This window comes from Girardinichthys multiradiatus, chromosome 7, assembly GCF_021462225.1.
Source record: "Girardinichthys multiradiatus isolate DD_20200921_A chromosome 7, DD_fGirMul_XY1, whole genome shotgun sequence".
Taxonomy (NCBI): Eukaryota; Metazoa; Chordata; class Actinopteri; order Cyprinodontiformes; family Goodeidae; genus Girardinichthys; species Girardinichthys multiradiatus.
Genome location: NC_061800.1, coordinates 5396423 through 5639949, shown reverse-complemented (window position 1 = coordinate 5639949; position 243527 = coordinate 5396423). Strand labels below are relative to the sequence as shown.

The 243527-nt window shown below is 40.8% G+C and overlaps 1 protein-coding gene and 2 long non-coding RNA genes across 3 annotated transcripts; 1 reads left to right on the top strand and 2 right to left on the bottom strand.

Moving 5' to 3' along the window:
• The first annotated feature begins 25627 nt into the window (after positions 1–25627).
• On the top strand, positions 25628–178617 carry plcl1 (phospholipase C like 1). The gene is made up of 12 exons (XM_047371494.1): positions 25628–26511; positions 120587–120661; positions 132579–132866; positions 132955–133239; positions 136825–137216; positions 142754–143873; positions 144218–144394; positions 155340–155702; positions 162445–162648; positions 170568–170643; positions 170994–171103; positions 177946–178617. Exons 1-12 carry the CDS (start codon positions 26323–26325, stop codon positions 178141–178143), a joined length of 3477 nt encoding a protein of 1158 aa, XP_047227450.1. The 5' UTR covers positions 25628–26322; the 3' UTR covers positions 178144–178617.
• On the bottom strand, positions 85590–86698 carry LOC124871878. Its single transcript, XR_007039138.1, has 2 exons — positions 85748–86698; positions 85590–85653 (listed from the first exon to the last, which is right to left on the bottom strand). It is a non-coding gene; the product is annotated as an uncharacterized LOC124871878 (long non-coding RNA).
• Positions 178618–186182: 7565 nt separating the features above from the next.
• On the bottom strand, positions 186183–238642 carry LOC124870764. The gene is made up of 3 exons (XR_007038883.1): positions 238520–238642; positions 193042–193140; positions 186183–187386 (listed from the first exon to the last, which is right to left on the bottom strand). It is a non-coding gene; the product is annotated as an uncharacterized LOC124870764 (long non-coding RNA).
• Positions 238643–243527: the final 4885 nt, after the last annotated feature.

Genomic DNA, 243527 nt, shown 5'->3' with positions numbered 1-243527 from the left:
CTTTCTGGTAATGGTGGCCCAACAATGGCAGTGCACTATCAAACAAACAACTCTCCATCTCAGGTAAAATGAGCCAATAAAACCAAACCAAATATTAAATGAAGTTTAAAATATTAACTACTGTCTTCTTTTCCTCATCAACAATAACCAGGACCTTTATAGCAGAGCTACATTGACAAGTCATTTCAGAATAGCCTGATGTGAAAACCATAGAAACCAGCAGTCACCCCAGCATCAAAGCAGACATGATTTGAATGCTCCGCCACTACCGCTGTCTCACCAGACAAAGCTACACAGACAAGAAGTTTACCAGCCTTGGTGCCAAAATGGCCCTGGTATAGGTTTTGCACAAGGAATTCCAGGCCCTGAGCGAATCGCTAGAGTACAGCAAGGAACAGGTTGTGATGCTAGCAGCTAAGAACAATATGCCGAGGGAAAGTGTACAAAAACATGATGAGGAAGAAGCTCATCATGGAGGGAGCCTGAGCTGTGGCCATGGTTGCCAGGTTTTATGTAAATGTACGGCTGTTCCAGGATCCACAGATTACTCCATAGTTTTACTGAATACAGCCGCTTGTAGGATTAAACAGTAAACACTGATTAGATGACATGTGAAGTTTATTAGCATTTAATAACTTTAAAGTTAATGTGCAACTCATTGTGATTTTGATGTATGTCTCCCCACACGCCCATGTTCCTTCCTTTCTTTCCTTCACTTCCTCACAGACACACATACTCTCTTTCTCTGTCATACGCACACGCACACCGACACATAGACATACATACAGGAAGACACTTGCAATACAAGCTTAGTTTAGACCTCACATTTGAGGACATGAATCCAAAACGATTTGTCACATGAAAGGTATGTGGAATTGGAAATAATATTAAAAAGCATAAAATCATAGATCAATTAGAAAAGCCTAAAACAGATATTGTCTAACTTTAGGAAACCCACATATTCAAATCTGGATTGAATGCACTAAGTACACCAGAATTTCCTTATTTTAATTTAGCTACTTATAATTCCAAACAATAAGGAGTAGCTGCTTTAATTAATAGATGGCTACAGTTTATATGCAAAGTCAGTGGAAGCATAAATATAGAGACGGGAATCAGTCCCAACACTGAACCTTGTGGTACTCCATAACTAATTCTGGTGCATGACAAAGATTTATGATCAACATAACCAAACTGGAACCCAGGCTAGTGCTGTTTCCTTGATCCCTACAACATGTTCAAGCCTTTCTAAGATAATACTGTGATCAACTGTATCAAATGCAGTTGTTGGGACCCCAGCCATGGATTACAACATAGATGACATGGATTCTGAACTGTACATAATCATAGACCAGTATGAATTTTGCTACACTTTCAGTGTCACACTAACTTGCGCCTAATCCAGCCCAGGAAGAGGAGGAGTCATAGCTGACTCCCGATGATGTCACTGTTTGAACAAAAACGCTGTGTTCCAACATGGTGGCCGCTACCACACAGATTTCCAGCAGGAGAACCGGACGGAGGGGCATAATGTGCGAATGTCTTCTTGCAGGCGAGCAGACGTGACTCTTCAACTTGGATCCAAAAGTGAATGAAGCCGATCGTATGAACAAAGTTGATTAATGAATTGCTGTTCGAGTACCCAGATTGATAAAAAGGGTGTAATAGGACAAGCATGGGTTGACTTTTCTTCTGAGGCCTCCAGAAGCAGCCCTATTTGAAATGGCTTTCCCCCACAGCCTGGAGAAGAAGGCATTGGGACTGCAGCATCGCACGCCTTCCTGCATGGATGTCTAGATAGCAAAAACTACCCCGCCGCACTGCGGCCGCTGAAGTTTCCACAATGTGCTTTTGTTATACAGTTTAGTCCTACATGGATGATACCTGTACCTGTCAGCTTCGCTTCCCTCATCTCATCGCCCGGAAACCTTCTCCTCAGCACGGTTCATGTAAGAGGTGGTGTTTGGGCAGAGAAGATTAATTTAGAATGAAATAATCTAAATAATGTTCGTTAAATGACGTTTGGGTTTTGTTTGTGATGAGAAAACTTAGCTAAGTGCTAGCAGACTAGCTGCTCAGCTAATGATGTGTTCTGTGTTGTGTTTTATTTAAAGGGTGGTTTTTTAACCAAGATCGGCCATAATGCAGCATCAACGCTTATGCATTTTGATCCTTTTATTGATGGTATTTTAAAAAAGTTTGATTTCAAAGGAGTGGTAACAAGCTATAAGTTTTCTTAGCTTCAACCGCTAACGGCTAAGGTAACATGTGACTTATGACCGCCATGTTTTGAGTCTGTGAAGAATAATTTATCCAAAAAGATTTAGTTTCAAATCTAGGAAAATGATATTTCCCTAAATATTATTTTACTAAATGTGATAGCAAATTAAGCACCATTAAGACTTATTTATCCAGAAAGATTAGGTTCTTATTCAAAATGATATTTCCTTAAATCTTATTGTACTAAATTAAGGCAGTTAATTAAACACCATTGAGAATCAGCCATCCAGAAGGTTGGTTTCATTCAGCAAATCATTCTTTAAAATTTTATTTTAGTAAAATAATATTTAATCTGATCTTGCATTGTGAATGGTTGTTTAAAGTTATACCAATTATTGCCTTAAGTTAGTTCCAAGACTAACTTAACTTGATTTCCAGATTCCTCAAGATAATCCTTGGTTCTCAAACATAAATAACATTAAATGGTAATGTTGCATCAATTTATTGGGCATGGTCTTTAACCATCTTCGATTCATTTATTCATATTGTACATAGTTGGTCTTCCTTACTCTTTCATTCTGCTTGGTAGTTTAGTTGGATTGTTCTAGTAAACAGTTTGTTTATTGAAATATGTTTTACTTTGAGTTGACTTATTTTTGTTAATAAATTATTGTATTTTAAGAATTGTGTAAATTTATTCCCTGTGTGTGCACAGTTTTGCTGTTCAGTAATGTCAGAGCTTGGCTCACCCCTTTCACTATTGTCCTAATACCAATGCCTTATTGGGCTGGTATTCACCGGACAACATTTAACAGATGGAATAAATATTTAGTAGCACTTTTGCCTTGCAACAAGATGGTCCTGGGTTTGATTCCTGGCCGGGGGTCTTTCTGCGGTTTGCATGTTCTCGTCGTGCTTGCGTGGGTTCTCACTGGGTACTCCGGCTTCCACCCACAGTCCAAAATCATGACTGTTAGGTAAATTGCCCTTAGGTTGTTTGTCCTGTATGTCTCTGTGTTGCCCTGCAAAGGATTGGTGATCTGTCCAGGGTTTACCCCGCTTCTCGCCTGTAGACTGCTGGAGATTGGCACCAGCTCCCCCATGACCCACTATGGAATAGGCGGTATAGAAGATGAATGAAAACAACTATGAGACTGAGAAATCTGGGTTCATGACGTTCATTGTGGAAAATATCAAATATAAAAGTAATATTAGGTAAATAAATGCTTTCACCAATGACAAAAGTGCATCATTACAAATGATGTTATCAGCCTAGCTTTGAGTAAATTACTGAGACAATTAGAAAGAAATTGTCCATCCTTCTATATATTTAATATTTTTGTCTCTTCTTCAGTTTCCGTGTACCTTCATGTTTGATGGGTTTTCCATCACTTTCACTGCCCAAGGCTCAATTTAACATCACAGTCAGTAGGTTTACTCTGACCTTCAAAGGATGTAGTGTATTGTGGGTAATAAGAGGAAAACAGGGCAACATGTTGGTTTCTGTTGACTGACACATCAGTGAACACACAGAGTGACAGACTGCTGTCATACTGACCCATACACAGGCACAGATTGAGATCACAGTGGGATAAGTTCACAGCACCTGCTCCACTGTAATTCAAACACTTTTCATGAACATCCTGAAAACAGTAAAACATGACACTGCTCCTGCACACCATTGGTGAGAGTTCATTCACAGTTCAGCCGCAGTCCATTCTTTCACTGTATGTTAGCATGTTCAGATTGCCAGTGCCTGGAATCTGTCCCAGTTGACACTGAGCAAAAGCAGAAGTAAACCCAGGACCTACTTCAGTGCAGCTAGAGCTTAACCTTTTTATCCTGGGTGTCAAATAAACATATTTACAACATATAATCTATAATACAACATAAAAAGCCATGATTTTAAAGTTCTTTATTTTTTTTAAGGTTTTGTTGCTTTTGTCCAATGTGAACTGTTCATTTTCTGTTTTCTTTGTTTTTCTCAGGCCTGTGAAACTAAATTGGTTCTTCATTGAGGTGACTTCAGGTTTAATGCTGGGTTTTCAGTAACACAAAGCTGCTTACTGCTTCGTAGAACAAACCCAGCTTTGTTTTACATGACCTTGCTTTCTGCTTTCCCTGCACAGCGTTTCTAATCATGATGCCTGTTTTTTATTTATCTAAAAGATGAACCAATCAGGCTTATTTCTGATCTCCAGTTTTTGTAAAACTTACTACATATTGATTTTATTGTGATCTCTCTTTCAGAGCTATAATATAAGAAGGTATGAGAAAAGTATGGAAAATACTTTTTTCCTGACCTTTAGTGAGAGGTATTTTTTCTTACTTTATAGTAGGAGCAGATGGGAAGCCACACTATGTGAGAAAGCAACTACTTTTAAACAGGCCTTTTCTATTTTTTAAATAAAGAGCATTATTATGGAGTTGACATTTTAAACTGGCTCGAACATCTTGTACTAGTGTGGTTTACACACTTGCATTCTCTGTGTCTATTATAGAGAAAGTAGAATCTTACTCTAACATTGAGCTTTCATAAAGGCTTTCAACATTTCCACATCCAGCATGTTGGAAGCCAGAGGTTGGAATCTCAAAAGGATAAAACTGAGTTGTAGTACATCTAGACTTTCCGTTTTCTGCTGAAAGTCTTGCTTCCCTCGTTCTCTGGCACCCTGAATGAACTGAAGACATATCTCAACATTGGCCTGTTGACAGGTGGGGTACAAATGGGTCTGATGTCCCGGACCCAGGATAGGACAGGGGGCCCAGCCTGCAGTTTGAAATAGGGATGGGAATTCCGGCTCATTTTAGAGAACCGGCTCTATTGGCTCAGCTCACTAAAAAGCTCCCAAGCGGCTCTTCAGACTTTTTTGGCGGCTTTCAGACTTGGACCAAAATGCAGACAGACGGGTAGATGCAGCGTGGTGAGTGAAAAAAGGTTTAATAATAAACAAAAAGAAAACTCATAGCAGGCCTGAACGTGGGCAGACTTGGCAGAACAAGCAGTATGACCCAGCAATGAGTAAATAGAACAGAGGAGTATATATGGCACCACACACAGGTGAGACAGGGGGAGTGATTGGCATGAAGCTGGTGGACCAAATGAAGCTGAGTACTACTGCAGAGAGTGAAATCAAAACATGACTGGACCTAAACAAAAATACAACAACCCAATCTAACCTAAGGAGATGTCAAACAGACAAAACAGAAACTCCAATACACCATAAACAAAATACAAGAATAAGTAAGGAACTAAAGCATCACCTGGAAAACATAAAGAATGATCAGAAGCAAGACCCAAAACAAAACTCAACGCGTTTAAATTATAACAGGTTCTGCTCATTCTGAAAGTCTCAGAGTCTTATTACTTATCTTTAAGTTGATATTCTCAGGTCTTGCTCAAATGAAGTAGAACCTAAAAATAAATTCTTGATTAATTTTATTTAAGCTGTGACTTGAACAGATCATAAATCTGCATCTAAATAATATTTTATCTCTGATGACTGCTACCAGCTCAGCGTCTGCTCCTGCATCTTATGTTGTTCAGATTGCAGACAATTTAGACCACTTCTATAGTTGTTCCTATTTCTGCTGTTACAAAATCAAGTTTTAATGTAATCTTTATTTTAAGTTCAGTCTCACGGTTTTGCTCTGTCTGTTTAGCTGATTTATTCATTCATTCTTTCCTTCATTCTGCCTTTTTATATACCTATATCTATATATATATAGATATATATATTTACCTATTTTATATGTAATTACACCAGATAAAACAATTCATCAAATAAAAAGCCTAACAATAAATTTCCACCATTTGCATAAATAATGAAAAGCGGTTCAGATCCTCTAAATGAGAAAAGCTGGATAAAACCCCTCCAAACTGATTCCTTGGAGGTAGCAGCTCAGCTGCAGCTTCAAAAGAAACCATTTTCTGCACCAACAGAACCAGTCACACTTCTCAGACCCACTTTTCAGACAGCTATAATAAAGAAAAACCTTAAATGACCCGATGATCACTGAGCTGAGACACTGAGAGCAATAATCAGCCACAGACGCACATTACTTGCTGCTGTGGTGCTGTAAACATTTCTTGTTTTTCACACAGACAGTCTGTAGTGCTTGGCTTTGTGAAGAGGATACGGATTTTATAAAACAGCTTAACATCTGGAATTTTAATGGCAATTTGGGAACTCAATGGACGTTTTTAATTGATATGTGTCTATAAATGTCTTCCTTCCTGAGATCCAGAAATATTTAAAAATATTCAGCCCTGAATGCACAGATCCAACCTTACCAACGTGGCTGTGGATTTGGTCTGCATTTACAACCTGCATGTGTTTTGAAAAGCAGAAAACAGCCAAATCTAGCTGCTGACTCCTTGTTCATGATGGATTAGATGCTGGTAGCAGCAGGACAAAATCCAGTCCACACACATATAAACACAGACAATTAATCATGCTGACCAGTTAATCTAATCTGAATGTTTTTAGGCTGTTGAAGTTGAAGTTCCGTTACAAAGAACTCCAACCTGAGGCTTCCTTGTTGTGATTGGACAGTGCAACCAGAACCACAATTTTCAAGACAGATATGTTCTACTTTGACTTCTGTGTCAAACATTAACAATAAGTGTGAAGCGTCTTCATTTGTTTTCAAAGTGTTTAGTCAAATCAACATTACTCACTGGGCTCTCTGTCCCTCCAGGGACTTTCTAGTGAGAGAACCATTTAGCACCGTGTGCTCTCTGACCCTCAGCATTGATTAGCGGAAGCTCTCTAAATCTAATTGTAAAGAAAAAACTGGCAAGCAAAAGAATTACTTTTAACTGAGTCTTTAGGTTCACCAAAAACAAATTAGATGGTCTTCATTTCAGTAAATGATGGGTTGCAGACATGGGTTAGCATGACCCATACTATCTGTATTCATCCATCAGTTTTTGGACCCCTTATGGGATCGGTTGTTTTGTGATATTCCCAAAAAACATTCTCTCTCCAGCATAATCTGTCCGACTTAGATATAATATCTGTTATTTTTCTGTAAATGTCTTTATTTTACTCTAACTACACATTTTCAACATTGAAAAGGAGACAAAGGCTGTTAGTTCAATATACAAAGAAAGAAAATAACTCATCATGGCACTATGAAAGCAGTAATACTATCAAGGTCATTCACAAAGTGTGAAGATCATTTTAGTCTTGCTTTCTTCAGGATGGAGAAATATTAAAATTGACTCGATATTTTTTAGATGACCTAATTTTAATGAATCATGCTTTTGTTGGCAAGAAGACAATAATAGCACAGAGAAAATGTTTAAAAAGCCAAGACATTGTGTTTTTTCTAAATGAAAGGCAACATGTATAATGAAAGAGAACAAGGCTGAGAATGGACCCTTGACCATTGCTACATGTAATCGAAGTTGCCCCTTACAAATGGTTATCAGGTTGGACTGAGAAGCATCTGCCTTTACAACACAATTTAAACCGTGTCAGAAAAGCTTCTCTGATAACTACACAATGTTCCAGCCCAGATAAGAGGATGCTATAATCATTAGTGTCAAAAGCATGGAACCCAAAAGTAACATGTTTAATAACAAGATAACAGGGCTGAGAGTGGACCCTAGAGAAATGCCACAGGTACTGTAAGTCAAGTTGTAGCTGAACAGTATTTATCGCTGTGGACTGAGATGCTCTTGGCACTCAAATAAGATTTAAACTAGTTTTAATCTAAACAGTTCTTTTATCATCCATACAATGATCAAGCCTAGACAGGAGGATGCTGTGATGACGTAAAAAGCTGCATTCCGGTTTAAAACAACCAAATCAGCAGACTTTCTTGACTGCATGACTTATGAGTTAGTAAGACGTTTAAGTGGTGTGGTAGTTTGCTTTTAAAGTCAGACTTAAACCCTTCACAGATGCAGTTTTCCACCAAAAACAAAATCACAAAAATCTTCTATTAGAATCAAATATCTGTACTTCAATGGTTGTGCTTCCACTGAGCCACTCCTCATTTTGAAAACATCTGCTGTTGATTTCAGAGTATGTCCACAAGTGTGGACATACTTAATAATCACAAACGTGGTGACTTTTGTCCTAACACTTTCTAAGCTGGGGTAAACATGCAAGAAACAAAGGGATCAATGTTGATTGGCCACCCAGGTGGTGGATTACTGCAGCCATCTGAAAGTTTTATTCCAGCTGTCTGTATGTGTGATGGTGGCGTAAACAAAGGGGTTACAAATATGTTTGACTTAATTAAACAACACACCAAAGCAAAATGTTGCTTGTAAATGTGTCTGAAGCTGTTCTTCTGTATTGGGAATTTGTCTGTCACTGTCCCGGTGTGATGAGCACATAGCTGAGAACAGCATGGATCTGTCTGAAGCCCACTGCTTCACACTTATGCCTGTTTCTTTTGCTCAGACCTTCTCACACAGTCGTGGCAGTGTAGCACAGAGACATGAGTTTCAGCACCGATGAAGCACTGTCAGTCTATGCAAATTTTCGGCTGGACAGCAACCCACCAAGAGTTCTGACATTCTAAAGTAGACTTTCATATACAATGCGATGCCCCTTACAGATTTCTTGTTTTTTGTCTGTCTTAAATGTTTCATATCATCAAACTAATTTTAATATTGGATAAAATGTAACCTGGGTAAACACAAAAAGCAGTTTTCAAATGATGATTTCATTCATTAAGGGAAACATGCTATCCAAACCAACATGGACCAGCAATGCCCCCCTTGTTAAATCATGAATTAACTATGATTAAACAAATGTTTTTGGATAGCTGACCTTAAACCCAGGCCTGATAATTACCTGATCTCCAGATATTATTCATAATTTAAATAGAACCTCTCTGATGGCTGAAAGATCTCAAAAGGAGGAGTGGGGGCCTAGTGGTTAGAACAGGAGGTTTGCGTTCCGGAGGGGACACAAGGGGCCGGGTTTGTATCCCACAGACTGTCACTCTGGGTCCCTGAACAAGACCCTTAGCCCAGAATGCTCCCTGGGCGCTGCATAATGGCAGCCCACTGCTCCCTGTAAGGGATGGGTTAAATGCAGAGGACAAATTTTGTTGTAATGTGCAATGACCAATAAAGATGATTTAATTTAATTTTAAAAAGCTATGCATGCTATAAAAAATGGAAGAAAAACTAAATTATTCACATCTATCAATCTGGAAGGGGTTACAAGACTTTGGAATATCAGTGAACACTATTAATGCTCAAGTATCTTCCCATAAAAGTGCTCATAATGTAACAATACAAAAGACAAACTGGGCAAAAATGGCCCAAAAAAGGCCAAAACCACTGCTGACAGAAATAACACAAAACCTTATCTTTTATATTGATGATCCTCAAGACTGTTGGGAAAATATTTTGTGGAGTGACAAGACAAAAGTACCACTTTTTGGAAGGTGTTATATTTTGCCTAAAACTAACACAGCATTTCAGAAACACACCATGATACTGCCAGTCAAGCATGGTGGTGGTAGTGTGATGGTCTGGGGCTGTCTTCCTACCTCAACACCTGCACAACTTGCCAAAATTAATGAAATCATGAAATTCTTCTCAAGAGATATGTCTCTTACAAAAAATCCTGCAGGAGAATGTCTAGTGATCATTGACCTTAAGCCTAATAACACATTGGTTCTGCAGCAGGACGATGATCCAAAGCACTGCAGCATGGCCACCTCTGAATGACTCAAAAAAATAATAATTTTAAAGTGGCCTAGTCAAATTCTGGACATAAATCCAATTCAGATACTGTAGTATAATTTTAAACGTATTTTTACAGATAATCTAATAGGTATGACACCCCTAAATAGAGTCCCATGCATTTAGAAGTCACCAAATTAGTAATTAAAGTCCATCTGTGTGTAGTTAAGTCTCAATTCAACCTGGAAAGACTCACAGAAGAGAAACACAGAGATGACAAAGACATTTATTAGCTGATGTTTGTTTTCTTTTGGCGCTCGGACCCCGGTGGAAGACATGAGTGCTTATAATGACATGAGCTCGAATGAAAATAGAATTAGAGAAGTCTTCCCCCCGGGATCCTGATACTGGTGGTGGAGTGGGGGCCTGATTGAAGCCTGATGGTGGAGATGGGGTGGAGGAGGGTCGAAGCTCGGCTGAAGAGAAGGAGATTCTGCATATGAAGGTCTTTTAAAGCGAATCCTGGAGGGATGATTGGCTGAAAAGGAATGCAGACCAGGAGCTGATTGGTTGGAGTGGAGAATGTGGTGGAGTAGTTAGACGGAGCTGGAAGTGGAGGCGAGTCTTCCAAGTTGAATTTTCGTCAAAACTCCATTATAAATCCAGTTGTTCTGTTAAGGTCTCAGAGGTTAGAGAACATTAGTGACCAAACTGGAACATGAAGACCAAGAAGCACAGCAGACAGTTTAGGGAGAAGGTTGACGGAAAGTTTACAGAGAGGTGACATATGCAGAAAAATCCAACTTGGATTTTCTGGCAGAGTACATTGGGTTTTTATTTAAAATGTTCTGGGGTTTAAAGAGTTCATGATGCCATGCAGTTTACCAAGGTTCCCAGGAGGGGGAGGAGGAACAGAAACAGGCCTACAGCATCACAGATCCTCCACCATATTTAACAGGGCATGAAGCGCTTCTCCTAACCCAAACTCAGAGTTTGTTCCTAAAAACTCAACCATAGTCTTTTCCTGTGGTCATTTTCTGAGTAATGAAGATCAGCACACATTGCCTTGCTTAAATGGTATACTCTCTTCTCTTTTCCCTTTTGAACGGTGTTAAATTCAATGGGCCTGTGTGTCATATTAATACCTTGGGGAAATAAACAAAGTTGAGGGTTATTATTTAGAGGTTTCTAGAAACTCTGATAAGCTTAAATAAGTAAATATAACTAAAATATGCTTCAGTTGAATTTTTATAGGGTTGCTTATAATTTTATCCTATTCTAATTTGGTGCTCTAGTGGCAATATTGAGAATCAGAAAAACAGGAAGTCCTTGAGGTAAACATGCAAATATTGTTTCATAAAAACAAGAAACGCACGATCTCTCAATGTCAGATGGTAGAAAAGATCAAACTATGGTGTTTTCTTGGTTCTCCACTTTACACCTTAAACCCATGACAAAGAGAATATGTTATTTTATTGTGAGACACAGCACACCCGGTATAGATCCTTGACGCTCCTGTAACCTCCAGCATAATTCTTATCCAAAAAATCAAAAATAAATTTTCAGAAACAGCTTGTGTTCACTCATTTACTTAATAAATCTAGAATGTACAGCAAACAAAATGAAGGGAAATGACATATGCACAAGTTGCTATTGAATCAAAGTGGGCATAAAATAAGGGGAGAGAGGAAGATCAAAATGCTGTTGGGCTCATCTCCCCATCTCGTCTGTCTGGTACCGTCACTCCAATGACACGTAAAGACTAAACATGTTCAGCTGATGCCTTAGCCAAAAACTGTACATATGCAACAAAAACAGATTTTATTACGTTTAAACAGGCTTCACATTTTTGCATAATCTAAAGCAAACATATGACAATGCTTCAAATAAAGGTTTGCATAAAAAGTAAATTACCAAATAGTTGCAGTTATGCATTTATAGTCCTCACATTTAGTTTAGGCTCCTACACCCAGTGACCTACAAATGGAGTTCACTGAGCTAAATTGAGCAGAATTGTGAGATGGTTGCATTTCTGGGTTGAGATCCATCACGCTGAAATCTTTAGGGAAGTGAAAATACAGGTCCTTCTCAAAATATTAGCATATTGTGATAAAGTTTATTATTTTCCATAATGTCATGATGAAAATTTAACATTCATATATTTTAGATTCATTGCACACTAACTGAAATATTTCAGGTCTTTTATTGTCTTAATACGGATGATTTTGGCATACAGCTCATGAAAACCCAAAATTCCTATCTCACAAAATTAGCATATCATTAAAAGGGTCTCTAAACGAGCTATGAACCTAATCATCTGAATCAACGAGTTAACTCTAAACACCTGCAAAAGATTCCTGAGGCCTTTAAAACTCCCAGCCTGGTTCATCACTCAAAACCCCAATCATGGGTAAGACTGCCGACCTGACTGCTGTCCAGAAGGCCACTATTGACACCCTCAAGCAAGAGGGTAAGACACAGAAAGAAATTTCTGAACGAATAGGCTGTTCCCAGAGTGTTGTATCAAGGCACCTCAGTGGGAAGTCTGTGGGAAGGAAAAAGTGTGGCAGAAAACGCTGCACAACGAGAAGAGGTGACCGGACCCTGAGGAAGATTGTGGAGAAGGGCCGATTCCAGACCTTGGGGGACCTGCGGAAGCAGTGGACTGAGTCTGGAGTAGAAACATCCAGAGCCACCGTGCACAGGCGTGTGCAGGAAATGGGCTACAGGTGCCGCATTCCCCAGGTCAAGCCACTTTTGAACCAGAAACAGCGGCAGAAGCGCCTGACCTGGGCTACAGAGAAGCATCACTGGACTGTTGCTCAGTGGTCCAAAGTACTTTTTTCGGATGAAAGCAAATTCTGCATGTCAATCGGAAATCAAGGTGCCAGAGTCTGGAGGAAGACTGGGGAGAAGGAAATGCCAAAATGCCAGAAGTCCAGTGTCAAGTACCCACGGTCAGGGATGGTCTGGGGTGCCGTGTCAGCTGCTGGTGTTGGTCCACTGTGTTTTATCAAGGGCAGGGTCAATGCAGCTAGCTATCAGGAGATTTTGGAGCACTTCATGCTTTCATCTGCTGAAAAGCTTTATGGAGATGAAGATTTCATTTTTCAGCACGACCTGGCACCTGCTCACAGTGCCAAAACCACTGGTAAATGGTTTACTGACCATGGTATCACTGTGCTCAATTGGCCTGCCAACTCTCCTGACCTGAACCCCATAGAGAATCTGTGGGATATTGTGAAGAGAACGTTGAGAGACTCAAGACCCAACACTCTGGATGAGCTAAAGGCCGCTATCGAAGCATCCTGGGCCTCCATAAGGCCTCAGCAGTGCCACAGGCTGATTGCCTCCATGCCACGCCGCATTGAAGCAGTCATTTCTGCAAAAGGATTCCCGGCCAAGTATTGAGTGCATAACTGTACATGATTATTTGAAGGTTGACGTTTTTTGTATTAAAAACACTTTTCTTTTATTGGTTGGATGAAATATGCTAATTTTGTGAGATAGGAATTTTGGGTTTTCATGAGCTGTATGCCAAAATCATCCGTATTAAGACAATAAAAGACCTGAAATATTTCAGTTAGTGTGCAATGACTCTAAAATATATGAATGTTAAATTTTCATCATGACATTATGGAAAATAATGAACTTTATCACAATATGCTAATATTTTGAGAAGGACCTGTAGCTACTAACTGAGCTTTTACTGTGACTAACTGTGCTCTCTCTCATACTCTAAACTTGAAAACTGGCTCAGAGATTATCTGTTTTTTCTTCCTGATGAAACCACTGAAAGAGCTACATCTTTTAACATTTACTTTTCCTTCCCATAGAAAGTACTCCTAGATCAGTGTTTCGGTGTTCTGTGTTTTTTTTCTGTCTCCGCTCTGTTCTCTCAAACCCCCAGAGCGTCTACATAAATATTAAGGACCACAATTGCTGGAGCGGGTCAAATGGAAATGTAATTTTACTATTTAAAAATCAACCATGCCTGAAGGCTGAAAGAAAAGAAAAACGACGCCATGTCAGCTTTCTGAATTACGAGCAGGTGGGATGCTGTATTTAATAACATCCGAAACCAGCTGATCACACAACAAAATCAGTTGTTCAGACGCAAATATTTTCCCCCAGAGCACACAAAACAATACCACCATGAAACAGAGCGTTTGGTTTGTAAATTTATTGACAGTCCTTAACCAAACCAGCATCTGCAGGAGGAGGGAGCAGGCAGAGAGCAGCTACCTGTAATCAGACTGCCTGCATCGGATCAAACGGGAGGAAGATCTCGCTGTATCCACGGAGCACAAATAGCCAACATCCAACCTGAAACTAACTTCACCGCAGTCAAAATTCTGTAATTTTTCGCTTTAAAGTCCTTGTCCTTGTTAATGCCATGGCTGTGTAAAGAACTTTCTTATAAAACCCAAAATTGTAAACTTTTTCAGGCAAACTTTGGAGTATTATCAGTCCAGACAGCGGCGTCTTTCCTCTGTGCTTCTCCTGCCACACCCCCTCCTCACATCAGAACCCCTGAGCCATATTTTATAAGTTCTGGCTGGGCTGTGTTCCAAATAGTTATCACAGTGGATAATTTGACACATGAAAAAACATATATTAGACATTCTTACATATACAGTAATACAAATATTATTTGTATGTTGTTATAGATATGTTTTTATTTTCTATTTATGTATTTATTTTTTTTATGTTTCATGCAGATTGATGTCACACAGTAATGTTAATAGCAACACAGCGCACTACACTGACGTCCAGAGGTGGGGCTATAAGCCAGAACTGCAGGTGTTAGTGGGTCAGTGCAAACACAACAGGTACCATGCCCAGTAGAGCGAAGCTGAGTGGTGTGGAGCCGCGGCACCTAAAACGAGCCAGTGAAAAAAGTGCATAACTTGCTGTACCTGCAGTAGAGGTAGGCTGAAGTGTTTCAGGCATATCATATAGAGCAAAAAGTTGCCTACATGTGCTTTATTAATTCCAGATTCAGTCCAGCATACAGTGTATTGCAAAAGTACTCACCCCCTTTGAACTGGTCAACCTCTTGCGACATTTCAGGCTTCAAACATAAAGATATAAAATTATATTTTTTTGTGAAGAATCAACAACAAGTGGGACACAATCGTAAAGTGGAATGAAATTTATTGGATGTGTCAAACTTTTTTAACAAATAAAAAACTGAAAAGTGGGGCGTGCAATATTATTCGTCCCCTTTTCTTTCAGTGCAGCAAACTCACTCCAGAAGTTCAGTGAGGATCTCTGAATGATCCAATGTTGTCCCAAAGGACTGATGATGATAAATAGAATCCACCTGTGTGTAATCAAGTCTCCGTATAAATGCACCTGATCTGTGACAGTCTCAGGGTTCTGTTCAAAGCGCAGAGAGCATCATGAAGACCAAGGAACACACCAGGCAGGTCCAAGATACTGTTGTGGAGACGTTTAAAGCTACAAAAGATTTCCCAAGCTTTAAACATCCCAAAGACCACTGCAAATCTACCAAGACCCGGCTGTCCCTCTAAACTTTCATCTCGAACAAGGAGAAGACTGATCAGAGATGCAGCCAAGAGGTCCATGATCACTCTGGATGAACTGTACAGATCTACAGCTGAAGTGGGAGAGTCTGTCCATAGGACAACAATCAGTTGTACACTGCACAAATCTGGCCTTTATGGAAGAGTGGCAAGAAGAAAGCCATTTCTCAAAGATATCCATAAAAGGTCTCGTTTAAAGTTTGCCACAAGCCACCTAGGAGACACAGCAAACATGTGGAAGAAGGTGCTCTGGTGAGAAACCAAAATCGAACTGTTTGGCCACAATGCAAAACGATATGTTTGGTGTAAAAGCAACACAGCTCATCACCCTGAACACACCATCCCCACTGTCAAACATGGTGGTGGCAGCATCATGGTTTGGGCCTGCTTTTCGTCAGGAGGGACAGAGAAGATGGTCAAAATTGATGTGAAGATGGATGGGGCCAAATACAGGACCATTCTGGAAGAAAACCTGTTGGAGTCTGCAAGAGACCTGAGACTGGGACAGAGATTTATCTTCCAACAAGACAATGATCCAAAACATAAAGCCAAATCTACAATGGAATGGTTCACAAATAAACGTATCCAGGTGTTGGAATGGCCAAGTCAAAGTCCAGACCTGAATCCAATCGAGAATCTGTGGAAAGAGCTGAAGACTGCTGTTCACGAACGCTCTCCATCCAACCTCACTGAGCTCCAGCTGTTTTGCAAGGAAGAATGGGCCAGAATTTCAGTCTCTTGATGTGGAAAACTGATAGAGTCATACCCCAAGAGACTTGCAGCTGTAATTGCAGCAAAGGGTGGCGCTACAAAGTATTAACGCAAGGGGGCCGAATAATATTGCACGCCCCACTTTTCAGTTTTTTATTTGTTAAAAAAGTTTGACATATCCAATAAATTTCACTCCACTTCACGATTGTGTCCCACTTGTTGTTGATTCTTCACAAAAAATTAGAATTTTATATTTTTATGTTTGAAGCCTGAAATATGGCAAGAGGTTAACCAGTTCAAGGGGGCCAAGTACTTTCGCAAGGCACTGTATATGTAGAAATAAGTGTGTTTGTGTTGAGTGGGTGTATGTGAGTATGGGTTTGTCATTTGGAAGTGTACATATGCAAGTGTGGCAAGAACAGTAAAGGGCCTGCAATCCAAAGCGTCTAAGAGTGCTATATGCCCCTCATAGAGGTAGGTCACCTGCAAGGCACAGAAGCAGCACACCACAGGCTAATGAGGCACATAGAGAAACCAAGTGCATTGACCCCCCCCCGACCCAGACACACCGCCAAGCCTGAGAACTGGTCCCGCCAGCAGACCAGGGCCCACACCAAACCCCAGCAGCAAGACCACCTGGCACCAAGTAGGGGAGACCGCCCAGCTCTCCAGGACATGGCCCAAGCAACCACACAGACAATCACTCCAGCCACTTGCCGGGCTCCTTTTGCCCCTCCAGCACCGGCGGAGGACAGAGACCCCCCAAGAGATCCCCAAAGACAATACAAGGGAGACCCAACACAGCAGACGTCCACCATCTCAGCGGGATCTCAGTCTGGGAGAACCCAGGCCATGGCAGGATGTGGTTAGTGGCAAGCCCAAGCAGGACCAAGACCACAGAAGAGTCCTTCATTTTAAAACAACTACAGTTTCAATAAGGCCAACAGAGGTTTAGGCAAATGCCATTTTATAAACCTTTGTCACATAATCATTGGGTGGTTATTTACATAGAAACTGCTTATTATTTACATAAAAAATGAAAGCAGGAAGAGGTGTACCACCAACAGACTTCCTGTATGAAATGTGTGCTGAAAAAAGAACAGGTAAAGTGTAAGTTTACATTATCAACAGGAACTTCCCAATAGAAAAATAAAATTGTGTAAAAATGAATAAAGTAGCTTTCACCTGAACCACTGCAATTTCTTTTCACACTGCTTTACTTTTTTTAAAATCAGACAGTTAATCTGACTACAAACACTTTACTTGTTCTCATTATGTTTGACACAGGAAGGCGACTGGGGCCACAGTGCCTCCTACCTCCATTGCCTGTGTAAATAATCCTGTTTCTGTGTAAATGACTGCCCAATTCAAACGTGATGACAGTTTAAAAGAAATCTTAAACTGTCATCACCACATGCTTTTACTTTGTTGAAAATTCAGCCCATAATTTCAATGCAGTTCCAGTTTAACAAAACTTACAAATAAAATTCTTTGGCTCTACAAATGTGGCACTAGATATGCTTTAAATGTCTTAAAATTAAAGGAGTAGTGTTGAAGCACTGGGCAAGTCACATGGCTAATGCAGCCAATACAATCGCTTTTTACTGTGAAAGGGTTAAAAACACTTCCAACAGTCCTAGGGAAACCTCGGATCAACTACATAATTTGTGCGGGCTGTAATATAGTTTTTCAAGCAGTGAATGTGAAAATAGGCCTTAATTTTTAAACAATGCTGCCCAGATTAAACCTGCCTGGCTTTTTGGGGCTGCATCAAAGAGAACTACATAGAACAAAAACAGGTATCGGGAGTTGAGTTACTCTAGGGACTCCGATAGTGATCATTAAAAAATGCCCTGACAGGGGACACTGATCCAGTTGAAGTGGGACATAGCAAAATATTTTATGCATAGAATTATTAGTAAGCTAAATGTTATATAGTCTGGACTGATAAACCACTTTTTCACCCAATCTAAGTTCTACAAATCGGTTTTAAAATGTGCTCCATGTACAGCAGTTCACAGACACACTCTTATATATATTTTCATTCTATACATGCATTGCCTATTTTATTCTTAATCTTACATTGGTTATATTGTTGGCATTTAATGTCTTACCTAAGGACACTCAAACAGGGCTGGGATTTGATCCGTTGACCTAATTTCTGTCGTCCTAACAACCACACATACAATATGCAATGCAGCAGTCCCAGTCCTTTCTGGATTTTTTCTATCATAAGGACTAAGGCACAAACATGGGAAATTCCTTCCCTGTACAAATGTGGCCTGGTTCCACACTTACTATCAGGGATGTGTGACTGGAGGGCCCCATGTGCTAATAGGCCTCACCAGCCGGCTACATTCCGCAGCTGTGTGGCTCAAGGTCCAAAGGTACATTCACACGCACAAACACATACGCACACTTTAATTTCTACTCAGCTGGGAACACCTTCAAATAATAACTCAGGGGGGATTCGAGGGTCTAAGTCGAATCTCCACTACCTTCAAAGTATTTCAACCATATGAGAAGGGTGACCAGAGTTCAACTGGGATTTAGGACACTTTCATCTTCAATTTACAGAATAAAACTGTATTATTTTTAGTGGACATATTAATTGTTTTCCTCCATCTAGATTTGATCCTAAACTCCAGGATATTCTCTATGATGGTAGGCACCGGCTCCCCATTGGATTACAGCTATGCGACGCCACTGTCAGCAGCAGTCAATCAGAAGGATCGCAGCCTGTCAGAATAGATCCATTTACAGGGGATCATATTCAACTCTCTCTGTCTTACAGAAATGTGTGTTTTTTAAGGATTATGGCTCAACCACAGCCATGGGGCTGATCACATCAATAATCCTGTGCATACAGTATATTCACATTTTTCAGCAGATGAATTGTAGAGACTTTTATAATAATCCACTGAGATTTTCTGTGTCAATGATTATTCTCCAAAAGAATCATGTACAGCTCCTACAGGAGATATTTTTGGTTTTGTGTAAAAGGTTTCAAAAGAAAAAACTCTTAGCTTCCTCACTATTGTTGTGACTATGAATCTGAATATATTATTTTATAGTTAATATTAATATTTTAATATTTTATCAAATAATATTTCGGTCTGTTAAGGGTTGTCCTGTGAATACCAGCCCAATAAGGCGGTGGTATTGAAAGGGTGAGCCAAGCTCTGACATTATTGAACAGCATAAACTCTGCACACACATGGAATGAATTCACACAATTTCTTAAAATACAAGAATTTATTAACAAAAATAAGTCAACTCAAAGTCAAACATTTCAATCGACAAACTCTTTACTATGCTAAAACAATCCAACTAAACTACCAAGCAGAATTAAAGAATAATGAAGACTAATGGGCTATGTACAATATAAACAAGTTGATTAAAGATGGTTGAAACCATGACCAAAAGAGTGATGCAACATTACCATGCAATGTTTATGTTTGAGAACCAAAGATTATCTAGAAGAATCTGGAAATAGAGTTAAGTTAGTCTTGGAACCAACTTAGGCAATAATCAGCACACCTTTAGACAACCATTCACAATGCAAGATCAGATAAAATATTATTTTAATAAAATAATGTTTTAAAGAATGATGTGCTGAATAAAACCAACCTTCTGAAAGACTAATTCTCAACGGTGTCTCATTAGCTGCCTTTATTTATTAAAATACTATTCCAAGAAATATTATTAAAGAAATGGTCAAATATTTAAAGAAGTATTTTGGAAAAAAGCCAAATCTTTCTGGAGAAATGGGGCTTAATGGTGTTTACTTAGTTATGAAGTTTAGTAAAATAATGTTAGGAAAATATTATTTACTGGATTGAAAACTAACAACTTTTCTGGGTAGATATTCTTTAGCAGGCAAGCACTTGTTCTTAGCAGTTAGCAGTTAAAGCTAACAAAAGAAGCTTATAGTTTAGCACCAGAATCAAACACATACCTTTAAAATACTATTAATAAAAGGGTTAAAATGCATAAGCATACACGGCGCGTTATGATCAGTCTTCTGTGTTTAAAATCACCCTTCAAGTAAAGTTTGTCTTAACTTTAAAAACACACAAAGACAACACAAAACTGAGAATGTGCTGAGCAGATAGCCTGCTAGCACCAAGATAGCTGAGTTCAACTCAAACAAAACCAAACTTCATCAAATGAAAAACGTTTAGATCATTTCATCCTAAATCACTTCTCTCTGCCCAAACCCCTAACCTCTCATGAACCGTGCTGAGGAGAAGTTGTCTGGGCGACGATGAAGTTTGAAGAAGCTCTGTGAACAAAAGATTAGCTACAGCTAACCTTCGTAGCTGTGGCTGGGCAGCTCGCTCTGTTGGCCGGCCAACTGCACAGTTGCTACGGTAACCACGGTGATGCGGTCTCTGTTGGAACTCCGAGAGAAATGTCAAGCCAAGCTTATACCTTAACTATCGCCTTTTATGAATGAATACCGGATTCTTCCAACAGTAATTCATTCGTACTTAACTTGGTGCATATGATCAGTGATCGTATGACACTCTTGGATCCAGTTTGAAGAATTTATATCTGTTTGCCAGCAAAAAGACATTAGCGCGCTGTGTCTCTCCTGCCAGCTCCGCAGCGGGGTCCGGGTTGAAGAGATCGACTCCTTGGAAAGGGGGTGCTTTTATACAGATGTGGTATCATGGGAAGTACCCCTTTCCCTGGCTGTGCCGGAAGTAGGTTAATGCAGTTCATTTTGAAAGTTCCAGAAAATCTGTACCGGACTTCGTGTTGTAATCCATGGCTGTGGTCCCAACACTCTGAAATCTTGCACTCGTGTTTATGTTAACCATGAAATGAACCCAATGAAGTTTGATGATCATCTGATCTTTGCCAGACCCCAACAAGAGCTTTGCATCTACCTATGCTGATAAAATGTTTCAGTTGGGCATGGGCCAGTATTTTTCACATCATGGTAACCTTTATTAAAAAATGCCATTGGCGGGTTTTGCAAGAATGGTATCCTGGAAGAGCATCTTCTTTTGCCATCCCATAACAGTCAAAATGTAGGAAATCACTGAATTATTGTTTGCAATGCAACCCAAAGCATGTAAAATGGTCTTTGTATCCTCAGCAGCAAGCAGGCGGTGCACACCTATTGACTGCACCTGCATAAAAGCAATAGAAACGTGTCCAAGGCACAACTGACAGGCCTAAGCTATTTATATATTTTTATCTACAGCTCGTGTTCCCTTTCTAGTGCTGCCCTAGGCAACTGCCCACATAGCACAGGCATATACAGGCACTGGTTTTATAGCATCGTTGTATTAACAGAAATATTTAAAGGAAAAAGTATCACTTGATCTAATTAATTTTATAACAGGGAAACAACAGTTATTTCTATTGCCCTAAAAATATAGTATTGATTGTGTCATATTATGCTGTGTTTTTGTTGGACCAACGCAATGCTTGGAAGCGGCATGGTGAGCTGAGAGCTTTTAATTATAATAATAATAAAACTGAGACTTACAAAAGTAGCACAGACACGAGGTAGCCAACCAGGTAATATACAGGAGGAACCGGTGGAGAGCAATGGAAACTAGAGAGTATAAATGCTGGGAAGAGTGGAGAATGGACCAATGAACCAAGGGAGCTAATAGGAAGGGAATAGGAAGCAGCTGTTGGAAGAGGAACCGAAGGCAACGGAGGAAGAGAGTGACTAATTAACACAGATGTGCAGGGAAGAATACATAATATAAAGAAACATAAGTAGTAAACAAGGAGCTAAAGAACATAAACAGAGAGGAACCAGACCTATAAGGAAATACAAACTAAAACATCTAAACACCAGAATGAAACTAATAAACCTGAATGAACTGAAATAAAGCAAGTGAAGAACATGGAAGTACAAAAAGTAAACAGAACACAAACTTAAACCTGAAACACAGGCAGATTATGACAGATTGACACATTTACAATAATGAAGTTATCTGTAGATATTTTTGATTTAGATAGTTATTTTACTTTTAATTTACAAACTTAAACATTTTTATAAAACCCCTCTAAATTTAGTAGCAGTTATTGTGCAGAAGGTCATACTTTTTGAGCTTTATTATCTTTATAACACAAAGAACGCAAGCTGATATTTTAAATTGGACTTGATTTGCTGGTTAATTAGTTGGGTTATCTGTTTAGGTAGCCAGGTGTGCTGGTACCCCATCTATCCGTCCAGCCGTCCGTCCATTGTCCGTCTGTTCATGCATCCCCATGTTTCTGTTTTCATTTTGTCTATACATGTTTTGCTCTTTAACATTTTGGATTATTGAGGGAAAGAAATTAATTTTTCCCTGTTAAATATGGCTCCCATTGTAAATTATGCAAAGTGACACATTTCTAAACACCTTCTGAAGTGATTGTACACATTTCTAAGAATCTTATTTTATATTTTCTTGGAATTCAACATACAATAATTCCACACATTTCCCAGGAGCCACAGAAAATCCCCTATAATTGAAGTCTGCAGGTTGTAAAGGCCAGCAGGCTTTGTACGTGTGCATCAGGCAACCCTGCTGAGCGTCTCCATGAACAAAACAGTAAATCCCTGCCAGCTCTCAGGTGCTGCTTCCTCCCTCACCCTGATCTCTGACCTCTTCACCAGAGGAAAAAAAAGGTGATTCTGCCTCCACTCCAAATGAATAATGTAACAGTTCTTTATTGCAGCTCTGCACTGATTGTTAGCCTGCCTGTCGCCCTGAACGCACACAGACCGGACAATATTAAGAGGTCAGGGGCCCGGGTGTGCCGCTCACATGTCTCACTTCTCAGACAGAAGAAGACTAAACACTGGTAAAGGATCTGGGATTTACAGATTGGGCCGTCCCTGAAATGTTTGGAGCTTCATTATTCTCAGAGACAGTCTCAGAAAGAACAGATGGAGTAGAACTGACCCATACAGTGGGTTCATACTGGTATTTATTCAGTTTTTTATTTTGTTCTACAACAGCTATTATGAACTAAATGCTATCCTGTTATGATGGTTAGAATAGGAATAAAAAGTATATCTACCTCTATTAGATTGCCAGGTTTTTGTGATGCCACATAATGAGACCATTACTTATTTTAATAACTTTTTCCACCTTTAATGTGACCTATATATTGTACAGTTCAACAAAAAAAACCCAAAAAAACAAACCTATTAGGGGAAAAAAAATACACAACACAAAACACAAAAAGTTGCAGTAACTTGCTTGCATAAATATGCATACCATTAAACTGTTACATCGTTGAAGCATACAGTCCTCTTAGTCTACTCCTGCCAATAGTTATATTGGATCTAATGAAATTGAAACTGCATCCTTTAGCTAATGCCACAGTTTGCAGAGATGTTACAAAGAATTTTATACGAATATATGATGATCTAAAAGGAAATGGAAAGTCAAACATTTATGAAAAGTAAAAGCATGCGGTGTTCAGGGAGCCTGTCTATGAGACACACAGCTGCTGGAATATTTGGCAATTAATGGTTGCGCCCCAACCAGCAATCTTCTGTATTGTCTATATGTCATGGAGTGATATTTTGGACTGTTTTATGGGTTCTTGTGATGGTTTATTTTGTAATTTTGATTCTCCTTATGGCTCTTTGTTTATTTCTTAAGTTATTGTTTCTATGTTCCCCTCTAGTTTCTTTGTTTACTTTAGTTCATAGTTATTCTAGTTCTTTATTTCCTCCTCTGATTTATTCTCTTGCTTAGTTTGTGTTTTCTGTTGTTTGTTTAGTCCTTTCACCCATCCTCAGCCTTTGTATTTGTTTCACCTGTTCCTTGTCACACCTGTTCCATTTCTTTGATTACCTGCCTTTTGTTCCCCTCTCTGTGCTCTGTGTATATTAGTTGTTCTGTTTGCTTAGTTCCTCGCTGGTTCCTTCTGTTATTCTGTTATTCTGTTGATTACCCCTTTCCCTACCATGACTATGTTTTGTTTTTGCTTCGCTTATGCTACGTTTTGCCAAACTACCTGCAGTGTTTTGAAAGTTTGGATTTTGTCTCTGGATTCATACCTGCAGTGTTTTTGTTACGTTTCGACCTTTTTTAAGAATAACTATGATGCGGCTACCGAGCTCTTGTCTGCGCTTTGGTCCGACCCAAGATCCTTCTCCGACACTATATGTCTGGACTAAGGAGAGGGGGGCCAAGACAGAAGCATTTGTCTACCAGAAATGACAAAAATCTTCTACAACCTTGTAGGAAAATGTGTTATTGTCTGATCACTGTAACCACATTTTAACTTTTGCACACAAATTGACTCACAATCGTCAGGTGTTGGCCAGAAACTGGACGATGTTCTGGGTTTTTTCTGCATCACAGTGAGTCCAAGAATACATCCAGATCAGGACTGTGAACAAGAGATGTCCTCTCAATCAGATTAGACTTTTACGATGGAGTGGGCAGATCCAGTATAATAGACTCATACCGAAATAACAGAGAATCGTATTATTAAGTCAAAAGATAGTTCAACCAAGCATAGTTTTAAGGGTATGCTCAGTTATGCAACCCTAGCGGACTTTATTTTTTTCCAATGGAGTTGTACAAAATAACTGTCACATTTTGTACACTATATTGCCAAAGTATTGGGTCACACCACCAAGTCAATGAATTCAGGTGTTCCAATCATTTCCATGGCTGCAGGTGTATAAGGTTTGGTGTGGAGAAACTTGACTGGCCTGCTCAGAGTCCTGACCTCAACCTTCTTGAACACCTTTGGGATGAATTAGAGTGGAGGCTGCACTTCTGGTTTTCTCATCTAAATATGAACACTCCTTAACCTTGGAAGATGTTTACAGAATAGTTAAAGTTGCTGTTGCTGGCAACAGTGGATCAATCAACATATTGGACTTCATAGATTAAGAATAGGATATCATCAAGGTTTATGTACATGTAAAAGGAGAAAGACAAATACTTTGGCAATATAGTGAATGTGAAAAAATGTTAAAATGATTTGGAACGGTCAGATTTTTTACATCAAAAATGTTTGACCAGGGAGGTATCCTCCTTTCAGATCCATTGTAGGCCATATAACTGCATATTAGAATTTGGAACTTTTGGAGAGTGTCTCTAAAGAGAAGAAGGATGTCTGGGTCGCCCTATTCTACCTGTTAACCCATGACCCAAGAATGTATTTAAACCAACTATGTCATGGCAATAATGCCTTTACATAAGAGCTGCAAAACAATCTATTTTCTTTTTCTTTTTTGGTTTGTTTTTTTTAGAGAAAAAAACAGTAATCAGATTCTTTATTTTTGCTGATTATAATCCTTATTTCTTTCGCCACATCACACCTACTGTATATGTTGTAACCTCGACCCATACTGAAAGCTCCGTCGGGCCCAGGGAGCATTTAACCTCCACCTTTCTAAACCTCGGGTTTACTCGGTAATCTCCCGGCGGCCGCGCGCATTGGCCGCTCCGTGCGTCAGTCGCGTGGTGTGGGAGGAGCTGGGCGGAGGGGGATGGAAGGAGGAGTGGCGCGCGAGAGGCGGTGCGACTGTCAGTCAATTGTGTTCTTGTCCTCGTTAAAAAGTCGGCTGTTGTTGCTGTGACTGAAATCAGACGAATCCTGTGGCTGCGAACAGTTCGCGCCGACGCATGAACGGGTTGGTTCATCCGTCTCCCACACCACACCGCCGCGGCGCGAATCCGGTCCCCTCTGCACTCTGACACCGAGGTGTTCCGGGCGGGCACAGAGCGGCGCGGTTTCGGGTAGCCCTGGTAACCTCATAGACAACGCTAGATTTCCTTTCCTGCAACAGCTGCTCGCTTTCAGCGCGCAAGGACGCTGTACGCACGTTTGGATGCCTTGACCGCTTCCAGAGAGCCAGGCTGGAGATAGTGAGGACTTGTTGCGCGTCTCCGGGGGAGCGCACCGGTCCCGGTTTTACCGGTCCCGCTTCAGTCTGAACCTGCCTGTGATGCTCGGGTTTTAGATGTGCCGTGCAGCGCTAACACAAACAGCCTAAAGTCAGCGCGGACGGCTTCTCTGGAACTATGAAATCCTGCTCATAAATAGGCAAATTGAGCTGACCAGTTTGCGCCAGGCAGACGGAGCCGCTTCTATTATCAATGGCATCAAACTTTATCCAGGTCTCAACTTGTCAATTGCTTAAATTCTTCCCAGCCCGCTTGTTCTGAACTGAGCCTTCTCCTTCTGACCACCGACATGTCTGAGCATGATGGATGTGGAGATGGGCTGTGCAGCGACGGAGCGCCGGATTTCATTCCGCCGAGAGTGTCCCGAGGCCGGCGCAGCGGTGTTATCCTTGCCGGCGGTGGAGGCGGCGGCCAGGACTCAGACACCATCCTGCTGGAGACCGTGAAGGCAGCACCCCGCCGCAGCAGCATCATTAAGGTACCCAAACATTCCCGTAGCACATGATGCTCAGTTTTTTCTTCACCGACTGGATTGACTTAGGTTTTTTTTTTCTTATTATTATGTGAAAATTAACTTCCGGTTTAAAGTAGCCTAAAATATTTCAACAAGTGTTACTGGAGTGAAACTGGTAGGTTGATGCCTTCCGAGCTCTTGTAAGGTCAAGGCACTTTTCTTATGTGTGTGACGCGCATCCTTACGGGAGATGCGCATCTTGTGTCACTTCTGATAAAGACATTAAAGGTGCATAATTCTAACCTCCATCATCATTTGGCTTTCTTTTCTAATTGGAATATCAAAGCCGTCAGACAACATTCCTAAAGACTTCCAAAGCAAAGAAAGATGCAGGCATAGTAACATGCATTTAAACTCATCCTTTTACTTTACAAAGGACCTGCCTTTAAGGTTAAGGCTCATCCTGGAAGTCTGTCAGTTTTCCAAGAGTTTCACAAGTTCAGATCGGAGCTGGCCTTTGACCTGCTCTCTGACTGACATTACAGCGTCATCACGCTCCCCCCAGGCTCACCTGTGCTCAGGTTGCAGTTCCGAGCCGTGCACAGGAGCGGATCATGTTTGAGAGTTTTTTACCTTTCATGTCTAACAGTGTTCAAGTCTCTCCACCTCAGGTGATGTGTCTCATGTGTCACTGAAGTGCTGGAATGTAACATGTATGCATGTAATTGATATATGCAACAGTTCATTTGAGCTGAATCAGAACTGCTGGGTGCAGAGGGACAGACTTTTTATATGTCTATGGGTTGAAGGTGAATATGTGACATATTTGCGTTACTTTTACCTGAATCGTTTCATGCAGGTAAAGGAAGACAATTTTGAAGACATGATCCTACTGAAAGTGTTGTGTAGAAGTATTTGTACCTGATTAAGTTTATAAAAAGTTCATGCTGTTACAACCCCTAACTTCTATGTATTTTATTGGGATTTTTTTCTGACAGATCAAAACAAAACTGTGCATAATTTTGAAGTTAAAGAAAAAGTATACAAATTATCTATACAAATAAAAATCTAAAATGTGTGGCATGCACTTTTATCTAGCTGCACCAATTCATTACTTGGTACAACTACCTTTCATTAAAATTACACCTGCAAGTGTTTAGAGGTATGTCTCTAATAGCTGTGCACATATAGAGGCTGGTTTATGCCCATTCTTTGCAAAATAGCTCATGCTCTGTCAGATAAAATGAAAAATGTCTTTAAGCTTCAGTTGTCAAGTCTTGCCACAGACTGTTAATTGGATTTGTGTCAATACTTTGACTGGGTTATTTTAACCCATTAATATGCTTTGATCTAAACTACCCCTTTGTAGCTCTGGTCAGTTTTCAAGTGTTCCCATGGACTTTGACTGGGCCATTCTAACACATTCTAAAGGCTTTGATCTAAGCCATTCCATTGTAGCTCATTGTCCTGCTGGAAGGAGAAAAATTTGCCTGAGTCTCAAGTCTTTTGCAGCCTCTAAAAGGTTTTGAGAATTGCCTTGTGATTAGCTCCATCTGTTTTCCAATCAACTCTAACCATCTTCTCTGTCCCTGTTGAAGCATCCCCACAACATGATGCTGCCACTACCATGCTTCATTGAGGAAACGATGTGTTCCGGGTAATGTGCAAAGCTAGTTTTCTGCAGCATATAGAAGTTTGCATGTTGGCCAATAAGTTACATTTTGTTTTCATCTATTCTCACATGTTTGCTGTGTCCTCTACATGACTCATTGTAAACTGCAAACAGCACATCCTTTGACCTTCACAAAGTAGCTGTGTTAAATTGCAATTAAATTACAAACATATGTACTGCATTTACTGGTTTCTTGACTTCTTATGGTCGTATTCAGAAGTATCAGAGCAAAGGGGTCAAAATATACACCAAACCTTTGAGATTGTGTGTGTAAAAAACATGTATTATTTGTCTTTCAGAATTTTGCACTACATTGTGTTGGTCCATCACATAAGGTCTTAATTATATGCACTGAGTGACATTTGTGGTTGTAATAAGACTAAAAGTGAAATGGCACTGTATGTCTAATAATTGTAATAGTTAACACATTTATTCATAAGACAGGGTTTTGCTCATGTCACGAACTGCTATTTCATAGCTTCTTATGCGTGACATGACTGCAAAATAGAAATGTGGATAAAATATTCTAATATATATTTTCCCCTAAAACTGGGTTCTCATTCTCATTAAAATGTGCCAGATGAGGTTTTTGTTGCATTAAACACCAATAACCGGGGAGCAGATTGAAGTTTTATGACCTTCTGGCCTGTTTCCCACCTGACGCCAGGTCAGCCTCTATATTTCATGTCATGAGCAGTAAACTCAAAAGAGGACGATGGCGTTTTCGAATGGGCTCGTGTCCATGCCATGTTGTCAGGAGCAGACAGGCGGCCACATCTGCCGGAGCCAGCTGAACAGAGTTCTTTGACTGCTCAGGAGGAAGTAGATGGGAGGGCGGCAGATGAGGAGGGATGGCGGTGACTGTAGGTGTAATACCCATCACAGTAGAGGCTCTTAGAATCAATGGAAAACACGTTAGTATATCATTAATTGTCTAGGAATGACGGGTGGTACCAATTAGCTGAAATTAGGTCATGTCACAGCTGCAACGATCTGATTTTGAAAGAAAACTCTAAAATTATCTGTGTCTCAAGCTTTGAAATCTGAGGTTGTTCAGGTATTTTATAATTGTCACAAAGAAATAAAGAATGAAAAAAATGTACTTTCTCAATTGGAATATGTCATTGAAAAATTGTTTCGTGTTTAGCAAAATGTCTGATGTGACACCTATATCAACTTATAAACTATACAACTTTAAGTGTGCATACTTAATATGCTTGTGCGTTAGGCATAGGGGCTGCACAATTTATTGTAAGTTTATCCTCATCACAATATCACTTTATATGCAATATGCATATTGCAAAGAACAGCCTGGATGTCAATGAATGTTAGCTAATTAATTAAGTACCATGCATTCAGGCTATCTATGCCTGTAATATATTTGGTGACACCTGTTCTTAATGCAGCATGAAAATGTTTTACAAGAGAAGGAGCTCAAATCATTAAGAATACAACAAAGCAACTTTTCAATAAAACCTGGTTGAGATGGAAATAATGAATTTCATTTTTGTCTAGTAGCTGGATAGACTACTCTCTATCTGGGGTCTATGTTTGCTAAAAAGTCCAAGCAGGAAGGAAGTAAAAGCTTTTAATTATTTGTTTTTTCATTTCAAGTTGCATTGTCATAGTGACTTTTACCAACATTACCACATAATTTCCTAATATTGTGCAGCCCTACTGTGTGTCAGGTAAACATTTATCAGTCCTGCATCAGATGTCAGAGGTCTTTCATCTTATTATGGAAGAAGACAAAAGACCAACTGTAATACATCTAAATACATCAACTAGACATTAGAGTGTTTTGTAAGCGCCTAATTTAAACTAAGGAAATCTACATTTTCATTCTTTTTTTTAAAATTTTGTTGGTTTTAATTATTCTAGACAAATTATTCTAATACACCTACTGGCCTTATTAGGTCCACCTTGCTTGTACTGAAAGGGTTGGACTACTTTTTACATTCAGAACTGCCTTAATATTTTAGGCATAGATTTGGAATAATAGTTTCACACAGATTTGTTGGCCACATATGATGTTGCAAATCTCCCGTCTAAACACATCACTAAGGAGCTCTTTTGGATTCAGATCTGGTGACAGTGGATGTCATTCGCATACAACTCATTGTACTGAACGTTAATTTGGGTTGATGCAAGAAGCATTGTCTTTATTTTTCTTAACTGGAAGTTAAAAAAACAACTTCATGTTTTGTTAGTAAATGCATCAATGGTATTCACCTACATGCAAAACGCCAAACTTTCCATCACAAAAACAGCTTTATAAATATAAGAAAAAGTTCTTAAAGGTGCATTCTTACAACTTAGAAGCCAATGAATGGACCAGCAGTGAGCTCCAGGTTTATGGAGCTAGTATGTGACATAATTATTACCTTTACTTTCTTTAGTGCTCGAGTTAAAAAAAAAAGGGGACAATCATATCTGTGATTAATTTGAATTTATTAAAAAACAAAAGACCATTAAAAGTGGAAGTATAGGACTTAACTACAAATTAGGGCAGACGTGTATTAGAAGGTTTTTTATTTTTGGAACGGTCTGCCCACCAGGGGTCCAATTAGTTACTGGTACCCGGAGCCAGATCTGCTTTGCAAGTTTGAAGTAACTGTAGACATTTAATGTTTTATGTCAGAGATAAAGCCTAAAAACAAAAAAACAAACAAAAAAACAAACAGATTCCTACCATTAAACAACACAAACGGACCAAAGAGAGATCCGGACAAACCAGAGACATGGAATAAGCTTCTGTATCTCTGACCAGATGGCAGTGATGTGAGGTGGGGCTCGAGGGGGTTGTTTGTTAATTGCCATTGGCAGTTGTATGATTAGTCTGTTAATGATGCCTTAGAGACTGGGTGTGGGGAGGCTGCTGGTTTTTGATGCAGGATTTATGATGCTTGAGTTTATCTGATGATTAACCTATTTTTACCCTTGCAGCTTAAAGCCTGTTGGTTTGAACAGTTTAGTTCATTTCCAGGCTGAGAGTACATCAGATGTCAGGTTGTTCATGTTTGTGCATTTTTCTCCTTTAATGGACATACAGCTATTATCTTGAGCATTGATATAATATAACTGAACGTAGACATCAGGGCCTGATGCAATAGCCACCTGAGATGGTAGTAGTGATAGCAAGGTCTTCAACCATGTCTTGTGAGGAGAAGGAGAAAGTCAGAAAAATGCTGTCTGAGAGCAGTAACTTGAAGATCTATGTGACCGGCACCCCGCTCAGAGATTTAAAAGCACTCTAGGGCGATCCCAGTTTGCTTGTAATGACAGCTTTTAAAAAGAAAAGGTTATTCAAAAAACAAAAATTCTGACATTACTTAGACAGGTACAATATCTTCCTCGGTTCTGACCAGCATTGGTACTCTGTGCGCTGACGTCCGTCACCACTCTCGTTTCTCTGAAGACCTTTGTCACCAGGATACGTCATACCTGTAAGCTGTACAGGTGATGTGTGAAACATAGAAGCAATTAATAGAAGGAACTGAAAGTCACCCTTTTCTACAATTCATCTGTCCATGTTTAACTTGAGAGGGTTTAGCTGCAATACTGTAATGTAGCTAGGAAAACATTAATACAAGGATCCCATCTGTCATATCACTCAAACTCTACAAGTCTTCCCACGTCAGTTTTCTCTGCATGCCGTCTGACCCTATAAAGTCACTTCAAGCTAACAGTACACTTCGGGGTTGTAAGGATTCTCAAAATACTGATATACAATCTAATTCACTGAGAAAAAACAAGCGGTTGGTTATTCTGATTGTCAGAATCAGCTTTACTCCCCAAGTTTGTGCACACAAAACCCCAGTGACTGTTTTCAACCTGAAAAGCAGAGTTCACCTATTTATTGGCACCATTTTAAACACAGGCACACCTGCACACATTCTTAGGGCACAACTTGCCTTAAAAGGGTTAAGATATAGTCTGGGCGAGGCTGCTCGCTGCACATGTTACTACAACAATCCCATATGCAGGCGGTTAAATCACTCCTTGTTCTTTTCTGCAGCCTGTGAGCTGTCGCACGGATCCAATGATAGTATCTGCAGCTCTACAGGCAGTCTGGATATTGTGGTTAAACTCATCAAGCTCATTTAAAGCTTTTTAATGGAGCTTGATTTATAATCAGTCTAACAAGGCTGTAATTTGATTTTAAATAGCTTAACTTTTCTAGTAAAATAAAGATGATCTTGTTTTAATATGAATTTCTAACGGCTTACCCATCTGTGAGAGGCTTTGATCTTTTAAAGAAATGTTTAAACATAATCAAGGGTGTGGTGGCATGGAAACAACTGAAAACAACCTGAAATCTCTGTCTTGATCAGTTTTTGAATGTTTGAGACATGCTGGTGAAGCAGATTATACTTTGTTTTGTGCAGTTGTTCGTTCTTTGGTTCTTGTGATTCAGCAGGGAAAGATTTGTGTCCATTAAGACCTGAAAATGCTCTAGCAGTCAGTCACCTCTTGACCCATGATGCCAGAAATAACTTCCTGTCTGTCTGCTTTAATAAGAAGGAAATAATGGTATGTTCAGAGCCTCGGAGGAAAGCCCTCTGTCTGCGCTTTAGGGTGCATTAAGGCCAAAATGGAGTGGAGAAAGGTCATAGAAAAATAGTACACTTTTTTTTCAAACTTTGTTTCTATACAAAATACAAAATCTGTTGACAATACATTGGAAACACTGGATGCCTGGATAACTAAGTGTGGACTTGGGCAACAGCTTGAATCCCCAAAATACATAGAAACTGCTTGAAAGTCTGTTGCTGTCAGATTCAGGCTTGTTTTAGCTTATTCTTGTTTTTTCATTTGGGTGTCAGTCAGCTTGAATGTCTACCCGATGCCACTTTATCACATTTAAAGAGTCACTTACAGCGATGGTAATCTCAGTCAAGTTAAATTCATTAGGCTTGGCCTGTTATATTAATTTCCCCCCAGTAACCCATTTGCTTTTAACTCAAAGCATTACAGTGCGACAGGCCAGAAGGCAAAAAAACACTGTGGTAGACACTCTCTCTCTCACACACACACACACACACACACACACACACACACACACATATACACGCTGAGGCTCAGGGGAAGGTTTAGCTGAACATCTCCCTGACAAGATGATGTGTTGGTTCAGCGTTGATGGACGCTGTCTCTGTCCATCTCCACAAACTAGCTGTGTGCGTTCTGCATCTCTGTGGGCTTCTTCAATGTCACTGAGGTTTGAGAAGTCATTCCGTGGCATAATGCAGCCTTTATAAATCTCTCTTAACAGCGTGACTGTTACCTATAGTTACCTATTCTGTACTCTGCGGGTTTTTGCTTTGACATGCTCCAAGAAGTCAGCCTGTGACCAAAATCCTCAGATTTTTAGCTCAGCAAGCCCTAACCGATGACAGCTGGAAACTTAAAATCATTTTTTGGTCATTTTTCTTGGATCACTAGGTGCTAACAGGTTGTGTAAACCACAACACTTTTTGGTGAGGATGATGTTACTGAGAGAAAAGACTTAAAGACAGAAAACTGTGTTTTCTATGGAGGCCTTATGACTGCAAAACTGGGATCTTGCTGGTTATCTCACTGCTTCATAGTTTTGTTCTGTTGCTCTGTTGGTTATTTTATCAAGTTTCTTTGGTAAAAACAGAGTCTTATGCTAAAGGATATCAGTTCTTACCCACATCATGAACGTTTTGTTAAACTGGGAAAGATGCTCATCTGCCTGCAGGTGGTTTCAGTACATGCCATTACAGATGAATGTTGTTACAACAACATTGCTTTGTTTTATCCTTTTGAGTTTTTAACCTCTGATATGGAACATGGTAGAATTGGAAATGTTGGCAGCCATTTGGAAATTTATCAGGAATACAATGAATGACTCCACTTTTGCTAACTCAGCTAATCGTGCTTATTGCTAGAATTATCAGCTTATTAGCATCACAAAGAACTGGTTTGAGTGGAATATTTGTTGACTATTGTATTACATGTATGCTAAAACATATTCAGTTTATTGAATGGAGCTTGGATTCATGTGGCTGATATCTGAATATTTAACACTAATATCACATTCACATAGTTTCCTAATATTATTTGGAGCTACTGCACAAATTAGCTGATCACTAAATTTGGCCGGTTTTTACCTTCCCATTGTTTCACTATTAACCAGCTGCAGACATTAAATGCTGGAATCGTCTTCTTTTACCAATGTATTAAATACAAACCTTTTCCTGTAGACAAAAAAGTTTCATTTCTTACAAAAACACATTCACCCTAAATAAAAATATCTTTACATATTATTTTTCTGTCATTTTGTGAGCTGAATTTGTGTTGAACAACCATAAAGACTGGATAAAGAAAACGTAGCGTGTCTTGAACCTAGTCCACATCCTCTGTTGTGCACATGCTGCTGTGCACCAACTAACTTCCTTTTTCAGTTTTGTCACCAACTAAGGGAGTGTTCACTCTTGTCTTTTGGTTTCCTGATCTGGACACAGGCAGTTTTTAAATTGTGCTTTACTTTCTAATCAGACAGGTAGTTTTTTAATGAACCAATAGATGCCTGACAAAATACATGTACAAGTCCTTCTGAAAAAATTAGCATATTGTGATAAAGTTCATTATTTTCCATAATGTCATGATGAAAATTTAACATTCATATATTTTAGATTCATTGCACACTAACTGAAATATTTCAGGTCTTTTATTGTCTTAATACAGATGATTGTGGCATACAGCTCATGAAAACCCAAAATTCCTATCTCACAAAATTAGCATATCATTAAAAGGGTCTCTAAACGAGCTATGAACCTCATCATCTGAATCAACGAGTTAACTCTAAACACCTGCAAAAGATTCCTGAGGCCTTTAAAACTCCCAGCCTGGTTCATCACTCAAAACCCCAATCATGGGTAAGACTGCCGACCTGACTGCTGTCCAGAAGGCCACTATTGACACCCTCAAGCAAGAGGGTAAGACACAGAAAGAAATTTCTGAACGAATAGGCTGTTCCCAGAGTGCTGTATCAAGGCACCTCAGTGGGAAGTCTGTGGGAAGGAAAAAGTGTGGCAGAAAAGGCTGCACAACGAGAAGAGGTGACTGGACCCTGAGGAAGATTGTGGAGAAGGGCCGATTCTAGACCTTGGGGAACCTGCGGAAGCAGTGGACTGAGTCTGGAGTAGAAACATCCAGAGCCACCGTGCACAGGCGTGTGCAGGAAATGGGCTACAGGTGCCGCATTCCCCAGACCTGGGCTACAGAGAAGCAGCACTGGACTGTTGCTCAGTGGTCCAAAGTACTTTTTTCGGATTAAAGCAAATTCTGCATGTCATTCGGAAATCAAGGTGCCAGAGTCTGGAAGAAGACTGGGGAGAAGGAAATGCCAAAATGCCAGAAGTCCAGTGTCAAGTACTGTGTCAGCTGCTGGTGTTGGTCCACTGTGTTTTATCAAGGGCAGGGTCAATGCAGCTAGCTATCAGGAGATTTTGGAGCACTTCATGCTTCCATCTGCTGAAAAGCTTTATGGAGATGAAGATTTCATTTTTCAGCACGACCTGGCGCCTGCTCACAGTGCCAAAACCACTGGTAAATGGTTTACTGACCATGGTATCACTGTGCTCAATTGGCCTGCCAACTCTCCTGACCTGAACCCCATAGAGAATCTGTGGGATATTGTGAAGAGAACGTTGAGAGACTCAAGACCCAACACTCTGGATGAGCTAAAGGCCGCTATCGAAGCATCCTGGGCCTCCATAAGACCTCAGCAGTGCCACAGGCTGATTGCCTCCATGCCACGCCGCATTGAAGCAGTCATTTCTGCAAAAGGATTCCCGACCAAGTATTGAGTGCATAACTGTACATGATTATTTGAAGGTTGACGTTTTTTGTATTAAAAACACTTTTCTTTTATTGGTCGGATGAAATATGCTAATTTTGTGAGATAGGAATTTTGGGTTTTCATGAGCTGTATGCCAAAATCATCCGTATTAAGACAATAAAGGACCTGAAATATTTCAGTTAGTGTGCAATGAATCTAAAATATATGAATATTAAATTTTCATCATTACATTATAGAAAATAATGAACTTTATCACAATATGCTAATTTTTTGAGAAGGACCTGTACAGTGTTACTAACTCTGAGTTGACAATTTATCTCATGTATCTTATGCAGACAGAAAAATGACAAACTTCCCAGGCAGTTCTTCATATCAGGTTAAATGTGATTTTGGATTTGAGTAGACCATATTGATATATTTTATTTAAAGGAAACAATTAAAACCTAGGCCAGGGGTCTTTCTGCATGGAGTTTGCATGTTCTCCCCGTGCATGTGTGGGCTCTCTCTGGGTACTGCGGCTTCTTTCCTTAGTCCAAAAACATGACTGTTAGCTTAACTGGTCTCTCAGTTGCCAGAATTAGACAACTGATGTCCCAACAGGACAAAAATTAGTTCATTCATTTGTTTTTAGCAGACGTGACTATTGCAACGCTGTTTGGACAGGACAATCAGACAACTTCAACTCCTTCAAAATGCTGCAGCTAGAGTTCTTACAAAACAAGAAGAGACCAGCATATCAGTCCAGTTCTGAGGTCTTTACACTGGCTACCTATAGCTCAGAGAATAGAGTTTAAAATCTCATTAATGCTTTACAAAGAACTCAGTTGTCAGACCCATTTATTACATTTTTGATTTTCATCGGTGCTACAAAGTATCAAGACCTTTTTAAGATCATTGAAATCAAACCTACTTACCATTCCAAGACTTGGAAGAAACCACTGTGAAGCAACCTTCAGTTTTTATGTCCCAAAAATCTGAAATAAGGTTCTTATACACGGCAGAACTGCTCCCACTCTGAGCTAATTTAAAAAGGGTTAAAAACCTTTTTATTTGTCGTTGGTTATTCTTAACTACATTTATTTTAACGGCTTTTATCTCTTTACCTTTTGCTTTTATGTATTATCTCTTTGTATTTGTTTATACTATTATGTATAAGCACTTTGTGTTGCCTTTGGTCGAAATGTGCTTAAAATGAAGAATTAAATACTGAACTTGTGTGGCATTTGCTGCACATTTGCAAAATTCTAACAGGTTTAATCACAACATTTGATACAAAAGGGGGAAGAATTGTGGACATAAACACTGGTTCCTTATGTGACAGAAAAATCAAATGAAATCAGCCAAGATATTAGGAAGAGAATTGTACTGAGTGATAAAACAACCAGATAAAACTCCACACTGCAATCTCATCAAACCATAGAAGTGGTAACATTGAAAAAATCCAGGCAATTTTTAAACCCTGGTTTTATTAAACCATAAAATGTTAATTAGCCCATGCCTAGTGCTTAGGTTGTCACATAAAGTTTTGTCCTTAATTAAACATTATTAGTAGCTAACAGTTGGGATTTTATAATTTAAGGATTTAATTTGATCTATTTATGGCAGGTCTATAATTTTTACTGGTTGTTTTTAACATTGGTTATGATGATTAACAACAGTGGTGGTAGTGTTGTTTACATGTCAGAGCAGCTGAGCTTTCCAAAACCTCAACTAGTGCTTGGGGTAATAGGCTAAATCCCTCTAGAATTTCACAGGAGATGTCACAGATTGTAGGGTTGAAGTAAAATACAGGGGAACAAGGATTTAAAGACTCTACTATCATCATGATCCAAATAAAAAAATAAAATGTTTCGATTACCAACATTTGTAGGATTTGTCATAGTTTAGTTTCAGCGTTCGATGTTTTTCCCAGCTACAGCTGTTGGGATGAAGGGAGTTGTGTCCTAGCTCTCTGTCCAGGGGCTGATTACATATTTGAATCAAAGTAGTGACTGACATTGAAAAATAAACAAATAATTTATAGACTAGAGCCTGTTATTAGTTACGTTTCTAAAAAAGATTCCTTAAAATAATCATGAGCTGGGAAACTAAGGGTAAGAATGCAAAGTGCACAAATGTGTCACTGATCCAGTCCTGGAAGTCATGGAAAAGTCATGGACTTTCATATGAAGGCTGCAGTTAGGAGCTTGTTTATGTCTGAGATGAGATTATTTTTGTCCCCTCTTAGAGTACCATGTGGACTCCTTATCCTGCTTTCCCTGTGTCTTCTTTCCCATCTGAACTCCAACTTTCCAATCCTAGGTTCATTCTTTTATTCATCTACACTTCAGTGTGCTCCCCTCTGTTCCTATCTGCATTGTTCTCATTGTTCTTGCTCCGTCCTCATCACGCTGGCCCGAGAAGCGGACAGCGGTTTGTTTGCAGCGTACTCCTGGAAACGGGTCAAGTGGAATGACAATACATCCCCTTTGATGGTGTGCCTTGGTTTCATAGGGCCCTCTGTCTACCAGTATCACTCAGATACTGGTGCCACATCTCCACTGGGACAGACCTCATTACAGCTGCCGGTCAGGGGTTTGTGTGGGTAGAAGAGACAAAGCCAATGTTGCACACATTTGTTGTTAACATTTCTCAGGAAGATTCCTTCTCTGTATCTCGACAAGTTCAAAACCAAAGAGGTGCTGAAAACAACACTTCCTCGCCTTGCAGGACCAACTGACATTTTGCAATAAATAATAAAAAGTGATAATTCAGTATTCTGGTGCTTTGTTTGTAACATTTGGTGTCTGATATTTTTTAGAACTATGTGTGAAAATGAAAATGAAATACTTAAACAGTTTATTTGTGAGATCACATATCAGCCCTAATGGGTGATTAATTTTATTCTTTTATACTTTGTTATACGTTATAGGTCTAAGCCATGCTTGACCTCTCCACGCGTGTTATAGGCATATGGGAAATAAGACCTAATTTTGTGTTCTCCAGAATGATTTAGTTTGGTTTAGAATACACTTAATTATCGCACTATATGAACCTTTTTGTACATTCTTTAAAAGACATACTCAATTTCGCACACTACTGTATTGTTTCTTCTTCTTATTTTTTGTATTGTATTATTTTTTATATTTTTCACTTTTGGTGTATCTGAACGCTTCCCTTTGCCTTTCACTTTGCTGCTGGTACACCTGAATGTCCCCACTGTGGGACAATAAAGAATATTTCCATTTCCCTAAATCTCTTCCTCTCATCAATTTCCATGTCCAAGATAACTTAAATTTGTCAATTGCAAACTATGTAATTTATACATAAAAAACGATTTTTAAAAAATACCTCACTGCCTATATTTCACTGTATTTACAAAGTTAATGAACAAAATTAAAATTGAATTGTATGAACACTAAAAGGTTGCGAGAAAGGCAAAGAAAGACAAGAAGCATTCTGAATATACTGTAAACCTGTTTTGGAATGGTCAACATATTGAATTGTGCACAAAGGTATATGGGTGTGACGATGAATCCATTGAAAACTGTGAAGCATCCCATAATTGTACCGTTTACAAAAGGCTCCAAAGCAGAAACTAACTTTACCATCATTAGCACCCAATGGTTAACCAGTCGCTGTATTCGTCCGCGTTCATGAAACACTCATATCTTCTCTGCATGTCACTGTGTTGCTCTTTCTTTTTAAAACTGATCACCCCTAAATGTCACACTAACCATTTAAACATGAAGGCGACTTCTTCACTGCTTTTCTAACACAGTGTCATCAGCTAGTCAAGCAGTTAGTAAAGAGACTCTAAACACAATATGACATTTCAACAATCTCCTCCTTTACTTCAGAGATAAGGGCTCACACACAAAATTAATGAGGGTGTCAAGTTCAAAGCCCTCATATTAGTTCAAGCGTCACCAGAAGAAGTCCCATGCAGGAAGAATGTTAATGAGGCTTCACATGACAGACTTCACTTTCTGGGGCATTTTAATGTGACGAGATCAAGTCAAAATTACACATACAAGCTCAAATATACAGTATAAATACACACACTACTAGTTGAAGTATTTGTTAGCAAGTTGTGCCTCATCCAGATGATTGTTACAGCCACCAACAAGCTGCTGAACTAGTTTGAGTTGGAATGTTGCCTAGTCTTGGTAGGATTGGCAGAGTTCATATAAACTGATTTATATCCTTGCAGGATTCTAGCTTGATTGAGGTCAAGGCACTTTGGGAAGGCCGTTCAAGAAGTTAATATCCTTGTCAAGACCATGTTATGTGTTTGGCATCATTATGTAAACTGATACAAACTAACTGTGTCCAGGTTTTAATCAACTAGATGTTATTTTAGATAAAGGTAAAGAGGTTGGAAGTATCCCTCCTTCTTCATTTTTGCCGTGCACTGGTCTAATACCACTGGCAGCCAAACAGTCCCACAGCATAATGCTACCACCACTAGGCTTGAGCAATTGGTCTATTTTTCTTCAGTTTAAAATGCTCACCTTGACTCCCCTAAACATACTTGTCTGTGTTGAACTAACTTGAAGGTGCCAGTTGTGAAATAGGTGCTTGTTTCTCAATCAGCATTCTCACTGTTCATGGCAACGTAAAATTGTCTTCACTGTGGACAATTACCTTAGTGTTCCAGCAGTTTCCAGTTCATAGCAGGGTTGTGCTTCGGTGGTTTCTGGGTTGTTCCTAAACAATCCAAGCAGTTTTCTTTATCCAAGTGTGACAGCTGAAGTCTTCTTTCAGACTTTGGAGAACCTTTTGCACCTCTACTCACATATAATAATTTAAACTAATAATCTTGGCTAGAATTAGCTTAGCTAGAATTGTTTACAAATAGCTCCAAAAACTTTTCCAGCTTATGTAAATCTCCTTCTGGGATCTTCTGAGTTCCTTGGACTGAGTTCTGAGTATTGGTCAGTCTAGTGAGTGCTGTCAAACAAATCATGTTGATGCTGGTAAAAAACAAAAACACTACCAGTGTCATCCAGTATTGATCACCAGGAAGAAGTTAACAGGCTTTGGATTTGCGCCTCAGCACCGCTTAGGAAAGGATTTGATGCATGTATTTATATATCTGAGCATTTATTTTTGAGCCTGTGTGAATGAAAAAGAAATCCAAAAACATTTAAGACTTGTGCACCCATGTCTTATTGTTGAACATCATTGCAGTATTTTGTTGTACAATAATTCCACTTGGAAAGAAGAATAGTTGCAATAAATCCATAAAAACCTAATATTAATATGACCTTCAAGCTAATGATAAATCTATGTGAATTTCACACAGAACTTCAAATAGTCAGTGTATATGTTGGCAAAGGTTAAAGGCAAGGACAAAGTAGTTTAGACAAACACTCCCTGATCATTTTTATTTTCATTTTGTCCTATTTCTAAAAACTAAGCTACCTTTTAGTGTTGGACTAGGTTATATCTTTTGTTTAACACATTACCTGTAGGTCACTGTTTAGTTAAAATGCAATGGAAATTTTATAGTGTTTTTATCTTTATGGTATAGTTTTTTCTTCTTTTTGTGTTCTGTACTGAATCCTCATCAAATCCCAACCCTAAAATTGAGATGCTCAGCTTATTTCACTACTTACTAATCCTAGTAGTGATTATCAATCATATTTTATTATTAAAATGTAAACATTTTTGATTTTCTTAATCAAAACTTCACGAAAGGTAAGCTAAAAGCAGTTTGTTTTTCATGCTGTTGGAGAAGGAAACCTGCACTTTGATCTTAGTTGGATAATAACAGTTACTAGATGATGGGATGTCTGTTTCTATAAGGCTTGTGTGTCTTGGAGGATGCTGATTAGAGCAGAATAAGTCACTGGAATACATGTGTGAGTGCTCATGTCTGTTATTTGACAATATGAACAATGTTGGATTTGAAGTGACCTTCACCTCAGTGCAGGCTCCAGCACACACAGAGGCTATTACGTTTGAATAACTGATTTAAATACAAACTAGTTGAAAGTTAGCTTGACTGCTGGCAAGGACAGTGGAGACCTGTTCAAATCTCAAATTCTCCAAACCACAGCCAATTTGAACCGCTCTGCTTGAATCCACACATCTGTCAGCTGTCTTGCCTTACTTTCACTGCTTGTCCTCTTTCAGAGTTTTCTGTTGTTGAAAAAAAAAACAGGAAGGAGATGAAATGCCAGGAAGAGAGAAGAACCATCCCCAGGGTATAAGGAGATGCAGACAGATAAAGTGAAATGCTCCGTGTAGTTCAGCCTCTGTAGAAAGCAAAGTGCCAAGTGCCAAACATGAAAAGTAAATGCTAAAAAAAAATGTAGAGCTGGAAAAACATTCATCTAGGCAGATGCAGTTTGCAGTGTGTCGGCTCACCAGTGCGTGGTGTTAGCTCCGGGTGTACTCATCGGGGAAAACTCCAGAGACTGCATGTCAGCTCGCTTTGCTGTGTTGGGTTTCAGCCTACAGGGTATCACAGACACACAGGAACAACACACTACCAGCACAATATACAGGACACAGGCTAGGAGAGGCTCACAGTGTCTGTTTGGATCCCACCCCAAAACTGACTCCTCTGCTAACTTCTTCAGCTGCATAAAACAGCTGTTTACTGCATGTGACTAGATAATGGGTCAGATTTAAATACCAGTGTTGACTTACCAGGTGAGTACGTAACTTTAGAACAGTAGTGTCCAAATGTTGCCTTGTGGAGCAAAATCTTTAAGATGGAAGTACTCATAGCCCAAAATAATAATTTTTTTTTCAGTTAAAAATGTTATTTTATTATGAACATTTTTAGTTTTTATCTGCTCAACAATAAACTAAACAATATTTTAATGAAACACACTAAATAGTGGGAGTTTTGTAGAAAAAGGATCTATAAATCATTGTAGATGATGTTATGTATGTGGATGGTTTTTCATTTTGTTGGTTTAGAAATGTAGTTTTGTTGTCTTTCTTAGTAACACATTATTTGGATCACTCTTTGAAAAGTGCTTGGTGTATTTAGCCAAGTTTGATAAATAAGTGCTCCCAAATCTGCTTTTGAGTAAAAGCAGCTGGATGTTTGTGATCCTATGGACTATAAATTTAAAGCACAAAATGTGGTTACCAAAAGTCAAGATCTCCACACTTCAGGGGCTATAGGTTAGCTCATGAAAATATGAGCATAGGGGAGCTTCTTGAAATAGGTTTCCATGGCCAATCAGCAGAATCCAAGCCTTATACCACCAAGTGCAATGCAGAGCGTTAGATGCCATGTGCACAGAACTCAAGAACAGTGGAGATGTGTTCTCTGGGCTGATGAATCATGCTGCCCAGTCTGGGGTTGGTCCCTTAGTAACAGTGAATAGAACGTTTATTGCTTCAGCATACCAAGATATTTTGGATAATTTCTTGTGGGAACGGTTTAGGGATGGCTCATTCTGCTCCAACATGACTGCGCAGCAGTGAGTAAATTTGGTGTGGATGAACTTGACTGACCTGCAGTCCTGACCTCTTTCTGACAGACATTAATTTCTAATGAATTAGGGACTGCAGGCCAGACCTTCTCATTTGAATGTGGCTGTTTGCCAAGTTTTTTTTAATGAACCTTTAATATAAGGTGGCAGAAACTACAATGCAAATACCAGGTGATGTGGTATTGAAAATGCCAACTGGCACATGATGCCATTTTTTAACATTCTAGGTGTCATTTAATATGAATTAAGTTTGTAACAACAAAAGATAAAACTGTTGAAAGAACTAGTTTATGTTGGAAGTGGTTGGTAGGTAAAGTTGGCTCTAAATGTTGAAGTGGTGAACTGTGAACATGAATTAATTATTTAATCTTCAGGATTTGATTTTCAAACTGCTTCTTGGAAAGAATGAACATGGACAACATTAGTAAAAACTGATTAGCTAATCTGTCGGATTCTATCTTATTCTTCATCTTTCAACGAATCATCTTGTCACTATCCGTCTGGTACACTCCTCATATTTGGCCTCCAATCCAATCTGCATTTAACTGAATAAAAATGACTCTATAAGTATGTTTGTTAGTAAGGATCAAAAAGAAATGTGGTATTTATTTATTAATTTTATTTCTGCACAAATTTACCTAAATGTTCTATCTGAACTCAACAACTTTGTCTTCATATTTCTTTTCTAATAACATTGGCTGTTCTGATGGGAAAAGTTTAGCTTTCTTCACGATGAGATTGGTTTTCAGTTTGTTACTGTTGACTCTTGGCCTTCTGACCTCTAGTTTATTTCAATATTCGTCTGCTCTGACAAAACAACTTTGCATTGTGGTGACAGCACTACATTCCTTTAATAATCTGGAAACCTGTTCCTTCTGTAAACTGGTTTCCATAGAAGATGGGCCTGGTTACATAAAAATTCACAGAGCACTGAACCAGAATAGATGGATGATGATCTGTCCTCTTCATTACCCTGACATGGTAGGTGAAGCAGTTCCACTCTCCGGCTGCAGAAGCAAGAGACAACTTCCTCTTTTTCGCCTCCTTACTTCTTGTGTTTAAAAAATTCTACTACAGTGCATGCTTTCTCTCCTTCCCTCTCTCCTTCTGCCATAAAGAATATGGGGTCTAGCTCCTGATACCCAAGCATAATGATGTTGCATTATACACAACTACCTGGTGAGGTTTGGATAAATCAACAAGTTCAAACTGTGTTAACCCTTTGGATTGTTGTTTTTTAATTGTGTCTATATTTAAGATGGTTAACAGTACCTTTTACAATATTTAACAAAAACCTTCGCAAATGGAAAAAATCCACGATTAATAAGGGTGTAACGATACCACCAAAAAACAGAACAATGAGACAAGATGGGATTTCAGCAATATGTTTCGAAAGACTTTTAGAAATATGGCAAGGTTTCATGAATAACACACTGTGTTTTGCATAGTCTGTAATCAGGGTAGAATATTCCAGTTGACTAGTCCATACTTAGTCTACGCTGAGGCATTCACCTTCAAATCGGGGTTACTAATAACAGCTGATACTGATTTCAACAGGCCAAGTCACATGCTAACAGGTGGATGTTCAGGAGACAAAGCTCACCTTGAAAAAAAAATACTTTGTGGGGAGTTATGATTGCGAGATCTGTAACTATTGGAGTAATATATTTGAAAGCTACCACTATGAATGGCTACATTTCAAACAATGTAGCCATTCATAGTGGTAGCTTTAGTAGTAATATTCATAATTTGACCTATTCAAGTCATCGCATTTACTGTTAGAAAACTTGTAGGAGTTCCCTGTTTTGTATATAAGCATATACGTGACAAGCTGATTACAGTCAACAGGACAAGCAGACCAAGCATGTCTGGATCTGTAAACTGTTTTAAGTTAAGCATGCAGTGTAACTGTTCTTAGACATTGAAAATAGTTTTTTGTGTGTGTGCTCTGTCTTCTCAAGTCTCCAGTTGGTCGTGGCAGATGACTGCTCAAACTGGGCCAGGTTCTGGTTCTGCTGGAGGTTTCTTCTTGTTTCTTCTCATCCAGGAAGATGGAATCTGCATCGCGTCACTTGACTTGATGCTCTTAAGAACATTGTCTGATAACTAAGACCCAGTTACACAGTATGTGATTGATTGTAGGATTGATTGAATTGACTTTTTTTCTAAAGTGCCTTGAGATGATATTTACCTTGGTGTCTTGTTAATGAGTGATGGCAGGATGGAGCTGGAGATAGCTAGACAGATCAGGGCTTTGTCTGCAGTAATGACTGCATCAAACTTGTCTGTTTGAGTTAAGAAAGTATTGAGCCAAAAGGTTAAGCTCTTCAGGGATGTCCCACTGAGAGGAGAGCCTAAAACACTGGAACTGTTGCTTGGGACACAGTGGGATACCCCATGAGGAGATATTTGTCACCCATTAGGGTTTCTCCCCTGGACCTCTTTCCTCCGCAACCTGATGTTGAAAATGAGGAAAGCAATGGATGGATGATTATTAAATTAGATTTAATAAGTATTTTAATTGTAAAATAGCAATATCTATACAAAAAATATTTTTATCTCTGTTGTTGACTCCTAAAACATGCTCTTCTGCACAAAAACATGCATATTCTCCCAAGCCTTAAGGGTAAAAAAGCAACTACGATATTCCTAAATTCTAAGATAAAACCAATGGGTTCTCTTACTTTGTGTGGTGACTGCTTGTTGCTTTAATGTTTTAATGAAGCAATTTAAAAAAAATGAAATAATCTCCAATAGTAAAACTAGATTTTTTTGTTAAAAACAGCAGTTGAAAAAATTGCATCACAACAGCCGTGGAAGATATGCCATTATTTTTAAAAGGGTCCTCATAAAGTCCAATACGCAGGCCTAAAGAGTTTAGGGAGGTCATTGTTATTGATTGACACGATTGTTTTCTTGTTCCAGCAAAGCAGGAACAGCTCTAATGATGCTCTCATTATGCATGGCCATGAACTCTATTTTTTTTAGCCACAGCTGAATTGATTACAGACTCTCTTATTCACATGGCTTCTGCTGAAGTGTTAGTTAGTTGAGTCCATTCTCACAGTTCGATCATAAGGCCACTCCTACTCTCATCATCGTTCTCATCACTGTTTTCACTCCAGCTGGCATGTTGTGTTTCAAAGCCAGTGGGTGTGCCCCGAATTACCAGAAAGTTAATTCTTGTTAAGTGTGGCAGGAAGCGTATATAAACTGTTGTCATAGTCTGCTAGAACAAGCTGATGTCAGGTGTGTATGTGTGTGTTTGTCTATAGAAATGTGTGTGTGTATGTGTGTGTTTGTGTAGAACATGTTGCAGCTCTTTTACAAGGAAGGAATTTTCTGTGACTGTGGGACCAGTGGAGATTCCTGGCACCACACAAACACTCACTTGCTGCTATGGCAACTCATATGCAGGACAAAACTCACCCTAATCCCAAATCACCTCCTCCTTCTCATTCTGCTTCCCCAAACTGTGTGTGTGTGTGTGTGTGTGTGTGTGTGTGTGAACATGTATTACCTATATTGTTCAGACCTAAATAGAGGCACACTCTATTTTTTTGGTTTCATGTTTGGAACTTGAAAATCGGTAAAAACCTCTAAACATAAAAATTGGTTGTGGTGTTGGGAAATGTTGCCAGTTCTCAACCATGCCATGGTTTCCAACTGGCATAAGGGGGATTACTTCTTGCTCTTGTTCATGGAGCCAGAGGTGCACGAGCTGCAACCTCTGTGGTAGTGCGGACACTACTGGAGTCTGTCCCAGTAAAGGAAGGGTTGAGCTAAAAACCATGTTCTCAATTTTTGGTCCCTCTGCATTCTAACCCCTGACTATGGTTCAGAGACATGGATCATTACCAAAGACTGAGATCTATATAGATGCCGAGTCAAGCAGGTTTGGGGGACACTGGTGTCAATCTCCAGTGGTTACTGGGCAAGATGGAGTACACCCTGGACAAATCACCTATCCATGACATGGCATACAGAAATTCTTTGCTGATGGCTAGCTTCATGATTGTCTTTGAATAACAGCCGGCAGTGGTTTGTTGTACTTCAACAAGTTTCTGACATGCCTCCTGAGGAACCCCAGCCCATTCTGCTTTGGCAACTCTCTTATTCAGATTTGATGGCCTTCTGACATGGACATTTGTCTTCACTTCAACCCACAGAATTTCAATGACATTTACAATGATAGACATGTACAAATTTCCTCAAACTGAGAAAGCAGCTCATCTGTGGGGAGAGCAGTCAATACAGACTTTATTTATGAAAGCGGAGGAGAAAAGAACAGTGGTGGAAGAATTAAATATATGACAGCACGAGCTTTAAACTATATATAGTATAAACTATATATCTATGTATCATTCAGACCATTTACAGTATTTAGAGTTTGATTTTGTTGGTTTTAGGCTTTTGTAAAAGTTTTTACTTTTGGGAAGTATAGATAGAAGGCAAAGCCCCTAACGTTCATTCATGCAGTCACATTTACTCGAGAACAGACACAATAAAGCCACTGATGTTCTTACGTTAAATGTTTGACCTTCAGAATTTTTCAAGACTCGACTGCTGATGAAAGGGCAATTTAAATAAAGTGTATTAGTTTGTTCAAACAATAATTTCAAGATGGAGTGTTGGTTAGAAGGAGTGTTTTTTTAAATGAAAAACCAGACCAGGTATTTTTACGTCTACAGACTAAGAAAAGATGTGTGTTAAATTGTTAATGTAAACAAAACACAAAAGCAATAATTTATCTTATATTTTAGTTGTGAATCTTTTAACAGGATTTTGGAAGAATCTCTCTAACATCATGTTTCCCTGTCTTGTTCCCTCATATTTACTGCTCATTACCTGTTCTTTGTCAGCCTTATGCCTTGCAGAATGACATGTGAGATCATGTAGGGGTAGAACAGAAATAAGAATGAAAATGACATGAAGGGCGGCAGATTTAGAGTGCACTAAACAAGTGGAAAGGACAGTCAGGTGCATTCCGAGTCATACATCATTCGTAATCATCATGTGGAAGCAGTGAGATGAGATGCAGCCTGGAGCAATAAGGGCTTGCTGCTTTAATGTATTCCAGGATAAAATAACCTGTTAACTTATGAGGAAGAGCATTTTTAATTTGCCTTTTTATGACAAATGTACTGATGTGATTGCCAGTGTTTTAGTCTCATTTGCTTGTACATTATTATGAGTCCCGATACATTTTGACAGACAGGGAATGTTGATATTTGCAACGTTTTTCCTACAGAACTGTGCCTGTGAGACTTTTTGGGAAATCTTGTGCTGTTAGTTGTCTCATAGCAACTCTGATGGACAGTGCTTTTGATTGGTCCTCGGTAACTCAACTTTTGACTTAAACAGTATTGCTAAATTTCTGTGCATACCCCTTGAAATCAATGGGTTCAAGAGAGCCCCCTAGGCATGCAGACGTTTTTTACAAACAGAATCGGTTCCTCTCAGGAGCTCAGTGAATTCATGTGTGATAACGGGACAGGATGCCACAAGTGTCCTACTTCTAGTTGTGGTATTTCTTCACTACTCAATATTCCACCGTTAGTGATGTTGTAACAAAGTGGAAGGGATTTTGAATGACAGCAAGTCAGCCATGAAGTGATAGGCCGTGTAAAATCACAGTCAGTAGGTCCCAGGAGCAGAGTGTCCCGAAGTCGCCAGCTTTCTGAAGATTCAATAGCTACAGACCTCCAGCTCTTATGTGGTGACTAGCACAAAAACATTGTGTAGAGAACGTTATAAAATGGGTTTCCATGTCTAAGCAGCTGCATCCAGGCCTTACATCAACGAGTGCAATGCAAAGCATTGGATGTAGTGGTGTAAAGCAAGCTGCCACTGCACTTCAGAGTGGACGTGTTATCTGTGAAGTGATGAATCTCTCTGTCTGGCAACTGTTGAGGTAGGAAAACGTTACTGGCCGTCCGTTAACTCTTACATTACTCCTCACCTCTCATCGACTCTTTTTATTTGGCACCCCAAAGGACAATCCTCAGTCAGAAATCAGTTTTATGCTTCCACAAGTTTATTAAAACCAATCTGAACTCAGAGGGGGAGACATCACACTTACACTGGTACCTGGAAACCTCTGTGTTGTCTCCCTGGGGACTGCGTTATACCCCACGCTGCTATGCAGTATACATACACAATCATTCTGTCTGTGGATGTCTCCCCAGCAACAGTGTCAAAGAAACAGAGATATTTCATTATTTAATCAAAGAATTTTTTCCCACACGTGGATACAGACAGAAAACCTTGAATAATAAACACTCATTGTGTTATAATACTAGAGGCTAGTGTTAAGGTTTTTTCTAACTATCAAAAGCATAACTAAAACTCCTAATAAAAATCAATCTATTAACAGCAAAGTCCCAAATATATCTTAGTCTTAGCTACTAATAATAAGGCATTTATATTTCCACACAATCCAATGAATGAATCTGGCTTGGACAGTCTCCAGGGCAACATTACTTGGCTGCAGTGTGTCAAGTGCAAAGTTGTTTAGAGATGGTATTATGTTGTGGGCTTGTTGTTCCAGAGTTGTTCCCTTAGTTCCCCTGAAAGGAGCTCGTAATGCTTCAACATATTGTCATTGTATTACATATTGTCAAATTAGTGGGAACAGTTTGGTGGTGACCCCTTCTTTTTCCAACATGACTTGTGTACCAATGCATAAAGCAATGTCCAAAAAGACATGTATGAGCACGTTTGGGGTGGAAGAACTTGACAGGAGTGCACCAAGCTCTGACGTCAACCCAACAGAACGTGTTTGGACTGAATTAGAGCAGAGACTGTGAGGCAGACCTTCTTATCCAACATCAGATACTGACCTTAAAAAATGCATTCCTGGAAGAATGGTCGAAAATTCCTTGACACACACTTCTAAACCTTGTAGAAAACATTCTTTGGAGATTTTAAGCAGCTGAAGCTGCGAATGGTGGGCTAACTGTCCTTCTATTAAGAACGGGATGGCATTAACTATTGTGTATGACCAAAAAGTTTTAATAAGTTTTTTCATTACTTGAATGTTTATTGTTTTTAATACACCTTTTGAGAACATTTTTTTAAATGAGTGACTTGGTGTTGGAAATGATTCATTTAAAACTTTTACCACTAAACTTTCTGGTGAATTGTCCACATTTCTAGATAATTTATCACATTTGTGAATATTTACAATTAATTGTACATCTATATTTTTATCTCATATGCAATTCAAACCTCATTTTATCACAGGTTTTAATTCTTTTTTCAAACTTTCATCCCCGTTTAATGGGAGGATAAGCAAAGGTGATCCATTATTCTGATGTTCTGTCTTTGGTGCCTGTAGCATCTCTGTAGAGAACTTTGCCATTTTTGCACAAGCTTGCTCTGCATGATTCATAACTTCTATATAAAACCTCTTACTAAAACCTCAACTGAACTCCTTATAAAATAAATACAACCTCCACATGTTATGCAGCTGTGTATATAATCAGATAAGACCCAGTGCAGTAGCTGGGATGGCCCCTGGACCACACACTGTACAACCCAGAATGCTTCTGTGGTGCATGGTCATGTAATCAGATTCAGAGCTTCAGGGAAGAGCTAATGCAGAATTTTTCATCCACTGACCTGATGAAATATTTGTACATTCTCATGTCTCAGAAACCAGACAGCAGGAACTAGTATTTCTCTGCTTCAATTTAACTGCCAAATGTTTAACAAAAAGGCAAAAACAACAAAACAAACATAAATATGTGGAAATATTTCTTTTTACATATTGTCCCATTTTGAGATAATTTATTGAGGTTTGAAGTAAAAGATTTTTTGAGGCCATTTGCTGTGGCCTCAAACTCATTACTTTTCTTGGTCTCCCATCAACCAACACTGAACCTAGGGTGTGTGTTTGGGTGTGTGGGCCCTTCTCCCTGGCTCTGAGCCCCAACCTATCACTACAGTTTAAAAGTTTAAATGGCTGTCACTTTGCCTCAGAGTAGGGAGGGGGCGTCCAGCAATGAGACATCATTCATTATATACTTAAGGACTCTGGTTTGTTTTTAGTTTTTACTCCAACAAACCATTAATTGCCTGTCAAAATCAGCAGATCAACAAACAAATTGGACTCCCTTCTCAGTTCTGTGTGAACTGTATCATTGGTGCATACGTGTCACTGCTGCACATATCGCTGTGTGGGCTTATGCTGAGGTCATAGAGCTCCCAGACCTGCTGGCTGGAGTTGACTCAGCTCACATGCTCCATGACGTCCTTCTCATTCAGACATTTTGGCTCTCCTCTGCTGGATCCCTTCTACCAATGTCATATCTTTCTGTCCAGCACTCATTTCCTGTTAGTCAACCACAACCTATAACCTTGAATTTGGTCATCCTGTGTTTCCTTAGATACCAAGAGGAAAAAAATATGCACCTCTCTCACTCTGCCTGTATTTATATGCAGATTTATATAAAAACATATGGATTTTTGATCTATAATGCGTCACCAGGCAGTTACCATTTTGCTGTTTGTGTAGAAAACTGGAAATAATTAAAATCAAGAAGAAAATGCTTGAGAATTTCCAAACATTAGGCTTTGTGGAGGAGAAGGAAAGGTTCTGTAACGGTAGCACTGAAAAGGTATATTTCTGGAGCAGTAAACACAGTCATGTTATGAAAAAAAAAGAGCAGTCTCTTTCCAAGGTTTAGCAAATCAGGCCATAAAAATATACAGTGCTTTGCAAAGGTATTCACCCCCCTTGGCTTTTATGTTTCGTTGCCTCACAACCTAGAATTAAAATGGATTCTTTTAGCATTCGCACTGAACAACTTTAAAGATGTATTATTTTCTTTCATTGTGAAACAAACAACAAATAGGACAACATACTTTGTGGGGCTATTGAAAATGATCCCCACAGCATGATACTGCCACCACCATATTTCATTGTAGGGATGGTTTTAGTCTCATATGACCAGAGCACCTTCCTCCATACATTTAGGGAGATATCCACATCACTTAACACAAAGTAATGGCTTTTTCTGGCCACTCTTCCATAAAGCCCAGCTCTAAGCAGTGTACGGCTTATTGTGTTCCTATGGATAGATACTCCAGTCTCTGCTGTGGAACTCTGCAACTCCTTCAGGGTTGCCTTTGGCCTCTATGCTGCCTCTCTGATTAATGCATTCCTCTAAGTGTTGGTAGGTGGCTCTCTCTTGGCAGGTTAGTTGTAGTTTTATTCTTCTTTTGAGATATATGTCTCTAAATTCACTTCACCAAGACTATATTATGCAGATCCATTACATAAAGTAAGATAAAAAAATATTTAAATTACAGATTGGAATGTAACAAATAAGTAAAAAGCCAAGAGTGGGTAAATACTTTTGGAAAACACTGATTCTTGCCAGGTCTGACATTGGTACATACAAGACACTTTATGCTATATCAGTATTTTTCAGTTTCTTACATTTAGCATTGGCAGAATTTTTGCAGATGAAGAGAGATACATCACTACTGGAAATTCCCAGGAATGGACATCCCAAGAGCACTATACAGTGGTCAGAGACAGCTACAGCTGGAACTCTGCAGGCCATTATATTAAAGACTTTAGATGAAACGCATACCAGCATATATGGGGAAAAGCAATGACACCAAATCAGCTCTACACAATGGTTGTCATACACAGTGTTGGGGGTTGATGATCTGGGCTTATTTTGCAGCCAGAGGACTTTGACTCCTTGCAGTAATGGAGTTGATCAACTTCACAGCATAACATGAAAAACATATTAGCATACCAAAGGTGTTCTCTTAAAATATGTTTGATTATTTTATTATTCCTGTTTTATTCTTTTTTTTTTATTCTTTTTGTTCTACGTTTTACAATGTAAATCCTTTTTACATCAAAAATTGTGTATTCCTGTAATAAGAAGGTAATAAGATAAGAAAATATCCCAAATTTCTAACAAACACTGGAAAAAATGTTTAAATTCAACAGGTTGATATATCCTGTAAGTTAGGTGTAAATATATATTTTCATGGCTGTATTGTTTTACCATTCTTAATCTTTGAATGGGAACTTTGGTGCCACATGTGGAAACACCCAGCTTGCTTGGGGAATTCCAAATTTATTGGATCACATCCACAGATTAAATCTCCGTCAATTCCATTTTATCTTCTGAGTTCTGAGGTTCTGTGCTTATTTTCAGCAACACAGACATCATAGAACCCATAACAAAATATACCAATTTGATTGTATTGTACCAGCAGCTGAAGCCTGATAAATTTGGCTAAATGCTACATTTATGTTAAACTTAGGAGCAAATTTGCACACAAATCGTGGGAAATGAACAAAAGGTTGCCATGGCCTAGTCAAACTCTAAACCTAATTTTGATGTAAATGCTGTGGTGGGACCTTAAGAGAGCCTTTTCTAAACCAAACGTCTGTAAACCTCCAGAAACTCAAGAAACATTGGAGAGAACATTTTAATGAAGTTTGTCAAAGTGATGGGCTGATAAGGCTGTTGTACTGTAATATAAGATCACTTCAAGCGATTGCAGAGGAATGTAGTTCTAAAGGGTACTCACTTTTGTAATATTTGTTAAGATCATTTGTGGAAGTATTTCTTTAAAGATGTCCTAATATCTTCAAGCTTATGAATGAAAGGGGATTTTGTTACACCTGTTTAATCCCCCTGTAATTCTGTCTGATAGGCATTTAAAGAAGGACATAGTGAAAGCAAAACACAACACAAAAAAAACAGTTTATTCATTAATTGATTAATTATGGCCTAAAATATGTTTGAATTAATTACCTTTCCCCATACCATTCTCCTTTGGGAATCGCTGGCTTAATGCTTTAAATAAAAACAGTGAAAATGGATGGTAATCCCTGGAATCTTTGAGTCGTCTGGGTCTGGTTATGGGATTCTTAGCTGCTACTGTGTTGGGGAGCTGTTACAGAAATCTAAAGTGTAAAAGCAAAGCTCAGCTTTAAGGCTGCAATCAGATTTTAAAAAGGGACTAATTAGAATAATTGCTGCTCTTCCAGCATGAGGATATGCCGCCAACCCCCTCCCGTCCACCACTTCAACCCTCTGCAGGTTTTTTTCCTGCTGCAGGGATGGAAGCATCATTAGGAGCCTATTTTCTCCTAGAATCATCTTGCTGTCTCCATGAATGTCTCCATTTTTTGTCGTTCGCTGTTATTGTTCCAAACATTGCCTTTGGTTATTTTGTCTGCCTTTGTTTTAAAAATAATCTGAAATCTTCAAGGTGCAGATTTATCTTTTCCCCGACAGTACGGAATATGTCTAGTTTTAGTGAGACCTGTATGATCAAATAATTCAAAACAATCAGGAGGAAATCTCCAAAACCAGTCAGTTATTTATTTAGTTGAACAGTTCTTGTTTGTTTTTATTTATTTGTTGGGTTAAGTCGAACACGTTCATAAATTCCTAATATTAACATTTCACATCTTCAGCAATCACATGTAATTTATTACACCTCATACATTTTCCGTCCATGTTCAAAACGGAACAAATACAAGAAAAAATCTGTATCTATATATTCCTATCCCATTACCTCAGTTTAGCAACTGATTGCCAGTTCAACCATTTACACAACTTCCAGTTATAAAACAATGTTTAATTATCTTAGTGTAGAATGGAAAGAGAATAAAAATAAAATTCTCCATCTCTCTCTGAGAAAAAGGAAATTATTTATTACTTTGTCTAATATTTGTGGTATAGATGCCTGATTATGTCATGAAATGGGGAGTCATTTTGGAAAATAACTTAACTCTGAACAGACCTCCGTTATTTGTTATTGTCATTTTAATCATGTTCGACTTTTATTGCTCCGTCTTTGTGATGCTCGTACTTATACTCGTACTCATCGTCTTCCGCTTATCCGGGACCGGGTTGCGGGGGCAGCAGACTCAGCAGAGATGCCCAGACGTCCCGCTCCCCAGACACCTCCTCCAGCTCCTCCGGGTGGAGCCCAAGACGTTCCCAGGCCAGCAGAGAGACATAGTCCCTCCAGCGTGTCCTGGGTTGTCCCCTGGGCCTCCTCCCGGTGGGACGTGCCTGGAACACCTCCTGAGGAAGGCATCCAGGAGGCATCCGGTATAGATGCCCGAGCCACCTCAACTGGCTCCTCTCGATGTGGAGGAGCAGTGGCTCTATTCCGAGCCCCTCCCGGATGGCCGAGCTCCTCACCCTATCTCTAAGCGAGTGCCCGGCCACCCTACGGAGGAAGCTAATTTCAGCCGCTTGTATCCGGGATCTCGTTCTTTCGGTCATGACCCAAAGTTCATGGCCATAGGTGAGGGTAGGAACGTAGACCGACCGATAAATTGAGAGCTTTGCTTTTCGGCTCAGCTCTCTCTTCACCTCAATGGACCGGCACAGCGCCCCCATTACTGTGGCAGCTGCACCGATCCGTCTGTCGATCTTCCGCTCCATTCTTCCCTCACTCGTGAACAAGACCCCGAGATACTTAAACTCCTCCACTTGAGGCAGGAACTCCCCTCCAACCTGAAGAGAACAAGCCACCCTTTTCCGGTCGAGAACCATGGCCTCGGACTTGGAGGAGCTGATCTTCATCCCAGTCGCTTCACACTCGGCTGCGAACCGCCCCAGTGAATGCTGTAGGTCTTGGCTAGAGGGGGCCAGCAGGACCACGTCATCCGCAAAAAGAAGAGACGAAATCCACTGGTCCCCAAACCAGACCCCCTCCGGCCCCTGGCTGCGCCTAGAAATCCTGTCCATAAAAGTTATGAACAGGACCGGTGACAAAGGGCAGCCCTGCCGGAGTCCAACATGCACCGGGAACAGGTCCGACTTAGTGCCGGCAATGCGGACCAAACTCCTGCTCCGCTCGAACAGGGACCGGATGGCCCCTAATAAAGGGCCCCCGATTCCATACTCCTGGAGCACCCCCCACAGGGCATCACGAGGGACACAGTCGAATGCTTTCTCCAGGTCCACAAAACACATGTGAACCGGTTGGGCAAACTCCCATGAACCCTCGAGCACCCTGTAGAGGGTATAGAGCTGGTCCAGTGTTCCAAGGCCGGAACGGAAACCACACTGCTCCTCCTGAAGCCGAGGTTCAACTATCGGTCGGACTCTCCTCTCCAATACCCTGGCGTAGGCCTTACCAGGGAGGCTGAGGAGTGTGATCCCCCTATAGTTGGAACACACCTTCCGGTCCCCCTCTAGATGTGGAGAACATGGTCTATTCGGACTCTATGTGTCCAACATCCCCCAGGATCTGGTCAAAACTCTCCCGGAGGTGGGTGTTGAATACATCCCTGGCCGAGGGCTCCGCCAGGCGTTCCCAGCAGACCCTCACTATGCGCTTGGGCCTGCCAAGTCTGTCCGGCTTTCTCCTCCTCCAGCGGATCCAACTCACCACCAGGTGGTGATCAGTGGACAGCTCAGCCCCTCTCTTCACCCGAGTGTCCAAAACATGCGGCCGAAGGTCTTTGTGATGCTTACTGTGATTTGTTTCTGGGAAAGTCACTGCAAGCAGAAACTTTACCTACTTACACCCCTTATTTAATTAGCTCTGACCCCCATCCCTCCACTTGGATTTCATTTCTTTATTTAAGTTTTAGAACAAAAAAGGTTTTTCAGGTAGGGTAAAAATACAACTTTTAACTGAAGAATTTTTACATGAAAATCAAAAAATAATGCATATCATCTGCACCCAGATGTTATAAAATGATGTAGTTCTTATTAAATGTTAAATCTATAAGAAAGTTAAACGAGGTTCATTTCCTTTCAACCTTTTCCTAACCAGGAACCATGCTCTGAGATTAAAAAGATCTTTTACAAGAGATCCGGGCCAAGACAGGAAGTTATTCTTACTGTGCGTATAAAAAACATTTTTACAGCAGGCAGCCCAGATAGCTGTCATTCTTTATAAATCGGTCTCTGCATCACTCTTTGTGCTGTTTAGCATGACGGGCTGTTCAGATACACCTGGAGGAACAGCTCCTCCAATGCTTACTGCACCGCCGATGTAAACATTGTGTGGCTTACCGACAGACATTCAACTCATCCATCAGTCAATCCTCTATTCTGTCAGGAATGTGCAACACTCAGATTTCAGATGCAGATATTTGCTGTGCATCACTTCGCTATTGCTGCTTTTGATTTTCTTGACATGCATGAAGGCTTCCTGCTGTAAAGGTCTGTTAGTGTGACACTGCGCTAGAGATGGCAACAGTCAGTGATCACAATCCTATTAGCCTTCTTTACCTTGCAGCAGCTCCACCTAAGGAGTGATGATCTCTCATGGGGAGAAGATGTTCCACAGCCAACTGTTGACAGGATTATCAAGATTCTGCTTTCACTCGTACTGTCGCTAAGTTTGTGCAGCGCTTTTCTTTCTTAGGAAATTAAACATGTTGATAAGTTTACAGAGTGTTAATTCAATCTTGATCTTAGACATTGACACAACTCACATTTGCCTTACATTTTACAGCATGAGCTGTTAAACATGTATAAGTACTGGATGTGACCCTGAAGCAGAAGAATTATGGTGCAAAACAAAAAAGAATCAAAACAAGATCTAAATCTGTTAGGAATGTCTTTTTAACAACATAGGTCCCAGCATTAAACCAGCGCTGGTGCTTCATTGATTATATAGAAAAACAACCAAAAACCCAAAGCTGAAGCCACATTATTAGTAGATGAAAGCTAAATTGTAGTTTATATGAATTATGGCTGCAACTATCGATTAATATTTGACTATTCTATCAATTATTTTTTCAGTTAGTTGACTCACTGATTATTTTTTGTTTTCCCCAGCCTTTTTCAATACACTCCCCTCCCCCTAAGCATTTGTAGCTACATTGATCCAACGCAAGCAGCCGTCCCAATGCTGCACCTTTTAAAATGCACATATACCCCTCCCTCTTGCTACCTTTACTCCATCCAAAAAAAGAATTAATCGCAATTAAACTAACTTTTTAGCAAAACCAAATGAAGGAGTTGTTATTCTTTTGCTGAAACTTATGTTGATACGACAATTGTGTTGCAATGTGTGCGTTGGACTTGTTTCCCCGCTTTAATATCTGCAAAATGCTCCCAAACTTTTGAAAGCTTGGGCCTCACTTTTTTGTCATCTTCTTCTGTTCTACTTCTTCCAGTCTTTTCTTCTCCTCCTTCTTCATCTTCTTCTTCAAAAAAACAAAACACAGCAAGGCTTAAGGCTCAACTTCCCTTGCTGTTAAACTCTGTACTTCTTGCTGCTATGGCTGCTGAGTACTAAGTTCCTGGGAGGTTAAGGTGGGATCAGCTGCTCACCAGTTATTGAGGCCATATTGCCCTCTGCAATCCTCTTAGTGAACTGCCTTTGATATATAGTGCACTAAGACTTAAACTGGTGAGACACGATACAATGTTTGTTCTGTTTTTTTTAAACGATGCTTCGACACATAAAATTGTGGGCCAGTGTTTTTGCATAGTAGAAGTTATCAATTACATCAACTAATTGTTGCAGCTCTATAGTGAATGTGGTTTGTGAATCTAGCTAGAATTGTCTATTATGAAAGTGGTTCTGTAAGATCCACTCACAAGCATTTGTTGCTTTAAACAGTGGGATGATCTGACTGCCAGGTCTTTTTCATGTTTAAAGTTCAGTGTTTGTGTCGTTCTGTCTTTATTTAGGCAGAATTAAAAAAGAGTCACACACAAAGTCATCACAGTATAGTAATAAGTTGTTGGTTTTTATTCTATTAGTCCTCTGTCAGCTACTGGTGAAGCCCGTTGACTCTGGTCCAGTAAAGAGTTGGTGCTAACCGGTGCTGAAGCCCGTGCTTCTGGAGGTGGAACAACAAAGAACTGCTGCTGAGCAAAACACTTAACACTTTGTGTTGGTTTTTTTGCCCTCTGAAGGTCCTGATTGATTGATTAAAAAAATATCTGAAAGTTCACTAAAAGCAGTCACACACATGGGCAAACAGGCTCAACACTATGGATGAAGAAATTATCTGAAATAAATTACACTCTGGTTTTAACATAAAAAATGTAAGTATAATGATACTTATATTTTTTATTGTAACCGGTGAAATTTTTCCTACAAAAATACCATAATACTAAGGAGGTTTGTGTTTCAAAGCTGCAGGTGAAGTTGAGTCATTTCTACATCTGAATGTTTAATGTGTGTGCTTTATCACTTTGGTGTGTTTTATTCTCTTTTCTCAAAATATTGGAACATAAGTGTCAAAAGCCAGAAGCTTAGAGTTTCCCAAAAGGTTAAAGCCTAATGAACTCCCAGGTTTATTTTACCTGCTTGTACTGTAACCCTGTTTACAGCCAACATGGTTGTCTACAGGAGATACTAACGAGAGTAAATTTAAACATTGATGACTCACACAGTTAAGGTCACTATTTATAGATTAAACACAGCTCTTAGGGACATCCTGTCATCAATTAGTGATAATTATCCAGTTCCTATGGTAGTGTTCAACTCCCTTCTTAAGGATAGTCCACTCATGCTGCATCTCATTCTACTCCTCCACTAAAGAGGTATTAAATAAAGAATGTCCTTGTGGTGATGATGGATTGATTTTGGTCTAAGGAGTGTTAAAAAAAAAAGTGGACCGCTTTGTGGCATGGTGTGGAGACAATCATCTCATTTTGAACGTGACTAAAACATAGGAGATGATTGTAGATTTTAAGAGAAACAGGAATAAGTCAAAAACTATTTCTATCATGGGAAAAGAAGGGGAGGTGGTGGAGGAGTATAAATACCTCGATGTTCACCTGGACAACAGACTAGAGTGGAGATGCAACTGTGAAGCCATCTACAAGAAGGGACAGAGCAGACTGTACTTCTTGAGGAAGCTTAGGTCCTTTGGTGTTTGAAGCAAGATGCTGCAAATCTTCTATAAGTCTGTTGTGGAGAGTGTGATCTCTTCTGCCATCATCTGCTGGGGAAGCAGCATCAGAGCCAGGGACTTAAAAAAGCTCAACAAGCTGATAAAGAAGGCTGGCTCTGTTCTGAGGACTCCTCTGGAACCTCTGGAGATCCTTGTGGAAAGACGGATTCTTCATAAAATGAAGAACATTATGGAGAACCCTGAGCATCCTCTTCATGAGACTGTCCTACAACAACAGAGTGTCTTCAGTCAGAGGCTTCTTCAGATCTGCTGTAAGACGGAGCGCTACAGGAGATCCTTCCTGCCCACAGCCATCAGCATTTATAACGGCTCTTTGAGGAAACCTTCATAATGAGCTACAACATTTAATTTCCCTTTGGGATTAATAAAGTATTTTTGAATTGAATTGAATTGTAATGTGGGGGTGTTGCGCTACACCACGCAACACCCCCACATTAACTGTTGATAAAGGGAACTAAGCCAAAAAACATCTAAATCAATCAAAATCAAAATCAAAAAAACAAACAAAAAAAAACAAACTGCTTCTATGACGGTTTGTTTTAAATGTCCTGAGTGATGAAACCTTATGATGGACGAGAACAACTAGAATACATGAAAAAAAAAACATGCAGTTCTTCGCTTAAATACAGCAACACAACTGTTTTTAGTCATAGTAGATCTACTAATATAATATCCATAGCAATCATTCAACAAGCACTGCAGCTCTTAAATACGTTCCAATTGATACGTTCTTCAACATGTTTACTGACATTTCTAGAGTTTTGAATGAAGTTTCTGCTGATATTTCCTTATGTCATATCTGCCAGTAGAGGAAGCAATAAAATGGTCTAAAGTACAGGCATTAGTGGTATATACCATATTGGCTGTGTGGTGGTTGGAGGTGAATTTGTGACGATATATAGTCTATAAGGGGTTAACAAAGCAGGTCAGTCTTAGACAAAGAGAATCCAAAACGATCAAACATAACATATATTTCACCCTCCATAAAACAAAATGTCACCGTCTGTTTTTCAAATGGTTTTGCTGTTTCATTGTAAATAATGATTTAACTGAATAAAATGTACCCTTACAACAAACCAACTTCCCCATTCTGTGCACGACTCGTTGACGTTAAACTAGGTGCCAGTCTGCTACTGCCTTATCAAGTACAAACCATATGCCCTGTTGACATTTACATAACAACCGCATCATCTGCCAAGACTGATCACGAAAGCCGACAGGGTGACCATGGGTCTACTCAAATCAGCTAGTCCAACCAAGACTAGCTGATTTGGATCACATGGAACATGATCCAAATTACATTATTAGTTCCACCAGAATCCACGTCGCATCTGTCCAAGGTCACTCGTCCAGCCAAGTTATACTAAAGCTCAAAACTAAACATGTAACTGGGATCTTTGTGTCACACGTTCTTCTTTGCAATTGGCCATCCACTGTCAGTCCTTATAATCCGCGCTGACATCAGGGATCGGAATGTTCACTATTCAAAAACCTTTGCTTTGGTGTGCTTTTTAAAAACTTCCTGGAGTTGGACATTCATATTTTATCATGCAGTAATGTCGCTGCACTATGAACAGGGCTCGTCTCTTAAAACAGTTGAAATCATATTTCAACTGTTCTCAGGAGCAATAAAATCAATAATCCAATTTAGACAAACAGTGTGCTGTTGGAAGTTATAATTATAGTGAGTTTAAATGTTGGTTGCCTAAATGGAAAACAATATTTAGGTACAAAACTAAAATGTTTCATCTATTTCTTATTAAGGATGTAATTGAAACTGTATGAAGTTTTGTCCAACTCTTCTATTTTGCTTGTTTCTCTTTTTAAATTTTGCATTTTGATAAGTCTAGCCTCCCAACATAACAGTGGTATTCATGGGGAAAATGCAAGCTTTTCTTTTCTGTTGCAGTAGTACCTCTCTAACACAGGCAAAACATCACTAGAAGCTAAGGATTTGAATAAAAAAAATCAACAAACCTTAACACTAGATGAGCTTTAGTTGTTTATTACATCTGTCTGACTTTGTCCTGACTCTGACCCCATTAACCTTTAACTGTTTGCTGAGACGGTGAAGGACAGAGGGGAAACATCGGCAAAACTGTTCTACAGTTTTTAATGTTTTGCCTTTTCTGCGCTTGTGTGAGTGGAATTCTTTTTTCAAATAGAGGAAAAATCTTTTAAAAAATCTTCCTGTTGTCGGACTCTGAGAATGAAGCAGGAAAGGGGTTGGAGCCAAGACAAGTGGTCCAACCAGATACTTCTCATCTGTATTAAGTCAAATTATTTGTCATTCAGTTTTATATCTTTTTATTTTTTAATGGAGAAATCAGTAGCAAAGCTGTGACACTTCAGATAGGCATGTGGCACTGGGATCTTTTTTACTAAAAACATTTGGCGTAGCATCATTTAATAATCCACCTGCTTGAAGGTGTCTCAGGCCAGTGAATTCCCCTCTCTCTGTCTGTTGGTCCCTTTATAATGCCACTGTTTTGTAAACTCTTCATTCACACTTATTTTTTAGAGCTGGCGAATTTATTTAGCGCCGCTGTATGTCTGTCTCAGGACAAAGCTGTCTTCTCCATCTCTGTACCTGCCTGACGCTGCTCCTGGCTTTAGACATGACCCAAACGGACCAACGCACACATAGACACAGTCTCCTTCTCATTTATCCTCCTATCATCCCATTGTGAACCTCCCCTCAGAACCTCAAAACCTAATCTTATCAGTAGCCTCCATCCATTTTACTTTCCCTCAGCTGTTAGGACTCACCTGGAAGGTTTTCTCTATGTATAGTTTTTCACCTGGGCAGGAAGAACTCGTAGGCTGTTGAGATTGTATTGCAGCACAGTTATTTTTCATTTAAAGTTCAAACACTGATGAGGTCTTTTGGATTTTACAGGTACACAAGTACTCTTAGTTCAATTAAAAAACGCTTTTTCTTAGGATGATGAAAAACAATCACAGCTTTGGCACAAATCTTGAGGTTTTGTGCATGTACAAACTGCCTAACACGTTTAATTTGAAGCTTTTCGTAAACACACAAGGTTTGGACTACAAGTCTTTTTCATGTTGTTCCAACTAATTTTTAGTTCAAAATTTTTCCCAGTGAGACACTTATTTTCTATTTACCATTCACTAAAATGAACATAAAAACTTGAATGGGCTACTGCAGCAGCTGTACAACTGTTTTAGATATACAGTGCTTCACCTCAAGGTTAGGCTGTTCAATTCAGTTTATTTAAGTAGCACCACTTCACAAAACATGTTGTCACAAGGTCTGTCTTGTTCTGGTACCAAAGAAAACTCACACATCAGTCTTCAATGACTATAGACCTGTTGCCCTGACATCCCACATCATGAAGGTGCTAGAGAGACTCCTGTTGGCCCACCTGAGTAAGCAAACAAACTATCAGGACCCCCTTCAGTTTTCTTATCGGTGTGGAGTTGGAGTTGAAGATGCCATCATATACCTGCTTCAACAAACCCACTGTCATCTGGACAAAGCCAGCAGCACTGTGAGGATCATGTTCTTTGATTTCTCCAGAACATTTAACACAATTCAACCTGAATTACTTTGTCAGAAACTCCAAAAGACTCAGGTGGAGGCCTCAACAATCTCCTGGATCAAAGACTACCTGACAAACAGACCACAGTTTGTGAGACTGAAGGGTTGTGAGTCTAACCAGGTAGTCAGCAGCACAGGAGCACCACAGGGGACTGTACTCTCACCATTTCTTTTCACTCTGTACACCTCAGACTTCCAGTACAAGACAGACTCTTGTCATCTGCAGGAATACTCGGATGATTCTGCAGTCGTGGGGTGGATCAGAGATGGACAAGAAGATGAGTACAGGAAGGTGGTGGACCGCTTTGTGCTATGGTGTGGAAACAATCATCTCATTTTGAACGTGACTAAAACAAAGGAGATGATTGTAAATTTTAAGAGAAACAGGAATAAGTCAAATACTATTTCCATCACGGGAGAAGAAGTGGAGGTAGTGCAGGAGTATAAATACCTTGGTGTTCACTTGGACAGACTGGAGTGGAGATGCAACTGTGAAGCCATCTACAAGAAGGGACAGAGCAGTCTTTACTTCTTGAGGAAGCTTAGGTCTTTCGGTGCTTGCAGCAACATGCTGGATATCTTCTATAAGTCTGTTGTGGAGAGTGTGATCTCTTCTGCCATCATCTGCTGGGGAAGCTGCATCAACAAGCTAATAAAGAAGGCTGGCTCTGTTCTGGGGACTCCTCTGGAACCTCTGGAGATCATTGTGCAAAGAAGGATTCTTCATAAAATGAAGAACATTATGGAGAACCCTGAGCATCCTCTTCATGAGACTGTCCTACAACAACAGAGTGTCTTCAGTCAGAGGCTTCTTCAGATCTGCTGTAAGACGGAGCGCTACAGGAGATCCTTCCTGCCCACAGCCATCAGCATCTACAACGGCTCTTTTTGAAGAAACCTACATAATGAGCTACAACAACATTTAATTTCCCTTTGGGATTAATAAAGTATTTTTGAATTGAATTGAATTTACTATAAAAAAGTTAAATTAATCCAATCATAAAAACAAATTTAAAGTTAATTACATACATTCCAAATTGATCCTAGTTATCAAACAATGAACTCAATTTGGGTTTATTATTTAAATTGGATAAAAAGTTTTTCTATCTAAGGAACCCTAGCAGATTGCATCAAGTCAGTGACATGCCGCATTCACTCCTCCTGGATGAACATATAGAGACAGTGGACAGTTGCTTCTATTGACTTTGCAGCAATCCCTCACACTGAGCATGCATGTAGCGACAGTGGAGAGGAAAACTCCCTTTTAACAGGAAGAAACCTCCAGCAGACCCAGGCTCAGTGTGTATGGCCATTTGCCACGACCAACTGGGAGTTTGAGAAGACAAAGCAACACACAAAAAAACACAGACGCACTTATCCAGGAGTACGTTTTTGCTAAAGGAAAGTGAAAAGTAATGGTGGTAGTAGCTCCTTCAGTGGCTTCAATTAGAAGAGAAACACAGCTAAGCAGATAAGCTCTGAGCAAGTTTTCAAGTCCAGCCAATAGCTATGTCTATGAGAGAGACTGTTGTACACAGAAAAAGCATCTATAGAAGGAGAAGATTAAGCTGTCAGTGTCATACCTGCTGGTGTTTTGAGTTCTTGAGTTTGTTTTATTATATTACCTGGTCTAGTCCGTTGTTTTCTGTCTCCCTGCACCCCAAGCCCACACCTGTTCTGTGTTTTCCCCCTGATTGTCCGGTCACGTGTGTCATTGGTTCCCCTGGTGTCCAGTTTTGTATTTAAGTCAGTTTGTTTCCTTATTTCCCCGCTGGTTCCTTATGTGTATGTGTGTTTCCTGCTGCGTTCTTGCTATCCTGTCTGTGTTCTGCCATGGAAAATAAAGACTCGTCTTACCTTCAAACCTGGAGCTTCAGGCATGGTTTCCCGCATTTTGGTCAATCAAAAAAAACATATTATGACAGAAGGAACCAGTCAATGGGACCAAGCGGGAGGAATGATGAGGGAATTCAAGAGGGGTGAGGTTCCGACCAAATAATTTTTTCACCTGTTGACCTCTCTCAGCTCACCATGGAGAAGGCTGGAAATTGCTGGCAGCCTCCAAGACTGGCTCGAGACGAGGAGGAATTTTTTCCCTGATCCTCAGATCCACCACACCATTGAGGCCGAGCGACAAAGGGCCCTGGGAGAAACCACCGCTTCTATGAGGAGATCTCCTGCTCCCTCCTCCACCCACCTCTCCACCAAAGCTCGACACGGTTTTCCGGCTCATGGTTTCGCTCCTGATCAGCCATCGCCTCTGCTTCCGACTCCTAATCCTCTTCCTGGTCCAGTTCCGGAGGGGTTCATGGAAGAACCGCCTCCACACCCGGATCCTGTTCCTATTTCTGTTCCGGAGGGGTCCCAAGCCGAGCCGCCCTCGCACTCTGTTCCTGTCTGTTAGGGGCTCGTGGAGAACCTGTCTCCACTTCCTGTTCCTGTCCCTGAGGGGTGCGAGGATGCACCCTCTCTGCCTGCTGAGTCTTGGCAGCTCTGCCGCAGATCTCCACAGCCTCGCTGAAAGTCCCAGCGGTCTTCTGAGCTCCACCGTGGGTTCTCCTGGTCCCGCCGCCGGCAGTCAGATCATCGGCTTCTATGTCATTGGCCTGCTCAACTCCTATGTCGCTGGCCTGCTGATCGCCTGCCCCTACGTCGCTGGCCTGCTGATCGCCTGCCCCTACGTTGCTGGCCTGCTGATCGCCTGCCCCTACGTCGCTGGCCTGCTGATCGCCTGCCCCTACGTCGCTGGCCTGCTGATCGCCTGCCCCTACGTCGCTGGCCTGCTGATCGCCTGCCCCTACGTCGCCGGCCTACTGATTGCCTACCCCTACGTCGCCGGCCCGCTGATTGCCGGATCGGCCGGGGACGGCTCGCTGATCGCCGGATCTGCCGGGGACGGCCGCCGGGTCCGGCCGCCTGAGCTCTGGATCTGCTGGGGATGGCCTCCGGGCCGGCCGCCTGAACTCTTGAACTCTGAAAAAGGAAAGTTTTAAGCCTAGCCTTAAAAGTAAACAGGGTGTCTGCCTCACGGACTAAAACTGGGAGCTGGTTCCACAGGAGAGGAGCTCGATAACTAAAGGATCTGCCTCCCATTGTACTTCTAGAGAGTCTAGGAACCACCAGTAAACCTGCAGTCTGAGAACGAAGTGCTCTGTCAGGAATATATGGAACAATCAGAGCTCTTACTTGCATTGGACAACTTTCAAGGAAACCTCATTTTGTATGAATCCAGTTTAGTTGGTCCTGGAGTCTCAAGCTAACAGCTAGTCTGAGAGGAGCCAAGACCAATGCGACCTACCTTCTTTAGGAACTAATCTCCAAAATACAGAATCAGTTCAGACTCGAGTTAGCATGCTCACTGGAAACACTGCAGACTCAATTAATTGTAGATCACTCACTTTACTCACACGTTCTGTGCGAGGTGACAGCAACAATACAACCTTCAGTCGAAACATGGCGCCATACACACAGCAGAAGAAGAAACCACAAATCAGATCAGCAGAAGAAGAAGAAAAATAACATTAATGCCCTTTTATGAAACAGATTATAGGAAGACCTGCTATTTTCCATTTGGATAATTTATCTCTTGCGGAGCACAACACAACAGAATCATTATATTAAACCGAACTGTCCCTTTTAATGTCATTGGCTATTAAAGATTAGTATCCCAACAATGAATAAAATTAATTGGACAAAACTGAATATACAAATGTATACAAAAAGGCTTGTTCTACCAGGAACCACCAAAGCAGCAGAAATCTCACTCCACGGGATGACATGAGCTGATACTGGACTTGTTCCCTGCCTCCATACATTCTGCCTCGGCTGGATCTTTCCTTGTCTTTGTTGCTGTAATTCTTTCCTTCATGCTCCAATAATGAGGGGCATAAAGAATGTCTGTTAGATGGATGCCTTAATTCCACTTTTTGCTCTTTGATCTGTTTGTGCAGGGTCTCAGACAGCTTTCGAACCCTCCTGTGTGCAAGCCAATGACTTTTTAATCACTTTTAATCAGCACTGAGCGGAGCAGAACCTTGCCTCAGAACTGTTTTAGCAGCTACTGGTGATGCATGAAACTGGCGTGAATGGAATTGGTCTCACTGCTCACCTGAAGGCTGTGTGAGGCAGATAGGGTGCGTGTGCTCGGTTTTGTTCCTACAGAGTGCAATTGAAATTCGGAACAGCGTGACCCATGACATCGCTATTAGCTTTGTAGCAGTGAGCTTCTACCTCGTTTCTTCTCTTTGACTGAAGAGTGCTGACTTTAAATGGGCTGCACACAGATTTCTCCTGAAACATGTGTTTTTATTTGGTTAATGGACATAATTTCATTAATGTAATTAAATGGGTTAGGGTTTTGTGAAATTATTTTTCCTTTTTACTAGGGAGAAAAGTTTACGAATAATAGAAATTTGCAGCATCATTTCCTCTTTGAATTGTTAGAATGTGATTGCTAAAAAGCTGCATGTCAATGGCAATATTTCTTACTTTTACGTTCCATTTTGAAATGATTGAATCATATGCAGTACTGGTGGTGTTTTTCTAACTCTTTCATTTATGGCCCAAAGACTGAATGGAAAGCCAGCAGCGGCTGCAGCTTAAAGCTGAATCTCTTTGTACCAGATTTACTGCATCACCTTAACAGAATTTTCTTTTAATCATCATTTGCACGAGACAATTTAAGTCAAGGGAAAACCTAGTGAGCTGGTTAACCTGCTTTCTGCATCTTATGGCATCTTTTTTTCTTGCTGTCATATTGAACTTGACTTACAGCAACCCAGTAGGTAATAAATACTAGCTATCCATACCAATTGGCTTTAAAATACATGTAACTGTTATTTGAGTGGGAAAATCTTACACAAAATATTTTTAAAAAAATCCAACTTTGGTTTGATTTTGATCGTCACATTTGCTTAAAATGTAAACAATCTTAACAGCATGTTCACTTGTCTTTCCAATGTTAAAGTGGTTACATTATATTTACAGTACAGACCAAAAGTTTGGACACACCTTCTCATTCAAAGAGTTGTCTTTATTTTCATGACTATGAATATTGTAGCTTCACACTGAAGGCAACAAAACTATGAATTAACACATGTGGAATTATACTGAACAAAAAAGTGTGAAACAACTGAAGATATGTCTTATATTCTAGGTTCTTCAAAGTAGCCACCTTTTGCTTTGATTACTGCTCCACACACTCTTGGCATTCTGTTGATGAGCTTCAAGAGGTAGTCACCTGAAATGGTTTTCCAACAGTCTTGAAGGAATTCCCAGAGATGCTTAGCACTTGTTGGCCCTTTTGCCTTCACTCTGCGGTCCAGCTCACCTCAAACCATCTCGATTGGGTTCAGGTCTGGTGACTGTGGAGGCCAGGTCATCTGGCGCAGCACCCCATCACTCTCCTTCTTGGTCAAATAGTCCTTACACAGCCTGGAGGTGTGTTTGGGGTCATTCTCCTGTTGAAAAATAAATGATGGTCCAACTAAACGCAATCCGGGTGGAATAGCATGGCGCTGCAAGATGCTGTGGTAGCCATGCTGGTTCAATATGCCTTCAATTTTGAATAAATCCCCAACAGTGTCACCAGCAAAGCACCCCCACACCATCATACCTCCTCCTCCATGCTTCAGGTTGAGAACCAGGCATGTAGAGCCCATCCGTTCACCTCTTCTGCGCCGCACAAAGACACGGTGGTTGGAACCAAAGATCTCAAACTTGGACTCATCAGACCAAAGCACAGATTTCCACTGGTCTAATGTCCATTCCTTGTGTTCTTTAGCCGAAACAAGTCTCTTCTGCTTGTTTCCTGTCCTCAGCAGTGGTTTCCTAGCAGCTATTTTACCATGAAGGCCTGATTCACACAGTCTCCTCTTAACAGTTGTTCTAGAGATGTGTCTGCTGCTAGAACTCTGTGTGGCATTGACCTGTTCTCTAATCTGAGCTGCTGTTAACCTGCGATTTCTGAGGCTGGTGACTCTGATGAACTTATCGTCCACAGCAGAGGTGACTCTTGGTCTTCCTTTCCGGGGGCGGTCCTCATGTGAGCCAGTTTCTTTGTAGCGCTTGATGGTTTTTGCGACTGCACTTGTTTTCCCAAAGTTTTCCCAATTGTTTGGACTGACTGACCTTCATTTCTTAAAGTAATGATGGTCACTCGTTTTTCTTTACTTAGCTGCTTTTTTCTTGCCATAATACAAATTCTAACAGTCTATTCAGTAGGACTATCAGCTGTGTACTGTATCCACCTCCTGCACAACACAACTGATGGTCCCAACCCCATTTATAAGGCTTATTAAACTTGACAGGGCACACCTGTGAAGTGAAAATCATTTCAGGTGACTACTTCTTGAAGCTCATCAACAAAATGCCAAGAGTGTGCATAGCAGTAATCAAAGCAAAAGGGGGCTACTTTGAAGAACCTAGAATATGACATATTTTCAGTTGTTTCACACTTTCTTTCAGTATATAATTCCACATTTGTTAATTCATAGTTTTGATGCCTTCAGTGTGAAGCTACAATATTCATAGTCATGAAAATAAAGACAACTCTTTGAATGAGGTGTGTCCAAACTTTTGGTCTGTACTGTATATCCCAATGTATCAGAAAGTCAATGACTAACAATTTAACACTGATCAACCTAAAAAATATAAAGTATAAATAAAAATGCTTCAGTTATATTTGTTGAATTTATTCCTTGGGAAATTTCCCCCCACTAAATAAATGTTCTCCTTGTAAAGATTAGCTTCTCTAATTCTGTCAATGATAAATTCTGCTGCTGGAATAACTGATGAATTAATTATAAGACTGTTTACCTATTTTCACCAGGCGTGCCAATACGAGTGGAGGGAGTTGCACATTTCACCCTAAACACCCCTCTGTCACGGCACAGAGAATTAGGTTATTGTGATATTGTGATGGACCATAGTATCCCTGGGCGGGTCCCTATTACAGAAGTGTCTGGCTACAGATCTAGATTTGTGTATTTCAGAGGATGTCCAGTTTGGCAACTTGTGCAGCAACCTATTCCTACTCCACACTTGAGTGGACCCAGAACAATGGCCAGTAATGTCGTTTTTCAGCTGTTTCAGTAGAATATGTAAGCTCTTGCTGCAAACACTGACAGAAAGCAAGCTTTGCTTCATCCCTTCTTGTAAACGGTATTAGTGCTTATTTGTCCTTGAAATCAACAGTAGCAAGAGCCTGCCTGCTATAGGTTCCATGACATTTTGGGGTTTTTGGAGACTTCTTTTAGCATCTTGCTATCTGCTATCAGGGTACATTTATTTGGATGGCCAGACCTGGGGATGTTGGGAGTTGTTTTTAATGTGCTCAACTTGTAAATTTGTGAAATGGCAGATTACAAATTATTTTAAAAGCTGTATAAATCTCCTACCAGACTCTTTTCTCATTTCTCCTATACTAGACTCTGTCCTACAGACAGCTCTTCAGACCCTATCATGGTGTTCACCTGCACAACATTCAGGAGCACAAGATAAATGTCTAGGTTTAAACAGGGCAGGTTTCCTTCAGAATGCTGAGTAAAATGCTATCTACTTATGCACCTGTTGTAGGGGTGTCCTAATTTATTTCTCAACAAAAACAGCCTTTTTCAACTTTTTTACGAAAAGATTTACAGGCTCCTTTTTTAGCTTTAAATATTTGGCTATGTTACATGAAATGTAAATTATATAAACATTGTTAAAGATATTTAATGTCTTTATGTCCAAATATCTGGGTAAAAACATACAGGCATTCATAGGGTGCCTATTTTTTCACATGATTGTATATAAAGTGATAACTTGTTCCCCTGGGGTGCAAACTTCCTTCTGAGACACACAACCCTTCAGTCCCGGGAACTGCTGCGTGTCCATCGATAATACAGGTGATTACCGGAATGAGCCTGGCAATTAGAAAGTTGTTAGTTCAATTCCACATATTGCTGCACAAGGCACTTAACCCCATGTTGCCTATCCATCTGTGCTCTAGTGCAGCCCTTTTAATGGTCATTATGACTAGAAAAACATAATTTAAGTTCAGTAATTTTGCATTGTTTTAAGACCTAGTGAGGAAAGGAGTTTTTAATGGTTGTGTAAACCCTAAACTACTTAAGCAGTAGATTTTACATGTTCTTTTGAGACAAATACTATTTGGAAAATGCTTGTTCTCTGTCCCTGAAGGCATCAGGGATCCACTCTAACCCCGCAGAGCTGTTTGGTAACAAACTGCATAGTGTAAAGATTCTTTCGACTCCATGGATTTGTTGTCTGAAGAGTCAAGAGCCTGCTATATTTGCTGAATGTGTGTGTGTCATCACAGTGGCACTTATTTCCATGGTTACAGTGATGCAGGATGGCCTTTGAAAGCCTGCCTCCTGCAGACATCCTTGTGTGCTCTCATTACTGCCCTGTGTGTGTCCTCTCCAGCTGAGAAAGGAGAGAGGTGTACAGGGCGAGGCAACAGTGCAGAGGGTCTTGTAGAAGAGATTTGCGTTCAAGAGGAGGAATTCAGTGAAAAGTGGAGCAAAAGAAACTGCTGGAGGATATCTCATGAGAATCCCCCTACATGACAGTGAAGAGACGGATTGAAGCTCAGAGATGAGGACTATTACTGCTGCTTTCATACTGAAAGTCAGAATGAAAACAGACACAAATCTCCAAGAGCCACCATATTGCTGTTTTATGTCCATTTTATTAACTACAACTTCTTTAGATGAACACCAAGCTGCAATCTTGTCATAAAAATAATTTTAGTTCTGTCGTAACACTTGGCATTTAGTGTTTTCTCTCAGAGGCACAGAGGAGTAGCTTAGGCAGTAAGTTAGCTCTAAAACTGTAAAGACTTTACAGATTTTAGGCTGTAAAGCTCCCTCTAGGCAGGCGTTTATATTCACTTTTCTGCAAAAGTTAGCCAGCCCATTCAGAACCCCACCCGGATAAGTGGGTACAGACAATGGATGGAAGGATACCCAGGTGATGGACATAGATTACTTACTGTGGGAGCATGAAAACATTCATAAGACAAAAAAGTAAGAAACTTAACATGTGAAAATGTGTCAACTTTTAAAAATCCATAGATTTATTTTGCAACACTAGGGGCCTTTTTCTCTTTGTTTTTGACAGTAGGCAGACAGGAAACAGGTGGAGAGAGAGGGAAAGACATCGTCTTTGGTTACAGTAGCTAGCTTCCAATAAGAACTTTGAGAATAACAATAAGGAATTTGTAATGAAATATAGTATATTATGTTGGATGTAATGGTGCAGGATTCATTTCAGAAGTTGGGGGTTATTTGCTGAAGTTCATCAAATCCATCCTCTGTTTCTTTGTAATTGTTAAGTGCTCTTCTAACTTGCTTGCAGCCTTGTGGAACCGAAATATGTGAACATTTCAAAGTATTTTTGGTTAAAGATTGAAAAATATTTACTTTGTCCATTTTAAGAACTTAAAAGCTTTTATTTGATTTCCAGTCTCATTTTTGTTGTTTCTATTTTAAACAATTAATAGATGAGGCATAATCTGCACTTCTTTATGTGTAGTTATGTGTTGCATCATGGAATAAATATATGATAGCAAATGTTAGAAAACACCAGCACACTGCCAGATGCTCACAGACTTAATTTCCATTTGTTTCATGTTGCAGTGGGCTACAAACATTTGCAAATCTGCCCTGTTATTAGTGCTCATAACACCGGCGTAAATGCCTCAGCATAGTGCCACTAAAAGCTGGATATTGTGTGGGTCATGTTAAGCTTTCAGAGGATTACTAATAAATCCTCAATGAATTCAGGTATTTGTGCGTTTTCTAGATGTTGAATTTTTATTTTATTTTTTATTTTATGATTAGCAGCACATGTTTTGCCTGTGTGGCAGATATGTCTAATAATTTTAGACTAATTTGTCATTGTGTGTTTATGTGAGGATAATTCATTTGTGTAAGCCTGCACATAAATGTACTTTCAATCAACCGAAAACATGCTTGCCTTCATTCTTCACTGGATTTGTTGTGATTTCGAAACTGGTCTGTAAGAACAGAACTTTGGATAGATTTATTTTGAAACTGATTTAAAAATTACATTCATTGACCTTTTTGGATTTAGAATTAAATAAATTCACAAGCATTACACATACTTCTATAAAATGTGCTTCATTTCTTAATTCTTAGACCCATGTAAAATGTGTTTTTAGATGCACCAACATACATGGCCAAACAGGAAGGACAGCAGCTTCGATATTGGTAGTAAAATCATTGGAGATCAGAGGCGAGGCCATTTTACTATTCATACACAAGCTAATTCAGAGTGTGTTTGGATTGAATTCTTGCCAGAATTTAACACTGGGGGTTCTTTGTGTTCATCCATCAATCCATTGTATAACAGCCTAATCCTATTGAGGGCATGGTATTAAGCAAGAGGCAGTACGCAGGTTGGTAGTCCGCCAGAGTCGGTTTCTTTATATCTAACAGAAATTGTGCTACTGCAACTTATGTTTCAGGTTCAGTCAGTCAGTCATTTTCTATACCGCTTCTTCCACAGTGGGTCGCAAGAAAGTTGGTGCCTATCTCCGGCAGTCTATGGGCGGGAGGCGGGGTATGTTTCAGGTTATGATGTTTAAAGATTTTATAACTTATAGGAGTGAAATCATCATTACACTTTCTTAGAATTTGGTACTCTGCCTGCTGTTCACACTCAGACCACCTGGTTCACTGCTGATGCTCTAAGCTTTGTAGATTACTGTAGAGGCTTCATATCATACACCTGCACTGGCACTCACAACTCTGTACACACCTAGTTCACATTTTTTTACATTTATTTGTTTAACCTGTCATCCTATAAAAAAATGTTACGCCCAGAAAGCTCGTATTCATGGTCAGCTGCAATTATGAGTCTGTTGCAGTTATTTGCATTGAGGCGGGTTGGAGCCAGGGGAAACATTTCCATACAGCATATAAAGACACATTATTCCCATGTCCATTCAGACAGGGGAAAGAATAAAGACAGTTTCCCTACATTATATTTTTTTAAACTTTTCATCAGTTCATCCTAACTGCTGTTTGTTGTTCAGGCTCCTTGCTGATTAATAAAGTAATTTGACGAAGGTACTTAGGGTCTTTGTAGAGATGGCAATATAAACGCTCCTAACCTCTAGATATACTGATAAATTCAATCTGCATGCTTTCAGATTAGTTCTACCAGGGGGGTCTGTGGTCCTCACATTAAATCAGGTTATTTTTATTTATCTGAATAGTAAGTGTTTGCCAGTAATTTGGAAAAACATCAAGTCAATCTGATAGGCCTTCCTGTTAGAGCGGGGCTGGTGTAGGGGAAGTGGAACATTGTGGCCTATATGTAGCATTATCTGTGTGCAGGAGCCTGGTGCCTGAGCAGGATGTAAGGTGGAAGTCAGTTTTAGTGTGTGTTGAAAACACCTGGTTGTACAGTTAAACCTAAAAGAAAATCTGTGGAGGGAGGTAAAGATTAGGGTGATGCTAATTAGACCTTCCAACCTCCAAGACTCTGAGCTCATAGTTAAAGATAAACTCACAATTACCAGTGGAAGTATGCAAAATTAATACCAGCAAAGATGTTTCCATTGGTTATTGAGAAGGGTGTAAATCATTTTTAACATGATTATTTTACATATTTTTTTCCACATATTTTTGTTTTAAATTGTTTTATCACCTTTTGAGAGATGTTCATACCAATTCAGAAACTAATGTATTTGTTCAATGGAAATAACTTTAAATCTAAATTAGGGGTATGAATAAATCCGAATCTGAATCTGCCATATGTGGAACTAACAATCCAAGCTGGTAGGAGGTAAGGTATGGTAAGGTGAGGTAGGTTTATTTATATAGCGCTTTTCAGTAACGAGACATTAAAAGCGCTGTAAATTTGAATGTCTTTGTGACAAATAATGCTGATATTGGAGTATATGTAGGTCACCCTGAGAAGCAGTCCCTGGTTTGCTGACAGTTATGGAGTCAAGCGCCTGCATGCCTGAGTTTGTTTGGAGATGCTCATGTTGGCATTTCTGGGTTCTTATCAGCTGGAATAGCAGGCGGATTGTGAAAGCAGAAAAATAAACACACAGATCTGCATTACTTATGACTTTATGATGCATTACAATTGAAGCTTATTGAGGCATCAAATGGGCAGAAAATGTTAACTTTACAAAATGTTCCTTCACCCCGGCCCCCAAGATATTTTACAAGCCGATTTTAGTAATCACAACACCTTCACTTGAACCTTTATACTAAAAATGTCTCGTATGTGAACAGAATATAAATAAAATAGAGTGAATTAGATCCAGAGGTGAACTGTGATTCTGCTCAGTTCTTGTGTTGTTCACCAGTTCTCCCTTTGTTTGTTTGGCTGATGCTGTAAACATATTTTTAACTTGACAAAAATAGTCGGTGTTGGTTTTGTCATCATGGCCAGTTTGAGGAAAACTACTCACTCAGATTTTATTTAGCTTTAGTGAGTTATACATGTTGGTATGTAACCCCTGGGTGTTACCAGGTTCTATGCTGTTACCTTTTCACCAGTTTTTAACCAAACCGATGATTCAGATGGCACCAGAACCATTTTCAATTTTCTCTTAACCTTAAATAAATCATTACTACAAGAAACAAAAAACTGATTTTTTGTTAAGGAAACATTTTTCATAATGCACAGATTGAACTCTCCTACTGGACTTATGTGATTGGATTCATGACTTGTTTTAAACTGGACAGAGTTTCTATTTATTTCACTCTTGCATTTGGGACCAGATTTGTTTTAAATTTGTTCTAGATTTGTGTTTCTTTTCTCTTTTCTACAACCTTTTTCAAAAGTGGACCTTTTAGAGTGGATTTGGTGGATTGAGTTAGTTATAAACATGTTGGTTTCAAGTTATTCCTTTACTTGTTGCAAGTAAATGCAAGTCTGTTTAAAATAGTTTTCTACACGTAAAAACAGCTGCTATCTATTACAGCACAGTTTTTTCTTCCATTAACAAAATCTCTTAGAAAAAATAGAAAATCCAGGGAAATTTATTCAGTAAGGAAAATAATCTGTTAAGAAATATCCGTTTTAACAAAATCGCCAGGACTTTTAAAATTCATACTTATTCATAGTTAGTCTAGCAATAGTTTAAATAAAAATCCATGGCTCTTTGTTTCACCGGGGTAAAAATATGCCATGAAAATATGCCTATTGTATTTCTAACTATATAGCCCTTTTTCAAAATAGGAAATACAGGAGAACATAGCATTTAACGCAGACAGTTGTGTGTTGATCTTCATACGTCAGTTTAAAAGAAAATAGCTACTTTGCTAAACTTACATATACTGCACCTACGGTTAGAGAAATTATTAAGAAGTTGCTTGTAGGATTTTATGGAAGGTAAAAATTTCCATTGTTTATTATTGGAGAATTTGAGCAAAACAAACTATCTTAAGGCTATGATACACTTCTTTAATAGGTGCCAATAATGATGATAAGTGCTGTAAATACTTTTTATATACCAGCAAGTCTTCTGGGCACCAGCATTCCAGCAAACACAAATCATACAAGCAAACCTGTTAGAAATGATTTCTTTCCATCCAAAAGTTCTTGTTATGAGAGTCTTCCTAATACAACAGTCAGTATTCCAAGAAAGTTAATTGTGTCTGTAAACAATATAGTTTTTAGGTTCTTTTGTTATTGGACTTGCAGTGTTTTTGTCTCTTGAGGACATTCCTAAAGTGTTTCAACGAGAACAACAGCTGATTTTGACAGGTCACGTACCATCTAGTGACACCTCTAATGAAGATGGCCTTCCATTAAAACATGTCAGGTATGTCCTCAGGGACAAAAAAATTGCATGTCTAATAACAATAGAACCTAAAGACTACAGTAGTGAGTAAATGAGTGTTTCTGTAAAAACAGTGGGAGCTGTGCTCACTCCTGCAGTCTCTGAAGGCTGCACCCTCACTGAAAGTTAACATGTACACCTGACTGTTGCGTTTCCATTTAGGCTGATTGAAATGGAGCTGACTATCTATCTACCTTGTTGCAGTCAGTCTTATGTTAGTAGTTTTATTTATAAAAGAGTTAATGAAAAATCTGATTTCTTTTTAATGTTATCGACCTTGGTTCTTCAGTGATTTTATATTTACATGCAGTCTGGGTTTGAATAAGAAATAGTTTTCTTGGGCTTCATTTCAAGCTTTTTCAGAGAACTTATATTTATTTTTTATTGGATGTAGCCAGGCTTCATGGTGTTGGAGTAATCCAAAACTTCCTCGATAGTGTTGTGAGATGCATTAGGAACTTAAATTGTGTAAGACTTCTACTACTGTACTGTGAATCCAAAATTTCTGAAGCAGAAAATCCTAAAGAAAAAAATTGTACCACTCCACAGTCATGGTTTTGGTATCAGAAAAAACCTTTCTGGGACAAAATGTTAAGTGAGTAGTTGTGGTTTGTACTAAATTTATAAAGCCCTGTGGATCTGTCTCTATAGGATTTAAAGCATGACAGTACAATATGTGCTCTGCTGGATTTCATTAAAGGGATGCAGTGCTAATCACACTGATACAACTTAATCATATTTTCATTTAATCTCCACAAATAGCAGCTGCACTGATTTACACACACCAAACTATTTTAAACCACCGACAGTATCGGGCAAAATAAATCAACTGGATGGATGGATGGATGAATGGATGGATTTACACTTTAGGAATCAGGGAAGAAGGTGTTGAAAGGTGGTGGTGGTGGGGAAAATTCTGTGTGGTAAAACTGAAATGAGAGATTGGTAGGAAGGGTTCCAGTGAGTAAGAAACAAATTAAGATAAATGTCATTCTATTATTGCCTGGATAGATTGTAGGTCAACGGCAGGAGGAACAGCCAGACAGAGGCAGAGAAAGTGAGTGGCTGAGTATGAGGAGGTGTGCTTGAGGTTATTGGAGCGTTAAGTCCAAAAGTGTGTCATGAAACACTAAAAAGGTACATACACACACACAGACACACGCATACACACACACACCCCCCCACACACCTACAGTATACACTCACCGGCCACTTTTATTAGGTACACCTTGCTAGTACCGGGTTGGACCCCCTTTTATCTTCAGAACTGCCTTAATCCTTCGTGGTTTGGTCCATATTGACATGATAACATCACACAGATGCTGCAGATTTGTCGGCTGCACATCCATGATGTGAATCTCCCGTTCCACCACATCCCAAAGGTGCTCTATTGGATGAGATCTGGTGACTGTGGAGGCCATTTGAGTACAGTGAACTCATTGTCATGTTCAAGAAACCAGTCTGAGATGATTCATGCTTTATGACATGGTGCGTTATCCTGCTGGAAGTAACCATCAGAAGATGGGTACACTGTGGTCATAAAGGGATGGACATGGTCAGCAACAATACTCAGGTAGGCTGTGGCGTTGACACGATGCTCAATTGCTACTAAGGGGCCCAAAGTGTCCCAAGAAAATATCCCCCACACCATTACACCACCACCACCAGCCTGAACCGTTGATACAAGGCAGGATGGATCCATGCTGTCATGTTGTTGACGCCAAATTCTGACCCTACCATCCGAATGTCACAGCAGAAATGGAGACTCATCAGACCAGGCAACGTTTTTCCAATCTTCTATTGTCCAATTTTGGTGAGCCTTTGCGAATTGTAGCCTCAGTTTCCTGTTCTTAGCTGACAGGAGCGGCTCCCGGTGTGGTCTTCTGCTGCTGTAGCCCATCTGCCTCAAGGTTCGACATGTGCATTCAGAAATGCTCTTCTGCAAGCCTTGGTTGTAACGAGTGGTTATTTGAGTTACTGTTGCTTTTCTATTAGCTTGAACCAGTCTGGCCATTCTCCTCTGACCTCTGGCAGCAACAAGGCATTTGCGTCCACAGAACTGCCGCTCACTTTCGGACCATTCACTGTAAACCCTAGAGATGGTAGTGCGTGAAAATCCCAGTAGATCAGCAGTTTCTGAAATACTCAGATCAGCCTGTCTGGAACCAACAACCATGCCATGTTCAAAGTCACTTAAATCACCTTTCTTCCCCATTCTGATGCTCGGTTTGAACTGCAGCAGATCATCTTGACCATGTCTACATGCCTAAATGCATTGAGTTGCTGCGATGTGATTGGCTGATTAGAAATTTGCGTTAACGAGCAGTTGGAGAGGTGTACCTAATAAAGTGGCTGGTGAGTGTATAGGTTATGTTTGAGATACTGCTGTCTATGAGGGCTACAGACAGCCTGGTCAGTGTGTTGGGTTTCCTCAGCAGGTAGTCTGAACTGTCAGACACAGCCACATTGGATCTGTGTTTTCCATGGTAACCACAGAGGCTTTCACCACTTTTAAACAGCTTGTGTGACAGAGAAAAGAAATGTAGACGGAGGGACAAACAAGATATGAACGAAATGCAAGGGAAAACCTTTTGCTGCAAACTGTTAAGTATTAGCAACAGCAGAGTTTATATCTGCTGTGAAGCATCCTTTAAGGCTAAACTAAAGGACAGTTCCACACTTTTTAATAGCCCTGCCCTGTAAAGGTGCATCTCGGAAGGTCAGAATGTCTTTAAAAAGTTGATTTTATTCAAGAACAAAGGTGCAACTTCTATATGAGTATTTTATATATACAATGATGTATTTCAAGAGTATTTTTTTTTACTATTTTTGATAATAATGGCTTACAGTTATTAAGACTCAAAATCCAGTATCTCAGAAGTCTAGCCATCGAAGCAAGTTTACCCTGAGAGCAGACCGCAAGATGATAATGAAAGTCTCCAAAAATTCTAAACTGTCATCACAGGACCTCCCGTAGATTTATACTACTGTTTAACTTTGATTGGATGTGTGCAAGGATGAGCAGGACCTGTTTGCAATAAACCAATCTAGCATTCCAAGTAAAAACTTCATATAAACTGAAGCATAGAGATGGAAGTGTTATGGTTTTGGGATGCTTTGCTGCAGCCGAACCGGGTCAGCTGACCATCATAGAATCCACCTTGAAATCTATTGTGTGTCAGAGGGTGTTTATGTAAAAGGTGGGACCATCTCTAAAAGATGGAACCAGAGCTGGATGCTGTAACATGACAATGACCCAAAACATACCAGTAAATCCAACAAGGATTGACTGAGAATACAAAGTAAATGGAACCAGATGGCAACTAAAAGAAGTGCTCACTATGAAACACAGAATATTGGTGCTCAGTTTTTTTTTATTAAGTGAAACTAAATTTGGCAACAAAAATAAAATTGGGGGACTAAAGACTTAATCTGTCTTGACATCTGTTGCTCCACACCCCTGTGAGGACATTCAGTGTAGCATACAGCAGTTAACAGGGTGTGAGCTGAGATGGAAATGAATCAAAAGAGGAAGTACGATGAATGTGTTTATGTGTATGACTTGGATTAAAATAGACAAGTAGAAAGAAAAGACTGTAAGTCAGTGGATAGGAAGACAGCTGAAATGCCCAGCTGTGCCCGCCTCACCCTGCTCCTAGCATGTGCTAACTGCAGGACAAAGTGAATGTGTGTGTGTGTGTGTGTGTGTGTGTGTGTGTGTGTGTGTGGGTGTGTGTAGACTGGGATACAGAGGCCTTAAAAACATCCAGGGGTTGTAAGAGGATGCAAGGAGTTAGCCAGCTGTAGTTTATACTGAACTAAGACACACCATGAAACACTGCACTTTGTTGGCTTTCCATGAAAAAAAGAACAACAAATGCAAACATTATATAACCTTATCTCCTTATGTAACATACTGAGGTCACCACATGTTAGCATGCACACACACACACACACACACGCACATGACTGTTAAGACAAATGCAGGCTACAAGGTCATGCAAAGCCAGGCAGCGCACACTAAGAAGAATCAAAAACAAACAGCTGTTCTGCTACGTGCAGCGCTCCAAACACCAGCACTCAGTTCTGTCATTTCCACAGGGAGCAACAGGCCTGCACACACACATCCTCACACACACACACACACACAGATGTGGAGACCCCAGCAGTCCACCGGATGTCTCTGTGTGTTTATGTTGCCTTGCAGAGCAACATGGGAACATGGTTGGGTTAGACTAATTCCCACACACATACAGTAGACATGGAAAGACTACACAGTCGTATTAAAATCCCAACATCTTGTCATGTGAAAATATGAGAGCAAGATAAATCACTTTAGAATGTGATCCACCTTTAATGTGACCTATAACCTGTCCAACGCAATTGGGAACTTTAAGGGTGGGTGGGGGAATAAAAACAATAACAAGAATAATATGTTTGTGGAGGGATGCACAAATAAAACTGAAAAAAGTAGAAAAGTGTGCACACTCAGGGAATTTGTCTGTGTTCAGAAGTCACCACATTCAAACTCATGTTGAATTGGAGTCAGCACACACCTGCCATCTCAGAATCAAGCTCCCTAAATATCTCAGCTGTGGCAGCAGACTTTTCTAAATCACATCACAGAGCAAAAGCTACATCCCACAGACAGCTTCTAAAGCATCCCATTCCAGTACAAAACTATTTTTAAGGCATTAGAATGTTTTCCAACATTGATGAGAAGGAAAGTGCCTGTGGGGCTACAGCAACATTAAAGCCAGGTATTTCTGTCAAGTGCTAGCTGCGTAGTACATGTGAAAACCGTCTCCTGTATTCTTTACATCTCAGTTCTGGGGTTTGAGTGATAAGATGGAAGCCTTTTCTTGTAAAGAAAAAACATTCAAGCATGGCTAAATTGTGCACAAGCATACTTGAAGTCTCCCACAAACACGAGGGATGAGAAAGAGAGTGGGCAAATGGTGCAGAGTCAAGTTAAGCCATTGCTGATAGACTCCTACCCAAAAAGACTGAGGGCTTGAATACTTTTTTTTACTTGGTGTGCACTTTTCATATCCACTGTACACACATGCAAATACATGCACAGATCTGTGGAAGTTAATTAATGACACAGAGACTCGCCCGCTCTTAACGTTGGCTGAGCTCAGTCTTGGTGATGACACATCGTTTGCAGACAGTTTCTGACTCGGCTGCCTACAGAGGACAGATCACAGGCCAATTACAGCATGTTTCTCCTCTGGGAGCATCTTGGCCTCAGTGTTGACTGGCAGTGGACACCTCCCACTGAAAACCTGCAGGGGGACACTGACGCACTGTGTTCGTTCTTATCTGAAGCAGTACCCTTTTCAGGTCTCTTATTTGCTCTCACTGACTGAGTGTGAAGCTTATTTGATTTTACTGTCTAGTCGTGACATAAACAGGCTATGCTATAAATGTAAAACATGTTGTTGTTTGACTGTGTAGCCATAAACCGAAGCAGGAAGAAAAGTCCTTACTCCTTAATAACTTACTGCTGGTTGTGTAGGAGGTGCTGAGTTAGAAACTTCCAGTATACGTGTTGACGATAGCCAGATACCAGATGCCAAACAAGACAATCGGTCAGCTGGAGGAAAACTGTTTCTTGGTGCATGAGAGTAAAAGGTTTTCGGGCCTCTAGGTTTCACTTCATGCTCTGCATCCCACTGCAGATAAAATTTATGGAAATGTCCAAATTCTAAAACATCTCAATTTTACAAAGTTTCTCCCATTTTTACTTTAAGAGAGTTGATGAAAAAATCCCTTGCAGATAAAGTGCCTATTTATACCCCTTGAGCTGCTTTACGTTTTGTGACTTTGGAGCCATAAACTCTGTTTTTTTTTGTGGTAGACCAACACAAAGTAATATATATCTGCAAATGAAATGAAAACACTATGTCGTTGTCAAAATCTTTTACAAATAGAAATCACAAAAGTGTGTTGTGAATCTTTTTTTACTCCCTCAGTATGATGCTACCACCACCATGCTGAACATCAGTGTTTGAAAGCTTTGTCTTCAGTCTTCTTGTCAGTGTGGCCATAAAGCTAAATCTGGGACTCCTCTGACCATAACGTATTTCTCCAGAAGGCTTTTGGCTTGTCCATTTACATTGCTGCAAAATTCAGTTGAGATTAATGAGCCATTTTGGAGCAGCTTATTTTTTTCATGGTCAGCCCTCTCTTAGTCCATGCCAATGTAGAACCTGCTATACTGTGGATAGCTGCACTGGTAATCCAGTATTTTCCTTGTTATGACCTGGTGATTTCAGTTTCTTTTCTGAAGATCCTAAGCATTTTGTCTGAGAGTGGATTTAAGGGTTGAAACTTCATTGACTGATTTAAATGAGCCTAGAGTTGAACGTTAGACCAGGATAATGATTCCAAACGCACGTCTCATCAAACGCCCTTAACCTCAACCCTCTGAAAATGGATGGATAGTGCTTAAACATGGAGGCTGTGGCAGGAAACCAGCCTATTTAAATCAATTCATCCAATTCTGCAGAGAAGATTTTAAATCCAGCCAGAATAATATCAGAGGCTTGTTGTTGGCTACAAAAAGCAGATGTTCATAGAACAGCTCTCTAAGAGACATTTAACCAACTATTAGTGGGATGTATGTATGCATCAGAGTCTTCATGTATCATTTCTGTTAAAAAATGTGTCACAGTAGTTTATTTTATAATTCCAGCCTGAGAAAAGAACATTCAAAATGCATCTACAAAGTCCCAGATTTGTTATGATTTTCATCTCCATGGTGACTGTATGACAACTTTTCACTACAACTCTATGTTGCCTCTAACCCACAATGTTTATTAAGACCATGTGTTTACTAAATGTTTCCTAGTATACACCAATTTTTCTTGGCTGAATCATTTTGACACAGCAGTCGATGGATCATTTGTTTGAAATCATAGTGTAGATTGGTTTTCGTCCTCTACTTGTCCACACTTGTGAATACTGGACCAGGCTGTAATTGGCCTACAGTTTATTTTCTCCTAAGCTCTCCAAATATGAGCACATTTTGCCTGTTAGGGCCCAGAATCAGAGTTTATGTACCCATAAAATCTATGTTACTTGGTTCAAGTACAAGCCTTCATTAGGCTCAGTTCCATATTTGGTGGAACCTGGTGTTGGTCTTCAGCTGCTTTATAAGGAATTTATGGAAACCAATCAGAACCCTCTGATCATCTGAGTTCAGTTATAAACTGCTGCTATAAACTGAACTGTCTTACAGAATATCTTTGGAACATTGAAGTGAAATGTTGTAGTCTCGCATTTTTTTTTTGTCCTACAAAATCTTCATTTAGTAGATAAAAACTGCCTCTTCGTTCTTCCATATTGGTGAAGGAACAAGAACCCTGCTTTCATTGTTTATCAGTACAGCTGCTCCTTGTTTTCCATGTTTCTCCTCACCATCTCAAGGCCATTTCCTTCTTCCTCACATTTTATAGCAGCATGATTGGTCTCTTGTCCACTTGTCCCTTTACCCTCCCTACTCATACTGTACATTGTTTTTTTTTTTTTGCATTCAGTTTCTTTTAGAGAAAGTATATTAACACTGGAGAAACATCCATCTTGTTATTTCTAAAATTTAGACTTCAGAAGAGACACAAGTTGAACCATAGTTTTAGTTTAATGCATTTCTCTAAGTTGTTTAGAACTAAGATGTTGTTTTACTGTTGGTCTTTTATAGGATATTTAATCACCGTTCTTTTAATTTGGCTTCACAATAAAATCTAATGTGTTTGCAGCCATCTTGCAGTTTTTCCTTGTGTGCAGGGCTGAAACCTTTGAGTGAAGCTGCCTCTTGTCATCATCTCTGCAATAGATCGGACCCACATACAGAGAACACTCCGGAAAATAGAATGAGTAAGAGATTGTTTATTGGAAGATGATAATCAGGAACGTAGTGGTCGAAAATCTCACTGTATGGAGAGAGGGGAAGAGGTTGAGTGAATACAGGGAACGAAAAGTAAACGAAACTAAGAATAAACTAATATAATTATGAGTTCGGCTTACTAGGTAGCTGTGGTCAGGACGCCAGGGGTAGAGAGATTCAGGATCCAGGTTTAACGAAGGTGAGTCCGTAGAAGGTTTCCTGGGTGCTGATCTGTGTGAGCTCGGAGTGGACAGGAGTGAGTCCGGTGTTCAGATGCTTACGTTGGGGGGTGGACAGGGTACGGTTACACGGCTTGGTCCAGGAGACGGCGGGAGCAGGAAACTGCCAGCTTGATGCGAATCCAAACAAAGACAGGAGATAGGATATGAAATCCACAGGGCGTAGATAGTCTTGATCATTCAGAGTAACGTCCGGAGACATAGTCAGTACACATTGATCTAGATCCAAAACTTAAGCTTTCAAAATCTGCAAAAGGAGCAAAGACATAGTTACACGAGGTCAAAGAACGAAGCATAAACTTAGTGTTTGTACCACTGGTGGCAAAACACTCTGGCATCGAAGTGCTGGCAACCTCCTGCTTAAGTACTGCTCAGAGTAATCAGTGGAATAAGTCGCACCTGTCACCCAGCACACCTGAGAGCTCCAGCGCCGTCTGAAAACGAGCACATGTAGCAAGCACAAAAACACAAACACAACCCAGATCCTGACACTAAGAATTGAGCACATCGGGCTTTGCGTTTGACCTTGTGTGAACATAAAACCCTGAGCTGTTTCTATCAGTGTTTTGATGAGCTGTTCAAATCACAAGTGTAAAATATGCAGTGAGTTTTAAGGAAGTGTTAGAACTGTTATTTTCTTATGCATTTTAATCAATAGATGGTCTCAAAAAAAAGTGATCTTGTGTTGAAACAGCCCTGAAAGTGAGGCAAAAAACAAACAAAAAAATCGGGTAACTAAAAGGAATATGCAATAAACAACATTTACAAAAACATCAACCCTTGCAGCATTCGCTTCTCCTGGATGAGCATGTAGCGACATTGGACAGTCACTGGCGTTGACTTTGCAGCAATCCCTCATACTGAGCATGCATGTAGCGACAGTGGAGAGGAAAACTCCCTTTTAACAGGAAGAAAACTCCAACAGAACCAGGCTCAGTGTGAGCGGCCATCTGCTGCGACCGACTGGGGGTTTGAGAGAACAGAGCAGAGACACAAAAAGAACACAGAAGCACTGATCCAGTAGTACTTTCTATAGGAAAGAAAAGTGAACCAGTAATGGTTGTAGCTCCTTTAGAGGCTTCATCTAGGAGAGAAAGACAGGTAAGCAGATGAACTCTGAGCCAGTTTTTAAGTCTAGTATGAAAGAGAGCACATAGAGTTAGTCACAGTAGAAGCTCAGCCAGTAGCTATGTCTAAGAGAGACAGGGTTAAACACTGAAAGACAGGGCCAAGTGTATCATCTGTATAAGGTGAGCATTGGGTTGTTGGCAGCAGCAGCTTGGCTGATGTCCTCCTCCAGGAAGATGCCACAGCTAAACATAGAGCCAGGCCAGCTTCTAGAAAGAGAAAAAACAGAGAGAGAACATAAAGTTCGTTTGTTCGTTGTCTTCCACTTATCCAGGACCGGGTCGCGGGGGCAGCAGACTCAGCAGAGACGCCCAGACGTCCCTCTCTCCAGACACCTCCTCCAGTTCCTCCAGGGGGAGCCCAAGGCGTTCCCAGGCCAGCCGAGAGACATAGTCCCTCCAGCGTGTCCTGGGCCGTCCCCTGGGCCTCCTCCCGGTGGGACGTGCCTGGAACACCTCCCGAGGAAGGCGTCCAGGAGGCATCCGGTATAGATGCCCGAGCCACCTCAACTGGCTCCTCTCGATGTGGAGGAGCAGCGGCTCTACTCCGAGCCCCTCCCGGATGGCCGAGCTCCTCACCCTATCTCTAAGGGAGTGCCCGGCCACCCTACGGAGGAAGCTCATTTCAGCCGCTTGTATCCATGATCTCGTTCTTTCGGTCATGACCCAAAGTTCATGGCCATAGGTGAGGGTAGGAACGTAGACCGACCAGTAAATTGAGAGCTTTGCTTTTCGGCTCAGCTCTCTCTTCACCACAATGGACCGGCACAGTGCCCCCATTACTGTGGCAGCCGCACCAATCCGTCTGTCGATCTCCCGCTCCATTCTTCCCTCACTCGTGAACAAGACCCCGAGATACTTAAACTCCTCCACTTGAGGCAGGAACTCCCCTCCAACCTGAAGAGGACAAGCCACCCTTTTCCGGTCGAGTACCATGGCCTCGAACTTGGAGGAGCTGATCCTCATGCCAGCCGCTTCACACTCGGCTGCGAACCGCCACAGCGCATGCTGTAGGTCTTGGCTAGAGGGGGCCAGCAGGACCACGTCATCCGCAAAAAGAAGAGACGAAATCCACTGGTCCCCAAACCAGACCCCCTCCGGCCCTTGGCTGCGTCTAGAAATCCTGTCCATAAAAGTTATGAACAGGACCGGCGACAAAGGGCAGCCCTGCCGGAGTCCAACATGCACTGGGAACAGGTCCGACTTAGTGCCGGCAATGCGGACCAAACTCCTGCTCCGCTCGTACAGGGACCGGATGGCCCCTAATAAAGGGCCCCCGATTCCATACTCCTGGAGCACCCCCCACAGGGCATCACGAGGGACACAGTCGAATGCCTTCTCCAGGTCCACAAAACACATGTGAACCGGTTGGGCAAACTCCCATGAACCCTCGAGCACCCTGTAGAGGGTATAGAGCTGGTCCAGTGTTCCACGGCTGGGACGAAAACCACACTGTTCCTCCTGAAGCCGAGGTTCGACTATCGGTCGGACTCTCCTCTCCAATACCCTGGCGTAGGCCTTACCAGGGAGGCTGAGGAGTGTGATCCCCCTGTAGTTGGAACACACCTTCCGGTCCCCCTTCTTATAAAGGGGGACCACCACCCCAGTCTGCCAGTCCAGAGGCACTGTCCCCGACTGCCACGCAATGTTGAAGAGGCGTGTCAACCATGACAGCCCTACAACATCCAGAGACTTGAGGTACTCAGGGCGGATCTCATCCACCCCCGAAGCCTTGCCACCGCGGAGCTTTTTAACCACCTCAGTGACTTCAGCCTGGGTGATGAAAGAGTCCAACCCCGAGTCCCCAGCCTCTGTTTCCACCACGGAATGCGTGATGGCAGGATTGAGGAGATCCTCGAAGTACTCCTTCCACCGCCCGATAATGTCCTCAGTCGAGGTCAGCAGTCTCCTGCCCCCACTATAAACAGTGTTGGCAAAGCACTGCTTCCCCCTCCTGAGGCGCCGGACGGTTTGCCAGAATCGCTTCGAGGCCAACCGGTAGTCCTTCTCCATGGCCTCACCGAACTCTTCCCAGGCCCGAGTTTTTGCCTCTGCCACAGCCCGGGCCACAGCACGCTTGGCCTCACGGTACCCGTCAGCCTCCTCAGGAGTCCCACAAGCCAAACACAGCCGATAGGACTCCTTCTGCAGCTTAACAGCATCCCTTACTGCCAGTGTCCACCACCGGGTTCTGGGATTGCCACCACAACAGGCACCGCAGACCTTACGGCCGCAGCTATGGGCAGCAGCATCGACAATAGATGCGGAGAACATGGTCCACTCGGACTCTATGTCTCCAACATCCCCCGGATCTGGTCGAAGCTCTCCCGGAGGTGGGAGTTGAATAAATCCCTGGCCGAGGGCTCCGCCAGGCGTTCCCAGCAGACCCTCACTATGCGCTTGGGCCTGCCAAGTCTGTCTGGCTTTCTCCTCCTCCAGCGGATCCAACTCACCACCAGGTGATGATCAGTGGACAGCTCAGCCCCTCTCTTCACCCGAGTGTCCAAAACATGCGGCCAAAGGTCTGATGATACAACAACAAAGTCGATCATCGACCTCCTGCCTAGGGTGTCCTGGTGCCAAGTGCACTGATGGACACCCTTATGTTTGAACATGGTGTTCGTTATGGACAATCCGTGACTAGCACAGAAGTCCAATAACAAAACACCACTCGGATTCAGATCGGGGAGGCCATTCCTCCCGATCACGCCTCTCCAGGTGTCACTGTCGTTCCCCACGTGGGCGTTGAAGTCCCCCAGCAGAATAATGGAGTCCCCGGGAGGGGCACTATCCAGCACCCCCGACAGGGACGCCAAGAAGGCCGGGTACTCTGCACTACCACTCGGCCCGTACGCTGAAATGATAGTCAGAGACCTCTCCCCAACCCGAAGGCGCAGGGATACGACCCTCTCATCCACTGGGGTAAACCCCAACACGAGACGGCTGAGCTGGGGGGCAACAAGCAAACCCACACCAGCCCGCCGCCCCTCCCCGTGGGCCACTCCAGAGTAGAAGAGAGTCCAACCCCTCTCAAGGAGATGGGTTCCAGAGCCCATGATGTGCGTGGAGGCGAGCCCGACTATTTCTAGTCGATATCTCTCGACCTCCCGCACAAGCTCAGGCTCCTTCCCCCCCAGCGAGGTGACATTCCACGTCCCTAGAGCCAGCCTAAGCATCCGGGGATCGGGCCGCTGAGGTCTCCACCTTCGTCCGCCACCCAATCCTCTTTGCACCGGTCCAAGCAGCAGCTTGGCTGATGTCCTCCTCCAGGAAGATGCCACAGCTAAACATAGAGCCAGGCCAGCTTCTAGAAAGAGAAAAAACAGAGAGAGAACATAAAGTTAAAAGCTGAAATAACAGCAAATAATGCAAAATTGGAGAGTTGTATGAGAATGTAGCAGAGAGAGTGAAAGTGGTCATTATGTCCTCCAGCAGCCTAAGCCTATAGCAGCATAACTACAGAGATAGCTCAGGATAACCTAAGCCATATAAGCTTTATCAAAAAGGAAAGTTTTAAACCTAGCCTTAAAAGTAGACAGGGTGTCTGCCTCACGGACTAAAACTGGGATCTGCCTCCCATTGTACTTTTAGAGACTCTAGGAACCACCAGTAAACCTGCAGTCTGAGAACGAAGTGCTCTGTTAGGAACGTATGGAGCAATCAGATCTCTGATGTATGATGGAGCTAAATCATTAAGGGCTTTATCCAAATAATAAATCATCTGATTTGGTATGTGTGTGCTTATGTAGCCAGCACAAGTTCCATATTGCATCTTACTATTCAAATTGGCTGCACGGTGGCGCAGTTGGTAGCACTGTTGCCTTGCAGCAAGAAGGTCCTTGGTTCAATTCCCAGCCAGGAGTCTTTCTGCATGGAGTTTGCATGTTCTCCCCGTGCATGCGTGGGTTCTCACCGGGTACTCTGGCTTCCTCCCACAATCCAAAGACATGCCTGTTAGGTTAATTGGTCACTCTAAATTGCTCTTAGGTGTATGAATGAGTGTGTGCATGGTTGTTTGTGTGTTGCCCTGCCACGGACTGGCAACCTGTCCAGGGTGTACCCTGCCTCTCGCCCATAGACTGCTGGAGATAGGCACCAGCTTCCCCGTGACCCACTATGGAATAAGCGGTAGAAAATGACTGACTGACTTTGAAAAATAATGTTATTAATAATGAATTAGATTCAAGACAATTTTCTCATTGTTTTTTATGGTAAAATATATATTCCACATTAAACACAGAAGACTGTTACAAGCCCACTAACTAACATTTATGAGATCATGTTTTGAATGTTTAGGGCAACATTCAAAATGAGTTTCTAAAACTGAAAATATTTTGGTGATGTTGGAGGTCAGAACCTTTCACAGCTTTCAGTTTAAAATAGGGACATACTGTAAATTAACCCAGAATTTCAGCTTTTAAAATTCTAAAGCTGTCATACGTTTAACCTATATGCATAATCTTAGTATGATTTTGCTGACCATCCCTGCTGGAAGAGACTGTCTTGTTTCTAAACCGAGCTACATTTGAACTACTTTGAAATTATTGTTATTGTAAAAATGGCCAAAATTGTTGTGATATAATTTTTTGTCGGTGACAAACAAGGCTATGGACTGACCAGCGGTAAACGCTGTATACTTTACAAAGCAACTTCTGACCCTAACAATAATAAAGCAGTGCTTACGACTGTCTTTGTATCTCCCTGGGAAGGAGCAGCATAACAGCTTGGTGCTCTAAAAGCCACTTGTGTATTGCATGTGGATCGAAAAAAAAAGGCTTGTGCTGTCTCAAGCAATTAGAGAGCAATGCTCCAAAAGCTTCGCGCTGTGCCATGGTCACCGCTGAATTAGATTGAACTCTGAACTCTGTATGCTGTGTTTTATACTCCAGCCAAAAACAGAAGATATTTGTCAAGCTGCACCCAAATGAGCTGAAAGTTGCCCATCAACTTAGAAACAGAGCTCTCTCTGAAAGACCACACTGCTCTCTGACTCATGTCTCATTACAACTTTGCCTTCCTTGATGTTTCTCTTCTACTCTTTCTCATTACTGCTGTTGTTGGTTGTAGCACAAGGTATATGAATCATCATTGCTTACACAACTGCAGCTCTCCAGCCTTACAGCTGTCAAATATAGCTTGTTATCCACTCATTACTTTAAAAATTCTGCCTGCTTTGTGTTGTACTTCAAAAAACTCCTTTGAGGAGTGGAGGGGTGACTGGTGAACCCCAGTTTCAGTGATTGTCATTGATGCTCAACAAATGCAGTTTTTTTGTCCTGAAGAGTTTTAATACACTGGGTAGCTGTTCCTGCTTCAGTCAGTTCCAGACACAATACTCGGAATCTGGTTAACCCACAGGCTAGACTGAGAAGTCCCTCTTTCAGTAAGAAGAGACGGAGACTTTTTCACAAAGCCATTCTATAAAGGCTCTCTCCATATCTTTCCTGGAATTTCAGTGATCAGAGAGCTTGCTCTCAATCCTGACTGACTCTACAGGACCCAAAACTCCATCCTGATTTGGAAAGATGTACTTTTTGTTATCACAGAAGTCTGTTTCACAAAAATTGTCCAACTGCTGTTGATGTGTAATTTCATATGCTGACGAAGGAGTTAGATATTTTATAGGTAGTTGTCATGAAGCTGTGTGCTCTTGGCTTGATACCCTGCATCTCTGTCTGAGACTCTTATTTTGAAATAAGAAACAAGGTAGCCCTTGATGTGCCCTGTTTTGTTGGCAAAGTGGGGTAACAAATGTTGCTTTCTGCCTTGGTCCACAACACTTGGTTACAAAAGCTCTGAAGAAGCTTCTGTCACATTTAAACAATTTACGCTGGCGCATTTAGAGCACTACATAGTAAAAGAAATGGTGACAGACATGATAAGATGGATTTGCTCGCACTGAGGAAACCAGGACTGGCTAACCATTGGCTGCTAATGATGCTGAAGTTGTGCTTTGGGGCCTCCTACTGGTGCTAAACTAAAGGGGTATTTCAAAGTTTTCTAATGTTCTTTGACTGCATTTGTTCAACTCTAGTTCAGAATCTAAAACCTGAACTGAATAGTTCTACACCAAACAGAGGTTTGTGAAACATTTTATGTGTTTACATTACATAACATTCATTACATGACACGACACAAATTGTATTTGTGAAAACCCAAAAAGGGACACTTTCAATCCTTTTCTGGCATCAGGATCACCTTCAAACTGGACAAAGTTAACACTGCCATATAGAGAGGAGTCAAAACTGGCCTTAAATATTCTGTTCAAGATGTTATTAAAGATTCATTAAAGCACAATTTATGATTTGTAAAACCTTTAATCTATTTGTGAAAACAACAAAAAAGGGGATTCTTAGTTTCTCAAAAATATTGCTGAAATCTATCTCATTCTCACTAACCCAACGTTGTCTTGCATTGTGTTGCGAGCTGGATGTATTGTTGTAGTTTCAGTGATTGTCATTGATCTTTAGTTAGTATCCTCTTGTTGTTTTGCAGCTCTGTTTAGGCATTTGTATTAAATTGTATTCACATGAGATGCTTTGAAAATAAGGGTTCTCCATCAGTGGATGTCTTGATATAATAATAATAATAATAGTAACAACAATAACAATAATAACAATATTCATAATGATAATAACGCTAATAATAAATAATAATAATGATAATAATGCAATGAATAATAATAATAATCATAATAATAACAATCATAAAAACATGTTTTTGGACATATGGAACATGAAGTGCTGAATCCATGCCTAATAAAGGTGTTTCTGGGTTAAAAACATGAGTTGGCACCCAGGAGGAATGAGCCTACTTCTCATTTCTCTCAGCCAGCTTATCAGTTTCCAGTGTTACCTTATCATGGGTCAGATCAGAAGCTGCCTTTTGCCAAGGATACAGCTTCCACTGGCTTCTCAGTAGTTTGGAGTTAGTCCAATGTTCAAAAGAGTGTTGCACTCACTGATTGTTTTTTCAGCCTTTAACTTGTACAACCGTTTGACCAATTAAAAACTATAAAAATAATGTGAGTAACCCCTGTTTTATTTCTTGGATGTTTGTGGTCCTTTTGGTGAAAGGCTTTCGTCTCAGGCATATTCTGCAATAATCTGGGAGGAGAACCTAGTTTTGACTGGAAGTTTGTGCCCTTTGTCACATCATATGTCAATAACAAAGTGTTGATAATGGTACATACCTCCATTTTCTTTAGTTTATTTCATCTTAACAATTTCCTGTTGCCTGCATGTAAAAGTTCTGAACAGGCAAATAGCAGTAGAATCTTGTAAAGCATAGTAGCTGTACCACAGCCCAGATCAAAAGTTCACTAAATAGACATAGAAAAGATAATGTCGCCTTCCATTTTTAACAAAGTGAAATTATGTCTGAAATGTGGAGGGTGAAAATACGTTTATCTAACGAAGTCTACTGATGTCTAGACACTAATCAGAACATTAACTCTAACCCTCAGCTGGACAGAATGTTGTGGCTCAGTTTTGATTTATTGTAAAGCTTTGGCTGCTGATATTGATTTTGGCCAGTTCCATTTCCCTTACGTAAAAAAAAGAATACTGAAAAAGAATTTTCAAAACAAAAAATCTCAAGCCGTCATTTATTTTAGCAGCTAAGGCATGTTGAGAGAGGAGTGGCGGTAAAACAGGTTTTTACTCCTATTTTACAACAAATACAATATAATTATAAATGTGACATTTTACCCTGACTTGACCATCTTGTTAGCATGGTTAGCCCTGCTAGCATAACCACAACAGCAGCCTGTGTGTGTTGTTTCCAAGAGGATGTAGACCCTTCAATCTGGGATTTACAAAAAAAAAAAAAAACTGCCAATATTTCCTACAGTCCCAAGACAGAGGTTGAAAGAAAATGCAGAGTAACTTTCCAGTACTCAGTTCAGCCGTCCTGTTATCTGCTGATATTCTTGCTCTATCTTGCACCCTGAATCAAGTGTGTTTCCTCTAAAATAGCTTCATCCATGTCTCTGCTTCCTCTGATGTTACTTTAAACACCATAATAATACTTAAAATAGCTGACAATGAGGCTTCTGACACACACCCAAGTGTTATCAGTGGGACCATTTCACTGCATGTTTCCTGTTCAGAAGATCAGATTTTCTGCTCAACGGGTCAGTAATCAGATCCGATAATCTAAAAATTGACCGTTTTTGTCCCCTTATGTTTAGGCCTAATTTGAACTGGACAGATGAGCTGAAAAGTCCTGTTTTCAACATATCTTTTGTTCTCTTTGAGTCCATCCAAGTGGCCAAGTATTATGGGCTTCCAAATATTGCATCCAATCAGTCCTTTGCATTTGCAGTATTGTGCACAAAAATTAGCAATGACTATTGGGATTGGATATATTGTACATCTCCTGTCATAATAAAGATATTCATGAATGTTCAGTAATTTTATAAAATACAAATGAGATTTTATTTACCCATGAATGTATTGACTAGTTGTTTTTCTTCTTCATCTGAAAAGCTCTGGACCAGTTCTTAATGTAATGCATGTACAACCTATTGTATTACATTAAGCATACCTGTTATTTAAACTGTATTTAAAAGACAGGTATGTATGTATGTCTGAACTACAGACATACTTAATGTACAAAAATGTAAACTATGTTTAAACATAAACAGCCATACAGAGGGTAGACTAAGTGATCAGCTCTTAGATTGGCATATATTAAATGAGACACTCCAATACATGAAGATGACAACAGTGTGTGTGTTTCTTTTTTTTGGTGCACAAATTAGTGGGGCTCAATTACACGTTTGGTTGCGGAAATCCTCTCAAGCTCTGGCGCTTGCACAGGAAATGTGTGTGATGCTGAACAGCTGAGACTGATAGCAAACACAAATTAATTCTGCTTTCCTCTTTCTGTTTGTTCAGCACAAAAAAAAGAAGAAGATTGATACCAATTATTTTCAGTATCCCATCTGGTGCCCTTCACCTGGCGTTGCTAGGCAGAGGCTGACATCATATTTTAAAAAGAAGCGTAACAGCTACATTGGGCTTTTAATGGTGTGGGTTTGCAGGCTAGGTGGTGCCCTGACAGCGTGTTTTGGACAGCGTTGCGTAACGGTCTCAGTCAGCGCTGAGCTTGTCTGTCAGAGTATTGTTTGAGTGTCTGCAGCTCAGCCTTGAGGAGACATTTCTGCTGAGTTCCCAGAGCACACACACATGTTTTATGGACTCACACATGACTCTCTGTGAGGGCAGGAGTGCATAGTTGTATCCTAATAGTTCAGATTTTCTCTGCATTTATTAGAGTGGACAACACAGAAAACCTGTTTTTTATGTTTATCTGATAAATTAGAGTATTTTGAGAATTTTTGCTATTTTCTATTTTTCTAGCAAAGGTGTGATATGTAACTGAGAAGTGGTGGAAAGGTTAATGAGACCTCCCTGTGAGTGTTGACTTTACATCGATTTGAGTGTAGCTCTTAAAGGTGATGGTATTCTCTCGGGTTAACTCAAACTTAAAACAACTTTCTGTTTCCCCTCCTTTACCTCCAGCAACAATTTCTGATCAGTTAAGTTTTTTTAGATGGGTCACATTCCTAACAAAATTAGATTAACCATCCAAAATAAGTTCAGTGCCTTGCAAAACTATTCACCCCCATTGGCATTTCTCCTGTTTTGTTGCCTCACAACCTGTAATTAAAATAGATTCTTGAGAGTTTGCACCATTTCAATTACAGAACATGCCTACAACTTTGAAGATGTTTTTTTTTTTTTTTTTTGTGAACCAAGCAACAAATAGCAACAACGTAACAGAAAACTTAGGCGTGCATAACTGTTCACCCCCCCTAAAGTCAGTGCTTTGTAGAGTCACCATTTGTGATAATTACAGCTGCAAGTCTCTTTGGATAAGTCTCTATGAGCTTGCCACATCTTGCCACTGGCATTTCTGCCTACTCCTCAAGGCAAAACTGCTCCAGGAAACTGCTCCAGCTCCTTTATGTTGGACGGGTTTCCGTTGTGAACAGCGATCTTCAAGTCTGACTGTAGATTCTGAATTGGATTGAGGTCTAGACTTTGGCTAGGCCATTCCAACACATTTAAATGTTTCCCTTTAGTAGTATGCTTTGAGTCATTGTCCTGCTGGAATGTGAACCTCCGTCCCAGTCTCACTGGCAGACAGACATGTTTTGCTCAAACATATCTCTGTATTTAGCACCATCCATCTTTCCCTTGACTCGGACCGCTTTCCCAGTACCTGCTGCTGAAAAAAATCCCAACAGCATGAAGCTGCCACCACCATGTTTTAATGTGGTGATGGTGTTCTTGGGGTGATGGGATGTGCTGGGTTTGTGCAAGATATTGTGTTTTCCTTAGTGGCAGAAAAGTTAAATTTTAGTCTCATCTGACCAGAGCACCTTCCTCCATACATTTGGGGAGTCGGCCCTATGCCTTTTGGCAAACTAAAAACATGCCTTTTTAACAATAACTAATGGCTTTTCCTGGTCACTCTTCAATAAAGCCCAGCTCTATGGAGTGAACGGCTCATTGTGGTCCGTTAAACAGACATTCCAGTCTCTGCTGTGTAATTCTGCAACTCCTTCAGGGTTACCTGTGATCTCTGTGCTGCCTCTGATAAATGCTCTCCTTGCTCGGTGTCTTAGTTCTGTTGGGCGACCCTCTCTTGGCAGGGTTGTTGTGATACCATGTGTGTTTTCCATTTGAAAATGTTGGATTTGATGGTACATTGGGGGAACATCAAACACTTGGATACTTTTTTTACAACTCCACCCAACTTGTACTTTTCAAGAACTTTGTCCCTGGCTTGTTTGAACTTGGTCTTCATTGTGTGATGGCTCTTGCTTAGTGCTGTTTCAGCTCTGGGGCCTTTCAGAAAAGGTGTGTTAATACTGACATATCATGTGACACATAGATTGCACACGGGTAGACTTAATTTCACTAGCTGTGTGACTTTTGAAGGTAAGTGGTTTCACCAGAACTTTTAATGGGCTTCATAGGAAAGGGGGTGTATACATATGCAAATGACAGCTTTGAGTATTTTCACAGATCCATCTAAAATCAGATTAAAAAGCATTTAAATTACAGGTTGGAATGTAACAAAATAGCTAAACGCCAGGGAGGGTGAGAACATTTGCAAGGTACTGTAACACTAAACTCCAGTTTAATAAAATTCAATGCCTTTATACTCCTCAGGAATCCAGGTCTAATCCCCCACAATCCAACTAAATGTAACTCATCCAATATAAAACACTTAAATACAGACCTGTTTAATCCAGTTATAATCTAATTCAGTCAATTATATCAATCCAGGATAAAGAGAAGAGGCGGAATACAGTCATTATGGATTTTTAAACTTTCCACTTAAATCTGAATATTCCATAATGCATGCTGTCTCATCTGTCCCCCTTGTGTCATTATTTTTTCTTTCCCATGCCTTCATTATTTTTTGAAATTTAGCATGTGAGGCACCTGTTATATTACACAATTATAAGGTTTGTTTATTGATATTTTAAAAAAGTGACAAAATGATTTTAAACACAATTAGGACAATGTATTCAAATAAAAAATTTGTTGCAAAAATATTGGTCAGACCTTATTAGAAGACAGGGTCAGATCCCTGACTGCCAGCAGTCACTTTTTTCTTTTTCCTCTGCTGGGCCAAATGTTTCCTCCCTTATCATTAGTACAATCTGAATAACCTAAACAGTTTTGGTTTTAGAGAATAAGGAGATGTTAACTTTAGCAGTGATCCATGTTAATATACAGAAATATGAATGGGTTTTCCCTTAAAAAAAAAAAAATCCAAATGCCTCACTTAAACTGGGTCACCTCAGAGTGATGCTGTTCGATCGGTGAATCGGTGAAACAATTTTAAGAGCAAATCTGCCTTTGCTCACCTGAAAACTTCCACAGAGGTAGACCCCAAAATGAGAAGGATGAGCTGGGTGGGGACAAGCAAACCCACCCCAGCCTGCTACCTCTCGACTCGCGGGTATTTCAAGCCGATATCTCTTGACCTCCCGCACAAGCTCAGGCTCCTTCCTCCACAGCGAGGTGACATTCCACGTCCCTAGTGGCAGTTTAAGCATCCAGAGATCAGGTCATCGAGGTCTCCACCTTTGTCCGCTGCCTAATCCCCTTCGCACCAGTCCCACATGGTTCCCCCTGCAAGTGGTGGGCCCACTTGGGGATGGCCTCGAGTCTCTTGTTCAGACTTGGCCCGGCTGGGTCCCACGAGGAGTAACCCATCCACCAGGCGCTCGCCTGGCCCCAGGGTGGGACCCTTTCTCCGCCGTACCGGGCGACGTCACGTGCCTTGTTATAGTAGTCCTCAAGAAGGTGTCTGAATAGCTATTCATGTTTGGCCAAAATGTACAGTCAGAGTTGTTCTCCTGCTTTGAGAACGATCACTCTTAACACCATAATTCATATTGTTTAGTGTTAGAGCAGCATGCTGCTACACTCAGCTCTCTTCCAAAGCTGTCGGTCTAACGCAGAAATAAACTTTGCCTTCATCTGACCAAGTCACATCAACAGATGGGCTGCTCAGAAACATTGCTGCCACAAACAGGTTAGTTGTAGTAATTAAACACTTTTTCCTTGTTTAGAATGCAAACCCGCCACTTGACTTAGGCACTTCATAAATTTACTTTGAATTGGCCAATGGCAGGAGCTAATTTCCATCCCTGTATATTAGAATGTAATCAAGTGTTAAGTTGCAGAGAGTATCTGCTGAAGTGATCTCCTCTTCCTGCAGAAATGATCCCTCCTGCTAGGATCATTTCATGAAATGAGGTCAGCGCTTTCATCTTTTTATGAATTCCTAGAACTGTAATCACTCGAACAGATTTCTGAGTCAGACATGCGGTTTGTTGTGTATACTGCAACCACCAGGGGGCAATAGATTGTACTTCACGTTTTTAAATGATCAGTAGCTGATACCAAGATTTCACTGAAAAGACCTTGTACAGTCTGAGGAGTGGAGAACTTACTTCGTCATTTGATCCCTTAAGTGATTCTTTGAAAGTTAGTCACGAGGCATCCCTGCAACCCAAGGAGGTCCTCACTATGATGCGTTTTAGCTAAAATTGTTTCAATTAAAAATACAAAGTAAAGCATTTCACCAAACATCCACCATACATTACATGCGGTGTTTAAGAATAAACCTCCTGAGGTGAGGAGTCTCCATTAAGCAGCTTTTAGTTTCAGTTATTCAAAATTAGCCCTCTACTCTTTTTTTCTCTTTCCTCTGCCTGAAAGATTCATTAAGCTATTTACTAACAGGGCTGCCTTCCAACGGTCTTCTCTTGCCATGCTTTATTTTCCCTTAATCTTTATTTTTACTTTTCATTATTTCTCCCTTTAACATCTCCTCTTGCTTGTCATTCTTTCCTGTGGGCAGCAAACAATTCTTCCATTCTCTTCCCATGTCTTCCTTATCTCTCTGCCTCCTTCTGGCCTGCTTCTCTCCCTCCTCCTTCCCTTCTCCTTATTCTACTGTCACTTCTCCTTCCACTTGATCTCAGCCTAATCCCCCCCTCTCCCCTGTTTCTCCCAGTTTGTATTCGTGTTTATCTGTGCATGTGTGTGTGCGCTTGTAGATAGCAGCAGCTTGCCAGGCCCACCGGAGAAGCTGGGAAGCTTTAAGGTGTTGCATAACAAATGTCCTCTTGACTTGAAAGTGTGTCATTGCTTTGGATAAGGGCCCCTTGTGGCTGCAGCCTAAAGACACTTATAGGGGTCCCCTAACAACATTAATGCCTGGACAGAAGGATGAAGGAAGAGGGCAGAGATAAAGGGCAAGCAATGGAGAAAAATGGCAGTGATGGAAAAGGGCAAGGATGTAGGACAGAGATAAAACAAGAAGGGGCGATCAACCGTGTAGGGGGGCCTACTGGTGGGATTCATGGGGAGTTAAGGGGAAGTGAAGGAATGGAGATGAAGCTAATCAAATCAGATAGATGGATGGGAAGAAATGGCAGGGAGAGAATGAGGCAGGTTTAGAGGTGAAACTGAGAAGTGGTCTAGACATGAAGGAGACGTTGTCCTCCTGTCTGTTTGCCTGGGTGGGTTTGGTTTGTCCTCTGATGCCACAATAGTTTAATTTATGTGCGCTGTCTTGCAGCCAGTGGGTATGGCTAAGAGCTGCAATGAACATGCATATCAGAATGGAAGATTACTAAACAGATCGTCTCAAATCTCAGTCCTGGCTGTTTTGTGTAGAGTTTGCATGTTCTTTCTGTTCATCTGTGGGTTTTCTCTCCACAATCCAAAACGTGCATGTTAGGTTACTTGGAGACTACTTTGCCCTTAGCTGTTAGAGTGTGTATGAATGATAGTATGTGTAGTTATTTCTGAGTTGGACCTGTGATGGGTGAGGTTCCTCTCAACGATAACTCCTGCCTCATGTCTTTTGACTTTTGTCATAGGTTTCAACGCCATTCACAACCCTGAACAGAATATAGCAGGTACAGCATAGTGATACATAATAATAATAATATTCAAAATGCTAATGAAAATTCTGCTCTAATAACAACACTTACAGTTTATATGGTGTGGAAAATGCAACTCAACAAGCTCTCTTGCCAACTCAAACTGCCATTCAGCAACAAACTGTGGAACAAAACTGAGTGAACAGCTTTTGTCTATTTTCAGGTTTTTTACCACCAAATGCATAGATGAACAAATTCTTTGCAGATTGATCCTCGCATGTTCGGCAATTACTCATATTTAAATGCTAACAAAAATTTCAAGCATTACACATTTTATTGTTGTTTGATTCTAAGCAGAATTTCTGCAGTTGTGTGTAGGTGGATGTGTGCTAGCTTGTCTGCACCTGTGCAGGGATTTGGCCAAGATGAGAAAGATACTTGCTGTAATCCACCAGAGATATTCCTCACGATGTCAGCACAGATGGCCACAGAGCCTGTAAGGAGGCAGGCCATGCTAATCACAGGTGTACAGTGCCATGTTCACCACTTTGACAGTTTTCATGTTTTGCTTCCTCACCACTTGGATTTAAAGTGGACTATTTGGGAGTTTGCACCATTTAATTTACAGAAATGCCCACAACTGTAAGGATGCATTATTTTTAAAGTAAGGCAAACAACAAATAGGACAAAATACCATAAAACGTCATCGTGCCTAACTAACCCCCCCTCCCACACACACACACACACACACACACACACACACACACACACACACACACACACACCCCTGCCATTCCAACAGATTTAAATGTTTAAATCTTTAAATTTAAACCACTCCAGTGTTGCTTTCACAGCATGCTTCGGATCATTGTCCTGCTGAAAGGTGAACCTCCTTCCCAGTCTCAAATCACAGGCAGAATGATGCAAGAATATTCCTGTATTTAGCACTTTCTATCTTTCCCTCGACTCTGACCAGTTTCCCAGTCCCTGCGTCCCCACAGCATGAGCATGATGCTGCCACCACCATGTTACACTGTGGGGATGGTATTCTTGCAGTGATAGGATGTGTAAGGTTTGGACCAGACATAGCGTTTTCCTTGGTTTCATAAATGCATTATACAGCACTGCTCTGAAAGCTTGCTTTTTGCTCTAAGCTGAAGTATAAAACCCAAACACAGACAGTATTTCACCTAATGACCAGGTTCAAGCAAGATGAATTATACACAGCCTTTCTGTTCATAGAAAACCGGAGAACTGAACCTTTTTGGCTCGTTAGGATCTGAATAATTGCTAACAAATGTGTTTCACGGTCCAGCACCGAATACGTGCTGCACAAAAAGCATCAAACAACACAGATATTGTGGGAGTCAAAGGTTTAACAGAGAAAAATACCTTTTGTTGAACGACTCACTTATGTGCGCTCTCTTGGGAATGCACTGTCATATCTGTGAATACTCCCACAGAGACCCAGATATCAAATAATCATTCTGCTTTCACACTACTCCTTCAGTGTTAATCAGATTTATTTCCCTTATCTTCTTTTCTGTCTTCCTCAATCTGACTGCATTTTTTTCATACACAGTACATTCCAGCACATTCAGTTTCATCTGTCAGGAGGCTTATTTGTACAACATCTATGCTGGGAAAGTTAAACCAAAGTACATAAGTATGAACTTAGGGTTAAAAGGCTGCAGAGAAGCTTTGGTTATTTGAAGGCCTACATACATCAAGGGGGTTCCTGCTCTTCCCCAGCACTCTATTAATGTAGGCTGGAGGGACGGCTGGTATAGGTGGGCTAGTAGGGCTAAGCCCTCCCTATTGTTTAAAATAAAAAATGTTAAAATACTTAATAAAAATAAATGAAAAATATTGTATAACATTTTGTGAAATTTACAACAAAACTGATGCTAAATAGTTTGGGGAAAATCCCAAAGTCTTACCAAAGGGCTAACTTCTCACAGCCCCGATCATTTTATGTCTTTCGTGGTTCAGATGATTGACAGATGTCTTGTCACGCCCCCTCAGTTTGTGGCTCATTGGGGCTAATTATGTTCAGCCCAAGGCCACAGGCTTTAGCCAATAAGGGTGGACGTACAATCACGTACCTCGAGCGCGAGTGTACGTTGGTGTGGTTTGGTGGAGACTGAGTAGGTATGATGGCGAGCAAGATTAACGTAAACGATGTGGATTATTTCATTTCTCACCCGTTTTCCTTAATGTCTTTTGAGGAAAAAATGGAAGTGAAGACGTTGGGTCGGATAGACCAAAGGATATTCAAATCCAGCAAAAAGAAAAGCGGCAAAACCGGAGTTTTTCTTTTACCTGGTCTCAGAGAAAGGACTGGCTAAGTCTAGCTAACAATTCTCTTTTCTGCTTTCCGTCCTTGCTGTTTGGAGGAGACACAGCTTGGACCCAACAAGGAATTGTTGATCTAAAACATTTATCGGACACAAATAAAAAAACACGAATCCACCACAAGTCACATTGGGAACAGTGTAAAATTGTCCATGTTGGGCAGGGTTAACATTGCCTGTCAGCTGGATGAGGGCCACAGCATCGCTGTACAGAAGCACAACAAGATGGTGAAAAAAACCAGACATGCGTTATCACAGATTTTGGATTGCATTACATTTTGCGGGGCACATGAGCTACCATTACGTGGGTCTGATGAATCGTCCTCGTCACTGAATCGGGGTGTTTTTTTGGATCTGGTTAACCAGTTTTCTTTTTTAGACAATCAGTTGGCAGATCACCTGTCAAATACAAAGGTGGTCAAATACACCTCTAAAACCAGACAAAATGGCATGCTTGATTGCATTTTAGAGGTTTATCAACAAAAAATTAGGGATGAAATATTAGCGCCATTTGTTGCGGTACCAGCAGACGAAACCACAGATGTGGCTTGTGTGAGCCATTGTGCTCAGGTACATCACTGAATGCACAGCAGTGGAGAGATTCCTGGGCTTTTTCCTGCTAGAGGACAGGTCTACAGAGGGATTTGAAAAGCTTCTGAAAGATGAGCTCCAGTCGTTTAAACTGGAAAATAAACTAATTGCCCAGACTTATGATGGAGCTGTGGTGATGAGCGGGCTAGGCTGCGGGAAGCCTTTCCTCATGCGCACTTTGTGCACTGTTATTCCCATAAATTAAACCGGATCATTCAACAGGTATGCTCATCACTTACACTTCTCAGGATATTGTTTGCAAATATTTTAGCTTTTGGAACGTTTCTTTCCAAGTCCCCTAAAAGAACTGCTGTCCTCGATTAAGTGCTTCGGGCCAAACATGGTGGAACTTCAAGAGACGCATGGTGCACACTGTGTTTGAACAGGAAGAAAACCTGAAGACATGCTTTGAAAAGATCTACAAAGATCAGTCTTGGGACAGCCTGTCAATCCAATAAGCTCATGGTTTGTACACACTGCTCCAGAACAAAACGTTTATTTTCTTTTTGTCAGTTTTTCACCGTGCCTTTACGCATGTGGACATTCTCTATAACATCCTCCAAAAACGTGCCACAGATCCTACAAAAACAAAACAGGCCTTGGAGAATTTTACCCGGTCCATAAATGATCTGAATGAGTCGCTGACAACGGAGCAACCAAAATCAGATGCAGGCGCTCCGACACCACGCCGGATGCAGAGTTCAGATTGTGCCTCCGTGGCAGCTCAGTGCTGCAAAATAATAATTGAGCAGTCAAAGGATCGTTTTGAGAAGGCCCGACATTTAAATTCATTTGAACTTATTAACCCAGATCTGTTCTCGGATTTTAACACCAGTTTGCCACTGAAGCAATTGGACGCCGCAAGTGGACATTTCCCAATGATTTGCAAAGAAAAACTGAAAGGTGAACTGATGGTGGTGTACAGCAGTGCGGAGTTCGAAGGGTTAACCTCTGCCCTATCACTGTTGAGGATGCTGACAGAGAACGGTCTTCAGAGCACTTTTTTGGAGACCCTTAAGTTAACTCAAATAGCCATCACAACCCCGATGACATCTGCAGAGTCAGAAAGGTGTTTCAGTACACTGAAGAGGATCAAGTCGTTTCTCCGCAGTAACATGGGACAGGACAGGCTGGTCTATTGAACAGGAGTTCATCCAGAGGTCACCTGACTTTAATGAGGTGGTTATTAACCTTTTTGCATCCCAGAAAATCACCTGAGTGAGCTTCTCTTTAAATAAGGTAGGCCTCATTTAAAAAAGTATTCTATGTCTTGTTTGATTTTATTTTAACCGTGTGATTGTGTAAAGGAGTGTGTTATGCAAAGCTGTTTAACTGGGACACAATCTGAAATAATTACAGTTGAAAACCTTGATGCAGAGGAATTAAATTGGACAATTGCCAGAGCCAGCTTGGTTGTTTATTTTACAGTTGTCTTTGAGCTGAAAAAGGATGTGTCAATTTATAGCAGGTTTTCTTTATTTCAAATTGGATGCTTCTGTGGTTGGAATCCAATCTGCAGTATTTTATTATCTATATATATCTGTTAGCCCACCCTACAGATATCACCACCAGCCACCACTGGTAGGCTGTGTGTATACTGCATTTACTTCATACTGTACTGTGTTAAAACAGTTTGCAATTTACAGCATTGCAAACTGGGTAGAACTGAGTAAAGGTTTTAAACATATTACAAAATATAAAGGTATATCTCAATAAATTTGAATATCATAAAAGGTTCATTTTCTTAGTTATTCAATTCAGAAAAGAAACTAATAAATGACAGGTGCATAGTTTTGTTCATTTTGATGATCATAGCTTACAGCTAATTCAGTCAGTTAGTAAATTAGAATATTACATCAGAACAATAAAAAAGAAAAAAGTATGTCCTTGTACTGTTCACTGTATGCATTTATTATGGATGAATCAATGCTTGGAATCGAGGTGATCAGCCTGTGGTTCTGATGAGGTGTTCTAGAAGCCCAGGTTGCTTTAATAACAGCCCTCATCTGCATTGTTGGCTCTGGTGTCTCATCTTCCTCTGGACAACAGCCCATAGGTTCTCTATTGGGTTTAGGTCAGACCATTTTGATGGTCTTTAAAGCAGGTATTTATACTTTTGACAGTGTGGGCAGGTACCAAGTCCTGCTGGAAAATAAAATCAGCACCTCCCTAATGAAATCAGCATCTCCATAAAGCTGTACAGCTTGGGCTTTAGTGGACCAGCAGCAGAAGATATGGCTCCTCAAATCATCACTGACTGTGGAAACATATTTTTTAGTAACTTGGATTATGCGTCTCTTCACTGTTCCCCCTGAGCCTGGAACCTTGATTTCCAAATGAATTGTAGAATTGACTTTAAACGGCAAAGAGAACTTATAACCACTGACTTACTGTCCAGTCCTTTGGCTCCATACCCCTGTCATGTTTCTAGACAGTTTCCTGACCCACATGCAGAATCACACTCAGGTCAAGGAGTCAGGAAAAGGTAAAAGAGGTTTATCTACAAGGAAACAATGATAAATGTGCACCCTTGAGGGTGGCTTCTGTATCTGTTGTTGAGCAGCATCTGGAGGAAGAGAGGAGCAGTTAAATGGAGCAATGAAAATGAATCTTTAAACAAGAGAGGTGTCCTTAAACAGCTTACTGTTCCAGAGTTGAACAAAGGAGTTGAGGGGGATTGGAAGTCCTGACATTAGGTTGTGGATGTAGCTGTCACAGCGAGGGTTTGTGCTCCAGGAGCAATCCCAATAAGAGCAGAGCAGGTGGAGACTTGACATCTTGACAGTGATTGAACAGAGTGTCTCTGAGAGCGGGCAGGCAGAAATTCAGGCAGGCTGAATTTCCAAGGGAGATCTGTCATGGCGAGGTTTGCTGAAAAGATCCATGGTTGGTGAAGAATCCAACAAAGGTTTTCATCCGGGAGGGACAGAAAACACGATGAATGAGCTGAATAGAGGCTACTAGGCAAACACTAACTAACTAACAAAGGAAGACAAAATGCTCAAGCAAATGTAGCGAAGGAAAATATATGGGGCTTGACTCTACTGAGAAGGCTGATCATCAGGGGAAGTCTGGTTGTCCAGCAGCTCCTTAAATTCTCAGCAGTCAGATGAAATGATTGCAGACAGGTTACAGTCTGCAGCAGACCAGGCACGCACTCCAGCAGAGTTCAGGGAAAGATCTCACACATGCACACAGATTCACACACTAGGAGTGCTACCAACTGCACCACCATGGTGCTTTTAGCCATGCTTTTGGCATATCTGTTTTCATTTTTGATCAGTGCGTGATACACATTGTCCCTGTCCTGTACTGTGGAATAACGACTAACACTTTGGATGCGGTGGTAATCTTCTGCCTATGTGCTGTGGGATCATTAGCCAGATCATGGGATCAGATTTATGTAACCACCAGGTGTTGGCCTGCTGTCAGCTACATGTACAAGGTTAAGACAATGTTCAATGGATGGAAGCAGTTAGTTGAGCTTTAGACAGAGATGAATGGCAGAGTGTGTACAACATTGTAGAGACATTAATGGATTTTCACATGTATGTCCCAGTTGTCACAAATATGTTGCAGCTGAAGGTCTTTGTGACGGGAAACCGCTCCCAGTTTCCTTAACAGGGTTGTGTTGCAGGGTTAAGTGTTATCCATTGCTCTGCTTTACCAAAGACTCAGCTTTTAGGGTCCTAGTTTAAATCAAAACTTGAGTTGGAAATGTTTTCCACAGTTTACCTTTAATGGGTCCCAGCCCAGGTTTACAGCCTGAATTATTGTTAAAGTTTCACTTTAGACATACAGGCAGTACATCTAATTGATGTTTGATAGTTTGTGCCTGAAGCTCGAGTAGAAATTGTCCAACTGCATTAATCACATTAATTCAAAATATGGTGTGACACAATACTGGAGAGTGTTCAACAGTATGGAGCAAAAATGGACCGTATGTAATTGCTGTTTTTTGGTTACCGAATTAATTGGAACTCTAAAGATGTAAAATAGATGTAAAAAAACGGCTAATTTATGTGTGTTGATTGGAAATAAATGCTTAATTTTTATTTATTGATCATTTAATGAAAACCTGTTATTTTATTCCATGTGCAATGGATGCCTCTTAGTTTTCATGATACGAATGCACCATACTGGGATCTAAATATGCATTAATAGTAAGGTGGTGGGCATAGTTCAGACACTTGTTCTAGTCCAGTATATATATATGCTGTAGAACCATGTTGTACTTGCTGTTGTTCTTCTAGCTATACATCTACATTCTTACACTTTGGATGAAGATATTGCTACACTCTTCAGTACACACACAACCTTTTCAAACATAGCAGGATCATAGCAAATTTGGAAAATCTTCAAAGTGAAGGCAATAATGATGCTGCTATGCATGAAGTAGTAGCCAAACAGCCTCCCGATCACAGAAAAGATGTTTCATTATAGTGAATCTTATATTGGTGGGTGAGAATGTGATGCAAACCTAATAACTGTAACTAGAGCGACAATGTGATTCAATGCACATATCAACTGCTTTGCCAAGTGGGTCTCGATAATATAATTGAAATAGCTGCTAGCACAGCTGTTAGCACAGTAGGGCTGGGAAATGGCCATAGCCTAGACAGGAGGCCAGCTTGGCCAGTTATGCTTTAAATACTTAACAGGGAACCTTGCCAGTGCCGCACATTATGGATAAACTGCCACCGCTAAAATAGAAGTCTAGTATTCTGACTCCATGATAAACCAATACAAGCTGGCTACAAGCTGGCAGCAAAATAGTCTCATTAGAATCAGACATTTTTTAGACATTGAATTTATAACACTGAATTTTTATCCTGTGCAATTATGTATGTGATTTTTTTTTTGTACTTAAAATTCACCAGCAAAAATTTCAGCTGCAAAAATTCGCCTGCAAGAATTTGCCTGAAAAAACTCTACTGTAGAAATTCGCCTGAAGCAAAATCAACTGCAGAAATTTTCCTGCAAATATCTTCACCTTCTGGTGACTCGAGCCACAGCAATCAGCACTAGATCGATTTGAGCGGCTTATAATGCATCTTAACGTTGGATGTCACAAAAAACGCGCAAAAAAAATATCACATACATCATTTATAAAATTCAGTTTTATAAATTCAAGGTCTAAAAATGTCTGATTCTAATGAGACTATTTTACTTCCATAGTTGTGTGCATGTTTAAACCCTCTTCAATATATCTTGCCTACAAATAAAAGGGAGCCCATTGTGTTACGGTTTGGACCTGAAAGACCTCACTAAGACCTTGCAAAGACCATCCACATTCTGGCTGATTGTTGATATTGTAAATGGTCTTCCTCCACTGTAAAGAGGATGTTTCTAGTATAAACTGTAATAAATGTATTGTCACATAGCAATTCCTTTAAAGTCGGCATTGTTCTTTATAAATTTGGCTCTTCTAAAATAACTTGTAGAATGAAATATTTTATTATTCAGCATATATTTAGACTGGAACGGTAAACACTTTAAAATTAAATATTGGTACTAGACAAGACATTCAGATATGATCAAAGTTGACATTTTCCCTTAAGGTTTCTATAAATGTTAATATTTGTTTTAAAAAGTATTGTTGCCTGTGTAACTTCAGCTTTGGTAAATTGAAAAAGCATATTTTAAAATATGCTGCAGTGTAGAATGTGTGATGGTGGCTGCCTGACTTCAACATTCACTGAATGAGAGAGTATTAGTTGCAGCTTCAGACTCTTTTCCTAAATGACTTTATATTGAGTCCTTTTGACAAACAGGAATTAAATCGAGCTCCCAAACAAATGTTAGTAGGATAAAACAAAAGTTTATGACAGAATCATGGTTTTGAAAAGAATAACTTAAAGTTCTTTTAGAGTTTTAGCCATCCATCTTTATGCAGTTCTGAGACCGTTCTGCACAGCTTCGCTGTGTGTTGTTGCAGTTAAGTATTTCCAAAGACAATTTAAAATCTGATGGATTTTGGTTCCTTAACGATGATGCCTAACGTTCTGCTCTGTTGTCGGTATAGCACAAGCCTAAAGGTCTTTGGGATTTAGAGAAAACAATTGTTCATTTCTGTAACACTGGAGATAACTTGCTGTCACACTGTTACTTAACTTACCATATACTGTATGTTGGCATTTCAGAAAAAGTTGTAAATGTATCTAAAACTGAACAAACGAAGCTGTTTTGTGAAACATCAAGTATTGTCATGTCTATCAAGTATGTGTGTCACTTTTGGTGTGCCCAGTTTTTTGTAGAGCGTGTGTATTGGGATAAGGGGTGTAAAATTCACAGCGTGCTACTATGTCAGGTACATACCAGGGAATAGTGTCATTTTATTATTATCTTTTTCATAATTAATGATGTGCAGATGAAAGTTTGAAGCCCTATACACAGTCTATGAGTGCTCCCAGGTGGTCAAATAATGAATAGTTGAAATAATCAGTCAGTAGCTAAGGCTGTTGGTAGTTCTTCAAGCTTTCAACATGCTGAAGTGAGTAAACCTTCGCCAGTGCCGAGGGGGCAAAGTTAGTAATGTTACTAAGTGATGTTTCTTTGGGTCATTGCTGTGACATTTGATTGGTCTGCAATAATACTCAGGTAGGTTGTGGTGTTAAAACAATGCTCAGTTAGTATCAAACAGTCCACCGTGTGCCAGTCAGAGATGGTATTCTGTATACAGTGGTTGTTGTCTGAGCTATTGTTGCCTTTCTATCATCTGAAACCAGTCTGCCCATTCTCCTCTTATATTAATAATGTACATTCATCAAGACAACTTCATCTCATTGGATAATTTCTCTTTTTCAGACCATTCTCTATAAACTAGAGATATGTTTGTGATCAGCAGTTATTTTCAGACCAGCACATCTGGAACCAACAACCATGCTGCATTCAGACTAACTTACTGTAATTTACCTCTCTTCTTCCCCATACTGATCCTCAGTTTGAACTTCACCTAGTCTTCTTCACCACATCTATTTGCCCTATGTCCTCACCATGTGATTGGCTGATATTTGTTGATGAGCAATTGAACTGGTGTACCTAGTATGTATCCTGGCCTCAGATACTTTGCAGCCTGGCTTAGCTGCTGATCAGATTATATATGCTACTGTTGCAAATCCTTAGCAAGACACTGTTGGAGCGTAATTTACTTAACCCTGGGGATCTTCCTTCACCTTCAAATACAACTGCTGAAGTTGCCAGTATGTTCTGCTTAATCCTGGTACTTTGGGATTGTGTGATGCTGCAATGACCAAGATGAATTTGACCTTTAAACCGGACTTTGTTTTTCTCCTAGGTTTCCTGCATCGAACCATCATGGTTCTACCTCAGCCTCATCGTGCAACATTTAAGTTGTTGTCCATGTCTTTACATGACAATAACGTATTGTTTTGGATCCATTTGTTCTCCATGCTTCCTGAATCAACACTCCTACATCTCTCCTCTGCTCATTGATTTAATCAGCTCCTTTGAGAACTAACAATAGTTTGCTTTGATTTGCCTGTTTGTCCACTTAAAACCAACCTTTATTTCAAATCCATTCTCTTAATTGGTCCTGTCTGGCCTCTCATTCATCTCCTATTCCCTGCAGCTGTTGGTCTCATTTTCTTTACTATCTCTCCATCTGTGCCAAGCCTTTTCTTCCTCTGGCAACATTCACAGACAGAGATAATTTTTAAATTGAGAGACAAGTGAAATAAACCAGAAAGCCTAATGCAGGCTGTAGAATATAACTGAATGATGACCAGTTTTAGTCCAAACCAAAGCTTTAGGTGGCCAAAGTTTCCCAGTTGGCATTCTGCATTCAGTGGCAAGATGTCAGGGCACAGGAGAAACATGCTTAAATATAATAGTCTGACAACGGATTAGTTGCGACAGCCACAACAACGTCAATGTTCCCAAATGTCCAAGCTGGAGTCCACCTAAATACCCGCTGACCTGCTTTCTTTAAGCTCATCTGTCCGGCTTCATCGCCCACCAACTTAATATAAAAGACATTTAGTGGGACAGTTATGTCAATCAAGAAAAAAGCTAACTCTGTCCCCACTGCCCGGCTGTATGTCCGTTGTCTGAGAGGTGGAGGAGTAACTGAATTGGAAATCAATCTGTGTTTGTTTAGTGAAAGCAAAGGGGCAATGATTGTCAACCTCTTCTGTTTTTTCTGCCTTCTGTGCTTCTTTTCTTAGAAGTGATCACTGCTGTTTTTCTCATCTGTGTGCTGGGAACAGATTTTCATCCTGTACATTTTTCTGCTTTTTTGAAGAACCTTTGCAGAATCAGAACATCACTTTTGAAAGTTACCCTCTCGTAAAGATTTGGAAAAAACTTGCACTTCTAAAAAAGGCACTCACATAATATTCTATCATATATTTTATGTGATCGACCAACGCAAAGTAAACCTTAATTTTGAAGTACAAAGAAAATGATTCAAGATTTTCTGATTTTACAATTAAAAGTGAAATCTTAGAATATAATCAGTCCCCCTGTGATGCCTCTCTGTCAGTCCCTCTGTCACTGTAATGCAACTACAGTGTACCTGCTCTGCCTATCTAGTGACTGAAAGTTTTGCATTGTGTGAGCTGAGAATATCATTTGTCTAGTCTCGCCATAGATTGTAAATTGGACTTAGGATTTTAACTGGGCCATTTTAGAACATGAACTTGCTTTGCTCTACACCATTCTATTGTAGCTCTGGCTGTATGTTTAAGGATGCTGTCATGCTGGAAGGTGAACCTCCACCCCTGTCTCAAATGTTCTGCAGCCTCTAACAGGTTTTCTTTCAGGATTGCCTTGGATTGAGCTCCATCCACCTTTCCATCACTCTGACCAGCTACTCTGTCCCTGCTGAAGATAAGCAGCTCTAAACCCTGATGCTGCCATCTTCATCTTGCACTGTGGGGATGGTGTGTATAGGGAAATGCGCAGTATTAGTTCTCCTTCACACATATTGTTTGGCATGTAGACCAAAAAGTTATATTTTGCTCTAGTTTAAACTAGATTGCCTTTTTCTACATCTTCGCTGGGTCCCCTACATGACTTGGGCAAACTATGAAAAAGACTTCTTATGGCTATCTTTGTGCCATTCTTCCATTAAAGCCAGATGTATTAAGTGCTTGACTAATAGTTATTGTGATGGAAGATTTTCTCAACTGAAAACTATACTTTTTCCTTCTAATTCACAATGATGTGCTACTTTGTGTTGGTCTTTTGCATGAAATAGGGTTGTGGTTGTTAATAGAATGTGAAAAAGTGAATTGAGTATGAATACTTTTGCAAGGTTGCAAGGTAAGAAATGAAAACAGCACTAAAAACAGCATAGTTTTATCCATAGTTTGGTTATGTCCTAATACAAATACTGTAGAATTGAAAGGGGGTGTACTTTCTTTTCCTTTGACTGTATTTATTGGATGTTAAGATAGAACAAGTCAAATTTGCTGGTATAGCATCACTCATGGACAAAGTAATTCAAAGTGCTTTATGGAAAAAATGAATGGAATAAAGAAGGAAAATTACAAAGAAAGAAAGAATACAGTATACGAGTACAGAACATAAAAAAGTTTCACCTAGTTGAAAACTATATATGAAATTTTGACAGGATTCCAACACAAGAAAATGAAAAAACAGAAATCAAATATAATGCCAGTGTTTTCAAAAAATGCATTTAAATGTAAGTCAATTGGCAAACATCTAAAATATATGAAAAATTAAATGATGACGGATACCAATTCCTCCCAAATACACAATCTAGCCAAATGTTTCACAGTTTGCATCAATTCGGTCGAAGTTATGTATAAATAAGATTTAAAAAGCCCAAAATTGCCCAATGAGATCCAGTAGAGTTTAAACTGAAGCAAAATGTGAAGAATGAAATTGCAGATTGACGTGGACAGGTGAAATTAGCAAGGGCTAGGGATGGGTACCTTTCACATTTGAACCGAAACCTGGTATCTGGGAAGCGGTATCGATACTCCTTGGTACCAGTTTTTGGTACTTTTGTTTGTGTTTATGTGGTAATAAATGTTAATTTGTTGCATGAGTTGTAGCTGTAGATCTGAGGCTGATGAAAACTGTGCACTCTTCAGTCTTGAGAAAAATCAGGGCACAATGTGACCTCTGCTGCTGTGAAGCAGGCAATAAATTGTTAAACCCACAAGCTGAGCTTGCAGGAGGGCGTAGACCCTGTGCTTGCAGTCTGAGAGAAGTGGGCAATACCATGGACTGGTTGCCAGTCCATCACAGGGCAACAACCATGTGTAACAACTCTCAGATTACACAATTTAAATCACTAAGCCTCAGGCTAATATTGGACTAGTTGTAGGATTCGACTACTGGAGCAGAATGTGACTAATAAGGCAGACAAAGAGTTTGGAAAACAACCACATATTAAATGAATGTGGGTTTAACAGCATTTAGAAATAAGGCATCGTACATAAATAAAAGATGGGGCCAAAGAATAAATGTTATTTCTGAAAGAAAAACAGAAAATAAAATTAAAAAAACACCCGGGGGATTTTTTGTTGTGTTAATCCACCTCAGAAAATACGTCTCAGTCCAAGTTCCCTTCCTCATTTAATGTTATGCAGAAATGCAGTTAAATCATGACTTTTCCTACCACTTGGCAGTCGCAGCAATTCTCAGGCCTTCCAGGAAGTTCTCCTTGTATAATGAATGGACTTCATATATCCTGGTGGGGGAGCTCGCCATCCCTCAGTGGAATTCAATGTTGATCAATCTTCCTTGAGGATGCAGGGAAAAAAAATCCTGACTTTCACAAAGCAGCGGGATGATATTCAAAATCATATAAAACATTCTCATATCTCCAATAAATGTGCATTACAGTAACAAATACAGCTTGAGTATAGGTTTTGTATGCATTATGACAAACAATATATCAACAACAGAACACAGAGCTCCCTGCAGACCTCTGAATGTCAATGGCTCAGCACAATGAGTACAAAAACACCCTTAACATGCAAACATAGCAGCCATTGGCCAGAACAAAAATGCGTAGCTTCTGTTGCAGCTTTACAAACAGTTTACGTAGAAAGAAATGGCTCTTAAGCTTACACAAAGGATGCTAGCTTAACTGACACTGCTAGCCGTTAGCATCTCATTTATGACATTATTTCCCACCCAACTAGCAAGACATAAGGTTAATTCATTAAACTGAAGCCTGGAGTGCTTTCTGTGGGAAGCATTTGACATAAATGCAACTTTCCCTCTCCTGCCTTGCATCCTGTCTGTGTGTACTTCAATGAATACTCCGGAAAACTCAACTTCTTACATGGCAGTGTAAACATTAAAGTACTAAACTAAACATCTTGAATTTTTTTTTCTGAAAATGTACTTGTGCTGTAGAAAATCAATTTTCTGTTGTTTTTAAAAGCATTACTGCAACACCAACAGCATGAAAATGAACTTAAAGTGTAACTCAATCTAAGCCAGCCCAGGAACATGCACCTGCAGGCTCACAGGATTTTTGACAGTTTCTATGCTGCTTTGTGATTTAATTACCAGTGTGTCTATGTGGGTTGCTGTTGTGTAGGAGCCAAAGTTGTCAAATTGAAGCGCATGGCACAGTGAATGTTCTTTATTCATATTCCATGCTCAGCTGTGAGCCGCAGGAGGTTCTCACATCAGCCTTCTGGAAACCAGCAGGCCGCCACATTGTGTAAGGATTATGATTAATTAATATTTATCAAGAATTATAATTTAAAATCATAATTTGAGGAAAAACATTTTTTATTACTAGTTCTTAATCAAAAATCATTACTTACAAATAGAAATCAGAGATATCCTCTGGTGTTGTGATTGTGGGCTCAAAGCTCTTTAATAATTACAAATTATTAACCAAAACCACCAACTGTCACTGTTTATTCAACTGCTTCACCGAAGGTGGGGGAACTTCGACCTTGTTTTGACAGATAAATCACTCTTGCACGAAATAAACACAAACTCTTCTCATAATTATATATATATATATATATATATATATATATATATATATATATATATATATATATATATATATATATATATATATATATATATGAAGATTTATTGAAGCCAAATAATCCTGATATACCATTATTCTGGTCCAAAAACCTTCACCTAACTAACAAGCACTGTTCTACACAAAGGGGATAAAAATGACTACCTAACAATAATAATAAAAGAAAGATATATGCGCATTTAGTGTCTATGAAGATCAAACCAGCAGTTTTATGGAAAAAATTTGTAATTTGGGTTAAATGGAAAGAGAAGCCCTCCTGGTGCTGATGTCTCGATTCCAGCGGTCAGCTGATAAAATGGTGAGCTGGGTGCTCTTAGCCACTATTAGCTGATCGCACAAAATCTCGGACAAAAGGTCATAAAACTCTGAGGCGGGAACTCAGTGGAAAATCTCCAGTAATAAAACTGGAACAAAGAGTGGTCGGGCGAGGCCCAGACCGCAGCTGCCTTGAATGAAAAACTTTTAAAAGTCCACCTTCTAACTCCTGGCTGATTTGGGATAAGCCGGACAAAACATTAACCACGCACAATTCAGCAGCGCTTGCGCAGCAAATAAAAATACAGCTCAGCATAACATAATTCAATCAGTATTGCATGCAACAAGTTAATACCTTAGATTAACTACTGGTGATCCTACATCATCTTAACTGCCTCATCCTGCCCAGACCTCTAAATGCACCTATCCGGTTTAATATAAAAAGAACGAAATTACTTTGAGGTTGATTTCTTCTCTCCACCGGTTGAGGAGGGATCAGGTCTGAAGAAAAAGGAGGGGGACCACGCGTCCGTGATGAAATTAAGAAAAAAAAAAACGAACGGTAACTTCTCATCCGTCTAGGAGGGGAAAAGATGAGGAACCGCTAAGTCAACTGAATAACAAGGAGGAAACTCATCTCCTTGGAAATAGAACCTCTGTAGGTTTTCACCTGCGCCGGGTGTCGGCGTGGTCTTCGATTGGCGAATAAATCTGCTGATCTTCGTGTATCAGACAGATTTCCAGCTTTCAAGCTCTTCTGGGAATGGCCTTATGGAGCAAAGGTTCGCCTGCGAGCCTTTGTCTCTCCAGATATGCGCCTCCGTTGCGCTGTCCTGTGAGACTGGTGGGAAATGGCAACAAAACTCTCCATCTCAGCCGGTTTATACTCCCAGTGACGTCAGAGCTGCGACGTCTATTGAGCTGCACATGTCAAAATGTGCGACCAAAATGGATGACCCCAACAGGAGGAAGCTGAAGCTTCACAATAATAGAAAAGAAAAATTGTACATATAGATATACAATTAAACATTACATTATTATATAAAACACATCAATGTGTACATATAAGCGTAAACACAATAAAAAGTCTGAAATGGATCATCATCTAATAAGCCTGCTTATAAATGGATCCATCAGTGGAGTCAAGATTGAGTAAAAAAGGGGTCAGTGCATTCCAAACGTGAGGTGCAACTACTTGGAACAACTGATACCCTCGGGATTTAAAATTTGTGTGGTGTACCACTAGTACCATCTGACCTGATGATCTTAATTTGCAGGGTGGTGTGTGGAGCTGGATCAGATCAGAAATGTAAGAGGGAGCTTGACTGTTCTAAGCTCTAAAAGCTAACGTCAGGATTTTAAAGTGAATTCTAAAGTGAAATGGGAGCCAGTGAAAGAAAGCTAAAACAGCTGTGATGAGTGCTTGTATATTCATGTGGGTTAACAACCTAGCAGCCGAGTTTTGAACAAGCGTTGTTAATACTAAACAGTTGTTTAGTATTAACCAAGCAACTAATTAAGGACCCTAATTTATAAAACTCGCATTTATTGAATGTACAATACAGCTGAATGTCATCAGCATAAAGCTGATAATGCACGTTCCTGTGCACTGTTTAATTACCTGTCCATGGGGAAGTATATATAGCCTACACAGGGGAAGCATTTTGGTGCAAACCCTGTGGAGAACTAAGGATCTCCTCAACATTTTCTCACAAAGGACTCTGCACTGTCACAACAAGCTGACAGATTCCTGCTGTGCTTGATTTTGTCTGACTTTACCTGAGGTGAAACAAAGCAACACAGAAAAGCTTCATATTTATTAGACTTAAGATTTGTAATCTCACACACACTTTTACTATACCTTTCCATTCATCCATTGCATCCTGCTTAACTGAGTTCAGGTCACAAGATCCAGTAAGGAAAACCAACATTTTTCTCTTCCCAGCATTACTCCTATGTTCCCAGGTCAGAAGGTGTATATAGTCCCTTCAGGAGGATCTAAGTCTGCCATTAGATCTCTGCCCAGTCGGATGTGCTCTGAAAAAACCCTCCAAAGTGAGGTATCCAGAAGGTATCCTAATCGCATGCCCTGAACCCTTGACACTCAGTTCTTTCCATGTGGAAGAGTGAATCTGCTTTCAGCTCCTCCTCCAGCTGCCCTACAGAGTGCGCTGTTTCAGCTGTTGGTCTCTGACATCTTGTTTTTATTGTGTCATGAATTACAGTATATCCCGTGACAACAGGTGAGGGTTGGAACATTCATGGAACGGTAAAGAGAGTTCTTCGACTGTCAGCTCAGCTCTTTCTCCACCAAAACTCAAGCAATCCCCTGATTACTGCTGACCAAGCTGTAGTCTCTGCCCATCTCTGGTTTCATCCTGAACAAGACACTTAAACTTCCCCTCCCCATTCCCCACCCAGGGGGAACATTCCACCTTTTTCCAATGTATATCAAATATAGCTCATTAACGTATACTTTAAAACTTGTTTTGTTTCACCAATAAAAAGGGAAAGATGAAAATGCTGATTGTTTTCTTATAGTAGACTGAGATAAAACTGAATGAAAACAAATTTTTGGTGCTTTAAAGAGGAGCCATTTGGATGCTCCGGCTCTTCTATCTTGCTTAGATAGCACTCTCCCTTACGACTTAGTTAAAGATTTCTTACTGAAAAATGTGGAAATCTAACCAGAATACTTTAGAAATGACCTTCAATGAGAACAGAAAACAAATATGTGTTTTAGATTTAGATTACATCATAAAGGTACACTGTGTATTTCATGTGAGGTGTTATTAAAAATCTGCCTGTGCTTATAGCACCTCTACATCTGCTCTCTCGATGGGGTTACTGCTGCCTACATTAATCCATGTGTTGTTCTAACACTGACTGATGTGTTAATATATTGCTGGCTGCTGTGGTAAGTGCTCTGTACCATAAATAGGACACCTTATGTAAGCTGCTCACAACTGTTATTTGGTGGTCCTGGAATTTGTTTTTTGCAAATGATTTAACAACAGTAAAAAATGTTGCTTAAAATAATGATTTTAAATATTCACAGGTATTTTGCATCTTCGTTCCTTTTACAAAGCCTATATTTCTAAGAGCAGAACTTTAATTTCTTTTGAGTTACCTTCCTTTAATGATGATTATACGCTTGATTGGGATTTGTCATATCTTTGAGAGAAACTCTTGAGCACAAACATATCTGTGTCTTTAGAAACGCCTGGATCTATAGTTTTATTTCCTACTCAGAGTAAGGAATGGTTCTGATACTGGTATCAGACTAAATCAAGGTTGTAAAGGTTACTGTAAAAAAACCAAAACAGAACGCTAAAATCTTCCTCCATGCAATAGCTACAGTTTAAAGCCATTTTAATGTGATGCCAGTAAAAACGAGCAGAGTTTTCTCTGGCTGTATGAATCGTGGAAGATTGCAGCGCCGACTTTCTCCTACATGTTGCTACACATTGCCGGTCAGCTGACTGAATAAAAGTTGCTTCTCTCTTCTATGCTTGCAAAACAGCTGATTGCAAATATTCCAATCATAGTATATTGGTATGATTTATGCAGAATGTTATGGAGAAAAACTCCTTTAAAACTTCTACTGAGCCTGTGTTTGTTCTATACTGATGTTTAAGTCCATGTCTCAAAATCAAAAATAACAATCTATAGATGTTATAGACATTATATCTGTAATAATCATAATCAACATATTATTTTGTCAGTGATAGGAATAATTGTTTTGTGGTGTTAGATCATTTTCCGTATTTCTTTCCAAGGCTTCATTTAGAATGTTATCCATCCACTGTTTACTCAGAGTGAAGAATTTATTATTAAAATTCAGATTGAAAGGAAAATCTGTTACAGCAGATTCACCTTTCTTTCCCAGACCTTTGCTTGAATTTGTTGCTCTGCTGCTTTTAACGAGAACGGAAAATCTTCTGACTGTTGCCTCGTGTCTTTGTGACCTTCCAGGATCCCTCAGTGCAGAAGGTGGGCGGAGGAAGGAAGAAGACAGTGTCCTTCAGCAGCATGCCCTCTGAGAAAAAGGTAGTTTGAAAATTACAGTTGTGCTCAGCCGTCATCCTGGGCATGAATGCTATACAATGGCTTGTAAAAGTATTCATACCCCTTGAACCTTTCCCCATATTGTCACAATACAACCACAAGCATAAATACAATTTATTGTAATTTTATGTGAAAGACCAACACAAAGTGGTATACAATTGTGAAGTGGAACGAAAATTATAAAAGATTTTAAACATTTTTCAAAAATAAAAAACTGAAAAGTGCGGTGTGAAAATGTATTCAGCCCTCTTTACTCTGAGTGCAACCAATTGCCTTCAGAAGTTGCCTGATGATTGCTAATGGCTAAATAGAATCCATTCGTGTGTAATCTAATCTCAGTATAAATACAGCTGCACTGTGACAGCCTCAGAGGTTGGTTAAGAGAATATTGGGGAGCAAACGGCATCATGAAGTCCAAGGAACACACCAGACAGGTCAGGGATAAAGTTGTGGAGAAGTTTAAAGCAGGCTTAGTCTATAAAAAGATTTCCCAAGCTTTGAACATCTCCGTATGGCACAACTGTAAACCTACCAAGACAAGGCCGTCCACCTAAACTTACAAGCCGAACAAGGAGAGCACTGATCAGAGATGCAGCCAAGAGGCTCATGGTGACTCTGGATGAGCTGCAGAGATCCACAGCTCAGGTGGGAGAATCTGTCTACAGGACAACTATTAGTCGTGTGCTGCACAAATGTGGTCTTTATAGAAGAGTGACAAGAAGAAAGCCATTGTTAAAAAAAAAACCATAAGAAGTCCCATTTGCATTTTGCCAGAAGCCATGTTGGCAAACACGTGGAAGAAGGTACTTTGGTCAGACGAGACCAAAATGTAACTTCTTTGCCACAACGCCAAACGCTATGTGTGGCAAAGAGCTAACACTGCACATCACTCTGAACACACCATCCCCACTGTCAAACAATGGTGGTGGAAGCATCATGCTCTGGGGTTGCTTCTCTACAGCAGGGACAGGGAAGGGGGTCAGAGTTGAAGGGAAGATGGATGGAGCCAGATACAGGGAAATCTTGGACAAAAACCTGTTGGAGTCTGCAAAAGACTTGAGACTGGGGCGGAGGTTCACCTTCTAGTAGGACAACGATCCTAAACATAAAGCCAGGGCTACAATGGATTGCTTTAAAACAAAACATAATAATTTGTTAGAATGGCCCAGTCAAAGTCCAGACCTAAACCCAATCAAGAATCTGTGGCAAGATCTGAAAACTACTGTTCAGAAACGCTATCCATCCATTCTGACTGAGCTTAAGCTGTTTTGCAAAGAAGAATGGGCAAAGAGTTCAGTCATTAGATGCGCAAAGCTGGTAGTGACATGCCCTAAGACTTGGAGCTGTTATTGCAGCAAAGGTGGGTCCACAAAGTTTTAACTCATGGGGGCTCAATTCTTTTGCACAATACTCTTTTTAGTTTTGTATTTGTAAAAAAAAAAAAGAATTCATGTATCATTTTCATTCCACTTCACAATTGTATACCAGTTTGTGTTGTATGTAATGTGACAATATGTGGAAATGTTCAAGGGGTATGAATACTTTCACAAGCCACTGTATTCATGTTCAGCTTTTATTGACGTACTTGAATTCTGTTTGAATTTATTGTAGATTTTTCCAAATAGACACAGGCTTACAAACATCAAAGCTGAAATTTATACATACACCCCCACTAATATTTATTTAAATGTCCCTTAACAAGTTGGATCATGATGACACATTATTCTTTTCCATCAACCTGTTTCTGAATTAATTCTGGCTGAATATTTGACCATTCTGCCTAGCAGAATTGATGGAGTTTATCTTAATAGGTTGATTATTGGCGTTAGCTTTATCTGCTCTAAAACAGTGTTGTGTGTTTAGAATAACGGTTCAGGTCTTGACTTCATGACCATGTTAAACTGGCTTGACTGTGGATAGTAACACTGGTGTTTCAGCAGATTACAGTTCATGACAGGCTTAAGCCTTGGTTTTTCCTGAACATCCTAACCAGTTTCCTTTCAACAAATGGGGACTGTTTGGACCTTCTTCCAGACCTCGTCAAAATGATGACACATCCGAATAACTTACATCCAAGCTATGGAAATGCTACAATTGTTCTACTTAGAGCTTTACTGAATCCCTTCTACTTATTCATATTTCTGACTTTTGTTTATCTAACAAGTGCTGTCAAACACCCTTCTATAATGTACACCTGCTTATCGTTGCAGGGTTGCCCGGGAGGGGTGGTGCCTGTCTCCACTGGTTAATGAGCGAGAGGCAGGTTATCTCCTAAAGAGGTCCATTGTAGTGCAACACACAGGACCTGATATAATACACACACGCACACGTAAGGGCAATTTAGAGAGACCAATTAACCTAACAGACACCTTCTTAGCTGTCTTTCTCCTACAGGTCCTTCTCAAAATATTAGCATATTGTGATAAAGTTCATTATTTTCCATAATGTCATGATGAAAATTTAACATTCATATATTTTAGATTCATTGCACACTAACTGAAATATTTCAGGTCTTTTATTGTCTTAATATGGATGATTTTGGCATACAGCTCATGAAAACCCGAAATTCCTATCTCACAAAATTAGCATATCATTAAAAGGGTCTCTAAACGAGCTATGAACCTAATCATCTGAATCAACGAGTTAACTCTAAACACCTGCAAAAGATTCCTGAGGCCTTTAAAACTCCCAGCCTGGTTCATCACTCAAAACCCCAATCATGGGTAAGACTGCCGACCTGACTGCTGTCCAGAAGGCCACTATTGACACCCTCAAGCAAGAGGGTAAGACACAGAAAGAAATTTCTGAACGAATAGGCTGTTCCCAGAGTGCTGTATCAAGGCACCTCAGTGGGAAGTCTGTGGGAAGGAAAAAGTGTTTCAGAAAACGCTGCACAACGAGAAGAGGTGACCGGACCCTGAGGAAGATTGTGGAGAAGGGCCGATTCCAGACCTTGGGGGACCTGCGGAAGCAGTGGACTGAGTCTGGAGTAGAAACATCCAGAGCCACCGTGCACAGGCGTGTGCAGGAAATGGGCTACAGGTGCTGCATTCCCCAGGTCAAGCCACTTTTGAACCAGAAACAGCGGCAGAAGCGCCTGACCTGGGCTACAGAGAAGCAGCACTGGACTGTTGCTCAGTGGTCCAAAGTACTTTTTTCGGATGAAAGCAAATTCTGCATGTCAATTGGCCTGCCAACTCTCCTGACCTGAACCCCATAGAGAATCTGTGGGATATTGTGAAGAGAACGTTGAGAGACTCAAGACCCAACACTCTGGATGAGCTAAAGGCCGCTATCGAAGCATCCTGGGCCTCCATAAGACCTCAGCAGTGCCACAGGCTGATTGCCACCATGCCACGCCGCATTGAAGCAGTCATTTCTGCAAAAGGATTCCCGACCAAGTATTGAGTGCATAACTGTACATGATTATTTGAAGGTTGACGTTTTTTGTATTAAAAACACTTTTCTTTTATTGGTTGGATGAAATATGCTAATTTTGTGAGATAGGAATTTTGGGTTTTCATGAGCTGTATGCCAAAATCATCCGTATTAAGACAATAAAAGACCTGACATATTTCAGTTAGTGTGCAATGAATCTAAAATATAAGAATGTTAAATTTTCATCATGACATTATGGAAAATAATGAACTTTATCACAATATGCTAATATTTTGAGAAGGACCTGTACATGCTCATCCAGGAGGAGTGAATGGTGCAAGTCACTGACTTGATGCAATCTGCTGGGTTTCCTTAGATAGAAAAACTTTTTAACCAATTTGAATAATAAACTGAATCTGACTGCACTGTTGGATAGGTAGGATTAATTGGACTTTATGTACCCAACTTGAAATCTGTATGATGTTTGCAGGAAAACTTCTGACCACAGCTGTTCTGCTGAAAACGTAGAATGAAAAGGATGCTCCCAGTTTATTTGGAGCATTCTGTATTTGGGTATGTGATCTTACCCACATGGGCATTCACAGAAATGAGAAGGCACAGGAATTTAATGAAAAATTTTAAATGTAGAGGTACTGTAATAAGTGTGGGGAATCTACCTGGAAATAAATAGCTGTAAAGAGTAAAAGAAAAAGTAAAATGTAAAAACATAAAAAGGTTGAAGATAAGGAGACCTTAATATCATACATTTTATCCTAAGGCAGCTCCCCTGTGGTGACACAAAAATATCACTTTATAAGGTTTGTTGTGATTATGAATATATTATTTAATATTAATACTTTAATATTTTATTGAATAATAATTTGCACGGTGCACGGTGGCGCAGTTGGTAGCACTGTTGCCTTGAAGGAAGAAGGTCCTGGGTTCGATTGCCGGCCGGGGGTCTTTCTGCATGGAGTTTGCATGTTCTCCCCGTGCATGCGTGGGTTCTCACCGGGTACTCCAGCTTCCTCCCACAGTCCAAAGACATGCCTGTTAGGTTAATTGGTCACTCTAAATTGCCCTTAGGTGTATGAATGAGTGTGTGCTTGGTTGTTTGTGTGTTGCCCTGCGATGGACTGGCAACTTGTCCAGGGTGTACCCTGCCTCCTGCCCATAGACTGCTGGAGATAGGCACCAGCTCCCCCACGACCCACTATGGAATAAGCGGTAGAAAATGACTGACTAATAATTTGGTCTGTTAAGGGTTGTCCTGTGAATACCAGCCCAGTAAGGCGATGGTATTAGGACAAAATTGAAAGGGATGAGCCAAGCTCTGACATTATTGAACAGCACAACTCTGCACGCACACAGAATGAATTCACACAATTTCTTAAAATACAAGAATTTATTAACAAAAATAAGTCAATTCAAAGTCAAACATATTTCAATCAACAAACTCTTTACTATGCTAAAACAATCCAACTAATCTACCAAGCAGAATGAAAGAATAACGAAGACTAATGGGCTATGTACAATATAAACAAGTTGATCAAAGATGGTTGAAAACCATGACCGAAAGAGTGATGCAACATTACCATGCAATGTTTATGTTTGAGAACCAAGGATTATCTAGAAGAATCTGGAAATGAAGTTAAGTTAGTCTTGGAACCAACTTAGGCAATATCTGGTATACCTTCAAACAACTATTCACAATGCAAGATCAGATAAAACATTTTAATAAAATACATTTTTAAATAGATCTGTCCAGGGTGTACCCTGCCTCTTGCCCATAGACTGCTGGAGATAGGCACCAGCTCCCCCACGACCCACTATGGAATAAGCGGTAGAAAATGACTGACTGACTGACATTTTTAAATAATGATTTGCTGAATGAAACCAACCTTCTGGATGACCAATTATCAATGGTGCTTAATTAGCTGCCTTTATTTATTAAACTAATATTTAAAGAAATATCATTTTGAATAAGAACCAAACCTTTCTGGATAAATGGGTCTTAATGGTGTTTAATTAGTTATCACGTTCAGTAAAATAATATTTAGGGCAATATTATTTCCTAGATTGGAAACTAACAACCTTTCTGGGTAAATGATCTTCAGCTGACTCAAAATGGGCGTAAACGTGTTCTTAGCTGTTAGTGGTTGGATCTAACAAAGAAGTTAATACCTGGTTACCAGAATTAAACACATACCTTTAAAATACCACTAATAAAGGGGTTGAAATGCATGAGTGTGGACAGCATGTTATGTACGATCTTCTGTGTTTAAAAACCACCCTTTAAATAAAGTTTGTCTTAACTTTAAAACACAACACAGAACACATCCTTAGCTGAGTGCTAGTCTGCTAGCAGTTACTGCAGCTGAGTTTTTCTACACAAACAAAAGCAAACATCATTAAACAAACATTTAGATTATTTAACTCTAAACTAATCTTCTCTGCCCAAACACTACCTCTTACGTGAACCGTACAGAAGATAAGTTGTCCTGGGCGTTGAGGAAAACATCCACGTGTGGGTAAACAAAGGGTTAGCTTGGAGCTAACTTCCGTAGTTGTGGAGAACGGCTTTTAGCTGGTCCGGCCGATCCGTACGACAAAGGCACGTTTGGCTCCTTGAGTGGCCGCGATGCGGCGGGGTACCTCTCGCTATTTGGACGTACATGCAGGAAGGCATGCAGTGCAGTCCTGGCCTTCTTTTCCATGCCGTGGGGGAAATCTGCTTCAATTAGCGCTGCTTCTGGAGGCTTCAGAAGAAAAGCCAAGTCACGCTTGTCTCATTACACCCTTTATATGACTGAATGCCGGATACTTGAACTGCAAATCATTAATTAACTTTGTTGCATGTGATCGTAGTCACTCTGGATCCAATTTAAAGAGTTGTGTCTGCTTGCCAGCAAGAGACATTAGCGCGCGGTCTCTCCTTCCAGCTCCGCTGGGGACCTTTTTGGAAAAGGTCTGTTTGTTGGAACGCTGGGCTTTATTCAAACAGTGATGTCACGGGAAGTCCACTGTTCCCCCTCTTGTTACTGTTCCTACCTGTGCTGGAAGTAGGTTAATGAGAGTTATTTTGAAAGTTCCAGAAAAGTTCTTACTGGCCTTTAATGTTGTAACTCATGACTGGGTCCCAACAGGTTTATTGTGATGGATCCCCTGCAGCAGCAGGCCATATTGCAGGGAAGCTGGAGAAAAATGAGTCCCCGATTAAAGTCACTCTGTTTATATGATATGCAGAGGGTGTGTGGTATTATCCATTATATGGAGCAGCCTGTGCAGCAGTCTTTTTATGACTTTCAGTTTGCAGGGCAGTCCCAAACACATCTTGCCAGCTTGTTTTATTTCTTTGAGTGAAAAAATAAAACTTTCCACCTTATTTTATGGAAGATATAAAACAATCTGGACTAAATACTGAAAGATCTGAGCTTCTTCAAAACGTATAGACTGTTCTTTGTGTTATTAAAAGGAATTCAATTTTTACTGTTGCCCATCACTACTTTTAAGGTTTTTTCATCAAAGAGAGTCTAGTATGTAACCAGTGCTGGTGTTGGAGCTGGTTCTTAACTGGTCGTTTATATTTTCCACAACCTTAGAGTCAAGTAAGAGCCACGTCTGTCTCTGTTAATGGTTGATCCTGCCCCTGATTTATTCTGTGTTTTTATGGAGGATTACACCTTTAACACAGGGTTAGGTTTGCCACAGTCTTTGCCACTGTGGCAAAGACTATGATTTTTGTAGTTAAACAACAAGCCGTGTCTATGAACACTTCTTAATACTAATGGGAGTCGCTGGAAAATTTTAGTTAAACACAATATTTGGAACAGGATGTATTAAAAACCAGTGTTTGCCAACTGAGTTGGAAAAAGTGTTTTTGGATTCAGAGGAAAAGGTTTGCTTAGCGATCCTTAATGTGCCGCTTTGACCCACTTAAACTCAGTGACTGGAGATGTCAAAATAAACTATGTAAACACTAGCTCCTCTAGCTCCTGACACGAAATCCGTTCTTTCTTCTGGCCCAGCTCAGTGCTGGTGCTGAGAAGGAGCCAGTTTATCAGAGCCTGAGATTGCGGCAGTGGAAACACCAAGAACTGATGTGGAGGCTAACCAGTCTAATACTTGAACTAGTTTCTTGGAAAATTGGTGCTTAACTCCTGTCCTGTCCTGTCCAGAAACTGTTCTGCTTTTCGTCTTGTCCATGTTGAAGTTAAGGGTATTTCTCCCAGTCAGTGGCATAAAACTCAATTAGTTCCCTATACGGACCACTGAAGACTCACCAGGACCTAGTGTTTTTTGAGTACATCTACAGATAACAGGGCACTGAGCTGTACTGTAGGGTTGGAGCATACCAGTTAGAGACCGGTATGCCCACAAACACTGACAATGTACAAATTGATCCCCTACAACCCAGCTTGAACTTTGACACCCATTCTTCGGTCGTTTGTCCAGGTGGTTTAAAAATTAAAATTAATCTGTCAATCAGGAGATTACAGATACTCTTGATCTTATCTGCTAATGTGTATAAAGATAGGAGATTCAGTTTATTTCAGTTTTATTTTCTTCATAAAATGAAGAACATTATGGAGAACGCTGAGCATCTTCTTCCTGAGACTGTCCTACAACAACAGTGTCTTCAGTCAGCGGCTTCTTCAGATGTGCTGTAAGACAGAGCGCTACAGGAGATCCTTCCTGCTCATAGCCATCAGCATCTACAACGGCTCTTTGAAGAAACCTAAATAATGAGCTACAACAACATTTAATTTCCCTTTGGGATTAATAAAGTATTTTTGAATTTGAATTGAATTGAATAGTTTATTTATATGGTGCCAAGGCACTTTACAAAGTTGGTTCAATCAAATCATACAGATTCTAAGTCGAGTACATGCATTCCAATTGATCCCTATTATCAAACAGTGCAGTTGGATTCAGTTTATTATTCATATTGGTAAAAGCTTTTCAATCTAGCATGTAGCTTCTAGAAAGAGAAAAAACAGAGAGAGAACATATAGTTAAAAGCTGAAATAACAGCAAATAACGCAAAATTGGAGAGTAGTATGAGAATGTAGCAGGGAGAGAAAAAGTGGTCATTATGTCCTCCAGCAGCCTAAGCCTATAGCAGCATAACTACAGAGATAGCTCAGGATAACCTAAGCCACTCTAACTATAAGCTTTATCAAAAAGGAAAGTTTTAAGCCTAGCCTTAAAAGTAGACAGGGTGTCTGCCTCATGGACTAAAACTGGGAGCTGCTTCCACAGGAGAGGAGCCTGATAACTAAATCTGCCTCCCATTCTACTTCTAGAGACTCTAGGAATCACCAGTAAACTTGCAGTCTGAGAACAAAGTGCTCTATTAGGAACATATGGAACCATCAGATCTCTGATGTATGATGGAGCTAGATCATTAAGGGTTTACAGGTCCTTCTCAAAATATTAGCATATTGTGATAAAGTTCATTATTTTCCATAATGTAATGATGAAAATTTAACATTCATATATTTCAGATTCATTGCACACTAACTGAAATATTTCAGGTATTTTATTGTCTTAATACGGATGATTTTGGCATACAGCTCATGAAAACCCAAAATTCCTGTCTCACAAAATTAGCATATTTCATCCGACCAATAAAAGAAAAGTGTTTTTAATACAAAAAACGTCAACCTTCAAATAATCATGTACAGTTATGCACTCAATACTTGGTCGGGAATCCTTTTGCAGAAATGACTGCTTCAATGCGGCGTGGCATGGAGGCAATCAGCCTGTGGCACTGCTGAGGTCTTATGGAGGCCCAGGATGCTTCGATAGCGGCCTTTAGCTCATCCAGAGTGTTGGGTCTTGAGTCTCTCAATGTTCTCTTCACAATATCCCACAGATTCTCTATGGGGTTCAGGTCAGGAGAGTTGGCAGGCCAAGTGAGCACAGTGATACCATGGTCAGTAAACCATTTACCAGTGGTTTTGGCACTGTGAGCAGGTGCCAGGTCGTGCTGAAAAATTAAATCTTCATCTCCATAAATCTTTTCAGCAGATGGAAGCATGAAGTGCTCCAAAATCTCCTGATAGCTAGCTGCATTGACCCTGCCCTTGATAAAACACAGTGGACCAACACCAGCAGCTGACACGGCACCCCAGACCATCACTGACTGTGGGTACTTGACACTGGACTTCTGGTATTTTGGCATTTCCTTCTCCCCAGTCTTCCTCCAGACTCTGGCACCTTGATTTCCAAATGACATGCAGAATTTGCTTTCATCCGAAAACAGTACTTTGGACCACTGAGCAACAGTCCAGTGCTGCTTCTCTGTAGCCCAGGTCAGGCGCTTCTGCCGCTGTTTCTGGTTCAAAAGTGGCTTGACCTGGGGAATGCGGCACCTGTAGCCCATTTCCTGCACACGCCTGTGCACGGTGACTCTGGATGTTTCCACTCCAGACTCAGTCCACTGCTTCCGCAGGTCCCCCAAGGTCTGGAATCGGCCCTTCTCCACAATCTTCCTCAGGGTCCGGTCACCTCTTCTCGTTGTGCAGCGTTTTCTGCCACACTTTTTCCTTCCCACAGACTTCCCACTGAGGTACCTTGATACAGCACTCTGGGAACAGCCTATTCGTTCAGAAATGTCTTTATGTGTCTTACCCTCTTGCTTGAGGGTGTCAATAGTGGCCTTCTGGACAGCAGTCAGGTCGGCAGTCTTACCCATGATTGGGGTTTTGAGTGATGAACCAGGCTGGGAGTTTTAAAGGCCTCAGGAATCTTTTGCAGGTGTTTAGAGTTAACTCGTTGATTCAGATGATTAGGTTCATAGCTCGTTTAGAGACCCTTTTAATGATATGCTAATTTTGTGAGATAGGAATTTTGGGTTTTCATGAGCTGTATGCCAAAATCATCCATATTAAGACAATAAAAGACCTGAAATATTTCAGTTAGTGTGCAATGAATCTAAAATATATGAATGTTAAATTTTCATCATGACATTATGGAAAATAATGAACTTTATCACAATATGCTAATATTTTGAGAAGGACCTGTATATGTGAGAAGGAGAATTTTAAATTCTATTCTGGATTTAACAGCGGGCAAATGAAGGGAAGCTAAAATAGGAGAAAAATTATCTATCTTTTTAATTTTCATCAGAACTATTGCTGCAGCATTTTGGATCAGCTGAAGGCTTTTAATTGCATTTTGTGGACATCCTGATTGTAAAGAATTACAATAGTCCAGCCTTGAAGTAACAAATGCATGGAGTCACTCCTGGACAGGATATTTCTAATTTTGGCAATGTTCCGGAGGTGAAAGAAGGAAATCCTAGAAACCTGTTTAATATGGGATTTAAATGGCATGTCCTGGTCAAAAATAACACCAAGGTTTTTTACTTTATTACTGGAGGCCAATTTAATGCCGTCCAGGTTAATTAGACAAGCAGTTTTCCTTTTTCACAAAGATCTGTCTTGTCCAAATTTAGAAGCAGAAAATTTAGGTCATCTTGAATTTTATGTCTTCAAGACATTTAAATGGTTGGGCTCATCAGGGTTTATGGATAAATAAAGTTAAGTATCATGGAAATTTATCCCATGCTGCCTGATAATTTTACCTATATTGGAAGCATATAAATAGTACAAAATAAAATTAACTAAGCACTGACCCCTGTGGTACTCCACAATTAACCCTGGAGTTTGAGGATGGTTTATCATTTACATGAACAAACTGGAATCTGTTAGACAAATAGGATTTAAACCAGCCTAGTGCTGTTCACTCTATCTGTACAATCCTGTAATTGGCTACAAAAACTCTGTGAAAAGGTGATAAGAGTTTTTGTCCTTATTTGGTAGTCGAAAAAATCTAAAAACATTTTTTCTTAGGGATGCAGGATGATTTCACTAACAGTACATGGCCATTGAATTGGGCCTTGTACATGAACCTTCTTGTATAAGCTGAAACACTTAAAAAGGATGAGGAAGTTTGCAAACCTATTGAGGAATTACAAGAAACGTCTTACCCCTGTGCTTGCCAATAAAGGTTTCTCCACAAATGCTAAGCCATGTTTTGCTTGGACATCAAATACCTATTTAAATTATACAAATGCAAGCTTTTAGTTTAAAGCTTTTCAAAAGATAAGGTAATGATATATGTAACAATGCCAAATTTTGACAAAGACTGCCAGGATATGAAAATGAAGGAAGATGTCCTTTAAAGTGTTCAAAGCTCTGGATTCAATAAGTCCATTACAAGTTTGTGTAGACCACTAAGGCTGTCATCATTCAACTAAAGAGCTGATGAAGGCCATTCTTTCCGGCAGAAGCGCAAGCAAGCTGTTGGCTTCCCAATAAATTATTTTACAATGTTGAACATGTTTTATTCGAACAAAAAAAATAATCCGCATTAGATTTTTGAGAAGCCTCAATATATCTTTTAAGCAACTTCTTCGTATTTGCTTTAGCAATCCAGAATCCTTACTAAGCTGAAGTAGCACATGTTTCTACTTTGACTCTTAGTCCAAGTTGTGCCTGACTTTTTGTCACAGGTAAGCAGTGCAGCTGACTGCTTAGCTTTCATGCAAGGTGGGTGTGAGCTGAAGAAGATTCGACCCAACTCCAGGGTGTACTGTCGTTTCTACACCTTGGACGCAGACCTGAGCTGCCTTCGCTGGGAGCCATCCAAGAAGGATGCAGACAGGGCTAGACTGGACGTCTCCAGCATTAGAGAGGTCCGCACTGGGAAGAGTACAGAGACTTTTCTTCATAATGGTCCTCTGCTTGAACACCTGGCTGAGGAAGCAGCCTTCTCCATCATACATGGTGATGAGTACCAGGTAACAGGCCCACCTTATAGAAAATGCAGCAATGCAGCAAAAACATCACATTTTTTTAACAGTCCCCTTTTTCCACCGCTGTCTGCAGTCTCTAGACCTGGTGGCATTGTCGGCTGATGTTGCCAACATCTGGGTGACAGGCTTGCGGTACCTTCTTGCCCATCCTTCATTCATTGGAGGGGCTGGAGGAGTAGGAGGAGGGCCGAGTGATGGAGGCAGTTTAGCGGTGGAAGGCAGCTTGGGAAGCAAGATGAGGAGCGAATGGCTGACAGCAGAGTTTGCACAGGTTGATGAAGATGGCTATGGGATTGTATCAGAGGATGTGGCGGTCGCCACAGTCTGCAAACTGTGCCCTGGCATCAAGGAGGCCAAGGTAAGACACCAGTTAAAATCCTACATGTTTTCTGAATTTGCTCTACGTAAGTTCATTTTTCATCCGTAAAATGATGTCACAGTTTTTTAAAACGGGTTTACCCTTTGGGTCTGAATTTTGAAAAGGAAGCAGAAGTAATTTCTCTAATCTATAATTTTGCCAAAGCTGAATGTGAAACAATTACGATGAGAATCATCTCATCAAAGAGTGAAGCCATGGATCTCAACTGGAACAAATGTAGAATTCTTCTAAAGTGTTGCAGTGAGACTGTGGCTCATGCAGAGTAGTTCAGGCATTTTGGGGTCTTGCTTACCAGGGGTGGCAGGATAAACTGGATTGAAACATCAGGACTTAATTTGCTGTAATGAGCCTTTTTGCTCCAGTCTGCTGAGGTAAAGAAGGAAATGCGAAGTTCTTGAATTACGTTTGAAACCTCATCTATAGTCATAAGATATTGATAAGGACCAATAGAACAGGATCTCAGATATCAGCAGTTAAAGTGAGCTTCCTTAAGGACAGGGTGAGTTGGGGAGATTGGAAGGGTCTGTCTGAGTTTCCATTCAAGTGCTGTCATCTCTACAACCTGATCTGGGCCAAGCAGGAGGCACTGGAAAAATTATCCATGGTTTAATTATTTTTGAATGTGTTCTGAGCAATGAGCACTTCTTTGGATTGGAAGCATGAGTAGTGTTTTAAATTTTTCTAGATTAGGGGTGTTCTAAAAAAGTCTTATCACAATATCTTTTTCCCTTTTTCCCAATACCAACGATTTGAATTTGGTTGTGACCCCCAAATCACTAAAAATGCTTTAGCCTGGTGGTCCATTTGTGGTTCGATGCGGCCCCTTCTTTCAAGATCACTGCCTTTTCATATCATCGGCAGCCAAGGGCGTAACTTTGGGCCTAGCGTTGAGGGTTAAGCTCTCAACCTGGTTGTTTATTTAATGAATCATTTACTTTTGTAAAAGGACTAATTTCATGTACCTGTTTTAGAAATTCATTCAAATGCTTTTAATGTGATTTTACTTTCCTTTGTATTTACTCTGCAGTTTTTCTGTTCCACATCAGTAAAGCAGAACCAAATATTTAACATTTTTAGAGCACCTTCATATTCATGAATGCTGCATTGTATTGTTTCGGGGGTCTGGAGTGGATTAATTGTATTTCAGTTAATTTCAATGAGGAGAATGGATTCCACATATGAATAATTCCAGTTAAGAACTTCATCTTGGAATAAATTAACTTATAAAACAGAGGAACCACCGGGGGTGTTTTTAGGGTTTGAACCATTTGGGCCTTTAGCCCAGGCACTAAATAGTTTAATTTTCATCAGATGGCAGCCCAGTTTATAAGTCACTTAAAGTAACACAAGACATGCTGTACCAGCTCTCTGCCTTGGCTGGGTTTTCACTGAATGTAAATTATTATGAATCAAACAAAAAAGCTTCACAATAATTTGACTTGGTTTAATTTTTTGTTAGTAGTTTAAGTGAAGGATGAAGAGAAACAGTTTACAACTGATGAACAAAACATTTGCTGAAGCAGATAATGACACATTTAGAAAAAACTTTCTGCTCAGTCCATCGAACTAAAGTTGTTTATAAAGTCAGAGAAACTGTTTACTGTAGCTCAAATAATTGTGCTTATTTTCTCATCTATGTACATGACTTTTTAAAATTTTACTTTCACTCTCTCTCACACCCCTGAGACTCCAATGTCATAATTTCTTATATTTCTAAAAAGAAAGTTGGTATAAAATTGATTTTCTTATATTTTAATGGACCCTAAAACACATTTATTTATTTTAATTATGCTGTGAGCTATCCCAACATTTCATTAAAATATGTTCCTTCTGTCATGAACCTGTTTACTGCCATCTTTCCATCCCTTCATTCCACTTAGTCTGTTGTTCTCCACTGAGCATGTGAGCCATTAGTTTCATACTTTACTATTAAACATTTTCTGTTGAGAAAAAGGTGTTTAAAATAGGATGTGGAGACTCACCCAGGACCTTTCTTGGACTCTTGTCTTTTGTCCTGTTATCAGTACTAATATTAGTTATTAATAAATGAATACATAAAGTGGTATGTATGTATTACATTGAGTAAAACAATTTCCTTGTTTAATGAGTTTAGTTTATGTAATACTACATATTACATGTATTATTCAAAAAATAAAATGGTTAACAAATTAATGATCCATCTGTGATTAACTATGATTTATTTCTCATTATTTCTGCACCTTTAAACAACCCAGAGCTGTATATTTAGGATCAGAAGACATGAAGGAGAAGAGGGAGGCTTACTTTTGGCACCAGGAGATGTTTTCTTGTTTCTTTTGAGCAACACCTGTTTCTGTCTATACGTAGAACTGGACTAAAGGACCAGCTGCAGCCATGAGATGCAATGTGGTGATCTGAAGGACCTTTTAATGTGTTTAGTAACTTTGAGATTAAATGCTTTTATTTTGACTAAGGTAAAGGATCAGATATTTTTCACATCATGATGCAGATCCAGCTAGAAGCTCACAGAGAGGGTTCCTACTGTTTTCTATCACTGCCAGGTCATTTAATATCACCTGTAGATCAGGTTAAAGTCTCTCATCATGACCCTGATGATGCTCATTAGTGAACCTCCACCTCATGTCTTGCTGGGTGAATCAGTGATTAGTGCCAGATTTAACGCTAACTTCAGCTTGGGTTAAGCCACTCTGGTTCCAACTGGTTACTGGACAAACACACCCACCAGGCTCCCGCTCTCTGGTTGGCTCTGCGGCTGCTCTGAAATCAGTCGTTTCCCCTATTGTAGTCCTGTTTGATGCCCTTAGTGTAACTTTTTGGGTAATTAATGAGGTAGGCCGACGCTCCTGGACCGAACAGCCGTTCTGGATTTCTCCAGAATGGACAAATTGCCAGTCCGCCTGAGCCTGTGCATGTAGTTGCGCAGTCAAAGTTCCATGTGTGCGCAAATAACCACTTTTTGTCTTCTTTTCCTTTAGGCCCATTGTCAGGTTGGGTACAGCGGGCAGTGATTATATGGAACACAATACAAACAAATCTGATTGTTTTTAAATAAAAATGTAAAGTTTGTCATTTTGGGGCTTAATGCATCGTTTGAACAGACATAAACTCCTAAATGTCTTTTTTCGTGAGATTAGGAGCTGTTCTGAAAACATCTGGAGCTTCAGCCCCAGGGGTCCCGAAGACAGGTCTAACAAAGCACCTGGGTACCGATGTAGTCTACATGCAGCCTACATGCTGAATCAAAAGTACAGCAAACTGTTTATGCTTGGTGGAGAAAGCGGTTTTAGATGGGGGGGTGGGTTACATTACCAGATGATGATGTTATTTTGCTGGCAAATGAAAATAAAAGAAAATCAACAAGTTATTCATGCAGGATATATTTTTGGATGGTCCTTATTGAAAACCGAAAGTTGGCTGAAACCTCATTCATTGTTTTGAACAAGTAAGGCACAGGTTTGGCTCAGCAGTCATATAAATGAGTATTCTGTTGCTTACATTTAATTAACCATCCACCTCGAATCATAGTTTCCTATCTGTCATCCAGTTTGTCTTTGCTTTCCACAGGTCCGCCTACGATTTAAGGAGATCCAGCGCAGCAAGGAGAAGCTCACCTCCCATGTGACACGGGAGGAATTTCAGGAGGCCTACTGTGAGCTTTGCACCCGACCTGACGTTTATTTCCTGCTGGTTCAACTGTCCCAGGACCGTGAGTGCCTGGACCCTCAGGACCTCCGCCTCTTCTTAGAGACGGAGCAAGGATTGTCTTTGGCTACAACCGAGGGCTGCTGGGAGCTCCTGAAGCGCTACGAGCCCTCAGCCCACGGCAGAGAGAGGGGACTGCTTGGCTTGGATGGATTCGCTCAGTACCTGCAGTCACCCGAGTGTCAGGTGCTCGACCCGGAGCACCTGGGGGTTTGCCAGGACATGAATCTGCCACTGTCCCATTATTACATCAGGTTTGAAGTTCTCTTTTCCTCAAATAATTAAAATCCTGAAAGAGAACTCTAGGAAGAACAGACAGATGAAAGTTTGGAATTATTATTCAGAAACATTGACTTTTTCAGCTAATCCACCCACAACAGTGCCCTGCAAAACTATTCCTACCTCCTGAACCTTTTTCACTTTTTGCCACATTATGATCACAAACTTAAATGTATTTTATCAGGATTTTATGTGAAACCTTATAAATGTTTCCTGTGTCTTCTACATGGCTTGTGCTGAACTTTAATTATACCTTTTGTCCTTTTGTCTTTCATGACTTTTTTTCTTGCCACTTCTTGTTGAAGGTCAGATTTGTGGAGATTAAAACTAATAGCTGTCCTGTTAACTAATACTCTAGCCTGAGCTGTGGATCTCTGCAGCTCTTCCAGAGTTACAACAGACCTCTTATCTGCTTCTCTAAATTAATGTTCTCCTTGCCTGGCCTGACTGTTAGGTCAGGGGGCTGCACTGTGCGGCACTGTAGTGGCATGTGATTCTTTAGAACCTCTGCTGTGACTCTTAATAACTTTGGTCAAAAATGCTAAAGATTTAAGCAGAGTTTTAAAATTGAAAAAATAACATTTCTACAATAATGACTCTAAAAGTGTAAGGAATATTACTTTTTCTGAAATGTTTTGTCAGTAGGTTAAAAAATACTTATTTGTTTTGGAAGCTTATGGATTTTATTTAGTGTTTCACATTAAAGGGGGCTGAACACATGTCAACATATCCACAATGTTATGTTGGTCTATTATATAAAATCCCAATCAATTATATTAAAGTCTGTAGTTGTAACATGACAGAATCTAATAAAGTTTAGGGGTAAGATTAATTTGGCATGTGAACAGCAGCTGCTACATACAGTAACTAAAGATGAACAGTAAAATCAGCTCACAATGCTCTCAAGGTCTTCAGCTGTGTCTGTATTACAGGGTTTACTAATTAGAAATCCAAACGTCTATGTAATTTAGGGGGTTAATGCAGTGCAAACACCAAGTAGTCTGAACACATGCACACAGCTGGATTCGAGGTTAGTAATGAATGCATTTGTAAACCCACATATGGGATTGTTTTCACGTTTCAGAACCGTGCTCACGTTGTTATCTAAATGTGTACGGATCACCTGTTTCACACAGATCATGTTACACTTCAACGGGAATTTTACTGATCAATGCATCCATGCTACATTTCACTGCAGGCAGATATCTGCTTTTACTTGACCCATAAAATGTTTTTTTAGATATACAAACATCACATAAGCACGTATTTCTCTGTTGTACTCTTCCAAAGTATCCACACATGACTTTGCATTGAGTTCATTCAGTGGCTGCTTTCTACGTATTTGCCAGATGGTTCTGTTTACTCACTGCTGTGTGCAACCCACCCCTAAATCCAACATTTAAAACCAATATACCCGTAAAACTACTGTCTGGACTTATGTAGTCTTTTTATAGGACAGCCTCCAAGCAGGACACTTGAGGAAATGTAACGTAAGAGTGTGATAGAGATGTTTAGGGAGCAAGGTGTTCCGTGACTGGATTGTTTTTCTAAATACTCAAAAGTAGCACACCTGTGCTTTTAAAGGATCCAAAAGAAATGTAAGCCAGACTGGCTGGGGTTCAGAGAGATTAGGGTTTGCTGAGCCAGAAAACTTGACATTATACAACCATGGGTAACCTGTGGATGTCAAGGAGAAGGGTAGTGACATGTTCCCTTTCTGGTGAATAAAACCCTAGAGAAAGTGCAGCCTATTGGATGACCTGTAGGGTTTTACTGTGCATCCTAGGAAAAGTGAAAAAACACTGTAGTCATCAAGAGAAGCAACCATGTTTAATACTAAAATCTTGGTGCCTTACTGAGTAACAGCACTCTGTAAAATACTTTATACCCGCTGAACTTTTTCACATTTTTAAATAGTTTTCAAAATTTCACACAAGCAAATATCCAAAAAGTGTGATGTGTATTTATTTATCCCTCTTTACTCTGATACCCCTAAATAAAATACAGTGGAACCTATTGCCTATAGAAGTCACACAATGATTAAATAGAAATCACAATTAAAATTTTTAGGCCACATGCAAAACTTTATGGCAGAGAACTCTCTGCATATTAACCTGAACGCATCATTTACACAGTGAATCATGGTGGTGGTGGCATCATGCTGTGGGGGTGCTTTTCTTTATCAGCCCTGGAGGAAAACTTGTTAATGGTTCCAAAAGAATTGGGACTGGGGCAGATCTTCACCTTTCACCCAGGCAGCAACACTAAACATACGGTCTGAGCTGTAATTGAGTGTTTTAGACCAAAGCATATTCACATGTTAGAATAGACCAATTAAAGTACAGACCTAAATCCAATTAGGAATTTAGGGCAAAACTTTACAACTGATTTTGACAGGCACTTTCCATTCAGTCTGAATTAAGCTGAGCTATTTTGCAAGGAAGAATAGGCAGAAATTTCAACGTTTAGAAGTGCAGAGCTAGTAGGACCTGCATCTGTAACTGCAGAGATCAGTTGTTCTGCAAAGTATCTGAAGGGCTGAATACAAATGTACTTTCGGAATTTTTAGTTTAAAAAAACCCCACGAAAACTGTATACCATAATTATTGCACTTTACAAATCCGCACTACTTTGCATTGGTCTGTCACATAATATCCAAATAAAATACATTGATATTTGTAGTTAGTAATGTGACACAGGTGGAAAAGTTGAAGGGGTAGGAATACTTTTGCAAGGCAAGTTGATATATACTTGAAGATTTGTCTTCAGTTTTCAAGTGCAAAGAGCAATCAGACACAGCACGGTCAGAGAAAACAAAGTACTTACAAAGTACAAAGTGCTTGTCTGTCTTCACGGTGGTCATATTGATACGTAGAGGGAAGATGACTATAGCCTTGGTAAGTACAAAGTTTGCAATGATGAAGATCAGACAGCATCACATTCAGACTTATCTATGGGGATGCAGTAGGTTGTAGGATATGTTTCCCTTTTGAACCGGAAAAAAATCCTTAATTAAATCAAGCCTGACTGACTTGGATCAGGAATGCTAATCTGTGTGTCGGGAAATCTGAATGCTTTTTGAGGATGAAAAATAGTGAGGATAACTTGGTCCATGATTTTCAAACTGTGATGCAAGTACTACTGGTGGCATGTTGGCTGTCTTTGGTGGTACTCAGCAGAAATGTTGGTATATAAATATTAACAATGAAATAATGTATCTGGAGCAACCATCGGCATGGGGAACAAGCATTGGTAGCTAATAATGGTGTATTTCATTTACCTTTTAGGTTGGACCTGTGAAAACCCGGCTTAACCATGTTCCAATTCCAAATTTGAAAACCTGTGATATTTGGAAATTAGCATGTTCAGTGACCAGGGTAATTACTGTTAGCAATACAAGCTACTAACAATACATTTTCTATATTTTGTTCTTTCAAATTAGCAACATGTTAACTGGTGGAGGCTGTAATAATATGAATTACTGTAAAATTGTCAGAAGAACAAATAAAGTATTTTAATCAATATTGCTGAGTAGAAATCATGTGGTCTTAACAGCAAACACCTAAAAAGGTTTTGTTAAATTCCAACCAAGTTTTTAAATGTACTTAATCAACTGAATTATTTCATTTCCAACTAAGATACATTTGCTCATTCTAATCTATTTGTTACCAAAAAACAGTACATTTGTTAGAATTTATTGATTAGATATACAAACTACTATGCTTGATGTAAAAGTAAGTAATTTGAATATTTAATACACTCTAAAATTCCAGTTTATAGCACAACCTCAGAGGGCTCATACTGCTAACTTCTCCAACCTAAAACTTCCAAAGTAAACAGTCAGTCAGTCATTTTCTACCACTTATTCCATAGTGGGAAAGACCCCCGGTTGGGAATTGAACCCAGGACCTTCTTGCTGCAAGGCAACAGTGCTACCAACTGTGCCACCGTGCAGCCCCAAAAAAAAACAATGAAGTAAAATTAGAAAGCATAAATAAATCATATTATTAGATCAACCATGCAATATTAAAGTATAAAAAAAAAACATTGTTGAACTGACAGCAGAGTTTGCACAGGTTGATGAAGTCATGTTGAACTACTGTTTTAAAACATTTGTTTTTGACAATGTAAAAGTCATGAGTTCATAGAGATTCGCACCCACGGCTCAAAACTTAATTGAAGCACCTTTGGCTGCAGTCAACAAACTTAGAATACCTGTTTTGGACTATTTTCTCCCATTGTTCTCTGCAGATCATCTTAAGCTGTCGGGTTAAAGGAGCAAAGTTTTCTCATTTTTAAAGTGTTTCCAGAAATGTCCTGTTGTATTCTGACTGGGAGGTTCATAGACTGCTTCTGACACCTATCTTTGATTGATATCCTTGATGATTTGTTACCTTAGGCTGATCATGGAGCACTCTGGAGCTGGTTTTCTGAAATTTCTATATATGGCTGCTATCATCTTACCCTCTGTGCAGGCAGGTCACCCTGTTCCTGCCACATCCTCACAGCACAATGATGTCACTACCTTATTTTACAGTGGAGATGGTGGTTGCCGGATGATGAGCAGTGCCATGTTTTTCTGTACTAACCACAAAGTTGTTATTTAGTTCAATCAGTTTAAGGAATTTTGTTACTCCTCTAACATGTTGTTGTGACGTGCCTTTAAAGGAATAGGTTCCTTCAACTGGTCACTATCATAAAGCCCTGATTGGTGGAGGACAATATCAATGGTCGGTCTACTGAATGGTTCTCATGTCTCCACAATGAAACATTGGAGCTCCACCTTAGTGAGCATTAGATTCTTGGTCACCTCCCTAATCAAGGCCCTTGTCCCTGGTTACTCATTTGGGTCCAGCACTCAGATCTAGGGAGGATCCTGGTGTTTCTTCTATTTCCAAATAAAGGATACCACGGTTTTTTCCTGGGTCTACAACTCAGCCAGACATTTTTTGTATCCTTCCCCAAAACTGTGCTTTGACACAATCTGGTCTTGGAGGTCTACAGACAATTCTCTTGGCTTCATTGCTTGTTTTCCGCTCTGACATGTACTGTCAGTTCTTATATGGACAAGTGTGTTCCCTTGCAACTTATTTTCGGTCAGCTGAATTTTACCATGGGGTGACTCCAGTCAGGTTGCGGAAGCATCACAGGGCTAGTCAGTGGAAAACTGATGCACCTGAGCTCCATTCTGTGTCATAGTAAAAGGTGTGACACAATAACAGTCCTTAGGTGACTAATATTTTTTACATTTACATTTTTCATAACTTTACCAAGATGTCTGAAAACACATTTACAGTTTTTCACTCGGGGCTATTTTGTGTAGATTAAAATAAATCTGTAATGTAACAAGGTGAAAAAATTACCTTTGTACTGTATGTGCAATATAAGGATGCCAGAAAAAATGAAAACTACAATAGTTAACCAAATAGTAAATAGTAAAACAATATCATTGACACTGCAAACCGGCGATGATTTGCTTCAGTTTCTGACTTATTGTGTATTTTTCCTCCAGTACTTCGTACCGCTCCTACCTGCTGGATGACCAGGTCCACGGCAGAGCAGACCTTGGGGGGCTGATCAAGGCTCTGCAGTCCGGCTGTCGATGCCTGGAGCTGGGTGTGACTGATGGCCCAGAGGGCGAGCCTCTACTTGGGGTTGACTTTGGGCCTGATATCTCTCGTCACCATCATCACCATCATCACCACCACCATGCGCCCATTACTATCCGCTCTGCACTGGAGGTGGTCAATAAATATGCCTTCCTGACATCTCAGTACCCACTCCTGTTGTACTTGTGTCACCGATGCTCACCGGGTCAGCAGCGCACCATGGCACACCACCTAAAGAAGGTGTTCGGATCCCGGCTTTACACACCTGAGGCGCTACATGTGAGCCTGGGAGGGCGGGCCACCACTCTTCCCTCCCCTGAGCAGCTGAAGGGAAAGATCCTTATTGTAGGGAAGAAGCTCCCTCCAGAGGAGGAGGGCTCTGATGGGGAGGTATCTGAGGAGGATGAGGAAATAGGAGGAGGGGGGCCCTTGGCAGGAAGAAGAATGACCATCCCTGGAGAGGAGGAACTGGGAGTGGTGTTGGTGGTACCTCCTCCGTCTCAGCCCAGAAAGCTCAGTCTCAACAAAGAGATGTCAGACCTGGTGGCAGTTGCTCGGACCAGCAGCCGCAGCTTTTATGCTCAAAGAGGAAGTTACAAGCAGACTCAGCAGCAGTCTCCTCCCAGCAGCCCTTCGTCCCCTGGCTCGCCAATTCCTCCTGAGCTGCCTTACTGGACAATGTGCTCCCTGGGTGAAGGAGAGGCTGGACGGCTGACCAGCGAAAGCCCAGAGGACCTTGTTATGTTCACCAAGCGAACCCTAACCAGGGTACGTCCCAGCTCAGTGCGTCTGGACTCCAGCAACCCCAACCCTCAAGGATATTGGAAAGGAGGGGTCCAGCTAGTGGCCTTAAACCAGCAGACTCCAGGCGCCATGTTGGACCTTCATCGAGGCCGCTTCTCACAGAACGGTGGGTGTGGTTATGTCCTACGGCCGGCTGTGATGAGGGATGAGGTGTCGTATTTCAGTGCCCACACCCATGGTTGCGTGCCAGGAGTCCCACCTCAAACTCTGCGCATTAAGGTCCAGAACCTGCTCTGTTTTTTCTACAATTCTATCTTTAAAAGACATCACTTAATGATTAATTATAAAAACATTGATATCATGTACTACTTTGCTGTTATCATCCACTTTTTCATTTTTTGAAGCACCAGATTCTATTTAAATGACCAAATGCAAATACATAAGGAGGCTTGCCGTTTGACTTTAAAACTCCTGTAGTAGAGAAGTCTTTTTACTTTTATGGTGTAGTGCTTCACACTTTAAATTCTCACATTGTGAGCAAAAGTCTTCTGATAGTTTTGACTCTTCTTCAGACATTTTAGCTGATAAACTTAAAATTAGTTGCTCTGTTTTTTGTTGTGCAGGTGATCAGTGCCCACAACCTGCCCAAGCCTCAGGGGTCAGGGGCCAAGGGGGAGGTCATTGACCCATATGTTGTGTTGGAGCTGCACGGCGTTCCGGCTGATTGTGCCGAGCAGCGAACACGCACCGCTGCTCAGAACCAGGACGAACCAATGTTTGATGAGACCTTTGAGTTTCAGGTAAGCCATCTCCTTGTTGCAAGAGTTCCAGCTGCAGACAGAAGTCTGTCACTGATGTCAGTCTGCCATGTCCAAACTTAGCAGTGTTAATAGCATGTGGCGAAGGGCCTTATCCTGGAGGGACTTCAACCTTTTATTGGCATTATCAAGTTGTTTTTTAAAAATAAATTACTCTTAAATCAGGTCTTTATAGATATATTTTTTTCCGTGGGAGGGGGTTCTGGATGATGTAGCTATAACACAGCGATTCTCAAAGTCCGAACTCTGATCTGGAACTGCAAGTTACTCCAGACCCACACAGGGAACAAACAGCGAATACAAAACCTGCAGCCTTCTGTGTGAGATCTGATTAGCACAGCACCCTACTGCAATAATTGGCATTGGTAATTTCAATGTCTAACACAAAGCACTTTGTTTACGAAGCAGAAGAACAACTCTTTGTGTAAGTCCACACACAATTACCTGCATCCACGAAGAGAACATGCTGTGAACAAAAGTATGAATTAGTCACATTAAAACTAAGAGGGAAACTAGCGTTAGCCTTTAGTTTTTGCAAACTCCTGCCTGTGCAAAAATCCTCATCAGACTGAGATACATCTTCACTAAAGAATTTGAAGCCATGCAGGCACTCAGGTAGTCCTTACCGATAAATGATAAAGCTTCGCATGTTTTACATGTATTGAGGTTAGAACATTAAAGCAGCTTTCTAAAACCTAGGTAACCATATACTGGAGCAGAGAAAGTGTCCTGAAACTCAATGTGGACAAGATATTGGTAATTTGTTTACAACTGCTCATAATGCTCTTAAAGCAAATTCAGAAAAAAGAACTAGAATGTTAAAGCTCCTTATAGAAAAGCATGACAGCTCTTTATGATTGTCCTGCTTCCAGACTGCCTAATGCTATTTAGACTTTCTACCGAAGGCTCTTTGTTGCCGTTTAGGAACATTTTCAGCTCAGTGCAACAAAAAAGGAGTCTGAATGCTATGATTGGCATTATCAGAAATCTTTAATGGTTTAAACTCAATACGGAGTCAGATTTTAGAGCAACTCAGTTCATTTGAATTATGTATTTAAACATGAACCAGACTCGATGTTTTAAGATGAATGAAGAAACAGAAATGTCAACAACATGACTGGTCTGTGTGAATTTGGAGACAGTTATGTCTGCTATCCTGCTGCTTTGCACCTGCATGAAAATAGAGCCCTGAGTGGTTAATTGAACAGGGGTCAAGACCATCAAGATCAAAATTGGGTCCTGTGAAAACACTGATGTATGCAGCAAACTCATAGAACAGATGAAGCTTGATAACTGGTCATCCCCCCCCCCACCACTTCCATATGAGTTCAGACAGGCAGTCTCAACTCATATGTGCTCAGTGGTGTGTGTGTGTGTGTGTTGTTCCCTGCAGACATAATATACCTCCACAAAGACAAAAACAGACTGGAATAATACCTGTAATCAGTAGACAGTAATTGGAGCGGCTGCTTGGCAGGGACGGGCTTTATGTAAGATTTGAATAGATGATTTATCTGTCTGAGACAGATGCATGTGTATGCATGTGTGAACCAGAAAAATAGAGATTCATCTATTTGTGTTATTTAGTTTAAGTCCATTCTGTTTTGTTCACTTTGTTTTCATGACCCATGCAGAGCAGTTATTTTCTCATTTCCATTGCCTCCCAGACTCTTGGTAGCCTTATTTTTCTTCTGTGCTACACAGAACAGTCAGCACAAAACATCTGTGCACCATACTGCATCTGACTGGTATCTATTACAAAGACTAAATTTTAAAATAAAAAATATATATGTCTAGTTTCTAAACCCATTAAGTTTTCTGCCATGCATTTCAGTATCATAGAGAGAAACACTGCCTTAGGTAAATGGCACTTCAGCATCGTCTTTCTACACATCTTATACTGTAGCAACTGGGTCACCAGCTAAACCAGGCTGCTAAATAACAGACCCAGTGGAAAATAAATCTTTAAAGTGGAAGAGGGGGCTTCTGCAGCTCCAGAGCTAGATGTGGCTCTTTAGGCCCACCAATATGGCTTCTAACAACATTGGCCAAAACGTTTTAATATAAAAGTAATGAAAAGGCTCATTTTGAGTTTTCTGTTTTTTACACAATGTTTGCTTAGAAATTGCACAATAGAATGATGCTAACAAAAGAAGAAATTATTTAGTTTTTTTCATCTTTTTCATATGTTCCTTTCAAGAAAATGTTTTCGTTCTGTCTTTGTAAAGGTTTCTTTGTTATGACCACTAAACACAGAAATTAAATTGTGGTTTTTGAACATACAAGAAGAAATTCTATATTGCAGGCATAAAAATTGATGAGCTAGCTTTTTTCTGGAAGGGCTTGTAAGTTATGTATTGGGGGTAAACAAGTGACTCGGCTCATGCAGGATTTTTGGTATGTTGGAAACATTGGTTGCCTACAGTTTCAGTAGTTATTTCATCTGATTTTATGATGTTCTTTGAGGCTGCTATCTGATTCATATAAGAAACAAGTAGCTCCTTTTCATACTACGAGTATCATTTTAATTATTATAAAACAGAAGTTTTGACTGAGTTGTGCCTGCGGGAACCATAGTTTTTCAGTTACTCAGCAATATCGCAGCAACAAAAACAAGAAAAGGCCAGGTCTGTAAGCCTGCCTGACTCATTAGACTTACAATTTCTACACCCAATGCTTAGTGGGAACTATAGGGAACTGTGTCAGACCGCACACACCAAAAACAAAACAAAAAAACAGAAACAAAACTACATACAGCTCCCAGTCAGACAGACACAGCACAGGTGAGGTGTTGCTGCTTGGGTAAAGTGCGAGTGTCAACTATCTGCTGTGTCTTAATTGTTTGACCTCGAGGCTCCGCCACAGTGCCCGTGCTCAGAGACAAGCTGCGGATTCTGACATAAGCTCAAATCTAGGGATTTGAAAAGAAACTGCTGCCTCAGCTGTCGGCACGCAGAGATTTGTATTTTGGAAGATGTGGCGTATATCATGGTGCAATTTCTGCTTTTAGAGAATGTGAAAGGTGATCAAAGAGGAGGGGAGCCTGCTGTTTCACAAACGTACTGAGAAAATGTGACCTGTTGCACTAGTTGCAGTATCATCTTAGTTACCCTTTAATGGAAAAAGTGAAAACTACTTTGTACAACAAATAAAATAATGCTGAAAATGTGTGATATATGTGAAAAACTAAGTACATGATTCCATTTAATGGTTTTTTGCTGTATCACATATTTATTGAGGAATTTTCTTGCTCTCTTTACGATACAGCTTTAGGCCATTGAGAATTGGAAACATTTGTGTCTGCATGGCTCTTTTAGTTCCAGCCATGTTGTTGTACAGTTATTGTAAAACTGATTTACTTGTAGAACCAGCTAAAAACCAGATCATATGATAATTAAAAGACTGGAACAGAAAGAGGGTGTAATTTGCTTTTACCATGACTGTACATGTTTGTCATACACCCACTGCAGAGTTTATATTTGTAACAAACCCAGCACAAGAACTCTTTTAAAAACTTCAAGGTGAGAGATGCTGAACTTGCTAAATTAGACTTTTGCTGCACTTTGGCTGAAGTGTTCTCCATAAAACAAACAGAACGTCTGTTTGGATTGTGTTCAACTGCTTCTAAAGAAAAACTGAGAAGAAGAAAATTGTTGGATCACTCCTTTGTCTTTACTTGTAACTCTGTCCCTAATTTGGAAGTTAAGATCCCTTCATCCAACCAGATGTTGCTTGAGGAGGACATAGCAAGAGGAATGAAATAAACGGACTGGTTTCAAGTAAACATGATTTAAGAAGCATAGTGAAGAGCGAAAACATTTAACTGCAAAAAGACCCTCATTCAACAATTTAATTGATGAAAAAAAGTTTATTTTGTAAAATCTACAAAAGAAATTAAAGAGCATATCATTATTATTTATACATTTCCTTTTCAATTGTGGTCAGGCTTGTTGCTCGTGTTAGTTATATTCATCTCAATGACCAAAATGGAGAAATATGTAAAAAGCAAACAAGAAAAAAAATGAGCACAAGGCAGCCAAGAATGCAGATGAAATTTGCAGAACAGTGATGATGATAGATTTGGACAACTGGGGCCATGACCCATTACACAATGTCTACCCAAGTCCAAAGTACTGATAATAAAGTCCCCAGCTTGAATTTAAGCTCAAAGTGAAGATTCATATGATCATTTAACTCATAAGTGAGGAGAAGTGGTGCCTAAGTGCAGTTTAGAGACCTAACAAACTGGCAATCTCTAAAAAGATTCTTTGGCCTCAGCCAAGGCTGCCTGTAATTCACCACAGTGGCTCTGAGCAGCATTGTTACTCTGCCGTGCAGAGGCATGTGTCAGAAGTTTGTTTTTCTAAACATATTAGGACTTCGTATTGGCTTCTATTTGTTTTAGTAACATCATTTGTGCCTAACCTTAACACTTACACTAACCCTAACCATTACCTCTATATTCTTAACCCTAATCTTAACCTAAATTTAATTCACACCTCTAAACCCAACCCCTAACCCTAAAAGTGGGGCTCTGCAGCATTAGGGGCGGTCCACAAAATGTTCACACAATGTTTGTGTTCCATAAGGGTTTGATCCACACAAGTTAGACTGACATGAACACACACACACACACACACATCCGTGTTTTACTATCTTTATGAGGACTTTTCGGTTACTTCCATTGACTTCCATTCATTTTCCTTGATTTTTAGTGCCTAACCCTGACCCTAACACTAAACTCACACTAACCCTAACCAGTTAATCCCTAACCCTAACAATAACTCAATTCATACCCTAGTCCTAAACCTAACCCCTGTCCCAAGAACGGAATTTGAAAAAGTGAGGACCATTGGAAAGGCCATAAAATCATTCTGCAGGAACTCTCGGGAGGAATGAAGAGAGATGACATATTAAAAAAACTTCTCTATAATCGCCACATATTATTACACTGATGAATTGGTCTATTCAGGGTCATTTTGACTCTATCTGCTGTTTGATAAAAAGCAGCATAAGTAAAAACAAAATTCTACCCTGATTAAATTAGTCTTTGGTTTAACCTTTTGTAACCCTAAAATCTAAAAGTGGTTTGAAAGGCCAGCTTTTAATTGAGAAAACAACATAACTTATATCCAGGATAAATGGAAAAGGTTTCGGTTGTTTCAGTTTTCCCAAAGTGATGTTCATTCCAGCCAAAAATAACAATAAAACATAAGAAAGTCACTTATTAATAAATAGAGTCCACTTGTGTATAATATATTCTCAGTATAAATGTAGTATAAACACAATGCTGTGAAGACCTGAGGTTTGGTAGAGAACATTAGTGAACAAACAGCAGCGTGAAGGCCAAGAAAGACAGCAGTTTGGTCAAGGCGAAAGTTGTGGAGAAGTTTAAAGAAAGTCCTAAAACAATCTCCTTAGCTTTGAATATCTCACAGAGATCTGTTCAATCCATCATCTGAACATGGAAACAGGATTACGGTTACTCTTGAGGAGCTGCAGAAATTCACTGCTCAGCAACGGCTGCAGCATGTGGGGTGGGGGGGCTGTGTCCTCTTCCTGGATGTGGGGAATCGGCTGAGCGGCAATGGTAGCGCTGAGCTGGATAATTTTTCTCCCTGGGATATCATTGCGGCGGCGGTGATGTGTTTGTGTGGTTGCGCGGAGCGTTGTGGGTGGACGCCGGTGCTTGCCGCTGGCCGGGGACCTCTTGCCGGGTAAGTTTTGTCCCGTCTTGGTGTGGGGCATTGTTTCTGTTGTGTGCGCGGTGCTTGGTGGTGTCTTCCCTGTTGCACCTGTGGGCGGAGGCTCGGGTGACGTTGTATCGATTGTAAGGGACCCCTTCTGCGCGGGGCCCTACCATCGCGGCGTGCTGTGTGGTGGGATGTGGCAGGGGTGCTTGTAGCGGGGTTGTGTGTGGCGCGTGCAGTGTGTGGGTGTGGCTTCGTCGGCTTGCGGTGCCTGTCTCCACACACGGAGGGAAGGGGACCACCTCCTGGGTCCGGGGGTTGGTTGCCCCTATGGGGTATCGGCACCTGGACCTGCGAGTATAGAGTATGTATGGGGAGTACAACGTCCATTGTTATTTGTCTTTACATTGGGCCCGTGTGAGTGTTTTTATGTGTACGCATGTGGGTGGGAATGTGTGATTGTGACTGTGTGTGCCTGTTTTTTGTGTCAGGTTAGGTCTTGGACTGCTCCCTCTCCTGGATCAGTTTAGGCACCTCATCAAATGTGGGGCCTATTTTCTCCTGCCACTCTACCTGCCGGTGTTTGGTGTCTCTGCCTGCTGGTGTACTTGTGGTTCTCGGTGTCCGGGGCTGGGTGCTTTGGTGTGTGCCGGCTCACTCTCAGTAGCTGCTTGCCGGGGCCTGGGCTCTGTCGGGCCTCTGCTTGGGGAGTGATATGTCCCTGAGTCTCAGGTCTCTGGGTCCATGGCTGGATCTGCTCGGGCGTAGACGGCTGCTGATGGGGCCTATGGGCTTGTCACTGCAGCTCTCTGGGGCTTCTGCACTGTGGCTGTTGGGTGGTTCCCTTGGGATATGGTAGTCCCGGCAATGGTTCTCCTGGGGTTCCTGTGCTCTGGGAGACCTTTAGATGTTTATGACACGGATCTCCTCCATATCTGTCCCTGGTCCAGGGGGGCAGGTCTATGGCTCCTCACACTCGCTATTGCATATTTTTATGGAGAAACCTTGTATTCACATTGTTTGCTCTGCATGTCTCTGTTGTCCGGTGATGAACAGGCCACCTAGCCAGAATACTAGCATCCCCCAATCCCACAGCCCTCCTCAACCATGAATCAAAAGCAGGTATAGACAATAGATCGATGAATGGATGTATCATTTTACACTACTCTACAATGTTATGTTGAACAATCACTTACAGTCATGATAATTTTAACTTTAATGTGTTTATAATTGCTGTTGAATTGGACTGCAGGTAATGGAAACAGAATCTGACTATATGTCTGTAGTATACTGGTATGAATTGGATTGATTTTGTTATATATACAGGAAATTGAAATGAATTGATGCTGTATGCCTTGTAAAGTGCCTTTAGGTTGCATTTTTTGGAGTTGGTTCTGAATAAAATAAACATGGACGTTTTTGGTTGTGATCTGAGAAAAGGTGAAACGTCATAGGGGTGTTAATACTTTTGCAAGGCGCTGTTGTGGACTCACTGATTTACGTATTCACACACCCATGGGCCTGTGCATCTTTAAATGTGTGGGCCTGTGCTCATGCACATTACATTATGTTGGATCAGGAGGACACAGCTTGTACATCAGCGTCAGACACTCAGACCTCCTGGCGTTGGCCTGCTTTTCTTTGAAGTTTGCATTTCAAGATCAAATATGTTATTACAGATCAACAGCTTAGCCTGAATAAATCTTTTAACTGCTGCTGAATCTCAGAGTGCATCCTCTCTGTTGCCTTCAGTTCGTCTGCTCAGTTGTTTCGTGTTGAATTCAGGTGCAACAAAGAAAATACTGCAAATCCAATCTGAGAGATTATTTGAAGAAGCAGCTGAACTGTTTCAACATAACCAAGTGCAATTTAAACGTCCTGGATTCAGGACAGTACTTTACCCTTTAAAACAAAATAACTTCTCATTAATAATTCAGGACGATTTTAATGATACACTGTTGAGCGTCCTTTACTGTCTCAACCCGTATAATTAGACGTGCTGATATATAGATTTATTTCAAGGAAGGATAATCAGTTTTCAGACTGAATCATTGGAAGTTGTGGTGAAAAATGTTCTGGACTGCTTAGCTGAAGTACTTTCTGTTCCATCCTGAAGAAACAGATATTTATAAATCTGAAAATCTTCTGAAAATCAGGAGACAGAGTTTTGGAACAAGAGTCGGCCTTTCCTCAGATGATGGTTTATACAGCATGGATGTAAAAATAACAGGTGAGGGATTAAATAGTGAAGACAAGCTAAACCTAATTTTACATATTTTGGTTTTGAACTTTCAGTCTTTTCTTTGGCTTCGTAATTTGTGATAGAAAACTGTAGACATATAAATCAATGTTCCTTCTTAAAATGCGGTGCTCTTTGGCAGATGTATACCAACAATACAATGATTATTTAAAAAATAATCCAAATTAGGAAAAGTGGATATTTTACATTTGTAGAAAATGTAAATAAAAGAATCAGTATTCCCCATATAGTTTATATATATATGTATATTAATGTGACTGCAGACAGTAGAAATCTGAGGAATGTCATGCTTCATTCACATTTTCAGTAAATTAAATTAGAACATATTTATGTCAGCATTTTTTTTTTTTGGAAATAAAACTCTCAAAAGTGTGGTGTGCATTGTAAGTGTGCAGAATGCAATTCAACATTATCTGGTTGAAATCTGAATGGTGGTTGATGTTAATGCAGAATCGTAATTAGTCATGCAGTTATCTGTTTGAATTAATAGAAGGATTATTAATACAACAAGCTCTAAATTTGCCAGTCCCAATTTCAGTAAAGTTCCACCAACCAATGCAACCCTTTCACCTTTATTGTTTGGGCAACAGTTTGAGAACACACTAAATCTGCGTTGACCTGAATCAGATCATAATTAAATAGACTTGGACTGTATGTAACTGATATCGTGAACAGGACCAAGCTGATATAGAAAACAGATGGATGAATTGGATTTTAAATCCCACAAATATTTTCACTTATCACCTTTAAATTATTCGCCAACTCCCTGTTTATTGACTTTTAAAAGTCATTCACCGCTCTTATGTTCTTGTAAAGACTGTTAAAATGTGCAGCTTTGAAGTTTGTTTAAATCTTGGTAGGCCATAATGGATCAGTGCTTTCTTCCCTGCCGTCAGCTTGTTTTACTTCAGGTTTTATGAGTTGGCTGCAGTTTAATTCAGCAGTTTGGTGCCATGTGATTCAAAGTGGAAGACTGGAGCTGCATGAGGCTTGTGAACTTTGTACTGGATTTTAAAGTCACAAAGCAGACACACACATACACACGGCCTTCTAAGTAGGAAATCATGGGTTCATATTATTTTTTTCTCCAAACATATCAAAGATATTCACCTTGTATGTTCCTTTTCCACCGTGTGTTTTCACCTGTTGGTTTTAAACCATTCTACTGCATAAACTCCCCACCATCACACACACAAACACACTGAGACATATACCCCCTCATGTCAGATTAATGGAACCATTCTGTTTGACTTTTACAGTTGGAACCAGACATTTACATACACCGCATAATGAAGATAAAGATCTCACTGTCTGACATTAAATCAGAGTAAACCTCACCTGTTTTATGTCAGTTAGGGTTACCAAGCTTAGCTCTATTTTATAAATGGAAGAAGAATGAGAGATAAGTTTTAGAGAATGTATTAGTTTTTTATTGTAATTCAGAAGGTTTCATCCATTTTCTCTTTATTTGGTGGAATTACCTTTTAAACTGTTTTCACCATAGTTTGCTGGAATATTGGAGCTTTCCTCCTCACAGAACTGGTGCAACCAAGGCCCGTTTTTAGGTCACCTTGTTCACACACCTTTTCAGCTCTACCCTCAAATATTCAATGGGACTGAGGTCAGGAATTTGTGATGACAGCTCCGAAGAGTTGACTTTGTTGTCTATAAGTCACTTTGTAACGTATTTGGTGCTATGCTCAGGGTTATTTGGAAGACCCATTTGTGCTCAAGCTCTCATTTCCTGGCTGATGTCTTGAAATGTTTCTTCAATGTTTTCACACAATGTTTTTTCTTCATGATGCCTTCTATTTTGTGAAATGCACCAGTCCTTCCTGTAGTAAAACACCCCCACGGCATGATGCTGCCATCACCATACTTCAGTTTTGGGATGGTGTTTGCAGGCTTGAAAGCTTCCTCCTTTTTCCTCCAAATGTATCGATGGACATTTTGGCCAAACACTTCAGTTTTAGTTTGTTCAGATCACATGGCATGTGACATGATCTTGTCCTTAAGTCCATTTGAAAACTGTCTGGCTTTTTATGTTGCTTTTGGATTAATGACATCTTCCTGACTGAGTGGACTTTCAGCCCATGTTGGTGCAGGACTCATTTTATTGTAGACAATGACACCTACTAGCTTCAGCCTCTTCACAGTTTTGTTAGCTTTTGTGCCAGGGCTGATACTCTGCTACACAGAACCTGTCTGCTTCCTGAATCATCTTGTCACATGCTTCAATAAAGTTCCGAAATTTAGCGAATTTATTTGAATGTCAGGAAATGAATGACCATTGTTAGAGCTACTCGTTGTGCTTCAGCATTCCATCTCAAATTTAAAGTGTCGTGTAAGATTTTATAGGTTTTGAAACTGTAGCATGTGCTATCTGCATTTTTCTTTATGCCAATAGGATTTGTTTTTTTTGTCATTGTACTTTTCTGATGTTTCCCATGTGTTGATTAGACCTATTTTTGATTGTTGTTGCATTTAAATTCCCCAGTTTTTATCAGTTAATTTCTGCCTTACGTGTTTTTTATTTACTTGTTAGATATATTGCACCGGTGATGAAAAGAGGTTGCAATTTTGTCCTGTTAACATTTTAGTAAATGGAATTCCAAATCACTAATGACAATGAAAATGTTGGGATAAGGAGCTCCAGAATGACAACAGGAGGATAAATTATACTGCTAAAATTACTGAACAAGTTAAGAAAACTAGTTCTGGTCATGAGCTGTTCAATGTTATTCGTCATGTTCTGCAATCAGTTAATAACACTCGTGGCATAATGAAGATGCTCACTATTATAGCAGCATAAGCTCTTATTTACATGAAGGTAAATCATTGAAAGCTAGAGCCAGATTTCATAGAGTTTGAGCTGGATAAGGCAGACATAAGTGTTAGTGTAGGCTGCAAGGATGTGGATTTCTGTCATTATCACATCTGACTGGATTTCATGTCCTGCTTCATGTCTTGTGTGCAGGTTAACATGCCTGAGCTGGCCTTGCTGCGCTTTGTCGTGTTGGATGATGACTACATCGGTGACGATTTCATCGGCCAGTACAGTGTGGCCTTTGAGTGCCTTCAGCCAGGTTACCGTAACGTGCCCCTGCTGGGCTTGGGGGGAGACCCCTTACCACACACCAGCCTTTTTGTTCACGTGGCCATCACTAACCGGCGAGGAGGAGGGAAGGCCCAACGCCGAGGCCTGTCAGTGAGGAGGGTGGGGCGACGAGGGAGGGAGTACGTCTCTCTGAGGCACACTGGCATCAAAGTGTTGGACGAGGTTTTCAAACAAGCAAGTGGTCCCCTCAAAGAGGCGACCGACCTGCGAGAGGATGCTCAGGTGAGACAGAAAGTGGGCTGGGGTTTTCATTATAATTTTGGTTTTATATGCTTCAGGAAGTTTTAAAATGTCAAGACCACTCCACCTCTTACCCTAATGTCTGTATATTGTCTTCTTAATTAAGTGATGCATGGATTACTCTTGTATTCAGGAAGAAACTACAATAAATTATTAAGATTAATGAATTATTCAGAAGGATGCAAATTCCACCTGGATGCATCCAGACTGTGATGGTTCTGCTTGTCTGAAGAGGTTCAGAGGAATATGGTATTATTTCCCCTATTTAATGTTTTCAAAATAAAATCCAGTGCACCTAACTGCCCTCAAATGTCAACTTAATACACAATTCTGAATATTTTTATAGCTTTTCTGTTTCTGGCACCAGAGGTTTCTTAGAGTACATTAGTGAACAAACAGCATCACAAAGACCAAGGAACACACCACAGACAGGTCAGGGATAAAGTTGTGGAGAAGTTTAAAGCAGGCTTAGGCTATAAAAAGATTTCCCAAGCTTTGAACATCTCAGGGAGCATTGTTCAATCCATCACCCAAAAATAAAAAGAGTATAGTACAACTGTAAAACTACCAAGACAAGGCCGTCCACATAAACTTACAGGTTGAACAAAGAGAACACTGATCAGAGATGTAGCCAAGAGGCACCTGGTTACTCTGGAGGAACTCTAGAGATCCACAGCTCAGGTGGGGGAATCTGTCCACAGGACAACTATTAGTCGTGCACTGCACAAATATGGTCTTCATGGAAGAGTGGCAAGAAGAAAGCCTTGTTAAAAGAAAACCACAAGAAGTCCTGTTTGCAGTTTCCCGGAAGCCATGTTGGGGACAGCAAACATGTGAAAGAAGGTGCTTTGGTCAGACGAGACCAAATTGAACTTTTGAGCCAAAACGCCAATCTCTATGTATGGCGGAGAACTAACACTTCACATCACTCTAAACACACCATCCCCCCAAAAATTGTTTTTTTTAGAGTTTAGGAACACAGCAAATATGGGAGAGAATTCTCTGACCAGAAAAGACCAAATTTTTACTTTTTGGCCTACCCGCACAATGCCATGTGTGGTAGATACACAACACTGCAGATTACAGAAACAGAGTGGTAGCATTATGCCGTGGGGATGCTGGGATTTCTTTAGCAGGGACAGAGAAGCTGGTCAGAGCTGACTGGAAGATGGATGGAGCTAAATACAGAACAATCCTGGAAGAAAACCTGTTAGAGGCAGCAGAAGACTTGAGACTCAGGCAAATTTTATCTCCTTCTAGCAGGACAATGAGCTACAATGGAATGGCTTAGATCAAAGCCTTCAGAATGTGTTAGAATGGCCCAGTCAAAGTCCAGACTAACATCCAATTAGGAATCAGTGGGAACACTTGAAAACTGATTTTTGTAGATAATCTCCATCCAATATAACTAAAAATTATCTATGATTTTACTTCCATTTACCAAATATGTGCTACTTTGTCTTGGTCCATAACAGCTGTTTGGGGTTGTATTTTGGCAAATATAAAATAGTTGTTGTGACACTTTTACAAGAAACTTTAAAGCTCAATTAATTTACTGATCAGGAAAAGTTGTGCAGGAGTCTTTAGTTTTGTATTTGCAGCAACAAATTAGTATGTACTGATTGTTGTGGAAAATGATAAAAGTGTAAGTTGCATGGCTAACATATAGACACATAGAACATGTTTAATTCTTAACCAAAAAAGACACTTTAGCTAGATGTTGCTAACTACGTACTAGGGAGGCAGGCTTCTGCTTTTAAAGGGCAAATGCAAAAACATGCATTTCTTCTTGATGATAATATAATGATCCTAATATTTTATATTAAGTTTTAAACAAAACAGAATTGTTTGTACTTTTCTTTGTTATTCTGCAGTGATAATCTTAATGATATAGAAAACCTTTAAATAAAAGGGTTTCTCAGAGTATTATAATTCCTATATAGTAAGAAAAATATTTGATTTTGAATGAAGATCATTGAAAATAGCCAGTATTAATGTGAATATTACATATAAGTGACATGGTGGGTTTTTTAAAGGGGCAAAACCCATCTCTTTCAATGAAGCAATTAAGCAAGACATTCATTGTGGGAATTCTAGGTTATTAAAGACAACTTTATTTGTAATGTCTGCACTTTGAGAAGTACAATCACAATTTCACTCAGCCCTGTACTGCACATAACAACTAAACTTGTTAGTCCTGTGAACTCTTCCTGCGTTAGGAGAGCTGCAGTCAGACTCCACCTCAGAATCAGGTTAATTGGCCAAGATTGTGTCCCCAAACAAGGAGTTTGACTTTGGTTTCACATGCCCACAGCGAACAGACTTTGAGTATAAATATAAAAACTTCGGAGGAAATAAAATAAAGGATAAAGGTAAGGATAAACAGTATGTGCATGTACAGCTTTAAAAACAAATGCATATATATATATTTACATTCAGAAAAAGCAAAAAAAGAAAGGCAGGATGTGGTAGTGTAAATATGCTTATGTTATTTAACAGCAGTGTAGCTGACTACCCAGGCTATAAGGTTTTCAGTGTGTTCATACCTGAGACATGTTTGTGGGGTGAATAAGAGAGGAGGTGGTGTGACAAAAAGGAATTGCCAGTAAGAAGAGTGGAGGAAGACAATAAAGCTTCTATAAATATCAATAGAAGTGAAGGCTGGTCGTGCAGCACCCTCCAGTTTTATCGCTGAATAGCGATACTGGTGGGTAATGTGAAAAGAATAACTGCATGTGTTCTTATTATACTTATTTGTTTTATATACTGTATATATGTGCTAGAAAACCAGAAATACTGTAAGTGGAAATCCATAACCTCTGCTGTGTCTACATTAGGGTGTCATGAGACCAGGTCCATAAAGAAACATTTTGGTGGTTATCAGTCTAGCACAAATCCTGACCTTAACCTTTTACAGTTCCTTCCACAGGTAGCCAAAAATTGTTTGGCACCAAACGATGCAAATCTAGGAGGCCAAACTAATTCATAGTAGAAGCCAAAATCTGCTGGTCAGAATCCCCAAGTTGAAATTGATCCAGGTCTTTATATTGCCCCAAATCACTTCTGAATCACACACCCTATGCTGGCTCACGCTTGCTGAGCTGCTTCACAAATACAGCAGAGAATGCTGCTGCTAGGCTGCATTAGGCTATGTTCATCTGGCCATGTGAGCTGTCATGTCCTTCAGCTGCAACTGTGAGATAGTCATGTCCCCTTTTTTTTGTAAAGCTTACAAACTGCTCTTCAACCTAAGCATTATTGGCACTGTGTACAAATGAATTCAAACAAGGTAGTTAATGAGCAACGTTATCATTTTCTGAGAACATGGAGGTTTCCAAGGCCTGTTCCTTAAACTGATTAAGTTCCGTTGTGATAACATTAAACATTGTTCTATGTAGTAGTGAACAGCTGCTATTAACAGAGCATTCTAGAATCACGTTTTGCTAATTAATGTTGAAGATAATCGCAAAATTCCAATTTCTGGACAGATGCGAGGTCTCTGCAGCACTTTGTCAGGCTGATACATATTCTGTATACCTGGGTACAAGCTTCATTCTGCTGCCTATCATAACGTTTTGTAAGTTGCATGGCTAACATATAGACACTTTGGCCCTGACCACCATAATCCAGTTACCAGTGTAGATATTGTCTTCAAATTGTAAGTGTGATTTTGGGCCTAAATAAAACTATTTTATTCAAGTACTCGTACTCATACTCGTTCTCGTCGTCTTCCGCTTTATCTGGGACCGGGTCGCGGGGGCAGCAGACTCAGCAGAGACGCCCAGACGTCCCTCTCCCCAGACACCTCCTCTAGCTCCTCCGGGTGGAGCCCAAGGCGTTCCCAGGCCAGCCGAGAGACATACTCCCTCCATCGTGTCCTGGGCCGTCTCCTGGGCATCCTCCCGGAGGGATGTGCCTGGAGCACCTCCCGAGGAAGGTGTCCAGGAAGCATCCAGTATAGATGCCCGATCCACCTCAAACTCCCCTTCTTGATGTGGAGGAGCAGCGGCTCTACTCCGAGCTCGTCCCGGATGGCCGAGCACCTCACCCAATCTCTAAGGGAGTGCCCGGCCACCCTACGAAGGAAGCTCATTTCAGGTGCTTGTATCCAGGATTTCGTTCTTTCGGTCATGACCCAAAGTTCATGGCATTGGTGAGGGTAGGAACGTAGAATGACTGGTAAATGGAGAGCTTCTCTTTTCAGATCAGCTCTCTCTTCACCACAATGGACCGGCACAGCGTCCCCCTTACTGCGGCAGCCGCACCGATCCGTCTGTCGATCTCCTGCTCCATTCTCCCCTCACTCATGAACAAGACCCCAAGATACTTGAACTACTCCACTTGAGGCAGGCACTTCCCTCGACCTTTTCTGGTTAAGAACCAAGGCCTTGGAGGAGCTGATCTTCATCCCAGCTACTTCATACTTGGCTGCGAACTGCTCCAGTGCATGCTGTAGGTCTTGGCTAGAGGGGGCCAGCAGGACCACATTATCTGCAAAAAGAAGAAACGAAATACACTGGTCCATTCTCCTAGAAATCCCGTCCATAAAAGTTATGAAGCTGGAGTCCAACATGCACCGGCAACAGGGCCGACTTAGTGCTGGCAATGCGGACCAAACTCCTGCTCTCCCCTTCAGTGAGGCCGAGGAGTGTGATCCCCGATAGTTGGAACACAACCTCTTTTCACCCTTCTTATGAACAGGTACCACCATGCCAATCTGCCAGTCCTGAGGCACTGTCCTCGACAGCCACGCAATGTTGATGTTGTGGGGCTGTCATAAACATCCAGAGACTTCAGGTACTCAGGGCAGATCTCATCCACCCCCTGAAGCCCTGGAGCTTTTTAACCACCTCGGTGACTTCAGCCTGGTTGACATAAGAGTCCAACCCCGAGTCCCCAGCCTCTGTTTCCACCAGGGAATGTGTGATAGCAGGATTGAGGAGATCCTCGAAGTGCTCCTTCCACTGCCCATGAATGTTCCCAGTCGAGGTCAGCAGCTCCCCACCCCCACTGTAAACAGCGTTGGCAAAGCATTGCTTCCCCCTCCTGAGGTGCCGGACTGTTTGCCAGAATCGCTTCGAGGCCAACTGGTACTCTTTCTCCATGGCCCCACTGAACCACTCCCAGCCGCAAGTTTTTGCCTTTGCCACAGCCCGGGCCGTGGCACACTTGGCCCCACAGTATCCGTCAACCACCTCAGGAGTCCCGCAAGCCAACCACAGCTGATAGGACTCCTTCTTCAACTTGACGGCATCCCTTCGGGTTCGGGGATTGCCACCGCGACAGGCACGGCAGACCTTACGGCCATAGCTACGGGCAGCAGCATCAACAATAGACGCGAAGAACATGATCCACTCAGACTCTGTGTCTCCAACCTCCCCCGGAATCTGCTCAGAGCTCTCCCGGTGGTGGGAGTCGGATACATCCCTGGCCAAGGGCTCTGTCGGACGTTCCCAACACACCCTCACTATGCACCTGGGCCTGCCAAGTCTGTCAGGTTTTCTCCTCTTCCAGCAGATCCAACTCACCACCAGGTGGTGATCAGTGGACAGCTAAGCCCCTGTTTTCACCCGAGTGTCCAAAACATGTAGCCAAAGGTCTAAAGACACAACAACAAAGTCAATCATCGACCTCCTGCCTAGGGTGTCCTGGTGCCAAGTGCACTGATGAACACCCTTATGCTTCAACATGGTGTTCATTTTGGACAATCTGTGACTAGAAGTCCAATAATGAAACACCTCGATTCAGATCAGGGAGGCCATTCCTCCCAGTCACGCCTCTCCAGGTGTCACTGTCATTTCTCACCTGGGCGTTGAAGTCCCCCAGCAGAATAATGGAGTTCCCATGAGGGGCACTGTGCAGCACCCCCGTCAGGGACCCCAAGAAGGCTGGGTACTCCTCACTACCGCTCGGCCCATAGGCCGAAACGACAGTCAGAGACCTGTCCCCGACTCGAAGGCGCAGGGATATGACCCTCTCATCCACTGGGGTAAACCCCAACACGAGACGGCTAAGCTGGGGGGCAACAAGCAAACCCACCCCAGCTCGCCGCCTCTCCCCATGGGCCACTCCAGAGTAGAAGAGCCACGCTGTGCATGGAGGCGAGCCCAACTATTTCTAGTCAATATCTATCAACCCACTTGGTATAGAACAGAAACACTCTTTAACTTGCAGCTTTAATTACTGCTACTTCTACTTTATTGTCCTTTCCCTTTGCTCCATCTCACTGCCTAAAGCTTCCAGGGCTGTGTGCTCATCTGCCAGGGTCACTTAGTGTCTATCACACTTCGCTTGTTGTTGCACATACACACACTTCAGTAAAGGTGAGCTATGATAATCACACACTGTGTTGCAGCTTTTTCTGTTGACAAAACCATTTACTCACAAAGCAACGTGTTTCTATTTAAGGCCTGATGTCATTTCCCTCCTTAGGAGCTGATCCAGAATGTTACATTGAACTCTTCTCCTGCCTGTGCTTTCTATTCTGGTATACCTGCTTTAAATGAAAAATATGTAAAGTCTTTGATTGTTTGTTCCAGCTTTATGCTAAGTCTGATTTCATGTACTGAATGATGCTGATTTGATTTGCAACTGAAGCAGCTGATGTTTGTAGTATGTAATGTGTGTGCAAAGCTCTTTGAATGTCTCCAGCATAATTCTCCTGCAGCAGAAGCACATCTGATCCGAACCTGTCCCAACGTTCTTCCTTTCTTGTCCTTCCTAGTGCTCCACGGCCAGTTTCAAGGATCAGTGTGGGCTCCCCACTGTGGCCAAACTGAAACAGTGCATCCAGAGCCTGGCTACGAGGTTTCAGAACTCCGAGGGGGCCATGGGAGCTGCCATGGTGCTGAGGGAGGGCTACCCCTGTCTGGAGCCGCTGGTCAGCCTCTCTGAGGCGACTCGCAAACTACTCTCTGCCTATGACATGGTGAGTATGTCAGAATGCATCAATGACAAACCAAATGCTGCTTTTATTTCTATCCAGCTGTCAAAAGGATTTGAAAAGAGTGTTTTTAACAGTCTGAGAACAAAAAACAACCGTTTTGAGTTCAATTAACTAAACTGATAACTATAGGGTGATCTGCCAGCAGCAGTATAGACAGCCCTTCATACAGCTACAAAAAAGCAGAACCAAAACAGTGACATAGATACTTATGGGAGACATGCATAATGAGCAAAATTCACACACAAATCTGAATATACAGTTTTTATTTTGAAGGCCACTGCTACGTTTTCCCTTTTTCTGTAGCTACAATCTGAAGCACCTAGTGTGGACGCACTCTAAAAAGAAAAAAATTTAAACAATATGTACTCCTAAGGAAGGGATACACAATATATCATCATTACAATGTCAGTGTGTGCATTAATAATACTGCAAAGGACTGTTTGGAATGAGGTAGTTGTTGGATGTTATTATTGCCTGCCAATAATAGAATAAATTGGACCTTTTTGTCTTCTGAAGTGTGTTGAGATGGATGGATGGATCTCTGCAGTAGGAACAATTGTACTGACACAGATGATAGCGTACAATTTTTATACAGTTTTTTAATTATTTACAGAAAGACAATATGAAGTTTCTGTCTTTAATATGACCTTACTACTTACTAAATCTTACTAAACTTTAATATACACAAAGGGTTATTGCTAAAATAGTAACTGAAATCTGATAGGTGGCTCACAGTAGTTAATAGGTAGTAACATTTTATTTTGATGTAATTTGAAAAAAGTGCCACTAGATATCAGTACATCCTCTATATTTTTTTCACAGTTTTACAAATAGAGATGGGTTCTGTGTTATTTTTGTGCAATGAGTTTCATAGTGCACCATAATAGTAAAAAAACCTCAAACTGCTGGTTTGTGTTGGTTATAAACTGATTAAACTAGTTTTCAGGAGGCATGAAGGTGCTTACGTATAAATCATTAATACCAATAGAAATCTGCTTTGCATAGATTTCTTTATCTCTTCTAATGGTAAGAAGCTTTCACATAGAACAGAGCTTTTTCATCAAGCTATTAAATGCGCAATTTAATTCAGCTTTTTCAAGCTGTGTGTTGAGTAACGTAAGATTTCAATGCATTTACCCACAGTGACCTCAAATCTAAATACTTAAAAGTTATGTTGAAATAAATCCACATTATTTTTAACTATTGGATGTTGTTCTATTTATTGGTTGTCGCAGAACAATCCATTGTTTACTAAGCCCCAGTTATGGAACTAATCCAGGGTACAAGCATTATAATACTGGCAAGGCAGTGGTAAAGAAGCAGCATGAGGCTTGGAGAAGGTGGGAGAATGCAGTTTAGAGGAAAGGGACCTGGGCAGCTGTGTACACTGTGCTTCCAAGATACCAAATCTCTACACCTCGGTCAAAGTAAAGACACTGGTGTGACTGTTGCACATTGGGAAGAGTAGTCATCTTGCAATCCAAAAATGGTGGGATGAGTCCAGCTTCCTCCTGTCATATGTTGATGTGCCCTTGGGCAAGGCATCTAACCCAAAGTTGCCTACTAATCTCAATATGTGTATGAAGCTGTGTTGGTGTGACTGAGTGAATGGGTCTCTATTGTAAACCACAGAGTGGTCGTATGACTACAAAAGTGCAACATAAATTCAGTCCCTTTGCCATTTACTAACCTACTGTACCTGTTGTTCAAAAATCAAGGAACTCTCAAACACGTCATCAGCTTCTAAAGTCATATGGAAAGGTGCACTACCAGGGCCCCAGACTCAATTGTTGCACTGGTTGTACTGGTGCACCTCATCTTTTCAGTGAAGTGGTCACAACACAAAATTAGAGGTCATCCACATTTTTTACAGCTTCTTTATCACAACAAAATGTGCATTTGTCCAGACAAAACACGTGTTCCTTTGGGTGCTGGTTACTTCAACGCTTCATATATGTAGTTTTTGCTGTCTTCGCCTCAGATTTTTGTAGGGACAAAAAGGAACCATTTGCTACAGGTCCCTGTGTACAGTAGGTCAGAATAAAAATAGTAACACTCTTGTGTAATATTGAGGAGCAAAGTAACAATGGAGCAGGGCAACCCAAATATGTTTCCTGGAGATTAACCTCAGTTTGGAATTTTATCAATGTTCCAAAGACAAAAGCACAGCTACTGGCCCAGGCGTCAGCTACATTGTTTGCAATAAATGTGCTGCTGACTCTTGTTTGGCGACTAATGCTAATTATCTTCATTGCTGGGCCTGCTTGTGCCACCTGGTGTAGGACAGACAGATTTCTAGTATCCACCACTGACAGTAAGTGTGGGCGGTAAAAAAAATAATCAAACAATCTGTTTCTGTCATGGTTTTGTTCAGATGTCTGACTCACATGCACAAATGCTTTCATGTGACAGGAGAAAGTTTTAAAATATTTATTGAGCATAGAATGAATATGAATGTACAGATCTTCTTGGTCTGGGACTGTCTGAGAAAACTGGTCAGCAGAGCCACTAGGAGGAGAGAGGCAGTGAACGAGGAGAATAGTTATTGAGATGTTGTATATCAGAGGAGAGTGGGACGTAATGTGCGGAGAATGAAAGGGGACACCAGGGAGAGTAAGCGGGAATCCAGGGTGATTGGTTTGTGTGGCGGTTTGTAAGGTTTGATGGCTGGAAATGGTAGATAGGGCGGCCAGGGTGAAGATGTGAGCTTTGGAGGGCAGACAGGTTTCCACTGGAAGTCTGGTTAAAGAGGAGCCTCGGGCTGCCAGCCGTGGAACAAAAGCCAGAGATTGTAGTCTCTAATGCAAGACTTGTAGAGGGCTGAGATCTAGGAGCACACTCGAGGAAAGGGTTTGATCTCAGAACTAGAGGTCACCTTGAATAAAGGAGAAAACAGAGAAGCTTATTCTTCAGGAACGACACAGAGAGTTACACTGGAGCACAGGGGACTTGGATTACAACATAGGTTAACACTCAAGCGACGAAGGACTGGCAGCCAGCTCCTTTTATACAACAGCTGATGAAGCTAGGAAACAGGTGTGTAGAGGCACACCAGCTCATATCCACCTAGCAGCAGAGTAGGTTGGCTGCGCCCTCCAGTGGCCACCCAAGGAGAAATACACCAACCAACCACACAAATACAAACACCCAAGATTCCTGACAGTTTCTTCATCTTGATACAGTATAGCATGGGGTGTACATGTAGTATTTGTGCATTACTATAAGATGTCAAAATTTTTCTGTCTAAACAGCCAGTGGTGAATATTACTTCTCTGTCCTTCTCTGCCCAACGTTTGGCTCTGGCTAAGACATTCCATCAGTGTGAAGATAAAAAAGATCAAATTGCACGGAAAAAGACAGGAGAAATGTTAGGCTCACTAGTGCAATTGAGGGAAAGGGGTAGCTCTATTGATAGAGTTTGTTTTTTGGTTTTTTTCTTTGCAAAACTCTGGGTACAGATTGAGGCACAACCAAGTCCTAAAAATCTTTTCTGAACTCATTAGCAGAAGAACTGAATTGGGGAAAACCTATCAAACCTTTCACAGGAGCAGTCACACTTGTTGGATTTGGAAAACAGTCACATTCTTTCAAAATATGTCATACTGACCTTAGGAAAAATTCTAGAGAAGCTAATCTTGTTATCAACTTTGGGAACAGGTTGGAGAGTAAAATGTCTCCTAGAGAAGGTGGGTTTTAAGGAAATGAATGGTCTGTTCTCTGGTCAGAGTATATATCAGTTTAAGCATTGATGGAGAGAAAAAGGAGGACCACTGAAGAGAGAGACTTTAAAACACCAAAAACACAAGTTTGCCTACTGTGAGACAACTTTTAGTTCACACTAGGTGAACTGCAAAGGAAACCCTAACATTACAAACAACTTGCTATATGGTAAAACCAGTTCATACAAGTCTGAACTGGTAGGATAAGAAACCACAAGAAAGCAAGCTCTGTCCACCATGCCATACCACAGTTTGAACAGTGAACATGCAGACTCAAAATTCACAGTGCACCAGTGGACCTGATAAAAGTTATTAAAAGCAACTGTTTAATCAAGTAAAATGTTGTGATTTAACCTTGCAATAGTCTGTGGAAATCTAAGTAATGCATGATAGTTCATTCACCTGTCCTTTAACCATCTTTAACAATTTGTGCAGTCCTTTACCACTTGTACTACAGCTGCCAGATAACAGCTGAATAAACTTTCGGCCATTCACAGAAGATATGTGTCAGCTTCCTCCACACTGGTCTGAAAACCCTGCTTTCAGTGCAGCTTAGTCATCAGCTGTGAATTCTGTTTTCCCTGTCTGGTAAAAGGGAGGTGTGACATTATTGTGAAGAGTGTGAATTGTGTTAAAACAGCGTTTTTGCTTTTTAAAGTGGTGTAGTGTATGGAGAGCCCCCATTACCCCCACCTTGACAGTCAGTTTTGAAGCAATTCCACAATAACTGATATTTTCCAATAATGTCAAAATATGGATGGTTCTTCCAAATGGAAATCATTCAATCAGTTTGACACTACGTTTAAGGATTTTAAATGTGACTCTTAAAGTAGTGAATTAAAAGAGTAATGCAAACGATCTTTAGTTACACTGTGTTAATTTAAAGGAATACTTTGGATATTTTGAAGTGTGAAGTAGGTTTAAGTCATAATCGTCCTGCCTTATTTCTTCCTGGAAAAAAATTCAGACCATACCTTCAAGGTGCTTATAATCTTTTTTTAAAAACAGCTGATAAACATAAGAGTAAAATAGAACATTTATGTATGAATGACGGTCACATCAGCCTTTTTTCAGCATAATTTTCAAGACTTGCCTAAATTGCACCCTACAGATAAATGGAAACAAGTAATCTGTTCTACAGACTGCCATTTATGCCAATCAAGCCAGTAAAGCCCCTATAATTTTACTTTACTTTGGGGTCTTATAAACACCTAATGATGTTGTTTTCTTCATCTGCCACAGCAATCTGATTAGAAGGAGTCACTTTAATTAATGACAGCCTTGGAATTCTTTTGAATGAAACTGTGGTCCCACCAAATGGAATGAATCATGTTTTTATCATGCCATTTTAACTTACTAAAACACTTGTTTTTGTATGTGTTTCTCATTTCCCCATGGCAGACAGCTGCAATTCTTTACATTTCTTTACTTTTCCTCCGTTTTTGTTATTGCTTGATTAAAAGTGATTTGTTTTGATCATGCAACAGTTGCTTGGTGGATTATTTGCAAAATCTGTTCACTTCATAAAAAATATATTTCAGCGTTTTCAGATTTTGTTGTTGTAAATCCTGCACCAGTGATGGCCAAAAACATGTTCACATGCATTTACATTGTCCTCAGGCATTAAACGTGCAGAATGACAATGAGCAGTGATTTCCTCTGTCTCCCTCTCACACACAGACACATACACACACACACACACATGCACACACACACACACACACAAAAGGAGACAGTAAGCATCTGATGAGTAAACCTCTCAGAAGGGTGAAGAGGTGTTTTCTAAAAGTGCAAGTGAAACCAGTTGTTGCTTTGTGACATTGGCCTGCTGGCTTCACATCCATCACATCGACACTTACACTTACTGTTAACTAAACAGCTATAGTGTGCTGTCCAAGAAGAGGAGCGCTGTGTGTGTAGGTGTAAATACCCGACTATAGGTGGGAGAGACTTGGCTGCTGCAGGAAATGGATGGAGTGGGAAGAGGTGCAGCTGACAGTCTCCCTTTGTGTGTGTTGTGTGTGTGTGTATACCTGTGCCAAAACTAAGTCTGTTTATTTCCTTCCACAAAACTCAGTTAAGGCAAGGTGACTGTATTTATATAGCACCATTCATACACAAGGCAATACAAAGAGATTAGAGTCTGACAATGTTTTTTAAGATGATAGTAAGCTGATTTAGTGACAGACTTTATGTGGTTGTAAACATTTTGATCTAGTTAGAAAATTACATCCAGTTTCCTTGCATGCTCTGTGGTTTTAAGCCCAGCCAAGTGCTGATGTCTCCAAACTTTTGGGAATAAAAACAATAGTTTTTGTCTTATCTACATTAAGCAGGGGACATTCTGACCCATCTATCTACTCACATTTTGAACACACTGATTTAGTGAGTGTAGTAGACTAGGGTGGTGCTGTAACACAAACATTTAAAGTTGTGTGTCATCAGCATATATACGGTAGGAGATACTGTAGTACTCTAGTACGTCAGGGGGATCATATACTGTATCTTATAAAAATGAGTACACCCATCTGAACCCAATATGTTTATCTTGGTCTCATCAGACCACAGGACATGGTTCCAGAAGTTCATGTCTTTAGTCTGGTTGTTATTAGCAAACTGTTTGCAGGCTTTCTTGTTCATCATCTTTAGAAGAGATATTCTTCTGGGACGACGGGTCGACCACCCTCCCCTTCAACAACTGCATCAATGCAGGCAGCACTCACAGGTCAATTTTCAGTAGACAATCTCTGAATATGATGCCAAGCACATGCACTCAGCTTCTTTGGTTGACCATAGTGAGGCCTGTTCTGAGTGGAACCTGTCCTGTTGAACTGCTGTACAGTCTTGGCCACTGTGCTGCAGCTCAGTTTCAGAGTGATGACGATCTTCTTACAGACTAGGCCATCTTCATGTAGAGCACAGGTGTCAAACTCTAGTCCTTAAGGGCAGGTGTCCTGCAACTTTTAGATGCATCTCTGTTTCAACACACCTGAGTACGTACTTGTGCTTCTGACTCTTTTGAATCTAACAATGGTTCACAGACAACGGGCTCACATGTTGAGTTTCAAAGAACATAGAGGCCTACTAATGGCGTAACAGGGAAATAACACTGTTTTCACGTTTCCACTACTGCCGTGTAGACAGTGATGACAATTAAAACATTGTCACGTAGATGTTAGGGGCCCTGAGTCGTCTTCAAGCTTGGTGTGTTCACTGATCAGAGAGCTATCTGATTTTTGACTTTGCCAGATCTAGGTTGATCAAGCTAGTTGGCCTATTTTAGTAACCAGCCACTGTCTTGGTGCATTTCCAATTTACATAGTTACACAGATAAACAAATATAGTAAAACCTTCTAAGGAAATGATAAAGACTATCCAGATGCTTAACAGATATGATGTTTTGGATCATTGTCCTGTTGCAGGCAAAGTTTCAGCTGTTGAACAAATGGTCTCAGATTTGACTCTGCTTCAGTATCAACCCACTGACTGCAACGTGGCTATGCCCTCTGATAACTAAGCAAGGCCAAATCATCGAGCCTCCACCACTGTGCTTTACATTTTCTATAAGGCGTTTTTGCTGATATGCTAAGTTTGGTTTCTGGGAAACATGGATCTGTTTATCCTAGCCAAGCATCTCTACTCATTGGTCTCACTGGTAAATATGACATTATTCTAGAAGTCAAATGGTTAGTTCAGATGGAACTTCACAAACCAAAATTGTTATACGTAATTATTTAGAGAAGAGGCTGTCTTTCATGAGCCCCTTAACCAAGCCATACTCGTTTAGTCTCTTTCTATTTCTGCTGTAATAAACCTTCCCATTTATCATGCTATCTGAGGCCTGGAGAGTTTGACATGGAGCTCTTGGTCAGGTGCTGCTAACTGAGTATATCTTCTTGTCTGCTTCTTGCAAACACACAGAGGCTCCTTTAAAATATAGAAACAGTACAGGTTTTGTTTAATCCCATGCATTGTTGTTCCTCTAATGCTGCATTATGGCATGTAATGCCTGGTGGGGATGTTTTTAAATATGCTTTTAGGCACTAGTTTCCATGTTAGTAGTGGAGAAAAAGAAAAATTGGTACTGATAATTTTCACATTCCTGATCAATAAAACTGGTCCTTAAATTAACATGAAACAAACTCCTGTGAGCTCAACTTTGCTCTCTGTCCTTCTGTTCAGATGATCACTGCCCAGAAACAGCTTATTGAGAACGCAGACAGTGTTCAGGAAAGGATCTACCAGGTGCACAGAGAAGGTAAAGTCTGAAGAGATAAAGCACTGCATGCAGCAACACAAGGAGGGAGAAATGACTGGAAACACTTTAGGTCATAAATGTAATAACTACTCTGTTGTACAGAACTGCAGGTAACCCTGTGTGAGGCAATGAACAAACCAGCCAACAGCATAAGGACTTACTTAGTCAGCAATGTAATTCTAAACCCACTCACTGTGTTGGATTACTACTGACCTTTGAGGGCCAATGTAAATGTGAAAAACATTAGTTGTTTGCTAATGCAACACATCAGCAAGGCATGCTTCTGACATGCAGTTTCTGTTGATTTTTGTCATCTCAACGGCTGCATCATCTCTGTTCGTGTTTGGCAGGAATGGACCTCCATGAGGATCTCTCCCGGCTCTGTGAGAAGGAGGGACTGAAGGGACGGAAGTTGAACAAGGCTGTGGAGAGTTTCACCTGGAACATCACTGTGCTCAAGGTACCAGAACACAAACTGGGATGAAGGGAAACTCAGTTTCAGTGGTGGACTTGGTGCACCAGGTTAATACATGCTAAATACACAAATGTAACGCTTTGTTAAGCTTCTTCCCCAAACATAAAAAGAGTGAAAAGGTAAGTTGCCAGCAAGTTAATAAATCCACCCGCAGGGAAATGTTCCGATGTTCCCGGCATAGCAACAACAGTGATGTCAGTACATGTGTGACCTGTGACAGTCAATGGAATCCCTGAACTGCAATGAATGCTGATAGGTGTAGTTTGACCAGCCCTTTTTTGCGGTAGAAGATGGCCCTACACCATTCATCATTAACTGAGTAGAGAGAGCCTAGGGGTTGTAGCCTAGGGATATAGTTGTACTGTATGAGGAAGTCCAGTGTGATACATAAGTATGTGAGATTGGTCCATGACATGAACAGGGACAGCAACACAGGGGCTGTAAGCATAGTTCTTTGAGAATTCTATATTTGGCTCCAGCTTCTCCCAAGCTGATGCATAGGTCTGTAATCATGATTTGGGCTTGATCAAAATAAAATCCATATATGTTAAGCTAAGTACATGTCAAACTAAGTTTTCCCCTGGGGACATTCTGAATTGGCAGGTGATAAAAGTTTCATTTCTACTGTTTAAAGTCCTTTTTTATGATTTGCAACCACCTGACCTGCAGGCACTGCTGGTCAGGTGGTTGTCAGTTTGTACAGTCATGAGGCCTGCACACCGAACAAAGTGACATCGCACTCAAAAAACCTATTTGTGTTTATTGCATGCTGTGGGCAGAAACGGTTTACTCTGTGCCATAGAAACGGCGAGCTGGACGGTGCGCAAAGTTCAGCACAACGCTGCATGTACTCCATATGCCGCTGCACTTGCCGTGGTCTAAGTTCAGTTTGGTTGAGCTTTGACTGCGGCGCACTGCCACATACGTTCGTGGGGCCAACAGATACACAACATGTTACATAGACACCAGTAGAGTATCATGTTCCCAGCATCTTCTTTCCACCCTGTCTTTTCTTTCTCAGGGCCAGAACTAGCGCTTGTTTTTTTTAGCATGTTGGAAATACATCTTTAACTGACAAAGAAAGAGCTTCCTGCTTGCCAGTTGATGTCATGCCCACATTCTGTAGGAGTCTGCACACTTCTGAATTCTGAAAAACCTAGGGAGGCTTTGTGGAGCGCAGCGGGTCAGAGCCTTATCAGTTTGAGTCGCTGGCTCAAGGCGCTGACCCAGCGATGCCTGAGGCTGGTTCTGTCGAAGCAGTGTAGGACAGAATCAGTCCAGTTTCTCAGTGAAAAAGCGATGATAGCATCATTGCTAACATGGGCTAAAGTTCAAAGTGTCATGAAGGATGATTTTACCTACACTTCTACTGCCCTCCCCTGCGGGGCTCCTCAGTGCTCCAGTCCCACTTTATTTGCTGCCATTTGGTGCTATTTTCTATTTCATTTATGCTGATGACTGTCAGGTCTATTTCCCTTTAAAACATAATGGTTCTGTTCAGCCTTTCCTTGATTGTCTTGTTAACATAGTCTTATTATCAGAGGATGGATGACACAAAATGTCCAGAATTTTAATGAAAAAAGAAGGAGGTTATGCTTTTTAAATACAGTGGTTCCAGCTGTATCCCTTCCTTTGACTTTCTATGGAGTTAAATTTGTCTCATTATTATTCAATCAAACAAAAAACTAATCTCAATCCAAAAAATAATATTCAATCAAAAAAAACTAATCTCAATCAAAAAATATTAAGTTGTGATCAAAACTTTCAGAGTTGTAACGATTTTTTTTTTTTTTTAATGGAATATTTTATTTTGGGGAGAAAAAAAATAGTTTGATAAAACTTTTTTTGATTAAAATGACTCATTTTTTCTCACAAAGAGAAAAAAGTTATTTGCAAAACATAAACTTTTATTTGCGCATGTCAAAAATCTTTGGTTACGAGTCTCGCTTTTTTGGTTTTGACGCTCTCTGTTTTTGGTTGAACTCAACGAATGTTGAGTTTTGGAAACATGAACATCCTGGGCGGGGCCTAAAGACGAACGCTGTAAGACGTTTCCCTATTGGTTAGCGCTGACTAAAGCAGCAGACTCTGATCCCCCGCATCTCTGAACTTCTGCTCGAACTGCAGGGCTTGCAGCGTCGCTTCAGTGAGGAGACATCAACTGTACAGAAGAAAACTGCGGTCAAGTGAGCTGAAAGTCAGAAATACGCGGTCACGCCAGCCGACACCAGCTCTCTCTTAAAGATTAGCGTCGGGCATCCAAGGTGTATTACGGTAATGGAGCAGAAAGGACCCGATCCTGGCAACGGTTGAGAACATAAGAGGAAAACAGGTAAGTAACCTACAGAACATTTATATTAATTACATTTTTACAACTTTCACATTCATGTTTTATGTAAAAGAATAAATATTTTATATTTTACTGTACAGTTTTGGAGAAATATCTTGTCAAAATACCTCAAAATGCTCAACCATTATATGCATTTGTCCTACTTTCAGGAATTTATTTCTCCAAAACCAAGAGAGGTGACAACACAATCTCTTCAGATTTTATTAGAGGGTTATCTATATTATAACCAGAATTAGTATTTCATAATTTTACTGTAAAGGTTTGGAGAAATACACAACTACCCCAAGTGTAGAATAAAACAGAATCTATGTCGGGCAGATGGCATCCCATAATCCTGTGTGTTGTCCTCACAACCCTTGATACTTCCTTCCTCTCCTGTGCAGTTCCCTCACCACACTGTCATGCTGAGACACAGAGTGCTTTCCACCGTGGCCCTGTAGATATCTGTAAGCAGCTGAGGAGATGAAGAAGAGTTGTTGTTTTACCTTCTTCAACAGGCGAGGGGCGTTTCCGGTCCAGGAGAGGTCAGAGGAGATCTGGATGCTCTTGCACTTTAAGTTGTCCAGACCACTTCCCAGGATCTCATCGACCTCACCAAAAAGAAGCGTTTGTGGTACTTTGTTGGGGTAGTTGTGTATTTCTCCAGAAACCTACAGTGAAATTATGAAATACTAATTCTGGTTATAATATAGATGACCCTCTAATATAATCTGAAGAGATTGTGTTGTCACCTCTCTTGGTTTTGGAGAAATAAATTCCTGAAGGTGGGACAAATGCATATAATGGTTGAGCATTTTGAGGTATTTCGACAAGATATTTCTCCAAAACTGTACAGTAGAATATTAAATATTTATTCTTTTACATAAAACATGAATGTGAAAGTTGTAAAAATGTAATTAATATAAATGTTCTGAAGGTTACTTTTCTGTTTTCCTCTTATTTTCTCAACTGTTGCCAGGGTCGGTGTCCTTTCTGCTCCATTACCGTAATGCGCCTTGTATGCGCGACGCTAATCTTTAAGAGAGAGCTGGTGTCGGCTGACGTCACCGCGTATTTCTGACTGTCGGCTCACTTAACCGCAGTTTTCTTCTGTACAGTTGATGTCTCCTCACTGAAGCGACGCTGCAAGCCCTGCAGTTCGAGCAGAAGTTCAGAGATGCGGGGGATCAGAGTCTGCTGCTTTAGTCAGCGCTAACCAATAGGGAATCGTCTTACAGCGTTCGTCTTTAGGCCCCGCCCAGGATGTCCATGTTCCCAGGACTCAAAGTTCGTTGAGTTCAACCAAAAACAGAGAGCGTCAAAACCAAAAAAGCGAGACTCGTAACCAAAGATTTTTGACATGCGCAAATAAAAGTTTATGTTTTGCAAATAACTTTTTTCTCTTTGTGAGAAAAAATGAGTCATTTTAATCAAAAAAAGTTTTATCAAACTATTTTTTTTCTCCCCAAAATAAAATATTCCATTAAAAAAAAAAAATCGTTACAACTCTGAAAGTTTTGATCACAACTTAATATTTTTTGATTGAGATTAGTTTTTTTGGATTGCATATAGTTTTTTTGATTGAGATTAGTTTTTTGTTTGATTGAATAATATTGAGACAAAGTTAACTCCATAACTTTCCCCCTTTGGCCCCGCATGAAAAATGCATCATCACTAAGGTGTAAAAATGAACCCAGCCTAAAACTTGACACACCTTTCAACGCTGTGGTTAAGTCCTTTTTGTTTCAGTTGAGGCAGCTAGAGACACTGATCCATGCTTTAATCACCTGGATTATTGTAACTTTTTTCATTGTAGTCAGCCAGGCCTCCCTCTCATGTCTACAGCTGACACAAAATGCTGTTACACAATTTCTAACTGGTACAAGCAAACGAGAGCGCATAACTCCAGTTTTAGCAACCCTTCACAGGCTTCCCATTCAGCTTCTAATTCGTCTGAGCTGCTTCCCCATTACCTCCGTTCGCATGTTCTTAGATAGGTTAGCCAGATGCTTTTGACTGTCCGCAAGATGTTTTATAAATCCAGAGGAGACAGAGCCTTTGCAGTTTGGGCTCCTAAAATGTGGGATGAGCTGCTGTTGGAGGTCAGGCAGGCACACTTTTTCTTCTTGGCTTTTAAATTATAGTGACTTATCATATGTGTTTTAATCTTTTACTTGTTCTATGTACATGTACACTCTTACATTTTCTATTGCTCCTATATATTAACTTATAGTTGTTTATTGTTTAATTCCTTTTCTTGCTTACATTTTTTTGTACAGCACTTTGGTCAGCTGCTATGTTGTTTATTAAGTGCTTCAGAAATAAAGTGGTATGGTACGGTACGGTATTCTTGGCTGCTTCTCTGATTAATGCTCACCACAATAATGCACTTCTCTGTGTTGGTCTATCCCATAAAATTCACAACAGGAGAAATTGTAAAAATATTTTTTGAGGTATGAATTCTATTCCAAGGCACTGTAATACCAAGAGACAGATTGAAAACAAATACTGAAAAATACTGAGATATGGAGTGGCTCACTATTCAGAAGCTGGTGTAAATCAAAATCACTGAGGAGTGAGAGTGACAGTTAGTCCTTCATTTCCCTTCTGTGGAAGCATAGAGCTGCTTTTGGTTATTTCTGTCAGATAAGTGTGAATCGAAATTTGTGAAGTTCTCTTTTAGATGCCGTGGATGCTGAAAATACTGCTGTTCATGGCATACTGATATATCCTCGTTTTTAGAGCCTCCAATAAGCCTCCTCTAATCCAAGTCCTCCTTCCGTCATGCAAGTCCTCCTTCCGTCATGCAAGTCCTCCTTCCGTCATGCAAGTCCTCCTTCCGTCATGTGCATTTTAGGAACTGAGAAACTCATCCAAATATTTAGCTTGGATCCAGATATCCAGGTCACTGTCATGGAGACAGGGGAGAGAGAAGGAGACGCAAACTGAATTAGAAAAGGAGCTTCCTTTTGGGTTCAGAAACAACTAGCGTGCTACCCCCAAGTGGTTGCAAGCATAGTGAGTCAGTACATGATAAAGTAACATCTGAATGCTTTTGCTGAAGACAAATAGCACCACATTATACCCTTTATAAACTTTATATTCTCAAATATCTTTTATGGAGATTTTATCTAATAGACCAAAAAAAAATTGGTGCATACATGTGGCGTAAAAATGATGGTTTTAAATTTTTTTTTACAAACAATCTGAAAATTGTGGTGTTCACTCTGATATGCAACCAATACCAGCCACACCACATGCTTTCAAAAGTGGTCTAATAAGTAAAAATAGTCCCCATGTGTGTAATTTAATCTCAGTTTAAATACAGCTGTTTTGTGAAGGTTTGTTAGAGAACATTAGTGTACAAACAGCATCATGGAGACCAAGGAACACAGCAGACAGGTCAGGGAGAAGGTTGTGGAGAATTTTAAAGCAGGATTAGCTTCCAAAACAACATCCCAACCTTTGAGCATTCCACAGAGCTCTGTTCAATCCATCATCTGAAAGTAGAAAGAGTTTGACGACAAAAAGAGCATCAATCAGAGAAGCAGCCAAGAGGTCCATGGTAATTTTGGCAACGCTGCAGAGATCCACTGCAGTGATGGAAAAATCTGTTGTCATTACAACTCCTTTATGGATACATTATGTGGTCTAAAGTACGCAAGTTTTCCACAAGCTATATAAGAGACCCATCAAACATCTGGAAGTAGGTGGTCTGGTCAGACCAAAAGTGAACTTTTTGCTCTACATGTAAACCACAATTTGACAGAAAACAACGCTATAAGTTATTCTGAACACACCATCCCTATAGTGAAATGTGGATCATCATGCTGTCTAGAAGCTTTTCTTCAGCAGGGACAGGAGGTTTTTGAAGATGGATTGAGCTAAATACAAGGCAGTCATGGAGAAAAACCTGTCTGAGGCTGCAAGAGTCTTGACACTGTGGCAGAGATTCACCTTCCAGTAGGACAACGACCTTTAACCTACAGTCAGACTTACAATGGAATGGTTTAGATCAAACCATAATAATGAGTCGAGTCAAGGTACAGGCCTAAGTCTGATACAGAATCTTTGGCAAGACTTAAATTTTTTTTTACAGCACTAGAGGCCTTTATTTTTCTAACAGTAGGCAGGCAGGAAATAGGGGTGGAGAGAGGGGCAAGACATTTGGCAAGGGTCTCCTGGTCCAGGACTCGAACCCCGGACAGCCACTTCGAGAACTGTAACCTCTATATATGGGTTGCATGCTTAATCCCTACACCACCAGCGCTGTGCTTTAAATTGATGCTGACAGAAGCTCTCCATCCAATCTGACTCAAAATCACGTGTCATTTTACTTCCACTTCCCAGTTATGGACTACTTTGTCTTGGTCTGTCACATAACATTCTCATAAAATACATTGAAGTTTGCGATTGCAATGTGACAAAAAAGTTAAAGTAGTACAAATAATTCTTTACAAGCAAAGGTTGAGTCAAGTATCTCTTTGTTTTGTTTCAGGGGCAGAGTGACCTGTTACGTGGAGCTAAGATGGACTCCCTGGACGCCCTGCGACAACTGGCTCTGGCCTGTGAAGCCTGTGGACTCACCTCCTCCCCCTCCAACTCCTCCAACAGCTTCTCCACGGCCGAGCTCCACTACTCATCCCAACCCACGTCAGGGAGAAGGAGCAGCACCCACGGCAACGGGCGCATCTGACACACTCACCAAGAAATGTATAAAAAGAAAAGTGGGAGGAGCCTGTTTTTTTTTTCTTTTATTTCCGGCAGAGTTACCCTTTAAGCAGTGTAGTGGACTGAAGCCTTATTGTGGTGGTAATGGTGCAGCCAGCAGAGAGACTCATGGATGTTTGCAACAAAAGAAAACTTTGGTGGCTCATCTCAGACTGTGATTCTGCAGGATTTCCATCATTGGAAAGGAAAGCAGCAGTATAGTCAGGGCCATCATTGAACTGAGGCAGAACAGAAGGAAATGAATGTAGAGCAACCTCCACATTTCAGCTCGTACCTGTTTGTTTCACTGTGGTGTAAATGTGAGAGAGACGAGATTGAAGAAGACTTTTGGTGTTTCTCCACTCATTCACTAACAAGTTTTATTGTTCTTCTGCTTTTGTTGTTAGATGTAACTGCAGTTAATTGTTAATATCAAGAACTAAAGAGTTGGTAAAAGCAACAGGTACTGACATTGACATTAACCTTCTCCTTTATCGGCACAACTACGCTGTTCTGATAGGATTTAAGAAATGTGTTGGTATCTTTAAAATTAAGGCAAAGCATTTGAAAAAAAATGAGCTTCAGGTTTACTGTGCCTTGCAAAAGTATTCATACCCTTGATACTTTTTCACATTTTGTCATGTTACAACCACCAAGTGCATTGTGTTTTATTGGGATTTTATGTAACAGACCAACACAAAGTGGTACATAATTGTCAAGGTGAAGGTTTTTAAGCTGAAAGTGTGGTGTGTATTGGTACTCAGCCCCCTGAGTCAATTCATTGTAGAACCACATTTAGCTTCAATTACAACTGCAAGTCTTTGGGGATATGTATCTAGCAGCTTTGGGTAACTAGACTGAACTGGTTGTCTATTCTTCTTTGCAAAATCTCAAGTCTCAAATCTTTTACAGCCCCAAATAGATTTTCTTCCAATTTTTACTGTATTCAGGCCCATCCATCTTTCCATCAACTTTGACCAGCTACCCTGTCCCAGGTAAACAAAATCTTTCCCACTGCATGATGCTGTCACCAGCATGTTTATCATGTGGATGGCATGTTCAGGGTTATGTGCAGTGTTTGGTATCAGAGTAAAGAAGAATATAAATGCATACATTTGCAAGGCACTATAAATAATCTCCTGTTGTAAGCTTTATGTAACATATCAGGAATCACTCTGAAATTTGCTCACAGGCTCTGAAGGCATCTTCTGGCCTCTTTGAGGATCAGTCCGCCTCTTCATGAAATCAGTTTACACAGTTAGCTGTTCTCAGTGATGAAATGCAAAAAATATGGGGCAGTAATCTGAGAGCTGAGTCAGTACTCCAGAGCTACAAATCTACTACATATCACCTCCTCCTGTGTTTTTGGATGCAGGTGGAAAGAAATCCTGCAGCAATAATTAGTCGAAAGCAAATTGATGAGCCAGCGTAAATCAGATTGGTTTAATTAATGAGTGATAAAGAACAAGAATTCTCAGAGCGGATGTTTCTTTAAGCCAACGTAAACATGTGCATTGTTTTAATATGGTATCTTTTATACTCTTGTATTGTTATACTTATACCAAACCTGACTAAAGTGATGCTACACAAAAAACAGGACCAAACTGACCTGCTCAGAAATACCTCTTTGAACCTCACTCTGACTCTCGTCTCTGACCAAATGTTCATCACATGCTAAAACAAATAAGTCTTAAAGAAAACAACATGAGCAAGGTTTAGTTGGTGTAGCTGAAAATATTCAATGTTTGGACATCCGTCAAGCCGGTGGCATTTAGAAGCTGGCAAAGCATTAAAAGAGCTTGTTTTTAACCCCTCAGCTCAAATAGGCATCCGGGACGGTTGGACTGTATCATCTGAATGACGGCCGTCTTCCCAGCCTCACACCTGCCGCTTATCTCGAGGCTTCAGCGGGCAGAGACTGAGTTGATGTGCTGACTCACAGCCACACATGACTGACCTGATAACATTTGTGTGACTGTCTTTCTATGTGTGTACGTGTGTGTTTGGAACAGGAGGCTGATTAAAGCAGAAATCACATAATAGAGGCAGAGCAAAGGTGACAGGAGGAAAGAAGGCAATGGAGCTCACACTGGATTAACTTCTGCTTCCTCGTATGCTTCTGCAGGTGGTCTTGCAGAGCTTCATAATTGGCTGTGAGCTGTAGACACAGTGGCAGCACCTGCTGGATCTGGTCTGTTAATACCATCCTGATTCACTGGAGGCCTTGGGGTGTGTGTTAGTGCAGCTGCTCTCATGTCCATCATGATTTCTGGCTAGCAGTCACTGGCGGGTTTATTTCATCTTCGACCCACTGAAACCAACAAGTGTTTGGAAGATCTCCACTGCCCCAGAGAGGCAAGATGTGGCAGCTTTCCAGAATGATAGGAAACTTCTTTATCTCACATGGAGCTGATCGTCTGTGATGTTAACTTTCCACATTCTGCTGGAGGTGCCTGCTTGCAGAGAGAGAAATTCACCACCGTCTGAGGAGACGCAGGAAAAATGGAGGTCATTGAGTTGGCTTGTCTGGAGTTGGGTTGAAGTAATTAGAAATATGGGTTGCTCCTCGTGGGACCCGGCCGGGCCAAGCCCGAACGAGGGACGCGAGGCCATCCCCCAGTGGGCCCACCACCTGCAGGGGGAACCATGAGGGACCGGTGCAAAGAGGATTGGGCGGCAGACGAAGGTGGAGACCTCAGCGGCTCGATCCCCGGATGCTTAGGCTGGCTCTAGGGACGTGGAATGTCCCCCCTCGCTGGGGGGGAAGGAGCCTGAGCTTGTGCGGGAGGTCGAGAGATATCGACTAGAAATAGTCGGGCTCGCCTCCACGCATAGCGTGGGCTCTGGAACCCAGTTCCTTGAGAGGGGATGGACTCTCTTCTACTCTGGAATGGCCCACGGGGAGAGGTGGCGGGCTGGAGCGGGTCTGCTTGTCGCCCCCTAGCTCAGCCGTCTCGGGTTGGGGACAGGTCTCTGACTGTCGTTTCGGCCTATGGGCCAAGTGGTAGTGCGGAGTGCCCGGCAGTCTTGGCGTCCCTGTCGGGTGCTGGATAGTGCCCCTTCCGGGGACTCCATTATTCTGCTGGGGGACTTCAACGCCCACGTGGCAAATGACAGTGACACCTGGAGAGGCGTGATCAGGAGGAATGGCCTCCCCGATCTGAATCCGAGTGGTGCTTTGTTATTGGACTTCTGTGCTAGTCACGTATTGTCCATAATGAACACCATGTTCAAACATAAGGGTGTTCATCAGTGCACTTGGCACCAGGACACCCTAGGCAGGAGGTCAATGATCGACTTTGTATCATCAGACCTTTGTTTTGGACACTCGGGTGAAGAGAGGGGCTGAGCTGTCCACTGATCACCACCTGGTGGTGAGTTGGATCTGCTGGAGGAGGAGAAAGCTGGACAGACTTGGCAGGCCCAAGCGCATAGTGAGGGTCTGCAGGGAACGTCTGGCGGAGCCCTTGGCCAGGGATGTATTCAACTCCCACCTCCAGGAGAGCATTGACCAGATTCTGGGGGATGTTGGAGACATAGAGTCCGAGTGGACCATGTTCTCCGCATCTATTGTTGATGCTGCTGCCCGTAGCTGCGGCCGTAAGGTCTGCGGTGCCTGTCACAGCGGCAATCCCAGAACCCGGTGGTGGACACCGGCAGTAAGGGACGCTGTCGAGCTGAAGAAGGAGTCCTATCGGCTGTGGTTGTCTTGTGGGACTCCTGAGGAGGCTGACGGGTACCATGAGGTCAAGTGTGCGGCAGCCCGGGCGGTGGCAGAGGCAAAAACTCGGGCCTGGGAGGAGTTTGGTGAGGCCATGGAGAAGGACTACCGGTTGGCCTCGAAGTGATTCTGGCCAACCGTCCACCGCCTCAGGAGGGGGAAGCAGTGCTTCGCCAACACTGTTTACAGTGGGGGTGGGAGGCTCCTGACCTCAACTTTATCATTATCAACATTATCGGGCGGTGGAAGGAGTACTTCGAGGATCTCCTCAATCCTGCCATCATGCATTCCCTGCTGGAAACAGTGGCAGGAGCCTTGGTGTTGGACTCTTTCATCACCCAGGCTGTAGTCACCGAGGTGGTTAAAAACTCCGTAGTGGCAGGGCTTCGGGGGTGGATGAGGTCACCCTCCCTGGGAAGGCCTACGCCAGGGTATTTGAAAGGAGAATCCGGCCGATAGTCGAACCTTGGCTTCAGGAGGAACAATGGACCAGCTCTATACCCTCTACAGGGTACTTGAGGGTTCATGGCAGTTTGCCCAACCGGTCCACATGTGCATTTGTGGACCTGGAGAAAGTATTCGACTGTGTCCCTCGTGATGCCCTGTGGGGTGTGCTCCAGGAGTATGGAGTCGGGGGCCCTTTATTAGGGGCCATCCGATCTCTGTACAAGCGGAGCAGGAATTTGGTTCGCCTTGCCGGCACTAAGTCGGACCTGTTCCCGGTGCGTGTTGGACTCTGGGATGAGCTGCTGGGATGAGGATCAGCTCCTCCAAGTCCAAGGCCATGGTTCTCGACCGGAAAAGGGTGGCTTGTCCTCTTCAGGTTGGAGGGGAGTTCCTGCCTCAAGTGGAGGAGTTTAAGTATCTCGGGGTCTTGTTCACGAGTGAGGGAAGAATGGAGTGGGAGATCGACAGACGGATCGGTGCGGCTGCCACAGTAATGGGGGCGCTGTGCTGGTCCGTTGTGGTGAAGAGAGAGCTGAGCCGAAAAGCGAAGCTCTCGATTTACCGGTCGGTCTACATTCCTACCCTCACCTATGGCCATGAACTTTGGGTCATGACCGAAAGAACGAGATCCCGGATACAAGCGGCTGAAATGAGCTTCCTCCGTAGGGTGGCCGGGCACTCCCTTAGAGATAGGGTGAGGAGCTCGGCCATCCGGGAGGGGCTCGGAGTAGAGCCGCTGCTCCTCCACATCGAGAGGAGCCAGTTGAGGTGGCTCGGGCATCTATACCGGATGCCTCCTGGACACCATCCTCGGGAGGTGTTCCAGGCCCGTTCCACCGGGAGGAGGCCCAGGGGACGGACCGGGACATGCTGGAGGGACTATGTCTCTCGGCTGGCCTGGGAACGCCTTGGACGCCCCCCGGAGGAGCTGGAGGAGGTGTCTGGGGAGAGGGATGTCTGGGTGTCTCTGCTGAGTGTGCTGCCCCCGCGACCCGGTCCCGGATAAGCGGAAGACGACGAGTACGAGTAATTAGAAATATTAAATTAGAGCCAATTTTCAGAGTTATTTCTCAGTGTTTACAGAGAGGAAAGTGAAATCCAGTCTGAACATGACTGAGAGGGAGCTCAGGGTTTCAGTAGTGAGAGGCGCTGAACAACAGAGCCACTATGATCCAAAAACATTCAGATCTGTTTTTCTATTGTACACTCAAACAGTGTGGTCCCACAAAAGCAAAACTTTTCAATGTGCCTCATTATAGACATGCACCAATCAGTGGTGGATTTCTGATTTTGTTTTTCATAAAGCTTTAACCTGCTGATGCCAGTTTTAACTGATAGGAGAGAGCAGTCGTTGTAAGACAGGGTTTTATTATTTTAAACCATTTATAAAATGATTATAGAGTTGACATGTTAAATTGTTATTAGCATTCTAGACTAGCATTACAAAAACAGTATCTGGCTGTTTTCCATTGAGAATGTAGATGCTCCTAAAAGGCTGCCAACATTTCCAAACAAAGCAACTTTGTTTAAAACATTCAGCCTTCCTGTTATCTGCTGAAAACAGTTCCATGTCAGTTCACTAATAGAGGTTGCCCATGGGCGACATGCCGCAGTCCATTCTGGAGACTTCATCAGACCCGCTACTAAGCAGTGTACATGTAGCGGTCGGAGAGAGATGGAAGAAAAGAATATTCAGAAAATGCAATGGACTGGTGTATTTTTAGGAAGAGGTGTAATAAAGCTTTTAAACTGGTTGGATCAGTATGATATTCTAGCAATTTTAACTTGTTCTACTAGCTTTTTACAGTTTTGTTGCATTTTGTTTGTCTAAAAACATACAAAATTAAATCCAGCATTGTATGTGTTCTGATCAGGCACTGTTATCCATGGTTGCTCAGCACATGAGAACTTAACTCCATATGAAAAGCAAAAAAGTAATAATTTCATAAAAAGATGATTCTAATGTTTATTAGTTTGCCTTGCTACAAATTTAATGAAGTTTTGCAAGAAGCAACTATTTTGTGGAGAAATGCAATTTGCTCACCATCACACTGAAGTGCCACAGTGATGGTAACTGTGCATCTAACAAGGTGTGCCTAATGCAAATGCTGATGATAAACTTGAGATTAACTCAAAAATGAGCAATTTTGGCACTGGGATTTTAACCTTAGAATACCTAAACTTTACACTTTATCTCATGTTGACACTCGGATCTGCCATAGTCCTACACATTATTCAAGGCTAGCGTAGCTAGCGGTGTGAGTGAGTGGTTCAAGACTGAAACATCCTGTTATGGCAGACAGCTCCATTTTGAAATGACCAGTGCCCATCGAGGTCTTGCTGTGTTATCAGTTCAAAAATAAAGCTGACACACTATCGTAGAAAAATATAGTCTTCTTTTAAAAAGCTTCTAATGATTTTGTGGACTGATCGGAAAAAGATCAAAGTTTCAACCAGCCTGTCACCAGTCACTCTTCAGGGCTGATTAAGTTGAAAAACGGCTAATTCTGGCCCTCAACCAATTTCTGGGTGAATCTCTAGTTTTATGGCTTTCACAGGCTGTCTACATACATTTTCCTACTTTTTGTTTTACCAATAAATTGACTCTGACTATGAAACTACCAAGCTGACATTTTGTTTGCTAGGCCTAAATTACTGAAAAGAGCTTGTTAGTACAAAAATGTGCAGCAAATAGCTCAGAGGAATTCGAAATTATTTCATCATAGCAGTAGAGTTCAGTTGTTTTCATGCTAGCCCACAAGATTTAAAGGAAGGTTCTGCATATTGCTAGCTCTCTAGGACTTTCAAACTCTCACACACACACAAGCTAGCACATATACACTTGCAGGCACATATCTTTTGGCCAATTAGATGTTCTCTTTGCAGTATTTTTGATGGAAAAAGTGTGGTCTGCTACTGAGTGCATTGCTTTTCTGCAGCGGTCAGTGAGTATATTACTTTGTTTCTTCTGTAACTAACTGCTGCACCCTGATCCCTGAGGTGTGCTCCATCTCACCTTAAATCTTCATAAGTGCAGCAGATTGGTGTAAAGTTGTGAAATCACTCAGGTTTATTTTACCCATTGAGGTTCCTATCAGTGGGTTTGTTGTGTCTCCATTATTGACGGGCAGTGTTCACTTTTCCTCTTTATTGTTGAAATGGAAGGTACATGTGCATGCATTAAAGACAAGGGAAGTTTACTCTATAGCACTATTTATACCTCACAAGAAGTACTTTACAGAAGCAAGGAACTACATTAAAATAATTACTTTGAATTTAAGGCATACCATTGAAAGACAAAAGCAGTAAATGTATGGTCAGAAAAATGTAATCTCTAAGAACTGATCAATCAATAAATTAATAAACAGATAAATAGGCTCTTAACAGCAATAAACAATAAAGATCATAGTTCTGACTGAAAGAAGCCATCAGTTTCTGCAGATCTTCTGTTTTCATAAAGTTTGTTCCAAAATTAATTAATTAAATACATTTTTACCACCAAAATTATTAACTTACGTCTTTTTCTGCATGAAAAAAAAGGAAATTCTCACTCTTTAATTTTATGAAGACGATTATTGGGCTACTGTAGATCACTTCTGCAGTCACACAAAACTATAAAGCTGTTTGTCATCAGTATAGATAGAGATGCAATATTATTACTAAACCTAGGAGAACTATGTAGATATTGAATAAAGGTGGCCCGAGAATGGAACCCTGAGGAACCCCGTATATGATCTTTCAGATATGGGGTATCTGATCACTTAAATCTTTTAGGAAAATTGCATTGTTTATGATCAGGAATGTTAAAGACAGCAGTAATATAGGGACAGATTTGTATGCTGTTACAATGTTGCTGGTATATGTCATTTAGGTCATTAAGCACTAAAAAACAAATTGTCACAAAGGAGTGCATTTATAAACAACGAACCCTTTGGTCTTTTCCAAAAAAAAACATTAGATTTGATATGAACCTGTTTTTTCTGATTGAATCAACATTAGGCTTCTTTAAAACAGGTTTGACCTCTGCATGTCAGGTAAGTTATCCCATAAAAATGGGCTAATGTAATAACAGTTTTCAAAAGCTGCAAGAAACTTGTTCTTGCAGCTGATATGTTTAACTCTTTGTCTCCCTGAGTGCAAGTTTAAACTGACCCTCGGTTTACACAACACACACACAGATGGGAATCACAGCAGGCTGAAATAAACCCTGTGTTGGAAGAACTAAAGATCGGGGTGCTGCGGCCCCTCTGTTACCCACGTGTCTTATAAAGCTTGCTCTGATTGTGTTCTTCAGTGTACTGTATGATGATACATCTCTGTGCAGACTAGTGCTCAAATAGACCGATTGGAAAGTTGTATGTAGCTGTAATAGTGCTGTGGACACGTGTGTGAAAACCTGGAAATCTGTAACGGTTTTAGTTTGTGTATTCCTGTGGCCTATGCAGGTGTTTGTGTTGACAGGTGTCTACTCTACTGACCTTTAATCCATTGTTGTTCGCTCAGCTGTTCTCACACTCCATTTTTGTAAAACTAAAGAAAAAAAAAGAAGCAAAAATATTTATTGAAGTGTGTTTAAATGATTAAATATAATGACTTAACTAGATCTTGTTTTTATTTTGTAACTACTGTGTTTTCTATCTTATAAAATAATCAAATATAACAAAAAGTATTTATTCCAGACTAATAAGAATAAAGTTCTTTTTTCCTGACATCATGTTGTTTCCTGATTGCTGTCATCCTGCTGCTGGAATGTATTCTCACTAGGGAGGCAGCTAATGATTATCATAATTTATTCTGACAATTAATTGAATAATTGGATAAAAAAAATTGGGAATTCCTGCAGATTGTTTTATTTAACTACTTAAGCTTATTTTATGAGTAATTGAAATGCATGAAAGAGAAAAGGAGGAGGATGCCATGGTTCTCGACCGGTAAAGGGTGGCCTGCCTTCTTCAAGTTGGAGGGGAGGTCCTGCCTCAAGTTGAGGAGAGCAAGTATCTTGGTATCTTGTTAACAGGTGAGGGGAGAATGAAGCAGGGTTAGGGTTAGGGTTTTCTGCCCCTGCAACCGGTCCCGGATAGGCAGAAGACGACGAGCACAAGTACAAAAGAGAAAGAGCAAGTAAACAATTTAATAAAAACAATTAAATAAATTGCTTTAAAATGCAATAATAAGCATGTCTTAAGTGTATAAATAATAGAAAATTTGATTTCCAACACACTTTACATTTACAGAATATTTCAAAGTGCTACAGTTAAAAAAAACCCAAACTATTAAAAACAGAGACGATAAAAAAAGACGTCAAGTAAAAGTAGTGACTGCAATGAACACAGAAAAAAAACCCATTGGTTAAAAAGAAACGTTTTCAAGCCTTAAAGCGGTCTCAGAAGCCCTCAAATGTGGAAGCAGTATGTTCCACAGCTGAGGGGCAGCACAGGAAAGGGCCCAGTCTCCTATGGTGCAGGAGTGTGTCCTGGGAATGTGAAGAAGGTGGGTGTTGGAGAAGCAGAGAGTGTATGAGGGACAATGAAGGTTGAGGAGGTCTGTTAAGAAAAGTGAAGCATTATCAGGCAGACAGTGGAATGTGACTAGAGAGATTTTGTAGATGATCTGACCAGAGACAGGATGCCAGTGAAGTGAATGGAGAACGGGTGTATATGTTTATGCCGGTTGATAATGGACTTGTGTCTGTACTGGTTCTGTTAGATCTCAGTGCTGCATTTGATACAGTGGATCACAATATTCTCTTAGAAAGGCCTGAATGTGCTGTAGAGATCAGCAATAGGCTGATTTAAATCTTATTTGTCTGACAGATTCCAGTTTATGTGAATGATAAATAATCTTTGAAAGTCAACAGGTTCGTGGCTCAACCACAGTTTCCCTGCACAAACCCATTTTGTTGATGCTGAATATCAAGGGGTCGGCCATGGGGGAAACCCAGGCAGTTCTGGGCACAATTATTCAGCCCCTACATATTAAAGAGCACTATCCAGATTTAAACCCCTTTTCTTCTGCTCACATGGGTTTTGTACATAGCACACCAGCAACCTATAGCTCCTGTAACCTGAACAAAGCCATAAGCTAGGGGGGAACCACCGCACAGTGCCAGCCCCACTGAAAAGTAAGGAAGACCTGGAGTGTGTCTTGGCAGCTCTCATCTAGAAGTAAAGAGTACGGCAATCTGAGAGAGAGGGTCCCCACCTTTAGTCTGGCCCAATATGATGGCACTAAACTATAGAAGGAATTCCTACACAGGTTTGAGAGCTGTGCCGAAGCCAACTATTTGTCCAAATATACAATGGCAATCAGATAAAATTCTTGTTAGCGGTAGCAGAGGGGGCCACTATCCACAAAAACCCTTGCTCATACAAAAGGCCTGGGGACAGAGCTGGAAACTGCACACAGCCCTAGAGACCTAGAGAGGCCCTTAAAGAGAATACATTTATGGATAGGTGGCTAGGGCTTACAGTGACACAGCAGAAACTGAACAAGACTCTATAACTGTTGCAGTTTATAAAAATAGTATTGGTGATGAAGAAAAACTGTCCAAAAACTGTTAGAGCAGTCCACAGCCAGGTGAGCCACAGCTGGAGGTGTGCACTGTTAGGACAGTGAGGCCCGAAGGAGCATACCAGAACATTCCCACACTGTAAAGCTGACTGCAAAAATACAGTACAGACCAAAAGTTTGGACACACCTTCTCATTCAAAGAGTTTTCTTTATTTTCATGACTATGAATATTGTAGCTTCACACTGAAGGCATCAAAACTATGAATTAACACATGTGGAATTATATACTGAACAAAAAATTGTGAAACAACTGAAAATATGTCTTATATTCTAGGTTCTTCAAAGTAGCCACCTTTTGCTTTGATTACTGCTCTACACACTCTTGGCATTCTGTTGATGAGCTTCAAGAGGCAGTCACCTGAAATGGTTTTACAAAAGGCTTGAAGGAGTTCCCAGAGATGCTTAGCACTTGTTGGCCCTTTTGCCTTCACTCTGCGGTCCAGCTCACCCCAAACCATCTCGATTGGGTTCAGGTCCGGTGACTGTGGAGGCCAGGTCATCTGGAGCAGCACCCCATCACTCTCCTTCTTGGTCAAATAGCCCTTACACAGCCTGGAGGTGTGTTTGGGGTCATTGTCCTGTTGAAAAATAAATGATGGTCCAACTAAACGCAAACCGGATGGAATAGCATGCCGCTGCTGCTGTGGTAGCCATGATGGTTCATTATGCCTTCAATTTTGAATAAATCTTGGGGACACTTTCAAAGTTTTCCCAATTGTTCGGACTGACTGATCTTCATTTCTTAAAGTAATGATGGCCACTCGTTTTTCTTTACTTAGCTGCTCTTTTCTTGCCATAATACAAATTCTAACGGTCTATTCAGTAGGACTATCAGCGGTGTTCCAGGGGATGTGCAATTTGTTCGGCATAGACAAAACTCACATAACACCATTCAGACCCCAGTCAGATGGCCATTTGGAACATTTCAGTGCCATCCTCCAAAGGATCATGGCAACGACAGCTGAACGTCGACACCGGGACCGGCACGCGATGATTTCTTACGCTTTTGTGGCCTACAGGGCCACTGAGCAGAGTGCTACAGGTTTTACCTCAAAAATCATAATGTTTGGCCAGGACCTAGGTGAACCAGTGGATCTTGTTGCAGGTCTGTTTCCTGACCCAGACAATCAACCTTTAGCCTCAGAGTACGTACAACAGATGCCTGAGTGGATAGAGCTAGCCCTGAGTCAGTCACATGTGCAAAGAGACAAAATGACAAGAATGGTTGACACAAACAATACAAGATTGGAGATCCTGTTTGGTATCTCATCAAAGGAACACGCCATGTCAGAAGTTTTTCCCTTTATACAAAGGACCATTCTTTGTCATTAGGGAATTGGATGACCTACTTTAGCGGATCCAGAAAAACCTGAGGTCTAAGGTAAAACTTGTCTACTATGACGAGTTAAAGCTTTACTGCAGACGTGACCCACTGGACAAAACCTGGGTTCTGGATAAGGCTCAACATTAGATACCTATGGAGGTCCCACCTCCAACCTTAAAGGAGGACCTGGGAGACTGTGATCTGGGTCTGCACAGCTTGTTCTCTAATGCAACAAACAATGGCCCCAGGTCTTCTCAGTCCTCTGTCCAACTCTGGTTGTGCTTGCCCCATCCTCCCCTTCTGATTTTGGGAAGGACAGATTTGGTACTCCTAAACAAACCTTTTTTATGACAAAACGATAAAAGGTATCAAATAAATTGCTTCACTGTGAGCGCCAGCAAGGTCTGAAGAAAAATCTGCACAAGGCTCATGTCTCTACCTCGAACGGTTTATGAGAGGCGGCGATTCGAAAACATGTGACTTTAAGGATTTTTTTGCTCAGATTTTTTCTGAAATTCCTATAGATTTCCTATACAAGGTGTGTTGACTTTGCGTTGCTTTGGGGCGTGTTGCCGGAAAACTGTTTGTGCCACATCAATGAGGGAGACATTTTCTTAATCGCGAAAGAGCAACCTACGTTTTGATGTATAATTTGTATAGGTAGAGTGAAAATTGAGCAAGTGAAGAGAGTTTGTTCTTTCTTTTTCAGGTTATTCAAAAATCTACAGTGTACACTCTAGCAACAGAAGAATTCCGTCATTGGATTACATTATAAAACTAAAAATCTGAAAAAATTGTAATAAAGTTTGAATCCAAATGGTAGAAAAACTGTAAAAGATATCAAAAAGTTGAATTATACAATAATAGCAGAGGGCTGTGAAAGCATTTTAAAAGTTGAATGGTGTTTCTAGCTGAAAGTACGCGGAAGTAGTTAAATGGCAAAAACAGTGAATTTTTAGCTGAATTTTTGAGGTTTCCCATTCATTTCAATGGGAGCAAAAAAAAAAAAAAAAACACAAACAGCTGAATATTTTAAAAAGTGGATAAGTTATGAATACCAAAAGTCATAGCCGGAATGTCCTGAAAGGGCTGAATATTGTGAAATTTGAACGGTTGAAATAGCACAAAGTATGCAGGAAGAGTAGCGAATCAAAAAGTGTACAGAAGCAACCAGAATAATAATAAGAAGAAGATGGAATAATAAAGAATAAATAAAGAGAAACAGGATCTCAATAGTGCCTTCAGCATTCACACAATGAATGAGCTGCATTTCCTAGGAACACTGTTGTCCTCCTGGATGAGCATCACCTGTTGAAAAACTTTCATCATTGTTTGTTTCACATATTCACTCAGATCTTTATATTATACCAGTAGGTGAAGTTGTTAGTATCTCATGTAGACTGACATATACTGTTGCATTTGGAGAGGATCTCAGATTAAATACACATAGTTATAGCTGCAGACTTTAGCCAATTTTTCTTTTTTTTATACATAAAGAGCAAGATTCAAAACATTTTCAAAAGGCAGATTGTGGCAGAATGTAGACAAAACTGCTTATTGATTGACAAAATAACATTCAAGCACACAATCACCATATTAAAGGCTCTACTTCTAGAGAATCACATCAACGTCTGGGGGCCGGTTTTGGCCCGTGGACCTTGAGTTTGACACGTGCAGGGTAGAGTTACAATCTTTATCAGAGCTTTCAGCAGAGACAGGCTTCTGCTGTTTGCAGAAGTTTTATCTTCGATTTCAGGCAGCTGCATCTCTTTGTCAAGGTTGTTTTACAGAGCTGAAATTTAACTTCTCTCAAAGAGGAAGAAAATCAAGAATGCACACAATCTGAGCCAAATATGGAATAATTTCCCTGTAAAATGAATCTTTTGCATTTTATCATGGTATCGTTGATAGTATAACACCATTATAATTTGGGGCTACCTTGGTATTCTAAACTGGGATGGGTGGCGGTCCGCCCCCCTTATTTGTTTTCATTAAAGCTGAAAGTTTTTTCCCTGTGCTTTTCTTAAGGTCTCAGTATTATGGCTTTGTCAGTTAAAGGCTGCTCTTGCTGTTTTTTTTTTATTCATCTTTTTGTTTTAATCTGTTTATCAACTGTGTGCACGCAGGGACTGAGAGGTCCCTTTGAAATTATAATCTGGCAAGGTTTTTTATTGTCTCTTGAATCTTTTGAATGCATAATCTCCAGTTTAAGATCCCCGTGTAGTTTTAGGATTTCAGTGATAATTAAGTTACCTGAAAATCCATATTTTTTATGCCATCGTTTACATATTTCTTCGGCCCCCTTCACATAATTTTCCATAAACTTTACATCTTCTAAATCTGAGCTTTTGCTCTGTCCCTTCCCCGTTCTTTGTTATTTTTCTTCAAACTATGAATGTCCCGAATAGAAGTTTACTGACATGAGATCACAGAGAGCACATTAACACGCACTTCGACTGCGGCTATCTCGCAGCGGTGTTAATTTTCAGGGATGAAACCCGTCCTGTATCTCGTAGTGATCGTCAGTACGTAATTTTATTCGGGCAAAAGAAAACACAGGACTAGCAGAATCTTGGTATGATTCTTTCAAAATGCTTAGTCCTCCAAACACACACAACACAGTCACACAGTTAGTATTTTAATTACCCCACAGTTGTTTAAGGTTAATCTGTTTCATTTTATGAGCTCTACTATTTTTCAACACTTATTTTCACAACACTTAGTTTCATTCCCTTACGGCGGAATACTACCTAGTTGTTTCTGATCCCCTTACGGCGGGATCCTACCTAATTTATCGCTATTCCTTTCCGGCGGAATAATACCTTTCCAATTGCTGCACCGGGCTTTCAGCCACCGTGCCTGGGGCAACTATGCGGTAGCGCTTCCTCGGCGTCAGGTAGTCCCCAGGGATCCTTCGGTCACTGCAAAGATAGAAGCCTAAGTTAGTTCAAATATCCGGCTCGAAGGACCAATTTAATGTTAGGTATTAATTAGTCAAACTCAGAGGAACGACACAGAGTCTCTGTTATCTTGCAGCAAGAGGTAGCCCACACTCTGCAGTGCAAAGTACACAGAGTGAGGCTCCCAGTCTTTATTTATGGGCTGGTGAGAAAAAGATAACAGTGGAAAGTAGAAACAAGAAACAGGGTGCGATTCACCCTGGCCTTCAGGCTCACATGCTGAGTTCACGTGTTCAGCTCAGTACGGAATGTATAAGTCTCATGAGTGATAAACACAAGATACAAGTTTTCACACCCAACAGGGAGACATGAGGGAGCTTCACTGAAGTAATGGAGAAGGACATCAAATATCAGCTCAGGATTTTTCTTAACATCAAGTGAAGGATCACTACGCAGGGCAATCTACACCACACCTTTGGCTTTGCCCATTAAGTGGCACATGACCTCTTCTTCTTGACCACAGGTAGGTATGCCTTGTTTTCTGAGGTGCATTTTAGTCAAGTCAATCCAGTCTTGAACTGAACATTTGTCAGTGTTGTCACCTCTATACGTTTGGAGTACCCTATCAGATTTAACATGGACTGTTATAGGAGGTTGGTCATATTTGCTACTGTCACAGTGTGAATTCTGAGTGACAAAGGTCGGCTGGGATTCACTGTTTATATTTACAACACCAGCTGACATTAGTTTTGAAACAATAGATTCACCAATTTGAGCACCCAACTGCCCAACCATGTCTGTAAGGTGATGAAGGGCGTCAACATCACTGAGGGGTGTGAAAGTGGGGGAACCTCCCTCATGAACTCATCAATAGAAGTACAACCCTGGCTATGACCTAGCCCTGATTCTGCACAACCATCATATGCGAGCTTTGAATGTCCAACAGCCCCACTGTCAGCATCACTGCTGAACCAAACACCTCTACCTTTAGGTGATTTAGGAGTAGTAAACCGATCCATTGCTAACACACCGGCAACCTTTAACAATCAAATATTTACAAAGCTGGGTACCCAATTACAGAGAAAAACAAAACTGAAGAACAATTTAAATGGGAGCCAAAAATAGCACAGAAAACATCACTTTATCATAGCAGCAATATTTCCCACGACTTACCTTCAGCAGTGCAGAACAACACTGTGAGGGAGGGGAGAAAAGGGGGAAGCTATGAGGGCCGGGAAGAGCTACCGGAGCCCACAAACAAGGCAGAGTGCAGAAAGGCAATTCTCATAGGGAAAATCAATAAAACCATGGGAAATAAAATTGCTCAAAGAGATCAAATTCACAAAAACTTATTATAACATAAATTAAAAAAAATTATTACTAAAGTGCTTTTTTAACATGTTACATGTGTATCTATGTGTGAGTGCGCATGCGTGTGTCTGCTGTGCGCTGTCAGATAGAGACCACCACGAAGGAAATGAGTGCAAAGAGAGCTCGCGGCTGGGTTCGGAGTTGATAGAGACGGCGACCGGGGTCAGTTTAGCTGGTAACAGTCACTGCATAAATGTGCAGTAAAGCCCAATTTTTTCAATGTCCCGGTGAACCCATTATTTACATGTGCCTAACCCTCCTAAACTGAAAGTGGAGGAAGTTAACCCTGAAGTGGGCAGGCAGGCAGGCAGGCAGATTAACTTTATTTCCAAAGAAAAGAAAATTCGTCTTAGATACAAACACTAACTACTGCACAATAAAAAACTTCAGACATCACGCAACATTCACTCATGTATAAGATCAAAATGAAACAAATATATACAATAAAAACACATTAAATTATTAAAAGAACTATTGACCGTTACCTGTACATTCTATAATCATAATCTAATGTTTTTGCTGTTGTTTAAGGCTTTGATGGAGAGTAGAACATATGAGTTCTTGTAGCGGTTCAGTCAGCAAGCAGGAACTCTGAGGCGCCGACATGAGGAAAGGAGCTGTTACACTGAGTAAAGGATGTGAGTGGGGTCTGAGATAATTTTCCAGGCGTGTCTGGTTATTGTTTAGTCAAAGATGTTCTGAAGTGAGGGATGCTGCTTGGCTCCCATCAGCTTCATAGCCAATGGGAGCCAAGCTTTGTATGAGCCAGGTGAGCTGGGCCTTCTTTTGGACAGACAGGTTACCGAACCAGGTTGAGATGCTGTATCTGACGATGCTCTCTATTACGGCATGATAAAAAAGCAGACTGACACCAGAGGACCTCAGCCTGCGGAGGAAGTGCAGTCGCTGCTAGACCCTGGTGCAGACATAGTCACCCTTAGCATGCCATGTGAGTTTGTTGTTTATTTGTTTCCCTGGTATTTATAAAAATCCAAAATCCATCAGGGCAATACTGTGATGACCACTGGTGAGTTGTCTCCAACAGATTTTGGGTCAAAGATCATTTCCTGTGTTTTTTGGACATTAAGAATCAGAAGTTGTTCTTTGTGGTCTCTGTTGTTTCTGCTGTTTGTAATGGCTGATTTGTACCTGCAGCAGCAGGTCTGAGACTAACCAGGAGAGGGAGCCAAACATCAACATGTCGTGAATCACTTTAAGAAACCTAAATCTAAATTTAATTTGTTAATTTTCTTGGTTGTAACTGTAAATGCAGAAGTGAAAACCAAAGCATGTTCAGTCAGTGTCCATATAAGTAACATTTGTTTTGAATTTTAACTGCTCAAAAAAAAAAAGGGAACACTCAAAACATCCTAGATATGAATGAATGAAATATTCTCATTGAATACTTTGTTCTGTACAAAGTTGAATGTGCTGACAACAAAATCACACAAAAATCATCAATGGAAATCAAATTTATTAACCAATGGAGGCCTGGATTTGGAGTCACACACAAAATGAAAGTGGAAAAACACACTACAGACTGATCCAACTTTGATATAATGTCCTTCAAACAAGTCAAAATGAGACTCAGTATTATGTGTGGCCTCCACGTGCCTGTATGACCTCCCTACAACGCCTGGGCATGCTCCTGATGAGACGACGGATGGTCTCCTGAGGGATCTCCTCCCAGACCTGGACTAAAGCATCCGCCAACTCCTGGACAGTCTGTGGTGCAACGTGACGTTGGTGGATGGAGCGAGACATGATGTCCCAGATGTGCTCAATCGGATTCAGGTCTGGGGAACGGGCGGGCCAGTCCATAGCTTCAATGTCTACATCTTGCAGGAACTGCTGACACACTCCAGCCACATGAGGTCTAGCATTGTCCTGCATTAGGAGGAACCCAGGGCCAACCACCCCAGCATATGGTCTCACAAGGGGTCTGAGGATCTCATCTCGATACCTAATGGCAGTCAGGCTACCTCTGGTGAGCACATGCGGCCCTCCAAAGAAATGCCACCCCACACCATTACTGACCCACTGCCAAACCGGTTTTGCTGAAGGATGTTGCAAGCAGCAGATCGCTCTCCACGGTGTCTCCAGACTCTGTCACGTCTGTCACATGTGCTCAGTGTCAACCTGCTTTCATCTGTGAAGAGCACAGGGTGCCATTGGCAAATTTCCCAATCCTGGTGTTCTCTGGCAAATGCCAAGCGTCCTATATGGTGTTGGGCTGTGAGCACAACCCCCATTTGTGGACTTCGGGCCCTCATACCATCCTCATGGAGTCAGTTTCTAACTGTTTGTGCAGACACATGCACATTTGTGGCCTGCTGGAGGTCATGTTGCAGGGCTCTGGCAGTGCTCCTCCTGTTAGCGGTCCTGCTGCTGGGTTGTTGCCCTCCTACAGCCTCCCCCACGTCTCCTGGTGTACTGGCCTGTCTCCTGGTAGCGCCTCCAGGCTCTGGACACTACGTTGACAGACACAGCAAACCTTCTTGCCACAGCTCGCAATGATGTGCCATCCTGGATGAGCTGCACTACCTGAGCCACTTGTGTGGGTTGTAGAGTCCGTCTCATGCTACCACGAGTGTGAAAGCACCACCAACATTCAAAAGCGACCAAAACATCAGCCAGAAAGCATCGGTACTGAGAAGTGGTCTGTGGTCCCCACCTGCAGAACCACTCCTTTATTGAGTGTCTTGCTAATCGCCAAACATTTCCCCCTGTTGTCTATTCTATTTACACAACAGCTGTGAAATTGATTGTCAATCAGTGTTGCTTCCTAATTACTTGGAGTCATATTGTGTTGTTTAAGTGTTCCCTTTATTTGTTTGAGCAGTATATATATATATATATATATATATACAGGTCCTTCTCAAAATATTATTATATTGTGATAAAGTTCATTATTTTCCATAATGTCATGATGAAAATGTAACATTCATATATTTTAGATTCATTGCACACTAACTGAAATATTTCAGGTCTTTTATTGTCTTAATACGGATGATTTTGGCATACAGCTCATGAAAACCCAAAATTCCTATCTCACAAAATTAGCATATCATTAAAAGGGTCTCTAAACGAGCTATGAACCTAATCATCTGAATCAACAAGTTAACTCTAAACACCTGCAAAAGATTCCTGAGGCCTTTAAAACTCCCAGCCTGGTTCATCACTCAAAACCCCAATCATGGGTAAGACTGCCGACCTGACTGCTGTCCAGAAGGCCACTATTGACACCCTCAAGCAAGAGGGTAAGACACAGAAAGAAATTTCTGAACAAATAGGCTGTTCCCAGAGTGCTGTATCAAGGCACCTCAGTGGGAAGTCTGTGGGAAGGAAAACGTGTGGCAGAAAACGCTGCACAACGAGAAGAGGTGACCGGACCCTGAGGAAGATTGTGGAGAAGGGCCGATTCCAGACCTTGGGGGACCTGCGGAAGCAGTGGACTGAGTCTGGAGTACAAACATCCAGAGCCACCGTGCACAGGCGTGTGCAGGAAATGGGCTACAGGTGCCGCATTCCCCAGACCTGGGCTACAGAGAAGCAGCACTGGACTGTTGCTCAGTGGTCCAAAGTACTTTTTTCGGATGAAAGCAAATTCTGCATGTCATTCGGAAATCAAGGTGCCAGAGTCTGGAGGAAGACTGGGGAGAAGGAAATGCCAAAATGCCAGAAGTCCAGTGTCAAGTACCCACAGTCAGTGATGGTCTGGGGTGCCGTGTCAGCTGCTGGTGTTGGTCCACTGTGTTTTATCAAGGGCAGGGTCAATGCAGCTAGCTATCAGGAGATTTTGGAGCACTTCATGCTTCCATCTGCTGAAAAGATTTATGGAGATGAAGATTTCATTTTTCAGCACGACCTGGCACCTGCTCACAGTGCCAAAACCACTGGTAAATGGTTTACTGACCATGGTATCACTGTGCTCAATTGGCCTGCCAACTCTCCTGACCTGAACCCCATAGAGAATCTGTGGGATATTGTGAAGAGAACGTTGAGAGACTCAAGACCCAACACTCTGGATGAGCTAAAGGCCGCTATCGAAGCATCCTGGGCCTCCATAAGACCTCAGCAGTGCCACAGGGTGATTGCCTCCATGCCACGCCGCATTGAAGCAGTCATTTCTGCAAAAGGATTCCCGACCAAGTATTGAGTGCATAACTGTACATGATTATTTGAAGGTTGACGTTTTTTGTATTAAAAACACTTTTCTTTTATTGGTCGGATGAAATATGCTAATTTTGTGAGATAGGAATTTTGGGTTTTCATGAGCTGTATGCCAAAATCATTCGTATTAAGACAATAAAAGACCTGAAATATTTCAGTTAGTGTGCAATGAATCTAAAATATATGAATGTTAAATTTTCATCATGACATTATGGAAAATAATGAACTTTATCACAATATGCTAATATTTTGAGAAGGACCTGTATATCACATATATATATTTAACTTATATATATATATATATATATATATATATATATATATATATATATATACATATATATGTTAAATATGTATATTGTAGCTATATATAGCTATATATAGTAGATCACAAAAGAAAAATGAGACAAATATACACTACCCGTCAAACGTTTTAGATACACATTCTCACTTAATGGGTCTCTTTGTTTTCATGACCGTTTACATTGTAGAGTCTCACCAAAGGCAACAAAACTGTGAATGAACACACATGGAATTATGTAGTAAACAAAAGGTGTGAAATAACTCTAAACATTTTTATATTTTAGATTCTTCAAAATAGTCAACCTTGGGCGGCTACTTTGCTACATGGGCGGCTACTTTGCTACATAATTCCATAAGTGTTCTTTCACTGTTTTGATGCCTTCAATGAGAATTTACGTACAATGTAAATAGTCATAAACATAAAGAAAACCATTAACTGAGAAAGTGTGTCTAAAACTATAGACCGGTACTTTATAGGTAGTAATTACATCATACACCAAGTTACTAAGAGATTCTAAAAAAAAGGTATAATCGGGTATAATATATCCAGAATGTCTCTCTGTTATCTGATTTATCAGACCCTTATAATTCAAACTTTGAGAAAAGGTTAATTATCTTGTGAGTTTTACAGCTACAAAATGAAAGCAGTTCTGACTGGTTCTGGTTGTATGTTCTTTAATTAACTTTATGTGTTACTTGCTGGCAGCACTGTTCTTCTGCAGTAATAAGGTGGTGGGTTTGATTCCTGGCTGAGATCTTTCTGTGTCATGTTTGCTTGTTCCCAACATGTGTGATGTGTCGGTTTTCTCCTTCTGCCTTTTGCAGGTTTATTGACCACGCTAAACTGTCCATAGGTTTGAGTGTTAGAACATGGTTGTGTGTCACTTCCTGAAATAAAAACTTTCAGTCTTGATTTGCAGAAACGTTCTCTGAACTAAATCTCGAACCAGCTTGAAAACAGTTTAAACCAATCAGTGACCTTATTGCCAGTGTTCTGTTGTTTCTGTCTTTAAAGAGGACCACAGCTTCAACATGACTCTTTGGTGTTGGCTGCATGTTTGGGCCCCTCACCTGATGTAGGATCAGTGAGAGGGTGATCAGATGCATCTCCTTGTTTTTAATAATAGATGAGAATATAAATATATGTCAGCACATATGCAGTTAAAATGAAAGGAAAGAGCTTAATAAAGCTTTGCATGGTGACCTGTCTTTCAGTGTTTGTGATGTTGGGTCTCCTGTGACGGATGATGGGCAGTAAACTCGCTGTATCTGCCTCCTCCTTCTCTCCCTCAGGAAGTGTTGGCCAGCAGATGGGAGGCAATGGAACTGTGTGGTAGTGTAGGCAGCAACATGACGAGCTGTCAGGCCTTAATGCATGCTAACATCTGGAGGTTGTTGGCCATGTCACTTCAGGGTCCTCTAGCCTGGGGCCATGAGGCGCCCTGTGGGATACATACCCAGGGCCAAACATGGGCACCCGAGACAGGAAGCAGCAACACTCATAGTGTTTGTACGGCAATGCCATCAGCTTTAAGGTGAAGAAAAGGAACAGAGATAGTGTTGGGAATAATACCTAACTTAGCAGCAACACAAAGTGTCAGAGAAGAAACTTGTCTAAGTGGGTCATGATGTGTTTGAGCTGTATGCTACTAAGTCTATCAGAACAATACATTTAAAGTCTGCGTAATTCTCTTTTACATCTTTCTGTAATTATCACAGCAAACAGCTACAAATAGGCCATCATAAGACATCCTGCTCGAGCGGGAGACACAGGCAGGCACAGCGGGATAACACAGAGCCTGTTAAAACCCTTAACGCCATTGAAGCACTTTGCTATTAGCACTTCATGCTCGCCTCTATCATCCAAGAAGCAAGTGCCTCTTATGTTTTAATGACAGCCCTCACCCAGAGGTAATTTCACAGTGATTAAGGCAAAAACGAAAAAAATCTCATCTTTAAAGTGTCTAAATTGCATCTTATTTATCCACCTTTTAACTAACTACAAAAGGCAGACAGACAATGGCACTGCATGGTTCTACCTCTCCTGGTGAACAATTATACCTCGGACATTATCTGGTTCACTGTTGGATATTAAATATGGCGCCCAGGACATAAAGCAGAGTCAAGCTTTGATGGAAAAGTTAGGATGAAAGAAATTAGCTTGTTTGAACTTTTAAAAATATATCTATTTTCTTCTTGGTTGAGAGTAACCAGCATTTCAACTAAATTTGGTTCCCTAGCTGGAACTAGAGAAAAAATCTGGCCCCTCATTTACAGTCAGTCAAGAATGACTAAGGTTAAACAGATTGCCATGAAGTGTATCACACATGGTTTTCATGGTTGATTGTAAATGATCCTCTTAATTTCCCTGCCATCAGACGAGAGATTTTACTTGGCAGTTGTTTGGATGCAATGTAAGACTTAATTCTGATCTTAAGTGTAACGTAATAACACTTCACCTTTAAATATCATTTTCATATAAAGAGGAAAAGAAACCCCCACTCCAACTTCCCTTTCCATTTCAGCAGGTCTTTATGTCCTCCACTCGAGGCCCAGGATCTTGAGGATTATATGTAGTCCTGCTTAGCAATATTTACTTGAAATTACATTGGAAAGACAAACTAGCCTCCGCCAACACTGGTGGTCTCAAGTACCAATCCTCAAAGTTCCAGCGACCTGCCACTCTGAGATGTGTTTCTGCTTTGGCTTTGATATATTTCAATGGAATATTAGCAGGACAATGTAAAAGGTGGATGCACCCCTTTTACAGAGTCATTAGATTCAGGTTTAGTGGATCAGGGTCACATCTAAAATATACAGGACACCAGCTCTGGAGGACTTAAGTATAACCCTTCCGTAGTCCTGGTTACGGGAGGTGCCAGAAAGCACTGCATGTGGGGTTGCTCAGGACCAAAAATCTAGGGCAGTGGTCGGAAACGTGATGTGGAGGGCTCCCTGCAACCCGGCGTGTCGGAAAACCATGAAAGAGACAAGGGGAAACTCGAGTAGCGCACAGGGTGTCCCCTCTAGGACTGCGGGAGGGTTAAGAGCCCTACAGTGTGTAAAAGGTGGTGGAAAGGTTGAAAAGGTGAACCTGTCCACATGAAGATGTTTAAATATGGTTGAAGAGTCGTCAGGTGTGAATAGACTAACCAAGCATTACTTTATATGTCCTAGTCAGAGGGGGGGCCTCTGACTGGAAGTATTGTGGTCCCTGATGGAGCGCACAGTCAGCTCAAAAATCTGGAGAGCACACAGATGTCCAAAAAAAAGTTGTAGTGGACCCACATTTTTCCCAACGTCTTACTGGGCAATAAAAGATGGCAAAATGTATGTAGCACAGATTTCAGAGTTGAGTGAACAGTAGAGCAGACTGGTGTGAATTGGGCATTACCTTTTGATGATGGTCCTTCCCAGCCCTCCTCCTCTACATGGCCATTCATTTCTATATCAAGGACCATCTTCCTAATTTACCCCATGATCTTTGTTGTTTTATCCTACATGGTGACTCCTGGTTCTTACTTGTTCTTAATTGTAATTGTAAAAATCCTAAATTCCATGTTGCAACTTATTTAAGTAAAGTACATCTCATCTTCAGCTAATTCAAGACTTTTGCACAGTAATGGATATGTAATTCTTTGGTGACAGTATAAAACCCAGGGGTTTGGGCATTATTTATCCTATATTTGTTCAATGTATGTTTTGTTTGTATTTTACTTTTCAAAAGGATTTACAGAAAATCAGGATAAATAATGTAAATGTAGATATCGGGATCTATAGTCAGAGCGGTACCAACTGGAGTGTTTTAGTAAATTCTGACCGAGGGGTTTGGGGAAAATTCATAACATTATAGTTGAAAGCAAGTTTAGGGTCAATGCTGATCTTGCTTTCTCCTTCATGTTCTGTACTTTATAAAAAAATTATTTTTTTAAATACCTGGTCTCCATGTTCATATTCTAGTCTTTGCTGCATTTTCTCACATCAAACATTAAGAGCAAAAACTCGACGCAAAAGGAACTCATGTAGAAAAGCTTGGGAAACAGCCAGTAGTTTTTCCTTCCCAGGTTTATTCATTCTTGCACTGGTCTTGTTGAAACGAATATAATTGGTTCATTTCCAGAGTGATTTCCATGAGTTTGACATATAATCAATGAGGTCCCGTCAAGATGACTTATCTCTGTCAAATCACGTTCTATTGTGTAAGTTGCAGAGAAGCGCGTGGGTAATTACACTCACTGGAACAGCTGCTGTACCTCTGTGAGCTAACGTTGCTGAGGAGCTGGGGAGTCCTGCTTTCCTACCTGAGTAATCGCACTCCATCTTTAAAGTCATTGTATTATAATCACAGCCATTCACCACTTGGTAAAGTTTGAATTTACGTCTCCTTATTATCTTCCTGACCTACCCAATTCTGTTCATTTCATTTTAAACTTGATTGAGCACTTACAGACTCATCAGTTAGCAGCCTGTTTTACACAGAAACACATGTTCTGGCTCTGAGTGGGTCCAATCTTTAACCCTTAGGAGCAAAACAGCCACAAGAATTGTATCTGTAGTGTGAACCGGATACTGAGCTTTTACGTTCATCTCCTTACACCTGGCTGAAAAGGTACATTTTAATTGTGCTGCTCTTTCTGTAGCTCGCTGCAGACACACACATGCACTCAGTCCTCCAGCTAACATTGCTAATGTTAATAGCTTGTGCCTCTTTAATTGGTTCCTAAACGCTGTAAGCAGAGTTCCCACTGCGTGTTTAATGAACAGGTACCACTTCATGATTACAGCAATCTCAACCCACCACCCTGCTGCTGCAGACTGCTTTCATACGAGCCTCGAGCACACACACCATCCACGGCCTTGCACGCAAAAGGACAAAAGCAATTTGAGATGCTCCTGATCACCGCAGGACACTGGGTAAATTAGAGACGAGGACGAGATGGAGAGGGAGACAACAAAGGAAAATGATAGATGAGTGCAAAGGAAAGATGATTACTGTTTTCTGTGAAGAGAAGAAGAGATGGAATCATTTCATAGCCGTTTCTGTGTGAACAGTTGGAAGGGAAAGCGTGCAGGAAAGGAATGGAAGCTCTGATGTCAGGAGAAATGTATCTAGTTTCTTTTCCCCCTTGTCATCATTCTTTCCTTCCCTATTCTTTGGTCCTTTAGTTTTTCTTACAGTCTGAGGAAATCTGAGTTGTCCCTCTTCCTTTCAGTGAACTTATGGGGTGACGGTGGCTCATGTGGTAGAGGTTAGCCCTTTAACCAGTGGGTTGCCAGTTTTAACCCCTGCTCTGTCAGTCTCAGTTGTGTTCTTGGGCAAGACACTTCACGCAGTTTGCTGATGTGTGTCAGAGGGCTTGGTGGTGCTGGTTGTATGGTAGTCCCACTTCTGTCAGTCTGCCCCAGGGCAGCTTTGGCTACAATGTAGCCTACCACTGTCAGTGTGTCTATGGATGAGTCATTGTAGTAGAAAACACCTTGGAGTTCTTAGACTTGATAAAAGATCTATAAAAATACAGACCCTTTACCAATTATTTGATTTTGGTGCTTGTAGCTCTCAATTTAGCATGTGTCTGTCATGATGCAGTGCACAGTCTGGATCTCTGCTTCTCAGTTGCCTGATATAGCTGTAAGTTGACAGTTTTTCTTAGTTTTTTTTGGTGGGTCTCATCGGAGGCCTGTATATGTGTGTGGCTGGGTGGCAAACCTCATGCTGTATACATATTTGTTCAAACTTGTGCGTGTTGTGCAGTAATCCTCCCCGTTTGGCTCAGCCTCCCACACATGTCTATAAACAGGCCAGCTTCTGCCCATCAGAGACCATGGGGGTGATGTGATAGGTGAGGTTGGCGCGAAGAGGGGTATGTGGGTAAGGGAAGGTACATGCTCTGCCAGATGCCCTTTGTAAATAAGTGGAGTCCTTAGAGGGGCGCCGTTGGGCGTCCTGACTCGCCCGTCCCGGAGGACCCAATCACGGTGTCGCCCTGGCGTAATGGGCAAGGGAAGGGCAGGGTCTGGCCTCTGTGTGCCTGGCGTGGACATGGAGTCACTGTGGGTCTAATTCATTAAAGCAGCTCTCTAATATAAACAGCCATTCATTTCACTGCTTGACACTGGGACGTCTGGACAATGTGAGGAGCCCCAATAGAACTGCCATACGCTGCAGTGTGTGTTGGTGTGTGTGTGTGTGTATTCTTGTACTTGTTGGTGAGTGAGAACCATTTTTCGTATTTTTATCGCAAAGTGAGGACATTTTCCTGGTCCTCACCTTTCCAAATTCCGTTCTTGGGACAGAGGTTAGGTTTAGGACTAGGGTATGAATTGAGTTATGGTTAGGGTTAGGGTTAGATATGAACTGGTTAGGGGTAGTTTTAGGGTCAGGGTTATGCACTAAAAATCAAGGAAAATGAATGGAAGTCAATATAAGTAACTGAAAAGTCCTCATAAAGATAGTAAAACACGGATGTGTGTGTGTGTGTGGCGCTGTTTCTCACTGTTTGTGTATCTGAGGTCTCAGAGAGCCCGCTGGTTTTGACCAGATGCAGTGAGGCAAGCCAGAAGTGCCTGCTAATCCTGACATGATTCACAAAACAAAATTCAAAATTGGTCAGTGGAAATTCTACATTAGTGCTATTTTAATAATATCTTAATACAGGATGGAGGTTATGAGGCCATGGGCTAGGTTGCTGAACCAGTAGTGATTTTTAACGCCTTAGCTTATTAGTGGGACTTTTAAACGTCCCTGACTTTGCTTTAAATCAATCCCATAATATTTTGTTCACCCTCTGTAAAGCAAAATGACAAATTCAGTTTTCCATTTTCTTTTGCTATCTTGTGATAAATGGGTTTTTGACTGGATAATATTTACCCTTACAACAAATCAACATCCCTATTCTATGCATTCAGTTAGAGAAGTCTTAGAATTAGTTTAAGGAGTGGAGTATTGATAGGAATTGCTGGTAGTTCCAAAGTACAGCTCTCTGTGTTACCGTGTTTTGGTTCCTCAATGGTGTACGCGTGATTTCTGTATGTCCACTAAAAACCTTGGACTGGTTATAAAAACACACAGGTTTTTTTCAAAAAATGCATGGAATCTATTAATGAAGAGAACCAGGGAGGACTGGAATAAGCAGATTTTAATTTTTAAATGCAAAGTATATATCCTACCGGGAGCAGACTGCGACAACTGCCAAGGTGATCACCAAGCAGACATACTCTAGTTTATCTGGTTGGCCCTACCATGGCTCCATCTGTGGAACATACAACCAGTCAACACCAGAGGAAAGAAAGAAGTAAGAAAAAACACATATAATAACCAAACTGAATAATGAATAACCAAATTGAAGACAACAGGACAAAGTTTTTACAGAGTACATGTTGAACTCTGCAGCTAGTTGAAGCTGAAAGGAAGAACTGGACTTAAAAACATGGGCAGACACAACCCAACCCCGAACACAAATACAAATCAACACTACTCAGTCTCCTGTAGGGTGAAATCTGCAAGAGAAGACCCCCCCTGTAGCACACATTTAACTCTATTTCTCCTCATGTTACTTTGTGATGGAATATTCTCCTTTTACGATCCCATAGAAAAACAAACTGTGGGAGAAGGCTCAGAAGAGCTGAAGACAGCTTGGCATCATACTATGAAAAAGAAATTGAGTCATAATGGTCTGCAATGATGAGTAATCATGGCGCATAAAATATATTTTCCTTTGCACTTCATACACTTCAAAAAGGAAGGTAAAGGTACTAAATTTATCACTGAAAATGATCTCAAAATGTTTAAAAAGATGATTATATATTTTCTTTAAAGATGCTTAGAAAATATGATGCGTGATATTATTCATAACAAACTTTATTTGATTTGGTCTCCAATGAGAAAGTTGTTGAACTGTTTTATATATATTTTATATACCAAGGAGCAAGACCACTACATTACTGGCCTCCAGTAATAAAGTAATGAACATTTTTGACAAGGACATGTCATTTAAATCTTATATTAAACAGGTTTCTAGGATTTACTGCTTTCACGTCTGGAATAAAATCAGAAATATACTGTCTAGGAATGACGCAGAAAAACTAGTCCATGGATTTGTAGCTTCAATGCTGGAGTGATGTAATTCTTCACCAACAGGAAGGTCACAAAATGTAGTTAAAAACCTTCAGATTATCTAAAACGCAAGAGCTTTGATGAAAATTAAAAAGAGAGATCATATTTCTCCTATTTTAGGTTCTCTTCACTGGCTCCCTGTTAAATCCAGAATAGAATTTAAAATTCTCCTTCACACATATAAAGCCCTTAATAATTTAACTCCATTCATTTCAATTCAATTCATTTATAAAGTGTCAATTTACAGCACATGCCGTATAAAGGCATTTTACAAAGTCTTTAACAGAATCCTACAGATTCCAAGTCATGTACCTACAAACCAATTAAACCTAGTTATCAAACAGTGCAGTCATATTCAATTTATTATTCACACTGGTTAAATGGTTTTTCTATCTAAGGAAACCCAGCAGATTGCATCAAGTCAGTGACCTACAGCATTCACTCCTCCTGGAAGAATATAATTTAACTAATAAACTGAACTTGACTGCATTGTTTGATAACTAGAATGTATGTACTTGAGATGAAATCTGTCTATATAATTGAACTGAATCATCAGATTTCTTTCTTAAGTGCCTTGTGACAATATTTGTTGTGAATTTGCCATATTTGATATTTTTTATATAAACAAACATAACTGAATGGTATTAAAATGACAATAAAATATATTTATTCTATTCATAGCCTATATTTTCATAGCCTCAGACATCAGATGGCCAAGCATACAGTGTGGCTGAAAGTTATTTGTGAGGACATTCACTGTAGATGCAGCGGCCAACAGCAGTCAGAAAAGCTGTGCACACCCACTCTCAATGATACTAACTGTGAAACATGGGTTTTATGGGCTCATAATACACACAAAAATATATACACACACCCATTCGTCCAAGCATGCAAACATTCACCCACCCACAGATGCAAACACACACACCTAGGTATCTGTGACCACTAATTGTGTCTGGCCAGCGCTGTCCCCAGCAGCCAGGGTCACGAGAGTGCTGGGTAGCCATTGCGGTGCCCTGTTAAACATAGCTCACCCCGAGACCTGTTATTACCCTTCCAGACCATCATCTTTTTCTCCTCAAAACTGGGCCGGCTCAGTCAGTTTAATGAAGCCGGCATTCCAGTGGAGGGAAAGAAGCATCAGCTTTCTAAGTCCCATGAAAGCACCAACACTTAATCATGGTGGACAAAAACCTCCAGAGAGGAGACTGGCATTTCTTACAGCACTGTACAATGTACTAATATTAAACATGGCACATTTTCACTGTGGCCTGGTTTCCACTTCATTGTGATGAATTTTAGTGCCTAGCATAAGTAATGTTACTCATTGGACTTTTCCACATATTGTCACCTTAAAAGCATAAACATCAATATATTTTCTTGAGATTTTATGTCATGGACCTAGACAAAACAAATTATAGTGCGTTTTAGTTACAAAGCACGTTAGAACTTTAAATAACAAAAACACTTAGCACTACTTCATATAATGCAATGCATGCTACTGAATCATTAAATTCACAGCAAATATATTTTCCAGCATATTTACGTTACTAATATTTATTAATATGTATTTCCTATTCAAATAAATGATCTGTGGAACTAGGTGTGAATGAGTGTGCGCATGGTTGTTTGTCCTGCATGTCTCTGTGTTACCCTGTGATGGATTGGTGACCTGTCCAGGGTCTACCCTGCCTCTCGCCCATAGATAGAAGATAGGCACCAGCTTCCCTGAGACCCACTATGGAATAAGCGGTATAAATGAATGAATGAATGAATGAATGAATGAATGAATGAATGAACTGTATTTATTAGTATCAGGTCTTCTGTAACCTCTAACAGCAGTTTTAGGATCGCTCTGTATTTAGCTCCACCCATCTTCAAATCAACTTTAATCAGCTTCACCGTCCCTGCTGCATAAAGGCATCCCCCACAGCATGCTGGTGCTACAACCATATTTAACCATGGAGATGGAGGGTTCAGGATGATGTGCAGTGTTAGATTTCTCAAAACACTGCTTTTGAAAAGTTGGAAAAAAGTGAAATTTTTGTCTCAAATGTGGTTTGCTGTCTCCCCTACATGGCTGGTAGCAAAAGGCAAATATGACTTCTTATGGCTTTATTTTAGCAATAAATTTATTCTTGCCACTCTGCCATTTGGGCCAGATTTGTTGAGAGAAGGATAAAAAGAACCTTATGCCTGGTTCACACGGCGGGATTGTTAAGCCAATTTTTGACCCCATCTTCCCCTTAAGATTTTTTGATATTCCTGCTTTGTGTGGTGCGTTAAGATTGATCTAGTCTGCTCAGAAGGATATTGGGACCGCTCTGACCTCAAATCGGGGATATTCAACATGTTGGATTGTCTTGGCCCAATATCCTACCGTGTTTGTCCTCAGGTGTTCCCTGAGGACAAATGCCTTCGGGCAGCCTGTTGAATGTGATGTACAGCCAATCAGAAAGCGAGGTGCGGAAACAAGTAAGGGAATACTCTGAACTCATGTTTGATCTCGAGAGGATTTGCAAGATTTCTCATCTGACATCTTAATGTTTGTGAGTGAAATTTGTTCATGTGTGGTGTGTTGTGCGTGCTGTTGTGTGTGCTGTGTGGGTGGACACAGAGGTTTAAGTAAAAGACTTGGAATAAAAAAGAAAAAGGGTTTACTGTTCAATAGTTACCTAGTTACATTTTTGTAGCTTAATGTTGGGACCACAGCCATGGATACAACATGATGGGCCAGTAAGAACTTTTCTGCAACTTTCAAAATAAATCGCATCAACCTACTTCCAGCACAGGCAGGAACAGGGAATAAAAGCAGACTTCCCGTGAGGTCACTGTCCGAATAAAAACCCCGCTTTTGCAACAAACTGACCTCTTCCACGCAAGTCCCCAGTGGAACTGGATGGAGGGACACAGTGCGCTAATGTCTCTTTGCTGGCAAATAGACATAACTCTTCAAACTTGGTCCAAGTGTGTCATGCAATCATATGCACTAAGTTAAGTAGGAATGAATTGCTGTTTGTGTATCCGGTATTCATTCATGAACGGGGGTATTTAAGGTACAAGCATTGCTTGACTTTCTCTCCGAGATCTACAGAAGCAAACTGTGTTCCAAAGAGTTCCCAGCAGAGACCTTGTCTCTACAACGCAGAGTGGAGCAGTTTTCCTGGTCTAAAGGAAGGACAACGGGACCGCATCACTGCGGTTAAAGCCGTAATGTGCAGTTTGGCCTGCCGACAGAGCGAGACCCCCTCCCCACACAGGTATGGAGGTCAGCTGCAAGTCAACCCTTTGTTCCCTGTGGATGCTTTCTTCAACTTCGTCGTCCCGGACAGCTTTTCCTCAGCACGGTTCACGTAAGAAGTTGTGTGCTGGCAGAGAGAAGTAGTTTAGAATGAAATAATCGAAACATTTTTTGTTTTATGACGTTTGTTTTTGTTTATGTTGAAAACTCATCTTAGTGCTAGCAGATTATCTGCTCAGCACATGTGCTCAGTTTGTGTGTTCTGTGTTTGTGTTTTTTTTTTTAAGTAAAAAATTTATTTAAAGGGTGATTTTAAACACAAAAGATCGGCCACAACACGCATATGCATTTTAACCCTTTTATTAGTGTTCTTTTAAAGATTTGTGTTTGATTCTGATGATAAGCTTCTTTAGTTAGCTTAAACTGCTAACAGCTAAGAACACGTGCTTGCCTACTAAAGATCATTTACCCAAAAAGGTTGTTAGTTTTCAAGCTAGGAAGTAATATTTACCTAAATATTATTTTACTAAACTTGATAACTAATGAAACACCATTAAGCCCAATTTCTCAAAGATTTGGTTCTTATTTAAAATATTTCCTGAAATATTTCACTATTTCCTTAATAATAATTCTTTAAATATTATTTAAAAAAATAAAGGCAGCTAAATAAACACCGTTGAGAATTGGTCATCCAGAAGGTTGACCATATCGCACACTTAAAGATTGTTTTTGAGTCTCTTCATGCTGCTGGTTTGACTGTTAATGCGGCCAAATGCACTCTTGCCAAGAAGGAAGTTCAATATCTGGGGTATGTTATCGGTGGCGGAGTAATCAAACCCCAGGTTCAGAAGGTCCAAGCCATTCAGGCATGCCAGCTACTGCAAACCAGGACACAGTTAAAGTCCTTCCTGGGGATGTCAGGCTGGTATCATAAATTCATTCCAAACTTTTCTTCCAGAGCTGCCGTACTTACGGATATGACTAGCCTTAAAGGATGTAAGCAGCTTCGGTGGTCCGAAGAAGCAAAGGGGGCTTTTAAGGACATTCAAGGTGCCTTGAGTGGACATCCCGTGTTGCACTGTCCTGACTTTGACCAGCTATTTATTCTACAAACTGATGCATCGGATCGTGGCCTTGGTGCAGTGCTGCTGCAAGGTCCTCCTGAGGTATGGCATCCTATTGCTTTTATAAGCAGGAAGCTCCATCCAAGGGAAGTTCGCTACTCTACTGTCGAAAAAGAATGCCGAGCTGTCAAGTGGGCCTTGGATTCATTCAAATATTACCTTTTGGGTAGAAGGTTTATTTTAGAGATGGATGGAGAGAATGAAGGACTCAAACAACCGAATCAACCGCTGGTACTTGGCGATGCAACCATTCCAGTTTGAGGTCCATCACATACCTGGGAAGCTGAACTCCACTGCGGACTACCTATCCCACTGGCCCATGGAGCTTCTAGAGGAGGGGGAGTGTGTGGAGGTTCCTCCAGCTATTTCACAGTGTTAGTATTTTAATGTTTCTTCTACACATATTTGTTTGATGGCACTTTCTTGTATTATTTTGGATGTTTGCTAAGCTGGGTGCCCACAGTTAGTAAACAGCCTATGTTTGTGCAGATTATTAATTGTTTGTTTCTTTTGCTGAGGAGGAAGGAACTAGCTGGGGGGAGCAAATGTGATGTGACACCAGGAAGTGGAGGAAGCCATCAGGCTGGTGAAAAAGGGGGACTTAACTCTGGAGAAGCTGTCAAACTCTGAAAGCTCCATTGTTAAAAAATTGTTTGGTGTAAGAATGTCTTAGTTTTTATATTTGTGTTGTAGTTATGATTTGTAATAATGAATTAGTTGTTTAGGTTTATTTATTGTTTGGCTTAGTTGTCTTGTCCCTCCCTTTCTTGTTTCATGTAGGCTAGCCTGTATGTTTAAATTCCCTTATGTTTGGTGTAAGTAGTCAGTCCTGGTTTGTCAGTTTAGGTTAGGTATTGGTTGATTGTTTCCTATGGGCCCATTTTTCTAGATTTTGTTGTGTGCTTTTGATGGATTTTTGTCAACTTTCATGGAAGAATAAATTGAGGATATTTCTTGTATACTTTTGTCCTTTGTCTAACTGTTTGGTCCCTGACGGCATGCAACAGTCTGGGTGGTACGCTTCTTTGGGGCTTCTCCACACCGTAACTCTCCCGTATGTGGGGAAAATAGTAAAGGTGGACTCATCAGAGAACAATACATGTTTCACATTGTCCACAGCCCAAGATTTGCGCTCCTTGCACCATTGAAACCGACGTTTGGCATTGGCACGAGTGACCAAAGGTTTGGCTATAGCAGCCCGGCCGTGTATAATGACCCTGTTGGATGTGGTTCGTCCTTTTTGGTGGTATGCTGACATTACCCTGGATACCGTGGCTCTTGATACATCACAAACACTTGCTGTCTTGGTCACAGATGCGCCAGCAAGATGTGCACCAACAATTTGTCCTCTTTTGAACTCTGGTATGTCACCCATAATGTTGTGTGCATTTCAATATTTTGAGCAAAACTGTGCTCTTACCCTGCTAATTGAACCTTAACACTTTGCTCTTACTGGTGCAATGTGCAATCAATGAAGACTGGCTACCAGGCTGGTCAAATTTAGCCATGAAATCTCCCACACTAAAATGACAGGTGTTTCAGTTTCATTGTCCAACCCCTGTATATCTAACACTGTTTTTGGCACCTATCTCCTCCTTCATTCTTTATGCTATTTCAGCCATTCAACTTTTAAAATGTTCAGCTCATTTAGGACATTACGGCTATGACTTTTGGTATTAATACTTTTTATACTTTTAAAAACATTCAGCTTTTTGTGCCAATTTTTGGCCTATTGACATGAATGGAAAATCTTAAAAATTCCGCAAAATTCCACTAAAACTTTGTGCTCTTTAACAGCTTACTACTTCTGCATACTTTCAGCTTGAAACACCATTCAACTTTTAAAATATTCACAAGACATTAAGCTATCTTCAAATGATTCAGCTTTTTGATATCTAATACGGTTCTTCTACAATTGCGATTCAAATTTTAGGCAAGATTTTTGACGTTTTTGATTTTATAATGTAATTCTATGGCGGAATTCGTCAGTTGGTAGAGTGTACACTCTACGTTTTTGAATAACCTGAGAAAGAACGAACAAACTCTCTTCACTCGCTCAATTTTCGCTCTACTGGCACAAATTAGGTATCAAAATGTGCTCTTTCGCAATTCAGAAAATGTCACCCTCATTAATGTGGGACTAACGGATTTCACGCAACACGCCCGGGAGCAACGCAAAGTCAACACACCCTGAATGGAAAAAAACCTATAGGAATTTCAGAAATATCTGAGCAAAAAATCATTAAACTCACATGTTTTCGAATTGCCGCCTCTCCTAAACCGTTCACGTTAGAGACATGAGCTTTGTACCAATTAATCTTCAGACCTTGCTGGCACTCACAGTTAAGGAATTCGTTTGATACCTTTTATCGTTTTGTCATAAAAAAGGATTGTTTTGGAGTACCAAATCTGTCCTTTCCAAAATCGCTTGAAATTAAAAAAATTCTAAATTATCCACTTTTCTACACTGTCACATCTCCTACATGGATTTATGTAGACACATGAAAATCTCCAGGATTGTTCACTGATCCCTGCTGATACCTACGGTCCAAATATTTTTTGGATACCTTTTATCGTTTCCTCGTAAAGTAGGTTTGTTTGACAGTGAAAAATTCACCTTCACTCAGGTTAAAAATGGTTAAAATTATCTACTTTTTCACAGGGTCACACCTCCCAGACAGATTTTTGTAGAAAATTGAGAAGCTCCATGATTGTTCACCAGGGCCTGCTGATTAATACAGTGCATGAATCAAATTGATTGCCCTTATAGTTTCCGAGGTATTAGATGTTGTTCGAGAGCATGTTCAGGCATTTTTGTGTTTTCCTCCATTTGTCCCTTTTTTCCACCTAGTGTTGTGCCTTTATTATTATATTTTCAACAACAATGTGTTCATATTCTCATTCCCCTGTCCGTTCTGAGAGAAACGGTTCAAGAATGACGTTGATAGCCCTTATGGTTTCCGAGTTATGGGCAGTAGTTCGAGAGCATGTGCCACCATGTTATAAAGCCAGGCCATGATGAGACACAAAGTGTGGTGCTGCGTGAGCAGTGTTACCAGGTGAGAAATGTAGGATTATCGTACTAGAGACATAGAATTATCGTATTTTGAGGGAAATTATTGTACACTTGTCATAACCAAAATAACAAGTCTGTTGATGTGTTGAATAGCGTCTAACAGGCACTCGCAGCTTTGTGGCGTCAGTACGGAATGGGTTTATCATCACCTGCCGCCCCACAGTGCCGCCGGGCTCTGCTTCTTCTTCTTTTCTTTTCCTCAATCATGGGCGGGCGCAGTGGACTATTCAGCCAATCATGGCCATTGTTCTGAGGCCATCGCATCACGTCACACGTAGGTTACATTTAGAAAAGCACGGTTGGGTGGAATTTCCAGCATTTGTTTCCGAATCCGGACACAGATGCCTTCAAGGTTCACAAAAAAACTCCGACAGACTTTGGCGATAGGCTGATGACGACTGATTACAACCACACATTCACGGAATGGTCAAATTATCGTACATTTGGCCTTTAGGAATTTAGGAATATTGATTGTACATTGTACAGAGAGCAAAATTATTGTACAAATACGATAATTATCGTACACCTGGCAACACTGCGTCAGTGAGAAACAGCAGCTGTTGGGCGCTCATTAATTACCCTAGCAACAGAACACAGCTGCCAGTGAACTTAAGTAACCTTTGACAGAGAGTGGCTCTGAGGCTGAGCTGAGGCCAGAAGCTTCCATGAGTGATCACAATAAGTCAGTCATAGCCATAACTCAAAGTCATAAAAGCCTTTTTTCCCACTGAACATCAACCTTCCATATTTACAAATGATTGTTTAAAGCTGATAATAGCATAGACAATGATTTTAGAACAACTAACTGCTATAAATCAGAAAAAGGCAGACCCAAGATTCAGCCAGACACAGTACTGAAAGTTTAAAAGGTTTATTCAGCCACAGGAAAATGTCACACAGGTAACACTCCTCACAGCTTCCAGGAATCACTGAGGCAGAAAGAGGGATTAGTGACTTGTAGTCTCTCCAGATTTTGCAGGGATCAGAAAAGCCACTAACCTGCTTTTGTCTTGAGTGGAACTTGAAACCCAGAGGGGAAACCTCAGTGGGCGGCAGGCAGTGATCTCCACAGCACAGGTAAGAAGTGACTCCAGGCTGAATAATCTGAGGGCTAGGCTGGCTCAATAATCCAAGGACAGAAACAGGGTCAATGATCGGAACAAGAGGCGTCAGGCAAGGGGCAGGCAGAGGCATAAACCAGATGCAGGAAACAAGGTCGACAACCAAAATCCAAATAGTCCGACAGGGAGCAGGCAGAGGCATAAATCCAAAAGGCAAGGCAAGGTCAAGAACAATGATCAGACAGGAAGGAACGCTGGATATCTACTCACACGATGGCTTTCAAAAATCTGGCACAGTCTGCTTAACAGAGTCAGTATAAATCAGGGAAGACATAGGTGCTTGGCATTCCACAGATTGCACTACACTGCAGCAGCCACCAGGTGCATCTAATCTGCTGATTGCAGCCAGGGAGACAGGGTAGAGCAGACGTGCCAGAATCATAACAGTACCCCCTCTCTAAGGTCCGGCTCCTGACGGACCACGAGGCTGATCAGGATGGAGACGATGAAACTCACAAATTAGGTCCTTATCAATAATGAACCTCGTAGGAATCCAAGTTCGTTCCTCGGGCCCATAGCCCTCCCAGTCAACCAGGTATTGCATTCCACGTACTCTTCGCCTGGACCTGAGAATGCGCCGGACCGAGAACACTGGATCACCATCAATGACCCGGGTGGGTGAAGGGGGCCCGGAGGTGGGCCCAAGTCGGGGCTCCACGAAGGGCTTGACCTGAGAAACGTGGAACGTGGGGTGAATCCTCATGGAGTTGGGTAATCTCAGTCATACAGCGACATGGTTGATGATCTTGGAGATTGGGAAAGGTCCAACAAATCGGGGTGCCAATTTCCAGGATTCTACCCTTAATGGGAGGTCCTTGGCAGAGAGCCAAACTTTCTGCCCCACCTGGTATTTAGGGGCAGGGATCCGTCTCCGGTTGGCCGTTCCTGACTGAACCAGTGACATTCTGATCATCGACCTCCTGGCCTTTCTCCATATTCTTTGGCACCTTAGGGCAGCCGCTTGGGCGGACGGAACATTAGCTTCTCTCTCCTGAACTGAAAACATGGGTGGCTGGAAACCAAACACAACATGAAATGGAGACAAACCAGTGGCACTCGATTGCATAGAGTTCATGGCGTATTCAACCCAGGGCAAATCTTGTGACCACTTGGTCAGGTCAGACTCACATAATATACAAAGTTTGGTTTCAGCTTCATGGTTGGCTCTCTTGGTTTGGCCATCAGACTGAGGATGAAACCCTGAGGAAAGACTAACAGAAATTCCCAACAACGAACAAAACTCCTTCCAGAAACGTGACACAAATTGGGGTCCTCTATGTCAACAATGTCATTAGGGATTCCATGGAGCCTGAAAACTTCTCGGGTCAATATCTCACCCATCTCCTTTGCAGATGGAAGCTTCTCCAAGGGCACCAGATAAACCATCTTAGAAAATCTGTCAATTATGGTTAGTAGTACAGTGACCATTAGAAACCGGTAGACTTGTCACAAAATCCATCGCAATGTGCGACCATGGGCGAGGGGGAATGAGCAATGGGTGCAACAACCCCGCAGGGGGGTGACGAGAAGGCTTGGCTCGACAACATTGAGTGCATTCAGAAACTAAGTCTTTGACATCCTTGACCAGCGATGGCCACCAAAACTGAGTTCAAACTGTCTGAATAGTTCTGCTGATTCCTGGATGACAAACTAAACGAGAGCAATGACAAGACTCCAGTACCTTAGGCACAAAGCGTTCAGGAACAAAACAGCGGTCAGGTGGACATGATGGTGGGATAGGCAGATCCCTAATGGCTTCCTGGACCTCTCTTTCCACCTCGACTCAGGACACAGACAACCTGACGGTTTCAGGAAGGATAAACTCCTCTTCACCCGCAGACTGAGATTCTGCAGGCTCTTGAATCCGGGATAGGGAGTCAGGGTTGCCATTTTTACTCCCTGGCCTGTAAGATAGGGAGAAACGACCAAAAAACAGAGCCCACCTTGCCTGCCTGGGGTTCAGCTGTTTTGCTGATTTCAGGTACTCCAAGTTTTTATGGTCAGTCCACACCATAAACGGCTCCTTAGTCCCCTCCAGCCAATGTCTCCACTCTGTCAATGCCAACTTGACGGCCAGTAACTCTCTGTTTCCCACGTCGTAATTCCGCTCAGCCTGAGACAGAGTCCTTGAGAAAAAGGCACATGGGTGAACACGATCATCCTCACCTCTTTGGCTTAATACGGCTCCGACCCCAGTGCTTGAGGCATCCACCTCCACGATAAACTGTCTCTCTGGGTCAGGAGACTGTAACACTGGAGCTGACATGAAGAGCTCCTTCAACTTATTGAAGGCCTTCTCTGCATCCTTATTCCACAAAAATTTTGTCTTGGAAGAGGTAAGAGCGTTCAGGGGAGTAGCAACCAGACTGTAATTTCTAATAAACCTTCTGTAGAAGTTTGCAAAGCCCAGAAATCTTTGAAGTTGCTTGCGATCAGTTACAACAGGCCATTCCAAAACGGCCTTTACTTTGGAGGGATCGACAAGCACTTGATCTGGGGAAATGATGAAGCCTAAAAAGGAAGTGGTAGTGATGTGAAACTCACATTTTTCTGCCTTGACGAACAACTGGTTTTGGAGAAGACGCAGGAGAACAGCTCTGACATGTTTTCTGTGGGTTTCCAGATCTTGAGAATAAATCATAAATAAATAAATAAAGCCGTTTTCCACTCATCTCCTTCTCTGATTCGGACCAGATGATATGCATTCCTTAGATCCAGCTTAGAAAATATCTTGGCTCCCTGAATCTGATCAAAAGCTGTGTTCATGAGTGGTAAGGGGTATCTATTTTTAACTGTTATCTCATTAAGGCCTCTATAATCAATGCATGGTCTCAACGAACCATCCTTCTTCCTAAACAAAAGAGAAACCAGCACCTGCAGGAGAGGAAGAAGGTTGAATGTGCCCTGCCATTAATACCTCATCAACATAATTCTTCATGGCCTTGTGCTCTGGACCAGACAATGAATAGGTTCTGCCTTTAGGGGGTGATGTGCCAGGAAGCAAATCAATAGCACAATCATATGGTCAATGGGGTGGCACAGCTGTGGCCTTGATTTTATTAAATACTTCCTTTAAATCATGGTATTCTTGTGGTACCTTGGATAAATCCAGATAGGTCTCCTCGACCTCATTCTCCACACTGACCTCCGTAGCAGCAGACAAAAGACAGTCAGCGGAACATGACTCAGACCAACCCAGAACTTCATTTTTCTTCCAGTCAATGTGAGGGTTGTGTTTCTGCAACCAGGAGGCCCCTAGGACTACAGGAAGTTCAGGTGAATTAATGATCATAAAAGTTACTTTTTCTTGATGATTACCTCCAACTGTTAAGGTAATCTCCTCTGTCCTGAGGTGTGAATTGTTCATGCTGTGACCATCCAAAGCTAGCACGATTCTTGTGTCAGCTCACGGAATAAGTTTTATGCCGTTCTTGTTTACGAATGTTTCGTCCATGAATTCAATGTCTGCTCCTGAATCAATAAACACGGCCCCCTGGAGAGACATGGAAGAGGTTTGAAAACGAGCAGGAAACAAGAAGGAGGAGGCAGTTAGTTGACTTCGGCTCAGTAGAGACCTCCGTTCCTCTGCTGAGCCTGTCCTTTTAGTGGACGCCTGAGTGCTAAATGTCCCTTCTCTCCACAATAAAAACAGAGCTTGAATCTTCTCCGACGATCTTTCTCATCAGGGGTAATCTGGGTTCTGCCCAATTGCATGGGCTCACAATTATCATTTTCCACAGTGAGAGGTGACCGACTCCTTCTCTCATACCGGTGTGCAGAAGACTGAGTTAATGATGAGTGACCCTTCTCATGGCGCTTCTCCTTCTTTCTCTCTGCCAGCCGAATATCAATGCGAGCAGCCAAATCCTCAAGTTGTTTCAAGGAAGAAGGATAGTCACGGGTCGCTAGCTCATCCTTGATGTCTTCGTTTAATCCTTTCATGAATGCATCCATTTGTGCTGCCTCATTCCAACGGCTCTCTGCAGCCAACAAATGAAAGTCAATTATATAGGTCGAGACAGGCTGATCACCCTCTTTGAGGGACAATAATCGTCTTGCGGCCTCACGACTTGGAATGACCAGGTCAAAAACTCGAATGAGTTCCTTGGAAAAAGTTTCATAAAGATTACAAGATGCAGACCTGTTATGCCATTCAGCAGTTCCCCACTGTTTTGCCTTTCCTGCTAGCAGAGATATAACAAACGCCACCTTGTAACGTTCAGTGGGAAAGGATGACGGCTGAAGCTCAAAATGAATTTCACACTGAGTTAGAAAAGACATTGAGTCTCCCCTGAACATCTCAGGCGGAGAGAGGCGTGGTTCCCTTACCTCTGCTGTTGTCCGTGTTACTTGGGCGGGGTTTCTTTGTGACGGTGGCGGCTCAAAGACAAGATTGCCAGATCGTAATATGGAAATTATTTCCTCCATTCCGGAACCCAACCAGGAAAGGGTCTCATCAACGTGGGTACGCCACTGTTGTGCTGGAGATGGGTCCATTTTTGGCCAGATTTTTCTGCTATGAATCAGAAAAAGGCGGACCCAAGATTCAACCAGACACAGTACTGAAGGTTTAAAAGGTTTATTCAGCCACAGGAAAACGTCACACCGGTAACACTCCTCACAGCTTCCAGGAATCACTGAGGCAGAAAGAGGGATTAGTGACTTTTAGTCTCTCCAGATTTTGCAGGGATCAGAAAAGTCACTAACCTGCTTTTGTCTTGAGTGGAACTTGAAACCCAGAGGGGAAACCTCAGTGGGCAGCAGGCGGTGATTTCTACAGCTCAGGTAAGAAGTGACTCCAGGCTGAATAATCTGAGGGCTAGGCTGGCTCAATAATCCAAGGACAGAAACAGGGTCAACAATCGGAACAAGAGGCGTCAGGCAAGGGGCAGGCAGAGACATAAACCAGATGCAGGAAACAAGGTCGACAACCAAAATCCAAATAGTCCGACAGGGAGCAGGCAGAAGCATAAATTCAAAAGGCAAGGCAAGGTAAAGAACAATGATCAGACAGGAAGGAACGCTGGATATCTACTCATATGATGGCTTTCAAAAATCTGGCACAGTCTGCTTAACAGAGTCAGTATAAATCAGGGAAGACATAGGTGCTTGGCATTCCACAGATTGCTCTACACTGCAGCAGCCACCAGGTGCATCTAATCTGCTGATTGCATCCAGGGAGACAGGGTAGAGCAGACATGCCAGAATCATAACACTAACGGAACTAACCCAGACCTGAAAGGACAACCTTGCTGGACTTTCAAAATAAGACAAAACATGCTCTACAAAATAAAAGCCTTTACATTTTAAAATATAGACAATTGCAGCACTGGGCTTCACATTAATGTTGGAGCTCATCCAGTGTAGGAAATTGGACCAAGTCAGCCCTTTAAAATAAGGATTACTGAAATTGTCAAAATAAAAGCCTCAATCTTTAATAGTTACTAGTGATTATTTAAGCTGATAATAGCATACATAATGATTTTAGAATGGCAAGCACGTTCTATGTAACTAATGAAAGTAACCCAGACCTGAAAGGACAAACATGCTGGATTTTCAAAATAAGACAAAACATGCTCTACAAAATAAAAGCCTTTACATTTTAAATTATAAATAATTGCAGGACTGGGCTTCACACTACTGTTGGAGCTTTCCCAGTGTTTGAAATAGGACCATGTTGGCCTTTTAAAATAAAGCTCACTGAAACAGTCAAAATGAAAGCCTCAGTCTTCCAGAGGTAGTAGTAATTTTTTAAGCTGATTATAGCATACATAATGATTTTAGAATAGCAACCAGGTTCTTTATATCTAGTGGAAGTATGCCAGACCTGAAAGGACAACTATACTGGACTTTCAAAACAACACCTAGACACACCCTACAAAATAAACGTCTTCATATTTCACACAACAATAATTGCAGCATTAGTCTAAACACTATTTCTGGGACTCTGTGATGGAAATAGATCTACTTTATCCTTTCAAAATAAAAACTGATATTTACAAAATAAAAGCCTCAACATTCCTTTGTTGGGGCCTGCTATAGCAATGAATGGAGAACAGTGAATGGCCTGACTCCCATGCCATTGCCTTGTGGCACCTATTAGGTAAGGTAAGGTAAGGTAAGTTTATTTATATAGCACTTTTCAGCAACGAGACACTTAAAGCGCTATTACTACACATCTCTAAACTGGACTCTTTATTTATTGGCGACTGCCAAAGCAATGCAAGGACGCATGATTACTGGTGAAACAAGAACAGGTCTAGGTAGACATCTTAACCTTCTATCCTCAGTCATGATGCACACCGTTCTGTTGCTTTGGTTCTGTACCTCAGCCCCACAACCTTTGGCTCTGGTCCGAGAAGCACGCACCAAGAGGCAGGCCCCGTCCAAATTTCTTCAAAAATTTTCTAGTTTATTACTATTATTATTGTGTGAATGCTGAAGAGTGAATAATTTTAAACGGCAATTTCATAGACTTTTGAATATAGGCTGTAGTAAACATTAGCATTTTAGCTAATCTTAGCTTATATATTGCTTTTTGCATGGTAGATGGGTTAAATTAATATCAGCCTTCATGCTAGTGATAGCCAATATGCTAATGTTATCATTTTAGCTTCTCTTTTTCCTCTCTTCTCTCTTAGTTGAAGAACACTGTTGCGTTTTTTAGGCAATTTCTTGTTTGTTTTCATGTTTCTTCAGCGTATTTGTTGTTAGTTAATTTTTTTCTGAAATGTCTGCAATTTTACATGTATTTTGGCACTGACTTCAACTTCTTAGGCTATATTTTTGCTTCAGTCTATGCTTTTTCATCTCATCTATGGCAGCTCTTTCCTGCTTTTTTAAAAGTTTTTGTCAGTTCTTGCATTTCAACAACTCTTTCAACAAGTAGGTTTGAGGTAACTTTACATTGTTAAGCTGTTTTATAGCTAATAGTCTTCCTGCTCAAACAGATCAGATGACTGTGATGCATTTTCTGCTATTTCTACTAATTTATCAGATTTCAGCAGATTTTCTGCAGTCAATTTTAGCTTGTTTCTGCCAGCTTTCAGCTGAAAAATTCAGCTTACAGCATTCACACTGCATTTTCGCAGGAAATGCAAATGTTTCTAGTTCTGCTTGGTAGTTTATTTGGATTAAAATATGTTTGACTTGAGTTGACTTATTTTTGTTAGTAAATTCTTGTGTTTTAAGAAATTGTGTGAATTCATTCCATGTGTGTGCAGAGTTTTGCTTTTCAATAATGCCAGAGCTTGGCTCAGCCCTTTCAATTTTGTCCCAATACCACCGCCTTATCGGGCTGGTATTCACAGGACAACCCTTAACAGACCGAAATATTATTTGATAAAATATAAAAGAATTAATATTAAATAATATATTCATATTAATAATCACAACATTAAGTTGCTGCCATGTGATTGGCTGATTAGAAATTTGCATTAATGAGCAGTTGGACAGGTGTACCTAATAAAGTGGCCTGTGAGTGTAAATAGAAATGCACAAAGAACAAAACACAAGAATAAACTAAGAAACTAAACCCAAAGGAGTGAATTAGTAAGGCAGCACCTTTATAACAAAAATGAACACAGAGAAATTAACTCAATATGGCAAAACCTAAAGAACTTATATAAAAGAATAAAAAACCTAAACTCCAAACACCTTTGGATAAGGGTTAGCATGCCAACGTTTAATATTTTGATTAGTCAGAGATTTTGAAAACAAGTCATTGTCTTCAAAGTTCACAAATTTGTTCTATGTATTGATCTACCACATAAATCCCAATAAAATACATGACAGCGTTGTGGCTGTTAATTGAAAAAAATGTGAAGTTCACTTGCATTATTTTTTTGCCAAGTAATTTCAGTGACCAGCAAATGTATACATACTGACACTAGTCATTTGCATTTTTCAAACATGTCTGACATTTATTTTAGGAAAACTTGATTAAACATACTTTGCTGGAATTTTCAGGTTCTTTGTGAAGCACTGCAGCAACATTGATTTAATATAAGCTATGTTAAGTTTACTAAAGATGAGTTGGTTGAATTGACTTGCATTCAATGTGTTAAGTTGGTTTTGTTGGGTTAAGTTCAGCCAAGCTCAACTGAGTTGGTTTAGTTATATTGTGTTGAGTTGCCCAGATTTCTCTAGACCAAAGAGAAATATTGAATTAGAAAGCCCAAGACAGCTGATTATGTCCAGATTAAAAAGCCATTTACACACCCTCTTCTGAAATGCTCAGCAAATTCAGAAACATTTAACACCAGAGAAATATAAAAACTTGTTTTATTGTTGTTGCCTCTACTTTGCAATATGGCATCTGCTTCCTATTTGTCCAGTTGGAATCAATTTCCTGCTTCACCTTTGGTATAATATCAGTTGTTTAAAGTAGGCAGAGCAGCCAGCTGAGTGACAGCGTGGCCATTAACTTTTGCTTTCCCACTCAAGGACTCCCCTTCAACTGTTGACTTGAATTAGCCTCCTGCTGCCTTTATTAGCAACAGCGGTGGAATCAGAGAAGGCTGTCTGTGTGGATCATCGAGGAAGGAAGGGAGGGGGGCAACCGCTAAGTGCTTCACTTCTGATCTCTGATGGGGGTCATGGGGTCGCCGCTCAGCCTCACCCTGATGACTTGTGACACCACATGAGCAATCAAAACCACACACACATACACATTCACAAATACAAAGGATTTCATTTCATGAACACACAAAGGCACATCCATGAGAGTATTCAGAGCTGATAAAATCAGCTCAAATATATCTACAAGTACTATACTGTAGAACTCACTATATGTGATCAGGCTCTACGGTCTTGCTCTGCAAATAAGAACAAAATGTAAAGTGAAAGGCTATTTTAGGTAGTTCTTAGAAACAATTAATGGCTTAACATAAGACTTATGGTTGGTGTTTACGGGTAGGTTCCTCTCTAATCAGATCACCTAATTAGCAGTAATTTGAGGCTCTGAGTGAGACCAGTCTCGTTTTACTAACTAGTTATGCCTGAACACACCAAGCCAAGCATTGCAATTAAAAATGAAATGCAATCACATACTGTATGAAACATGTGTTTAACAACCCAAAAGGTTTAATGCTTGATGGCAAAATAAAGATGGAAAAAAAAAAAAAAAGAAGTGATTTCCTTTTCAGGAATATTATTGCTTCTCTTACCAGTAATAAACATTCAATTTGAATCATTGATTTCTGAAATTAAAAAGTATAACATTATAAAGTTAACACAACGTATCTGCTCACAATAATTATTTTGAAATCGTCTTTTAAATTTATTGTTACTGTCATGATTCTAGAAACGGATCTGACACACATGCAGAAATACACTCAGGAGAATATTACAGATGTTTAAGAGATTTACTTTCACAATAATGAGTAGTGGCGAGAGAAACAGGACCGGTGGATAACCAACTGCACAGAAAAGGGGAGAACAGAGTGATGGGATGACTATGATAGTTAAAGAAATAAGAAAGGCTTACTGGAAGAAATGATTGAACCGCCAGGGGGAAAGAGAGTTGTGGAGTCTGGGAGCAAGAGGCCAGAGGAATACTCAGGAGGGTAACATCCAACGTAAGTTGGTCTAGGGATGCCTAAAGGAAGTTTCCATTATGTCCAGTTAAGCTTAGTCCGTGGTGTGAAGAAGGTGGCGTGGTGCGCTGGGTGGTGGGGCTTGCACGGGAGCTCGTTAGAGGGTTTGTCTAGAGACGGAACTGGAGGCTTGAATCTTGGATCCAGAATTCAGGAAACGAACTGGAAACAAAGCCAGGGCTTGAAAGTAACCTGGGAAGGACACACGAAGGTTAGCTCTAAGAAAACACGAAAGCTTTAGCATAAAGCTAGAGTCTGGCGAGAGTCTGTTACCACTGTTGGCTAACACTCAGGCGTTGAAGTGCTGGCAGCCTCCTGCTTAAATGCTCCCAACAGCAACCAGCTGGATCAGCCACACCTGTCACCTATGCACCCATGAGCTGCATGGTGCATCCATAATGTCATCATGAACATCCTTCCATTTTCTACACCCGCTTCTTCTGCACAGGGTCGCGGGGGAGCTTATGCCTACCTCCAGCGGTCTACGGGCGAGAGGCAGGTTACACTCTGGACAAGTCGCCTGTCCATTGCAGGGCAGTCATCATAAACAGTAACTGCTTATTAAGGTCATCAGTAAGCAACCCTGTCCTGTTGTTTGAAGTGTTATTTATTAATGGAACATTTCTCTGTATTGTCCTTTCTCTCCTTTCCCTAAAACAGAGCTTCTGCTGCCTCACTTAACCAAATCTTAACCTCTGCATCAAAAAGAGGTGTTTTATTTCTTTCCAACATCCCCAGAGGCCTCCATAGCTCCAGTTTGTTATGTCATGGACCTCATCAACCAATTGTTGATTCATAAAACATTTTAACTACCCTAGTTTGTTGTTTTGTTGTTCTAAATATTCAGAGGACAATGCTCTAGCAATAATAACAATAACATTTCCAGTCTTCATCATTTCAACGGTCTCCGAGCAAATAAGCAACATGGGCCTTGCGCTAGACTGGGACAAATAAATTCATGACTCTTTGAAAACAAGGTTTTCCAAGAGCAGTGATTGCTACTTGCTCATGTCATCATTAATACTGGACAGCCAAAGAGGTTATGTTGGCTGTCGGTTGTTCCTGGGTACCTGTTAATCTTGAATGAGGAGCACCATAAAAATCGAAGATTTGCCATATTTCACAAAAATGAGGTGTTTATTGATAAAAAGAAAAAGATTTGAATGTAGAAGACATACACTTTCTGCATTGTAACAACACATGTTTAAAATAAATTGTGGTCTGGATCCAGATTAATTTGCTGCTCAATCTGGACACAGATCAGAGTCTGGACTGAAAATTACTCTTCTAGATGAAGGAACACTTCTACACTGAAGAAATCCGACTGACAAACTCCCCTAAAGATTCATTTTAAAAACGCATGCTATAACTCTTCCACATGTAAACACCATTTGAACTGCAGCTTCTTTTTTGTTTTTGCTTCTGATGATTTTATGTGTTTACATGTTTTAAGTGTTCTTTCAAGCTATACATCTGACAGGTGGTCCCTATAAATTTAAATTCTTTAATGAGATGTTAATGGTATATGCTTGTTTTCTGGTGGCCTGGTGACTATAAATGTACGATAAAAATGACAATGGATGCATTATTTGGCAAGAAAGCATTTTCTGTCTCAAAACAAAAAAAAGAATTAAACTATGAAGAACAAAACTTTTCGTGTTGATTTTTAAAGAGGCTGACCCAAAGATTATGAAGCAAAGGAAATATCTCCCAATAAAGTCTATCCAACTAACAGCAAGTTTAGAAGCAACTCAGGGATTTTAATATTGAGTCCTTTTCACATCGTACGCTGTAGCACCTAGAAACATACCATTAAGTGGATTACATTCTCCATGTTTTCTAGTAGCTCAGAACACAGCATCTGCTTCCTGTAGTTACATTTGGTTCTCTTGCCCTGGACACATCCAACCTATAAACACACTGAATGATCGTGGGTAGTAGTGATAGGTTTTGGTTCACTTGGAGTTCTATTTCATCCCTACTGACCGCCAGAGGGCGGTGCTGAAAGCACTGAATGTTCCCTTTGCGCATGCGCAGTTTGAGTAATTATTCAACAGAGTCACACCTGTGACACACCGGATGACCACACAGGCCATATATGCCTATGTCATCTGAGGCTCTGTTCCTTATTTCTTCTCACATACTGTTCACTTGAGCTTTTGCTTCCCCGTTGCCTGGACGCCCTGTCGCCCTGTTGGTATTGTCGCCCTCCTAGGGCTGCAACAGGTAGATCTTAGTGAAGAATTTCTGCAGGTAAGTTTGCTGTTTGTTGGTGACGGCAGTGTTCGCGCTTCCTCTCCCAGCTCACGGATTCTTGTTACTGTGTTTGTGGTATTATTGTAGCTTGGCTGCTGTTAATTTGGCTCTATTACGGTGGCCCAGAGGTGTCAGGTCAAATACAAAAGCCGCAACACAAATACAAGAGCCACAACGGAAGTCATTCAACAGCAGTATTATTTAGTGCCCTTATTTTCTTGTTATACACTGTGTACTCTGCCATTTTACCAACGATGAGTAAGCGTAAGCAGAAAGTGGGATGAGTGGGATGAGGAAAACTTTGTAAATCTTAAGCATAAGATGGCGTTAACCTATAGATATGTTACTGCACTGCGGTCAAGTGAGCCGACAGTCAGAAATACGTGGTCACGCCAGCCGACATTAGCACTCTCTTAAACATTAGCTTCGCGCATACAAGGTGCATTACGGTAATGGAGCAGAAAGGATGCCGAACCTGGCGATGGTTGAGAATATAAGGAACAAAAGCATATACTGGTTGAGCATTAGTATATACTTTGACCCTTTATTTCTCCAAAAATGTACAGTAAAATTATAAAATTATTATTTTTTTTTACATAAAAACGTTTTTGTGAAAGTTGTAAAAATGTCATTAATATAAATGTTCTGAAGGTTACTTTCCTGTTTTCCTCTTATATTCTCAACTGTCGCCAGGATCGGGTCCTTTATGCTCCATTACCATAATGCACCTTGTATGCGCAAAGCTAATTTTTAAGAGGGAGCTAGTGTCGGCTGGCGGGACCGTGTATTTCTGATTGTCGGCTCACTTGACCGCAGTTGTAACTGCGTAAGTTAACTTACGCAACAAAGTAAAAGCTCATTGTAGACTCATAGTTCCAATCAATGGGATTATCAAAAAAAAAAAAGTGTTTCACTTGTCAAACGGGCAAGATTTGTCTGCTGTTAGCAAGCAAAGCTTCTCTTCCCGTTTTTTTCATTCAACAGGCACTGTTACTTCTGTTGCAGGTTGCGTGACTTCCGTTGAGCTTTTGCATTTGTGTTGCGGCTCTTGTATTTGTGTTGCGGCTCTTGTATTTGTGCTGCGGCTATTGTATTTGTGTTGCTGCTTTTGTATTTGAACTGACACCTCTGGGCCACCGTACTCTATACCTGGTGACAGCAGCGGTGTTTGCCACCTCTCCCTGTGTGCTCGACTGTGTGGTCCATTTTGGCTCACGGCGGTAAGCTATCTTTAGATTTGTTTGATTTTATACCTGGTGACGGCAGCGGTGTGTGTCCCCTCTCCCAGTGTAACCGACTGTGTAGTCTGTTCAGCCTATGGTCGTAAGCTGTTTTTAGTTTTGTTTTTTATACCCGGTGATAACAGTGGTGTTCGCCCCCTCTCCCAGTGTAACCGACAGTGTGGGTGTCGGCTTTTCTTAGTTTTCTTAGTGCTTGGCCTCTTTGGCCTGCCTTGCTATAGTCGGTGACGGCAACATAAGCACCCCCTCTCCCAATTTTAGCTTATTTATTTTCCCATCTGAATTGGGGTCAGCCTTGTTTTCAATCTTGGACATGGATGGCTCCCACTGCTGCATAGATTGTGGGGCTATGCTTCAGGCAGATGATGGCCATGACCTGTGCCCTACCTGCGTTGGGCGTGATCACCTGGTGGAGGCGCTGCCTGAGAATCTCTGCATGAACTGTAGTTTCATGCCCCATGCATTGAGGGTGGCTTTTGGCCCAGATGTGCCCTCAGGATGATGCTGACCTCCCACCCTCTGGGGAGGTGGCACCCCTCAATCGTTCAAAACGCAGTGGTGAGACCACAGTTTCTGTGCCCCCCTCCAGGAGGAAGCGGGCCAAGTATGAACAGGGCCTGGCCACAAGGGTTGAGCAGTTGTCGACGGAGTTGGCAGAGATGAAGTCCTTGTTGCAAACGCATCATTCTGATGCCTCACTTCCAACCGCTGGGCTCTCTTCCCCACCCATGCCTGATTTATCTGCGGATGTTTTGTCTTTGGCTGCGTCGGCCTTTCAATTTAGAGATGAGGAGGAGGTGCAGTCCTCCCAAGCCTCTGAGACTGGCTCATTTGCATCGCAGAGTGCAGTTGGTGAGGCTCTATGTCGAGGCTATGTCGAGGCTGTAGACCTTCTGTGGTAACCCAGGGGCTGCTATTCGATGTACTTTGTCGTGCCAAAGAATACAAACAGTTTTTGCCCCATTTTAGATCTGAGTCAATCAGTACCTGAGGGTGCTTCCCTTCCATATCCTTACGACATCGGAAGTTCTTCAGGCCGTTGCAAAGGGAGACTGGTTTACGTTAATAGATCTGACGAACGGCTACTTTCATGTGCCTATTGCGGCAGAACATCGCCGTTATCTCGGGAGTGCCTATTGGGGTCGCAATTGGCAATTCCGGATGCTCCCTTTTGACCTCTCCCTGTCCCTAAGGGTGTTTACTCAGTGCGTGAAAGCGGCCCTCTCTCCTCCGCAGGCCTCCCGAGTCTGGGTCCTTCCATACCTGGATGACTGGCTTCTTTGCGCCCCCTCACGAGCAGGTGCCTCTCAAGATACGTGCCGCCTTCTTGCTTGTGTGTCGCAGTTGGGCCTCAAAGAACTGCCTGGTTCTGTCCCAGACGACCACTTTTCTCAGGATGCTCTTGGACTCAACTACCATGAGGGCTCGTCCATCTGTTCTCAGGGTGGCCAACATACTCCAGTTGGTCAGTCGATTCAGGCTGGGCAGGCGGTTTCCATACATCTCCTACCTGCAGCTGCTAGGCAAACTGTCTTCAGTCATTTGTTTCGTGCCCTTGGGTTGCTCCTTCTGTGTCCTTTGCCGAGGTGGCTCAACAGCTTTCGCCTGGACGCCAGGCTGCACAGGCTTCGTAGGCTCATGGTGACGTGGACGTGCCTTTGTGTCCTAGATCCATGGGAAGATGGGACTTATTTGTCCAGGGGCATCACTATGGGGTTAGTGGTGTGTCGCAAGGAAGTGGTCACAACAGATGCCAGCCCCATGGGCTGGGGTGCTGTGTGTCAACACAGAGCAGTTCAGGGTCTCTGGCCTCAGTGGGAGCGCTACAAACACACAAACGTGCTGGAGCTGTGTGCTGTACACAAGGTCCTCATGCGCTTTCTGCCCCACCTAGAGGGACTGCATGAGCTAGTTTGAACAGACAACACTTCTGTTGTTCACCATATCAACCATCAGGGAGGCACTAGATCGACACGCCTTCTGAAGGTGTCCAGGGATCTTCTGGAGTGGGCCTCTTCTCATCTTTCCACCCTAGGGGTGATGTATTTACAGGGGTAGCTCAATCAGGTCACGGACTCTCTCTCTCGCCTGGCCCCTGCTCCGGGAGAGTGGTCCCTTCACTGCGACGTGGTGCGCATGATCTGGGGCCGCTTTGATCAGGCGGAGGTGGATCTGTTCGCCACAGAGGAGTCAACTCATTGCCCCCTGTGGTATTCCCTAACAGGGGCGTCAAGCGCACTGGGCCACGATGCACTAGCTCATCCCTGGCCTCAGGTTCTCCTGTATGCTTTTCTGCCCCTCTCGCTGATTTGGCCTACTCTTCGGAGGGTTCTCAGAGATGGCCACAGGTTGTTGCTGGTGGCTCCGTTATGGCTAGCACGGCCGTGGTTCCTGCTGCTTTGGAGTCAGTGTCACGGCACCCCATGGTGTCTTCCAACCAGGAAGGATCTGCTGTCTAAGTTGGGGGAACGAATATGACCCTGAACGTCTCCAACTGTGGGCATGGCCACTGAGAGGCTGACTGGGTGTTCGGACCCTGTCGGGCGCATCATATTGAGTGCTAGGGCACCCTCCACTCGTCAGACAACAGATGGCGTCTTTTTTCTCAGCGGTGTTCTGCCTGTAATGAAAATCCGGTTTCTTGTCCGGTGCCCACTATTCTGGAGTTTCTCCAGTCTCTGCTTGATAAGGGCTGCTCTCCTTCGACCCTTAAGGTATATGTTGCAGCAATTTCATGTCATCATGCATCTGTTGACGATCAAATGGTGGGGAGCCATGATCTGGCCTCTCTTTTTCTGTGTGATGTGCGTAAGTTGTGCCTGCCACTGGTTTGGCGAGTGCCTGATAGTGATCTGCCCTTGGTTCTCAAAGCTCTGTGCTGTTCCCTGTTCGAGCCTTTGGTGCAAGTGGACCTAAAGTGGCTCTCGTGTAAGACTGCCTGTTTGTTGGCTATTGTTACAGCTAATAGGGTTAGCGAGCTGCGTGCTCTTTCTGTCAGTCCCTCATGTCTCCGATGGGGTCCGGATGGTTCTTGAGTAATCTTGTGGCCTAACATTGCATTTGTGGCTTAGGTGTTGTCTAGTTCGCACCGTAACCAGCCATTGAGATTGGCTTGGTTTCGGCCTCAGTCAGGTGCAATGGTGGATGGGTCTGAGTTATTGTGCCCAGTACGGGCGCTGTTGGCATCGTTGCAAGTAACAATGTCCGAAACAATTAACAGGATAAAGTCAGTGGCTCATGAACTTAAAAACCCATTATTGAACTTTTTTTTGACTGATCTGACTACAACTTATGAGCCTGATACTTCTAACCCTTGACTACAACTAAAAACCCATGAAATGAGGTGAAATCCTGTCAAAAAAGAGAAGTCCAGCTTTCACTGTGGCTCCAATTACATGTGTGGACAAAACTTAGAGAGAAAATTTGTTCTCATGATTCAGGAACGTAGTGCTTTGTTTTTAGGGATCTAAAAGCGGCTTTCTCCTAGAGAGTGAATGTCACTGTAAAGGGTAAAAAGAGCTTAGTCTAGATTCATATTTCATACATTTAAATATTATTGAAGAGTTAATTATTTAAGTAACTCAGTCAGTCTCTACCGCTTATTCCATAGTGGGTCGCGGGGAAACTGGTGCCTATCTCCAGCAGTCTATGGGCGACAGGCGGGGTACATCCTGGACAGGCCGCCAGTCCATCGCGGGGCAACACACAAACAACCATGCACACACTCGTTCATACATCTAAGGGCAATTAGTAGTTTAAGTAAATCAATTTACTAAAGCCACTATTCCATACAGACCTAAAATTGTTAAAGTTTAGGATTCAAATCGATTCTTGCAATTTTGCAAATGTTCTGGTCCAATTTGTGACACCCTGAGATTCAGTTATAACACAGGTACGATAGATGAAGATAGATAATGAGATCCGCCTTGATTCGCACGGATAGTGTCAAGAATTCAGTACAATTTACAAGAATCTATCCAAAATGTTACATGAATGTTAGGAATCAGTAAACAATATATCGAATACTAAGGCTACGTTCACACTGCAGGTCTTGATGCTGAAATCTGATTGTTTTTTGCGTGGTCGTTCAAACTGCTAATTAACGGCCACTGGACTTTAGTCTAAACGGTTCACAACCTCAAAGCGACCTGCATGCGCAGAAGGCAACTGTAGACGTCACACAGCAGCCCAATGTTTGCAGAAGTAATAATGGATGTTGACATCTCTGTGTTAATACGTTTTTGGAGGTGAAAAGATCGGAATTGGGCAATTCAAATTGCCATAAAAAAGTCAGAGATGGGTTGCATATGGGCAAACATTTGGCATTCGGGTTGCATTTGCCTGCAGTGTGAACGTAGCCTAAGAATCAGGTAGGATTCATCACTATTCTTGACAATTCGTGGGATTTTCCATCAATATATAACAAAAAGTGATGAGGGACTAGCAGAAATTAAAATGTTTAGGTGAAGTGCTTCTTTTTGCCAATAAAATGTAAAACTGAAGTCCTTGTTTTTGGACATCAAATATAAGAAGAAACTAAACAAAAAATGAATTTGACTTTGTTTTATATTTCTTATTTATTTATTATTTTGGCTTTTTGTTTTTTTCTACTTTTATTTATTAAATATTTTCCTTATTTCTAAATTTTTAATTTTTCTCTAGGGGCAGAAGAGAGATATGGGCAGGGTTAGGGGATAAGATGGCACTGAGTTGTCAAGACAATGGTTCATGAATCCCTGATTGAGTTAAGAACGCAAAGGAATGTGAATCAATTAGGAATCAGTTATGATACCTAAGAATTAAATAGGAATTTGTTAACAATTAACTGATATGTTTTGGATTCGGTACTTCAGCACCAAAATCTTGAACAGTTCAAAACCTTTGCCATAAATTCCAGATGGTTTAAGAATTTTAAGAACTGACTAAGAATAAAATATGAATCAGTTACAAATTATTACAATTAAACAAAGTATTTAACTAAGATTCGTTTTATTCAGGATATGTGTGGAATCGTTGAATAAGTGCAACACATTAAATGGATTAATTTCACAACAACTGGTGTTTTTAACCCTTTGTTTCATTTAATTATGCTGCTTTTCCTATTATAGCTGATAACAGTAAAAGATTATTACATTAATACATAAATGTGGGCTTAATGAAAAGTATGTGTAAAACTTGAATGAAGGTTGTTATTTTTGAAATATACTTTTAATCTAAATTATTTGAACATGACTGTAAATGGAAAAACAGATTTGATTAAAAAAAAAGGTATGTGGATAAACAACAAATGAAGATTTTGCGAGTAGACAAAATAGGCTGTGATTAAAAAAACTGGCTGGGGACAACTGACATAATTAGGGATGCTCTACCACCTGCAGGTATAGGGAATCCATTTTTGTCAGAGATGATTCCGGTTACCTATCCAATACCTTTGATTGAAAAAAAAAACTGTGATCAGGACCCAGGGCAAAAACATGTGAACGGATCAGGACTTCCCTAGATTGAATAAATTGGTTGTGGTTCTGGTATGTAGTGCAGATATCATATTGAGAGTTGTCATCATTACAACATCTAGAGTGCAGCCATGACGTGTCTCTCCAACCTGTTTTACAACCACTTACACTTTGGGAGGTGACCAGACTAAGCTCACACTGAGCCTGGTTCTGCTGAAGGTTTCTTCCACTTCCAGGAAGTGGAGGAAGCCATCAGGCTGGAGAAAAGGGGGACTTAACTATGGAGAAGCTGTCAAACTCTGAAAGCTCCATTGTTTAAAAACTGTTTGGTGTTAGAATGTCTTAGTTTTTTTTATTTGTGTTGTAGTTATGATTTGTAAGGATGAATTAGTTGTTTAGGTTTATTTATTGTTTGGTTTAGTTGTCTTGTCCCTCCCTTCCTTGTTTCATGTAGGCTAGCCTGTATGTTTAAATTCCCTTGTGTTTGGTGTAAGAAGTCAGTCCTGGTTTGTCAGTTTAAGTTAGGTGTTGGTTGATTCTTTCCTATGGGTCCATTTTTCTATATTTGTTTGTGTGCTTTTTGATGGATTTTTGTCAACTTTCATGGAAGAATAAATGGAGGATATTTCTTGTATACTTTTGACCTTTGTCTAACTGTTTGGTCCCTGACAGTCAGCTGTCCCATCCTGAATCTTCCACCCTTCCAAAGGCTCATCATAAGCTACGTGCATATTTCATAGCAATGTTCCACAAAAAGTGCTTCATTTTCTCATGTTTAGATCTATATAACAGATATTTTTGATACCACAGCATATGTGGCAAGATTGGAAACAGCACCTTAATAATTTGGATGTGTTTTCTTCCAGTTTCTTGTTGCTTTTCACCCTGTTCTAGAGACGCAAGGAAAGAACGCTCCAGCCTATACTCTCTGTCCCTCCCTGCCTAGGCCCAGACTGTCTCCTGTGTGTTTATCTTCTCATCAGGGCTCTTTATTGGTAAATAAGGGTGTCCCATTGAGCTGGCCCTTTCTCTCTCTCTCTCTGTGCGCTCTATCATTCCTTGTACTCTTACATCTTTGTTATCCATCTGTCCATCATCTGTTCATGTGCAGTGTAACTGCTGATATGCGTGTCTGCGAGTATAACCACAGCGGCCAGTGTTTAGGCTATTAGAGCCGTCTATTTACAATCTGGAGTTTCCTATTGATTATGTCTGCCTGCTCTCGTTGTTTACATGAGGAGAATAAATAACACATGTCACCAAATCGCTCTGACTCAATATCTTCTTTTATCTCCACCTCACTCACTCACACCACACACACACTCTCTTTCTCCCTCTCTCTCTTCCTCCTAACTAGTTTTACCCATTTCTTTCTGTCACTTCAATGGTTGTTTAGGAAGCCATTGAGTTTAAAATGCAAAGTTAAGAAAATTCTGTAATTTGACAAATGAGAAATGAAACATTCTTGTGCACCACCAGAGGCTGTGGTATGTGTCTGGTGGTGCACATACAGGGAATGCATATGCATACGTACACATGATGCATGCAAACAGCCATTCACAGAGACAGCCTACAGCCTAAAACAAGTGAGAGGTTGCAACAAAAAGATGGCTGCAAAGTGTGCAGCTGATTCCTTATGTTTGTCTCAGACACAAAACTTCCCAACACTCAACCTATGCTCCTGTGCTCCCTCCAGCCACCTTCACTGGGCCTTTTCTCTTCTGCAACACAAGCTTGGTGTGGAGTCTTCAGATCCGGTGGTGTGTCATACCTTCCATCCCTCCTCCCCTGAACTCTATGCCTCCTGTCGTACTGGGTGAGCGGTGCTAAGATGGATCCAATGATAATCTCGGAGCGCCACATGAACTGGTGGAAGTGAAATCACTCTGCTCTCATTAGAACCATGAAGAACCACTGAAGCAAGTTCAGCAACAAAGCTGCTGAGAATAAGCAGAATAAAAGTGATAAAAACTAAAAAAACAAATAATTTATTATTATTATTTTAGTTTATTCAAGATATTTTGATCGAATTCAAACTAACCAGCATATAGAGGGTTCCCAAAGTATGGTTCAGGAATCCAACTATGAATTATTTAGTATGGGGTCGCAAGGCCCACCTCTGAAAAAAATGGAAAACCTTCAAAAATGATATAAATCTCACAAAAAGTTAAAAACCCAAGTCTCAAGTCAAGTGTTGTTTTTGGGGGTTAGAAGCTTGCAATCATACATTATTACCACCATTCAATTATTCTAAAATAGGTCATCACATTACTCATGTTATTTTTCAGTTTCCTTTTATTTAAACTTTTGCTTCAGCAGATTCAATGTTTGGAAAGTGTGTCTCCAGCTGCTACTTTGCAGTTCAAAATGTTTTGTCATGCCAACCTTACCATGAAATTCAACCAGGACTGTTCTCCAAACTGCTGCAGCTGGGATAAAATAGGTGTACGTGTTAAACAGGGAGTTAAAGTGAACAACTGTGAGGGAGTGTACAAGTGCACATCAAAACTCAAACCCACCTGAAAATATCTGGAATGCCAAAAATACCCAGATTGGTAGAGCTGATTTAACTCAAATTCATCATGTTTCTAAATATCATGTATTCTATTTGGTATAGAAATAAAATAAAATACTCCTAAGGGAAATGCAATCAGTCTCTGGTTGTCCTTAAGGGCTTCTCCATCTTAAAATACCTATTATTGCTTATCTTTGGTTAATATAATTGTTATTTATGAGATTATATATAATATTTTGAGTAATGTTGCACAGTTAGCAACTTTTTGTTATATGTTTTTAATATGGACTATCCTATTTGACATTTTAAAAGCTTCGCAACTCTTTCTTTATTGGCATTCTAAAAATGCAGTGTATCACTTAAACCCAGAATAATGCCAATAACCTTTATAGAATTCAGAAAAACTAGACCAGCTGCTTTAAGTATTTCACAGCAAAACAACAAAATCCCCCAAAAATAAAACTTTGAGTCTTGTTTTTTTTAAGGTCATAAGAAGTGCACCAAAACTTTCTGTGGTTGAAGCTACATGTAATATTATTGTAATGTTTTATTTTAAAACATTGCAGCAATTGAATAAAATGTGACAGAGTTAACAGCCATACCTTGAATTCATGAATTATTGTGTTAGAACCTCACAATTACTAAACCATGTTTAAAGTTTGTTAAATGGAGAAATGGAAGAACCTAATTAAAGGAATATCTGGCTTTAAAGCAACGCCACCAGGTCCAGTGTGCAGTCTGGACAGATAGGTTGTTCCAGATGTTTATGAGAGCTTGGTCTACTACGTTCTCGCTGCTTCAATGGAGGTCTTCCAGAACTTACTCTTTCTTCTATAACTAAATGTAACGCTATATGACTATGGTTGAGTATTTGCTGCAGAGTGAATGTTGGGCATCAGGCGCCCTGATTGCATTGCATGTCATAAGAATCTAAACATCTATACTGCCTTTTTGAGGCTAGTGTTTATATTTGACCTGGAGTGTGCATATCTGCGCTCTGCCCTTCCCAAAGCGGGTTCCAGCGAATGTGTCTGTGGATGTTGGGGTTATCCTCAACAGAGCACCCCTCCACAACAATCACAGGGAGGATGAGATGAAAGAGAGCAAAGCAAGGAGACACAACGTGTTTACAGGAGCGAGGCTTGAATAAGAACCTGCGGCGGTCAATGGCTGTAACTCTAGCTGCTTGTGTGGATGTGTATAGAGGGCAGTGGTGCTCTCTGAGATGTGGACTTGTTGCAGGCTTTGTTATTCCACAGTCACTCCACAGATTTTGACCAGCAATCAAATAAACTGTCTACAGTTTTGGGGGGTCCTTGATGAAACATCTCTACAGGTTTTGACTTAATACAGCAGCTCAAGTATCTTCATCCTCTTAGGCATACCTAACAAAGCAGCAGCATAACGGTTCATTTCTGGGTCATTAATGTTCCCCTTCCAGACTTCTGCTGATATTCAGCTGTTTATGTCAGAGGTCAGCAGAACAGAAACTCCAACTCAATGGTAATTTAGATTCTACTAAAGCAACTTTTCTTGCTATGAACAACATTTAAGCAGCATTCTTTAAGTGAGCGGCTCTGTGTTCCTTTTCATATTTTTACTTATTAATATCATATTTTCCGCTTATTTAACACCAGCTGTCAGAAACTAGTTATTTTAAGCACTTTAAAACTGACATGCTTTTAAGTGCTTACGTTAGTTTGAATTTGTTGAAGTGAGGTTGTACAATTTTACTGGTGATAGTTCCGTTACCTGTAGTTGAAAGATGTCATTATCATGATCCGCACCCATTTTGGTTTCTATTTGGTTGAACTCACCTGATTTCTGTCAATCCTCTATTTCAGTCCGTGTTTTCTGTTCCCTCCTTGTCGGGTTGTCTGTTTATCCAACTGTTATTCTGTGAATCCTGCTCTCCTGTCACTCCTGGTTCCTGAGTTTTCTGTTGAGTCCTGTAAGTTTAGTATGTGTTATTAAATGTATCCTTCCACCATGTGCCTGCTTATATACTGCTGCCGCTTTTGTCCTTTATCACTGCAAATTACGACAGTCATATCCACATGAGGTTGTTAAAAAGTAAATAAATCCTAAAGGTGATGCAAGCTAACACGCTAGTCACATGTACACCATCTGGATTCAAAGACTCTAGACATTTAAAACAACTCAGATTAAAACTTTCATATTAGTGGGACAGAATGCTATATTAGCCTATAATTAACAACTTTTTAATAATTTCACAAGACACGGTTGTTATATGTGAAGCTGTTTTTTCAGTCGAACGTATATGACGTATGTTAGATTTGTCTGTATAAATCCACCAGATCAGTCTTGACTTGTCAGTAATATATACATATATATATATATATATATATATATATATATATATATATATATATATATATATATATGACTGTTTCTATGGTTTAAATCCGTTAATAAAACACCAGAGAGATTGCTGCAGTGATCGGAGTGACCAGACTTTACTTTACCTCCCCATCTAGTCATCTGGCTGATGGAAGGAAATTTTCCCAAACTTTCCCTTTATTGGAAGAAAGATGAACTCAGCTGTTTCAAAAAGAATGTGTGTCACAAAAAGCACCAAACTTTGTGGACTGAAAGATGTTAGTCCTGAAAGAGAAGAATACAACAATGTATAATATCCTGTGAGATAAGTACATTTCTTTTGAAGTAGCACTAAAATTATCTGCTATATATTTAGTTTAGCTCCAACACTATGTTTATCTGTTAAAACAATGTATCTTTCAAATCCTCTGCTGGCAAACTGGGTTTTAGCTGACATTCAGATTAATTCATAAATTATTAGTAAACCAGTATTACAACCTTGATATTCAAAACACCAACATGATTTACTGTTTTAGTATCTCTCTCATATAAAATCTACCTATGGGTATAGATGAGGCTGACTGAGTCAAAGATTGATTGATTTTCACACCATCAGAATCTCCCTATGTCTAGTTGGAGGCAACAGCAGCATCTTCATCTATGCCAGACATGTCAAATATTATTTCATGTTCAGAGCTTCTTCAGACACACACAAATAAGGATATTAGTATAGAGTGATCATCTTATCAAGTTTCAGATGCTAGTGTTGTCTTGCCTTACATCTTTCATCAGATGCACTGACTTGTTAGCAGCTCAGCAAAATCTAAAACTTCTGCCTTTTTAGATTAATACTGCACTTGATCTGTTTTAAATTTTAATGTGATACATTTGCACATGTGAGCATGTTTGTCACAATTTCAAAGTATGTTTAAGCCATAAGAGGGTGATTTCCATCTGTCAATCACAAAGTATAACTTCGTAAAGCTTTGCATTTCCTAAAGCATGCCAGATATGATTCAGCGCTCCATAGTTCAGGAGCAGAACACTGAAAACCTCCCAACTCTCAGAAATTGATGGAGATGTCTGTTTCCTCTGTGGCCAACAGGGAGCAGTAGAGACCTGGTAAAGTCTGCAAAGTTCCATGTAAAATTCTCCCTTCACCTCGGCCTATTCAGGCCCTGACCCTAACACCCTATCTCTTAGCAGGCCACAGAGTGTGTGTGTTTGTGTGTGTGACTGTGTGTGAGAGAGGAAGTGTGCTAAGAGAGAAAAGAGGGCTGTGAAATGTCCCTCAGTGAGTCTGTGTTTACAATCCCAACCTTTGTTTATGTGTGTGTGTGTGTGTGTGTGTGTTCTCACAGTGGACTTTGGCGTCGTTATACACTCACAAACAGTGGACTCCAAAGCGAACAGGGGGCATTTTTTAGGTCCCTTGTTGGACATGCTTTAAACCATGCTAAAATCATGTCTAAACCCTCTGGTAAATTTTTTTAACTTTTGTCAAGAGGGGACCTGAAGGTGTGTGAGTGTTTATGTCCATAATCAGCACTGCCTCTGCTGGATAAAGCTGGAATTTTAATCACTCATTCACACACGTCGTTCTTAACACTCCCCTATAGAGGGAATGGCTTGAATGGGAGGCTTTCAGATTGTAGAGGGGCTATTATACAAGCTACTAAGCAAAGAAAGCAGTCTCTTGAAGCACGATTTCTTAATTGTTTTGCAACAAAATATGAAGAAGTTTTTTGTCTTGTCTTTTAAGATTAACATGTATTCAAACAAAGGATTACCCAGACAGCGAAAGTGTTAAAAAAATATTTAAAAAAAGGAACAAAAATAGAAAAGCAACCAAGGCAGAATTAAAAAAATAAAATTCTCAGTAGAAAGATTTTTTTCTTTTCTACTTTAATTATTCATTAAGAAATAATTACAGAACAGTGGTCCACAGTTGTACTGTTGTACAGTTGTGGAATGACAGAAGTCCACTGTTCACTGGTACATAATGACAAAAGCTCCCTCTTAGATAGCATGGGGCGATAATCACACACTAACTTGTATGCAAATAACAAATAAGCTAATTTCATCATATGTTTGAGCCAACAAAAGCTCAACTAAATAGTCTCTTGAGTATTGATTTTGTAACAAAATATTGTTAGGAATAACCTTTATTAATATGACTCATAGCTGTTTTTTCCCATTTATACCACAGTAATATAAAGTATAAGTTCTAATGTTTCCCTTTTGTTAGAATAGGATAAGAATGCTCTTCGACACACAGTACAAGGATAAATGGCCCAAGGTTTGTCATGAATGACCTGAGGCTGGGGCACTGGGTTTGATAGTGGAGCAGCCGGTATAACTGGTTTGATTAGAAAGCCACAGCACACTTAGATTAAGGATGGACACCCGCTACTACACAACATACCAGATAGACACCACAATGGTCACACATAGTCTACTGATAATCACTCAGGGAGGGTACATCCACTGCATTGGAGTGCCAGATATAAAACTAAATGTGACCTTCTATCGGGGCTCTTCATCATCCTTACACAATCGGCGGCTGTCCAAGACGGAATCCTCAGCGCTGATCTCTGTAATCACTCCTCTGCCTAATTTAGATAAAAGGAGCTAAAAGTTAGAAACTGTTTGAGAGTCATTCCTTTAAGAGTCAGAGTTAGATAAAGTGTGTGATTGCTTCTGGGGACCAAGGACCGGATTGTCATAGTGTTATGTATTGCTTTGACCCACATGCAGAATCACACTCAAGGGAAACGGGTACAGGTTTGAAAAAAGGTTTATTTAAGGAGAATGGATCGGTATGGTGGGCAGGAACAACTGTAAGGAAAAACGACAGGTAAGTGGCACAGTAAACGAAACCGGAACTTAAATGTGAAATGTCTCTTACTAGGAGGAGTAGGCAATCTGCCAGGAGGAGAGGGATTTGGACTGGAGAAGAAGTGAATATGGAGACAATGGTAAGTCCGATGATTTCTTAGTTACTTGGGTTAGAGCTTGGAGTGCAGGCGAAGTGTCAGCGGAGAGGTAGAGGGTGGACAGGTTAGGTTGAATGGTCTCTGGAGAATCGGGGTCCGGAAGCAGCCAGCTGGGGAAGTTTCAGAGTTCGGCGTCGGGTAGGTATGGGGAGATCCTAGGAGCGAGGCTAGTGCAAACTCACTGCGCTCACTGCTGAGCACAAGCGCCTACTAGGAGTCAAAAAACACAGAAAACAACATACAACAGAAACTCCAGCCCCGACAGTTTTCAATAAATTCATAGCCTTATATGTGTTTAGCTTGACAATCTTGTTAATTATTGAATAAAAACATTTAAAGTGTGTTAAATTGTCTTCAAAGCTAGTTGTATATTTTTTTTTGTGAGGAACTAAAGCAGGTTAACTAATCTGTCATTTTGAGCAAACAAGTAATCAACCAGTCTTCTAGCCTAAACTTGACCAGTAACTTGTGATGTCAAAGGATAATCACACTTATTAGAACATCAAGTAAAATATCAAACAACACCTAGATTAATACATAATCACAAAATGCCTCTATGTGGAATCAGCCCACTATAAAGCAAACAAATTCCATCTCATTAAAAGCAAAATCACTTAATTGTCTGCAGGTTTACGAGCCAGTTTCTTTAGTGTACCTCATCCAGACTGAATGCAGCACATCAGTATTAATTGATATTTGACAGAAAATGTTAGACATGTTCGCCTGGCACTAAATCCAGTTTATTTTCACTTAAACAGAACCATATAATGTATGTAGAGTTCAGTCCTGGCAGATTTTAGTTTGAGGAAATCTTTTAATTTGACCAACATACTTCTTCTATCTAGAAGAAATATTTACGTAGGGCCTCAGCCACTTCCTAACCTAAATCTGATAAAGAATATATAGAAGGATCTAAAGATTAGTGTGATGGCAAGGAGGACTTCCAACCTGAAAGATTTGGAGTTGGTCAGTAATTAGAGGAAGGGTTTCATTGCCGTAATGCCAATAAATATTTATATTGATTATTTAGAAGAAAATAAATAATGTTCACCATACCTTTAATAAAAATGAAATGTAAATAAAAACAGATGCTTTTTTTTCAACATTTCATTTGCTTCATATCCTTTCACATTTTAATCATTTTTTGAGACATGCCTAATTTCTTATGGGAGACAAATGTCTCAAAATAATTTTAAATCAAAATCTGCCAGGGATGTAAGCAATCTCAGGTAGGTAGGTAGGTAGATATGTATTTATGTATGTGTTTACACTACCGGTCAAAAGTTTTAGATACACTTTCTCACTTAATGGGTCTCTTTATTTTCATGACTATTTAAATTGTAGATTCTCTTTAAAAGCAACAAAACTGTGAATGAACACAGATGGAATTATGTAGGAAACAAAAAAGTGTGAAATATCTCTTAACATTTTAATATTTTATTTTCCTCCAAATAGCCACTCTTTGCTTTAATTACTGCTTTGCTCTCCT

Coding starts and splice junctions, on each gene's coding strand:
- plcl1 (XM_047371494.1), top strand. CDS start 26,323: ATGTCTGAGCATGATGGATGTGGAGATGGGCTGTGCAGCGACGGAGCG. Junction 26,512..120,586: donor GCCGCAGCAGCATCATTAAG/GTACCCAAACAT, acceptor GTGACCTTCCAG/GATCCCTCAGTGCAGAAGGT. Junction 155,703..162,444: donor ACCTGCGAGAGGATGCTCAG/GTGAGACAGAAA, acceptor TGTCCTTCCTAG/TGCTCCACGGCCAGTTTCAA.